The sequence below is a fragment of the Cavia porcellus genome, unplaced genomic scaffold, assembly GCF_034190915.1.
Source record: "Cavia porcellus strain 051 isolate PalLab524CR breed Dunkin Hartley unplaced genomic scaffold, mCavPor4.1 scaffold_46, whole genome shotgun sequence".
Taxonomy (NCBI): Eukaryota; Metazoa; Chordata; class Mammalia; order Rodentia; family Caviidae; genus Cavia; species Cavia porcellus.
In genome coordinates, this window is record NW_026947529.1 from 1040448 (window position 1) to 1328805 (window position 288358).

Sequence of the window (288358 nt, forward strand, 5' to 3'; positions counted from 1 at the left end):
ATACCAGGGCTCATCAGAATAATATATACAAATTAATAGATTTTGTTTAGATTTATGATATAATGTGTCCAGGTCTGAGCTATTTTTAAAAATATTTTCACATTCTTTTTAATGAAACAGCACTGATGAGCAACAAACTATATTCTGACAGCATGAGTAACAAAAATATTTCATCCTTACCTATCACAGTCATGTTCCTAAAGGTTTCACCCATCACATCTCTGTAGAGGTTCTTTTGGGATGGACTCAGCAAAGTCCACTCCTTATCGCTGAAGTTCACAACCACAACCTCAAAGGTCACCGCCTCCTAAAGGATCATACATATATTTCTCAAAGGAAGTTTGATATCCCAGGTTTGGAATAACTTAAATTCTGTCCTGCAAATCTCAATCAAAAGCAAAGTGTGGTGGTTCATATCTATAATCCCAGCACTCAAAAGGCTGAGACAGGAAGGCTTTGATGAGGTCAGGGCAATTCTAGGCTCCACAGGGTATTCAAATCCAGCTGATATACACACAGAAAGCTTGTCTCAAAAAAACAAAACTAAACTAAACAAATAAAACCAAACAAAACAGCTGAATGAAGACTGATTTCTTCAAATTTAAATCCAAGTCTTGGTCATTAATTTTGTGTATATATACACATTTTTGAAGACAGCAAATTTGATGATAGATTGCAACTCACTGCTAATGTCACAGTGAAATAGGAGCACTGATTGTTGTGCTGAGTCACTGCAATATTCCCTGTGTACTGTCTTTAATGCAGAGCTCACAGTGAGAAGCCTGCAGGACCACCATCCACAAAGCACAGAGGCAGATAAATATCTCATCAATCGACTGGGAAGCCAAGCAAGCACCTCCCTTCCCTGGTAAGTGGTGGTGGTGTGGCAGACTGCGGCCCATCCACAGGGCCAACCAGCAGAAGCTCCTGGGATCCATGCCATGCTGGAACTTAGGACACTGGGAAGCCAAGCAAGCTCCACCTCTCCCTGGTAAGGGTTGGCAGTTTGGTATAAAGTGGCCCTTCCAGGGGGAGAACTAGCAGCAGCTCCTGAGTTCTGTGCCATGTTGGAACTTAGGATGCTGTGAAACCAAACAACCAGCCTGTCTCCCTACTAAGCAATAGTGAACCTACTGATGCACGGCCTAGAATCAAACACCCTACTTCCCCTACACCTCTTCTCCTGTCAACCCCCGTTAGCAAATGGGGACCAGAATTCTGAGCGTCTCCTGGGAAGTTGACCATAGCAAATAAGGGGGACTTCCTTCTACTATCTCTATGAAGGCAAATATTTTTAGTACTGTTTTTCTCTATTCTGACTAATGGTACTGCCCTATTCAATATTCTGTTTTGATAAGTTCTATAATGTTCTGTATTTCATCTCATTTTGATATACATGATGAAAAGAACAACTATTATAAAGATTATGAAATATACTGTGATACCTATTATTTTTATCCCAGTAACTTGTTGTGAAGTTGTGTAACAATTTCACTGTACAATCTTCGTTGGCCTTATTCTGCTTTGTTCTGTTATGTTTTACCACTTTCAAAATTAAAAAAAAATTTTAAAAATCTCATCAATCACTTCGATAGACTACAGATGATGTCTATTCAAATCTCATTTAAGCCAGTGAGTACTTTGTTCTTAATATACTCAAGTAACATTTTGAAATATGAATTTGGTTTCATAGAACAAAACATAAATAAAATCAAATATGGTACATAAATAATAAAATGTTAGTGGAAAACAGCTGTATTTTAAAAATATGTATATAAAATAAAACCAGGCCCAAGCTGTAAATTATAATTCACTGTCACCAAGTGATCACTTTCAATTCAGATATAAGAAATATATCTTGGGAGGCTTGTGAAAGAGTTCTTCCTTGAATTTGGGGCTATCCTAAGTTACAGAGCTGTATAAAATAGAGAAACCCTGAGTAAAACACCCCACAGACAAAGTGAAACTTGAAAAGGGATTGCATAAGACACCTTTGGTTTGTTTCAAAAAATTCTAGCCATAAAATACAGAAAAATTCCAACAATATTCAACACTTTCTGAGAAACAATGTGGATATCTTCCATACTACACAGAAAACACTCTCACAGTTGGGTATTTAGCTTAGTGGCATGAATGACTGCCTGGAAAGCAAATGTCATGAGTTGGTTCCTTGGTACAAAAAAATTCAAATTTCACCTTCATGACACTGGGGCATAATTAGAGATAATCAATATTAGATCTCAAGCATGGAACACAAAATTCATTGGTTGAGAGGGAGGTGGAATACTGATTGTTGCCAGAGCTTGGTGTTCATCACATCAAGGAAGCAATCAGAACCTAGCTTTAACTTCATACTTACTCTAAGAATTACCTGAATTTCAGTGAAGACCCTCTCTTTTATGTCCTGCTGTTGGCTCCCTGCATCCTGTTAGTCACTACCACATCCTTTCCACACTCCTCTGATCCATCCTAAGCAGAAAACCCTTCATTCTTAACTACTGATATCACTGCAAAATTTCTATTTAGGGCTTTTCCTTTACACCACTTAGTAAGCCCATTGCAGAGCATTTCCATATATAAACTGAACAACCATGCTAATAAATCAGCTCTTAATACAGAGATGACACCCCTATTCCTTTCCATTCAGAAGGATATCATGTGTCCATGCAAATACCTAAATTTTGGCATTTTTCTATGAGAATTTAACATGTAGCCCTTTCTGGAATTTGTCCTTCACAGATTTTTACCCTGTGCTTGATAACACTTTCATATTTGCTTCATTTTTCTCAGACTTCAAAACTCTATGGCTGTTCTCACAAACCTAGTCGGTGAGCAGGTGTGCCACCTAAATAATTAAGTATGTTCAGAAATTATTTTGCACTGTTCTGTATAATACACAGGATTTCACGAGCTGTTTGGGAAGCCTTTCTCCACTGAGGCACATTACTACACATCTCTGAATTCTCAGGACCTTTGCCACTACCTGTCATGAGGATGGAAATATGAGAATATACTATAAATATAGGAGATCACTATAAACACTAAAAAGCCCAAGATTAAGTTGAGCAATTGTGGGTATGAGGCACCACAGATCTGCTACGCTGAGGAAAGAGAACAGAGACCTAGCTCATTACTGCTCTACAAGATGCAAAAAGCATTATAGTCAGGGTCTTCCCAAGCTCCTTCCAATGCCTAAGATTGTGGAGTTACCAGGCCTGCAGTGAATTTCAAAGATGATACTTGAGTCTGCTGCTATCATAGTGAAGCCAGGGTTCTAGGGATCCCAAATCACCCTTGCCAACAGCAAAAGGCAAAAGGGAGAGTGAGTCAGCCATGGCCAATGCTGGAGGACCTCAGGAGCTGAAGCTAATGAATAACCTGAGGCTCCAGACACAAGAATTACTCCTAAAAACCCGTAACTCGTTTCAACCAATCCAAGCTATTTCTGGGCTCCCATCCACAACCTCACCATTCCATGGCTCCAGGATCTCTCAGATTCTTTGTTAATCAGGTCACAGGACATCGAAAGTACTAAATGAGATCCAGCAAGCATTTTGCTACCAGTATTGTACTCAGAACAGGTAAATCATGCTGAGACACTGGAAGAGACAGAAGTCACAGCCAGCAATGTCCTGCCTGATCAGACATTTCATATAGCTTGCACCTTCATCACTGACTGACTCCTGCTCTCCTGCCCTCTTTCTGAGTCAACAATAAACAGGGAAAGGAATCCCTCCCTGCAAGGGAGGACCCCAAATGATAGACATAGTGCAGAGACTTGTGGAGCTGCTTTCTTCGACAGTGGTGAACTCAGCTTGACACAGGAGTGTTTGTATTGAAGAGCTTTACCACAGGCTTTTAATTTTTAAATCCATTTTATTTCAAGGAAAAAAGAACAAATCAACTAAAATTAAAATTTCAAAACATGTCAATCTGGTGGCAGCGCTGGTATATACATTGCACATTGTCATCCCCAGATCATTTACCCAAGAGCACAAGACATCTGTAATCAATTTTCCAAACAGTACTATTACAGCCACCTGAGTTATTGAAATACTATTGGCATGAAACAGGGCTAGATCCTCCAAGGAGCCCATGCCAGAGACCAGATACCTTGCAACTATGGGAAAGACTGACACCTCATGCTATGGGCCAAGAAGGTTCAACACAAATGATAAGCAAACTCATCCATATCCTAAGGACTGATGTTCTAAATAATTTCCTAGCACTCTGAGGAAGTCAGGTGTCACCATTCAAAGAAATGTATCTTTATCCTAAAGACTAACATTCTAAATAGTTTGTATCATCCTGATGAACTCAGGAGTCACGCTCCCAAACCCCTAAGGGAAGAGTCACAGCTGCCTAAGAATGCTTGCTTTCTTTGTGACTCCCTTCCTCCTTTGTTCCCAATTTAATCAACATTAAATGACTATTAATCTTATTGGCTACCATAGCTCTGTTTCACCTTATGCCCATCTGCATTGTGAATTCCTTGTTTTCCCCACCTTAAACTCATTTCACCACATTATTTTACTCTATAAACGTCCCTAGAAAGGACAGTGTTTGGCAACCTGATCAGGACCCCTTCTCTCTCTCAGGTAGCTTTCTTTCTCTCAATAAGTGTATTCTTCTCTTAATATCTGTTGTTCCTAAAATTCATTCTTTGACTTTAGACAAGAAAAAACTCATATTAGACATAGTAGACCGGGAGATTTATTCCGCTATAGCAATATCAGAATAAACTTTTATCTTTCTTGAAGTCAGATAAATCAGTAGTAGTTTGTATCACCCAATGTTGATCTCACCTTGCCAGGGATACTTGCATTGAAGGCCTTTATCCCTGCCTTTAAGTGCTGCTTCTTTTTCTGAACGTGAACTGATCTATAATTTAGGTTTCGGTATGGACAATGCATTAAGGAAATGATTCAAAATATTTCTTATGAATGGTTTACCAACAGCCGTGGAGGAAGACAGATAGCAAAAATTCTTTGTTTTGATTTCTTCATTCAAATCGAAGGATGTACTTCAAAATGTTTTACCCTAGAAACAATTACAGGACCTCATGGTGGTAGTTCAAAGTGGAAGAAGGGGAAATCAGGGATGCTTACACATAAGGCCACTTCCTCCTTAATTACAACTTCATCTTTCTTTCCCAAGGGCCTAAAGAAAATTCCCATCAGCTCCTGGCATGACAACAATGTCCCCTCCAAGCACCACATCCAGTCAAAAGTCACATATACCCCATATCTCCATAGTCAGTCGGAAAAAAAAAAAGCCAAACCCTTGGGGGCTGTGGGCTCCTCTCCACATTCTTTAAGTAAAAGGCCACTTTTACATTGCTTATATTCTGCTTCTCTACTGTGCTAATTTATCTCCTCAGTAACTTCAATAATCTAACCCACTTTAAACCTATCTCACAACATGATTTTATTCTATAAAATTCCTAAAAAAGACAGTCCTTTGCTACCAGCTCTGAACCCCTCCTGTTTCTCCCAAACAGAAGCTTTCTGATAGGATTTTTGGTTTAGTAAAGAAGAGAATATAAAAGCAAAATGGCCTTTATTCTAAGATCATGGAGAGAGCCCCATGAAGACTGGGGTCTGGCTTTTTCTTCTGGAAATGTGTGGGAGGCATACATATAGGTTTTGACTTTGGTGGTGCTTAAAGGTGGCATTGCTGATATGCAAGTAGCTGATTGAGATTCTTTTCTGGCCACAGGTAGGTTGAATAGGGGAGAGAAAAGTGACTTCAAGGTAAAAGTCACCTATTTCCACCTCATACTTCCAAAATGTCCTATTTAGAGCAAAATACTTTCACTTTCTTTCTCTCAATAAATATATTCTGCTCTTCAACTCTGTTGGTCCTAAAATTCATTCTTGCACTTTAGAGAACACAAACTCATACCAGACATAGAAGGTAAGGAATTTCATTCCACTATATCACGCTATGATTGCCTGTATTTCTAACTAACTCAGCTGTCTGTAACTTTAATAATTGTTTATCAATTTGACTTGGAGTAATTGTAGCAAATAAAATTTTCTTAGTGGATATAGAGAAATATATCATTAAATTGAAAAAATGATTATCACAGTTTTTCTACCTAGCATCAGACAACATTTTCAACTTTCAAGTATGTGGGAAAACAAAAAATAAAAACAACTCAGAAAATAGCAATCCTGTAGGGGACAGTACATCATTCACTGTAATTGCCATGTTATCTGCAGGTATTTCATAGATCACAAAAGAAATACTGAGCCTATTAAATACAAAGTATCAGTTTCAATAAATGTGCTCATAGCACTGCATCATTGACAACTGTGATTTTTTTTTCTGTATGAGGGATTGAACTCATGACCTTGTACTCTCCAGGCAGCTCCTTGTATCATTGTGCTCAATCCCCAGCCCCAACAAATTTAGATACTAAATATGACTATTAGCAATGTTTAATTTGCCATTGACATATTTAGTGATAAATTTTTGTAAAGCTACATTTTCCCAAATGAAATTATTTTCATTCCTTGCCATTTAAATTACTTTTTTTTTTAGGTACCAGGGATCAAAGTTACAACCTAGCACTTTCCAGGCATGTGTTTCTGCCTGCTGACCTAAATCCCTGGCCTGCATTAATGAATATTTTTAAATGTTTAAACATCACCTTATCCATTCAAATAGTATTGTGATTTTAGCAAAGGATGTCAATGTACACAGAAATTGATATACAAGCAGAGAGGAACTGGAAATTCAGAAAGTCAATGCAAAAAACTAAATACAACTATCATTGCTACAGGCACAGCTGAAGAAAGCCAGACTTGAAGGTGAATATACAGTGACCATGTCTACATGCTCCTGAAGAGATAAACAACAGCGTTAAATGTACTAAAGTTACCACCACCTCCCCCAGAAAGTTCAGATAGGCCTCAATTCCCATACTCAATGACCAGATCAACTGGGCTATTGTTCCCACAAAATGTCTTGGCTCTTTCCACATACCTTTTCTGGATGACTTGTCCCCTGATGAATAATATTTGTAAGCTGCTATAAGCTTATAGGTTGATTATAGTTTGAGACCCAAACTGTTCCCACATTGTGACTATCCTGTATAAATGACCCCTGACAATAAGTCTGTGGCCAAATCTCTGAAGACCACTCCTGAAAATTCAGGGCTATTCTTCTCTCTGTTTTTCAAAGAAAATTTTTGATCTTCTTTTGTTTGTGACTTCATTTCTCAATGTTGTGAGCCATTAAACTTGGTGCATTTGACATCAATCAGGGCAGTACTATATTTCTCTTATTTCAATTTAAATATGAAATGTCTGCTAAAGGCCATGTTCCAAAGTCTGCATTTCAAGCTGCTTGTTTGCCATGAGTTTCAAATTTCCATGAGCTTTTAGAAGTCCTCAGTCTAGTGAACTGCAAATGTATTGGAGGAAAGAGGTCACTGCTGTGCTGTAGCACAAAAGGTGCCATTCCTAAGCCTGTTTGTCACTGCCTCCTGGATGCCTCTACATGGCCTTCGTTTCTCTACAGAATCATTCAATAATTCCCATTTTACATAAGTCAAATTTTACTCAGCTCTATTGTTGTTTTTTTTTTATTTTTTAATAGTTTTTCTGTCTCCTTCATTGTTTATTTTTTTCATTTTACTTTTTTGATTTAAAGACATAGTCTCACTTTGGCGTTCTGCCCAGCCTTACACTCACTATGTAGGTTAGGCTGTCCTTGAGTATATGGTCATTCTCCTGTTTCAGCCTCTTTATTGCTGGGGACAAGTGGTGGGCATTACAACACATGGCTTTCGTCTTTTTCCTCCTCTCATTTTCACTATTATTTTTTCATTTCGGTGGCACTGGCATTTAATCCTAGTGTTTGCTTGTGTCAGTAAAGGCTTATGCAGCTTGAGTTGAGTTTCTGAACAACAATATAGGGAGCCAAACAACCCAACTGAGAAATGTGGAATTACATTAGGTGGGCTCAGGACCACTTGTATACAGAACCCCCACCCCCATTTCAGGATCTAAACAAGAGGCTCTGAACTAAAAAGTTACAGATGTTTTAAAAGATAGAATCACAAAAAATCCTATTGGAAATCATTTAGCTAGAATCTTTTAATAATTTTTGGATAACAACTGTATTCTGCTTCTTTAGTTGAGCAGGTTAATTTTTTTCTTTGGGTACAGCTCATTTTGCTTTTATCCTGGGACTTCTACTCTGAGTGATTTTCCATTTTTCTGGGTGAAATACAAGGCACCAGTTAAATGCAAAGCTCAAGATGGCATCTATTATGCCAAGCTACAACACGGCTAAGTTACAAGGCTCAATATTTTCTGGGGTAAAGATAACGTATCTATAATCCCCACACTTAAGAGGCTGAGGCAGGAGTGCTGTTTTGAGATTAGGGCAATTCTGTGTTCTATAAGGGGTTCAAATCTAGCTGATATACATAGAGAAAACCTGTCTCAATAAAACAAAACTAAACTAAACAAATAAAACCAAACAAAAATCTGAATGGAGACTGATTTCTTCAAATCCTAATTTCATATCTTGGGGATTAATTTGTTGTATATACACATTTTTGAGACAGCAAATTTGATGCTATATTGCAACTCACAGCTAATGTAACAGCCAAATAGGTGCACTGATATTTGTGCTGAGTCACTGCAAGTGTCTCTGTGCACTGTCTCTAAAGCAGAGCTTATAGTGAGAGACTGCAGGCCCAGCATCCATAAAGCACAGAGGCAGACAAATATCTCATGAATCACTTTGAGTACTACAAATGATATCTCTTCAAATCTCATTTAGGTTACTGAGTCCTTTGTTCTTAATATACTTAAGCAGCATTTTGATATTTCAATTTGGTTTCATAGAACAAAACATAAATAACATCAAATATGGTACATAAATAATAACTCAAATATTCACCAAAAACTGCTGTATGTAAAAAATGTATAAACAATGAAACCAGGTGCAAGCTTCAAATTATAGCTCAGTGTCACCAAGTGATCACTTTCCATTCAGATACAAGAAATATACCTTTGGAGGCTGATGTAGGAGAATTGCTTGAGTTACAGAGCTTCCTGAAATAGGAACACAGAGCCTTGACCCACAGCTCCCATCAGAGCTATTCACAGGAGTCCCTGGACCATGCAGGGCTAAGAACAGAGATTTCTCCCAGGGAGATACTTGCACAACTTTTCAAGATTTCTGTTCAAAAGTTTGATTCACAGTACTATTTGAAGCAGGAAGCAACTGGGACTCTCCTTAGCCTCCATGTAGAGGGTGCACAGGAGAGCTGCCTGGAGGGTGCTGTGCATGGCTGCTGGAAGGAACTCTGCCCTGACCCCAGGGCCACAGAGGTGCAGGTCTAGGGGTGACAATCTCATGGCAACACAAGGCTTTCCAAGGGCCAGCCAGTGCACAGGGAGTTTCTACTGCAATCCAATGCTTCCCAAAACCAGGACCAGCATGGGGCAAGGACATTTTGATTTCAGTGTGGCCAGTTAGTTAATGAGCAGCTCTGCCTGACACAGCTGTGCAAAGAGTGTCCCCTCTGGGGAAAACTCTCGAGCAGGTCCAACTCACTGCCTTTTTCAGATCTGGCAGCAAGGATGTCAAACGAAAGCACGGCAGCTCGAAGTTTGCTCAAACTAAATTGTTTAGTTTCCTTTGAAGAAATGATTGAAAATGCACAAGTCTGGAGAAACACGGCTGAGAAAAGTGCTCTGCATGTTGTGTAAATAAACTGGCCCTTGACAAGACATGGGAATAATGCCCATGAATGGGTCTGCACTGCAGAGGCATAAAATCTTATGCATGCAGATTCCATAAATGCAAAAGAAAAATGGAAAATAAATGCTATATGTACATGATTTTCCTTTGACATTGCATTGCAGGAAGGGAAATCCCTGTAGCAACCTGGATTTACCAAGCCACAAAGGTATACCAGGGCAAAACCTACCACACCATTCCATCACCCAACTGTGAAGGCTTAGCTGCTCTGTTCCATGCTTGTTGCTGCTGCTAGTGGACTATTTCTGGTGTTTCTATCTGCACAAAACATCTGCCCCTCTCTCAGCTTATGGCTGCCATGGTGTGGGTTGGACTATGTGTTTACATAAAATCCTATCATTATTTCAGGATGGGTGGCAGCATCTTGTCTAGTGGAAATTATTTTTCAAGTTTGGGCATAAGAAATCTTAGACAATGTGCTTACCCAATTGAGGGGAAATGAGAACCCAAGTAACTCATTTTGTCAGTGGCAGATTCAGTTGGTACAGAAGCCCATATTTTGGAGGTAAAAACACAGGAGTCAGGGTTTTCTTGTCAAGATGCTACAAGGCAAAAAATATCCCCAAATGCAGTTTCTACTTTGGTTCCCCATGCTACAAAGCTGCAGAGTGGATTCTGAGCATTCAAGCACATGGGTTTGAACTGCAGTAGAAATTTGTAAGAACTTCACTTAAGTGGGGCATGAAAAGACAAAGAAAGGTTTTTTGCAAAATATAATTCTAAATATGTGTTTTAATAAATAAAGAAACCAGAAAAAAAGAACAAAAAGAAAAAGTAATGACATTTTGTCTTTTGTTCCAATGCCATAGCCTCAGTCAGAAAGGAGAGGAGCAAAATTTGCAGACTGGAAAGGTGAATGTGGTCAGTGATCTTGGTGCATGTGGGGCTGAGAGTGTACCCCAACCACTCTGCCAGCTGAATGCATGGAAGCACCTGAAGCCTGGTGGAGGCTGAGGCCAGGACTCAGGACCTGAGGACCCTGGGGCTGAGGAGGCAGAGTCTTGGCTGCACCCTGGCAGGGCTGCAGCATGGATATGGTGGAGGAAAGGGGTGTAAGGCAGGCAGTGCTGGGCTCCTCTGCATGCTGCTCACTCCCTGGGCTGCCTGGCAGCAGGAAGATTCAGGACTTCTTTGCTGGAAAAATAAGCACTGAACCAAATCTCTTGCTGTCTTCTGGCATTAGCAGGCACAGATGCGCACGGTGGCTTCTATGGTGGCTTCTAGCACCACTGCACCATGGAAGGGCCCTGCATAACATGACGTGTTAGAGATAGTGATAAACAGAATGTTGCCTTTCTGAATATCAAGACTCCTTTACACACACACACACACACACACACACACACACACACACACAGATAGATATTCAAAGTATGTACTGTGCATTTCATTATATATAATGTAATTAAATCATCCATTTTCACTTACGTATTCAAGAAATTAGCCACTATTTATTGTTAACTAAACTGAATAGAAGTAATATTGAATAGAGAACTATGATTAATTCAATGGAATAAAAAATGGACAAAAAAGAAATAGGCATACCCCCAGGATCATGGTCTGATATCGATGAGCCCCTCTCTCCTGTCCTGACCTGCTGCATGGGCCTCTGTGTCTTCACTGCTGGGTAGAGAGAGGGCCAGACCATAAACTCTCTGTCATCTCAGGTAACACTGGGGACATGGCCTGAGACATGGTCTTCTTGCCACAATTTCAGTGACTGTAATTTTATAATTGATGCAGTAGCTCTGCTGTGGTACATTCAGTGGTTTCTAACTATTCACAGCCAAGCTGAATAAGATGAGAATATGGGTGTCATCAACCTCATTCTTCATAATGAAGCCTTAGATGTTGAATTTACAGGTTAAGTGTATAAAGGTTGAGTTTCATACTCACAGATTCACACCTGAAGTTTATGCATAGAGTTGCAGCCTGGAAAGGGAAGCCCAAAGCTGTGCAGATCTCTATTGAGATCTGAAGGTGGGGAAGATGGACCAGGCAGAGGTGCTGGACACCATGACACCTAGCAAGAACCATGGCAAGGAAGGCCCAGATTCAGGCCTGCTGATCTATGAGTCAGCTTCTCAGCAAAGCAGCACAGCTTGCAGGCTGGACAGGAGATGGCTGGAACGGTCCTGCTGCCAGAGCTCCTCCCTGCAGGCCTGTAGCCCCTATCTCACTCAGGGCACCTCTGTTCAAGAAGGTCATCCTGTTACAGAGCCCACTTTGACTGAATGTCTTCCACTCCAGTGCAGATCTCAACTGCTGCATGTGGACTCACCACAGCTGTGGAGCAGGACAGTTACTCACAGGGAGCAGTTCAGAAAGTGGGGACACTGCAGGCTGGTCAAGGTATGGAGCCTGAAATAAGAGATGGGCTCAGGACTGCTACAGTTTCCTTCAGTAGAAGCAGCATGATGAGTATATTTTGCTTAGAAAACTAAATAACTGAAAGTAGTTACAAGAATATACACTGTAGGTTTAGTTTGAGGATACCAAAGAGAATGGCTGCATCCCTGAGTAAAATGAAATATGACCCTTAATGGGTGTGTGGTTTCCTTTGGTATCACTGACCCACAGACATCAGGGACAGACACACTGATGAACAGAGCAAAAAATAGAAACAAAAATCAACATCCAAAAACCAAAACAAACCCTTGGAAAGTAAAACTTCAGGGAAAATAATGTTTTACACTGGCCTGGCCTTCTGGAGGGCAGTATGCCCCAAGTAGCTTTAACTTTCACACCTTTCTGGGGGTCAGAATTCAAACAATCATCAAATTGTAGGAGGGGTTAAATAAAAAGAGAATGTGCTTCAAGGACACCAAGCCTCAGTCCCAGTGCAGAAGGCAATTGGAGTGATGCTCTGAAGTGCATGCTGACCACAGTTAAAAATCAGAGAATCTAAAACAGTGTTAATGGGATTTTCAGTCTTACTCTCTGTGAAAGAAACTGCAGGCTAGGAAGGTAGCAGATAGCTTAAATAGATTGACTCTTTCTACAAAGTGTCTAAAATCCAAAGCTGAACATTTTATTCCATGAATACACAACATTGCTATCAATTGCCAATGCAGGATAATGTACACCTGTAATCCCAGCACTCTGGGAGGTTGAGAAAGAATGAGGAAAGATTTAAGCCTAGCCTGGGAAACTTGGAAAATTAGTGAGACCATGTGTTAAAATTTGTAAATAATGTTAAAAATGTATGAAAATATCAATCATTTAGAAATCCCAGTGCAAGGTACATTAACCACTATTAATCTATAATTATTTTTACCATTTTATAGACACAGAAAGAGTATCTTTACATGATTCTTATTATTATTTCAAAAAAGATGTAATCCCTTGATCCAATTCTCATTCAAAATATAAATTTAGGACAGAGAAAATAGGAATGATCAAATTCTCTTTATACTGAGCTACTCATATCTTAACAGTGTATATTCAGTAGCATATCTGCAGTGATTTCAGTAAAAACTTTAAAAAATTAAATAAATGCAAATACCAGGCAGATCATCAATGCCTGCATGATGGTAAATCTTATGCTAGTTGTGTTGACTAAAGTACATATTCAAGAAAATCTCACAAAGATTTGATTTCTCAATTGACAGCTGACTTGACTTTTCATTTTTATATTATTTTTGTCTTTCATTCATTCATTCATTCATTCATTCTTTTTTCATTCTATTTTTAGAAAGGGTTTCACTATGCAGTTCAGGCTGGTCTTCATCTTACTTTGTAGCCCAGACTGACCTCAAACTCACTACAATCCCCCTGCCTCAACCTTCTGAGTACTGGAATGACAAGTGTGCACCAACATCCCTGACTGGGTTTTCCTTTTTAAATTTTCTCCAAAGCAAAATTAGTCAGATTATGTTATATTCTTATATTTTCTCAGGTTGGTTATTCAAAGTCAAATCAGAAAGCGCTGCAAACATGCTGAAGGAGTTTCAAAATCCTAACCAACACATAACATAGTGGAACATAACATAGCATGGCATAGTATAGCATAATAAAACAAAACAAAACAAAAACCAACCATTGAACTCTGCTTGAATCAACTGCTTCCAAAGATACTTTAAGAATATCTAAGGTAGCCATACAACAGAAATATGATCCAGTAATTTCACATTCAAGCACTTTTCTTTGAAATAAAAGTGTATATACACACAAGAACATGAATAAAAATGGCTGTGGTACCCTGCTTTCAAGAATCAAGCCATAAACAGAACAAATGCCCATCAGCACATAGATGACACATGCATGAACAAGTTGCAGTTGTTTGGTTCATCCCCATAATAGCAGGTAGTGATAGCATAGGAGGAGCCAAGCATGGAGACACTGCTTGAAGTATACCAAGCAAAGAGCATTGCCACTAAACAGGCTCAGCACCATCACCTACAGGAAAGGCAAACTACCCAGGAGGGACACAAAGCTCATGGACTGTTTGGGATGGGAGGACAGGAGTGATAGCAGCTGCTAGCAGACAAGTTCCCCAGGAGTGACACACATGTGTCCTTCATCCACACGGGGCAATGATGTTCATGGACTTGCAAAGTCTTCCCTTGCTCTCACCACCTGCTGTCCCCCCTCACAGGCTGTCAGAGTATGGAGAACTACAGTGTGTGGCTGAGGTAAACATCCAAGGACTCATAAGTAATCATTCATAGGCATGTGAGAGGAAAACTTGCTAGGAATCCTCCTCCCCCGGACATGCGGAAGTTTTAACATGAAACATTCACGTCCTTCAAGGAAAAATATTATGGGCAGTCTGGGAACATCTCCATGCTCCCTAATGGAATTGAAATGAAACCATATGCCCAGGAAAGGAGGTCACTTGAAAATGTGACATATCTCTAAGTGAAGACACTAAACACCTCATCTTCAGAGACAAGGGACCCTTTGGATGGAATTGTGTGATTGGCACAATGCCTGCCACATCTTAAGCATCTACATGTTTGCTGCATTTAAATTTTCAAAGTGTAGCACAGTGTAAAACCACACTCAGTTTTCCAGTTTTTCAGTTGCTCTTTCTAAGGAGAATAGATTTGTAAAAATAAATTGGGCATTAGAGGAGGCAGCCCAGCTATTGACCCTAGCGTATGACCTCATTTGCTTGGCAACAGATCTAAACAGAACTCTGAAGGATCTGGTCACCAAGCACCCTGGTCTGGTGACAGTTGGCCTTCACAGGCACTTGGCTAGAGAGAGTGATCAGTCAATACATTATGCTGCTTTCCCAGGCCTCAAAACCCCAGCCTCAGGACTCGCCATGGGAAAACTACCTGGGAACAAGTGAGAGGATGGTTCATTCAGCCAAGATACTTCAGGATGCTCACTGGGAACTGCCCTACTATCAAAGGCAGCATAGAACAGGCTTCACCAGGCCCAGTCCCCAGGCACCCAGACAGAAGAAGGAGCCTAGGCCAGATGTCCCTAGGCTCTGCCACCAGCCACTGAGAGACACAGACTCCCGGACAAGGCTATTTAGGCCTGGCCACCACTGTAAGTCTGCATAAACAATTCCCTCCCTAGGTCATCAGTGTGAGGGGGTCTGAGGACAGGCACTGAGGGCAGATGCTCCTGGGCAGGGACAGGGAAACTGAGCCTTGGCCACTGTCATGTTCACATTCCCATCTAGGACAGGGCTGGCAGGAGAAGAAGGACAGGGGCCATGTTTATCCACAGCCTCCAGAGTCATCTCCTGTCCTCCTGGGTAGAAGTCTGGGATAGCGCTTTTTGTCTTTGAGGAACATAAGTTTATGTTGTTTAACAAAGTAAATCCTGTGGTTTCTCAGAGCCTCAGGCTTTCTCCAGGCTTCACGGCTCTGGCCCAACATAGCTGTACACAGGACATGGGCATGGAGCTGGCCCCTGGGCCCTGTGTGACATGTCCCTGCTACAGACATGGTACCCAGAATAACAATAGATATCTGCTCTGGTGCAAGGTGTGTCAGCAGAAGGGACTGTATTGTGGCCCATATAGTACTGAGGGGAATTTAGGGTCAGATTACCCGTTTAAGCACATCCATCCAGGACTTGTCAAACACTGCACCTGTGGTCCTGCTCTCAAGGAATCTAGATTCCAAGTGTTCAAATACCATATGCTCTCTACTCGGCATCTACCTTGTCACAAGCAAGGTCATTGTACACACATTGGTGGAGAAGGGGAAATGGAACACAAACACAAAGTCACTTAATTTCTTGGCATGATTGCATTCTGCACTTGTATCTCATTTTCAGCCCTAGGCCTGGTGTCCATGGACCATTAGCTGGCTGCCTCTCCATCCTATCCCCAGCTCTTACACATCATCAACTCACCAGAGATGTGCTCACCTCAAATGTCAGTCCACTCTGTCCATTTCTCTGGTGCTTGTCTTACAGGAATTTTTCAGGCACCGCATTTCCTTTCATAGAAGCCTCAGGGCTAAATGAGCACAAGAAAAGAACAGTTAACACAGCTGCTCACCTTTCATGGCTATGGAAGAGTAGCTTAGTTCCTTCCTGTGAACATTCTATTAGGAAACTGGGGAACATTCGGTGGGGCCTCATTAATGGATCTGGACATCTAGAATGATCCTCCATTTTTTCATCTCTAAAATTGGAGGCCGTCTTAAAACTCATAGGTTTTGTTAATGCATAGACTTCTTTTCTGCCTCTCCTCTATCAAGGTGATGTGAGCATGGTAGTATTCCTTAGTGATCCCTGTAGCACAAGCCTCTGTGGACAATTTAGAGTGTGGGCTTTGCTTCAGCTCTAACTGTTCTGAGAAGTCATGTGCAGGACCCCAATTCTATGTCTCCCCACTGTCTCATCACAGATCGGAAGTCAGCCAGCAGAGAGCCTGGCAGATGTCTGTATAGCAAGCCAGGTGCAGGCAGATGGACCTCACAGCCTGAAGGAGACTCTAGACTTAGCCTTCCTGGACAGCTGCCCCAGCCCCGGCCATTCCTCTCTGGCTTCCTCCATAGCTGACATCTCAGACCTGTAGGCACCAAAGCTGAGAATGTGAGTTCTTATCTTAGCAGCCCAGCGAGACTTGGCCACCTGCAGATTCAGGTCCTGGCCATGTGCAAGTTGATCACTCAACCCCAGTTTACAATGCTGAACGATGAGGTGCTGAGTGCATTGAGAACTCAGGGTCACTGGGGCTGAAATGTGGGCTCCATGCAAAGTGGTTAGCTGTGGCCTTGGCCCCATGAAGACGTACAGTAGAGGCTGGGCTGATTCCCATGAATGATCTTCCACCCCCTTTACTGTCCAACACTTGGGGGAAGCTTTCTATTTTTGGAAAGGAGATTAGAGTGTCACTATATAGGCCTCAGGGTTTGTTCAACACAGGAAACCCTGAGTACAGCAAAGAATCCATGACTGTCAGATATCATAGAAGAGCAAATAGGTTTAATTATGCTACAAATACACATGAAGACACACTGTGTGCAGACACATTTCTGGGTATTGGCCATGACCTTGTAAGCAGAGCAGATGCAACTCCTGCCCTTTTGAGTTACAATGCTCTTTGGAGGCCACAGAGTCACCATTTGCAGCAGAACAGATATTGCTCACCTAGAAGCCATTTTTCTGGACCCCAGGCCTCCCTCGGTGTGGGTACAGACCACGCATAAGTGGGTAAGCAATGGATCATAGCCTAAGCTAGAGACTGCAGAGAGGTAAGACAGATACCGACTGACCTCTCACTTCTCAGATATTCCTGGAGCAGCAGCCCTGATCCATTGAGTGCAATGAAATGGCATATAGCAGTCACTGCCTTCACCAAACTGACTGCACTGGGGAGGGGCAAGGAGTCAAAGTGTCAGAAAGTACAAGTGTGATACAACTATGCAAGGTCTCCCTCTCACAGAGACTTCTTCAGCCTCTAACGGCTCCTTGGGCCCAAAGTGCCCCACTGTGGGTGGGAGAGGCTGTGTCTGGATGCTGTACAGACTGGGCAAAAAGCCTACACCCCTCCCACAGATGAGTTCCCATGGTATATCAGGCCTCTCACTCAGCTGGCTCCCTTCTGCCCCAGATCCACATCTTCTGTGCTTGAGTCTTCATTTGAACTGTACTTCCATGTAGATCCCCAGGCTAAGCTTCTCCAGGAACAGCTAGAGCACCCTGAACCTCCCAGGCCTGAGCCCCAGAGTTTATGGGCTTGTGGGCAGGGGATATGCCTTGGAACTCAGCAAAGTGCCCAAATGCTGTGTGACGCAGGAGCATGAGATCCTCAGCAGTCAATGTGGAGGATGTAGTCTGGGAGGCTTTGCTAGGGCTGAGCTGGTGCACACAGCTGCCTCTGACAGGGAGTGGGAAGGGTTTGCCCCAAGAAATCCATGGACAGTTGGTGATATTTTCTCCTCCTGAAATTACAGGGCCAGTTTCAGTCCATGCATAAGTTGCACCTCCTGACCTTGTGCCAGCTCCACCTGCAGCTACCTCACCAGCTCTGGCCCCACAGCAAGAGCCAGCACCTGGATTCCCTTGTCCATCAGCTGCAGAGCTGGACCTCCTGTGTGCTCCACAGCAGGAGTCATCTCTTGAGTTCTACCTGTGGGCAGCTCTTGACCCACACCTGCCATTCCCCTCTCTTCCAGTTTTGTTGATCATTGCATTCATCACTACTCTTATTTCTCAGAGATTTGTTAGTGACAGAACAAAATAAATAAAATTTAACATTTTAATGAAGTTTAAAGTAATCAGCTTGCTGGCATTCAGTGTATTCTCAATGTTGTGAGGATTCCCCCACTGTCGAATTCCAGAATGCTCTTCAAGTTTTTACACGATGTTTTTTTTTTTACTTTCTCCTGCTGCTCCACCCCAGCCACCAGTGATATTATGTCCTTATAATTAACTTATGTTACATTTCCCACATCAATGCCATCAAGTTTTCTTTGCCCAGAGAATGCTGGTAGTTACTTTTAGGGTTGGTTAGATTTAGGGTTCAGGTTAGAGTGAGGGTTAGGGCTGGACTAAGCTTCCAAATATTGCATCATAACCACTGCAATGATGATAAAGAAAGAACAATCCAGACAAAGTAGTGCTTTGTGCTGTCAATGGCTTGGCCCTGAGCTAGGTTCTCAATGCCCGCAACATTGAGAACAGTCACAAGTTGATGGACTGCACCACTGGGCACAAGATAGGGTGTAATTTCCATTCTTTGCATCACATGTGCCATTGACCTAATCAAAAATATAATCAGCACACACTGTAAATAAGTAGTAATAAAAATATGATAATTTATAAGCAAAACACACAGCAAGAAAATCTATTTCTGATATGTGGGAATAAAAGCAGAACTGATGAAAAACATCACGCAGGAAGGACACACACTTTTTGGCCAGCACTGAGCCCTTCATGCACATGCAAACCTGAAGATCAAAGCCTCAGCTCTCTTCAAACTAAGACGTCACTAATGGAATTTTGGGGCCAACCTTACTATCATGGGAACTGCACTTTTATACTTTGCTCTATGCAAAACCTAACAGAGACACATAAAGATCTCACTGTGTGCTGACTATACAAGATCCCCAGAAGCAGCTCACTTGGGAAGCCACGTGAACCCACACTGCCAACAGCTGGTGACGACTAAGTCATGGAACAGAAAGTGAAAACAAAATGCAGGCAAATCTTCTGGAGGATCCCTCAGTTGGGCTCCCAAGTCCAGCCTTTGTAGCTCTGCTCAGACTCCTGATTTCTAGCAAAGTGATCAAAATAGCTGTCTCCTCTCTGGCCTCAGGATACAGGCTCAGAAATGGGTGTAACACTTATAGCTGGATGGGCCCCTTGTCCTTATATATTTTCTCTCTTGGCAGAGAAAGCCCCTTGTCTTCCTCTACTTTCCTGCCCTCCCTGCCCAGTGGAGGTTCAAAGGCTGAGGACTGCTTTCATTGCATTCCATAGGTTACACTATGTTGTATCTGTGTTTTCATTCTATTGTAAGTATTGTTTGTTTGCCCTTTAATTTCATCTGTAACACACCGGTTATTCAGAAAGTTGTTATTTAATTTCCATGTATTTGAAGGCTTTGCACTTTTTTGCCATTGATTTCCAATTTTATTGAGATATGGTCTGATATTATACATGGGATAATTTTGTTTCTTTTGCATTTAGTTAAGCATGCTGTATTGGTTAATATATGATCTATTTTGGAGAAGGTCCATGTAGAGCTAAGAAGAATGTGTATTCTAATATAAATTATGATGTAGTTTGGTGGAACCCTCTGTAAACATCCTTCAAGTCCATTTGCTCACAGGTATTATTCAGTGCTGTTATTTCTTTGCTGACTTTTTGTCTTGTTGGTCTATCTCTAACAGTGGGGTGTTAAAGTCTCCTATTGCAATTATGTACTTGTGTTTGGATTTTCATGTGCATTAGTATTTGCCTTACATAGTTAGGTGATCCTGTATTTGGTGCATATATATTTGTAATTCTTCCTTTTGCAGTTTCTCACTTACATGTATGTAGTTGCCTTCTTTATCTCCTTTAAACATTTAGGTTTAAAGTTCACATTTTCCACAAACACAATACCTACCCTGCTTTTTTCTGGATTCCTGTTTCATGGAAAACTGTTTTCCATCCTTTGTCTTTTAATCTATGTATTTTGAGTAGGCTGTGTTTGTTGTATAGAGCATATTGGGGGGTCCTGTTTCTTGATCCATTCTGTCAACCTGTTTCTTTTTATAGGTGAGTTATGCCCATTTACCTTTATGGATATCACTGATATGTACTGGCTTGGCTTTGCCATGTTGTATTCCTGTTGTTGATTTCCTGCTTTTCTCCCTTGTTCAATTTCTTTCCCAGCCTGGTCATTTCTTTCTGTTGTTCAGGAGATTGTGGTCATTTTTATATCTATCTAGCATGTCTCTCAGTAATCCTTCTAGGGTTGGTTTGGTGGACATGAATTTCTTCAGTTGTTCTTTGTCATCGAAGTATCTTGTTTCTCCATTAAATTTGAAAGACACTTTTTCTTGGTACATCAGTCTAGGTTGAAAGTTGTTTTCTGTTAGGGCTTGAAATTGTTCACACCAATCTCATCTTAACCTGAATGTTTGTGCTGAAAAGTTTGCCTTAATAGTAATCATAGTCTTGCCTGGACAGGTGAGTTGTGTCTTTTCTCTAAAAGTTTTAGTATTCTCTTTTTAAGCTGTATGTCTGGGATCTTAACTATTATATGTTTGACCATAGACTTATGTTTGTTGTGACAGTTTTGCACTTTGTGTGTCTCACTTTTTTGTATATCAGAATTTTCTTCATGTTTGGAAATTTTTCTGTTACTTTTTATGTGAATAGCTTAGTTATGTCATTTGCATTGACTCCTGCATCTTCACTGATGTCTATTAGTCTTACATTGCTTCTCTTGGCATCATGTTGAAGCTGCTGGATTGTCATTTCATGATGCTTTGCTATTTTTATATGTTCTACACTTTCATGATCACTCCATGCAATACTGTCCTCAAATTGTAAAATTCTATCCTCTGCTTCATTTAAATGGTTTTTCCAGCTTTCAATATTTTTTTGTTGCTTGAATATCTCTTTGCATATGTTTCATAGATTCTGATTGTTTTCTAAATTGTTCATTCATAGTTTCAATTTACCATGCTCCTGTATTTTTTGTTTTATCTGTTTCTTCTCTAGCTATGTTGAGAAACTTGTTTACTACACTTGTTACTTCTGTTATTTCTTTACATGAGACATTATTTCTAATTTGATTTCCTCTATAGCTTCATGGATCTGTTTCTTCACTTCATTTGCTATCTTTTGAAGTTTGTGATTTATGACTTTTAAAGTCCTCTATTTCAATGTCAGTTGGTCTTGCTCCTGATGGACTAGATGTTTCAGATTGCATTTTGCCTTTTCTTTTTGTTATTTTCCCATAGGTATAACATCCATGGTGGGACTGTTTCACTGACATTTTGCTTTAGCTCTTTCGGCCGCTCCCATATTCCAAAGCTGTCTAGATTGTGTAGAGAGGAAGAGTCCCCTGAGTCCTTCTGCTTGGGCTAGGGGCTCCTCTACCTCCATCTTCTGTCAAGTCATAGGCCTGTCACGCAATACCAGGGAACTCTCACAAGAACTGTCCTAAACATGGGGCCTTAACTTCAGGAACAGTCAATACTCCTTGGGTCATGCAGTGTGACTTCCACAGGAGTCAGCTGTGATTCCAAGTCCTCCAACGGACTCACAATTCTATCACTTCTAAAGCCTTCAACATGACCTTGGCAGTCACATGAACACTTTCCAGTTTCTACATGCCTCCTATCACTGTCAATTATCAGATAAGTGAATATTCATCTCACAAGAGAAACCCTGTTTATGTTTTGAAGAGCACAAAGGAGATTTTCATTTTTGTTCAAAACACACTGGTATTGGTGAGGAAGTGCACGAAGGAAATTTCTTCTGTCTTGCTTGTGGTACATTCACTTCAGATGCCATTTTGGCAGTTAATTTCAGGTTAACTCATCTGACTATCTTAGGATTTTGTGCGTACAATCATCTACCTCAGGAAGAGAATTTTATAAGATATTCACTTCAACTTTGTTTCCAACAACTGAAAATTTCAATGTGAATATCCAATAACATTTGAATGAATAAACAAACCACAGCAAACCATGAAGTGAGAACCTACTAAAGAAAATCCATAGGAAAACACTGTACAGTAATCTCACTGTACATAATCATAAATGAGTATGATTGGTGAAAGAAGGCTGAGAGGTCAAATTCTGTCCACTCATTACATACATTTTCAAAATATGACAAGACACGTGTGATAGAAGACAGGTCATATCATACAAGAGATATACTCTGTTCTCTTAGAGTTGCTGAGTATCAGGAATCCAGGATGTTTTGCTGGGTCTGCTACCATCATATCTCTGTGAAGAAAGGCTCAGGAGAGATGGCACTAGGGCAAAATTTGCTCTCAGGCTCTGTCCCTTGCTTACAGGCAGGACTCAAGGCAAAATCCTGATTCCTTTTGGACTGTTTTCCCTTTTCTCACTGAAAGCTCATCAGCCTCTCCTCTTGCAAGCCAGAGAGAGCAGTGACTTCCGCACAGCCAGAGATCCAGAGAGGGAGAAAAATGAATACTAAAATGTAAGAGAGAACATAACACGGAAAGAACAGAAGATGTATAACAGTTATTTTAATGCGTGAACCTTAGTATTCACATCACATGATATCTGCCATTGTCAGTTATTTAACAGTGAGTCAGGAGCTGGGGAGAGAGCTCAGCATAGAGTACTTGCTTACCATGCATGAGGCCCTGGGCTCAATTTCAGCACTGCTAATGCAAAATAACAACATTAATAATAATAGTAGTAGTAATAATAATAATAATAATAATAATTCACTAAGTGAGGCCTATAATGTAGGGAATGGGCTCCTCAGCTTTTTGCATCAGAAGGTCAGCTGTCAGCTATTGAGTAGGAGTAAGGTCATGGGAGTGCTAATTTACAAATGTGTGAGTGTAGAAGCAATGCCAGAAGATTTGGGGGTGCAATTCCATCCATAGTGCTTGCATAACCTGTGTGAGTTCCTGACTCGAGGCCATAGCACCAGTACATAGCAGAGATTGTGATGCTTAGGGAACATAAAGATGATTGAATTGAAGAACGTCTGCCCCCTCACAATGCCACCAGGGAATATGTCCAGGAGGTCAGTGTCATTTCTACCATCAGGCAGCACTGTATTCCACGTTCATCGCACCCATTCCTGGATTTAACCTCTAATTCTGTATACTATGTACACAAGGCACCAGCTAACACGCATTACAATTGTCATCTCAGACTGGTGATAATGTCCTTAGGAAGTAGATGCCAGGATGACCTCTATAGTGCTTGGGGACACTCTGTGAAAGACCTGAGGGAGGGTGTCTTGTCTAGGTTTATGTAGGAAGACAAGAGGAGGATTTGGGTCTAAACTCAGATCTTTCTCCTCAGAGCTGTTTCCCTGTCAGCACTGCTGGATTTTCTTAGCCTTGGAGAAGCCTTGCCTCCTACCATGGATCTGTCACTTGGGTGAAGCTGTTCTCTTCATTGTGAAGGACACCAGAGAGTCATTCCATGGGCCTCCAAGGTATCCAGAGCAGGAATCTCTGGGTGATACCATAGGACACAGGTTCACACAGACATCATAAAAGGAGCTGGTGAGTGCCTTTAACCAGCAATTTACTAGACTGTGACCATGAAGAAATGACCAGACCAAATGTAGCCACTGTTCTCTTGTGATTCCATGTTATCCAGGACACAAGTCCCTCTAAGAACAGATCAGGTTCTACCCACATTACTGTGAATTTGCCTAACTTCCTGGCCTCTGTATATATGAACACATAATAGGGGGAGGGGTGTCCCCAGAAGGCACACAGAATGGAAGGATGCATCCCGATATGAAGTGAACAGGAAGGAATAGCAGGCAGAACACACTCCCTCTGATCACTCACTTCACAGATATATATAGTGCACCAACCCTGTAGAGTAAGCACAAGGAGAGTAACACTGCAGACACTATTTTCTTTCTCACAGAGACAACACCACAAAGGTGGGAAAGGAAGATGGATTTGATGCTTTCCTAAAGAAGGAGGCCAGGTGGTCACAGCACTCTTAGGGACCACGATGAGCAGGGGAAGGCTTCTTGGACCAGCACTGTCCCATTCAAGGCAGAGAGAAGGCTGGGCTGGTCTCTCTGCAATTGGATCACGAGGCTGGTGTCGAATTCTACAAGATGTCCCAGCTGAATTGGACAATCCTGAGATCACTGAAAATAAGCACTGTCTTCAGAAGACTTTGGCTTTGGCCTGTGAGCCTTTGGGGAGTGCATGGAACACTTGACACGGAAAAAGACTGCCAGTATTGGGACCTGCAACCCTGAGGCATGCAGAAATGAGTTGGTCAAAGCTGAATGAGAAAATTTGCTGGGGTGGATTTGTGCACAGAATTGTCTGTGACGGGCACTGGGAAGTTCTGGGGCCTGCAAGTAGCAAGGACAGTTGGTGATTGTTCTCCTTCTGCTAATGCAGGGCTGGTACCTGACTAACCTCAAGTCCAAATTGCAGAGCTTTGGTCATCTGCACCTCCAGTGACTTCACTAGCTCTGGGATCAAAGTGAAAACTAAGGTCAGGCACCCACTCTTAAGCAATTACATAACTGGCACTTTTACCACACCATGACAGGTGTCTTGAACTCTAGTTAGGGGCAAGTCCTGCAAAGCACCTGCTTTCCCCTTCCCATCCCCTTGTAACCCATCCCCTTGAATTTCTTTGTTTTGATGTTTACTCCTCAGTCTATAATTATTCTCAACATCAAATTCTAAGGTAATTTTAATTAAAAGTTAAGATATCATGCATTTCAACATATTCAATTCAGTAGCACGTCATCACATCACTAATTTGTACAATTTCCACATCCATTGAGTTCTAGCACTCTGCTCAGTTTGGGAACTTCCATATCCTTGTTCTCTCTTGCGACTCTCCACCCACTCTGACATTTTATCCCTCTAATTTAGTACAGCGGGTCTTTAATATTGATGCATCAGATTATGTTTGGCCAAATATTTCTAGAGGAGACTGGCTGCTATTGCTCTTCAATAGAAGAGAAAACCCCAGATAGACCAAAGTGTACAGATAAAATGTGAAGACTATTGTTTATCTACTCATCTTTTCATGTTGGAAAAGTTTTCCCATGATTTCAGTGGTACAAGGGAGAGAGAAAGATCTGATTCTTTACATTTGAAAAACAGAAACAAGAATAATGTAGAATCCACAATAAGTAATCTTTGCTTACAAGCAGCAAGCAGATAAATAGTTTGTATTAGAAGTGATAAAGAGGTGTAATGAGTCCATTCTGTGAGAGATGAAAAATTCTTGTAATTCAAAAGAGAATCACCACATGTAAACAAATGTAGAAAATGCTGAGCTTCCCAAAGCTGATTCATGCAAGCACACATCCCTGACATGTGCTGTGTCCCCATCTGATGGCAGGTTTTAAGGCAAGTGCTGAACATCACTAGGGAGAACATGGTGTGCAGAGAAGAGCCCTGTCCAGTAGCTCCCATCATAGCTCTACACAGGTGTCCCCAGACCTTGAAATGCTCACAATAGATTTATCCCACACAGAGATCTGCATATCTTTTCAAGCTTTCTGTTTAAGACTGTGGTTCACAGCACTGTTTGAAGCAGGAGGAAACTGGGAGCCTTGCTACACTCCACATAGAGAGTTCAAGGCATCAGAGTGGGTCACGAGAACCTGGGAAAGCTGCAGGGATGTTGAGCTCAGTCTCTCTGTGTTCACAGGGAAAGAGGAAAAGTAATCTGATCACGAAGTAATCACCTATGAGAGTGGGATGTGTGCATGGAAGATCTTGGTTTTGAAAATGAAATGTCTCTCACATCAATGTGTGTTCACACTTAGCCATGTAAGAATCTATGGCCAACATTGGTGTCTCAGCAGTGTACTTACTTATGCAAACCCTGACTCAAAATAAAAAAGAAATTTGAAATCAGAATTTACTGTAGTTCAGTGCACGGGCCTGCATTCAATTCCCTGAATTGAGTTAAGGAAAAAAATTGGGAGCAAGCTGAAGGGCTACAAAGCACCATCACCTGGTCTTTCTGGAGAGCAGTGTGCCCCAAGCAGCTTGAGCCTCCACATCTTTCTTGGGCACTTTGATTTTAAAGATTGATCATTTTCATGAGGGATGGGGAAAGGAGGATTTTCATCCAAGAATACCAAGTCTCATTAACAATGGAGAAGAAATTTTCAATGATTACTAAACTGCTTGGTGACCACAGTTAATAAGAAGGATAGCTTTCAAATCTGTTAAACAATGCAGTTTGTAGTTGTAGTCACTGTGAAAGTATTTGTATGTTAGTAAGGTGGTAGACACGTGGTAGACACATTAACTGGATTTATTCTTTCTACAAAGGAGACATAGATCAAAAGCACATGTTACCCCACAAGCATTCATAATTATTGTGAATTACCAAAGGAAGATATCCTATACCTGTACTCCCAGCACTCAGGGAGTGTAAGGAAGGAGGACCACAAGTTTAAACCCAACTTGGAGAGCTGAGTAAATTATTTAGAGATTGTCTCAAAAATTTTTAAAAAACGACAAATTTTTAAAGTGCATGGGCATATAGCTCATACAGAAATCCATGTGATCATTGAACACAGTGTATTAACCACTATTCTGTTATGAAAATAATTAATCTATTTATAAAAGTGTTTTCACACTTTATTAATATCTACCTGTGCTACATTAAAATAAAAAAGAAGAAAAAATGGTTGTTTGTTTGTTTTATTTTCCTTTGAGACAACGTATTCCTATGTACTGCAGGCTGATGTTGACTCAACAAGTATTTCAGGCTAGCCTCGAACTCCCCTGTGATCCTCGTGTCTAACCCTCCCATGTGCTGGGATTACAGGCATGCACCACCATGCCTTGCAAGAACATGTTTTTTTTTTTTATTGTCAAGAGGATAAAACCAAATGAAATAAAACAGAATAGAGTGAATCAAAACAAAAGGATGATCATGGTACATCAGTTAAAAATAAAATCCAACAGTAAGTTGTGTGGCCTCTCAGCTGGTATAGAAAATGAATCAACACCTTGCTGAACTCCAAATTTCTCCAGATAATTGGGCAAATACCTAAATTTTGCAAGGTGTCTATTGTTAACATGTCTTGACTAAGAAACAATTCATATCAAGTACCAGGGAAAGAACACAGAACTTTGATTTACTATTTCCAATGTCTGGAATTTATCCCAAGAAAAAAGATATATGCTCAATGCAGTTTTTCTAAGAGGAACTAGACTTGTGTACACGGTCAATAACAGGATAATTCAGTAAAACTCTACTTATGCATATAATATAAATATCCAACACTACGCAAATGCATAAATGATGTGAGCAGAACTGGGGAGTATGGTTAGAGACAGCCGAAAATGGACAAGATGGGTATTCCCCAGCACTTTCAACAATGTGGGTGAATTTTTTTTGTGTGGATTTAAATTTTTAAACTGCTGATCACCCTTTCTCATCCCTCAAAGCCCCATGCCACACTCAGACTCCTCACAAAGCTTAAACACCCAAGAGACACCAATATTAAAACAAGCAGAAAGCCCTTATCAATTTAATGGACTGGAGACAAAGCATGTGCAGGTAGAATAATAACTGCTATCTTACTATAACATCTAGGTCCTATCTCAGTCTGCAGGGAGGAGCTCCAAGTGGAATAAAATCGTCCTATTGGGGTAAATGTCCGCGGCTCAGGAGGGCCAGGCTCACTGAGAGCAGAGGCCATGTGAGACCCCCAGCCGCCCTGCCCACAGGTCTCACAACAGGGCTAGGCTCCCAACAGAACCTGGGGAGGGGCAAGGATCCCGGGCACCATGCCAGGCCTGGCCATGCGGACCCCGACAGAGAGGAGGGAGGAAAGGAGGGCCCTGAAGACCCGAGGCTAGGTCGCCCCAGTGCCTCGCCCGCCGCCTCCCCGGACCCCCGACCAAGGGCACCTGTGCAGCTAACATCAGGGCCACTGGCTTGCGCCGCCACTCAACACAGGTTTCTGCCCGCCTACCTGGCCCAGACCACAGTCCCAGCCCAGCCACAGCCTAGGCCGAGGAAGGGAGAATGCTCAGGTCTCCAGAAGTGGTCGCTAGCGGCATAATGGCCACTCCGTGCATCCCCTGTGAAGCGAGGCCGGGAGCGGGGCGGGACTGAGTGGGATGTGGAGGCCAGTGGCTAGGGACCGTCCCTGGGCGCGGGCCACCCAGGTTGGGCCGGGTGGAGTGTAATCTTAGCTCATGGCCAGGGGGGTGGGGCCAAGCGATGTGAGTGGCGGGGCCAGAAGCTGGGACCCAGGAGGTGCAGAGCCCTCCATGAGGCAAGAATGAGGCCGCCGGCATGGCAGTGTGGGTTAGGGTTTCTCTGATGCTATGTGGCTGCAGGTTGAGCTTCTGGGAGCCTGAGCCCCAGGCCTGCTGTGAGAGGAAGTAGAGGAGTGGACTGAGTCTGAGGCTTGGAATTTACAGATGTCTGGACTCAAATCTTCCCAGGCCTGACATCTTAGGTACTTCTGGGAGTACCTAAGGGAGCCTCAATTTAAACTATTCTTATTCTCGTATTATTTTGCTTTGAAATATTGTGTGGATTTTTTCTATTAAAAAAACAAACTGTGATGAATGGCAATACTCATCTCTTGGCACTGTTGTGAAGATCCAATGAAAACCCTGCAGAGCTCTTCCCATGGTTCCTACCATATAGCAAGTGCTCAGATGCCAATGTTATTTGCATTGTTGCCCTTCTTTTATTAAAGAGAAATGAGTGCTTTCAGTATCCGTCATCTGATGTCTTCATAACTTAAAAATATGTTTACATGTTAATATAGCACACTAACAAGCATATGTAACACAGGTGTAAGGTTAGGGCCTCTCTGAGGTGCTTTACATATGTTAATTCTTACAAGAGTAGGGGTTAGGAATTATTTTCATTTTCATAGCTGTGTGAGCCAAGACACCAACATTTAATACCTTTTCCAATGACAAACGTGTGGACAGAATTTCAACCCAGTGGGCCTAATACCAACACCTCCATTAACTAACCCATACTTGGCACAGCACTGCTACAGTTCTTCTTTGGATTTTTCACATGAGTGAGGCATGAAATTATTCATGGGAGGTTGCACAGGTAGCTAGAGGCAGGTTGTGTCAGGGTTCACTAGAGGATCAGATTTAATTTGTGAGTGTGTGTGTGTGTGTGTGTGTGTGTGACACATAATGGGTTTATAAAGTACGATTAGAATGGCCTTCTGCAGCCTCATGGGGAGAACACAAAAGGGCCATGTTCTCCTTGAAGATGCAGAAGAATTGACTGAAGGTAAAATGGACTGTTCTTGGGCACTGTGTGAACATTTGTTGGCCTATTTTGGGAACTCAAGAAGGATTCTCTGGGGTGAGGTCCCAAGGTCAGAGAATGTACATGTTCAAGATGTTCAGCAACAGTGGTAGTCAGTGTGGAGCAGAGCAGAGAACCACTGTTTTTGCTGTATAATTCTTACAGTTTGCTATCACCTATTTACATTCTTATATAGTGCTCTAAGCAGTCCATGGTGGCCAGGAAGCAGAGTACAGGTACAGCACCAGAGAGGAAGAAGCCAGAGACCAGATGGAGTACCTAGCATCATTCCTCCATGACCCATACAGATGAGCCCAGAAGTACATTTTACTAATCCCTTGGACAGCTCTCAAGCCCATCAATTGACAATGAAATCAATCATCACATAGGAGAAGTTTTGTGATGTTAATATTGTAGGTGATTTACATATGTGCATATATATATAAATAATTATTTTGGGTTTTTTCCACCTTTAAAATACTATCCAAAGTCAAAAAATGCTCAATTTTATGTAATAGAAATAAACTTTCCTTAGGTAAATTTTATAAAATGAACTGAAAAAGACTGAAAAATAAATGAACAAGAGTTTAAAAAAGAACAGGGTTTAAAAATACTCACAGAAAGAGCCAGAAATCTTTGCTCTGCTTTGAACAACTACTTGAAAGACAGTTAAACAATTTCTGAGTTAAACAAGCAAGACCTGAAATATTCAACTGCACACTGAGTATCTTCCCCTTGGAAATCACTGCTACAGCTATACAAACACAAGAATGACTACAGCAATTTTATTTTTGAGCTCAAAACTGGAAACACCAAAAAGGGCCTCAGCTGATGGACACATGAGGATCTGTAGTTCATCCACACAATGGGATGCTCAGCCACTGACAAGGAGCAGCCCTTGGGAAACCTAACATGGTTATGAGGATTGAATAAACCCTACCAGCTCCCCACAAAACAAAAACAAAAACCTTCTGCATCCTGTGTGGTTACAGACCTGTCACCTCTAAAAAATACAAAGTGTTCCCCAGAGACAAAAAGCAGACACATTGCTTAGGATGGAGGGAAACAATTTTAAGGAGCCATAAGGAAAATATGAAGGTCACATATTCATCACCACTTCCGTGATGATTTTCAAGGGGCTCATGTATGACAAGATTCCTAGAGGATTTTTTGTTTGTTTTTAGTTTCAGTTTTGTTTATTTTTGGTACCAGGAACCAAATTCAGGACCCTATGCTTTCCAGGGAGCACTTTGCCACTGAGATATATCCCGGGCCCATGTCAAGATTCATCCATTTTTTTATTTAAACCTGATAGTTCATTGTATGTAAATTATAATGAAATAAAATTGCTTTTAAAACACTTCTCATCTGAGCTATCCACTAAAGCTTTATTTACTTATAGATTTACTGGCAAGCAATTTTGTTTTTTATAGATTTATTTCTAAGCAGTGTTGTTTATTTATAGTTTATTTTATACAAAGTCTGTTTTTTTATAGATATATTTAATTTTGCTGTGCTGAAGATTGAATCCAGTGCCTTGGTCCTTTTATCATAATTTATTCCCAGACAGGGCCTTGCTAAGTTGCTAAGTTGTTTACATTGGGCTGGAATTTTGTTACATTTATTAGCATTTTTGTATACTTAAGTATAACAAAGGCAATTAAATTGATTAATCTCAAGTAAATGAATAAATACAGCTTAACAAACAATAGCTGGGTGTGATGGTACATGTGTGTAATCCTGGCACTTAGGAAGCTGAGGCAGGAGGATTTTTGCAAGTTCTAGGTCAGCCTAATTTACATAGTGAATTGAAGGCCAGCCTGAACTACACAGTGAGAGTCTTAAAAAATAAATTAATAAAATAAAATAAGATAAACCCTGGACTAAGGCTAGGAATTATCTTCTAGTCCAAAGCACGGGCATCTTCAGAGGATTTACATTCAAAGGTGATATTGTTTGTATTTGGGTGTCCCCACCAAATCCTCAGGAAATTGCAGAGGCAGCTAAATATAGCATCTGTGATTGGTTCATTGTTTAGTGCTGTGATTGGTGATGAAAGTGCTTCACCTTCCCAGTGTTTGAATTATTGGAGTAAAACAGGTCTCACCAGTTCATTTTCTGAGAGAAGTGAGAAAGTCTTGTAATTCAAAAGGAAATCACCACCTGTGGCCACCAGGTGCAGAAAACATTCAGCCTCCCAAAGTAGATAAGCACAGGCACAAATCACTGAGATGTGCTGTGTCCCCAGCCAATGGCACATTTTAATGCAGGAGCTGAAGAGCACTGGAGAGAACATGGGGGACAGAGCAGAGTCCTGTCCTGTAGCTCCCATCACAGCTATATACAAAGCCGTCCTTAGACCCAACGGGACTAAGAAGAGAGGTTTCTCCAACAGAGATTGCTACACAAATTTTCAAGATTTCTTTTCAAGAATTTGACTTACAGTACTGTTTGAAACAGGAAGGAAATGGGCCCTAACCTTCATGTAGAGCATGCACAGGAGAGCTCTTTGGAGAATGCCATGCATGATTGTTGGAGGGAACTCTGGCCAGAACCATTGAGGTGAAGGTCTAGGGGTGAAAAACTGATAGCACAGCAAGGTTTTTCATGGGCTAACCAGTGCGCTGGGAGTATACACTGCAAACAAGTGCTTCCCAACACCAGGGACAACACCAAGCAAGGGCATTTGGATGCCAGAGTGGCCAGTCAGGTGAAGGGCAGCATTGACTGACACACCTGAGCAGAGTGTCCCTCTGGAGCTGAACCCGCAGCAGGTCCACCTCACTTCCTTTTCAGGTCTGTCAGCAAGGACATCACACAGGAGCATGGCAACACAATTGAAATTTGCTCAGACTAAATCGTTTAGCTTCCTTTTGAAGAAATGATTGAAAATGCACAACTCTGAGAAAAACAAGGCTGAGTACAGCATTCTGCATATTGTGTAAATAAACTGATCCTTTACAAGTCATGGAAATAATGCCTGTGGGTGAGTCTGCAATGGCAGAGGTGTGAAACATCATGCATGCAGGTTTCACAATTACAAAAGAATAACTAAAAATAAAAGCTACATGGACATGACTTACCTTTGGCACTGCACTACAGCAATATAAATTTACTGAGCCACCTCAGTAAACCCAAGGCAAAACCCACCAGATGATTCCATCACACAAATGGGAGGGTTCAGCAGCTCTGCTCCCTGCTTGATGCTGCTGCTGGTTGACAATTTCAAGGTGTTTCTATCTGCACAAGCCATCTCTTCCCGCTTAGCTCAAGATTGCCTGGGTGTGGATCAGACTATGTCTTTACATAAAACCCCACCATGATTTCAGGATGGGTAGCAGTCTCTTGCTTACTGGAAATTGTTTTTGAAGTTTGGGTGTAAGAATCCTTAGACCATGTGCTTAGCAAGTTGAGGGGAAATGAGATTGTTTGAAGTAAATGTAGGAAACTCATTTGTCAGTGGCAGATTCAGTTGGTATTGAAGCCCATATGTTATGGGTAAACAGGCATGAGCCAGGGTTTGCTGTACAAAGGGCTGGAAGGCACAGCAGTGTCCCCAAGTTCAGTTTCTGCTTTGCTTCCATCATTATACCAAGCTTTAGAGTCTATTCTTAGCTTTCAAGCACATAGAGTTTGAACTATAGTAGAAATCTGTAAAAACTTCTGTTAACTGGGGAGTGAAAAGACAAACAAAAGTTTTTTGGCAAAATGCAGTTCTAAATATGTGCTTAAATAAACAAAGAAGCCAGAAAAAATAAAAACAAAGAGGAATGTAATGACCATATTGTGTTTTGTTCCAATGGCACTGCCTCAGTCTCAAAGATAGGAGCTAAATTTGCAGAGTAGAATTGTCACTGAAGACAGTGGTCTTCCTGGTCTTCATCCCCAGAGGTGCAGATTGGGTGCCCTGCTCACTAAGCCAGATGAATTCAGGATAGCACCTGAATCCTGAGATTCAGGAGGCTGAGAGCAGCCCGCAGGAACTGAGGCTCCTGGGCTAAGGAATCAGAGTTTTTGTTGCATCCTGGCTGCTCTGTCTTCCCTTGTCTGCAGGGGTGCAGCATGGATGAGGTGGGGGAAAAGGGTGTAAGGCAGGCAGTGCTAGGCTCCTGGGCAAGCTGCACACTCCCTGTGCTGCCTGAAGGCAGGAAGATTCAGGACTTCCTTGCTGGAAAAATAGACACTGAAACAAATCTCTTGTTGTCCTAAGGCAGTGGCAGACACAGGTCAGCATGGTGGCTTTTATGGTAGGAAGGGCAGGGACACCCACCACAGCAGGATCCTCATGGCTTTATGTGTTGGAATTTTTAGAAGTTAGTTGTGAGCGATGTGTTGGCTTGCTGAATACCAAGCCTCCTTATTTTATATTTACAGTGATATTTGAAGTGTCTGTATTGTGCATAACTTTCAGTATACATAATGAAATTAAATCATCCATGTTCACATACCTATTCAAGAAATTAGCCACAATTAAATGTTAACTTATTTGAATAAAAGAATATTGAATAGAACACCATAAATTATACATTGGAATGGAAAAATGGAAAAAACACCAAAGAGGCTTCCCCCCAGGTTCAGTGCTCTGCTCTCCAGGAGCTCCTCTCTTCTGTCCTCACCTGCTATTCAGGCCTGGGTCTTTTCAGTGCTGGGTGGAGAGAGGGCCAGGCTATGAGCTCTTCTATCATCTCAGGTAGCATCCAGGACATGGCTTAGGACATGGCCTTCTTTCAGCATTTTCTGTGACTATAATAGTGTAATTGACTCAGCAGCTCTGCTGTGGTACATTCATGGTTTCTAACTATCCACACTCCTAACTGAATAAGAAGAGATCACAGATATCTCTCAATCTCATTTTTTATAATGAGGCCATAGAAGTGGAATTTCCAGGTTAAATGTATATAAATTGAATTTCCTGATCATAAAATTCACACTAAAACACACCATAGAGTTGGATCCTTGAAGGGGAAGCCCAGGGCTCCTCAGATCTCTGTAGAAATTCGAAGTAGGAGGAAGATGGACCATGCAGTTGTGGAGGACACCACAGCATCTAGTAGTGTACCAGGTGGAAGAAAGTCTCAGGTACAGGACTCCTCATCCATCAGTCAGCTTCTCAGCAAACAGCCTACAATGCATGCTGGAAAAGAGAGGGCTGTTGTGGCTCTGCTGTCCAAGTTCGTCCCTGCAGTCCTGAGTTCCCATTTCTCACTCACGGGAACTCTGTACAAGAAAATCAGCATGTTTCAGAGCCTACCTTGATTGAATGTCTTCCACCCAGGTGAGATCTCAACTGTCACATGTGAATTTACCACAGCTATGGAGCAAGACAGGTGTTTACAGGCAGCAGGTCAGGAGGTGGGAACACTGCAGGCAGGTAAGGGTACAAAGCCTGAAATAAGAGACCTGGCCCTAGTCTTCCCCAGTGTCCTCCAGGAGTAACTGCACCCTGCAACAATGTGCTTTAAAAGACTAAATAACTTAACAGATAACTCACAAAAATATATACTGTAGGGGAAGTTTGAAGATACAAAAGTAAGTTGCTATGTCCCTAAGTAAAATGTGATGTGATCCTTATTTGGTACATGATCTCCCATGTTGTCCCTGACACACACCCTCAGAAGAAAGCACACAATTTGACATAGCATTAACAAACACGGGCAATGAGTCAACAATCATAACTACTTAATAACAACAACAAATGCCAGAATATGATAAATGCCCTGCTGACTTGTATGTAGTGTATAGTTAAGAATAAATACTGGATCTGGCCATATTGGGATTTAGGCAGCTGAACAAGAAAACAATTCTCCTGCCTTCCTGGAAAGCACCCCTGATGCAAGCCAGGAGGAGAACCAGTCAGCATCTCCGGTGAGTCTACTGGTGCATGGAGTGAGAGCCATACATCTCACTTGACCACCCTTGGTTAGCAAGGAGAGGCAGAATTCTGAGCATCTCTTGGGAAGATGACTGTGTGCAGTATAGAAAATATGGGGGATTTCTTTCTATCTTGTGTTTGAAAACAAATGTTGTCTTTAATTTTTTTGCTGTGTTGTGATTAATTGTTTTGTTCTATTCAATATTATCTTTTGACTGGTTTTAAAATGTTCTGTGTTTGTTTGGATTTCAATATAACTAATTGAATGGAAACCAATTGTGAAGATAATGAGATATACTATGGTACGTATTACTGTTATCATGGGCCCTGCTGTGAAGTTCTGTACCAATTTCACTGCATTGTCTCGATGTGCTTTGTTCTGTTTGCTCTGTTGCATTTTACTATCTTCAAAATAAAATTTTGGAAAAAGAATAAATACTAATCATTTTTCATGTCTTTCAAGGGAAGGGAACCACCACCAATTCCTTTCAGATGATGAAGTCACCCTGAAAATGAAGCCCGACCATAATGCTCAAAAAAATGGTAATGCTCTAATGGCCAATATTCTTAATGAACATACACAAAAATATTCAACTAAATGCTCATCAGCTAAATTCACCAGCACATGCAAAATTTAAACACCACAATAAACACTGGATTCACCCTCAGTGGTGCTAGAATAGTTCCACTTGCACAAATCATTCAGTGTTACTTGCCACATTCACAGCACGAGGCACAGCTAACCTCTCAAGAGATTTGGAAAAATCACTTTGAAAAATTCAAAAGTTCACCATCCTTTCATGATAAGAACCATTCATACACCATGTGTAGGAGGAATGAATCTCAGCACAGCAAAGAACAGACATGACAAGCCCATCGCTGACATCATGCTCAGAGACTGACAAGATGCAAGATTTGCTTCTCAGGTCAGAAACAAGACAAGGCTTTGGAATCTTTTCAACACACTACTTGAAGTCCTAGTCCTATAATTGAGTCAACAATAAGAACCCAAAAGTTTACCAAATCAGAAAGGAAAAATTAAAGGTGTCTCTGTTTCCTGAGGACACACGTTTCATATAAGAAACTTAAAACTATACTGAAAAACTTTTAGAACAAATGGAAAAATAAGTTCCATTTCAAGGTACAATATCCATATGTCATAATTCATATCTATGTGCTTAAAAACAAACTGCAGACTCAAATACAAGGAACACAATTCATTTCATAATTCTTCCAAAAGAATTAATACTTATGTAAAATTTAAAACAAACTCACCTGTTCTTGGAAAATTGTAGAAATTGAAGCAATGAGTGAAGTGGCACTAAGAGAAGAAAAGACAGATTGTGATGGTGGATGGGAAGAATTCATGTTGTTATAATGTACATGCTACCCAGAGCAACCAGGTGTTTAAATGCCATTCCTGTCAAAATATCAGTGCCATTTTCTTAGAGATAGAAAAACAAAGTGAAAATGCACAGGGAAGGACAAAGAGTCATCCTATAGCCATGGAAAAAACATTAAAGTAGGAGCAACAAAATATACAATTTCCTGGTATATAATAAAGTGACAACAGTCAAAAAGGTCCTATACTGCAAGAACTGGACCACAGATTAAAAAGGCCAGCCCAGTAGAGAAAAACTCAAACAGTCACCAGGAATTTTGTTTTGTTTCTCCTTTTTCCTTCCCTTCCCTCCCCTCCCCCTCCCCCTTCGCTTTCCTTCATTTACCTTTCCTTTAGTTTTCTTTCTTTTTCTTTTTCAGTTTTTGGTCAAGTTCTTCCTGTGTAGCTCTTGCCTAAGCTGAACTCAGAGTGTGTTGCAGGCTTGTCTGGAACTCCCAGGAATCCTGCTGCCTCAACCTCCAGAGTACAGGACTTGCAGGCATTTTCAACATTGCATGCTCAGCCAATGAGTTTTTAACAACACTGTGATGAAACCAGGTCTGGTGGTGTGCTTGTAATTTCAGCAGTATGGAAGGCTGAGGCAGCAACATCAACAATTTAAGGAGAGCCTCAGCAATATAGCCAGGTATCCAGAACCTGGATGAAAATAAAAACAATTTTAAATGTGGAAGGCCATGGAGCTAAGTGCAAATCTCAGTATTCAATCCATAGAAACTGAATGCAAAACAAAACAACTTGGAAAGTCCAACGGTAGAAAAAATAATATTTTACACTGTCCTGGCCTTCTGGAGGGCAGTGTGCCCCAAGTGCATTAGGTTTCACACTTTTCTTGTGGTTTGACTTCAAACAATCATCAAAATCCATGAGGGGGAAAAAAAACCCAGAATGTACTTCAAGGACACCAAGCCTCAGTCCCACTGCAGAAGGCATTTGCAGTGATATTCTGAAGTACATGATGACCACAGTTACAAAATAGAGAATCTACAAACAGTGCTAATGGGATTTTCAATCCTACTTACTTTGAAAAAACTGCCAGTTAGGAAGGTGGGAGATAGCTTAACTAGATCCACTCTTTCTGCAAAGTGTCTAAAGATCAAAGCCAAATATTTCTTTGTATCAATGCACAAAATTACTGCTGATTATCAACTCAAGATAATACCTGCAAATCTAGCACTCTGGGAGAGGGAGGGAGATTGAATAAGGAAAGGTTTAAGTATGGCCTGGGAAAATCACAATCTTAGTGAGATCATGCTTTAAAATTTGTAAAGAGATTAACAAATTTTACAAATGTATGAAAAGAAAGATCATTAAGAAATCATTGTGCACAATACAGTAGCCAATGTTATTCTCTCATTATTCTTCTGTATTTTATCTTTTTATAAACTTAACAATAGCATCTTTTATGTGGACCTTATTAATATGTACTTGAGTTACATTAAAATAACACAAGAAAGTCTTTCCAAAAAACAGTAATCCTTTGCTCAAATCCTACTTCCATATAAAAAGTTAGTACAAAAATAAAAAGAACCATCAAATTCTCTTTATACTAAGCTCTCCAAATCCTAAGAGTGTATATTCAGTAGCATATCTACATTCATCTCAGTTAAAAGGTCAAAAAAGTTGAAACTGTTCAACTTCTTGGCAGAAGATCAATGTCTACCTCATGGTAAAGCTAATGCTCAGTGTGCTGACTAAAGTACATGTGTAAGAAAAATTCACCAAGATTTGATTTGTTGATTTATAGGTGATTTTTGTGTCTTTTTAAACCTTTTTAAATGTATCTTTTGTTTGGATTTATTTATTTATTTTTGAGACAGGATTTTGCTATGAAGTTTAGGCTTTTATTGAAGTCACATTGTCACCCAGGCTGACCTCAACTCACAGCAATCTTGCTGCCTCAGCCTTGTAACTTCTCACATTAGAGATGTTTACTACCAAAGCTGGCTTTCATTTACTTTCTAAATTTTTTCCAAAATTAAATTACCAGGATTATGTGATATGTCATAGTTTATCACGTGAGTTTTACAAAATGAAATCAGAAACACTGAAAATGCACTGAAGGAGACTCAAATCCTCACCAAAAGTAAACATACTGTAACATAACATAACATAACCTAACCTAACATAACATAACATAACATAACATAACATAACATAACATAACAAACATAACAACATAACATAACATAACATAACATAACATAACATAACATAACATAACATAACATAACATAACATAAAAAGCATAACAAAACAAAGCAAAACAAAATAAGAAAACAGTCATAGAGGTTTACTTCAGCAGTATAAGTGCCCGCTTGGCAAACTTGAAATCATAAGCTCAATCTCCAGTACCAAAAAGAAAACAACCACCTAACTCTGATTTTAAATAATGCTTCCAAGGATACCTTAACAGTTTGTAAGTTAACCATACACAAGACATATAATCTGGAAATTTCACATCTAAGTACTTTTTCTTTTAAATAAAAGTCTATGTCCACTCGAGACTGTGTATAAGAATGGCTGTGGCAGCTGGCTTTCCAGGGCCAACCCGGAAACAGAACAAATGGGATCAGAACATGGGTGACAGATGCATGAACAAGTTGCAGTTGGCAGGTTCAGCCCCATGAGAGTGTGTGGTGCCTCCACCACCATTAATTAGCAGTATGTGGAGAGCCCAGCACAAAGACACTGCTTGAAGGAGACCAACCAAGAGCATGGAGACTGAACAGGCTCAGCACCATCACCTCTAGGAAAGTGAAACTACCCAGCAGGGACACAACGCCCATGGTCTGTTTGGGATGAGAGAACAGGAAGTGAAAACAGTGACTAGGAGACAAATTCTCCATGAGGGGTGCCCATGTGTCCTTCATCAGCAAGGGGTGATAATGTCCATGGCCTTGCAAAGCCTCCCCTTGCCCTCACCACCTGCTGTCTCATGCAAAGGAGGTCAGAATACGGAGCACTACAGTGTGTGGCTGAGGTAAACATCCAAGGATGAAATGATCATTCATAGGCATGTGAGAGTAAAACTTGCTATGAATCCTCCTTTCCTGTACAGATGGGTGTTATAACATGAAATATTTCACATCCTTCAAGGAAAATTATTATGGACATTTTGGGAACATCTCCATGCTCCTTGGTGATAATGAAATGAAACTAACATAAGTCCAGAAAAGACAGTCAAAATAAAATTTGAGGCATCTCTAAATGAAGAAACTGTGCACCTCATCCTCAAGGGAAAGGATCATTTGGATGGAAAAGTCAAAAAACACACACATTTTGCTAGTTTTTTAACTTGCTGTTTCTAAGGAAGACACAGATTAGCTCACAATAAAAACAAAGGAGGCATCAGAAGGGGAGCCTCAACTGTGGACTCCAGCACATGACCTCACTTCCTTGGTGACAAGTCCAAACAGAACTCTGGAGGCTCTGGTCACAGGCACTGTGGTCTGGTGATTAGTTGGCCTTCATAGATGGCTCGCTTGAGAGAGTGAACAAGGAACATGCTACGCTGCTTTCCCAGGGCTAGTGGCCCCAGCATCAGGACCCCGTGTCGGGGATCCATGAGGAAACATATGGAGAAGATGGTTCACTTGGTCCCGATGATTCAGGAAGCCCAACTGGAAACACCCAGCTGTCAGCAACTCAGGCCAGGACTCATTGGCACACAGAGGTTCCCAGAGGCACCCAGAGACAAGAGGAAGGCCAGAACACATATCCCTAGGCTCAACCACCAGTCACTCATAAACACTGAGTCCAGGACTAGTTCAGATACAGGGAAGTTAAGTTCTCATCTGAGCAGCCCCGTGGGATATGGCCACCTGTGTATTCAAGTCCTGGCCATGTGCAAGCACCTGAGTCTTGGTTTACCACACTGAAATGTGGAGTGCTGAGTGGATCCAGAGTGCAGGATCACTGAGGATGAAATAGGGGTTCCATGGTAAGGGATTAGCTGTGGCCTTGGCCCCATGAAGACTTGCTACAGAGGCTGTCCTGATTCCCAGGGATGACCTTCCACCCACCTCACTGACACACACACATGGGGAAAACTGTTCTATTCTTTGGAAAGGAGATAGGAGAGTCATTCAAGGTGATTCAGGGTATGCTCAGGGCAGGAATTCTTAGGGATGGCAAAGTGTCCATGGCCTACATGTATCATTGCAAAGTGGGTGAGTGTCATCAAGCCAAAATACACATGAAGACACCCTGTGTGAAGACACTTTTCTGAGTATTGTCCATGATCTTATAAGCAGAACAGGTGCAACCACTGCCCTTTTGAGTTTTGATGTTCTTTGGAGGCCACCGAGTCAGCATTGGCAGCAGAACAGATATTGTTCACCTCAAGGAAGTCTTTCTATGTCCAAGGCCTACCTTAGAAGTGGTTACAGACCATGTAGAAAGAGTTCTACAGAGACCAAGAGAACTGGGCAGCAGATTTTTGCCTGACCTAGACACTGAAGAAAGTCGGGATAGGCATCGATGACTCCTCACTTCTCAGATATTCATGGAGCACCAGTCCTGAGCCCTTGAGTGCAAAGACATGGCAGATATCAGCCTTTGCCTTTGTTGAGCTGACCTGCAGTGGGTAAGAGTAGGGAGAAACTGTCATGCTTCCCTAAAGAAGGGAGTGGTGTCATACCAGTAAGCAAGGACTGCCTCCCACGGAGCATTCTGTCAGCCTCTCAGGGATCCCAAAGCCCTCACTACCACACTGTAGTTGGTAGAGGGTGAGAGTGGACACTGAACTTGCTGGGCTAGAGACCCATGTGCCTCTCCCTAATGTAACCTGTGTAGGTAGTGTTAGAAGAGAGGCCAGACCTCTTGCTTTGCTACCTCAATTTTAGCTCCAGATCTGCATTTCTGGTGCTTGACTCCTCATTGGAGCTGAACTCCAAGGTGGATACCCAGGCCAAGCTTCTCATGGGCCATCTGGAGCCTCCTAAGTCCCTGGTGTCTAAGTCACAAGGTAAACAGCCCTGGGATGTGGGTTGTAGCCTTGAGAGGATGGCACACCAATGAGCCCAGATGATGGGAGACACAGGAACATGATCCCCTCAGCAGTCAGTGTGGGGATGCAGTATGGTATGCTTTACTGGGGCTGTGTTCATGCACACAGTTGCTTTGACAGGCAGTGGGAAGGTTTGGCCCTGAGAAGTCCCTGGAAAGTCAGTGGTTTCCTTCTCCTGCAACTGCAGAGGCATTTCCAGTGCATGCTGAATTTGCACCCGCAGAGCTCGTGCCAGCTCCACCTGTAGCTCCCTCACCAGCTCTGGCCCCACAGCAAGAGCAGGCACATGTTTTCATTTCTCCACGATCTGCAGAGCTGGATCTCCTGGTGGCCCCCCAGAAGGAAGCATCTCTTGACCTCTACCTACAGGCAGCTCTGGACCCACACCTGCCATTCCCCTCTCTTCCAGATTTACTTATTATTCTATTTATTATTATTGTATTGGGGGCTGCCAGTGACAGAATCATTGTAAATGAAATTTAAGGGTTTATTCTTGTTTCAGTTGATGAGTTTGGTACGATTTAGTGCATTCTCCATATTGTGAAACCTTCACCAGTGTCCTCTTCCAGAACATATTTGTCAACTCGCTATGAAAATGTATTTCATTTTCTTTTCCTTCCTACTAGATCCTGGCCACCACTCATCCTATGTCCTTGTAATTTACCTGTCCTACCTTTTCCACATCCTGCAGTTATGTTTCTCCTCTGCCATACCCTGATGTAAGTAACTGTTTAATCTCGCCTTGTCTGAGAAGGGAAAATCCAGACAGAATGCATCAATTTCTCATTCACGTATTCATGAACTCTTGGCAGGGCATAGAAAAAGAATACAGGAATTTTTTTTGTAATTCTTAGGATTCTTTGTTTTGTTAATTATGTTCCTGGCTTTATAGATATATACACATCAAAACTGCTCCATGTTTAATTACATGTAGGTCATTTCATATCCATTTCATATGAAAGAGGCTAACACACTTTCTTTTGTTACAGACCATCACCATGTGAGTGTCACACTCATATTTATACTTTAGATACTTCCAATGATAAATTATTAATTTTAATTTATGAGTGCTTAACAGGAAAAAAATCACAAAAGTAAAGTATTGTAGTTGTAATACAACCATTAAAATGTGAGGCACTGTGTGTTCCAAGGAAAGTCTATAACCCAGTATGGAAAGTGCAGTGTCGCAGGCAACATGTCCATTGAATTCCCCTGTGGTTTATTTCCATGCAATGTCATGAATATGGCTGCCTATGTCCTCTTCTTTGGACAGAGTAAATTTGCATAAAGTCTGGCTCAGCATGTCACCACCTATAAGTTTTAGTTCTTACCCAGTAGTTCAGTCAAAGAACAAGACACATGAACACAGCCCAATTAAGAATGGGCTGTGTTCATAAGAAAAGAAACATAATGGTCAATGAGGTAAACAAGCTGGAGAAATGAGCACTGGGAAACAGCAGTGGCCTTAGGTTCCAGGCAGTAAAAACCAGCCCAGAACTCAAATCCACCAGGCTCCTGGCCATGCTGGGGTAGATGGTGGTGACCCAAGAGCTCTGCATGACTCCTCAGGAGCTGGGGTGCTGTCTTCAGTCACAGATCTGCTGTGTCATTGTGTAACCCCCTGCAGCCTTCACAGAGGCCAGCTGATTGGTTGCTCCATGCTATAAATGCTCCAGGATGAAGTGACTCCCCCAAGTCCTGGCTGCACTGTGCTGTCACTGGGGGCTGGGCAGCAGGAGAGGTTAGGTCACTGATTCAGCAGCCACTGGGTTTCCCACAAAGAAATAGCTGACCACGTGGGTGCCCCAGTGTGAGCTCAGGGGTAGCTCCTGAATTCAATGGATGATAGAAAGTTTTCCCATGGTCTTTGAACCAAGTGGGCCTATAAAGTGTCACAGGCTTGGGGCAAGGCATCAGTGACAGTGAGTGGTGAGTTCTAAGTCCAGGCCTTGCCTTGCCCATTGGACTGCATGTGACAATGGCAATGTGAGGTAACCTGAAGATGATGGCCTTAGTAGGGATGGTATCAAATTACAGGCAGGTGTGGATGGGGAAAGTGCCCAGGTGAAGCGAACCCCATGTGACACTCTAGTGCCTCACCCCTGAGCATGCTAGGAACTCCACAGTAAAGGACTATGTGTGTTATTCCACTCCTGATGGACATTTCAGAACCAGTGCCCAGCGAGGGACAATGCCAGGCCCAAGGCACAGGACATGAGCAGAGTGAAGAGGATGGGGGACAAGTCCAAAGGAGAAAAACCTCCTAGCACAGGACCCAGCCCACTCCCAAAGGCATTAGAAAAGCAGCCCCCAGGCTCCTGGGACCTGAGCCTGAACATGTGGGACTGATTTCAAGCAGCATCCCAAGGGATACACACACATGTGCACACACACACACACACACTCACGAACACACAGTGATGCCATGGCCACCCACTGGGTTGCTCAGAGGAAAAGTGATCTGATTTATTCCATCTACATGCCTCAAATTCTTACCTTATTCCTGGGCTGAACTAAGCTGGCACCCACACAGAACAGGACAATATGTCACTGGCCACCCAGAAGCTGGAAGGCTGGAGAAGAGGGACAAACCACTGCAGAATGTAGTGGAAGAGAAGACCCAGCGCTATATCCCAATAAAGCAAGGGCACACAGAGGTCAAAGTCACTACATGGGGGCATCTGAACAGCCTCACTGAGATGGAACTGATGCCTGAACCTGAGACATGCAGGCCCTAATGCTGTAAATAGTTGAGTCTTTGTGGCAGAAGACAAAGGACCAACAATTTAGAGATTCAAAGTCAAATTTTTTTTTCATCAAGAAAGAGATGAGAAGTGAGAACAGAAGGCCTGGTGAGAATAAGGGAGGGGAGGAGTGGGCGAGGGACAGAGCTTGGGGCAGAACCTCACATCTCCTATAGCGCATCAGTGACTACTGTTGAATGCGTGGCTGCAAACTTAGGTACAAACAGGTAAACTTCAGTTCTCTCAGGTTCTGTGGGTCAGGAATTCAGCACGTGCTGCTGCAGGATCCACCATAGTTTCTCCTGACCAGTTTCCACATAGTTTCTCCTGCATGCTCAGCGGAAACACTGCTGTGGCAGAATCTGTTCTCAGGCTCTCTCTCTTGCTAACAGGCAGGAATACAGTTAGTATGGAGGTCTGATGTCTCCTCTGTCTTTTACCCTTTTTGTCTGCAAATAGTCAGCCTATCCTCAGGGAAAATTCAGAGATAGTCAGAGATTTAGAGAGGAAGACAGAATGAAACAGAGAGGAAGGAAGGAAGAACAGAGGAGGGAGAGAGCAGGAGGTTGGTCACAGTCATTTTATGGGTCAACCTTGATAGTTACATCCCATTACATCTGCCATGTTCTGTTATTAAGAACAAGTAAGGAATTGGGGAGAGAGAGCTCAAGATAGAGCACTTGCCTACCATGCATGAGGACCTGGGCTCAATTTCACCCCAGCTAATACAAACCAGAACAAAATTCACTATATGTGACCCACTCTCAAGGAATGGGCTACTCAGGAGGTGGCCATCAGATGGTGAGCTGTCAGCAGTTGAGCACCCTTGCCATGGGTGTGGTGACTCACACAGGTGTGAATGTAGGCACAGTGCTGGTAGATTTGGGGTGCATCTACATCCATAGTGCTTGCTTAGCCTGTGTGAGGTCCTGACTTGAGGCCACAACACCAATACATAGAAGAAATTCAGATGCTTAGGGAACATAATGATGGCTGATCTGATGAATTTCTGCTACCTCATGATGCCACCAGGGAAACATGTCCAAGAGTTGAGTGTAATTTCCACCACCATACAGCAGGAACCAGGCGTGTGTGCACTGTGCTCACCTCCCCTCCACCCCTTCATGGAATTCATCTTAAATTCTGTATCCTGTGTACACATGACACCAGCCCACAAGGTTTGAAAGTGTCATCTCTCACTACTGATGATGTCCCTAGGAAGCAGATGCCATAGTTTAGGGGGACACATTGGAAAGGAACTGAGAGGCATGGTGTCTTGTCTAACTTGACAAGGGAAGTAGGAAGGAGGAGTTGGGTCTGAAACAAGGTCTGCTCAGACCAGGGACCCTGGCTTCATTGCAGTTTTTTCTTTCCCAAGGGAAAGTTTTGCCTCTTACCAGGGACCCATCACTTGGGTGGAGCTGTTGTCTTCACTCTGAAGGACACTGGTCAGTCATTCCATGTGCTTCCATGGTATCCAGAGCAAGAATCTCTGGGGGATGCCAGATGACCCCGTTCCACAGACATCATGGAGGGAGCTGGTGGGTGCCTTAAAGCATCAATGTACCAGGCATTGACCATGATGCAATGACCAGAGAAGATGCAAACACTGCTCTCTTGTGCTTCCATATTATGAAGGCCACACAGTCACCCAGGAGAGCAGACCAGGTACTACCCACATTACGGTGAGTGTCCCTAATTCTTGGCCTCTGTACACATGCACATTAAATAGGGGAAGCAGAGTCCCATGAAGGCACACAGAATGGGGTGATGCATCCGTATATGAACTAAAGGTGGAGAAAAGGCAGGCAGGATGCATTCCCATTATCCACTCACTTTTCAGATAGTTATAGAGCAGCACCCCGTTGAGCATCCATGATTAAAGTAACACTGCAGACTCCACTCTCTTTCTCACAGAGGCAACAGGCCACAAGGGTGAAAAAGGGAGTTGCATTTGAGGCTTCCTGAAGAGTGGAGGACAGGTGGTCACAGCACTGTCCAGAGACCTCTGTGAGCAAGGGCTGATTATGGTTAGCACACAGGATACCCTGGGAGGGCAGTTTGGGAGGGAGGCCAGACCTGGAGTGCTGCTTACACCTGTCCTCCTCAGGATCAGAGTTTCTCTTCTTGGGTCCTGGCAGGTGCTGCTAAGCAAGGTGGTAAAATCAGCCCAACCTAATCTGATTGATTTGGGCCAAGCCTAGCTCACTGAAAATGAGCACTACAGTGAGAAGGAATTGGCCTGGGTCTGTTGGTTTCTGAGGAGGACACGGGGCACTTTAGAGGGAGAAAGAATCTCAGACTTGGGGCCTCCTGCAACACAGAGGCATGCAGAAGTGACTGGGGTCAGGGAGAATGGAGAGTTTTCCTGGGGTGCATTTGTGCACAGAGCTGTCCCTGACAGGCCCTGGGAGGCTTTGGGGCTTGCAAGGAGCAAGGACAGTTGGTGATTTTTCTAAATCTGGGCTGATAATGGACTGAGCTCAAGGTCTACTTACAGATCTTGTGCCAGCCTCACCTCCAATGACCTCACCAGCTCTGGGATCAATCTGAAAATCAAGGTCAGATACCCGCTCTGGTGGTATTCCAAGGCAGGTCTCTCACTGGCTCCATGGCAGGTGTCCTGAGCTCCACTTAGGGCTCAAGTCCTGCAAATCACCTGCCCTTCACTTCCCTTTCCCTTTACCTCTTCTATTTCTCAGTTTTCATTTCTACTCTTAAATCTATAGTTCTTTGAAACATTAAATTCTAAGATAATTTTAAGTTAAGATTTCATTAGTTTCCACATGTTCAGTTGAGTCAAACGTAAGCACATCATCAATTGGTACAATCTTTACATCTGTTGAGTTCCAGCTTTCAGCTCAGTGTTGGACCCATCCATGCCCCTGTTCTCTCCTGCTAGTCCCCACCCACCACTGACCTTTCTCTCACTGTGATTTACTACCCTTGGTCTTTCGTATCAGTGCATCAGATTCTGGGAGGAGGAGACTGGAGGAGACTGGCTGCTACTGCTCTTTGAATGAAGAGAAAATCCTAAAGAAAAAAGTCTATAGGGAAAATGCAGACACCATTGTGTATGTACTGATCTTTTCATTTCTGAAAATGTTTTTGGGTATTTCAGTGATACAAAGGGAGCTACAAAGGGCTGATTCATTACATTTGAAAAACAACAATAATGCAAAAACCAAAACAGGAAACCTTTCTTTACAACCAATAGTCAGATAGATGGTTTTTATTACAAGTGTGAAAGAGGATTCATGAGTCCATTTTGTGAGGGGAAATGGCAAATTCTAATAACTCAAAGTGAATCACCAGACATGGCCAACAAGCACAAAAAACACTGAGACCCCTAAACTGGTTTCATGGAAGCACACATCCCTGAAATGTGCTGTTTCCCCATCCACTGACACATTTTAAGGCAGGTGCTGAACAACAATGGGAAGGACATGGGGGGGGCAGAGCACAGCCCTATCTTGCAGCTCCCATCAGAGCTCTAAACAGCCTTCCCCAGAACTCCTAGGACTAAGAATAGAGTTTTCTCCCACACAGAATGCTGCACAAATTTTCAAGAGTTTGATTCACAGTACTTTTTGAAGCAGGAATGAACTGGAACCCTTGCTAGCCTCCACATAGAGTATGCACAGGAGAGCTGTCTGGATGATGCTGTTCACTGCAGCTGGGGGGAACCTTGCCCTGGCCCCAGGGCCACAGAGGTGCAGGGCTAAGGATGACAAACTCATGACAAGGTTTCCCCAGGGCCAGCCAGTACACTGGGAATCTTCACTGCAATCCAGCACCTCCCAAATCCAGAGACAGCACTGGGAAAGGGTGGCCAGTCAGGTGACAGAGAGCCCTGCCTGACACAGCTGTGCAAAATGTGTCCCTCTGGAGCTACATCTGCAGCAGATCCCACTCATTGCCTTCCTCATGTCTGGCATCGAGGATGTCACACAGAAGCACAGCAACATACTTGAAGCTTACTCAAACTAAATCATTTAGCTTCCCTTCAAGAATGACTGATGACTTCCCTTCAAGAAATTCCCTTCAAGAAATGATTTCCATTCAAGAAATGCACCAGTCTGGAAAATCAAGGCTGAGAACATCACTCTGCACTTTGTATAAATAAACTGACCCTTTAAAAGATATGGTGGTAATACATGTGGGTAGGTCTGCTATGGCAGAGATGTGGACTCTCATGCATACAGGTTTCATAACTGCAATAGAAATTTTCAAATAAATGATGCATGTTCATGACTTTCTGTTTGTATTGCACTACAGGAAGGGGGATCCAGGCAGCAACCTAGATTTACTGAGCTGCCTCAGAACACCTAGTACAAAACCCACTACACAATTCCATCACCCAACAGTGAAAGCTCATCAACGTGGTTCCTGCTTGTTGCAACTGGTAGTTGACAATTTTGAGGTGTTTCTATCTGTGCCAGCCATCTCTGACTCTCTTAGCTTCTGTCTGCCAGAGTGTGGATCAGACTATATGTTTACAAGAATGTTCTGTCATGATTTGAGGATCAGTGGCAGCCTTTCATGTACTAGAAATAATTTTTCAAGTTTGGCCATAAGAAACCTATACCATGTGCTTCACAAGTTGAGGGGAAATGAGATTGTTTGAAATACATACAGAAAACTCATTTTGTCTGTGGCAGACTCACTTGCTGCTGAAGTCCATATTTTTGAGGTAAAAAGGCATGAGTCAGGGGTTGTTGTACGATATGCTAAAATGCACAGAATCTTCCCGAAGTGCAGCTTCTGCTTTATTTCCCTCATTCTACCAAGCCACAGAATGGATTCTGAGCATTCAAACACATAGAATTAGAACTGCAGTAGAGATCTGTAAAAACTTCAGTTAACTGGAAAGTGAAAAGACAAAGAAAGGTTTTTGGCAAAATGCACCTCTAAATATATGCTTAAAGCAACAAAGAAACCAAGAAGAAGACTAAGAAGTCCAAGACAAGGACAAAGACAAAGATGAAGAGAAGAAGAGGAAGAGGAAGAGGTAGAGGAAGAGGAAGAGGAAGAGGAAGAGGAAGGAGAAGAAGAAGAAGGAGAAGGAGAAGGAGAAAGAGAAGGGGAAGGAGAAGGAGAAAGAGAAGAAGAAGAAGGATAAAGAGAAAGAGAAGAAGAAAAGCAGGAAAAAGAAAGAAAAACAAAAAGTAATGCTGATGTGTGGGGTTTTGTCTCCAATGCCGCAGCCTCATTTAGAAAGGAAAGGATCAAAATTTGTGGAATGGAAGGGTCACTGTGGAAAACGGACTTAGTCCCAAGGCACTGATGGTGTGTCTGGCCCACTATGTAAGTCCATCCCAGTGCAGAGACTGGAGCCTGGTGGAGGCCAAGGCCAGGATCCAGGAGTTGAGGGCCCTGGGGCTGAGGTGGCAGAGACTTTGCTGCACACTGGTGGCTCTACCTTATTGGGCCTGCAGGGCTGCAGCACGGATGCAGTGGTGGAAATGGGTGTAAGGCAGGAGGTGCTGGGCTCCTCTGCATGCTGCACACTCACTGCTTGACCTGAACACAAAAAGATTCAAGACATCCTTGCTGGAAAAAGAGACTTTGAAGAAGATTCTGGGTGTCTTCTACCAGAAATAGATGAGCACAGTGACTTCTCAGGTAGGGAGTGCAGGACACCCACCCCAGCGGGATCCGCATGGCTTTATGTGGTGGGGGTTTAAAAGTTAGTCATGAATGATGTGTTGCCTTTCTGAATAAAGACTCCTTATTTTATATATCTATAAAGTGATGCTTGAATGTTCTTCTATATGCTTATCCTACATTACATATAAAAGAATATTAAGTCATCCATTTCCACTCACCTATTCAAGAAAATACCAACTATTTATTCTTAAGTGAATTGAACAGGAGAGAAGTAACATTGAGTGGAGCACTATAAATAATGCAATGGAAAAACCCCAAAGGCATCCCTCCCAGAATGATAGGTCTGCCATTGACCAGCTCCTCTCTCCTGTCCTCACCTGCTGTGCAGGCCTGTGTCTCTTCACTGCTGGTGTAGAGAGGCCAGGACACAAGCTCTCTTCCATCTCAGGAAAGATCAGGGACATGGCCTTCTTTCAGGATTTTGTGTGGATGTCATTTAAAATTAACTCAGCAGCTGTGCTGTGGAACATTCATGGTTTCTAACTGTCCACACCTTAGCTGACTAAGAAGAGAATATGGTGTCTATCAATCTCATTTTTTATAATGACCCTTAGAAGTGGAATTTCCAGGTTAAATATATATAAGATGAATTTGAGGGACACAGATATTTCACTGAAGCTTCAGCATAGAGTTAGAGCCTGGTAGAGGAAGACTGAGTCTGCTCATGTCTCTGTGGATATCTGAAGTCAGAGAGATGGTCCAGGCAAAAGTGCAGGACACCATGGCACCTAGCAGGAACCATGGCTAAAAAGGGCCCAGTCCAGGCTGCCTCATCCATTAATGAGTTCTAAGGAAAGCATCATACACTCCACACTGGATAGGAGAGAGCTGGAATGGTTCCAGAGTTCCTCCCTACATGCCTGAAGCCCCTATCTCACTCAGAGAAGCTCTGTATGAGAAGCTCAGTCTGTTACAGAGCTCAAATTGACTGAATGTTTTCCACCCAGGTGCAGACCTGAACTGCCACATGTCGACTCACCATAGCTGTGGAACAGGACAGGTGTTTACAGGGTGCAGGCCAGGAGATGGAGGCACTGCAGGCAGGTCAGGATAGAAAGCCTTAAATAAGAGACCAGGCCATCACCAGCCCCAGTTTCCTCCAACAGTAACCAAACCCTGCAAGAGTGTGCATTAAAAACTGAGTAACTGAAAGGAGTTACTCACAAAATTATATATTATGGAGATAGTTTGAAGATACAAAAGTAAATGGTAGCATCCGTAAATAAAATGAGACGTGACCCTTAAAAGATATGTGGTGTCCATTGATGTCCCCAAAGCACATGCATCAGAAGGAAACAGTCTGATGAACAGAGAAATAAGGAGCACAGGCAATGGGTAAACATCACAGCTGCTTAATAACAACAACAAAGCTGGGATACCATAAGTGCACTGGTGAATTTTATCCAGTATGTGATAAACAATGAATACTGATTGTTTTTCAATTCTTCCATCAAGTTGGAGAAAAAACCACCACCAACTTTTTTTAAGTGACAAGTCATCCTGAGAATGAAGCCAGACAATAATGTGTTAAAAATAAAATAAATGAAAACACTCTGTTAGCTAATATTCCTAACGAACATACACAAATTATTCAGCTAAATATTTGCCACATTAACTCACCACCACGTTCAAAATTAACCAACACGATCAACACTGGGCTCAATCTCAGTGGTGCAAGAATGTTCCCTCTCGCACAAACTATTAAATGTCACTTACCACATTCACAGCATAAGGCACAGCTAAACCCTGAAGAGATTTGGAAAAACAGCTTTGAGAAGCTGAAAAGGTACCATTTTTTCATGATAAAAATCATTCATAAACTATAAGTAGGAGGAATGGACCTCAGCACAGCATGACAAGCTCCATCCTTGACATGGTGCTCAGGGGCTGAAAAGCTGCAAGCTTAGCTTCTAGGATCAGGAAGGAGACAAGGCGTGCAACTCTTTTCAACATACAGTACTAGAAGTCCTGGCCATAGAATTTAATCCAGAAAGAGAAAGCAAAGCCTTCCAAATCAGAAAGTAAGAATTAATTGTTGTTGCTGTTCTCCTGAGGGTGCAGCATTGTATATAAGAAATTTAAACTCCATTGACAACCATATAGAACAAATTCACAAATCACTTAAATTGCAGGATACATGAGCAACATGCCCTAATCAATTCATTACTATGTACTACAAACAAATTGTAGCCTCAAATACAAAGAACACAATTCATTTCACAAATAATCAAAAATAACTAATGATTAGGTTAAATTGAAGCAAACTCACATCTTCTTGGAATGCAATAAGTAGAAGAGCACTAACAGAAGAAAAGCCATACTGTGATGAGGGATGGGAAGAATTCATGTTATAATGTACATTCTACCCAGAGCAACCAGGTGTTTTAGTGCCATTCCTGTCAAAGTATCAGTGCCATTTTCCTAGAAACATAAAAAAAAAAAATATGAAAATTCACAAGGAAGTACAAAGAGTCATCCTATAGCCATAGAAAGAACATCAAAAGTAGAGGGATCAAAATAGTAGTTTCCAGGTACTATAAAGTAACAGTAGTCAAAAGGGTTTTACACTGGAAGAAAAGGACACAGACTAAAAAAGCTTGCCCAGATGCACATCAAGTGACAAAATCACTAGGGGTTTTATTTATTTCTTCTTTCCTTTCTTTTCCTTTCCTTTTCTTCCCTATTTTTTCATTTTCTTTTTATAGTCAGGGTCTCCCTGTGTCATTGTAGCCTGAGCTAAACTCAGAATATGTTGCAGGCTTGTCTGGAACTCCCACGAATCCTGCTGCCTCAGCCACTTGAGTACAGGCATTACAGGCATTTTCACCATTCCTTGCTCAGCCAATAAGTTTTTAACAACACTATGATGAGACCGGGTCTGGTGGTGTGGCTTGTAATCCTAGCAGTCTGGAAGGCTGAGTCAGGAGCATCACAAATTCAAGTTAAGCCTCAGCAATTTAGCCATTTATTTAAGGACCTGGCTTAAAACAAGAAAAGTGTTAAAAGGTGAAGACAAAGAAGCCAATGCAAAGCTCTGTATTCAAGTCCTAGAAATTGAACAGCAACAACAACAACAACAACAACAACAACAACAAAAACCTTACAACTGACACCAGGAGGGAAAATCAATTTTTACACTGGCCTAGCCTTCTGGAAGGGAGTGTGCCCCAAGTAGCTTTAACCTTCCCACCTTTTTTGTGATTTGACTTCAAACAATCATCAAATTTCATGAGGAATCAAAAAAAAAAAAAAAGAAAGAGAATGTGCTTCAAAGACACTAAGCCTCAATCCTAGTGCAAAAGGCATTTGGAGTGATCTTGTGAAGTGCCTGCTGACCACATTTAGAAAACCAGAGAATCTACTAACGGTGTTAATGGGATTTTCAGTCCTACTCACTGTGAAAGAAGCTGCAGGTGAGGAATGTGGCGGACAGCTTAACTAGAGTGACTCCATTTACAAAGTGTCTGAAGACCAAAGCCAAACATTTTATTGCATGAATAAACAACACTGCTACCAATTGCCAACTCAGGATAATATACACCTGTAATCCCAGCATTCTGGGAGAGGGAGGAATGATGAAGAAAGGTTTAAACCTAGCCTGGGACATTTAGAAAATTAGTGAGACCATGTCTTAAAATTTGTACCAAACCAAAGCTTTTACAAATGTATGAAAATATTAATCTTTAAGAAATCTCAGAAGTCACTGAACAAGGTACTTTAATCACTATTAATCTATACTTATTTTATCTTTAAAAAGTGTATCTTAAAAAGTGTATCTTTATATGATTCTTATTATTATTTCAAAATAAAAATAGTAATCCCTTGTCAAATTCTGGTACTAAATATAAATTTAGGACAGAAAAAAAAAACAGAATGATCAAAATCTCTTCATACTGAACTACCCAAATCCTAAGAGGATATATTCAGCAGCATATCTACAGTCATCTAAGTAAAAAGCCTTTAAAAATTTGAAAGAGTACAAACACCTGGAAGAACATCAATGTCTCCATGATGGTAAACCTTATGCTAGGTGTGCTGACTAAAGTACACATGCAAGAGAACCTCATGAAGATTTCTCAGTAGAAAGTCTATTTTTGACTTTTTATTTTTATCTTTTTTGCTCTCTTTCTTCTTTCCTTTTTTCTTCAGACAGGGTTTTGCTATGCAGTTCAGTCTGACCTCGATCTTCCCTTGTAGCCCAGGATGACCTAAAACTCACCACAAACTTTCTACCTCAGAGGCCTAGAATGACAGGTGTGCAACAACATCCCTGATTGTGTTTTCCTCTTTAAATTTTCTCCAAAACAAAACTCCTCAAAGTTTTTGATATTCTCAAAGTTCATCAGGTTGGTTATACAAAACCAAATCAGAAAGTACCAAAAACACCCTGAAGGACTTTCAAAATCCTCACCAACATATAACACAATATAACATAACAGAGCATAATATAGTATAGCAAAATAACACAAAACAAAATAAAAAAGGAACCACATAACTCTGCTTTAAACATCTGCTTCCAAAGATACAGCAAGAATTTCTAAGTTATCCATACACCAGCAATATGACGCATTTTCTTTGAAATAAATGTCAGTATCCACTCAAATGCTTGTGTAAGAATGAGGGTGGCAGCTTCCTTTTGAAGTTCGACCCAAAAACATAAAAAATGGCCATCACAAGATGGGTGACAGGTGCATGTGCTTGGTTCAGCCACATAATAGTGGGTGGTGGCAGCACAGAGAGAGCCCAGCATGGAAACATTGCTTCAGCACCATCACCTCTAGGAAAGGGAAACTACCCATCAGGGACACAAAGCCCATGGTCTGATTGGCATGGGAGGAAAGGAAGTGACAGCAGCAGCTAGGAGACAAGTTCCATAGGAATGATGCACATGTGTTCTTCATCAGTATGGGGTAATGATGTCACCTGCCCTTGTACTCACCACCTGCTGTCCCCCCTCCCTGGAGGTCAGAGGTTTGAGCACTACAGTGTATAGCTGAGTTGAACATCTAAGGATGAATAAATAATCATTCATAAGCACGTGAGAGTAAAACTGGCTATGAATCCTCCTCCCCGGATATATGGGGTTTATAACATGAGAACATCACATTGTTTGGTAAAATTATTATGGGTATTCTGCTTCCTAATGGAACTGAAATTAAACTAATATAAGCCCAAGAAAGGAAGTCATCCTAACATTTGACGAATCTTTAACAGAAGACAATGTGTCTTTCATCCTCCGAGACAATGGATCCTTTGGATGGACATTTCTGTTTGGCACCCAGCCTGACACATCTGAAGCATCTACATGTTTGCTGCATTAAAATTTTCAAAGTCTAAATGTAAACACAGTTTTCTAGCATTTTAACTTGTTGCTTCTAAGGAGGACATAGATTTGTTCCACAACAAAAATAAAGGTGATATCACAGAGGAAGGCCAAATTGTGGACCCCAGTGCATGACCTCACTTTCTTGGTGACAGGTCCAAACAGAACTCTGAAGGCTCAGGTCACCAGGCACCTTGGTCTGGTGACAGTTGGTCTTTACAGACAGTTGGCTCAAGACAGTGAACAGGGAGCAGGTTATGCTGCTTTCCCAGGACACGGGACCCCAGTCTCAGGATCCCACATAGGTAGACCATGTGGGAATGGCTGAAAAAATGGTTCACTCATCCCAGAGCCTTCAGGATTATTGCTGGCAAATGTCAAATGACAAGCACATTAAAGGACAGGGCTCATTGTCCCCAGCCTTCTGGGACCCAGAGGCAGGAGAGAGACCAGGACAGGTATCACAAGACTCAGCCAAAGCCACTCAGACTCACTGAGTCCAGCAGAGTAACATTAAGGCCTGACCACCACTGTGAATCCCCCTACACAATTCCTGCCCTAAGTCAAGTGTGACTGGGTCTGACATGTCCTGAGGGCAGATACTCATGGGCAGGTGCAGGTCCGGAGGGGATGCAAGCCTGGGCCACTGTCAGGTTCCCACCCAAGACCGGGCTGGCGGAGCAGAAGGGCAGCACCCCTGTCTAATCCACAGTCTCCAGATTCCTCTTCTGTCTTCCTGGGTAGAAATATGGGACAGAGCTGTCTGTCTTACAGAAACATAAGATTATCTGTGTTCACAGAGAAAAACCAGTGTTGTCTCAGAGCCTCAGAGCCTCTGGCTTCCTACCAGCTGTACTCTGCCTCAGCAGAGTGGCATATAGGACACCAGTCTAGAGGCAGTCACAAAGCTATGTGTTCCATGGCCTTGCAGCAGACTCTGGGACCCACAACAGGTGCTGGCTCAGGCACAAAGTGTGTGTACAGAAAGGACTATAGAGACTCTCAGATGACAGAAAGTTATCTTTGGGTCAGTGCTACACTGTACTTAACTGTCAGCATTTGCATGAAACTCTAGCCAGGGTTATTGACACTCTGATTATGCATGGAAGTTTTAAAAATGTTTTCTAAGGAAAGTAGAAATAGAAACAGTTATGTACAGCTATGTTTCACTGCAGTACACTGACAGCAATGAACCCAGCAGACAGTGTCATGAGGCTGGGGATATGCACATCACCACCTCCATAAGGCCAAAGTTTCTACAAATGCTGGAGGTAAAATATGGAAATACTTTAACAACAAAAACAGTTGAAATAAAATATCCTGAATATGCACTTAATATACCAAATATAAACTAGGCCTGGTGGCTCTTGTGTGGAGCCCAGTACTTGAGACACTAAGGAAGGAGAATTGTTGGAGGCCACTCTGGGTTATAATGTGACCTCAAAGCCAGCCTGAACTTCATATCAACATGCTTCCTCAAAAAGATAAATACATCAAATCTAATGAACGTAATAGTGTACTAGTGATGGCCTTGTGACATTAGCATGACTATCATATTTACACTGACCTGTAGTCTACTGGAAAACCTAAATCACAGCTGACTTCACAATAAAATATCACATCATTTATCAAATGGAGTACATTAGTTAGTATTTGTTGTTCGTCATTGGTGTTTGGTGGAGATGGCCACAGAAAAATGACTATTGCTGCAGTAACAGGAATCTGCATGAATCACTGCAATATGTCCTTAACTCTTTGTGGAAGAGACCCACTAAAGGAAGCACTGCACTAATGAGAATTACTAATTTTAGTCTTTTGAATACTTTAAAAACTGACTTCAGTAGTAGCTGAACTACTTAACTACATTTCCACCAAGATTAAATAGTTCCTTTTCTCCTGTAGTCTTCTGAATGTTCTTTAGATCTTATGGTGATTATTTCTCTCTGCAATGAAATGATGTCCCTATTTGCATTTCTCTATTGTGCAAAAATGCTCAACAGTTCTTCAAGTATTTCTCGGCAATTTGTACATATTCTGAAAAATGTGCATTCCTTTCACGTTCCTATTGGTTTTACATGTCAGCTGTCAGGGAGTAATATGCAAAATTTCTCTCATTCTGTAGTATATTTCTTCATCCTTTTGGTTTGACTTTTTTTGTGGCTTGTATGCTTATGCAGGAGGATTAAAATCTTACAAAGTCCTTTTTGCTTCTTTTGTTACCCTATCTTATTTTCTACACAAAACAGCAGGAATAGTTTCAGAACATGGAATGTTCGGCTCTTTCATGTTTCACTATGTTTTACTCCAATAGAGGCATATTTGAGACTGCTGCACAAATTACCAAAAGAGTACACTTCCTGAGTAAAAGAAAAATCACAATTTGCAGTAGTGATTATTTTACCCTATCGTACCTTTATATTATTGACCTCAACGTACTTGTTTCCTTAAACTTCAAATGCAGACATAAAAACAACTGTTTCACACTCTGCTAACCCATATAGCAATTGCCTCCCAAAGTCAGCTTCAAAGCGATCATCATCCCATCTCATTCTCTCCTGATGCTTGAACTAAAGAAATCATCTTTAGCCTAATCTTTATAGGTAACTCCTTACCAATGCAATTATTTAAATACAAAATGATCAAAAATTGCATATTTTTTGTTAGTTTTTATAAAATAACAAGGAATATAAATGTGACAATTCTACTGTATTCAATACAACAATGAATGGGTTGAACTGACAACTGCCCAAATGATGCTCAGGATGGTCACTGCGAAAACAAATGTGCTTCACAAGTGATTCTCTGGAATAACTGCTACATGGCCAACCAATTAAAAAGACAACTACTGATGTGCAATTGTGAGTATTAAAAAATGTTGATGCTGGGGAAAAAACGGAGGAGATCTAAAGCATTAAGCAACATCTGCAGAACTTGAAGATATATTTTGAGACAAGGTCACTCTAATTGTGTAGGTTAGACTCAAATTCCTCTTCCACTAATTTAAGCCTGCTGAGGTGCTAGCATTAGAATCATGCATCAACAGGACCAGCAAGATTTACTTTCATGGTAAAATGAGAAAGTGCATGTATTCAGGATATATTCTTATAGATCCAGTATTCTATTATTAGCTGTAATACAAACTCCAAATATTCCCATTGATGGTAAGCAGAAATATGCTGCAGGGGATCTGGCCACATGCTGTAGTGCATAGAAACTGACAATGTACTTCACAGTGTCTTTTAATTTGTGAAGCATATCAGGGTCTTCAGGTACAAAATAAATATAGTTTTAGTGGTGATTACATAAGAGGTGAGTAATTTATTTTCCCAAGAATAATTGAGACTTGGGCAAGCTATCTTCACTGGATTATGGGTATTTACTGCAATGTTCACTTGTGTTTTCATGACACCACAGTTTTTAACAACACAATTCCTAAGCAGATTTTGTATTCAACAACACTGCATTAAACACGTTACAAATTACATGAATGTTAAAACGGAAGTGAAAACCACAGGCCACAGGAAACCAACTGGGAATCATCACCCAGTGTATGTGTTTAAAGATAATCACTACACACCACAAACGTCATACACTGGTCCTTATAAATAAAGTGATATGCCATTGTATAAATCCACAATTCAGTAAAACAGAACACAATCTGAATCTTAATTTAGCAAATTTACTTTTTATTGTGTTGACAGCTCAAAATTTAGGTTTCCCTTCATGCCATTATTTCAGTATTTTAGGAAAAACAGTAATAATTACAAAATATATAATGCATTCACAGCATCAAGGAATAAAATAAAGGCATTTGCATGATACAACCAATAACAACCTCTTCCCCCAAAACAACTCCATATTTAAGAAAAATTGATTTCAAAGTATGGTTACTGATAAATCATGCCAAATTTTATAATTTCTGGAGATAGTGATATATATATTGTGATGTGCTATTGGAGACAAGTTATGATTCTGTCAGTTTGGCACAATCAGAAATTCACAGTAGTATGGTTTACATTTGGTACATGTGGGGAAACCTTACTAGCAAATAAAGACGTAATATAAACATAACAATTAAAATTCTGATGGTTAGAAAAACAAAGGTTTACTCAAATGACAAATATTGGCTCCACTAAGAAACAAAATCAGGCAACATAATTTACATGGTATGATATCCAGTGATGCTAGGAAGTCAGCAGATGTCTTGTCACAACTTGGAAAACATAACATTCATTAATGTACAAGTTATGTGAAAAGAACACAACTTTTTCAAAAACACATGCTCCACGCTTCTACAAATGTATATCTTAATGCCAAATATTGCATCAATTTCAGAAACATCATTTATGAAATAGAAAATGAAGCATGTGCATCAAAAGATTAAAACAAAGCCATGTTAAAATTACAATTCCCCCCAAAAAACAAGAGACTAGACTAACATCACTGTGAACAGTGAATAGTAGTATTGCTCAATTTTATATCATAATGCTACAGAATTAGCATTGGATTTCTTAGTGTCACTTCTTCTTCAGACTATCTGTGCATTACATTATGCATTATATTATTTGTTCCAATAAATAGGTTAGAAATTCTTCCGATGTGTGAATCTCTATGTGTATATCTATCCTTTCTGTGTTATGGGGGAAAACAAATCAAAATAAGACAACAAAACAAATTCCTAGAAAATCATGATATGAAAGAGACATATAAGACCACAATATTAGGTGATATACAGTACCTTCTATGCTTTCTCTTGTTATTTTCAATAGAATTGTCCACATCATCAGGGACTATATAATTAAGCATAACATTATATAGCTATTTTTATAAAAACACAACTTTGAAGACGTTGTAGGATGTGAAAGCAGTTAATAATCAAACCTGATGTAGAACCCATGGTTTCCTTCCAATACCAGCGAGTCAGGCCAAGGCACGGAATCCCATCCCAGTCTGGAGGAACTCCCTTCCTCACCTGGGGACCAGGTGGTTGCCCACTGTGACCAGTGAGTTGGGACCAGCAAGTCGGAACCAGGGAGTCGGGCCAAGGCACAGAATCCTTTTTGAGTCTGGGGAAACTCTCTTCCTTATCTGGGGATGAGCCCGCAGATTCCTGCCGGGACCAGCGAGTGGGGCCGAGGAACAGATTCCAATTCCATTCTGGGGGAACTCCCTACCTTGCCAGCAAGAAAAGCCGAGGCATGGAATCCCATCCCAATCTGGGTGAACTCGCTCCCTCACTTGGAACAATACTTGAAGCTTGAAAATACAGCAAAATGACAAAATGAAAGACCAAAATGCAATTTCAAACATCCATCCCATCCCAAAAAATCCTAGGAGCCATGTGCATAGAAGAAAACACATTCCACATAACTGAAATACCTGAAATAATAGTAACTGAAATAAAGAAGCAACTTTGGGAAGCATTAAAGAAATTCAAATTAGAAATAATCTTGTAGGCAAAAAAAGAAATGAAGGAGATTCTAAATATATCTAAAGGAGACACAGTTAAAAAATTGGAGGAACTAAACAAAAAGATAGAATCCCTGGATGAACTCTATAAGCAACAAACAGAATACATAAAGCAGATTTAAAATGATATACAGGAAATCAAAAACTCCACTGAAAGTTGTAAAAACTGCCTCAATGAATATGAAGATAGAATCTCAGACCTCAGAGACAAGATTTTAGACAGTGAACATGAAAGGAAAGATCTTTTAAAAATAACAAGAAATCAGGAAATAACTATTGAACACCTGCAAGATGATGCAAAGCGGGACAACATAAGGTTGATAGGGATAAATGAAAAAGAAGGGGACAATGTAAAGGATGTCAAGAGGATATTTAGAGAAGTAATAGCTGAAAATTTCCCAAACACGAGATTGGAAACTGATATCAAGATCAATGAAGCATATAGAAATCCAAATAGCCATAACCGGAATAAATCTACACCCAGATATATAATAATGACCATCCCAGAAATTGAGCAAATGAATAGAATATTAATAGCTCTCAGAGAGAAGAGACAGATCACCTATAAAGGAAAACATATCAGAAGCACAGCAGACTTCTCAGCACAAACAATGAAGTCAAGAAGAGCATGCAGCGAAGTATTTCAGATCCTAAAGGAAAATGATTTCCAACCTAGACTGTACCCTGAAAAACAGTCCTTCAAACTCGATGGAGAAATAAGATACTTATATGACAAAGAAAAGCTGAAAAACTTCATGATCACCAAGTCAACTCTGCAGAGAATACTGAAAGACAGCCTAGATACATGTAGGCAAAAAGCACTAAACTAAACAGACAGATAAAAAGAGCAGAAAGATAAAGATGCAACAGCAGAAAGATAACATGTCAACAATAAATCAATATATAACAGTTCTAACCATTAATGTAAATGGTCTCAATGGACCAATTAGAAGAAACTGACTGGCAGAATGGATTAAGAAACAAAATCCAAACATATGCTTTCTACAAGAAACCCATCTAAACCCAAAAGGATATTCACAGACTGAAAGTCAAAGGATTTCAAACAATACTTCATGCAACAGGAACCAAAAAAAGGCGGGGGGGAGGGTGTAGCTATTCTGTTTGCAGACAATGTGAACTTCAAGCCAATAATGATCAGAAGGCATAAAGAAGGTCACTACATACTGGTTAGGGGAAAACTCCAAGAGAAAGAGAAAACTATCTTAAATTTATATGCACCAAACTCCAGAGCACCCAGTTATATAAAACAAGTACTAACAAAAATGAAAAATCAAATTAGCATTAACACAATTATAACAGGAGATCTTAACACATCATTGACACCAATTGGCATATCAACCAGACAGAAAATGACAAAGAAATAAAAGAACTGAATTGAACCTGTGAACAAATAGACTTAACACATATACTGAGTATTCCACCCAACAACAACAGCATACACATTCTTCTCAGTATTACATGGGTCATTCTCTAAAATAGACAATATATTAATTCACAGAGCATATTTAAATAAATGCAAAAGGGTTGAAATTATCCCTTGCATGCTATCAGACCATACCACTATGAAATTAGAAATCAATGATACGATACTGCAAAAATCCCACAAACACATGGAAACTGAATAACACTCTTGAGTAATCAGTGAGTCACAGAGGAAATTAAACAAGAAATTAAACAATGCCTACAAACAAATGGAAACACAAATACAATGTACCAGAATCTGTGTGATGCAATGAAAGCTGTCTTCTGAGGAAAATTTATTGCACGAGTTCCCACATTAGGAAAACAGAATGAATACAAATAAATAACCTGATGTTATACCTGAAACATCTAGAAAAAGAAGAGCAAGTCAAGCCCAAAGCCAAAAGAAGAGAAGAAATTATAAAAATCTGAGCAGAAATCAATGCAATAAAGACTAAAAAAAATCCAAAAAAATCAATGAATCAAAGACCTGGTTCTTTGAAAGAATAAATAAAATCGCAAAGCCCCTAGCCAACCTTATTTAAAAAAATGGAAGAAAAAGTTCAAATCCATGCAATAAGGAATAAAAGATGTGAAATTACTACAGACCCTATTGAAATACAGAAGATCATCAACACCTATTTCGAAAACCTCTACACTCAAAGGTTTTATAACACAGAAGAAATAGTCAGATTTCTAAAGCATATGAAGTACCAAAGCTAGGTCATGAAGATGTAAAGCTACTGAATAACCCAAATTCTATTAATGAAATTGAAAACGTAATAAAATTGTTACCTACAAAGAAGAGCCCAGGCCCAGACGGATTCACTGAAGAATTCTACAAGAAATACAAAGAAGACATAATGCCAACACTCCTCAAACTCTTCATTGAAACGGAAAGGCAAGCAATTCTTCATGAATTGTTCCTAGAAGCAAATATTACTCTAGTACCAAAACCGGAGGAGGACCCAACTGAAAAAGAGAACTACAGACCAATCTCCCTAATGAACAAAGATGCAAAAATCCACAATAAAATATTGCCAAATAGGATGCACCACATCAACAAGAAGATCATATCCCATGACCAAGTGGGATTCATCCCAGGCATGCAGAGATTGTTTAATATATGTAAATCAATAAATGTAACACACCATACCAATAGAGCCAACAGTTATAATCACGTGATCATTACTATAGATGAAGAAACAGCTTTTGATAAGGTCCAACATTCATTTATAAGAACCATGCAGAAAATTGGAATAGATGGTCCTTACCTCAATATAATTAAGGCCGGCAATGACAAAACAACAGCCAGTACCATACTAAATGGTCAAAATCTGAAGGCCTTTACTTTAAAATCAGGCACAAGACAAGGATGTCCTTTATCACAGCTCCTATTTAATATAGTACTGGAAATACTGGCCAGAACAATTAGAAAAAAGAGAGAAATAAAAGGCGTAAAGATAGGAAAATAAGAAGTTAAATTATGAATATTTGCAGATGACATGATACTTTATATAGCAGATCACCGAAGTTCCACTGAAAGACTCCTAGATATAATAAATAAATTCAGTAATGTAGCTGGATACAGAATCAATACTCAAAAATCAATAGCATTCCTATACACTAACAACAAAGTCACAGAGACAGAAATAAGAGAGGCCACACCCTTCACACTAGCAACAAAGAAAATGAAATACTTAGGAAGTACTCTCACGAAAGAAGTGAAAGGCCTATACAGGGAAAATTATAACACACTGAAAAATGAAATTGAAGATGATCTCAGAAAATGGAAAGACATCCCTTGCTCATGGATAGGAAGAATCAATAATTTGAAAATGGCCATTCTCCCAAAACTTTTATACAGATGCAATGCAATCCCGATAAAAATACCATCAACATACTTCATAGAACTTGAGAAATCACCCCTAAAATTCATCTGGAGTTAGAAGAAACCTAGAATAGCAAGGAGAGTTAGAGGCAGCAAAATCAAGGCAGGAGGTACAACAATCCCTGATTTGAAGTTATACTACAAAGCAACTGTAGTAAAATCAACATGGTACTGGAACCAAAACAGAGCCAAAGATCAGTGGAATAGATGAGAAGATACAACCACAACTACAAACACACTCGAGTACCTTATTAGGATAAAGGGGCCAAATATGTTCACTGGAAGAATGACATTCTCTTTAATAAATGGTGGTGAAAAACTGGCTCTCCATATGCCTAAAACTAAAACTAGACCCATGCCTATCACCATGTTCTAAAATAAAATCTAAACGAACCAAAGATCTAAATATTAAAACAGAAACACTAAATTTATTGGAAGACAAATTGGGTAAAAACCTTGAAGGCATAGGAGTAGGTAGAGAATTGATGAACAGGACTCAAACTGCATGGGAAATGCTTCCCAGAATCAATAATTGGGATCACCTCTTATTCAAAAGTTTCTGCACATCAAATGAAATCTCCAGTATAGTGAAAAGAAAACCCACAAACTGGGAAAAAATCTTAGTGAACTGCCCCTCAGACAGAGGACTTCTGTCTACAATATATAAAGCATTTTAAAAAAGGAGATCACCAAAATTCAAAGACCCAATCCAAAAATGAGCATCTGAGATGAATAAACAATTTTGAGATGAAGAAATACAAATGACAAATAAATACATGAAAAAATGTTCACCATCAATTGTCATTAGAGAAATGCAAATTAAAACCACAATGAGATTTCATCTCACTCCTGAAAGAATGGCCAAGATCAAGAAAACCACCAACAACAAATGTTGGAGATGCTGTTGGGACAAAGGAACTCTCCTGCACTTTTGGTGGGAGTGTAGACTGGTACAACCATTGTGGAGCTCAGTCTGGAGATTTCTCAGAAAGCTGGAACTGGAAGCACCTTTTGACCCAGCATTCTACTTCTAGGCATATTCACAGAAGAACTGAAAGTATCATTCCACAGTGATATATGTACACCCATTTTTATAGCAGCACAGTTTGTAATAGCCAGATCTTGGAAACAACCTAAGTGTCCATCAACTGAGGAATGGATAAAAAATTATGGTGTTTTTATACAATGGGGAACTACTAAGCTATAAAGAATGATCACATTGACATATAAATAAATGGACACAGACTGAGACCATACTCATAAGTGAAATAAATCAAACTCACATGTATAAATACCAAATATATTCCCTAGTATAAGAAATGATAATACAGAGAACTATGTGGTAATCATGATACCCAATCATATTGGTTTGAATCCATATAATGTTTTCACTCATTAAGTGCAATGGTTTTACCCTGGGTTTTTTGATTTTAGTACCGAAAATAGCTGTTCTGAAGAAAATAACACATCATAAAAGCTAGTGCTGATTTAATATCATCTCCTTTGGAACTCCCATCAAGTTGTTGTACATGTTTCCACTGGATTTAACATGTTGTATCTTAATATATTTTACTGTGATAATATAAAACAATTTTTTACAGCCAAAGAGATAATATAGAAATCGTTGTTCATTTTCTGTTAACTGGCTCTAAATACCCTGTAATTCTTTCATTGTATTGAATGGCTTCACACTGTCTTGATGTGATTGATTCTATAGTATAAGAAGTTATACTCAAATAATTCAAGGAAAGAGGCACTATGTTGATTACTATTATGTTAGATTACCTGGTGGTGAAACCAAATGATGCTTTAATTGTTCAGTTCTGACCTGTGTTGTTCTATTACAATGTCTCTTTTATCTCGATCTCCACCGTTTAAAAAAATTTATTCTATTTTTTTTTCAATTAAAGGAAAACTAAATTAAAAAATAGTGGGATATATTATAGTAACTTTATTTGTTTTCCTATTAACCTGATTTTAACCCCAGTATTGCTCTCCCCATCTTGTTCTGTCTGATTTTACTATATTCTATTTTGTTTGATAGTATCAAGTTTAAGAGTATAGGCAACCACTTTGTAGGCAATAAGATTTACTATGATGCCCATTATGGTTTGACTATTATCTTCTTTTGAAATTCTGTAAGGTTTCCAGTGAAGATTTTATTGGTCTTGTTCTGTACTGTTTTAATCAATTCTATTATACCTGATGATATAGGGAACTTTTTAAAAATAGTAAGAGGCACAGTGGTAACCATTTTTGATCACCTGATATTCTATTTTTGCATCAAGTACTATGCCCATCCTTATGTTCTAACCAACTCTGTTTTCTTAACTCACTTGAGATTTTGTTCTCTTCAAAAAAAGTAATAAGAACTATGGGAGTTAAAAAAACCCAAAAGTGTAATTGTTATTGTGAAGAAGAGAGGAAAGGAAGGTGGTCTAAGGGAAGTGCCTGTTTGAGTGTGTAGGAAGGAAAACCATATTACTGAGCTTTTGTTGGATCATTGAACAGAATTGTCTGCAGTCTCCCTGTAGGAATGTTCAGTTTATATGCTTTAATTTTTATAATTTGGACAACTGTTTCTAAGAAGACAATATGTAACCTATTAACTGGTGATTTCTTACTGTATTTTATAATTGAAATTCTGTATGATTTGTACCCCTTTACTGCTTTGCTTTTTTATGTTCTTTTTTTTCTCCTTAAATAAAAAAAAATTAAACCTGGAATTTATATCTTTTATTTATTTATTTTTTGGTACTGGGGATCAAACTGACAACCTCACACTTGCCAGGCAGGGGCTTAAGCCACTGAGCTAAATCCCCAGCCCCCCAATATATATCTTTCACATCTTATCATCTTCAGACTAGTTGCCTCTACTCTTGGACTTGATACCAGCAATCATACCAAATGTGAATAAAATCAGTCAAGGCCAAATAACATTCAAACAAACCAGCTTAAAATAAGATCAGTCATAGTAAGACAATGTAAGTAATACAGGATTTCAGTTTTAGTTAATAGGAAATTAAGGACAATTACCACCATGGTATAACCTGCCATTTTAGGTTATCTCTCTGTACCCTCAAATCTAGTATGAGTAGATAGACCAGAACAAAATATAATCAAACTAAACAGAGCAACAGAACTACTGTAGCTTTTAAATCCTGATACACTTTTAACAATGTGCTCTGCCTTCTTTATTTAGGCAATTCCTCACCTTTCTCCTTCTCAGGATACTATTATTCACTGTTCAGAGTGATATCAGTTTAGTCTCTTATGTTCAATTTTAGCATACATAAAAATAAAGACATCTACTATGAAGAGAATGAGACACATTATGGTAATCATTATCAACTTCCCCAAAATCAGTCTTGAAGATCAAAAAAGCCTTTATCATCCTGTATTTATTTGATTAGTTCTATAATGTTAGGTATATATTCAATGCTTGTGAAGATGGGAACAACTATTTTGAAGAAAACTAGAGACAGTAACATAGAAAATGAACATCTCAGTGGACTTGCTTTGAAACCTGTGTTTCCTTAACTTGTTTCCTTATGAACTGTTCTGCTTTGTCATATTTAATCTTACCATCTTTAAGATAAAAAAACAAGTTTGTAGAACAGATAAGCATATTAATAAGTTTTTGTTGGATCACTGAGGTGAACTGTTTGCATTGTCATTATTTGAATATCACTTTGCATGCTTTAATTTTGCAACTTTGACAATTACTTCTAAGATGATAATATTTAACCAATCAACTAGTGATTTCTTACTGTTTATTTTTCAGAACTTCTGTATTATTTCTACACTTTTTGGTTTTTTCTTTAAATAAAAATAATTCACCAAAAATATAAAAAATTAAGATTTAAAGACAAAATATTAAGTACATAGACACTATCCATACTTGAAAGTGAAAAGCCCATTTCAGTTTACCATGTTTAATTACAAGATGCCATGTTGAAGCACAAAGACACTTTAAAAAATCTAAAGAGGTATAAGTGATTAACTGAAAACCATACAAAATATGTACTTGAGTAGAGCTCCACTTCAGATTTGTCATTTCTGAAGAAATATTGATATCAAACTTCTGTATTGATTATTTCTTCAGGTCTACTTGGAATTTTTAAAGTAAACTTAGATTTAAACTGTCTGAAGAGTGCTGCTTTTTCTATGTGTTTAACAACAAACATGGATTGCCATATTTCTCACATTGTTAATGCACATAAGATAAAGTGAACTTTTTCAGATATGTAAAAATGATCATGTGTGTTGAGAGTATTTTCATAACACATAGGATTTATCTCTTGTGTGAGCTTCTTCATGTATTTCACTTACAATCTGGCTGCTGAAAGTGTCTCCACTTGCTTACATAGCCAGTGGTTCTTCCCAGTGTGAATTCTTTTATGTGTTTTGCAATGACTGTATGTGGTAAAAGCTTTGCCACATTGTTATATACATAGGTTTTCTCACCAGAGTGGAGTCATTGATGTATTTTACAAAATCCATGTGTGGTGAAAGCTTTCCCACATTCTTCACATAAACAGGGTTTCTCAACATTGTAAATTTTTTCATGTATTGGACAATGAGCATTTCTGCTGAAACCTTTCCCACATTCGTTACATTTATAAGTTTTATGCCCAGTGTGAAGTTTTTCATTCATTATGCAATATGTACTTGTGCTCAAAAAATTCTCATGATGCTTATATGCACTGGTTTTACCTTGAGTGTGAACTTTCATGTTGCTTACAATGTCCATGTTGGGTAAAAGCTTTCCCACATTGCTTACATACATAGGGTTTCTCTCCAGTGTGAATTCTTTCATGTATTTTACAGTTTGCCCGTGTGTTAAAAGCTTTCCCACATTGCTTACATACATAGGGTTTCTCCACAGTGTGAATTCTTTCATGCATTTTACAATTTCCCTGTGTGCTAAAAGCTTTCCCACATTCCTTACATGCATAGGGTTTCTCTCCAGTGTGAATTCTTTCATGTTTCTTAAAATCTCCCCGTGTGTTAAAAGCTTTCCCACATTGCTTACATACATAGGGTTTCTCTCCAGTGTGAATTCTTTCATGTATTTTACAATTTGTCCATGTGTTAAAAGCTTTCCCACATTGCTTACATACATATGGTTTCTCTCCAGTGTGAATTCTTTCATGAACCTTACAATGCGCACGTGTGTTAAAAGCTTTCCCACATTGCTCACATAAATATGGTTTCTCTTCAGTGTGAATACTTTCATGTTGCTTACAATTTTCATGTCGGGTAAAACCTTTCCCACATTGCTTACATACATAGGGTTTCTCTCCAGTGTGAATTCTTTCATGATTCTTAAAAATTCCCCATGTGTTAAAAGCTTTCCCACATTGCTTACATACATATGGTTTCTCTCCAGTGTGAATTCTTTCATGTTGCTTACAAAGTCCATGTCGGGTAAAAGCTTTCCCACATTGCTTACATACATATGGTTTCTCACCAGTGTGAATTCTTTCATGTTGCTTACAAGTTCCATGTTGTGTGAAACCTTTCCCACATTGCTTACATACATATGGTTTCTCTCCAGTGTGAATTCTTTCATGTTGCTTACAAAGTCCATGTCGGGTAAAAGCTTTCCCACATTGCTTACATACATATGGTTTCTCACCAGTGTGAATTCTTTCATGTTGCTTACAAGTTCCATGTTGTGTGAAACCTTTCCCACACTGCTTACATACATAGGGTTTCTCTCCAGTGTGAATTCTTTCATGTATTTTACAATTTGTCCATGTGTTAAAAGCTTTCCCACATTTCTTACATACATATGGTTTCACTCCAGTGTGAATTCTTTCATGTTGCTTACAATGTCGAGATTTGGTGAACCCTTTTCCACATTGCTGACATACATAGGATTTCTCCCTAGTGCCATATTTTTCATGGATCTGAACATTGTGGTGTGTTTCTGCTTCTTTCACATTCACATTACCTTCTGCAGTACAAAGGAATACTTCTCTACACTGATTCCAAGATGTACGTCCATAGGATTTCCCTACCTTGTCATTTCTGTAAAAAAAAAAAAAAAAAATCACATATCGGATTGATAACCATATTAGTAAGTTTTTATTGGAGATTTGAACAAAATTGTTTGTAGTCTTGCTGTTTGAATCCCCACATCACATGTTTCATTTTGTATTTCATTAACTATTTCTAGGAGGAGCATATGTAATCACTGTCTTTAGATTTCTTACTGTTTATTTTCACATTGAAAGCGGTATCATTTCTACTTATTTTGTGTTTTTTAGTCTTTCCTTACATTAAATAAAAAAAGAAACATTCACAGTGAAATGGGTCTCAGTTTAATGACTGCATTAATGTCAAGTTCTATTTTTAATGCCTGCTAAGAAATTCTGACCATGAAGCAACACAATGGCCTTGTAAGATATGTTGAAAACAACCATTCCCAAAAGACTGGTACACATTTGGAAATCTAAAATTTGATACCTTTTGAAATGCAGAATCTTTATCTTCACTTTTGGCATGGGTACATATGTGTATCACATACAGATCATTATGATATGTTTCCCCATCACAATCTCCCTTCTGTCCTTAACCTGTAGTTCCCTTTTCCATATGGTCAGTCTTATTTTTCTCTAGTAACTCTTTCATTTCATTCCACAATTTATATTTTGGTTTCTCATCTAAGAGAAACCCTGTGAACTTTTAGGTTTCATAGCTGAGCTATTTCACCGAATTGATGGGAGAAAGAACCACCTATTTCTTATGGCAAATGACATTATATTCTTTATTTTTTGACATTATATAACACATTTTTTTTCGTTTCCATGCTGGGAATGAACAACAGCTATTAGCATAAAATCTATAGCTTTTTAAATATGTTTTAAGAGAATTTCACTGATCATTAAGCTGTGACGTTTGAACATGAATGTGCAATTCTGCAAAATCTGACTCCTAGTGTGCTGGATTTACAAGAATGCACAATCACAAAGAGTCTATTAACATTTTCCTTCTCCACAAATCCAGTGATATATAGCTAAGCCTCTTCAAGGCCTGATCTATTATAACTTGATCTGCTTTGTATATGAGTAAGCATGTATCAGTTATGTGCATTTTGAATTTTTAAAAATATATCCAGGACAAGTATGAGGGGATCAATTTATAGAGACAACTGCACACTGATATTCAGAATGAGTGCACTTAACATTCTACCAGCCTTCTAAGAATTTTAGTCAGAATGGCTGATTCTTCAGAGCATGGCTTGGAAACACAAGAACTCCATTTTATTTCAAATTCTATTGCAATCTTAGCAATTTTTAGATGATGAATGTGTTGTATTCACATGTATATATGGGTAGAAAAACTGAAGAGAGAATGTCTTAACTCAAATTGTATGCCTTTCATACACATCTATATGCAATGTCATACATTTTCTTCATTTAATCCACTCATTATACATACCCTAGCTTACACGTCTTCGGAGAATGTTACTGACAATAAATTGAATGTTGCCTCATTTCTTTGGCGGTATTTTTCTGCTGACTCACTAATTACTCAGGAACATTTGTTCTCCTTATGAGTGGGAATTACCTTAAGTATCTCCAGTAAATTTTGCATTCTTTTTCAGCTTCCTGGATATCCCCAAGTCCTCCTGAATTGTAGACATAGAAATACCAGTGCTCATTAGAATAATACATACAAATTAGTAGATTTTGTTTAGAGTTATGATATAATGTGTCCAGGTCTGAGCTATTTTTAAAAATATTTTCACATTGTTTTTAATGAAACAGCGACATACAACATCCTGACAACAAGAGTGACAAAAGTATTTTGGCATTACCTATTGCAGTCATGTTCCTACAGGTTTCGCCCATCACATCTCTGTATAGGTTCTTTTGGGATGGACTCAGCAAAGTCCACTCCTCATTGCTGAAGTTCACGACCACATCCTCAAAGTTCACCACCTCCTAAAGGATCATACATATATTTCTCACATGAAGGTTGAGACATCAGGTTTGGGATATCTTAAATTCTCTCCTACAAATCTGAATCAAAAGCAAAGTGTGGTGGTATATATCTATAATGCCAGCACTCAAAAGGCTGAGGCAGGATGGTTTCAGTGAGTTCAGGGCAATTCCAGGCTCCATAGGGTGTTCAAATCTAGCTGATATACATATAGAAAGCTTGTCTCAATAAAACAAAACAAAACTAAACAAATACAACCAAACTAAACAGCTGAATGAAGACTGATTTCTGCAAATTTAAATATAAGTCTTGGTCATTAATTTTGTGTATATACACATTATTGAAGACAGCAAATTTGATGATAGATTGCAACTCACTGCTAATGTAACAGTGAAACAGGAGCACTGATTCTTTTGCTGAGTCACTGCAATATTCCCTGTGTACTGTCTCTAATGCAGAGCTCACAGTGAGAAGCCTGCAGGACCAGCATCCACAAAGCACAGAGGCAGAAAAATATCCCCTCAATCAACTAGGAAGCCAAGCAAGCACCTGTCTTCCCTGGTAAGTGGTGGCAGTGTGGAGGACTGTGGCCCATCCAGGGGGCAAACCAGCAGCAGCTCCTGAGATCCATACCATGCTGGAATTTAGGACACTTGGAAGGCCAGCAAGCACCACTTCTCCCTGGTAAGTAGTGGAGGTCTGGCAGAATGCGGCCCTTCCAGGGGGAGAACCAGCAGCACCTCCTGAGATCCACACTATGTTGGAACTTAGGATACTGTGAAACCAAACAACAAGCCTGTCTCCCTACTAAGCAATAGTGAACCTACTGATGCACGGCCTAGAATCAAACATCCCACTTCCCTACCCCTCTTCTCCTGTCAACCCACATTAGCAAATGGGAACCAGAAATCTGAGTGTCTCTTGGGAAGCAGACCATAAAAAATAAGGGGGACTTCCTTCTACTATCTCTTTGAAGGTGAATATTTTTATTTCTGTTTTGCTCTTTTCTGATTAATGGTATTGCTCTATTCAATATTCTGTTTTGATAAGTACTATAATGTTCGGTATTTCATCTCATTTTGATATACGTGTTTTAAAGAACAACTATTGGGGCTGGGGATTTAGCTCAGCGGCATAAGCACCTGCCTTGCAAGCAGACAGTCATGGGCTCGATCCCCGGTGCTAATAAAAAGGAAAAAGACAAAAAAAAAAAAAGAACAACTATTATAAAGATAATAAAATATACTGTGATACGTATTACTGTTATCGCAATAACCAGTTGTGAAGTTGTGTACCATTTTCACTGTATGATCTCAGTTGGCCTTATTCTGCCTTGTTCTGTTGTATTTTACCACATTCAAAATTTAAAAAAAGAAAAAAAATCTCATCAATCACTTTGATAGGCTACAGATAATGTCTCTTCAAATCTCATTTAGGCCAGTGAATACTTTGTTCTTAATATACTTCAGCAGCATTTTGAAACATGAATTTGGTTTCATAGAACAAAACATAAATAACATCCAATATGGTACACAAATAATAACTCAAATGTTAGTGAAAAATGCTGTTTTTAAAAAGTAAGTATATAAAATGGAACGAGGCCCAAGCTGTAATTTATAGCTCACTGTCACCAAGCATTCACTTTCAATTCACATATAAGAAATATGTCCTGTGAGGCTGGTGAAGGACTTCTTCCTTGAATTTGGGGCTATCCTAAGTTACAGAGCTGTCTAACTCTGTCTAACTCTGTCTAACTCATAGAGAAGCCCTGACTGTGACACCCCACAGACAAAGTGAAACTTGAAAAGAGACTGCATAAGACACCTGTGGTTTGGTTTTAAAAATTATAGCCATACAATATGGGAAAATTCCAACAATATTCAACACTTTCTGAGAAACAATGTGGATATCTTCCATACAACAAAGAAAACACTTTCATAGCTGGCTATTTAGCTCAGTAGCATGAACACCTGCCTGGAATGCATAGGTTATGAGTTTGATCCTTGGTACAAAAAAAATCCACATTTTACCTTCATGACACTGGGGCATAATTAGAGATAATCAAAATTAGATCTCAAGTATGGAACACAAAATTCATGGGTTGACAAGGATGTGAAATACTGATTTTTGCCAGAGCTGGTGTTGATCACCTCAAGGAAACAATCAGAACCCAACTTTAACTTCACACTTACTCTAAGAACTACCTGAATTTCATTAAAGACCCTCTCTGTTGTATGTCCTGCTATTGGCTTCCTGCATTCTGTCAGTCACTTGCACATCCTTTCCACACTCCTCTGATACATCCTCAGCATGAAACCCTTCATGCCTAACTATTGATATCACTGCAAAATTTCTGTTTAGAGCTTCTCCTTTACACCACTTAGTAAATTCCACTGCAGAGCATTTCGATATTTAAACTGTCTATGAAAAACCAAGCCACTAAATCAGCTCTTAATTCAGAGATGACACACCTATTCCTTTCCATTCAGAAGGATATTACGTGTATATGTGCATGCAAATGCCTAAATTTCAAAATTTTTCGATGAGAATTTAACAGGTAGCCCTTTCTGCAACTTGTCCTTCACAAATTTTTACCCCATCCTTGATAATACTTTCATATTTGCTTCATTTTTCTCAGATTTCAAAACCCTATGGCTGTTCTCACAAACATAGTCTGTGAGCAGCGGTTCAACATAAATAATTAAGTATGTTCAGAAATTATTTTGCACTGATCTGTATAATGCACAGGAGTTCTCGAGTTGTTTGGGAAACCTTTTTCCACTGAGGCACAGTACTATACATCTCTGAATTCTCAGGACCTTTGCCACTACCTGTCATGAGGATGGAAATATGAGAACATACTATAAATTGAGGAGATCACTATAAATACCAAAAAGCCCAAGTTTAATTTGAGCCATTGTGGCTATGAGGCCCTATATTAAAGACATTAATAAAATTTGGACATTCCACATCTGCTACTCTGAGGAAGGAGAGCAGAGACCTAGCTCATTACTGCTCTACAAGCTACCAAAAGCATCATAGTCATTGTCTTCTCAAGCTCCTTCCAATGCCTAAGATTGTGGAGTTACCAGGCCAGCAGTGAATTTCAAAGATGATACTTGAGTCTGCTGCTGTCATGGTGAAGCCAGGGTTCTGGGGACCCCAAATCACCCTTGCCAACAGCAAGAGGCAAAAGGGATAGTGATAGACCCATGGCCAATGCTGCAGGAACTCAGGAGCTGAAGCTAACTAAATACCTGAGGCTCCAGACACCGGAATTACTTCTAAATACTTGTAAGTGGTTTCACCATATCCACCCTATCTCTGGGTTCCCATCCACAACCTCACCATTCCATGGCTCCACGATCTCTCAGGTTCTTTGCTAATCATGCCACAGGACATCAAAGTACTAAATGAGATGCAGCAAGCGTTTTGCTACCAGTATTGTACTCAGAAAAGGTAAATCATGCTGAGACACTGGAAGAGACAAAAGTCACAGCCAGCAATGGCCTGAACATTGGAAAGTTCAAATAGCCTGCCCCTTCATCACTGATTGACTCCTGCTCTACTGCTCTCCTTCTGAGTCAACAATCAACAGGGAAAGAAACCCCTCCCTGCAAGAGAGGATCTCAAAAGATAGACTGTAGTGCAGAGACTTCTGGAGCTTCCGTTCTTCTACAGTGGTGAGCTCAGCTCGACCAGAGGAGTGTTTGTACTGAAGAGCTTTACCTCAGTCTTTTAATTTTCAAATCCATTTTATTTCAGTGAAAAAAGAACACATCAACTAAAATTAAATTTCAAAACATGTCAATTGGGGGCAACACACTGTAATCCCCAAATCATTCATCCAGAGCACAAGACATCTGTAATCAATTATCCAAACAGTACTGTTACAGGTACCTGAGTTATTTAAATAGTATTGGCATAAGGCAGGGCTAGGTCCTCCAAGGAGTCCATGCAGGAGATGAGATACCATGCAACTATGGGGAAGACTGACACCTCATACTATGGGCCAAGTCTCAAGACAAATGATAAGCAAATTCATCCATATCCTAAAGACTGATATTCTAAATAGTGCCTTAGCACTCTGAGGAGGTCAGGACTCACCATTCAAAAAAAAGTATGCTCATCCTAAGGACTGACATTTTACATATCTCCTATCATCCTGATGAACTCAGGTGTCAACCTCCCAAAACCCTAAGAGAAAAGTCACTGATGCCTAAGAGTGCCTGCTTTCTATGTGACTCCCTTCCCCTTTGTTCCCAATTTAATCAACTTTTACATGAACTTATAATCTTATTGGCTACCATATCTCTGTCCCATCTTATGCCCATTGCATTGTGAGCTCCGATTTTTCCCCACCTTACACTCATCTCACCACATGATTTTACTCTATAAAGTTCCCTAGAAAGTCAGTGTTTGGCATCCCACTCAGGACCCATTCTCTCGCTCAGGCAGCTTTATTTCTCTCAATAAGTATATTGTGCTCTTAATTTCTGTTGTTCCTAAAATTCATTCTTTGACTTTAGAGAGCACAAACTCATACCAGACATATTAGACCGGGAGATTCATTACTCTATAGCAATATCATTATAAATTTTTTCTTTCCTGAAGTCAGATAAATCAGTAGTAGTTTGTATTCTACAATGTTGATCTCACCTTTCCAGGGATGCTTGCACTGAAGGGCTTTATCCCTGACTTTAAGTGCTACTTTTGTTTTCTGAAAGCGAAACGATCTGTAATTTTGGTTATGGTGTCTACAATGCATTAAGGAAATGACTAACAGTATTTCTTATGAATGGTTGACTACCAGCCATAGAGGAAGACAGGTGGCAAAAATTCTTTGTTTTGATTTCTTCCTTGAAACTGAAGGATGTACCTGAAAGAGTTTTGCCCTAGAAACTATTACAGAACCTCTTGGTGGTAGTTCAAGGTGGAAGAATCCAAAATGAGGGATGCTTACTCATATGGCCACTTCCTCTTTTTTCCTTGATTACAACTTCCTCTTTCTTTCCCAGGGCCCTAAAGAAAATTCCCATTAACTCCTTGCATGCCATCAATGTCCCCTCCAAGCACCACATCCACTCAAAAGTCACATATACCTCTGTTGTAGTCTAGAAAAATAGCTTCGTTATTTTTGTATCATAGCAACACCTGTAACTTGGCCTTACTGTATATGTGTTTTTCCCTTCCCCCTCTGGATGATCTAATTAATATGTTAATCAATGCTCTCCTCTGTAAAGAATTGTAAAATCTTACCTAATTGATACATTAACCATTGTTGCCCTCTACAAATAACAGATGTGATGCTAAGATAAGCTAACAGAAGTTGTTAATCACTGCTAGACTTCTAGTCTCTGCAGAGGAAAACAGGATTTCTTCTTATCTAAACTTGCTTGTTTACAGGAAAACTTGCTTGTTACCTGAATCTTGCTCTTCCCATGAAATGGAAGGCACCATGTTTCTGTTTTGTAGTGTGCCACACCCCATCCCCCTCCTTGCATTATGTGACCAGCAGCTGTTTGTCGATGTACAAGATAGAAGCCCTGAATTTTTTCTGTCAGATGCCCAGTCTCCAAATTGGCTCCTGGAGACTCCTTGCCAGGCCTGCCTAAAATAAAACGTTTGCTCCCAAAATTTTAATTTCTTGCTTCCCTGCATTTTATTCTGGGGTCTGAGTTATCACAACCACATAACCCCATAGTTAGTCCAGCAGGAGGGGAGCCAAACCCTTGGTGGCTGCGGGCTCCTCTCCACATTCTTCAAATAAAAGGCCACTTTTACATTTCTTATATTCTGCTTCTCTATTGTGCTAAATTACCTCCTCAGTAACCTCAGTAATCTAACCCACTTTAAACCTATCTCACTGTTGTAACCTAGTTCTAATCAATGTGCCCCTTCCTGTTCTAAATGCACCATTTCAATAGAGATTAAAATTCCTTCTCCAGTAAAGACTTAAGTTTCAGCTCCTTGTAAATTCCCTTCCTCTCCCCAATTCTTAGGTTATGTTTCCATTTCCCATAAAAGCTTTAAGTTTCAGTTTCTTGTAATCCCCCAGCCCTTCAGCCTATCTGCAATACAATGTACTGTCCCTAAGAAATGTTTAACTGTTTAAGAAAGTTATCAAACTGGGTCCAAGTTCACAACATTCCTGTGGTTTTCAGCTTTAAAACCCAACCTTTTTAGTTGTAAGGCACAAAGTCTCCAAATTGGCTCCCTGAGATTGCATCACCTGTCCAGGCCTGTCCTACAATCAAGCCTTTGCTCCCCAAATTTTAATTTCTTGCTTCCTTGGGTTTTATGTTGGGGTCTGAGCCATCACACTCACCACGTGATTTTATTCTATTTAATCAGAGTCCTTTGCGACTGGCTCAGAATCTCTCTTTTGCTCTCAGACAGAAGCTTTCTGATAGGATTTGTGTTGTAGTAAAGAAGAGAATATAAATTCAAAATGGCCTTGATTCTAAGACCATGGAGAGAACCCCATGACCACAGGGGGTCTGGCTTTTTTTTTTCTGGAAATGTGTGGGCTGCATACATATAATTTTGACTTGGGTGCTGCTTAAAGGTGGCATTGCTGATATGCAAGTAGCTGATTGAGATTCTTTTCTGGCCACAGGTAGCTTGAATAGGAGAGAGGAAAGTGACTTCAAGGTAAAAGTCCCCTGGATTCACCTCCCACTTCCAAAATTTCCCATTTAGAGCAAAATACTTCCACTTTCTTTCTCTCAATAAATAGATTCCGCATTTCAACACTCTTGTTTCTAAAATCCATTCTTGCATTTTAGAGAACACAAACTCATACCAGACATAGAAGCTCAGGAATTTCATTCCACTATATCATGGTATGGTTGCCTCTATTTCTAACTAACTCAGCTGCCTGTAAATTTAAGAATTGTTTATCAATTTGACTTGGAGTAACTGTAGCAAATAAAATGTTCTTAATGAATATACGGATATATATCATTAAATTGAAAAAATGATTATCACAGTTTTTTTACCTAGCACCAGCCAACATTTTCAACTTTCAAGTATGTGGGAAAACAAAAAATAAAACCAACTCAGAAAATAGCAATCCTATAAGGGACAGTATATCATTCACTGTAATAGCCATGTTATCTGCAGGTATTTCGTAGACCACAAAAGAAACATTGAGCCTATTAAATACCAAGTATCAGTTTCAATAAATGTGCTCATAGCACTGCATTGTTGATAACTGTGATTTTTTTTCTGTATGAGGGATTGAACTCATGACCTTGTGCTCTCTAGGCAGCTCTTGTATCCCTCAGTTCAATTCCCAGAGCCAACTACTTTAGATACTAAATATGACCATTAACAATGTTTAATTTGCCATTGACATATTTAGTTATAAATTTTATAAACCTACATTTTCACAAATGAAATTATTTTCTTTCCTTGCAGTTTAAATTACTTTTTTTTTTAGGTACCAGGAATCAAAGTCACAACCTAGCACTTTCCAGGCAGGTGTTTCTGCCTCCTGAGATAAATCCCTGGACTGTATTAATGAATATTTCACTTTATTCACTCAAATAGAACTGTGATTTTAGCAAAGGATGTCAATGTAGAGAGAAATTGATATACAATCAGAGAGGAACTGGAACCTCAAATAGTCAATGCAAAAAACTAAATACAACAATCACTGCTACAGGCACAGCTGAAGAAACCAGACCTGAAGGTGAAGATGAAGTGACCAGGTCTACATAGTCCTGAAGAGAAAAACAACAGCTTGAAATGTACTACAGTTACCACCACCTCCTCCAAAAAGTTCACATGTGCATCAATTACCATACTCAATGACCAGAACAACTGGACTATTGTTCCCACAAAATGCCTTGGCTCTTTCCACATACCTTTTCTGGCTGACTTGTTCCCCTGTTGAATAATATTAGTTAAGCAGCTATAAGCTTATAGGTTGATTGTAGTCTGAGACCCACACTGTACTCACATTGTGACTTTCCTGTATAAATGACCCCTAACAATAGGTCTGTGGCCAAAAAACCGAAGACCACTCCTGAAAATTCAGGGCTTTTCTTCTTACTTTTTTTCTAAGAAAATTTTTGAACTTCTTTTGGTTTATGACTTCATTTCTCAATGTTGTGAGCCATTAAACTTGCTGTATTTGATATCAAATGGGGCAGGATTATATTTCTATTATCTCAATTAAATTTGAAATGTCTGCTAAAGGCATTGTTCCAAAGCCAGAATTTCAAGCTGCTTGTTTGCCCTGAGTTTAACATTTCCATGAGCTTTTAGAAGTCCTCAGTCTAGTGAACTACAAATGTATTGGATGAAGGAGGTCACTGTTGTCCTGTAGCACAATAGGTGCCATTCCTAAGTCAGTGTTAGTCCCTGCCTGCTGGATGCCACTACATGGCCTTCTTTCCTCTGCAACATCATTCAATAATTCCCATTTTACATAACTCAAATTTCACTCAGCTCTACTATTGTTTGTTTTTAATAGTCTTTCTGTCTACTTGGTTGCTTTTTTTTTTCATTTTAGTTTTTTGATTTAAAGACATAGTCTTGCTTTGGAGTTCTGGGAAGCCTTGCACTCACTATGTAGGTTAGGCTATCTTTGAATACATGGCCATTCTCCTGTTTCAGTTTCTTCATTGCTGGGGAAAAAAGGTGGGCATTATAGCACATGGTGTTTGTCTTTTCTCTCTTCTCCTTTTCACTACTATTCTTTCATTTCAGGGGCACTGTCATTTGATCCTGAGGTTTGCTTGTGTCAGTAAGGTTTCTGCAGCTTGAGGTGATTTTGTGAACAAAATATAGGAAGCCAAGCAACCCAACTGAGAAATGTGGAATTTCATTAGCTGCTCTCAGCACCACTTGTATACAGAACCCCCACCCCCATTTCAGGATCTAAACAAGAGGCTCTGAACTGGAAAGTTAGACATGTTTTAAAAGAAAGAATCACAAAAAGATCCTGTTGGAAATCATTTAGCTAGAATCTTATAATAATATTTGGATGACAACTGTATTCCGCTTCTTTTGTTGAGCAGGTTAATTTTTTTCTTTGGGTACAGCTCATTTTGCTTTTCTCCTGGGACTTATACCCTGAGTGATTTTCCATTTTTATGAGTGAAATACAGGGCACTAGTTAAATGCAAAGCTCAAGATGGCATCTATTAAGCCATCTTGGGACTTATACCCTGAGTGATTTTCCATTATTCTGAGTGAAACACAGGGCACTAGTTAAATGCAAAGCTCAAGATTGCATCTATTAAGCCAACCTATAACACAGCTAAGTTACAAGCCTCAATATTTTCTAGGGTAAAAACACACATGTCTATAATCCTAGCACTCAAGAGGCTGAGACAGGAATGCTGCTTTGAGGTTAGGGCAATTTTGTGCTCCATAAAGGGTTCAAATCTGTTGATATACATAGAGAAAATTTGTCTCAATAAAACAAAACTAAACTACACAAATAAAACCAAACCAAACAGCTGAATGGAGACTGATTTCTTCAAATCTCAATTCCACATCTTAGGGATTAATTTTTGTATATACACATTTTTTGAGACAGCAAATTTAATGCTATATTGCAACTCGCAGCTAATGTAACAGCCAAATATGAGCACTGATTCTTATGCTGAGTCACTGCAAGAGTCCTTGTGCACTGCCTCTACAGCAGAGCTCATAGTGAGAGCCTGCAGGACTAGCATCCATAAAGCATAGAGGCAGACAAATATCTCATGAATCACTTTGATGTACTAACAGTGATATCTCTTCAAATCTCATTTAGGCCACTGAGTCCTTTGTTCTTAATATACTTAAGCAGCATTTTGATATTTAAATTTGGTTTCATAGAACAAAATATAAATAACATCATATATGATACATAAATAATGAATCAAATGTTCATGGAAAACTGCTGTATGTAAAAAATGTATAAACAATGAAACCAGGTAAAACTTTCAAATTATAGCTCAGTGTCACCAAGTGATCACTGTCCTTTCAGATATAAGAAATATATCTTGGGAGGCTGATGCAGGAGAACTTCCTTGAGTTTGGGGCTAGCCTAAATTACAGAGCTGTCTGACATATAGAAATCCTGACTGAGACACCCCACAGACAATGTGAAACTTGAAAAGTGACTGCATATGACACTTTGGTTTGCTTTAAAAATTATATTCATGCAATATAGAAAAATTCCACAATATTCAACATTTTCTGAAGAGCAATGTTAATATCATACATAGTATACAGAAAACACTTTCAGAGCGGGGTATTTAGCTCAGCAGCATGAACACCTACCTAGCAAGCTTGAGATCATGAGTTCGATCCCTGTTACAAAACAATTTCAAATTTTGCCTTCATGACACTGGGTCATAATTAGATATAATCAAAATTAGATCTCAAGTGAAGAACAAAGAATTCATGGGTTGACAAGGATGTGGAATACTGATGCTTACCAGACCTAGTGTTTTTCACCTCAAGGAAGAAATCATAAAGCCAACTTTAACTTCATGCTTACCCTAGAACTACCTGACTTTCAGGGAAGACCCTCTCTGTTGTATGTCCCACTATTGGCACACTGTGTCCTGCCAGTCACTTCCACATCCTTTCCATGCTCATCTGATCCACCCTAAGAAGAAAACCCTTCACGACTAAGCTATTGATATCCCTGCACAATTTCCATTTATGGCATCTCCTTTACACCACTTAGTAAAGTCCACTGCAGAGCATTTCCATATTTCAACAATGTATATGATCAACCAAGCTATTAAATCACCTCTTAATTTAGAGATGACACCCACATTCCTTTTCATTCAGAAAGATAACACCTGTATATGTTCATGCAAATGACTACATTTAGGCATTTTTCAGTGAGAATTTAACAGGCATCCCTTTCTGGAATTTGTCTTAGCAAGCACACTTTACCCTGCCCTTGATGACACTTTTATATCTGCTTCATTTTTCTCAAAATTTAAAGCTCTATGGCTGTTGTCCCAAACATCGTCTATGAGCACATGTGTCACATAAAGTATGTTCAGAAATTCTTTGCATTGTTCTGTATAATACACAGCAGTTCATCCGGTGTTTGGGAAGCCTTCCTCCACTGAGGCACATCACTACACATCTTTGAATTTTCAGAACCTTTGCCTCCACCTTTCATGAGCATGGAAATATGAGAACATAGTATAAATTTAGGCAATCACAAAATACATAAATGCATAAGTTTAAGGAGAGCAGTTGTGGCTATCAGGTCCTGCAGCACAGACATTTATAAACTTCTAGCTTTCATATCTGTTGCTGACAGGAATGAGAGCAGAGACCTGGCTTATTACAGCTGCACCCAGCTTGAAAACACATTGGAATCAGGGTCTCCTCATGCCCCATCCTGGGCCCAGACGGTTGGAGGAGCAAGGGCAGCAGGCGATTTCAAAAATGGCATCGTGGCCTGGTGGTATCACAGTGATGACAGCATTCTAGGGACCGAGAACTGTTCTGGCCCCAGCGAGAGGTAAAAGGGACACAGGATGACTCACTGCTAGCACTAGTGGACCTCAGAGTCTGAGGCTAAGCAAACAGGCGCTAGACAGCACAGCTGCTTCTGACCACTTATGTTTTTTTTCCCTTTTCTTTTTCTTTCTTTCTTTCTTTCTTTCTTTCTTTCTTTCTTTATTTTATTTATTTATTTATTTATTTATAGGTCTTTTTCCTTTTTATCGGTACCGGGGATCGAACTTATGACTGCCTGCTTTCAAGGCAGGCGCTTATGCCGCTGAGCTAAACCCCCAGCCCTTTCTCACCACTTCTAACTGGTCTCAATCGGATTCCACCCCATTTCACTGCTCCCATCCCATAACATCACCATTGTGTAGTTTGGAGATCTCCCAGGTTCTTTCTAAGCAGTTGACAGCGAATAGAAGCAAAAAAAAGTGGTCTAGCAAACATCTAGTGCTCCCTTTTGTGCCCTGGCCTTGCAATTGACGCCATGACACCGGAAGAGACCGCCTACCTTGGCCCGCCTGATTGGACAGTTCTTCAGCCAGCCTCTTCATCACTGATTGGCTCCTGCTCTCCTGCCTGCCTTCCCCACCAAGACTAATTACAGAAAAAAACCCACCCTGTAACTGTGGATCCACAATGAAAGATGGTGGAGGCTTCTGGAGCTGGCTGTTTTCTGGAATGTTGACCTCAGCACGTCTGATGGGTATTTGCACTTAAAGTCTTTACCTCAGTCCTTGTTTTTTCTCCCAAACCCATTTTATTTGAAAGTTAAAAAGTAAAAATTGGTTCAGGGATTTAGCTTAAGTGCCTGCCTGGCAAGCTAGAGTTCCTGCACTCCATCCAAGATCTGGCTACCACAAACTGCTGCTATAAACGTGGGTGCACATATATCACTGTGGTATGATGATTTTTATTCTTTTGAGTAGATACCCAGAAGGAGAATAGCTGAGTTCAGTGGGAACTGTAGACCTAGTTTGTGTGGAATCTCCACACTGATTTCCACAGTGGTTGGTTTACAACCAACAAAGGAGAAGGGTTCCTTTTTCCCCCACAACCTCTCCAGCATTCGTTATTGCTTGATTTCTTGACAGTAGGCATTTTTTCTGGGGCAAGGTGACATATCAGTGTTATTTAATTTACAATTCTTAAATGACGAGTGATGCAGAACATTTTATCACATATTTATTTGCTGTTTCTATTTCTTCATCTGAGAACTGAGTATTTCACCTCAGATGCACATTTTTGGATTGGGTCTTTAATTCTGGGAAGACTGAACTTTTTTTTTAGTTTTTCGTGCCCCCAATAGTAATACTTTGTCTGAGGAACAGTTGGCAAACATTTTCTCCCACGTTGTGGGTTGTCTTTTCACTCTGTTAGTAATTTCTCTTGCTGTTAAAAAGTTTTTCAGTAGGGTGAGATTCTCACTTATTTCTCTTTGATTTTTGCTGTTCAATCGAAGTTTTCTTCATAAAGACTTTGCTTACATCAATGTCTTCAAGAGTTTTACTTACTCTATCTTGCAGCAGATTTAATGTTTCTCTTTTTATATAAGATCTTTCATCTATTCTGATCTTAGCTTAATACACGTTGAAAGATAATATTCAGAACATATAGAGCCAGTTTTTCCAGCACCATTTATTAAAGAGGCTGCTTTTCTTCCAATGCCTCTGTTTGGCACCTTTCTCAAAGATAAGATGCTTTAGTGGTCTGGGGTTGTTTCTCCATCTTCTAATTTGTTCCTTTGATCTTTGCGTCTGGTTTTGTTTGTTTTGTTTTTTGTCAGTACCGCATCTTTTTTTTTTAATCACAATACCTTTATAGTATAATTTCAAGTCAGGGATTTTGATGAACCCTATCTTTCCTTTGTTGCCCAGGATCACCTTTGCTACTCTAGGTCTCTTCTGGTTCCAGATGAATTTTAGGATTTATTTTGTGTAATTCTCTGAGATATGCTACGGGGTTTTGATTGGGATTGCACTAAATCTGTAAAATAGCTGTGGAAGTATGGTCATTTTCACTATATTGAATTTCCCTACCCAAGACTATGGGAGAGTTCTTCATTTTAGACTATCTTCTTCAATCTCTTTTTTGAGAGTACTGTAGTTTACAGTGTAGAGATCATTTACATCCTTTGTTAGATTGATTCCTAAGTATTTCATTTTGTTGGATGCTATTGTAAAAGTTATTGTTTCCTTGATTTCTCTTTCCATGAGTTTTTTATGCTTGTTTATGAAGTCTATTGATTGTTGAGTGTTGCCTTTGTAACCAGCTATATTACTGAATTTGCTTCTTAAACTAGAAGTCTTTTGGTGGAGTTTTTAGGGTCTTGTAAGTAGAGTATCATGTCTTCTGCAAATAATGATATATTAAGGTTTTCCTTTCCTATCTTTATTCCTTTTATTTCTTTCTCTTGTCTAATTGCTCTAGCTAGTTTCCAGGACTATATTGAATAAGAGTGGAGACAGTAGGCATCCTTGTTTTGTTCCTGATTTTAGAGTGAAAGCTTTCAGTGTTTGTCCACTTAGTATGAGGTTGACTGTTGGTTTGTAATAAAACGCTTTTATCAGATTGAGACAAAAATCATCTCTCCCAATTTTTGTAGGTTTTTTATTATGAATAGGTGATGGACTTTGTCAAAATCTTTTTCTGCATGTATTGATCAAATGAGTTTTGCTTTTGGATTTGTCAATACGGTGTATTATACGTATGGATTTATGTATGTTGAACCACCCCTGTGTCCCAGGGAATAATTCCACTTGATCAGTGGAATAGGGTCTGTGAATAGGGTTCATCAAAATCCCTGACTTGAAATTATTCTATAAAGGTATTGTGATTAAAAAAAAGATGTGGTACTGACAAATCTTCTTGATGATATTCTGCAGTCTGTTTGTCAGTATCTTATTGAGTATTTTTGCTTCAATGTTCACTAGGCAGAATGGTCTGTAATTCTCTTTCTTATTTGGATTGTTCTCAGGTTTTGGTATCAGGGTAATGCTTGCTTCCAGGGTACAATTTCCCATTCGATTTCATTAAATTTTGAGAAGTGATGGTGTTAGGTATTCTCTAAATTTCTTATTTATCCCTGCCCTTTCATGGCTACCCCTGCTTTCTTTCAAGGATCAGTGAACTCTTTCCATAATGGGATGCAAATGTTTTCAGGAGTCAGGTTCAATCCTCCAGGAATAAAAATCTTCTTATGTCAGAAAATATTCTGAGAACAGACCAGGGCAGGACACAACAGAACAGAGAGTTGGAAGTCTGTGTTAGAGGCAGCAGACTTCATTTTCATGATTTTCACTCATTTCTATTAATTTTCCACCAAGAAACCCAGTATGTGAACACAAAAGGAGTACAGTTACCGTGTGTAGTGAACACATTACATTTAAATGATAGTAATGGTCTGCAACAGAGTAAGGATGAAATAATAGCAAGCATCAGTTCTCCAAGACAAGCTTGCTACTGATTCAGGCTCATAAAAATGCTGAATTCTGAAAGTGATTATATTGCCAAACATGGGGGTGACAATTATTGCTGAAATGGAACCAAATTCCTAATCCAATTAAACATTTCCTTCTGGTGAGGCAGGGACACCCAAGGACTTCACACTCTAAGTTCCCCTTGCTGTATAGTTCCCTTGTCACTAATTGGCACTCAGCTCTTTGTTGTACTCTACTTAAAAAAAAAAACATGGCCCCATGTTGAAAAACGGGGCAAGACCCCAAGATGACAAATGGGGCAAGACATCTTTTTTAAAAGAAGCTCTTTTATTTTAGCTGGCCCAGCGACACAGTGCAGATGGAATTTGCAAAGCTGTGCAACTGAGTTAGAGTTTTGACTGATTTTTATAGTTCAATTATGATTAGCTCATTGATCATTAAGTACATAGTGATGAGAAACAGAAATAAGGTGGGACTTTATTTCCATTTACTTGAGGTCAGAGGCATTTCACAGTGGGTGGTTAGCCAATTCATAGCCCTTGGTCTGCCAATTCCAGGAACATTTGTCTCTCATAAAGGGAACAGTGGTTGACACAGCATCATTTGTCTTTTACAAGGGGAACAAAAGTTGACATAGCACACAGGTCACTAAGGTGGGGCGGATGACACATTACAGAACAGCAGAATGACGTGGTCAGTTAATTTATAACTATGTGGTTGGTGCTTGGTTACTAGGTCAATGAGCTCAGTAGAACGATAATATTACTAATAGCTATCTTTTTAAGTAACTATTTTTGTTAATTATCTTTTAATCAATTATTTTAATTTTTAGCATCTCAGTATAACACTCTTCAGGATTTTAATATTCCTAGAAGTCATATATTCCCTAAAGCCTGGTGATTCATTTGTTAACACCTTTTTGGCTTCAGAAATGTATAGGAGATTACTATGATTGCTTCTATATGTATAAACTGCAGCCATGTGTGTTGGAACCCATGAACCAAATTTCATCCCTGGATCCTTCCTCTCAGGTTCTGAAACTGTTCTCTGGGTCCTTGACATCATAAAAATGTTACCTTTTCCTTTTCACTTTTTTCCAAGATATTTATGCTTTGGAAACAGTCAAAACCAAACATCCCTCATGGAAACCACGAGATAAAGAAAATTTTGTAAGTCAGGTATTTTTTACCTGCATAAAAGTAAAGAAATAAATATCTAATATAATTCAGCTAGCTGTATGTTCTGAATAATCTTCCAAATGCATCAACTCATTCTTCAACTAATTATATAAATGAGTTTTTAATCTATGAAAACCCTAACAGTTTTTTAGCGGTTACCTGTTTCAGTTTGACTCCAGTAATACTTTGGAGATCAAAACCACTTAATTTCCTGTACAATCCATTCTGTGCCAAGCAGGCATACCTGGCATCTCGTCAGGAATTCATGGTTAAAACAAATGAACTGCTAGAAACACCGAGACTCATGTAACATAGTACTTAGCAAGTTGGTGGAGGCCTCCATTATTATCTACCAATTTCATTTATAAGTACTGACTTAGAAAACTTATGCAGAATACTCACAATGATGTAAAGAGGTGTATAATCATGCCTTCTGAGAAATCACTATAATACCCCTCAATATGTTAATAAGGTACCATATGTTGATAAGTTAGCAATATATTTGTTGATAATAGCACTTCGATCTACAGGTAAAGAAAATTTACATGCAACAAAATTTTCAGGAAACTTATCCTATCTGGAAGTTAATTTTTTATTGGAGTCTATGCCTAAATATCTAGCCCCCAAAAAAGTGCACAGCAAAGGACCAAAAGAAGGAGCAAAGTGGCATTGTCTTGAAGGCAACAGGAAGAGTGAAATCTTCTTTAGAACACATAACTCTGCTAACCAGCCGGCCACCTGTCACTAGGCAGCACATATTTAATCAGAACAAGCAAGGAAGTGAGTGGACAATGGTAAAAACCTGAGCAGCGCCCTGGGAGAGGGTCAAGGAAACCACAGAGCAACAGATGATTCTAATTAAGAAAAATTATTCAGGAAGTCTCTAGGTGGACTCAGCTGTGGCTTATCTTGTTTTTTGCGGTGTCTCCTCATTCTCAATTCAATCATGCCCAGGCCACACCAAAGCCCTGCACATGTATTCATCTTCAACCCTTTCCAACAACTCTCTCTTATTTTGTTTTGTTGACTCCCAGGATGGGTGGCCAGTTTAAGGTGGGGAAACATTGAGGAGAACTCCAATTTAAACTCATCATAGTCCATCAGTTCATAACAGCAGTCATTTACCAGTATAGCCAGCAATTGTCAGAGGATATTAGGGATCATAGCTTCCCCCACAGCCAAGCTTTTACATTGCACCATATCTTCAGAGGCCAGACTTTTCTTCAGGATGTCCAAGGCCAAGGTAACATGAGACCTGCATTAACTACTGTCTTAGTTATTTTTTACTTGTTTCTGAGACAAAATACGTGAAGTCAAAGTTGAGAAAGGAAAGGTTTATTTCTTCATTTTTTGGAGGTTTCAGTCCACACTCAGTTGGCTCCAAGGCAGGTGTGCATGCCTGGGCCACATTTCATGGCAGCTGCAAACAGCAAGCAGGAACCAGCAAAAAGTAAGACACACTTTCTTCCTGCCATTATATTACATCCTGGCTCCACACCTATGTGGATGTAGAACTAACACCATCAATCCACGTACTACACAATGAACCATCACAAATGCACAATGCAAACTCATGAAGCCTGGGGGACACAGGCATAAACCATGACATTCCACCCCTGGCCCCCAGGACTCATGTATATCCATTATACAAAAGACATTTAGTCCATTTCCAAGAGTTGCCAATGTCCTATGTTTCAGAATTCCTGAACAGTCCAAATCCCATGTCTCCTCCAAGATCTAAGGCAAACTCTTAACAGTAACCCCTGTACAAATGAAACAAGGTTAAACATTTCTCAAATGCAAAGGCACAAGGTAAACATTACCATTCCAAAAGATACAAGAAGGGGAATATAAAGTACTGGAAACAAAAGAAGTCCAGCAGGGTGAACATTAAGTCCTAGAATTCCATGTTCAGCATCAGAAGCAATCTGGTTGCAAACTTCAAAAGGCTTGGGTAATTCCACCCCCATGGCATTTCCAGCAATTTTAACTCCAGCAGCTTTTCTCTTAAATCTTCTCTGCTCTCTTTTTGCAGTTTCCTTTGAATCAACCACATTCTTGCCTTTTCCAAACATCTGCAGTCTCCACCACACCTTTGGCTTCACCAACGTCTTCACAAATTGCCCTCTCAGGGGCACACCTTTTGACCTCCCAGGCACTTTGCAATTGAGATGGATGCCATCTTGCCTCAGAATTTGTGCATTTTCCTTGCTCCTAAAATCAGCACCTTGTGGATGCCACCAAGGTTTGCTGCTGACTGGAGCAGTATCTATGCTTTTCTGTCTTTTGGCTATAGGGGTCAGTTGCCTGGATTGTAGGGCTCTGTTTACAAGATTGTGAGGAAAAGCTTCTCAAAGGGGCCACCATTCTGGAACCTAAAGTGGCCTCTGTTGCCATTCTGGAACATAGCACTCTGCAGCTTTTCCCTCTGAGCAAATTCTTTCACTTTTGCAGTGAGGCTGCCCAGGGTGGGGACCCCCTTCCTATGATGCCCCAGGGCCATCTTTCTTATCTCTCTGTTTCTCCTCAGGAATCAAAATCTCAACTCTGTCTTTGCAATCCACAGTCTTCCTGGAATTTTCCTTCTGGCCAAACTCAGAGCAATGGACACTATCATGCTGATCTCTTTGCTTTTGATACGCAACATAAATCTGGCTAAAAGCCCCCAATAATAGCCATGCCACAGCCTCAAGATTTGATTGCTTTTTAGTTTCTTTTTCAAGATTAATCAGTCCATTGCCCTTTGTATCAGTCTCAGCAAAGTCTCTAGGCAGTAGCAAAATGCAGACAAATCTTCTTCCAAGCCATAACACACATCATGTGGAGTCCAACAACCAATGCAGTCCTTCTTCCTAACAAAAACCTCCCAAGCATGGTTTTTATCATCAGGCCCTCTATCAGCCTTCTGGTCTCCTGAGCTCTGACCAGAATCCCCTCTACAGAACAGCCTAAGCTGCTCCAGCTCTACGCATCCAGGCAACATTGTCCAAACCTTTCCAAACTCTGCCCACAAGCCATTTCCAAAGCCTCTCGAAAAACATGGTCAAGAATAGTCACAGCAAAAGACCCCACTCCTAGGTACAAAATTCTGTCTTAATTACTTTTTACTTCTTTCTGAGACAAAATACCTGAAGCCCAATATCAGAAAGGAAAGATTTATTTCTTACAGTTTTGCAGGTTTCAGTTCACACTCAGTTGGCTCCCAAGGCAGGCAGGTATGGCTGGGCCACAGTTCATGGAGGCTGCAAACAGCAAACAGGAACCAGCAAAAAGCAAGATACACCTTCCTGCCATTGAATTACATCCTGGCTCCACCAAAATATGGGTTTAGAACTGACACCATCAATCCGAGCACTAGACAATGAACCATCATAAATGCAAAATGCAAACTCATGAGGCTTGGGGGACACAGGCATAAACCATGACATTCCACCCCTGGCCCCCAGGACTCATATACATCCATTATGCAAAGACATTTAGTCCACCTCCAAGAGTTGCCAAAAGGCCTTCCTATCAAGGACACTTAGGTCTTCTCAGGAGTTATCTTAGAACCATGCATAACACCTCATGGCTCTTCTGTCAGTGTCAGCCACTTAGAAGAGTCACAATCATTGCTTCACCACGTTGCTCTCTGTGAAAGCTTGGGAGATTTTTCTCCTGTGACTCTTCTTAGGCACACCTTGCATTGAAGGTGACTTTCCTCTGTGGTTTCACCATCTCCTTGATGAGACAACCAGTGACTCACTGAATATCTTAGGATGATGCAATCAGAGGTTATTTTATATCCTGGGTCTCCACCACCCTTGAAGGGCTGGGGCCAAAATATTGGCTATCCATTTAGCCCATCTGTTTTTCTAAGTTTTGGCTTCCAAACCTTAGCTGTCAAACATCCAAAAGAAATTTTTCATAACAATAGAGTATATTAGAGACAGTAAGTGTAATATCACTATTTTATCTAAACATGAAACATCTTAGAACATTAAATGAATCCTATTTTCTTCTATCCATGGATATTTTAGCATTTGAATACCTACAGTATTAACAGTTGCATATTTTACATAATATATCAGGAATCAGAACCATACATAGTATTGCATCATGACAATCACGAGATTCCTATAATAACCTAAATTCTTATTTTGACATAAAATATCCCTTTTAGTCAGTCACCCTTATCTAATACACAAGAAGTTTTTGTGTATTATTGAACAACTTATTGATCTTTAGTAGAATGTGAATCTCACAAGTCTTTGTTAGCAGCAAAGGTGTACACATGAGACAAAAATCTGTTTCCATAAGTAATCCCCATTTTACAATCATGGAGTCTATACATCCAGAATTACCAGAATATGCAATACATCATATAGTTCATTACAATCAACAGTCATAACCATGTGGAACCTTTATACAGGCATCATCAAACCAAAAATATGTATTACTTCATTTGATAATGACCAATGTGAACATTTAGGAATAAATTTCATAAATTTATTTGAGGTGTCTCCTACAGTGCTCTGGAGATCATTGAGGTCTCTAATCAATGGGTAAAAATTGGTTAAAAATGTTACCAGACAGCTGCTTTCTTATTTATTAATCAGAGCTTGGTCCACCAATCTAACTGCTAAGGGACTTTGTTTATTTATTTATCTTTTAAAATTTATATTTATTTAAAGAAAGACAAAACAAAACATAAAGCTGGCATAAATAGTACATACATTCAAATTAAAGAATAAACAGTCATAAATCACAAGTTTGTGTGTTTTATTGTCCTCTTACAAATAATTGTTCAAGATACAAAAGTGGAACATATAAATGGGAATTCAAACAGGGAGACTTCAAATAGTTCTGTTCAACTATCTAATAAAAACTAAGTAATATGGCAATCAATCCTATACACTTAAACATATATGTATTTATCCATATCTTCATTTATGTTGAGTTTAAACAAACCAAAGCAGATTAAAATCACTCTAGTTGAAGATTAATAGTATTGCTTGATTTCACATCATGACACTATTGAACCAGCACTGGGTACTGTAGTCCCCTTTTTTCTCCTTCAAAGTATTTGTTCATTCTATCTTGTATCATAAAATCAGTTCTTCTAAATTATTGATAGGTTTTATGGAAGCAGGCATCTTAACATGTGTTACTATCCTTTCTATATTAGAGGGAGAAACAGAACAAAGCAGGACAGAGAAAAACATAATCCTAGAGATACATAAAATTAAAAAGACATATAAAACTGCTGTACAAGGAGTTCTACCATGGGTACTGTGTTGTCTCTTGTTATCATCAATAAAAATGGCTATATCATCGGATAAAGTATAATTGAATATATCACTGCATAACAGTATTAACAGAAATAGAACTTTGTAAATAGTGTAGAGCCACAAAAACAGATATTAATCAAGTCAGAATGGGTATTATAGTGAATCATTTCTGTTTTCAGTATAGTTGTCTACACTCTGATGATACTACCAACCTAATGGTTTTGAATAAAATAGTGAATAACAAGAAGCAATCAAACAAATCAGATTTAACTAAAATCAGTAATGATATAACAGTATAAGTTATAGAGGAACTGGAAAGAGAGTTAACAGGAAATTAAAGATGATTACTGTGCTATATCCTGATATTTTTGCAATAGCTGTCTGTGCCCTGAGATTTAGTGCTTGTGTAAAAACTGGGATGGAATAAGTTCTATCTAAACAGAGTGGTACAAGTAATATGGGTTTTAATTCCTGATACACTTATAGCAATATCTTCTTCTATCTTTTTAAAGTCTATTCTTCCCCTTTCACTCCCCCAGGGTATACTGTGTATTTTTGGGTCTCCTCAACACACTTGGTTTTATATTGTGTGGCAGCCTGCTATTTATCTAAGTGTTTCTGAACATTCTCACTCCTGGACTTGATCTCTAGTTATATTTCTTTACTTATTAAAGCCTTTCTTTCCAACCTACCCATAAATACTGGTCCAGTTGCCCCTATTACTCTCTCATTCCCTATCACATTGAGTTGTATTTTCTCATATTCAATTTTGGTCAAAATACTGTTCTTCAGGTCAATTACACTTCCTATAAAGAGCATCTCAGTTGGCAATATTCCTTGATCCACTCTCCCTGTGATTCTCTCTTTTTTCCCTTAATTTAGTGTATATAGGACATCTGCATTAGAAATTATATCCAACCTTCTCTGTCTCATTTCTGTTGTTCTATTTTTCTGTCATCAGTTGTCTATTTGTCTTCTTCACTTTGTTTTTGCCCCATTCATTGTGGCTTCTCTACCACTGTTCCTGAAATCTTGGTCATTTTCTCTCTCTTTAGAATGTCCTATAGTATTCTCTATAGGGTTGGATTGGTGCTTGTGAATTCTCCCAGTTCCTCTTTATCTTGGAAGCATCTTGTTTCTCCATTAATTTCTAGGAAATTTTTTCAGGATACATCAATCTGGGCCATAGGTTATTTTCTTTCACAACTTGGAATGATTCACTCCATTTTCTTCTCGATTTGATGGTTTGTGCCAAGAAGTCTGATGTACTTCTGATGGACTTTCCCTTATAGACGATTTGTTTCTTGTCTCTGACAGCTTTTAATATTCTGTTCTTATATTGGACTTATGGGATCTTGATTATTATATGCCTATGTGTAGTTCTGTTTTGGTTTAGATGGCTGGAGTTCTGTATGCCTCATACAGCTGAGTATCTTTTCCTTTTCCTATACTTGGGATGTTTTCCATATTTTTGTGAATAGACTTTGTAGTTCCTTTGTTTGTACTTCTGCTGCTTCATTCACATTCGTTATTCTTAAGTTATACATCTTTTTGTCATCATCTAGCCTTTGTATTGTTACTACTTGTTTCCTTGTTATATTTAAGAAATTTTTCCTTTCATGATCCTACAGTGCAAACCTGTCCTCTAGTTTGGATAATCTACCCTAGTTTCTTGCAATTTGTTTTGCCAGCTTGCAAAGGAGTTTTAAATTCATGGTTCTGTCTTTGAACCAGCTTCCTTTCTTCTAACTTTTCTCTATTTTCCTCATGAAACAATTCTCCCCTTTTTTTGTTTTCTGCCCTTTTTCCATGTTTTTTTCTTGAGAGGTGCTTAGCATTTCTTAAATTATTCTATTTATATCTTGCTTTATATATCTTGCTTTTTATATCTTGCTTTATATATTCGGTTAAATACTTCACCTTTCAAATTATCTATGCATTCCTGAAGATATTGCTGTATGTCTACTAGGGCCATGTCTGATATTGCATGTTTGCTGTCCTCATTCTGCTTTGCATTTACAGTTCCTGGATCCATGCTCTCATGATTGGGGAATGGGAACCCTTTCTTGTTGCTTCCTCTTATTATTTTTGTTCCTTCCATACAGGTGTATATGGGAGGTCCAGGTTCTTTGTTTGTTGGTTACAGTTTGTCTGAAGTGCTGATTGTATGCCCCCCCCAGTGCAGTATGCTATGTGGATACAGACCAGGGAAGCCTATGCTGGGCCCGCCCCCTCTGCATTAATCAGCCTGCTAAAGGCTTCACTGCATTAGGGCATTGGGACTGGCATGGGCTAGCCGATTGGTTTCACCCTGAGGCATGACACAGGTCAGGTGCTCCCCATCAACCCCACTTGAGAAGGGATAAGCTGACCGAAGTCACTGCAGCCCCTTGTTCTGGCCAATTTGCCCCATCCCAGAATGTCATCTCTTGGAGGCTCTATGGAAGGCGTTTATTCCCATGATTCACCATAGGTTGATGCAGGGTTCCCTGCCAGCTCAGCTTGTCAGTTAAGATCACCGACTCCCATCCTCAGTGCAAATGCATCTCCAGTGAGATGAAACTGATGAGCTTTTGTGTAGTTCCATAAATCTTGGCTGCAAGAGATCAAGTGTAGGAGTGTCAGCAAGTTCAAGTGGCAGCACCAAGACTGTAGCTGTTTCAGTAGAAGCACTGGGACTGTATTTTTAAATGGTTTCTCTCAGCTTAATTCTTTCCAGGCTTGGGAGTGTCTATCTCCCTCTGCCTGGGTCTCACTATGCTGTATTATTTTTGGAATCTAAGGTGACATCTCAGAGAATCTCTGTAGCCTGCTGTTACATATCCACCATCTTTTCTCCTCCAGGACTTTGTTTATTCATCCTAATAATATAATTTCTAAATAATGAGACTATAGATCAGTGATGAAGAACAACATATTGCATTCATATACCCGGTCTTTGTGACATTTCGAGCAGCTGGCAACCAATGTGAAACCATGCTTCATAAATTCACAACCCAAACATATCTTTGATCAAACAATGCAAACTTGGAAAAAGAGAAAAGTTACTGAACTTAAAATGAAAGGAACAGCTGTTCACAGATGGACAAATGGACAAACAGACAGATGATCAGTGTGGATTCAAACAAACACAGAAATCAGCACACAACTTGTCGGGGTCTGTGAGAATATTTAAGTTCCCCAAAGGCCATTGATGTACTTGTACCATGCCTCTTTGTTAAACTAGCTGCCCTCTTAAACCCCATGCTTTTTGTCTCATTGATCTATCTCTAACAGTGGGGTGTTATGGTCTCCTATTTCAATTATATACTTGTGTTTGGTTTTTCATGTACGTTATTATTTGTCTCATATAGCTGGGTGCTCCTGTATTTGATGCATATATATATATATTTGTGATTATTCCTCTTGTAGTTTCTCACTTACATATATGTAGTGGCCTTATTTATCTCCTTTAAACATTTTAGGTTTAAAGTTCACATTTTCTGCAAACAGAATAGCTATCCTGCTTTTTTCTGGGTTCCTGTTTCATAGAAAACTGTTTTCCATCTTTTAATCTATGAAGTTTTTAATTTTTTTTAGTAGAATATGTTTCTAGTATACAGCATATTGTGGGTTCCTGTTTCTTGATCCACTCTGTCAAGCTGTTGCTTTTTATAGGTGACTTGTGCCCATTTACCTTTTTAGATATCACTGATATGTACTTACTTGACTTTGCCATGTTGTATTCCTGTCGTTGATTTCCTGCTTTTCTCCCTTGTTCAATTTCTTGCTGAGCCTGGTCATTTCTTTCTGTTGTTCTGGAGATTGTGGTCATTTTTATCTCCATCTAGCATGTCTTTCAGTAATCTTTCGAGGGTTGTTTTGTTGGACATGAATTTCTTCAGTTGTTCTTTGTCATCGAAGTATCTTCTTTCTCCATTAAATTTGAAAGACACTTTTTCTGGGTACATCGCTCTAGGTTGAAAGTTGTTTTCTTTTAGGGCTTGAAATTTTTCACACCAAACTCATCTTAACCTGAAGGTTTGTGCTGAAAAGTTTACCTTAATAGTAATCATAGTCTTTCCTAGACAGGTGAGTTGTGTCTTTTCTCTAACAGTTTTACTATTCTATTTTTATGCTGTATGTCTGGGATCTTAATTATTATATATTTGAGCATAGACTTATGTTTGTTGTGACTGTTTGGCAATTTGTGTGGCTGTTATTTGTATATCAGAATTTTCCTCATGTTTGGAAATTTTTCTGTTATTATTTATGTGAATAGCTTTGTTATGTCATTTGCATTGACTCCTGCATTTTCACTGAAGTCTATGAGTCTTACATTGCTTCTCTTGGCATCAGGTTGAAGCTGCTGGATTGTCATTTCATGATGCTTTGTTATTTTTATATGTTCTACACATTCATGATCACTCCCTGCAATACTGTCCTCAAATTATGAAATTCTATGCTCAGCATCATTTAAATGGTTTTGCCAGCTTTCAGTATGTATTTTTGTTTCTTGACTATCTCTATACATATGTTTCATAGATTCTGCTTGTTTTCTACATTGTTCATTCATAGTTTCAATTTACCATGCTCCTGTATTTTTGTTTTATGTATTTCTTCTCTAGCTATGTTGAGCAACTAGTTTACTATAGTTGTTACTTCTTTACATGAGAAATTATTTCTAATTCAATTTCCTCTATAGCATGACAGATTTGTTTATTTACTTCATTTTCTATCTTTTGAGGTTTCTGATTTATGACTTTTAAAGTCCTCTATTTCAATGTAGGTTGGTCTTGCTCCTGATGGACTAGATGTTTGAGATTGCATTTTGCCTTTTCTTTTTGTCATTTTCCAATAGGTATAACACCCATGGTGGGACTGTTTCACTCACATTTTGCTTTAACTCTTTTGGCTGCTCCCATATTCCAAAGCTGTCTAGATTGTACACATGTATTATGGGTAGAGAGGAGAGCCCCCTGAGTCCCACACTTTGGGCTAGGGGCTCCTCCACCTCCATCTTCTGTCAAGTAGTAGGCCTGTCATGAAATACCAAGGAATTCTCACAGGGACTGTCCTAGTCATGGGGCCTTAACTTCAGGAGAGTTCAGCACTCCCTGGGTCATGCAGTGTGACTTCCACAGGAGCCAGCTGTGATTCCAAGTCCTCCATGGGATTCACAAGTCTATCACTTCTAAGGCCTTCAACATGCCCTTGGCAGTCACATGAACCCTTCCCAGTTTCTACATGCCTCCTATCATTGTCAATTATCAGGTAAACGAATATTCATTCCACAAGAGAAACCCTGTTTTTGTTTTGAAGAGCACAATGCAGACTTTCTTTTTTTCAGCAAAACACACTGGTATTGGTGAGGAAGTGCACAAAGGAAATTTCTTCTCTCTTGCTTGTCGTAAATTCACTTCAGATATCATTTTGACAGTTAATTTCAGATTAACTCATCTGACTATCTTAGGATTCTGTACATACAATCCTCTCTATGTCATGAAGAGAATTTTATAAGATATTCACATGAACTTTGTTTCCAGCAACTGAAAACTGAAATGTGAATATCCAATAACATTTGAATGAATAAAAAAAAAACAGAAAGCCATGAAGTGAGAACCTCCGAAAGAAATTCCATGGGAAAACACTGTACAGCAATCTCACTGTACATAATCCTTAATGATTATGATTGGTGAAAGAAGGCAGAGAGGTCAAATTCTATCCAGTCATTACATACATTTTGAAAATGTGACAAGACATGTGTGATAGAAGACAGGTCAGTTCATATAAGAGATAAACTCTGTTCTCTCAGAGTTGCTGTGTATCAGGAATCCAGGAGGCTTTGCTGGGTCTGTTACCATCATATCTCTGTAAAGACAGGCTCAGGGGAGATGGCACTAGGGCATAATTTGCTCTCAGGGTCTGTCCCTTGCTTACAGGTAGGACCCAAGGCAAAAGCCTGATGCCTTTTGGACTGTTTCCCCTTTTCTCACTCAAAGCTCATCAGGCTCTCCTCTTGCAAGCTTCAGAGATAACAGTGGCTTCCCCACAGCGAGAGATCCAGAGAGGGAGAAAAATAAATACTAAAATGTAAGAGAGAACATAAGAGGGAAAGAACAGAAGATGGGTCACAGTTATTTTAATGCTTGAACCTTAGTATTTGCATCACATGATGTCTGGCATATTCAGTTATTTAAGAGTGAGTCAAGACTTGGGAGAGAGCTAGTATACAGTACTTGGTTACCATGCATGAGGCCCTGGGCTCAATTTCAACACTACTAATGCAAAATAACAACACTAATAATAATAAAAATAACAATAATAATAATAATTCATTAAGTGAGGCCCATAATGTAGGGAATGGGCTACTCAGCTTTTGGCATCAGAAGATCATCTGTCAGCTATTGAGTAGGAGTCAGATCATGGGAGTGCTAATTCACACAGGTGTGAATGTAGAAGCAATGCCAAAAGTTTTGGGGGTGCAACTCCATCAATAGGGCTGGCATAGCCTGTGTGAGGTCCTCACTCGAGGCCATAGCACCAGTTCGTAGAAGAAATTGTGATGCTTAGGGAACATAAAAATGATTGAATTGAAGAACTTCTGCCCCCTCATGATGCCACCAGGGAATATGTCCAGGAGGTCAGTGTCATTTCTACCACCAGGCAGCACTGTATTCCATGTTAATCGCATCTATTCCTGGATTTAACCTCTAATTCTGTACACTATGTACACAAGACACTAGCCAACAGGCATTACAATTATCATCTCAGACTGGTGAAAATATCCCTAGGAAGTAGATGCCAGGATGACCTCTATATTGCATGGGGACACTCTGTGAAAGACCTGAGGCATGGTGTCTTGTCTAGGTTTATGTAGGAAGTCAGGAGGAGGATTTGGGTCCAGATCTTTCTCCTCAGAGCTGTGACCCTGTCAGCACTGCTGGTTTTTCGTAGCCTTGGGGAAGCCTTGCCGCCTATCATGGATCTGTCATGTGGGTGAAGCTATTCTCTTCATTGTGAAGGACACTGGAGAGTCATTCCATGGGCTTCCAAGGTATCCACAGTAAGAATCTCTGGGGGATACCATAGGACACAGGTTGACACAGACATCATAAAAAGAGCTGGTGAGTGCATTTAACCACCAATTTACTAGGCTGTGACCCTGATGCAATGGCCAGAACAAATTTAGCCACTGTTCTCTTGTGATTCCATGTTATCCAGGACAGAATTCCCTCTAAAGAACAGATTAGGTACTACCCACATTACTGTGAATGTGCCTAACTTCCTGGCTCTGTATATGTGAACACATAATAGAGGAACAGGTGTCCCCAGAAGACACACATAATGGAATGATGCATCATTATATGAACTAAAGAGGAGGGAATGGCAGGCAGAACACACTCCCTCTTACCACTCACTTCACAGATATTTGCAGTGCACCAACCCTGTAGAGTAAGCACAAGTAGAGCAACACTGCAGACACCGTTCTCTTTCTCACAGAGACAACACCACGAGGTTGGGAAAGGAAGATGGATTTCATGCTTTCCTAAAGAACGGAGCAAGGTGGTCACAGCACTTTTAGGGACTACTATCAGCAGGGGAAGTCTTCTTGGACCAGCACTGTCCCATTCAAGGCAGAGAGAAGGCTGGGCTGGGCTCTCTGCTACTGGAACAGGAGGCTGGTATCCAATTCTACAAGATGTCCCAGCTGAATTGGATCAACCTGAGCTCACTGAAACTAAGCACTGCATTCAGAAGATTTTGGCTTTGGCCTGTGGGCCTCTGATGAGTGCATGGGACACTTGACAAGGAGAAAGACTGCCAGTCTTGGGACCTCATGCTACCCTGAGGCATGCAGAAATGAGTTGGTCAAAGCTGAATGAGAAACTTTGCTGGGGTGGATTTGTGCACAGAGTTGTCTATGACAGGCACTGTGAAGTTCTGGGCCCTGCAAGGAGCAAGGACAGTTGGTGATTGTTCTCCTGCAGATGCATGGCTGGTACATGACTAACTTCAAGTCCCAATTCCACAGATTTGGTCATCCACACCTCCAGTGACCTCACCAGCTCTGGGATCAAAGTGAAAACTAGGGTCAGGCACACACTCTTTAGGAATTCCATAACTGGCACTTTTACTCACGCCATGACAGATGTCTTGAACTCCACTTAGGCCAAGTCCTGCAAAGCACCTGCTTTTACCTTCCCATCCCCTTTTAGCCCATCCCCTTGTATTTCTTTCAGTTTTGATTTTTACTCCTATCTCTATAATTATTCTCAACATCAAATTCTAAGGTAATTATAATTAAAAGTGAAGATAACATGCATTTCAGCATATTCAATTCAGTAGCATGTCATCACATCACCAATTTGTACAATTTCCACATCCATTGAGTCCCAGCACTCTGCTCAGTTTTGGACCCTTCCATATTCTTGTACTCTCTTACTATTCCCCACTCACTCTGGTTTTTCACCCTGTGATTTAGTTCTTTGGGTCTTTAATATTCGTGCATCAGACTATGTTTGACCAAATATTCCTAGAGGAGACTGGCTGCTATTGCTCTTCGAAAGAAGAGAAAATCCCGGGTAGACGAAAGTGTACAGATAAAATGTAAAGAGTATTGTTTATCTACTCATCTTTTCATGTTGGAAAAGCTTTCCCATAATTTCAGTGGTACAAGGGAGAGAGAAAAATCTGATTCTTTACATTTGAAAAACAGAAACAAGAATAATGTAGAATCCACAATAAGAAATCTTTGCTTACAAGCAGCAGGCAAATAAATAGTTTGTATTAGAAGTGACAAAGAAGTGTCATGAGTCCATTCTGTGAGAGATGAAAAATTCTTGTAATTCAAAAGAGAATCACTACATGTAAACAAATGTAGAAATGCTGAGCTTTCCAAAGCTGATTCATGCAGGCACACATCCCTGACATGTGCTGTGTCCCCATCTGATGGTGGGTTTTAAGGCAAGTGCTTAACATCACTGGGAAGAACATGGTGTGCAGAGAAGAGCCCTGTCCAGTAGCTCCAATCACAGCTCTACACAGCTGTCCCCAGACCCTGCAGTGCTCACAATAAAGATTTATCCCACACAGAGATCCACATAACTTTTCAAGCTTTGTGTTTAAGACTGTGGTTCACAGCACTCTTTGAAGCAAGAGGACACTGGGAGCCTTGCTGCACTTCACATAGAGAGTTCAAGACATTAGAGTGGGTCACCAGAACCAGGGAAAGCTGCGGGGATGCTGAGCTCAGTCTTTCTGGGCCCACAAGGAAAGAGGAAAAGGAATCTGATCACAAAGTAATATACTGATAAGAGTAGGATGTGTGCATGGAAGATCTTGGTCTTGAAAATGAAATGTCTCTGACATCAATGTGTGTTCACACACAGACATGTAAGAATCTATGCCCAAGATTGGTGTCTCAGCAGTGTAGTTACTTATGTAAACCCTGACTCAAAATAAAAAAGAAATTTAAAATCAGAATTTACTGTATTTCAGTGCAAGGGCCTGCATTCAATTCTCTGAATTGAGTTAAGGAAAAAAATTAGGAGCAAGATGAAGGGCTACAAAGCACCATCACCTGGTCTTTCTGGAGAGCAGTGTGCACCAAACAGTTTCAGCCTCCACATCTTTCTTGGTCACTTTGATTTTAAAGAATGATCAGTTACATGAGGGATGGGAAAAGGAGGGTTTTCATCCAAGAATACAAAGTCTCATTAACAATGGAGAAGAAATTTTCAATGATTACTAAACTGCATGGTGACCACAGTTAATAAGAAGGATAGCTTTCAAAACTGCTAAACAATGGGATTTGCAGTTGTAGTCACTGTGAAAGTCTTTGTAGGTTAGTAAGGTGGTAGACACATTAACTGGACTGATTCTTTCTACAAAGGAACCATAGATCAAAAGCACATGTTACCCCACAAACATTCATAACTATTGTGAATTACCAAAGGAAGATATCCTATACCTGTACTCCCAGCACTCAGGGAGAGTAAGGAAGGAGGACCACAAGTTTAAACCCAACTTGGAGAGCTGAGTAAATTATTTAGAGATTGTGTCAAAAATTTAAAAAAACAACAACAACTTTTAAAGTGCATGGGCATATAGCTCATACAGAAATCCCTGGGATCATTGAACACAGTGTATTAACCATTATTCTGTTATGAAAAAAATTAATCTATTTATAAAATTGTTTTCATGTTTTATTAATGTCTACCTTTGCTGCATTGAAATAAAAAAGAAGAAAAAAATCGTTTGTTTGTTTTATTTTCCTGTGAGACAAGGTATTGCTATGTACTGCAGGCTGACCTTGACTCAACAAGTATTTCAGGCTAGGCTTGAACTCCCTGTGATCCTCCTGTCTATTCGTCCCATGTGCTAGGATTACAGGCATGCACCACCATGCCTTGCAAGAAAGTGGTTTTTTTTTTTAATTGTCAAGAGGATAAACCCTAATGAAATAAAACAGAATAGAGTCAATCAAAACAAAAGGATGATCATGGTACATCGGTTAAAAATAAAATCCAACAGTTGTTTTTGTGTGGCCTCTCAGCTGGTACAGAAAATGACTCAACAACTTGCTGAACTCCAAATTTCTCCATAGAATTGGGAAAATACCTAAATTTTGCAAGGTGTCTATTGTTAACATGTCTTGTCTGAGAGGCAATTCATATCAAGTACCAGGGAAAGAACACAGAACTTTGATTTACTACTTCCAATGTCTGGGATTTATCCCAACAAAAAAAGACATATGCTCAATGCAGTTTTTCTAACAGGAACTTGAATTGTGTACATGTTCAGTAACAGGATAACTAAGTAAAACTCTACCTAAGCATATATTATAAATATTCAACACTATGCAAATACACAAATGATGTGAGCAGAACTGGGAAGTATGGGTAGAGACAGCCAAATACTGACAAGATGGGTATTCTGCAGCAGGTTCAACAATGTGGGTGAATTATTTTTTTCTGTGGACTTAAATTTTTAAACTGCTGATCACACTTCCTCATCACTCAAAGCCCCATGCCACACTCAGACTCCTCACAAAGCTTAAACACCCAAGAGGCGACAATATTAAAACAAGCAGAAAGCCCTTATCAATGGAATGGACTGGAGACAAAGCATGTGCAGGTAGAATAATAACTGCTGTCTTAATTTAACATATAGGTCCTCTCTCAGTCTGCAGAGAGGAGATCCAAGTGGAATAAAATCGTCCTGTTGGGGTAAATGTCAGCTGCTCACTGACAGCAGAGGCCATGTGAGATTCTGAGCCTCCCTGCCACAGGTTCCAACCAGGGCTTGGGCTCTCAACAGCACCTAAGGGGGGGGGGAGAATCCCAGGCCCTGTGCTAGGCTGGCCATGCGGACCCCGACAGAGAGGAGGGTGGAAAGGAGAGCCCTGAAGACCTGTGGCTAGGTCGCCCCAGTGCCACGCCCTCAGCCTCCCCGGTCCCCCTACCAAGGGCACCTGCACCGCTAAATTCGGGGGCCAATGGGCCGCACCGCCACTCAACACCGGCTGCCTTCCACCTACCTGGCCAGACCCCAGTCCCAGCCCAGCCACAGCCTAGGCCGAAAGGAAGGAAGAGTGCTCAGGTCACCAGAAGTGGGCGCTAGCGGCAAAATGGCTACTCCGTGCATCCTATGTGAAGCTAGGCCGGGGGCGAGGCGGGACTGAGTGGGATGCGGAGGCCAGTGGCAAGGGACCGTCCCTGGGCGTGGGGCGCCCAGGTTGGGCCGGGTGGAGTGTAATCTTCGCTAACCGCCAGGGGGTGGGGCCACGCGATGTGAGTGGCGTGGCCAGAAGCTGGGACCCAGGAGGTGCAGAGCCCTCCAGGAGGCAAGAATGAGGCGGTGGGCGTGGCAGTGGGGGTTAGGGTTTCTCTGATGCTGGGTGGAGCTTCTGCGAGACTGAGCCCCAGGCCTGCTATGAGTGGAAGCACAGGAGTGGACTGAGTCTGAGGCTTGGAATTTATAGATGTCTGGACTCCAGTCTTCCAGGGCCTGACAACTTAGGTAGACTGCTTTTTTCTGGGAGCCTCAATTTCCATTATTGTTATTCTATTATTTTGCTTTGAAATGCTGCGTGGTTTTTTCCATTAAAAAAAAAAAAACTGTGAAGGATGGCAATACTCATCTCTTGGCACTGTTGTGAAGATCCAATGAAAACCCCGCAGAGCTCTTCCCATGGTTCCTACCATATACCAAGTGCTCAGATGCCATTGTTATTTGTGTTGTTGCCCTTCTTTTATTACAGAGAAATGAGTGCTTTCGGTATCCGTCGTCTGATGTCTTCATAACCTGTCACCTCTAGAAAATACAAAGTGTTTCCCAAAGACAAAAAGCAGACACATTGCTTAGGATTGAAGGAAGCAATTATAAGGAGCTATAAGGAAAATGTGAAGGTGACATATACATCACCACTTTGGTGATGGTTTTCAAGGGGCTCATGTATGACAAGATTCCTAGAGGATTTTTTGTTTGTTTTTAGTTTTAGTTTTGTTTATTTTTGGTACCAGGAACCAAATTCAGGACCCTGTGCTTGCCAGGGAGCATTTTGCCACTGAGCTATATCCCTGCCCCATGTCAAGTTTCATCCAATTTTGTATTTAAACCTGTAAGTTCATTGTATGTCAATTATAATGAAATAAAATTGCTTTTAAAACACTTCTCATCTGAGCTATCCACAAAAGCTTTATTTACTTATAGATTTATTAACAAGCAATTTTGTTTTTTTAGATTTATTTCTAAGCAGTATTGTTTATTTATAGATTATTTTATATGAAGTTTTGTTTATTTATAGATTTATTTAATTTTGCTGTGCTGAAGATCGAATGCAGTGCCTTGGTACTTTTATCATAATTTATTCCCAGACAGGGCCTTGCTAAGTTGCTAAGTTGTTTACATTGGGCTGGAATTTTACTACATTTATTAGCATTTTTGTATACTTAAGTATAACAAAGGTAATTAAATTGAGTAATCTCAAGTGAATCAATAAATACAGCTTAACAAACAATAGCTGGGTGTGATGGTACATGGGTGTAATCCTGGCACTTAGGAAGTGCAAAGAGGAGGATTGTTACAAGTTCTAGGTCAGCCTAATTTACATAGTGAATTGAAGGCCAGCCTGAACTACACAGTGAGAGTCTTAAAAAATAAATTAATAAAATAAAATAAGATAAACCCTGGACTAAGGCTAAGAATCATCTTCTAGTCCAAAGCATGGGCATCTTCAGAGGATTTACTTTTGAAGGTGTTATGGTTTGTATCTGGGTGTGCCTACCAAAGACTGAAGTCACAGAGGCAGCTAAACCTAAGATCTGTGATTGGTTCATCGTTTAGTGCTGTGATTGGTGATGAAAGTGCTTCACCTTCCCGGGGTTTGAATTATTGGAGTAAAAGAGGTCTCACCAGTTCATTTTGTGAGAAAAGTGAGAAAGTCTTATAATTCAAAAGGAAATCACCACCTGTGGCCAACAGGTGCAGGAAACATTCAGCCTTCCAAAGTTGATTCACACAGGCACAAATCACTGAGATGTGCTGTGTCCCCATCCAATGGCACATTTTAAGGCAGGAGCTGAACAGCAGTGGAGAGAACATGGAGGACAGAGCAGAGTCCTGTCCTGTAGCTCCCATCACAGCTATATATGGAACCATCCTTAGACCTCACAGGACTTAAAAGAGAGGTTTCTCCAACACAGAATGCAACACAAATTTCAAGATTTCTCTTTCACAGTACTGTTTGAAGCAGGAAGGAACTGAGACCGTCCCTAGCCTTCACATAGACCATGCACAGGAGAGCTGTTTGGAGAATGCCATGAATGATTGTTGGAGGGAACTCTGGTCAGGGCCATTGAGGTGCAGGTCTAGGGGTGAAAAACTCATAGCACAGCAAGGTTTTTCATGGGCTAACCAGTGCGCTGGGAGTCTACACTGCAAACCAGTGCTTCCCAACACCAGGGACAACACCGAGCAATGGCATTTGGATGCCAGAGTGGCCAATCAGATGAGGGGCAGCCCTGACTGACACAGCTGAGCAGAGTATCCCTCTGTAGCTGAACCCCCAGCAGGTCCACCTCACTTCCTTTTCAGGTCTGTCAGCAATGACATCACACAGAAGCACGGCAACACAATTGAAGTTTGCTCAAACTAAATCATTTAGCTTCTTTGAAGAAATGATTGAAAATTACAAGTCTGAGAAAAACAAGGCTGAGAATAGCATTCTGCATGTTGTGTAAATAAACTGATCCTTTACAAGTCATGGAAATAATGCCTGTGGGTGAGTCTGCAGTGGCAGAGGTGTGAAAGCTCATGCATGCAGGTTTCACAATTGCAAAAGAATGACTCCAAATAAATGCTACATAGACATGACTTCCCTTTGGCACTGCACTACAACAACCTAGATTTATTGAGCCACCTCAGTAAACCCAAGGCAAAACCCACCAGATAATTTCATCACCCAAATGTGAGGGTTCAGCAGCTCTGCTCCCTGCTTGATGCTGCTGCTGGTTGACAATTTCAAGGTGTTTCTATCTGCACAAGCCATATCTGCTCCTCTCAGCTCATGATTGCCTGGGTGTGGATCAGACTATGTCTTTACATAAAATCCCATCATGATTTCAGGATGGGTAGCAGTCTCTTGTTTACTGGAAATTATTTTTGAAGTTTGGGTGTAAGAGTCCTTAGACCATGTGCTTATCAAGTTGAGGGGAAATGAGATTGTTTGAAGTAAATGTAGGAAACTCATTTGTCAGTGGCAGATTCACTTGGTATTGACACCCATATGTTATGGGTAAACAAGCTTGAGTCAGGGTTTGCTGTACAAAATGCTGGAAGGCACAGTAGTGTCCCCAAGTTCAGTTTCTTCTTTGCTTCCCTCATTCTACCAAGGTGGAGAGTGGATTCTCAGCATTCAATCACCTAGGATTTGAACTACTGTAGAAATCTGTAAAAAGTCTGTCAACTGGAAAGTGAAAACACAAGGAAATGTTTTTTTGGCAAACTGCAGTTCTAAATATATGCTTAAATAATCAAAGAAGCCAGGAAAAAATAAGAACAAAAAGAAATATCAACAATAAGAACCCAAAAGTTTACCAAATCAGAAAGGAAGAATTAAGAGGTGTCTCTGTTTCCTGAGGATACAACGTTTTATATAAGAAACTTAAAACTCAACTGAAAAACTTTTAGAACAACCTGACAAATAGCTTCAGTTTCAAGGTACAAAATCCACAAGTCATAATCAATTCATATCTATGTGCTTCAAACAAACTGCAGCCCGAAATACAAGGAACACCATTCATTTAATAATTCATCGAAAATACTCATGTAAAATTTGAATCAAACACACCTCTTCCTGGCAAATTGTTGAAATTGAAGCAATGAGTGAAGTGGCACTAAGAGAAGAAAAGACAGACTGTGATGGTGGATGGGAAGAATTCATGTTGTTATAATGTACATGCTACCCAGAGCAACCAGGTGTTCAAATGCCATTCCTGTCAAAATATCAGAGCCATTTTCCTAGAAATAGAAAAACAATATGAAAATTCAGATGGAAGGACAAAGAGTCTATCCTATAGCCATGGAAAAAATATTAAAGTTAGAGGCAACAAAATACAGAGTTTTCTGGTATATAATAAAGTGACAACAGTCTAAAGGGTCCTATACTGCAAGAACTGGACTACAGATTAAAAAGGCCAGCCCAGTAGAGACCAACTCATACAATCGCCAGGAATTTTGTTTTGTTTCTCCCTTTTCCTTCCCTTCCCTCCCCTCCACTTTCCCCTCTTCTTTCCTTCATTTCCCATTCCTTTAGTTTTCTTTCTTTTTCTTTTTCAGTTTTTGGTCAAGTTCTTCCTGTGTAGCTCTGGCCTAAGCTGAACTCAGAGTGTGTTGCAAGCTGGTCTGGAACTCCCAGGAATCCTGCTGCCTCAGCCTCCTGAGTGCAGGCATTGCAGGCATTTTCAACATTCCATGCTCAGCCAATGAGTTTTTAGCAGCACTATGATGAAAACAGGAATGGTGGAGTGTCTGGTAATGCCAGCAGTCCGGAAGGCTGAGGCAACAGCACCACAAATTTAAAGACAGCCTTAGCAATATAGCCACTTATCCAGAATCTGGATGAAAATAAAAAGAATTTTAAATGTGGAAAACCATGGAGCTAAGTGAAAATCTCAGTATACAATCCATAGAAACTGAGTGCAAAACAAAAACTTGGAAAGTCCAATGGTAGAAAAAAATAATATTTTAAACTGTCCTGGCCTTCTGGAGAGCAGTGTGCCCCAAGTGGCATTAGTTTTCACACTTTTCTTGTGGTTTCATTTCAAACAGTCATGAAAATCCATGAGGGATTAAAAAAAAAAAACAGAATGTGCTTCAAAGACACCAAGCCTCAATACCAGTGCACAAGGCATTTGCAGTGGTATTCTGAAGCACATGATGACCACAGTTACAAAACAGAGAATCTCCAAACAGTGTTAATGGGATTTTCAATCCTACTTACCTTGAAAAAAACTGCCAGTTAGGAAGTTGGTACATAGCTTAACTAGATATACTCTCTCTGCAAAGTGTCTAAAGATCAAAGCCAAATATTTCATTCTATGAATGCACAAAATTTTTGCTGATTATCAACTCAAGATAATACTTGCAATCCTAGCACTCTGGGAGAGGGAGGGAGATTGAATAAGGAAAGGTTTAAGCCTGGCCTGGGAAACTCACAATCTTAGTGAGATCATGCTTTAAAATTTGTAAAAAGATTAACAAATTTTACAAATGTATGAAAATACAGATCATTAAGAAATCATTGTGCACAATACAGTAGGCAATGTTATTCTCTCATTATTCTTCTGTATTTTATCCTTTTATAGACTTAACAATAGCATCTTTTATGTGGTCCTTACTAATATGTACTTGAGTTACATTAAAATAAGACAAGAAAGTCTTTTCAAAAAAACAGTAATCCTTTGCTCAAATCCTACTTCCATATATAAAGTTAGTACAAAAATAAAAAGAACCATCAAATTCTCTTTATACTAAGCTCTCCAAATCCGAAGAGTATATATTCAGTAGCATATCTACATTCATCTCAGTTAAAAGGTCAAAAAAGTTGAAACAGTTCAACTTCTTGGCAGTAGATCAATGTCTACCTCATGTTAAGCATAATGCTTAGTTTGCTAACTAAAGTATGTATGTAAGAAAAATTCACCAGGATTTGATTTGTAGAGTTATAGATGGTTTTGTGGCTTTTTAAACCTTCTAAATGTATTTTTTATTTTGATTTATTTATTTATTTTTGAGACAGGATTTTGCTAAGAAGTTTAGGTTTTCATTGAACTCACATTGTAGCCCAGGCTGACCTCAACTCACAGCAATCTTGCTGCCTCAGCCTTGCAACTTCTGACATTAGAGATGTTTACCACCAAACCTGGCTCTCGCTTACTTTCTAAATTTTTTTCCAAAATTAAATTAGCCAGGATTATATGATATGTCATAGTTTATCAGGTGAATTATAAAAAATGAAATCAGAAAGCACTGAAAATGCACTGAAAGAGACTCAAAATCCTCACCAACACTAAACATAGTGTAATATAACAAAACACAACATAACATAACATAACATAACATATTATAGCATAAAAACACAATAAAACAAAGCAAAACAAAATAAGAAAACAGTGTTGGAGGTTTAGTTCAACAGTATAAGTGCCCACTTGGCAAACTTGAGGTCATAAGTTCAATCCTCAGTACCAAAAAGAAAACAACCATCTGTGATTTTAAAAAATGTTTCCAAGTGTACTTTAACAGTTTGTAAGCTAATCACACATAAGACATATAATCTGGCAATTTCACATCTAAGTATTTTTTCTTTGAAATAAAAATCTATGTTCACTCAAGACCATGTATAAGAATGGTGGTGGCAGCTGGCTTTCCAGGGCCAACCCAGAAACAGAACAAATGGGATCACTAGATGGGTGACAGATGCATGAACAAGTTGCAGTTGGCAGGTTCAGCCCCATGAGAGTGTGTGGTGACTCCACCAGCAATTAGCAGCAGTATGTGGAGAGCCCAGCACACAGATGCTGCTTGAAGGAGACCAACCAAGAGCATTGAGACTGAACAGGCTCAGCACCATCACCTCTAGGAAAGGCAAACTAACCAGCATGGACACAAAGCCCATGGTCTGCTTGGGATGGGAGAACAGGAAATGAAAAAGTGATTAGGAGACAAATTCCCCAGGAGTGATGCCCATGTGTCCTTCATCAGCACAGGGTGGTGATGTCCATGGCCTTGCAAAGCCTCCCCTTGCCCTCACCGCCTGTTGTCCCTCCTCAATGGAGGTCAGAGTACGGAGCACTACAGTGTGTGGCTGAGGAAAACATCTAAGGATGAAATGAGCATTCATAGGCATGTGAGAGTAAAACTTGCTATGATTCCTCCTTTCATGTACACATGGGTGTTATAACATGAAACATTTCATATCCTTCAAGGAAAATTATTATGGACATTCTGGGAACAGCTCCATGCTCCTTTGTGATAATGAAATGAAACTAACATAAGTCCAGAAAAGACAGTCAAAATAAAATTTGAGGAATCTCTTAATGAAGAAACTGTGCACCTCATCCTCAAGGGAAAGGATCATTTGGTTGGAAAAGTCTAAAAACACACATATTTTGCTCGTTTTTTAACTTGCTGTTTCTCAGGACACAGATTAGCGCACAATAAAAACAAAGGAGGCATCAGAGGTGGAGCCTCAACTGTGGACCCCAGCACATGACCTTACTTTCTTGGTGACAAGTCCAACAAGAACTCTGAAGGCTCTGGTCACCAGGCACTGTGGTTTGGTGACAGTTGGCCTTAATAGATGGCTGGCTCGAGACAGTGAACAAGGAACATGCTATGATGCTTTCCCAGAGCTAGTGGCCCCATCATCAGGACCCTGTGTCAGGGAACCATGTGCGAACATATGGAGAGGATGGTTCACTTGGTCCAGATGCTTCAGGAAGCTCAACTGGAAACACCCAGCTGTCAGCAACCCAGGCCAGGTTGCATTGTCATGCACAGGTGCCCAGAGGCACCCAGAGACAAGAGGAAGCACAGAACACATATGCCTAGCCTCAACCACCAGCCACTCAGAGACACTGAGTCCAGGACTAGTTCAGATACAGAGAAGTTAAGTTCTCACCTGAGCAGCCCTGTGGGACTTGGCCACCTGTGTATTCAAGTCCTGGCCATGTACAAGCACCTAAGTCTTGGTTTACAACATTGAACTGTGGGGTGCTGAGTGGATCCAGAGTGCAGGGTCACTGCGGAGGAAATGGGGGATCCATGGCAAGGGATTAGCTGTGACCTTGGCCCCATGAAGACCTGCTACAGAGGCTGTCCTGATTCCCAGGGATGACCTTCCATCCCCCTCACTGGCACACACATGGGGAAAACGGTTCTGTTCTTTGGAAAGGAGATTGGAGAGTCACTCTAGGGGTTTCAGGGTATGCTTAGGGCAGGAATTCTTAGGGATGGCAAAGTGTCCATGGCCCACAGGTATCACTGCAAAGTGAGTGGGTGTAATCAAGCCAAAATACACATGAAGACACCCTGTGTGAAGACACTTTTCTGAGTATTGTCCATGATCTTGTAAGCAGAACAGGTGTAACAACTGCCCTTTCGAGTTTTGATGTTCTTTGGAGGCCATAGAGTCAGCATTGCCAGCAGAACAGATATGGTTCACCTCAAAGAAGTCTTTCTGTGTACAAGGCCTTGTTTGGAAGTGGTTACAGACCATGGAGGAGGAGTTCTACAGAGACCAAGAGAACTGGGCAGCAGATCTTTGCTTGACCTAGACACTGCAGAATGGCGGGATACATATCGATGACTCCTTACTTCTCAGATATTCACGGAGCACCAGCCCTGAGCCATTAAGTGCAAAGAAATGGCAGATATCAGTCTTTCCCTTTGTTGAGCTGACCTGTAGTTGGGAAGGGCAGGGAAAAACTGTGTCACACTTCCTTAAAGAAGGAAGTGGTGTCATACCACTAAGCAAGGACTGCCTCACAGGAAGCATTCTGTCAGCCTCTAGGGATCCCAAGGCCCACACTGCCACACTGTAGTTGGGAGAGGGTGGGAGTGGACAGTGAACTTGCTGGGCTTGAGACCCATGTGCCCCCCCTAAGGTAACCTGTGTAGGTGGTGTTCGAAGAGAGGCCAGACCTCTTACTTTGCTACCTCCCTGTTAGCTCTAAGGATGCATCTCCTGTCCTTGACTCCTCACTGGAGCTGAACTCCAAGGTGGATCCCCAGGCCAAGCTTCTAATGGACCATCTGGAGCCTCCTAAGTCCTTGGTGCCTAAGTCACAGGGTAAGGAGCCCTGGATGTGGGTTGTGACCTTGACAGGGTGGAATGTGCTACTGAACCGAACTATGTGCCCAGATGATGGGAGACACAGGAACCTGATTCCCTCAGCAGTCAGTGTGGGGATGCAGTCTGGGAGGATTTATTGGGGCTGTGTTCATGCACACAGCTGCATCTGACAGGCAGTGGGAAGGTTTGACCCTGAGAAGTCCCTGGAAAGTCAGTGATGTTTTCTTCTCCTGAAACTGCAGAGGCAATTCCAGTGCATGCTGAATTTGCACCCGCAGAGCTCATGCCAGCTCCACCTGCAGCTCCTTCACCAGCTCTGACCCCACAGCAAGAGCAGACACATGTTGTCCTTTCTCCACCAGCTGCAGAGCTGGATCTCCTGGTGGCTCCCCAGCAGGAGTCATCTCTTGACCTCTACCTGCAGGCAGCTCTTGACCCATTCCTGCCATTCCCCTATCTTCCAGATTTACCTATTATTCTATTTATTATTATTCTATTCAGGGATGCCAGTGATAGAATCATCACAAATGAAATTTAAGAGTTTATTCTTGTTTCAGTTGACGAGTTTGGTACCATTTAGTGCCTTCTCCATATTGTGAAACCTTCACCAGTGTCCTCTTGCAGAACATTTTCATCAACTCACTACACAAATATATTTTCTTTTCTTTTCCTTCTGACTAGATTCTGGCCACCAGTCATCCAATGGCCTTGTAATTTACCTGTCCTACCTTTTCCACATCACTGCAGTTGTGTTTCTCCTCTGACTTACCCTACTGTAAGTAACTATTTAATCTCTCCTTGTCTGAGAAGGGAAAATCCAGACAGATTGCATCAATTTCTCATGCACATATTCATGGACTCTTGGCAGGGCATACAAAAAGAATTCAGGAATTTTTTTGTAATTCTTAGGATTCTTTGTTTTATTAATTATGTTCCTGGCTTTATAGACATATACACATCAAAACTGGTCCACGTGTAATTACATGTAGGTCATTTCATGTCTGTTTTATATGAAGGAGACTAACACACTTTCTTTTGTTACAGAGCAGCACCATGGGAGCGTTGCACCCATGTTTATACTTTAGATATTTCCAATGATAAATTATTAATTTTAATTTATGAGTGCTTAACAAGAAAAAAATCACAAAAGTAAAGTATTGTAGCTGTAATACAACCATTAAAATGTGAGGCACTGTGTGTTCCAAGTAGTCTATGGCCTAGAATAGAAAGTGCAGTGTTGCAGGCATGATGTCCATTGAATTACCCTGTGGTTTATTTCCATACAGTGTCATGAATATGGCTGCCTATGTCCTCTTCTCTGGACAGAGTAAATTTGCATAAAGTCTGGCTCAGTATGCCACCACCTATAAGTCACATATTTCTCCAGTAATTCAGTAAAAGAATGAGACACATGAACACAGGCTGATTAAGAATAATGAGGCCTTGTGTACATAATTAAAGAAATATAATGGCCATGGAGGCAAACAAATGGGAGAAATGAGCACTGGGAAACAGCAATGGCATCTGTTCCCAGGTAGAAAAACAAGCCCAGAACTAGAATCTGCTAGGCTCATGCCCAGGCCGCAAAGATGGAGGGCACCCAACAGCTCTCCATGACTCCTCAGGGGCTGGGGGTGGGGGGAGGTCTTCAATCACAGATCTGCTGTGTCATGGTGTAAACCCCTGCAGCCTTCACAGAGGCCAGCTGATTGGTTGCTCCACACTATAAATACTCCAGGCTGAAGATATTCCCCCAAGTCCTTGCTGCACTGTGATGCCACTGGGGCCTGCACAGCAGAAGAGGTTAGGTCACTGATTCAGCAGCCACTCGGTTTCCCACAAAGAAATAGCTGAGCACGTGGGTGCCCCAGTGTGAGCTAAGGTGTAGTTCCTGAATTCGATGGATGATAGAAAGTTTTCCCATGGTCTTTGAACCAAGTGGACCTATAAAGTGTCACAGGCATGGGAAAGGCATCAGTGATAGCAAGTGGTGAGTTCTAAGTCCTGGCCTTGCCCTGCCCAATGGACTGCATGTGACGATGGCAATGTGAGGTAACCTGAGGATGAGGACCTTAGTAGGGATGGTATGGATGGGGACAGTGCTCAGGTGAAGAGAACCCCATGTGACCCTCTAGTGCCTCACCCCCAAGCATGCTAGAATTTCCACAGTAAAGGACTATGTGTGTTATTCCACTCCCGATGGACATTTGAGAACCAGTGCCGAGAGAGGGACAATGCCAGGTCCTAGGCACAGGACATGGGCAGAGTGAAGAGGATAGGGGAGAAGTCCAACGGAGAAAAACCTCCTAGCACAGGACCCAGCCGACTACCAAAGGCATTAGAAAAACAGCCACCAAGCTCCTGGGACCTGAGCCTAAACATGTGGGACTGATTTCAAGCAGCATCCCAAGGGATACACACACATGTGCACACACACACACACACACACACACACACACACACACACACACACACATACACGAACACACAGTGATGCCATGATCACACACTGGGTTGCTCAGAGGAAAATTGATCTGATCTATTCAATCTATGTGCCTCAAATTCTCACGTTATTCCTCGACTGAAAGAGGCTGGCACCAACACAGAAAAATACAATATGTCAGTGGCCACCCAGAAGCTGGAAGCCTGGAGGAGCGGGACAATCCACAACAGAATGTAGTGGAAGAGAAGACCCAGCGCTATACCCCAATAAAGCAAGGGCACACAGAGGCCAAGGTCACTACATGAGGGGATCTGAACAGCCTCACTGAGATGGAACTGATGCCTGAACCTGAGACATGCAGGCCCTAATGCTGTACAGAGCAGAGTCTGTGTGGCAGAAGACAGAGGACCAACAATTTAGAGATGCAAATTCAAATTTTTTTAGTCAGTAAAGAGATGAGAAGAGAGAACAGAGGGCCTGGTGAGAATAAGGGAAGGGAAGAGTGATCAAGGGACAGGTGTGGGGCAGAACCTCACAATTGATATAGCACATCAGTGACCACTGATGAATGCATGGCTGCAAACTTAGGTACAACAGATAAACTTCAGTTCTGTCAGGTTCTATGGGTTAGGAATTCAGGAGGTGCTGCTGGGGGATCCACCGTAGGTTCTCCTAATCAGGCTGCAGAATCAGTGGAAGCATATCTGTGGCAAAATCTGTTCTCAGGCTCTCTCTCTCTTGCTAATAGTCAGGAACAAGATTAGAATGGAGGTCTGATGTCTGCTCTGTCTCTTACCCTTTTTCTCAGCAAAGAGTGAGCCTCTCCTCAGGGAAGATGCAGAGGTAGCAATACAGAGAGGAAGAAAAAACAAAAGAGAGTGAAAGGAAGGAAGAACAGAGGAGGGAGAGATCAGGAGGTTGGTCACAGGCATTTTATGTGTGAACCTTGATAGTAACATCCCATCATGTCTGCCATGTTATGTTATTAAGAACAAGTAAGGAATTGGGGAGAGAGCTCAGGATAGAGTACTTGCCTACCATGTGTGAGGACCTGGGCTAAATTTCAGTCTGGCTAATACAAAGCTGAACAAAATTCACTACCTGTGACCTATGGTCAAGGAATGGACTACTCGGGAGGTGGCCATCAAAAGGTGAGCTGTCAGCAATTGAGCACGCTGGCCATGGGTGTAGTGACTCACACAGGTGTGAATGAGGCACAGTGCTGGTAGATTTGGGGGTGCATCTGCATCCATACAGCTTGCCTAGCCTGTGTGAGGTCCTGACTTGGGGCCATAGAACCAATACATAGAAGAAATTGAGATGCTTAGGGAACAAAATGATGGCTGATCTGATGAACTTCTGCCCCCTCATGATGACACCAGGCACACATGTCCAGGAGGTGAGTGTCATTTACTCCACCATACAGAAGGATCTAGGCCTGTGTGTAATGTATAAACCTCCCTCCCAACCGTTCATCCATTTCATCTCTAATTCTGTACACTGTGTACACATGACATCAGCCAACAAATTTAAAAGTGTCATCTCTAACCTCTGATGATGTCCCTAGGAAGCAGATGCCAATATGACCTCCATAGCTCAGGGAGACACACTGGAAAGGACATGAGAGGCATGGTGTCTTTTCTAAGTTGACAAGGGAAGTAGGAAGAAGGAGTTGGGTCTAAAACTAGGTCTTCTCTGAACGGGGACCCTGGCTTCATTGCTGTTTTTCCTTTCCCATGGGGAAGCTTTGCCTCCTGCCAAGGATCCATCACTTGGGTGAAGAAGTTGTCTACACTCTGAAGGACACTGGAAAGTCATTACATGTGCTTCCATGGTATCCAGAGCAAGAATCTCTGGGGGATTCCAGATGACCCAGTTCCACACAGACATTATAGAGGGAGCTGGTAGGTGCCTTAAATCATCAGTGTACCAGGTATTGACCATGTTGAAATGACCACAGCAGATACAAACACTGGTCTCTTGTGCTTCCATGTTATGAAGGCAACACAGGCACCCTGGAGAGCAGACCATGTACCACCCACATTATGGTGAATGTGCCTAACTTCTTGGCTTCTGTACGTATGGACATAAAATAGGGGAAAGCGAGACTCACAAAGACACACAGAATAGAGTGATGCATATGCACTGAAGGTGGAGGAAAGGCAGGCAGGACGCACTCCCACTGTCCACACACTTCTCAGATAGTTATAGAGCAGCAGACTGTTGAGCAACCATGATTAGAGTAACACTGCAGACTCCACTTGCTTTCTCACAGAGGCAACGGGCCACAAGGGTAGAAAAGGGAGTTGCATTTCAGGCTTCCTACAGAGTGGAGGACAGGTGGTAACAGCACTGTCCAGGGACCTCTGACAGCAAGTGAGGGCTGATTATGGTTAGCACACAGGATACCCTGGGAGGGCCATTTGGGAGGGAGGCCACACCTGTAGTGCTGCTTACACCTGTCCTCCTCAGGGTCAGAGTTTCTCTTCTTGGGTCCTGGCAGGTGCTGCTAAGCAAGGTGGTACAATCAGCCCAATCTAATTTGATTGAGTTGGGTCAAGCCTGGCTCACTGAAAATGAACACTGCAGTGAGAAGGAATTGTCCTGGGTCTGTTGGTTTCTGAAGAGGACATGGGACACTTTAGAGGGAGAAAGACTCTCAGACTTGGGGCCTCCTGCAACACAGAGGCATGCAGAAGTGAGTGGGGTGAGGGAGAATGGGAAGTTTTCCTGGGGTGCATTTGTGCACAGAGCTATCCCTGACAGGCCCTGGGAGGTTTTGGGGCCTGCAAGGAGCAAGGACAGTTGGTGATTTTTCTAAATCTGGGCTGGTACTGGACTGAGCTCAAGGTCTACTTACAGATCTTGTGCCAGCTCCACGTCCAATGACCTCAACAGCTCTGGGATCAACCTGAAAATAAAGGGCAGATAACTGGTCTGGTGGAATTCCAAGGCAGGCCTGTTGCTGGCTCCATGGCAGGTGTCCTGAGCTCCACTTAGGGCTCAAGTCCTGCAAAGCACCTGCCCTTTGCTTGCCCTTCCCTTTACCTCTTCTATTTCTCTCAGTTTTCCTTTCTACTCTTAAGTCTACAGTTCTTTGAAACATTAAATTCTAAGATAATTTTAAGTTAAGATTTCATTAGTTTCCAAATGTTCAGTTGAGTCACACGTAAGCACATCGTCAATTGGTACAATCTTCACATCTGTCGAGTGCCAGCTTTCTGCTCAGTGTTGGACCCATCCATACCCCTGTTCTCTCCTGCTAGTCCCCACCCAGTGCTGACCTTTCTCTCACTGTGATTTACTACCCTGGGTCTTTCTTTTTCTTTTTTTTTTTTATTTTTATTTTGAAAGTATACAACAGAACAAGTCAGAATAAAGCCTACTAAGATTGTCCAGTGAAATTGGTACAGAACTTCACACCAGGTTACCGGAACAACCGTCATAGGTATCACAGTATATTTTGTTATCTTTATAATAGTTGTTCTTTCAATCCCGTATATCAAAATGAGATGAAATATAGAACACTATAGAACTTATCAAAACAGAATATTGAATAGAGCATTACCATTAACCAGAAAAGAGCAAAACAGAAATAAAAATATTTGCCTTCAAAGAAATGGTAGAAGGAAGTCCCCCTTATTTGCTATGGTCAACCTCCCAGGAGATGCTTAGATTTCTGGTTCCCACTTGCTAATGGATGGGGAGGAGGAGGGGAAAGAGGATAGGGGAAGTGGGATATTTGACTCTAGGCCATGTAGCAGTAGGTTCACTATTGCTAAGCAAAGAGGCAGAATGGTCATTTGTTTTCACAGCGTCCTCAGTTCCAACATAGCATAGATTTCAGGAGACACTGCTAGTTCTCCCCCCCTGGAAGGACTGCAGTGGGGCACACTACCACTGCTTACCAGGGAGCAGAGGTGCTGGCTTGGATTCCCAGAGTCCTAAGTTCCAACATGGATGGATCTCAGGAGACACTGTTAGTTCTCCCCGCTGGAAGGGCTGCAGTGGCCCACACTACCGCCGCTTACCAGTGAGTACCCTGGGTCTTTCATATCAGTGCATCAGATTCTGCTTGGCCAAACATTTCTGGAGGAGACTGGCTGCTACTGCTCTTTGAAAGAAGAGAAAATCCTAGAGAAAAAAGTCTACAGGGAAAATGTAGAGACCATTGTGTATGTACTAATCTTTTCATTTTTTAAAATGTTTTCCATGGTTTCAGTGATACAAAGGGAGCTACAAAAGGATGGTTCATTGCATTTGAAAAACAACAATAATGCAAAAACCAAAACAGGAAACCTTTCTTTACAAAAATAGTCAGATAGATGGTTTTTATTACAAGTGTGAAAGAGGTTTCATTGAGTCCATTTTGTGAAGGAAATGGCAAATTCTTCTAACTCAAAGGGAATCACCAGACATGGCCAACAACACAAAACACCGAGCCTCCTAAACTGGTTTCATCCAGGCACACATCCCTGAAATGTGCTGTTCCCCCATCCACCTACACATTTTAAGGAAGGTGCTGAACAACAATGGGAAGGGCAGAGCACAGCCATATCTCACAGCTCCCATCAGAGCTCTAAACAGCCTTCCCCAGAACACCTAGGACTAAGAATAGAGTTTTCTCCCACACAGAATGCTGCACAAATTTTCAAGAGGTTGATTCACAGTACTCTTTGAAGCAGGAATGAGCTGGGATCCTTGCTAGCCTCCACATAGAGTACGCACAAGGAGAGCTGTCTGGATGAGGCTGTTCACTGCAACTGGGGAGAACCTTGTCCTGGCCCCAGGGCCACAGAAGTGCAGGGCTAAGGATGACAAACTCATGGCATGACAAGGCTTCCCCAGGGCCAGCCAGTACACTGCGCATCTCCACTGCAATCCAGCACCTCTCAAAGCCAGAGACTGCATTGGGCAAGGGTATTTGGATACCAGGGTGGCCAGTCAGGTGATGGAGAGCCCTGCCTGACACAGCTGTGCAGAGTGTGTCCCTCTGGAGCTAAACCTCCAGCAGATCCCACTCATTGCTTTCCTCATGTCTGGCAGTGAGGACATCACACAGAATCATAGCAACATACTTGAAGTTTACTCAAACTAAATCATTTAGCTTCCCTTCAAGAATGACTGATGACTTCCCTTCAAGAAATTCCCTTCAAGAAATGACTTCCCTTCAAGAAATGCACCAGTCTGGAAAATCAAGGCTGAGAACATCACTCTGCATTTTGTATAAATAAACTGACCCTTTACAAGATATGGTGGTAATGCATGTGGGTGGGTCTGCTATGGCAGAGATGTGGACTCTCATGCATACAGGTTTCGTAACTGCAATAGAAATTTTCAAATAAATGATGCATGTTCATGACTTTCTGTTTGTATTGCACTGCAGTAAGGGGGATCCATGCAGCAATCTAGATTTACTGAGCTGCCTCAGAAAACCTAGTTCAAAACCCACCACACAATTCCATCACCCAACAGTGAAAGCTCATCAATGTGGTTCCTGCTTGTTGCAACTGGTAGTTGACAATTTTGAGGTGTTTCTATCTGTGCCAGCCATCTCTGAGTCTCTTAGCTTCTGTCAGCCAGGGTGTGAATCAGACTATATATTTACAAGAAAGTTCCATCATGATTTCAGGACCAGTGGCAGCCTTTCATGTACTGGAAATAATTTTTCAAGTTTGGCCATAAGAAACCTATACCATGTGCTTCACAAGTTGAGGGGAAATGAGATTGTTTGAAACACCTACAGGAAACTCATTTTGTCTGTGGCAGACCCACTTGCTGCTGAAGTCCATATTTTTGAGGTAAAAAGGCATGAGTCAGGTGTTGTTGTAGGATATGCTAAAATGCACAAAAACTTCCCCAAGTTCAGTTTCTGCTTTAATTTCCTCATTCTACCAAGCCACAGAATGGATTCTGAGCATTCAAACACATAGGGTTAGAATTGCATTAGAGATCTGTAAAAACTTCAGTAAACTGGAAAGTGAAAAGACAAAGAAAGGTTTTTGGCAAAATGCACCTCTAAATATATGCTTAAAGCAACAAAGAAACCAAGAAGAAGACAAAGAAGTCAAATACAAAGAAGTCCAAGAGAACGACAAAGACAAAGATGAAGAAGAGGAGGAGGAGGAGGAGGAGGAGGAGGAGGAGGAGGAGGAGGAGGAGGAGGAGGAGGAGGAGGAGAATAAGAAAAGAAGAAGGAAAAGAAAGAAAAGCAAAAAGCAATGCTAATCTGTGGGGTTTTGTCTGCAATGCCTCAGCCTCAATTTCAAAGGAAAGGATCAAAATTTGTGGAATGGAAGTGTCACTGTGTAAAATGGACTTAGCCCCAAGACACTTATGTTGTGTCTGGCCCAATATGTAAGTCCAACCCAGGGCAGAGACTGGAGCCTGGTGGAGGCTGAGGCCAGGACCCAGGAGTTGAGGCCACTGGGGCTGAGGTGGCAGAGTCTTTGCTGCACCCTGGTGGCTCTGCCTTATTGGGCCTGCAGGGCTGCAGCATGGATGCCTTGGTAGAAAATGGTGTAAGGCAGGAGGTACTGGGCTCCACTGCATGCTGCACACTCCCTGCGTGGCCTGAGCACAGGAAGATTCAAGTCTTCCTTGCTGGAAAAAGAGACTCTTAAGAAGGTTCTGAGTGTCCTCTACCAGACACAGATGAGCACAGTGACTTCTCAAGTAGGGATGGAGGGACACCCACTGCAGCGGGATCCAAATGGCTTTATGTGTTGGGGGTTTAAAAGTTAGTCATGAATGATGTGTTGCCTTTCTGAAAAAAAGACTCATTTTATATATCTATAAAGTGATGCTTGAATGTTCTTCTATATGCTTATCCTACATTACAGATAAAAGAAAATTAAGTCATCCATTTCCACTCACCTATTCAAGAAAATACCAACTATTTATTCTTACGTGAATTGAACAGGAGAGAAGTAATATTGAGTGGAGCACTATAAATAATGCAGTGGAACATAACATGGAAAAACCACAAAGGCATCCCTCCCAGGATGAGAGGTCTGCCACTGACCAGCTCCTCTCTCCTGTCCTCACCTGCTGTGCAGGCCTGTGTCTCTTCACTACTGGGTGGAGAGAGAGCCACGACACAAGCTTTTTCAATCCCAGGAAAGATCAGGGACATGGCCTAGGACATGGCCTTCTTTCAGCATTTTCAGTGGCTGTCATTTATAATTAACTCAGCAGCTGTGCTGTGGAACATTCATGGTTTCTAACTGTCCACACCTTAACTGATTAAGAAGAGAATATGGTGTCTATCAATCTCGTTTTTTATAATGACACTTAGAAGTGGAATTTCCAGGCTAAATGTAAATAAGATGAATTTGAGGGTCGCAGATATTTCACCTGAATCCTCAGCATACAGTTAGAGCCTGGTAGAGGAAGACTGAGTCCGCTCAGATCTCTGTGGAGATCTGAAGTCAGAGAGATGGTCCAGGCAGAGGTGCAGGACACCATGGCACGTAGCAGGAACCATGGCTAAAAAAGGCCCAGTCCAGGCCGCCTCATCCATCATTGAGTTCTAAGGAAAGCGTCACACATTCCACACTGGACAGGAGAAAGCTGAAATGGTTCCAGAGCTCCTTCCTACATGCCTGAGGCCCCCTGTCTCACTCAGCGGAGCTCTGTATGAGAAGGTCAGTCTGTTACAGAGCTCAAATTGACTGAATGTTTTCCACCCAGGAGCAGATCTGAACTGCCACATGTGGACTCACCATAGCTATGGAACAGGATAGGTGTTTACAGGGTGCAGGCGATGTGATGGAGGCACTGCAGGCAGGTCAATGTACAAAGCCTTAAATAAGAGACCAGGCCCTCACCAGCCCCAGTTTCCTCCAGCAGTAACCAAACCCTGCAAGAGTGTGCATTAAAAACTGAGTAACTGAAAGGAGTTACTCACAAAATTATATATTATGGAGATAGTTTGAAGATACAAAGGTAAATGGTAGCATCCATAAATAAAATGAGACGTGACCCTTAAAGGATATGTGGTGTCCATTGATGTCCCCGAACCACATGCATCAGAAGGAAACACTCTGATGAACAGAGCAATGAGGAGCACAGGCAATGGGTAAACATCACAGCTGCTTAATAACAACAACAAAGCTAGGATACACTAAGTGCACTGGTGAATTTTATCCAGCATATAATAAACAATGAATACTGATTGTTTTTCAATTCTTCTATCAAGTTGGAGAAAAAACCACCACCAACTTCTTTTAAGTGACAAGTTATCCTGAGAATGAAGCCAGACAATAATGTGTTAAAAATAAAATAAATGAAAACACTCTGTTGGCTAATATTCCTAACGAACAAAAGTATTCAGCTAAATGTTTGCCACATTAACACCAGCATGTTCAAAATTAACCAACACGATCAACATTGGGCTCAATCTCAGTGGTGCAAGTATGTTCCTTCTCGCACAAACTATTGTGTCACTTACCACATTCACATCATAAGGCACAGCTAACCCTTGAAGAGATTTGGAAAAACAGCTTTGAGAAGCTCAAAAGGGCACCATTTTTTCAGGATAAAAATCATTCATAAACTATAAGTAGGAGGAATGGACCTCAGCACAGCATGGCAAGCTTCATCCTTCATATGGTGCTCAGGGGCTGACAAGCTGCAAACTTAGCTTCTAGGGTCAGGAAGGAGACAAGGCTTGCAACTCTTTTCAACATACAGTACTCGAAGTCCTGGCCCTAGAATTTAATCCAGAAGGAGAAAGCAAAGCTTTCCAAATCACAAAGGAAGAATTAATTGTTGTTGCAGTTCTCCTGAGGGTGCAGCATTGTATATAAGAAATTTAAACTCCATTGACAACCATATAGAACAAATTCACAAATCACTTAAATAGCAGGATACATGAGCAACATGCCCTAATCAATTCATTACTACGTACTACAAACAAATTGTAGCCTCAAGTACAAAGAACACAATTCATTTCACAAATAATCAAAAATAACTAATGATTAGGGAAATTGAAGCAAACTCACATCTTCTTGGAATGCAATAAGTAGAAGAGCACTAACAGAAGAAAAGCCATACTGTGATGAGGGATGGGAAGAATTCATGTTATAATGTACATTCTACCCAGAGCAACCAGGTGTTTCAGGGCCATTCCTGTCAAAGTATCTGTGCCATTTTCCTAGAAACATTTAAAAAATGGAAATTCACAAGGAAGTATAGAGTCATCTTATAGCCATAGAAAGAACATTAAAAGTAGAGGCATCAAAATACTAGTTTCCAGGTACTATAAAGTAACCGTAGTCAAAAGGGTTTTACACTGGAAGAAAAGGACCACAGACTAAAACAGCTTGCCCAGATGCACACCAAGTGACAAAATCACTAGGCATTTTATTTTGTTTCTTCTTTCCTTTCTTTTCTTCCCTATTTTTTTATTTTCTTTTTATAGTCAGGGTCTCCCTGTGTCATTGTAGCCTGAGCTGAACTCAGAATATGTTGCAGGCTTGTCTAGAACTCCCAGGAACCCTGCTGCCTCAACCACTTGAGTACAGGCATTACAGGCATTTTCACCATTCCTTGCTCAGCCAGTAAGTTTTTTTTATTTAAAGAGAAAAACAAAACTAAACGAAGCAACACAGTAAAAGGCTAGAAGCAACACAGAATTTCAAGAGAAAAAACATACTGTCAGAGTTCACCAGTTAATAGATCACACACTCTCAACTTACAAACAGCTGTCCAGATTACAAAATTAAAGCATACAAAGTGGAGATTAATACAGTGAGATTGCAGTCAGTTCTGTTCAATGATCCAAGAAAAACTCAGCAATATGGATCTCTTTCCTACACATTTAAATAAACTTGCAGTTATATCCTTGAGATCACTTTCCTTCCTCTCTTATTTCCACTAACAATCGTGCATTTTATTTTCCATTACTTCCAGTTTTTTTTTTAACTTTTTCTTTGAAGAGGAAAAGAAAAAAGTTTGAAAAAAAAAGGCTAAAAACCAAAAAACAAAGCAAGACGCACCATAGAAAAACCCAATGTGACAAAGCAAAACCGAGTCATTTAGATCAGGAGGATGGACATAGCATAAAATGAAAAATAAAAAAATAAAGGGGGGATTACTAGGTGATCAACAATGGTTACCATTATGCCTCCTGTTATCCTAAAAAGAGTAGCCTATATCAGCTAGTATAAAAGAATTGAACAAAACTGTACATAAGACTAATAAAACCACATTGGAGAGCTTACAAGATTCCAAAGAAGATAATAGTCAAATAATAACGGGCATCATAGAATATCTGGTTGCCTTCCAAATGGTTGCCTATACCCTCAAACTTGATACTATTAAGCGAAACAAATATAATAAAATCAGTCAGAACTAGATATGGAGAACACTACAGAGGTTGAAATCAGGTTAATAGGGAAACAAAAAATAAATTACTATAATCTATCACACTATTTTTAGTTTAATTTCACTTAGTTAAAACATACTAAGAAATAAATTAATTTTAAAAAAAAGGAAAGAAAAATGAGGGGAGACTGAGATTAAAAAAAAAAGAACGTATCAATATAACAACACCGGTCAGAATCGAAAAATTTAACCATCATTGTGTTTCACCCCCAGATAGCGTTACATTAATAGTAGTTACCATAGTGACCCTTTCCTTGAAATATTTGAGTCTAACTTCGTATACTATAGCATCAAATTTATCAAGACAGTGTAAGAATCGTTCAAGAGAATGAAATTGTTGCAGGGAATTTAGAACCAGCTAGCAAAAACCAAACATCAATTTCTATATTATCTCTTTGTCTATAAAAAACTTGCTTATAGTATCCCATACATTAAGATATAATAAGGTACCACATGTTAGAACCAATGGAAATGAACAAAAACTTGATGGGGCTTCAAAACAGGATGATATTAAGTCAGCGCTAGCTATTACACTCTTATTCTCTTCAAAATAGTCATTTGTAGTATCACAGACAATAAAATAAAAACACCCAAATTAAAACCATTCCAAGTAATGAGTGAAAAAATTATATGGCTTAAAACCAGTGTGACTGGGAATCATGATTACCACGAACTTTCATGTATTCTTATCATTTCTTACACTAGGGAAACTATTCGGTATTTATACAGGTGAGTTTGATTTATTTCACTTATAAGTATGGCCTCGAGCTGCGTCCATTTATTTATAAACGTGTCAATGTCATCATTCTTTATAGCTGAGTAGTACTCCATTGTATAGAAATAGCACAACTTTTTTATCCATTCCTCAGTTCATGGACACTTAGGTTGTTTCCAAGATCTGGCTATTACAAACTGTTCTGCTATAAACATGGGTGCACATATATCACTGTGGTATGATGCTTTCAGTTCTTCTGGGAATATGCCTAGGAGTGGAATAGCTGGGTCAAATGGTGCTTCCAGCCTAGCTTTCTGAGAAATCTCCAGACTGACCTCCACAATGGTTGCACCAGTCTACACTCCCACCAACAGTGCAGGAGAGTTCATTTTTCCCCACAGCCTCTCCAGCATTTGTTATTGGTGATTTTCTTGAGCTTGGTGATTCTCTCAGGAGTGAGATGAAATCTCAGTGTGGTTTTAATTTGCATTTCTCTAATGATTAGTGATGCTGAACATTTTTTCATATATTTATTTGTCATTTGTATTTCTTCATATGAAAATTGTTTATTCATCTCAGATGCCCATTTTTGGATGGGGTCTTTGAATTTTGGGGGTCTGATTTTTTTTAATTCTTTGTATGTTTTAGACAGAAGTCCTTTGTCTGAGGGACAGTTCACTAGGATTTTTTCTCAGTTTGTGGGTTTACTTTTCACTATGTTAGAGATTTCTTTTGATGTACAGAAACTTTTTAATAAGATGTGATCCCAGTTATTGACTCTGGGAAGTATTTCCCATGCAGTTTGAGTCTTGTTCATGAATTCCCTACCTATCCCTATGTCTTCAAGGTTTTTACCCAATTTGTCTTCCAATAGATTTAGTGTTTCTGTTTTAATATTTAGATCTTTGATAAATTTAGATTTTATTTATTTATTTATTTATTTTTATTTAAAGAAAAGGAAACAAAAGAATACATGGAGATAAAAAAAAGGTTAGAAATAATACAAACTTACAGAAAAACAAATGCTAAGAAATTGCTGGTTGATAAGTTACACATTGTCATCTTAGAAATAGCTGTTCATGTTATAGAATTAAAGTATTTAGAATGACATTCATAAGGTGACACTACAACCTGTTCTACTCTATGATCAAACAAAAGCTGAGTAATATGGTTATCAGTCCTACACATTTGTTTTACATCACAAAGAGGGTAAGATTAATCATATCAAAACAGAACAAAGCAGTTAAGAAAACAATTTAAAGAAATACAGATTTCACAGCAAGCCCACTGGAGATCTTCATTGTCTATCTAACTGTCTTTAGTTTCTTACAAATAGTTGTCCCCATCTTCACCCACTTTCTATACTTATTGCATATTATAGAACTAATCAAATCATTTTAGTTCCTCAAGTTTCAAATTAGGGAAGACAATAGTAACTATTTTAGTATAGGGAGACAGGCATGGGTCTAGTTTTAGTTTTCGGCATATGGAGAGCCAGTTTTTCCAACGCCATTTATTAAAGAGACTGTCATTCTTCCAGTGAACCTGTTTGGCCCCTTTATCAAAGACGAGGTGGTTGAGTGTGTTTGTAGCTGTGGTTGTATCTTCTAAACTATTCCATTGGTCTTCGGCTCTGTTTTGATTCCAGTACCATGTTGATTTTAATACAGTTGCTTTGTAGTATAACTTCAAGTCAGGGATTGTGATGTCTCCTGCCTTGCTTTTGCTGCTTAGAACTGTCCTTGCTATTCTAGGTCTCTTCTGGTTCCAGATGAATTATAGGATTTATTTCTTGAGATCTATGAGGTATGTTGATGGTATTTTTATTGGGATTGCATTGCATCTGTATAACAGTTTTGGGAGAATGGCCATTTTCATAATATTTATTCTTCTTATCCATGAGCAAGGGATGTCCTTCCATTTCCTGAGATCATCTTCAATTTCATTTTTCAATGTATTATAATTTTCCCTGTATAGGTCTTTCACTTCTTTTGTGAGAGTAATTCCTAAATATTTCATTTTCTTGGTTGCTAGTGTGAAGGATGTGGCTTCTCTTATTTCCTTCTCTGTGATTTTGTTATTAGTATATAAGAATGCTATTGATTTTTGAGTATTGTTTTTGTATCCAGCCACATTGCTGAATTTATTTATTATATCTAGGAGTCTTTCAATGGAATTTTTTGGGTCTTCTATGTAGAGTATCATATCATCTGCAAATAGTGATAATTTAACTTCTTCTTTTCCTATCTTTATGCCTTTTATTTTTCTTTCATGTCTACTTGCTCTGGCTAGTATTTCCAGTACTATATTAAGTAGGAGCAGTGACAGGGGACATCCTTGTCTTGTGCCTAATTTTAAAGTAAAGCCCTTCAATTTTTGGCCATTTAGTATGATACTGGCTGTTGGTTTGTCATAGATGGCCTTTATTATGTTGAGGTAAAGACCATCTATTCCAATTTTCTGTAAGGTTCTTACCATAAATGAGTGTTGTAGCTTATCAAAAGCTTTTTCTGCATCTATAGAAATGATCGTGTGATTCTTACTTTTGACTCTACTGATATGGTGGATTACATTTATTGATTTACATATATTGAACCATCCCTGCATACCTGGAATGAATCCCACTTGGTCATGGTGTATAATTTTCTTGATGACTTGCTGCATCTTATTTGCCAATATTTTATTGAGGATCTTTGCATCTGTGTTCATTAGGGAGATTGGTCTGTAGTTCTCTTTTTCAGTTGGGTCTTTCTCGGGTTCTGGTACTAGAGTAATATTTGCTTCCAGGAATGACTTATGAAGGATTCCTTCCCTTTCAATTTCATTGAAGAGTTTGAGGAGTGTCAGCATCAGGTCCTCTTTGTATTTCTTGTAGAATTCTGCAGTGAATGCATCTGGGCCTGGGCTCTTCTTTGTAGGTAATGACTTAATTACATTTTCAATTTCATGAATAGAAACTGGGTTATTCAGCAGTTTTACTTCTTCTTGACCTAGCTTTGGTACTTCATATGCTTCTAGAAATCTGTTTATTTCTTCTGTGTTATCTAACCTTTGAGAGTAGAGGTTTTTGTTATAGGTGTTGATGATCTTCTGTATTTCTATTGGGTCTGTAGTGATTTCACATTTTTCATTCCTTATTGCATGAATTTGAGCTTTTTCTCCCCCCCTTTTTTAATAAGGTTGGCTAGGGGCTTATCAATTTTATTTATTCTTTCAAAGAACCAACTCTTTGATTCATTGATTCTTTGTATTGTTTTCTTAGTCTCTATTGCATTGATTTCTGCTCTGATTTTTATAATTTCCTCTCTTCTTTTGGCTTTGGGCTTGACTTGCTCTTCTTTTTCTAGCTGTTTGAGGTGTAGCATCAAGTTATTTATTTGTATTTGTTCTGTTTTCCTGATGTGGGAACTCAGTGCAATAAATTTCCCTCTGACGACAGCTTTCATTGCATCCCACAGATTCCAGTAAGTTGTATTTGTGTTTTCATTTCTGTGTAGGTATTGTTTAATTTCCTCTGTGACCCACTGATTACTCAAGAGTGTGTTATTCAGTTTCCATGTGTTTATGGGATTTTCCCGGTATCTTTTATCATTAATTACTAATTTCATAGTGCTATGATCTGGTAACATGCAGGGGATGATTTCAACTCTTTTGCATTTCTTTAAATATGTTCTGTGAGTTAATATACGCTCTATTTTACAGAATGACCCATGTACTGCTGAGAAAAATGTGTATTCTGTTGTTGTTGGGCAGAATAATCTGTATATGTCTATCAATTCCATTTGTTCACAGGTGTGATTCAGTTCTTTTATCTCTTTGCTGATTTTCTGTCCTGTTGATCTGTCCATTGGTGTCAATGGTGTGTTAAAACATCCTGTTATAATTGTATTATTGCTAATTTGGTTTTTCATTTCTGATATTACTTGTTTTATATAACTGGGTGCTTCGGAATTTGGTGCATATATATTTAAGATAGTTATCTCGTCCGCTTGAAGTTTTCCCATAACCAGTATGTAGTGACCTGCTTTGTCTCTTCTGATCATTATTGGTTTGAAGTTCACATTGTCTGCAAACAGAATAGCTACCCCTGCTTTTTTAGGGGGGTTCCTGTTGCATGAAGTGTTGTTTTCCATCCTTTGACTTTCATTTTGTGAGTATCCTTTTGGGTTAGATGGGTTTCTTGTAGACAGAATATGGTTGGATTTTGTTTCTTGATCCATTCCACCAGTCTATTTCTTTTAATTAGTGCATTGAGACCATTTATGTTAATGGTTATAAGTGTTATATATTGGTTTATTAGTGACATGTTATATTTCTGCAGTTGCATCTTTATCTTTCTGTTCTATTTAATTGTCTGCTTTGTTAAGTGGTTTTTTCTTAAGTGTATCTAGACTGTCTTTCAGTATTCTTGGCAGGATTGGCTTGGTGATCATGAATTTCTTCAGCTGTTATTTGTCGTGGAAGTATCCTTTTTCTCCATCAATTTTGAAGGACAGTTTTTCAGGGTACATCAGTCTAGGTTGGAAATCATTTTCCTTTAGGATCTGAAATACTTCACTCCATGCTCTTCTTGCCTTTATTGTTTGTGTTGAGAAGTCTACTGTGATTCTGATAGGTTTTCCTTTATAGGAGATCTGCCTTTTATCTCTGACAGCTTTTATTATTCTATTCTTTTGTTCGATTTCTGGGATGGTGATTTTTATATGTCTGGGTGTAGTTTTATTTTGGTTATGGCTATTTGAAGTTCTATATGCCTCATTGATCCTGATATCAGTTTCCAATTTCATGTTTGGGAAGTTTTCAGCAATTACTTCTCTAAATATCCTCTTGACATCCTTTGTATTGTCTCCTTCTTTTTCATTTACGCTATCAACCTGATGTTGTTTTTCTTTGCATCATCTTGCAGGTGTTGTATTGTTATTTCTTGATTTCTTGTTATTTTTAAAAGATTTTTCCTTTGCTGCTCACTGGCTGCAATCTTGTCTTTGAGGTCTGAAATTCTATCTTCGCATTCATTCAGGCGGTTTTTACAACTTTCAATGTTGCTTTTGATTTCCTGTATATCACTTTGCATTTGTTTTATATATTCTGTTTGTTTCTTATATTGTTCATCCATAGATTCTATCCTTTTGTTTAGTTCCTCCAATTTTTTTAGCTGTGTCTTTAGATATGTTCAGCATCTCCTTCATTTCTTTTATTATTTCTTCTTTTACCTGATATATTATTTCTAGTTTGAATTCCTTTAAAGCTTCCCGGAGCTGCTTCTTTATTTCTGTTACTATTGTTTCAGGTATTTCAGGTATATGGCATGTATTTTCTTCTATGTACCTGGCTCCTAGGCTTTCTTGGGGGGATGGGTTGGGTGTTTGAGATTGCATTTTGGTCTTTCATTTTGTCATTTTCCTATATTACTGTGTATCAAGTGTTGTTTCAGAGTTTCCCTGGTTGTGTTGTAAATTGACTCTTATGTTCTGGGCTCTTGGGACTCCTCTTGTAGTAGCACCCTCCTTGGGCAGTGGAGCCCCTGCATTAAAAGAGGCTTGCTAGGCTCCTCTCAGGTAGACCTAAAGCTTCCTCAATTTGCACAGTTTCAGGGCCAGATTGGAGTCACCTTAGCTCAGCTGGATGCGCAGCTTCCAGTCCCGAGCGGTGGCAGTATGGGTCCTGGGTGGGAGAGGCAGCAGCAGGGCAGGCCTCCACTCGGCTGGACATGCACCTTCCAGTCCCCAGCAGTGGTAGTTGGGCCCTGGGTGGGAGAGGCGGCAGCAGGGCCGGCCTCCGCTCAGCTGGATGTGCACCTTCCAGTCCCCCAGTGCTCGTAGTATGGGCCCAGGTGAGAGAGGCAGCAGCAGGGCAGCCAATAAGTTTTTAACAACACTATGAGACCGGGTCTGCTGGTGTGGCTTGTAATCCTAGCAGTCTGGAAGGCTGAGTCGGGAGCATCAGAAATTCAAGGTGAGCCTCAGCAATTTAGCCATTTATTAAGGACCTGGCTCAAAACAAGAAAAGTGTTAAAAGGTGAAGAGAAAGAAGCCAATGCAAAGCTCTGTATTCAAATCCTAGAAACTGAACAACAATTTAAAAAATACTTTGCAACTGACACTAGAAGGGTAAATAAATTTTTAAACTGGCCTGGCCTTCTGGAGGGGAGTGTGCCCCAAGTAACTTTAACCTTCCCACCTTTCTTGCAATTTGACTTCAAACAATCATCAAATTTCATGAGGGATCAAACAAAAAGAGAATGTGCTTCAAAGACACCAAGCCTCAATCCTAGTGCAGAAGGCATTTGGAGTGATCTTCTGAAGTGCCTGCTGACCATAGTTAGAAAAGCAGAGAATCTACTAACAGTGTTAATGGGATTTTCAGTCCTATTCACTGTGAAAGAAGTTGCAGGATAGCAAGGTGGCTTAAGTAGAGTGAATCTTTCTACAAAGTGTCTGAAGACCAAAGCCAAACATTTTATTGCATGAATACACAACATTGCTAATAATTGCCAACTCAGGATAATATACACCTGTAATCCCAGCACTCTGGGAGAGGGAGGAATGATGAGGAAAGGTTTAACCCTAGCCTGGGACATTTAGAAAATTAGTGAGACCATGTCTTAAAATTTGTACCAAACCAAAGCTTTTACAAATGTATGAAAATATTGATCTTTAATAAATCTAAGAAGTCACTGAAGAAGGTACATTAATCACTATTAATCTATACTTATTTTATCTTTTTATAGACTTAAAAATTGTATCTTTATATGATTCTTATTATTATATCAAAATAAAAATAGTAATCCATTGCTCAAATTCTGGTATTAAATATAAATTGAGGACAGAAACAAAAACCAAAATGATCAAAATCTCTTCATACTGAACTACCCAAATCCTAAGAGGATATATTCAGCAGCATATCTGCAGTCATCTAAGTAAAAAGCCTTAAAAAATTGAAAGAGTACAAACACCAGGAAGCACATCAATGTCTCCATGATGGTAAACCTTATGCTAGATGTGCTGACTAAAGTACACATGCAAGACAACCTCACAAAGATTTCTCACTAGAAAGTCTATTTTTGACTTTTCATTTTTATCATTTTTTTCTCTCTTTCTTTTTTTTCAGACAGGGTTTTGCTATGCTGTTCAGTCTGGCCTTGATCTTCCCTCGTAGCCCAGGATGACCTAAAACTCACCACAAACTTTCTGCCTCAGCCTTCGGACTCCTGGAATAACAGGTGTGCAACAACATCCCTGATTGTGTTTTCCTCCTTAAATTTTCTCCAAAAAAAATCCTCAAAGTTTTTGATATTCCAAAGCTCATTAGGTTGCTCATACAAAACCAAATCAGAAAGTACTGAAAACACCCTGAAGGACTTTCAAAATCCTCACCAACATATAACATAATATAATATAACAGAGCATAATATAGTATAGCAAAATAACACAAAACAAAATAAAAAAAGAACCACATAACTCTGCTTTAAACATCTGCTTAGAAAAATACAGCAAGAATTTCTAAGTTATCCATACACCAGCAATATGATGCATTTTCTTTGAAATAAATGTCGGTATCCACTCAAATGCTTATGTAAGAATGGGTGTGGCAGCTTCCTTTTGAAATCCGACCCAAAACATAAAAAATGGCCATCACAAGATGGATGACAGGTGCATGTGCTTGGTTCAGCCACATAATTGTGGGTGGTTGCAGCACATAGAGAGCCCAGTATGGAAACACTGCTTCAAGGAGACCAACCAAAGAGTATTACAACTGAAAAGGCTCAGCACCATCACCTCTAGGAAAGGCAAACTACCCATCAGGGACACAAAGCCCATGGTCTGATTGGGATGGGAGGAAAGGAAGTAACAGCAGCAGCTAGGAGACAAGTTGCCAGGAGTGATGCACATGTGTCCTTCATGAGGACAGGGTGATGATGTCACCTCCCCTTGTACTCACCACCTGCTGTCCCCCCTCCCTGGGGGTCATAGTTTGGAGCACTACAGTGTACAGCTGAGTTGAACATCTAAGGATGAATAATCATTCCTAAGCACGTGAGAGTAAAACTGGCTATGAATCCTCCTCCCCTGGATATATGGGGTTTATAACATGAGACCTTCACATTGTTTGGTAAAATTATTATGGCTATTCTGCTTCCTAATGGAACTGAAATTAAACTAACATAAGCCCAAGAAAGGAAGTCATCCTAACATTTGACAAATCTTCAACAGAAGACAATGAGTCTTTCATCCTCCGAGACAATGGACCCTTTGAATGGACATTTGTATTTGGCACCCAGCCTGACACATCTGAAGCATCTACATGTTTGCTGCATTAAAATCTTCGAAGTGCAGGAAAGTCTAAAAGTGTACACAGTTTTCTAGCATTTTCACTTGTTGTTTCTAAGGAGGACATAGATTTGTTCCACAACAAAAAGAAAGGTGATATCACAGAAGAAGGCCAAACTGCGGACCCCAGTGCATGACCTCACTTCCTTGGCGATAGGTCCAAACAGAACTCTGAAGGCTTAGGTCACCTGCCACCTTGGTCTGATGACAGTTGGTCTTTACAGACAATTGGCTCAAGACAGTGAGCAGGGAGCAGGTTAGGCTGCTTTCCCAGGACACGAGACCCCAGCCTCAGGATCCTGCATAGGGAGACTATGTGGGAATGGCTGAAAAAATGGTTCTCTCATCCCAGAGCCTTCAGGGTGCTTGTGGGCAAATGCCAAATGACAAGGGCATTAAAGGACAGGGTTCACTGTCCCCGGCCTTCTGGCACCCAGAGGAAGGAGAGAGACCAGGACAGGTGTTACTAGACTCAGCCACAAGCCACTCAGACTCACTGAGTCCAGCAGAGTAACATTAAGGCCTGACCACCACTGTGAATCCCACTACACAATTCCTGCCCTAAGTCAAGGGTGGCTGGGTCTGACATGCTCTGAGGGCAGATACTCATGGGCAGGTGCAGGTCTGGGGGGGATGCAAGCCGGGGCCACTGTCAGGTTCCCACCCAAGACCGGGCTGGTGGAGCAGAAAGGCAGCACCTCTGTGTAATCCAGTCTCCAGATTCCTCTTCTGTCTTCCTGGGTAGAAATATGGGAAAGAGCTGTCTGTCTTACAGAAATATAAGATTATCTGTGTTCACAAAGAAAAACCTGTGTTGCCTCAGAGTCTCAGAGCCTCTGGCTTCGTGCCAGAGGCTTTGCTCTGCCTCAGCAGAGTGGCATATAGGACACCAGTCTAGAGGCGGTCACAAAGCTATGTGTTCCATGGATTTGCAGCAGACTCTGGGACTCACAACAGGTGCTGGCTCAAGCACAAAATGTGTGTACAGAAAGGAATATAAAGACTCTCAGATGACAGAGAGTATCTTCAGGTCAGTGCTACACTGTACTTAACTTTGAGAATTTGCATGAAACTCTAGCCAGGGTTATTGACCCTGTGATTATACATGGAAATTTTAAAAATGTTTTCTAAGGAAAGTAGAAAAAGAAACAGTTATGTACAGCTATGTTTCACTGCAGTACACTGACAGCTCTGAACCCAGCAGACAATGTCATGAGGCTGGTGATATGCACATCACCACCTCAATAAGGCCGAAGTTTCTACAAATGCTGGAGGTAAAATATGGAAATACTTTAACAACAAAAACAGTTGAAATAAAATATCCTAAATATGCACTTAATATACCATATATAAACTAGGCCTGGTGGCTCTTGTGTGGAGTCCAGTACTTGAGACACTAAGGAAGGAGAATTGTTTGAGACCACTCTGGGTTATAATGTGACCTCAAAGCCAGCCTGAACTTCATAGCAACATGCATCCAAAAAAAGATAAATACATCAAATCTAATGAACGTAATAGTGTACTAGTGATGGCCTTGTGACATTAGCATCACTATCATATTTATACTGACCTGTAGTCTACTGGAAAACCTAAGTCACAGCCAAATTCACAATAAAATATCACACAGTTTATCAAATGGAGTACACTAGTGAGTATTTGTTGTTCATCATTGGTATTTGCTGGGGATGGAGCAGTGCTTGCTGCTGCTCTCCACAGAAAATGGAATATTGCTGTAGGAACATGAATCTCCATGAATCACTGCAATATGTCCTTAACTCTTTGGGGAAGAAACCCACTAATGGAGGCACTGCACTAATGAGAATTACTAATTTTAGTCTTTTGAATACTTTAAAAACTGACTTCAGTAGTAGCTGAACTACTTAACTACATTTCCACCAACAAGGTTAAATAGTTCCTTTTCTCCTGTAGTCTTCTGAATGTTCTTTAGATCTTATGGTGATTAGTTCTCTATGCAATGAAATGATGTCCCTATTTGCATTTCTCTATTGTGCAAAAATGCTCAATAGTTCTTCAAGTATTTCTTGGCAATTTGTACATAGTCTGAAAAATGTGTGTTCCTTTCACATTCCTATTGGTTTTACATGTTAGCTGTCAGGGAGTAATAGGCAAAATTTCTCTCATTCTGTAGTTTATTTCTTCATCATTTTGGTTTGACTTTTTTGTGGCATCTATGCTTATGCAGGAGGATTAAAATCTTACAAAGTCCTTTTTGCAAGTTTTGTCACCCTATCTTATTTTCTACACAAAACAGCAGCAATAGTATTTTAAAAATGTTTTTTAATACCTCTACATTCAGAACATGGAATGTCTGGCTCTTTCATGTTTCACTATGTTTTACTCCAATAGAGGCATATTTCAGACTGCTGCACAAATTACCAAAAAATGTACACTTCCTGAGTAAAAGAAAAACCACAATTTGCAGTAGTGATTCTTTTACCCTATCGTACATTTATATTCTTGACCTCAACGTACTTGTTTCCTAAAACTTCAAATGCAGGCATAAAAACAACTGTTTCACACTTTACTAAACCATCTAGCAATTGCCTCCCAAAGTCAGCTTCAAAGCCATTATCATCCCATCTCATTCTCTCCTGATGCTTGAACTAAAGAAATCATTTTTAGCCTAACCTTTATAGGTAACTCCTTAACAATGCAATTATTTAAATACAAAATTATCAAAAATTGCATACTTTTTGTTAGTTTTTATAAAATAACAAGAAATATAAAAGTGACAATTCTAATGTATTCAATACAAGAATGAATGGGTTAAATTGACAACTGCCCAAATGATGCTCAGGATGGTCACTGCAAAACAAATGTGTTTCACAAATGATTCTCTGGAATAATGGATACATGGCCAACCGATAAAAGGACAACTACTGATGTGCAATTGTGAGTATTAAAAAATGTTGATGCTGGGGAAGAAACGGAGGAGATCTAAAGCATTGAGCTACATGTGCAGAACTTGAAGATATATTTTGAGACAAGGTCACTCTAATTGTGTAGGTTAGACGCAACTTCCTCTTCCACTAATTTAAGCCCGCTGTGGTGCTAGGATTACAAGCATGCATCAACAGGACCAGCAAGATTTACTTTCATGCTAAAATGAGAAAGTGCATGGACTCAGGATATATGTCTTATAGATTCAGTATTCTATTATTAGCTGTAATACAAACTCCAAATATTCCCATTGATGGTAAGCAGAAATATGCTACAGGGGATCTGGCCACATGCTGTAGTGCATAGAGGCTGACAATGTACTTCACAGTGTCTTTTACTTTGTGAAGTATATCAGGTTCTTCAGGTACAAAATAGATATAGTTTTAGTGGTGATTACAGAAGAGGTGAGTAATTTATTTTCCCAAGGATAATTGAGACTTGGGCAAGCTATATTCACTGGATTAGAGGTATTTAATGCAACGTTCACTTGTGTTTTCATAACACCACAATTTTTAACAACATAATTCCTAAGCAGATTTTTTATTCAACAACAGGGCATTAAACACTTTACAAATTACATGAATGTTAAAATGGAAGTGAAAACCACAGGCCACAGGAAACCAACTGGGACTCATGGCATAGTATATGTGTTTAAAGATAATCAGTACACACCACAAACATCATGCACTGGTCCTTATAAATAAAGTGATATGCCATTGTATAAATTCACAATTCAGTAAAACAGAACACAATCTGAATCTTAATTTAGCAAATTTACTTTTTACTGTGTTGACACCTCAAAATTTAGGTTTCCCTTCATGCCATTACTTCAGTATTTTACAAAAAGACAGTAATAATTACAAAATATATAATGCAGTCACAGCATCAAGGAATAAAATAAAGGCATTTGCATGATACATCCAAAAGCAACATTTTCCCCCAAAACAACTCCATATTTAAGAAAAATTGATTTCAAAGTATGGTTACTCATAAATCATGCCAAATTTTATAATTTCTGGAGATATTGATATATATATATTGTGATGTGCTATTGGGGAAAAGTTATGATTCTGTCAGTATGGCACAATCAGAAATTCACAGTAGTATGGTTTACATTTGGTAGATGTGGGGAAACCTTACTAGCAAATAAAGATGTAATATAAACATAACAAGTAAAATTCTGATGGTTAGAAAAACAAAGGTTTACTTAAATGACAAATATTGGCTCCACTGAGAAATAAAATCAGGCAATATAATTTACATGGTATGATATCCAGTGATATTAGGAAATCAGTAGATGTCTTGTTACAACTTAGAAAACATAACATTCATTAATGTACAAGTTATGTGAAAAGAACACAACTTTGTCAAAAACACATACTCCAAGCCTCTACAAATGTATATCTTAATGCCAAATATTGCCTCAACTTCAGAAACATCATTTATGAAAGAGAAAATGAAGCATGTGCATCAAAAGAGTAAAACAACGCCATGCTAAAATTACAATTCCCAAAAAAATAAGAGACTAGACTAATATCACTCTGAACAGTGAATCATAGTATTGCTCAATTTTATACCATAATGCTACAGAATTAGCTTTGGGTTTCTTAGTGTCACTTCTTCAGAGTATCTGTTCATTACATTATGCATTATATTATTTGTTCAAATAAATAGGTTAGAAATTCTTCCGATGTGTGAATCTCTATGTGTATATCTATCCTTTCTGTGTTATGGGGGAAAACAAATCAAAATAAGACAACAAAACAAATTCCTAGAAAATCATGATATGAAAGAGACATATAAGATCACAATATTAGGTGATATACAGTACTTACTATGCTTTCTCTTGTTATTTTCAATAGAATTGTCCACATCATCAGGGACCATACAATTAAGCATAACATTATATAGCTATTTTTATAAAAACACAACTTTGAACACGTTGTAGGATGTGAAAGCAGTTAATAATCAAACCTGATGTAGAACCCGAGGTTTCCTGCCAGGGCCAGCAAGTCAAGCCAATAAGGATCAGAAGGGATAAAGAAGGTCACTACATACTGGTTAGGGGAAAACTCCAAGAGGAAGAGAAAACTATCTTAAATTTATATGCACCAAACTCCAGAGCACCGAATTATATAAAACAAGTATTTACAAAAATGGAAAATCAAATTAGTACTACCACAATTCTAACAGGAGATATTAACACATCACTGACACCAATGGACAGATCAAACAGACAGAAAATGAGCAAAGAAATAAAAGAACTGAATCGCACCTGTGAATAAATGGACTTAATAGACATATACAGAGTACTCCACTCAACAACAGAATACACATTCTTCTCAGTATTACATGGGTCATTCTCTAAAATAGACCATATATTAATTCACAGAGCATATTTAAATAAATACAAAATGGTTGAAATTATCCCTTGCATGCTACCAGACCATACAACTATGAAATTAGAAATTAATGATAAAAGATACTGCAAAATTCCCACAAACACATGGAAACTGAATAACACTCTTGAGTAATCAGTGAGTCACAGAGGAAATTAAAGAAGTAATTAAACAATACCTACAAACAAATGGAAGCACAAATACAACGTACCAGAATCTGTGTGATGCAATGAAAGCTGTCCTGAGGAAAATTTATTGCACGAGTTCCCACATTAGGAAAACAGAATGAATACAAATAAATAACCTGATGTTATACCTCAAACATCTAGAAAAAGAGGAGCAAGTCAAGCCCAAAGCCAAAAGTAAAGAAGAAATTATAAAAATCAGAGCAGAAATCAATGCAATAGAGACTAAAAAAACAATCGAAAAAATCAATGAATCAAAGACCTAATTCTTTGAAAGAATAAATAAAATCCAAAAGCCCCTAGCCAACCTTATTTAAAAAATGGAAGAAAAAGTTCAAATCCATGCAATAAGGAATAAAAGAGGTGAAATTACTACAGACCCTATTGAAATACAGAAGATCATCAACACCTATTTCGAAAACCTCTACTCTCAAAGGTTGGTGCTTGGATTGATGGTGTCAGTGCTCCACCCACAAAGGGGTGGAGCTAGGATGTGATATAATGGCAGGAAGGTGTCTCTTTCTCTTTGCTGGTTTGAGCTTGCTGTTTGCAGCTGCCATGAACTGCAGTCCAGCCATGCCCACATGTCTTGGAGCCAACTAAGAGTGGACTGAAACCTCAAAGAACTGTATGAAATAAAACTTTCCTTTCCCAACTTTGGGCTGAAGGTGTTTTGTCTCAGCGACGAGTAAAAAGTAACTAAGACAGTATTCTAGTCTCGTATGTTGAATTTCAGCATACATAAAGATAAAGACAGCTACTACGAAGAGAGTGAAAGACCTTATTGTAATTACTATCAACTTCCCCAAAATCAGTTCTTGAAGACCAAAAAAGCCTGCATAATCCTGTAATTATGTGATTAATTCTATAATGTTTAGTATATATTCAATGCGTGTGAAGATGGGAACAACTATTTAAAAGAAAACTAGAGACAGTAAGATAAACAGTGAATATATCCAGTGGACTTGCTTTGAAATATGTGTTTCTTTAACTTGTTTTCTTATGGACTGTTCTGTACTGTTTTCTCATGTTTAATCTTACCCTCTTTAAGATTAAAAAATAAGTGGGTAGGACACATAAGCATATTACTGCTCACAGTGTCATTATTTGAACACCACTTTATATGCTTTAATTTTTTAACTTGAACAACTATGTCTAAGATGACAATATGTAACTTATCAACTAGTGATTTATTGTTTATTTTTTTGAAATTCTGTGTTATTTCTACCTTTTTTCTGTTTTTTTTTCCTCTTTGAATAAAAAACATTACAATTCACCAAACTATATGAAAATTAAGTTTTAAAGACAAAACATTAAGTACATAGATACTGTTTTGCATTGAGAACTGGTGGTCAACTTACCGTCAGCTGGATTACATCAGCATGGCACTGAGCAAAGTTATCCCACCTGAGGTAAGTTGCCAGGATAAATAGGAGGAGAAGAAGAGAGGTGATGAGGGTTGAGGCATTAAGGAAGCATTGTGGGTTGTCCTAAAAGGTGCTGTCTCATGTGTTGGTTCTCCTGCAGAAGCCTTGGTCCTCACATTGATCACTACTTCTTGGCAAGTAACGGCTTGGATGGGAAGACAAGTGCTGCTTGGTCTCCAGAATGAGCTCATCACACTGCTTCCAAACTGTGCTTCTCATCTGAGGAGCTCCGGGCCACAAGGATGTCCCTTATCACAGCTCCTATTTAATATACTACTGGAAATACTGGGCAGAGCAATTAGACAAGAGAGAGAAATAAAAGGTGTAAAGATAGGAAAAGAAGAAGTTAAATTATCATTATTTGCAGATGACATGATATTGTATATAGAAGATCCCCGAAGCTCCACTGAAAGACTCCTAGATATAATAAATTCAGTAATGTAGCTGGATACAGAATCACTACTCAAAAATCAATAGCATTCCTATACACTAACAATAAAGTCACAGAGACAGAAATAAGAGAGGCCACATCCTTGACACTAGCAACCAAAAAAATGAAATATTTAGGAATTACTCTCACGAAAGAAGTGAAAGACCTATACAGGGAAAATTATAACACACTGAAAAATGAAATTGAAGATGATCTCAGAAAATGGAAAGACATCCCTTGCTCATGGATAGGAAGGATAAATATTGTGAAAATGGCCATTCTCCTAAAACTTTTATACAGATGCAATGCAATCCCAATAAAAGTACCATCAACATACCACATATAACTTGAGAAATCACCCCTAATATTCATCTGGAATGAGAAGAAACCTAGAATAGCAAGGACAGTTAGAAGCAGCAAAAGCAAGGCAGGAGGTACCACAATCCCTGACTTGAAGTTATAATACAAAGCAACTGTAGTACAATCAACATGGTACTGGAATTGAAACAGAGCTGAAGATCAGTGGAATAGATGAGAAGATACAACCACCACTAAAAACACACTCAACTACCTTATCTTTGATAAATGGCCAAACATGTTCACTGGAAGATCTGTTTAATAAATGGTAGTGAAAAACTGGCTCTCCAAATGCCTAAAACTAAAACTAGACACATGCCTATCACCATGTATTAAAATAAAATCTAAATGTTAAAACAGAAACACTAAATCTATTGGAAGACAAATTGGATAAAAAGCTTGAAGACATAGGAGTAGGTAGAGAATTGATGAACAGGACTCAAACCACATGGGAAATGCTTCCCAGAATCAATAATTGGGATCACCTCTTCTTAAGTTTCTGCACATCAAAAGAAATCTCCAGTATAGTGAAAAGAAAACCCACAAACTGGGAAAAAATCTTAGTGAACTGCCCCTCAGACAGAGGACTTCTGTCTAAAACTCATAAAGCATTTTTAAAAAGGAGACCACCAAAATTCAAAGACCCATTCCAAAAATGAGCATCTGAGATGAATAAATAATTTTGAGATGAAGAAATACAAATGACAAATAAATACATGAAAAAATGTTCACCATCAATGGGCATTAGAGAAGTGCAAATTAAAACCACATTGTGATTTCAACTCACTCCTGAAAGAATGGCCAAGATCAAGAAAACCACCAACAACAAATATTGGAGATGCTGTTGGGAAAAAAGAACTCTTCTGCACTGTTTGTGGGAGTATTGACTGGTGCAACCATTGTGGAGATCAGTCTGGAGATTTCTCAAAAAGCTGGGACTGGAAGCACCTTTTGACCCAGCTATTCTACTTCTAGGCATATTCACAGAAGAACTGAAAGCATCATCCCACAGTGATATATGTGCACCCATTTTTATAGCAGCACAGTTTGTAAGAGCCAGATCTTGGAAACAACCTAAGTGTCCATCAACTGAGGAATGGATAAAAAAGTTATGGTATTTTTATACAATGGAGTACTACTCAGCTATAAAGAATGATCACATTGACATATAAATAAATGGATGCAGATTGAGACCATAGTAATAAGTGAAATAAATCAAATTCACATGTATAAATACTGAATATACTCCCTAGTATAAGAAATGCTAATACATAGAAGTATGTGGTAATCATGACACCCAATGATATTGATTTGAATCCATATAATGTTTTCACTCATTAAGTGCAATGGTTTTACCCTGGGTTTTTCGATTTTAGTATCGGTGATAGTACGAATAGCTATTCTGAAGAAAATAACACATCATAAAAGCTAGTGCTGATTTAATATCATCTTCTTTGGAACTCCCATCAAGCTGTTGTACATGTTTCCAATGGTTTTAACATGTTGTATCTTAATATATTTTACTGTATGTGATAGTATAAATAAAAATTTTCACAGCAAAGAGATAATATAGAAATTGTTTTTCATTTTCTGTTAACTGGCTCTAAATAACCTGTAATTCTTTCATTCTCTTGAATGGCTTCATACTGTCGTGGTATGATTGATTGTATAGTATACAAAGTTATACTCAAACAATTCAAGGAAAAAGGCACTATGGTGACTAATATTATGTTAGATTATCTGGTGGTGAAACAAAATGCTTTAATTGTTCAGTTCTGACCTGTGTTGTTCTATTACAATGTCTCTTTTATCTCAATCTCCACCCTTTTTAAAAAAAAATATTCTATTTTTTATTTTTTTTCAATTAAAGGAAAACTAAATTAAAAAATAGTGGGATATATTATAGTAATTTTTGTTTTCCTATTAACCTGATTTTAACCCCAGTATTGTTGTCCCCATCTTGTTCTGGCTGATTTTACTATATTCTATTTTGTTTGCTAGTATCAAGTTTGAGGGTATAGGCAACCACTTCGTAGGCAATAAGATTTACTATGATGGCAATTATGGTTTGACTATTATCTTCTTTTGAAATCCTGTAAGGTCTCCAGTGTAGATTTTATTGGTCTTGTTCTCTACTGTTTTGATCAATTCTATTATACCTGATGATATAGAAACTCTTTTTAAAAATAGCAAGAGGCACAATGGTAACCATTTTTGATCACCTGATATTCTATTTTTGCATCAAGTACTATGCCCATCCTTATGTTCTAACCAACTTTGTTTTGTTAACTCACTTGAGGTTTTATTCTCTTCAAGAAAAGTAATAAGAACTATAAGAGTAAAAAAACCCAAAAGTGTAATTGTTATTGTGAAGAAGAGAGGAAAGGAAGGTGGTCTCAGAGATATAAGTGCCTGTTTGAGTGTGTAGGGAGGAAAACTATATTACTGAGCTTTGTTGGATCATTGAACAGAACTGTCTGCAATCTCGCTGTAGGAATGTTCACTTTATATGCTTTAATTTTATAATTTGGACAACTGTTTCTAAGAAGACAATATGTAACCTATTAACTAGTGATTTCTTACTGTATTTTTTTCTTGAAGTTCTGTATGATTTGTACCCTTTACTGCTTTGTTTTTTTTGTCTTTTTTCTCTTTAAATAAAAAAATTAAACCTTAAATTTATATCTTTTATTTATTTTTTGGTACTGGGGATCAAACTGATGACCTCACACTTGCCAGGCAGGGACTTAAGCCACTGAGCTAAATCCCCACCCCCCAATATATACCTTTCCCATCTTATCATCTTCAGAGTAGTGGCCTCTACTCTTGGACTTGATACTAGCAAGCATACCAACTGTGAATAAAATCAGTCAAGGCCAAATAACATTCAAACAAACCAGCTTCCAATAAGGTCAGTCATAGTAAGACAATGTAAGTAATACAGGGTTTCAGTTTTAGTTAATAAGAAATTAAGGACAGTTACCATCATGGTATAACCTGCTATTTTTGGGTTACCTCTCTGTGCCCTAAAATCTAATATGAGTAGAGAGACCAGAACAAAATATAATCAAAACAAACTGAGCAACAATCTCTTATGTTCAATTTCAGCATACATAAAAATAAAGACGCCGACTATGAAGAGGATGAGACACATTATGGTAATCATTATCAACTTCCCCAAAATCAGTCTTGAAGATCAAAAAAGCGTGCATCATCCTGTAATTATTTGATTAGTTCTATAATGTTCAGTATATATTCAATGCATGTGAAGATGGGAAAAACTATTTTGAAGAAAACTAGAGACAGTAAGATAGAAAATGGACATCTCAGTGGACTTGATGTGAAACCTGTGTTTCTTTAACTTATTACCTTGTGATCTGTTCTGTTTTGTCGTGTTTAGTCTTACCATCTTTAAGATAAAAAACAAGTTTGTAGAACATATAAGCATATTAATAAGTTCCTGTTGGATCACTGAGGTGAACTGTTCACAGTGTCATTATTTGAATATCACTTTGTATGCTTTAATTTTGTGACTTGGACAATTGCTTCTAAGATGACAATATGTAATTAATCAACTAGTGATTTCTTATTGTTTATTTTTCAGAACTTCTGTATTATTTGTACACTTTTTGTTTTTTTTTCTTTAAAAATAATTCATCAAATATATAAAAATTAAGTTTTAAAGACAAAATATTAAGTACATAGACACTATTCATACTTGAAAGTGAACAGCCCATTTCAGTTTACCATGTTTAATTACAAGATGCCATGTTGAAGCACAAAGACACTTTAAAAAATCTAAAGAGGTATAAGTGATTAACTGAAAACCATAAAAAAATATGTACTTGAGTAGAGCTCCACTTCAGATTTGTCATTTCTGGAAAATTTGTGAAGAAATATTGACATCGTAGACATTCAAACAGAGAGACTGCAAACAGCTGTGTTCAATGATCCAAAAACATTAATATAGTCAGCTATTTAACATCCCTAAACACACTTGCTGTTATATCCGTTAGAGCTCTTTTTTTTCCCTCCCTCTCTTTTTTACAACAAAATTTACACATTTTGTATTTTATTACTCCTTAGTTCTTATTACTTTTTTTGGGTGGGAGAGAATAAAGTCAAATATGGCAAAACAAAGCTGTAAGTCAAAACCAAGGATAGACATAGCACATGATGTAGAACAGAGTACAAGGTTATTAACAATGGTTATCAACATTGTCTCTTGTTTCCTTAAAAGGAATTGTCTATCTCATTAGATATTATAAAGTTGGACAAAACAGTGGAGAACAAGACCAATAAAACTTAGGCATTGTGAACATTACAGGACTTCCAAAGGAGACAATAGTCAAACCAGAATGGGCATCTTTGTGAATCTTATTGCCTTCAAATTAGTTGCCTATACCCTCAGACTTGCTACTATCGCACAGAATGGAACAGAGTCTAATCAGTCAAAACAAGATCTTGGGAGTATTACAGGACTTCAAAACAAGTTAGTAGGAGATCAAAAAGAGTTACTACTATATATCCTAATTTTTTAAATTTTTCCCTTAATTAAAATAAACATGAGCAACTATTTCCAAGATGATAATATGTAATCTATTAACAGGTGATTTCTTACTGTTATGTTTTTTTTTGTAGTTCTGTATTATGTGTAACCTTACACTGCTTTGTTTTGTTTTGTGTTTTTCTCTTTTTCCTCTTAAATAAAAAAAAAAACCAGAAATATTGACATCAAAATTCTGTATTGATTATTTCTTCAGGTCTACTTGGAATTTTTAAAGTAAACTTAGATCTAAACTGTCTGAAGAGTGCTGCTTTTTCTATGTATTTAACAACAAAAATGGATTGCCGTATTTCTCACACTGTTAATACACATAGGATCCAGTGAGCTCTTTCAGATATGTAACAATGATCATATGTGCAGAGAGTATTCTCATGACACATAGGATTTATCTCTTGTGTGAGTTTCTTCATGTATTTCACTTACAATCTGGCTGCTGAAAGTGTCTCCACTTGCTTATGTGGTTCATCCGAATGTGAATCGTTTCATGTGTTTTGCAATGACTGTATGAGGTAAAAGCTTTGCCACATTTTTATATGCATAGGCTTCCTCACCAGTGTGGAGTCATTGATGTATTTTACATCAATGATTGATGTATTTTACATCAAAATCCATGTGTGGTGAAAGCTTTCCCACATTCTTCACATAAACAGGGTTTCTCAACAGTGTAAATATTTTCATGTATTGGACGATGAGCATTTCTGCTGAAACCGTTCCCACATTCATTACATATGTAAGTTTTCTGCCCAGTGTGAAGTTTTTCATGCATTATGCAATATATACTTGTGCTCAAAGAATTCTCATGATGCTTATATACACTGTTTTTATCTTGAGGGTGAAATTTCATGTTGCTTACAATGTCCATGTCGGGTAAAAGCTTTCCAACATTCCTTACAGATATAGGGTTTCTCTCCAGTGTGAATTCTTTCATGTTTCTTAAAATATCCCCGTGTGTTAAAAGCATTCCCACATTGCTTACATACATAGGGTTTCTCTCCAGTGTGAATTTTTTCATGTATTTTACAACTTGCCCGTGTGTTAAAGGCTTTCCCACATTGCTTACATACATATGGTTTCTCTCCAGTATGAATTCTTTCATGTTGCTTACAAGCTCCATGTTGGGTAAAACCTTTCCCACATTGCTTACATACATAGGATTTCTCTCCAGTGTGAATTCTTTCATGTTTCTTAAAAACTCCCCGTGTGTTAAAAGCTTTCCCACATTGCTTACATACATAGGGTTTCTCTTCAGTGTGAAGTCCTTCATGTTTTTTACAATCTGCCCGTGTGTTAAAAGCTTTCCCACATTGCTTACATACATATGTTTTCTCTCCAGTGTGAATTCTTTCATGTTGCTTACAATGTACATGTTGGGTAAAAGCTTTCCCACATTGCTTACATACATATGGTTTCTCGCCAGTGTGAATTCTTTCATGTTGCTTACAAGTTCCATGTTGGGTAAAACGTTTCCCACATTGCCTACATATATATGGTTTCTCTCCAGTGTGAATTCTTTCATGTTGCTTACAAGCTCCATGTTGTGTAAAACCTTTCCCACATTGCTTACATACATAGGGTTTCTCGCCAGTGTGAATTCTTTCATGTATTTTACAATTTGCCCGTGTGTTAAAAGCTTTCCCACATTTCTCACATACATATGGTTTCACTCCAGTGTGATTTATTTCATGATGCTTACAATGTTCAGATTTGGTGAACCCTTTTCCACATTGCTGACATACATAGGATTTCTCTCCACTACAATATTTTTCATGGATCTGAACATTGTGGTGTGTTTCTGCTTCTTTCACATTCACATTACCTTCTGCAGTACAAAGGAATACTTCTCTACACTGATTCCAAGATGTATGTCCATAGGATTTGCCTAGCTTGTCATTTCTGTTTAAAAAAAAATCACATATCAGATTGATAACCAGATTACTAAGTTTTTTTTGGAGATTTCAACAAAATTGTTTGCAGTCTCACTGTTTGAATCCCCACTCCTCATATGTTTCACTTTTGTATTTCATTAACTATTTCTATGAGCAGCATATGTAATCACTGTCTTTAGATTTCTTACTGTTTATTTGCACTTTGAAAGTGGTATCATTTCTACTTATTTTGGTTTTTTACTCTTTCCTTACATTAAATAAAAAAAAAGAAATGTTCACAGTGAAATAGGTCTCAGTTTAATGACTGCATTAATGTCAACTTCTGTTTTTAATGCCTGCTAAGAAATTCTGACCATGAAGTAACAGAATGGCCTTGTAAGACATGTTGAAAACAACCATTCCCAAAAGACTGGTACACATTTGGAAATTTAAAATTTGGTACCTTTTGAAATGCAGAATCTTTAGCTTCACTTTGGGCATGGTACATATGTGTATCACATACAGATCATTCTGATATGTTTCCCCATCACAATCTCCCTTCTGTCCTTAACCTGTAGTTCCCTTTTCCATATGGTCAGTCTTACTTTTCTCTAGTAATTCTTTCATTTCATTCCACAATTTATATTTTGCTTTCTCATCTAAGAGAAACCCTGTGACCTTTTAGGTTTTATAGCTGAGCTATTTCTCCAAATTGATGGGAGAAAGAACCACCTATTTCTTATGGCAAATGACATTATATTATTTGTTTTTGACATTATATAACACATTTTTTCTTTTCCATGCTGGGAATGAAGAACAGCTATTAACATAAAATCTAGTGCTTTTTAAATATGTTTTCAGAGATTTTCGCTGATCATTAAGCTGTGAAGTTTGAACTAGAATTTGCCATTTTGCAAAATCTGATTCCTAGTGTGCTAGATTTACAAGAATGCACAATCACAAAGAGTCTATTAACATTTTCCTTCTCCACAAATCCAGTGATAGATAGTTAAGCTTCTTCAAGGCCTGATCTATTATAACTTGATCTGCTTTGTATATGAGTAAGCATGTATCAGTATTTTGTGTGCATTTTGAATTTTTAAAAATATATCCAGGACAAGTATGAGGGGATCAATTTCTAAAGACAACTGCACACTGATATTCAGAATAAGTGCACTTACCATTCTACCAGCCTTCTAAGAATTTTAGTCAGAATGGCTGATTCTTTAGAGCATGGCTTGGAAACACAAGAACTCCATTTTATTTCAAATTCTATTGCAATCTTAGCAATTTTTAGATGATGAATGTGTTGTATTCACATGTATATATGGGTAGAAAAACTGAAGAGAGAATGTCATAACTCAAAGTGTATGCCTTTCATACAAATCCATATGCAATACATTTTCTTGATTTAATCCACTCATTATATATACCCTAGCTTATAAGTCTTCGGAGAATGTTACTGACAATAAATTGAATGGTGCCTCATTTCTCTGGTGGCATTTTTCTGCTGACTCACTAATTACTCAGGAACATTCCTTCTCCTTATGAGTGCGAATTACCTTAAGTATCTCCAGTAAATTTTGCATTCTTTTTCAGCTTCCTGGATATCCCTAAGTCCTCCTGAATTGTAGACATAGAAATACCAGTGCTCATTAGAATAATACATACAAATTAATAGATTTTGTTTAGAGTTATGATATAATGTGTCCAAGTCTGAGCTATTTTTAAAAATATTTTCACATTGTTTTTAATGAAACAGCATTGATGAATGACATACAACATTCTGAAAGCATGAGTGACAAAAGTATTTTGTCCTTACCTATTGCAGTCATGTTCCTAAAGGTTTCGCCCATCACATCTCTGTAGAAGTTCTTTTGGGATGGACTCAGCAAAGTACACTCCTCATTGCTGAAGTTCACGACTACATCCTCAAATGTCACCACCTCCTAAAGGATCATACATATATTCCTCAAAGAAGGTTCAGACCCCAGGCTTGGGATATCTTAAATTCTCTCCTACAAATGTGAATCAAAAGCAAAGTGTGGTGGTATATATCTATAATTCCAGCACTCAAAATGCTGAGGCAGGATGGTTTCAGTGAGTTTAGGGCAATTCTAGGCTCCACAGGGTGTTCAAATCCAGCTGATATACATACAGAAAGCTTGTCTCAATAAAACAAAACAAAACTAAACAAATACAACCAAACAAAACAGCTGAATGAAACTGATTTCTTCAAATTTAAATCCATGTCTTGGTCATTAATTTTGTGTATATGCACATTTTTGAAGACAGCAAATTTGATGATAGATTGCAACTCACTGCTAATGTAAGAGTGAAATAGGAGCACTGATTCTTCTGCTGAGTCACTGCAATATTCCCTGTGTACTGTCTCCAAAGCAGAGCTCACAGTGAGAGCATCCACAAAGCACAGAAGCAGATAAATATCCCATCAATCAAATGGGAATCCAAACCAGCACCTCCCTTCCCTGGTAAGTGGTGATGATGTGCCAGACTGTGGCCTATCCAGGGGGAAACCAGCAGCAGCTCCTGAGATCCATGCCATGCTGGAATTTAGGACACTTGGAAGGCAAGCAAGCATCACTTCTCCATGGTAAGCGGTGGTGGTCTCGCAGAATGCGGCCCTTCCAGGGGGAGAACCAGCAGCAGCTCCTGACATCCATGCCATGTGGGAACTTAGGACGCTGTGAAACCAAACACCTGGCCTGTCTGCCTACTAAGCAGTAGTGAACCTACTGATGCACCACCTAGAATCAAACATCCCACTTCCCTACCCTTCTTCTCCTGTCACCCCCCCCCCATTAGCAAATGGGAACCAGAAATCTGAGCGTCTCCTGGGAAGCAGACCATAATAAATAAGGGGGCCTTCCTTCTACTATCTCTTTGGAGGCAAATATTTTTATTACTGTTTTGCTCTATTCTGATGAATGGTATTGCTCTATTCAATATTCTGTTTTGATAAGTACTATAATGTTCTATATTTCATCTCATTTTGGTATACGTGTTTGAAAGAACAACTATTGGGGCTGGGAATTTAGCTCAGCGGCATAAGCACCTGCCTTGCAAGCAGACAGTCGTGGGTTCGATCCCCGGTACTGATAAAAAGGAAAAAGACAAAAAAAAAAAAAAAAAACAACTATTATAAAGATAATAAAATATACTGTGATACGTATTACTGTTATCGCAATAACCAGTTGTGAAGTTGTGTACCATTTTCAATGTATGATCTCAGTTGGCCTTATTCTGCCTTGTTCTGTTGTATTTTACCACATTCAAAATTTAAAAAAAGAATAAAAATCTCATCAATCACTTTGATAGGCTACAGATAATGTCTCTTCAAATCTCATTTAGGCCAGTGAATACTTTGTTCTTAATATACTTTAGCAGCATTTTGAAACATGAATTTGGTTTCATAGAACAAAACATAAATAACATCCAATATGGTACACAAATAATAACTCAAATGTTAGTGAAAAATGCTGTTTTTAAAAAGTAAGTATATAAAATGGAACGAGGCCCAAGCTGTAATTTATAGCTCACTGTCACCAAGCGTTGACTTTCAATTCACATATAAGAAATATGTCCTGTGAGGCTGGTGAAGGACTTCTTCCTTGAATTTGGGGCTATCCTAAGTTACAGAGCTGTCTAACATAGAGAAACCCTGACTGTGACACTCCACAGACAAAGTGAAACTTGAAAAGAGACTGCATAAGACACCTTTGGTTTGTTTTTAAAAATTATAGCCATACAATATGGAAAAATTCCAACAATATTCACATATTCTGAGAAACAATGTGGATATCTGCCATACAACAAAGAAAACACTTGCATAGTTGGGTATTTAGCTCAGTGGCATGAATGCCTGCCTGGAAAGCATAGGTCATGAGTTCAATCCTTGGTACAAAAAAAGATCCACATTTTACCTTCATGACACTGGGGCATAATTAGAGATAATCCAAGTTAGATCTCAAGTATGGAACAGAAAATTCATGGGTTGACAAGGATGTGAAATACTGATTGTTGCCAGAGCTGGTTTTGATCACCTCAAGGAAGCAATCAGAACCCAACTTTAACTTCACACTTATCTAAGAACTACCTGAATTTCAGTGAAGACCCTCTCTGTTGTATGTCCTGCTATTGGCTTCCTGCATTCTGTCAGTCACTTGTACAACCTTTCCACGCTCCTCTGATCCATCCTCTGCAGGAAAACCTTAATGCCTAACTATTGATATCACTGCAAAATTTCTGTTTAGAGCTTCTCCTTTACACCACTTAGTAAATTCCATTGCAGAGCATTTCCATATTTAAAGTGTCTATGAACAACCAAGCCACTAAATCAGCTCTTAATTCAGAGAAGACAACCCTATTTCGTTCCATTCAGAAGGATATCATGTGTATGTGCCCATGAAAATGCCTAAATTTCAGCATTTCTCGATGAGAATTTAACAGGTAGCCCTTTCAGGAATTTGTGCTTCACAAATTTTTACCCCGTCCTTGATAACACTTTAACATTTGCTTCATTTTCTCAGACTTCAAAACTCTATGGCTGTTCTCACAAACCTAGTCTGTGAGCAAGGGTGCCACCTAAATAATTAAGTCTGTTCAGAAATTATTTTGCACTGCTCTGTATAATACACAGGAATTCATGAGTTGTTTGGGAAGCGTTTTTCCACTGAGGCACACTACTATACATCTCTGAATTCTCAGGACCTTTGCCACTACCTGTCATGAGGATGGAAATATGAGAACATACTATAAATTGAGGAGATTGCTATAAATACAAAAAAGCCCAAGCTTAAGTTGAGCCATTGTGGCTATGAGGCCCTGCATTACAGACATTAATAAACTTTGGACATTCCAGATATGCTACTCTGAGGAAAGAGAGCAGAGACCTAGCTCATTACTGCTCTACAAGCTACAAAAAGTATCATAGTCAGGGTCTTCTCAAGCTCCTTCCAATGCCTAAGATTGTGGGGTTACCAGGCCAGCAGTGAATTTCAAAGATGATACTTGAGTCTGCTGCTGTCATAGTGAAGCCAGGGTTCTGGGGACCCCAAATCACCCTTGCCAACAGCAAGAGGCAAAAGGGACATTGAAGGACCCATGGACAATGCTGGAGGACCTCAGGACCTGAAGCTAACTAAATACCTGAGGCTCCAGACACCGGAATTACTTCTAAATACTTGTAACTGGTTTCACCCAATGCACCCTATCTCTGGGCTCCCATCCACAACCTCGCCATTCCATGGCTCCAGGATCTCTCAGGTTCTTTGCTAATCAGGCCGCAGGACATCAAAAGTACTAAATGAGATGCAGCAAGCGTTTTGCTACCAGTATTCTACTCAGAAAAGGTAAATCATGCTGAGACACTGGAAGAGACAAAAGTCACAGCCAGCAATGGCCTGAAAATTGGACAGTTCATATAGCCTGCCCCTTCATCACTGATTGACTCCTGCTCTACTGCTCTCCTTCTGAGTCAAGAATCAACAGGGAAAGGAACCCCTCCTTGCAAGAGAGGATCTCAAAAGATAGACTGTAGTGCAGAGACTTTTAGAGCTGCCATTCTTCTACAGTGGTGAACTCAGCTCAACCAGAGGAGTGTTTGTACTGAAGAGCTTTACCTCAGTCTTTTAGTTTTCAAATCCATTTACTTTCAGTGAAAAAAGCACACATCAACTAAAATTAAATTTTAAAACATGTCAATACGGGGCAACACTTGAATATACATTGCACACTGTAATCCCCAGATCATTCACCCAAAGCACAAGACATCTGTAATCAATTATCCAAACAGTACTGTTACAGGCACCTGAGTTATTTAAATAGTATTGGCATAAGGCAGGGCTAGGTCCTCCAAGGAGTCCATGCAGCAGAACGAGATACCATGCAACTATGGGGAAGACTGACACCTCATGCTATGGGCCAAGTCTCAAGACAAATGATAAGCAAATTCATCCATATCCTAAAGACTGATATTCTAAATAGTGCCTTAGCACTCTGAGGAGGTCAGGACTCACCAATCAAAGAAAAGTATGCTTATTCTAAGGACTGACATTTTAAATATCTCCTATCATCCTGATGAACTCAGGTGTCACCCTCCCAAAACCCTAAGGGAAAAGTCACTGCTGCCTAAGAATGCCTCCTTCCTATGTGACTCCCTTCCCCTTTGTTCCCAATTTAATCAACTTTTACATGAACTTATAATCTTATTGGCTACCATAGCTCTGTCCCATCTTATGCCCATCTGCATTGTGAGTTCCGATTTTTCCCCACCTTAAACTCATCTTACCACATGATTTTACTCTATAAAGTTCCCTAGAAAGACAGTGTTTGGCATCCCGCTCAGGACCCCTTCTCTCTCTCAGGTGGCTTTCTTTCTCTCAAGAAGTATATTGTGCTCTTAATTTCTGTTGTTCCTAAAATTCATTCTTTGACTTTAGAGAACACAAACTCATACCAGACATACTAGACCGGGAGATTCATTACTCTATAGCAATATCATCATAAAGTTTTCTCTTTCCTGAAGTCAGAAAATTCAGTAGTACTTTGTATTCTACAATGTTGACCTCACCTTTCCAGGGATGCTTGCACTGAAGGGCTTTATCCCTGACTTTAAGTGCTACTTTTGTTTTCCGAAAGTGAAATGTTCTGTAATTTTGGTTATGGTATCTACAATGCATTAAGGAAATGACTAACAGTATTTCTTATGAATGGTTGACTACCAGCCATAGAGGAAGACAGGTGGCAAAAATTCTTTGTTTTGATTTCTTCCTTGAAACTGAAGGATGTACTTGAAAGAGTTTTGCCCTAGAAACTATTACAGAACCTCTTGGTGGTAGTTCAAGGTGGAAGAAGCCAAAATCAGGGATGCTTACTCATATGGCCACTTCCTCTTTTTCCTTGATTACAACTTCCTCTTTCTTTCCCAGGGCCCTAAAGAAAACTCCCATTAGCTCCTTGCATGACATCAATGTCCCCTCCAAGCATCACATCCACTCAAAAGTCACATATACCTCTGTCGTAGTCTAGAAAAATAGTTTCATTATTTTTGTATCATAGCAATACCTGTAACTTGGCCTTACTGTATATGTGTTTTTCCCTTCCCCCCTGGATGATCTAATTAATATGTTAATCAATGCTCTCCTCTGTATAGAATTGTAAAATCTTACCTAATTGATACATTAACCATTGTTGCCCTCTACAAATAACAGATGTGATGCTAAGATAAGCTAACAGAAGTTGTTAATCACTGCTAGACTTCTAGTCTCTGCAGAGGAAAACAGGATTTCTTCTTATCTAAACTTGCTTGTTTACAGGAAAACTTGCTTGTTACCTGAATCTTGCTCTTCCCATGAAATGGAAGGCACCATGTTTCTGTTTTGTAGTGCGCCACACCCTATCCCCCTCCTTGCATTGTGTGACCAGCAGCTGTTTGTTGATGTACAAGATAGAAGCCCTGACTTTTTTCTGTCAAATGCCCAGTCTCCAAATTGGCTCCTGGTGACTCCTTGCCAGGCCTGGCCTAAAATAAAACATTTGCTCCGTAAATTTTAATTTCTTTCTTCCTTGCATTTTATTCCGGGGTCTGAGTTAACACAACCACATAACCCCATAGTTAGTCCAGCAGGAGGGGAGCCAGACCCTTGGGGGCTGCGGGCTCCTCTCCACATTCTTTAAATAAAAGGCCACTTTTACATTTCTTATATTCTGTTTCTCTATTGAGCTAATTTACCTCCTCAGTAACCTCAGTAATCTAACCCACTTTAAACCTATCTCACTGTTGTAACCTAGTTCTAACTGATGTGCCCCCTTCCTGTTCTATATGTGCCATTTCAATAGAGATTAAAATTCCTTCTCCAGTAAAGACTTAAGTTTCAGCTCCTTGTAAATTCCCCTACCCTCCCCAATTCTTAGGTTAAGTCTCCATTTCCCATAAAAGCTTTAAGTTTCAGGTTCTTGTAATCTCCCACCCCTTCAGCCTATCTGCAATAAAATGTACTGTCCCTAAGAAAAGTTTAACTACATGAAAGTTATCAAACTGGGTCAAAGTTCACAACATTCCTGTGGTTTTCAGCTTTAAAACCCAACCTTTTTAGCTGTAAGGCACACAGTCTCCAAATTGGATCCCTGAGATTGCATCACCTGGCCTGTCCTACAATCAAGCCTTTGCTCCCCAAATTTTAATTTCTTGCTTCCTTGGGTTTTATGCTGGGGTCTGAGCCATCACACTCACCACATGATTTTATTCTATAAAATCAGAGGCCTTTGCGACTGGCTCAGAATCCCTCCTCTTTCTCTCAGACAGAAGCTTTCTGATAGGATTTTTGTTGTAGTAAAGAGGAGAATATAAATTCAAAATGGCCTTGATTCTAAGACTATGGAGAGAACCCCATGACCACAGGGGGTCAGGCTTTTTTTCTGGAAATGTGTGGGCTGCATACATATAATTTTGACTTGGGTGCTGCTTAAAGGTGGCATTGCTGATATGCAAGTAGCTGATTGATATTGTTTTCTGGCCACAGGTAGGCTGAATAGGGGAGAGGAAAGTGACTTCAAGGTAAAAGTCCCCTGGTTTCACCTCACACTTCCAAAATTTCGGACTTAGAGCAAAATACTTTCACTTTCTTTCTCTCAATAAATATATTCCACCTTTCAACACTCTTGTTTCCAAAATTCATTCTTGCATTTTAGAGAACGCAAACTCAGACCAGACATAGAAGGTCAGGAATTTCATTCCACTATATCATGGTATGGTTGCCTCTATTTCTAACTAACTCAGTTGCTGGTAAATTTAAGAATTGTTTATCAATTTGACTTGGAGTAACTGTAGAAAATAAAATGTTCTTAATGAATATACGGATATATATCATGAAAGTGAAAAAATGATTATCACAGTTTTTCTACCTAGCACTAGCCAACATTTTCAACTTTCAAGTATGTGGGAAAACAAAAAATAAAACCAACTCAGAAAATAGCAATCCTATAAGGGACAGTATATCATTCACTGTAATACCCATGTTATCTGCAGGTATTTCATAGGCCACAAAAGAAACATTGAGCCTATTAAATACCAAGTATCAGTTTCAATAAATGTGCTCATAGCACTGCATCGTTGACAATTGTGATTTTTTTTTTCTGTATGAGGGATTGAACTCATGACCTTGTGCTCTCCAGGATGCTCCTTGTATCCTTGAGTTCAATCTCCAGACCCAACTACTTTAGATACTAAATATGACTATTAACAATGTTTAATTTGCCATTGACATATTTAGTTATAAATTTTGTAAATCTACATTTTCACAAATGAAATTATTTTCTTTCCTTGCAATTTAAATCACATTTTTTTTAGATAACAGGCATCAAAGCTACAACCTAGCACTTTCCAGGCAGGTGTTTCTGCCTCCTGAGATAAATCCCTGGCCTGTATTAATGAATATTTCACTTTATTCATTCAAATAGAACTGTGATTTTAGCAAAGGATATCAATGTAGAGAGAAATTGATATACAATCAGAGAGGAATTGGAACCTCAAATAGTTAATGCAAAAAACTAAATACAACAATCACTGCTACAGGCACAGCTGAAGAAAGCCAGACCTGAAGGTGAAGATGAAGTGACCAGGTCTACATGGTCCTGAAGAGAGAAACAAGAGCTTGAAATGTACTACAGTTACCACCACCTCCTCCAGGAAGTTCAGATGGGCATCAATTACCACACTCAATGACCAGAACAACTGGACTATTGTTCCCACAAAATGCCTTGGCTCTTTTCACATACCTTTTCTGGCTGACTTGTTCCCCTGTTGAATATTATTAGTCAAGCAGCTATAAGCTTATAGGTTGATTGTACTCTGAGATCCACACTGTACCACATTGTGACTTTCCTGTATAAATGACCCCTGACAATGGTTCTGTGGCCAAAAACCGAAGTCCACTCCTGAAAATTCAGGGCTATTCTTCTCTCTTTTTTTCTAAGAAAATTTTTGAACATCTTTTGGTTTATGACTTCATTTCTCAATGTTGTGAGCCATTAAACTTGCTGCATTTGATATCACACAGGGCAGGATTATATTTCTCTTATCTCAATTTAAATATGAAATGTCTGCTAAAGGCATTGTTCCAAAGCCATAATTTCAAGCTGCATGTTGGCCCTGAGTTTAACATTTCCATGAGTTTTAGAAGTCCTCAGTTTAGTGAACTGCAAGTGTATTGGAGGAAGGAGGTCACTGTTGTCCTGTAGAACAATAGGTGCCATTCCTAAGTCTGTGTTAGTCCCTGACTCTTGGATGCCACTACATGGACTTCTTTCCTCTGCAACATCATTCAATAATTCCCATTTTACATAACTCAAATTTCACTCAGCTCTATTATTGTTTGTTTTTAATAATTTTTATGTATACTTGGTTGATTTTTTTTTCATTTTACTTTTTGATTTAAAGACATAGTCTCACTTTGGAGTTCTGGGAAGCCTTGCACTCACTATGTAAGTTAGGCTGTCTTTGAATACATGGCCATTCTCCTGTTTCAGTTTTTTCATTGCTGGGGAAAAGTGGTGGGCATTATAGCACATGGTGTTTGTCTTTTTTCTCTTCTCCTTTTCACTACTATTCTTTCATTTCAGGGGCACTGTCATTTAATCCTGAGGTTTGCTTGTGTCAGTAAGGTTTCTGCAGCTTGAGGTGATTTTGTGAACAAAATATAGGAAGCCAAGCAACCCAACTGAGAAATGTGGAATTTCATTAGCTGCTCTCAGCACCACTTGTATACAGAACCCCCACCCCCATTTCAGGATCTAAACAAGAGGCTTTGAACTGGAAAGATAGAGATGTTTTAAAAGATAGAATCACAAAAAGACAGTTGGAAATCATTTAGCTAGAATGTTATAATAACTTTTGGATGACAACTGTATTCTGCTTCTTTTGTTGAGCAGGTTAATTTTTTTTTCTTTGGGTACACCTCATTTTGCTTTTCTCCTGGGACTTATACCCTGAGTGATTTTCCATTTTTCTGAATGAAATACAGGGCACTAGTTAAATGCAAAGCTCAAGATGGCATCTATTAAGCCAACCTGCAACACAGCTAAGTTACAAGCCTCAATGTTTTCTAGGGTAAAAACACACAAATCTATAATCCCAGCACTCAAGAGGCTGAGACAGGAATGCTGCTTTGAGGTTAGGGCAATTTTGTGCTCCATAAAGTGTTCAAATCTAGCTGATATACATAGAGAAAACTTGTCTCAATAAAACAAAACTAAACTACACAAATAAAAGCAAACAAAACAGCTGAATGGAGACTGATTTCTTCAAATCTTAATTCCACATCTAGGGGATTAATTTTTGTATATACACATTTTTTGAGACAGCAAATTTGATGCTATATTGCAACTCACAGCTAATGTAACAGTCAAATAGGAGCACTGATTCTTATGCTCAGTCACTGCAAGAGTCCCTGTGCACTGCCTCTACAGCAGAGCTCATAGTGAGAGCCTACAGGACCAGCATCCATCAAGCACAGAGGCAGACAAATACCTCATGAATCACTTTGATGTACTAACAGTGATATCTCTTCAAATCTCATTTAGGCCACTTAGTCCTTTGTTCTTAATATACTTAAGTAGCATTTTGATATTTAAATTTGGTTTCATAGAACAAAACATAAATAACATCAAATATGATACATAAATAATAACTCAAATGTTCATGGAAATCTGCTGTATGTAAAAAATGTTTAAACAATGAAACCAGGTACAAGTTTCAAATTATAGCTCAGTGTCACCAAGTGATCACTCTCCATTCAGATATAAGAAATATATCTTGTGACGCTGATGCAGAACAACTTCCTTGAGTTTGGGGCTAGCCTAAGTTACAGAGCTCTCTGAAATAGAGAAACCCTGACTGAGACACCCCATAGACAATGTGAAACTTGAAAAGTGACTGCATACGACACCTTTGGTTTGCTTTAAAAATTATATTCATGCAATATAGAAAAATTCCACAATATTCAACATTTTCTGAGAAACAATGTTAATATCATACATAGTATACAGAAAACACTTTCAGAGCTGGGTATTTAGCTCAGCATCATGAACACCTACCTAGCAAGCTTGAGATCATCCCTGTTACAAAAAAAATTCAAATTTCACCTTCATGACACTGGGTCATAATTAGAGATAATCAAAACTAGATCTCAAGTGAAGAACAAAGAATTCATCGGTTGACAAGAATGTGGAACACTGATTCTTACCAGAGCTGGTGTTATTCACCTCAAGGAAGAAACAATAAACCACCTTTATCTTCATAATTACCCTAAGAACTACCTGACTTTCATGGAAGACCCTCTCTGTTGTATGTCCTGCTATTGGCACTCTGTGTCCTGACAGTCACTTCCACATCCTTTCCATGCTCATCTGATCCACCCTAAGCAGAAAACCCTTCATGACTAAACCATTGATATCCTTGCACAATTTCAATTTATGGCATCTCCTTTACACCACTTAGTAAAGTCCACTGAAGAGCATTTCCATATTTAAACAATGTATATGATCAACCAAGCTATTAAATCACCTCTTAATTTCGAGATGACACCCACCTTCCTTTTCATTCAGAAGGATAACACTTGTATATGTTCATGCAAATGACTACATTTAGGCATTTTTCAGTGAGAATTTAACAGGCAGCCCTCTCTGGAATTTGTCTTAGCAAGCTCACTTTACCCTGCCCTTGATGACACTTTTATATCTGCTTCATTTTTCTCAAAATTTAAACCTCTATGGCTGTTCTCCCAAACATCACCTATGAGCACATGTGTCACATAAAGTATGTTCAGAAATTCTTTGCATTGTTCTGTATAGTACACAGCAGTTCATCCGGTGTTTGGGAAGCCTTCCTCCACTGAGGCACATCACTACACATCTTTGAATTCTCAGAACCTTTGCCTCCACCTTTCATGAGCATGGAAATATGAGAACATAGTATAAATTTAGGCCATCACAAACTACATAAATGCATAAGTTTAAGGAGAGCAGTTGTGGCTATCAGGTCCTGCAGCACAGACATTTATAAACTTCTAGCTTTCATATCTGTTGCTGACAGGAATGAGAGCAGAGACCTGGCTTATTACAGCTGCACCCAGCTTGAAACCACATCAGAATCAGGATCTCCTCATGCCCCTTCCTGGGCCCAGACTGTTGGAGGAGCAAGGGCAGCAAGCGATTTCAAAAATGGCATTGTGGCCTGGTGGTATCACAGTGATGACAGCATTCTAGGGACCCAAAACTGTCCTGGCCCCAGCGAGAGGTAAAAGGGACACAGGATGACTCACTGCTAGCACTAGTGGACCTCAGGGTCTGAGGCTAAGCACACAGACTCTAGACAGCACAGCTGCTTCTCAACACTTGGTTTTTTGTTTTCCTTTTCTCTTTCTTTCTTTCTTTTTTTCTTTCTTTCTTTATTTGGTCTTTTTCCTTTTTATCGGTATCGGGGATCGAACTCATGACCGCCTGCTTTCAAGGCAGGCGCTTATGCCACTGAGCTAAACCCCCAGCCCCTTCTCACCACTTCTAACTGGTCTCAATCGGATTCCACCCCATTTCACTGCTCCCATCCCATAACATCACCCTTGTGTAGTTTGGAGGTCTCCCAGGTTCTTTCTAAGCAGTCCGCAGCGAATAGAAGCAAAAAATAGTGGTCTAGCAAACATTAATTGCTCCCTTTTGTGCCCTGGCCTTACAATTGACGCCATGACACTGGAAGACACCGCCTAACTTGGCCGCCTGATTGGACAGTTCTTCAGCCAGCCTCTTCATCACTGATTGGCTCCTGCTCTCCTGCCTGCCTTCCCCACCAAGAATAATTACAGAAAAAAACCCACCCTGTAACTGTGGATCCCCAATGAAAGATGGTGGAGGCTTCTGGAGCTGGCTGTTTTCTGGAATGTTGACCTCAGCACGTATGATGGGTATTTGCACTTAAAGTCTTTACCTCAGTCCTTGTTTTTTCTCCCAAACCCATTTCATTTGAAAGTTAAAAACAAAAAAAAGTGGTCCAGGGATTTAGCTTAAGCACCTGCCTGGCAAGGTAGAGGTCTTGCATTCCATCCAAGATCTGGCTACCACAAACTGCTGCTATAAACGTGGGTGCACATATATCACCGTGGTATGATGATTTTTATTCTTTTGAGTTGATACCCAGAAGGAGAATAGCTGAGTTGAGTGGGAACTGTAGACCTAATTTGTGTGGAATCTCCACACTGATTTCCACAGTGGTTGCTTTACCACCAGGAATGGAGAAGTGTTCCTTTTTCCCCAACAACCTCTCCAGCATTCGTTTTGCTTGATTTCTTGACAGTAGGCATTTTTTCCGGGGCAAGGTGACATATCAGTGTTATTTAATTTGCAATTCTTAAATGACGAGTGATGCAGACCATTTTATCACATATTTGTTTGCTGTTTCTATCTCTTCATCTGAGAACTGTGTATTTCACCTCAGATGCACATTTTTGGATTGGGTCTTTAAATCTGGGAAGACTGAAATTTTTTAGTTTTTCGTGATCTCAGTAGTAATACTTTGTCTGAGGAACAGTTGGCAAACATTTTCTCCCACATTGTGGGTTGTCTTTTCACTCTGTTAGTGATTTCTCTTGCTGTTAAAAAGTTTTTCAGTAGGGTGAGATTCTCACTTAATTCTCTTTGATTTTTGCTGTTCAATCAAAGTTTTCTTCATAAAGACTTTGCTTACATAAATGTCTTCAAGAGTTTTACTTACTCTATCTTGCTTTACTTACTCTATCAGATTTAATGTTTCTGTTTTAATATAAGATCTTTGATCTATTCTGATCTTAGCTTAATACATGTTGAAAGATAATATTCAGAACGTATAGAGCCAGTTTTTCCAGCACCATTTATTAAAGAGGCTGCTTTTCTTCCAATGACTCTGTTTGGCACCTTTGTCAAAGATAAGATGGTTTAGTGGTCTGGGGTTGTTTCTCCATCTTCTAATTATTTCCTTTGATCGTTGCGTCTGGTTTTGTTTGTTTTGTTTTTTGTCAGTACCACATCTTTTTTTTTAAATCACAATACCTATATAGTATAATTTCAAGTCAGGGATTTTGATGAACCCTATCTTTCCTTTGTTGCCCTGGATCACCTTTGCTACTCTAGGTCTCTTCTGGTTCCAGATGAATTTTAGGATTTATTTTGTGTAATTCTTTCAGATATGCTACGGGGTTTTGATTGGGATTGCACTAAATCTGTACAATAGCTTTGGAAGTATGGTCATTTTCACTGTATTGAATTTCCCTACCCAAGACTATGGGATAGCTCTTCATTTTAGAATCTCTTCTTCAATCTCCTTTTTGAGAGTACTGTAGTTTACAGTGTAGAGATCATTTACATCCTTTGTTAGATTGATTCCTAAGTATTTCATTTGGTTGGATGCTATTGTAAAAGTTATTGTTTCCTTGATTTCTCTTTCCATGAGTTTTTTATTCTTGTTTATGAAGTCTATTGATTGTTGAGTGGTGCCTTTGTAACCAGCTATATTACTGAATTTGCTTCTTAAACTAGAAGTCTTTTGGTGGAATTTTTAGGGTCTTCTAAGTAGAGTATCATGTCTTCTGCAAATAATGATATTTTAAGGTTTTCCTTTCCTATCTTTATTCCTTTTATTCCTTTCTCTTGTCTAATTGCTCCAGCTAGTTTCCAGCTTATATTGAATAAGAGTGCAGACAGTTGTCTCCACTTGTTTTGTTCCTGATTTTAGAGTGAAAGCTTTCAGTGTTTGTCCACTTAGTATGAGGTTGAATGTTGGTTTGTAATAAAAGGCTTTTATCAGATTGAGATAAAGATCATCTCCCCAGTTTTTGTAGGTTTTTTATTATGAATAGGTGATGGACTTTGTCAAAATCTTTTTCTGCATCTATTGAAGTGATCAAATGAGTTTTGCTTTTGGATTTGTCAATACGGTGTATTATATGTATGGATTTATGTATGTTGAACCACCCCTGAGTACCAGGGAATAATTCCACTTGATCATGATGTAAAATTTTCTTGATGATATTCTGCAGTCTGTTTGCCAGTATCTTATTGGGGATTTTTGCTTCAATGTTCCCTAGGCAGAATGGTCTGTAATTCTCTTTCTTATTTGGATTGTTCTCTGGTTTTTGGTATCAGGGTAATGCTTACTTCCAGGAATGAACTGAGAAGTACAATTTCCCATTTGATTTCATTAAATTTTGAGAAGTAATGGTGTTAGGTCTTCTCTAAATTTCTTATTTATCCCTGCCATTTCATGGCTACCCTGCTTTCTTTCAAGGATCAGTGGACTCTTTCCATAATGGGCTGCAAATATTTTCAGGATTCACGTTCAATCCTCCAGGAATAAAAATCCACTGATGTCAGAAAATATTCTGAGAACAGGCCAGGGCAGGACACAACAGAACAGAGAGTTGGAAGTCTCTGTTAGAGGTAGCAGACTTCATTTTCATGATTTTCACTCATTTCTATTAATTTTCCAACAAGAAACCCAGTATGTGAACTCAAAATGAGCACCGTTAAAGTGTATAGTGAAGACATTACATTTAAATGATAGTAATGGTCTGCAACAGAGTAAGAATGAAATAAAAGCAAGCATCATTACTCCAAGACAAGCTTGCTACTCATTCAGGCTCATAAAAATGCTGAATTCTGAAAGTGATCTGATTGCCAAGCATGGGGGTGACAATTATTGCTGAAATGGAACCTAATCCAATTAAACATTTCCTTCTGGTGAGGCAGGGACACCCAAGGACTTCACACTCTTAGTTCCCCTTGCTGTATAGTTCCCTTGTCACTAATTGGCACTCAGCTCTTTGTTGTACTCTACTTAAAAAAAAACATGGACCCATGATGAAAAAACGGGGCAAGACCCCAAGATGACGAATGGGGCAAGACATCTTTTTTAAAAGAAGCACTTTTATTTTAGCTGGCCCAGCCAGACAGTGCAAATGGAATTTGCAAAGCTGTGCAACTGAGTTAGAGTTTTGATTGATTTTTATAGTTCATTTATGATTAGCTCATTGATCAGTAAGTACATAGTGATGAGAAACAGAAATATGGTGGGCCTTTGTTCCCCTTTGCTTGAGGACAGAGGCATTTCACAGTGGGTGGTTGGCCAACTCATAGCCCTTGGTCTGCCAATTCCAGGAACATTTGTCTCTCATAAAGGGAACAGTGGTTGGCACAGCATCATTTGTCTCTTACAAGGGGAACAAAATTTGACATAGCACACAGGTCACTAAGGAGGCGGGGATGACGCATTACAGAACAGCAGAATGACGTGGTCAGTTAATTTATAACTATGTGGTTGGTGCTTGGTTACTAGGGCAATGAGCTCAGTAGAATGATAATATTACTAATAACTACCTTTTTAAGTAACTATTTTTGTTAATTATCTTTTAATCAATTATTTTAATTTTTAGCATCTCAGTATAACACTCTTCAGGATTTTAATATTCCTAGAAGTCATATATTCCCTAAAGCCTGGTGATCCATTTGTTAACACCTTTTGGCTTCTGAAATGTGTACAAGATTACTATGATTGCTTCTATATGTATAAACTGCAGCCATGTGTGTTAGAACCCATGAACCAAATCTGGTCTCTGGATCCTTCCTCTCAGGTTCTGAAACTGTTCTCTGTCTCCTTGATCTCATAAAAAGGTTACTTTTTCCTTTTCACTTTTTTCCAAGATATTTATGCTTTGGAAACAGTCAAAATCAAACATCCCTCATGGAAACCATGAGATAAATAATATATTTATATTAAATTCTATAAGTCAGGTATTTTGTACCTGTATAAAAGTAAAGAAATAAATATCTAATATAATTCAGCTAGCTGTATGTTCTGAATAATCTTCCAAATACATCAACTCATTCTTCAACTAATTATGTAAATAAGTTTTTAATCTATGTAAACCCTAACAGTTTTTTAGCATTTACCTGTTTCAGTTTGACTCCAGCAATTCTTTGGAGATCAAAACCACTTAATTTCCTGTACAATCCATTCTGTGCCAAGCAGGCATAACTGGCATCTGGTCAGGAATTCATGGTTAAAACAAATGAACTGCTAGAAAGACCGAGACTCACGTTACATAGTACTTAGCAAGCTGATGGAGGCCTCCGTTATTATCTACCAATTTCACTTATAAGAACTGACTTAGAAAAGTTATGCAGAATACTCACAATGATGTAAATAGGTGTATAATCATGCCTTCTGAGAAATCACTATAATACCCCTCAATATGTTAAAAAGGTAGCATATGTTGATAAGTTAGCAATATACTTGTTGATAATAACACTTCCATCTACAGGTAAAGAAAATTTACATGCAACAAATTTTTCAGGAAACTTACAGTTATCCTATCTGGAAGGTAAGTTTTTATTGGAGCCTATGCCTAAATAGCTAGCACCCAAAAAATTGCACAGCAAAGGACCAAAAGAAGGAGAAAAGTGGCATTGTCTTGAGGGCAACAGGAAGAGTGAAATCTTCTTCAGAACTCATAACTCTGCTAACCAGCCAGCCACCTGTCACTAGGCAGCCCATATTTAATCAGAACAAGCAAGGAAGTGTGTGGATAATGGTAAAAACCTGAACAGGCCCCTGGGAGAGGGTCAAGGAACCCACAGAACAACAGATGATTCTAATTAAGAAAAATTATTCAGGAAGTCTCTAGGTGGCCTCAGCTGTGGCCTATCTTGTTCCTGGCGGTGTCTCCTCATTCTCAATTCAATGATGCCCAGGCCACACCACAGCCCTGCACATGTATTCGTCTTCAACCCTTTCCAACAACTCTCTATTATTTTGTTTTGTTGACTCCCAGGATGGGTGGCCAGCTTAAGGTGGGGAAGCATTGAGGAGAACTCCAATTTAAACTCATCATAGTCCATCAGTTCATAGCAGCAGTTATTTACCAGAATAGCTCGCAAATGTCAGAGGATGTTAGCGATCCTAGCTCCCCCCTCAGCCAAGCTTTTACATTGCACTATATCTTCAGAACCCAGACTTTTCTTCAGGATGTCCAAGGCCAAGCTAACATGAGACCTGCATTAACTACTGTCTTAGTTATTTTTTACTTGTTTCTGAGACAAAATACCTGAAGCCCAAGTTGAGAAAGGAAAGGTTTATTTCTTCATTTTTGGAGGTTTCAGTCCACACTCAGTTGGCTCCAAGGCAGGTGTACATGGCTGGGCCACATTTCATGGCAGCTCCAAACAGCAAGCAGGAACCAGCAAAAAGCAAGACACACTTTTTTTCTGCCATTATATTACATCCTGGCTCCACCCCTATGTGGGTGTAGCACTAACACCATCAATCCATGTACTACACAATGAACCATCACAAATGCATAATGCAAACTCATGAAGCCTGGGGGACACAGGCATAAATCATGACATTCCACACCTGGCCCCCAGGACTCATGTATATCCATTATACAAAAGACATTTAGTCCACTTCCAAGAGTTGCCAACGTCCTATGTTTCAGCATTCCTGAACAGTCCAATTCCCAAGTCTCCTCCAAGATCTAAGGCAAACTCTTAACTGTAACCCCTGTACAAATCAAACAAGGTTAAACATTTCCCAAATGAAAAGGCACAAGATAAACATTACCATTCCAAAAGTTACAAGAATGGGAATATAAAGTACTGGAAAGAAAAGAAGTCCAGCAGGGTGAACATTAAGTCCTAGAATTCCATGTTCAGCATCAGAAGCAATCTGGTTGCAAACTCCAAAAGGCTTGGGTAATCCCACCCCCATGGCATTTCCAGCAATTCCAACTCCAGCAGCTTTTCTCTTACATCTTCTCTGCTCTCTTTTTGCAGCTTCCCTTGAATCAACCACATTCTTGCCTTTTCCAAACATCTGCAGTCTCCACCGCACCTTTGGCTTCACCCTTACGTCTTCACAAATTGCCCTCTCAGGGTCACACTTTTTGGCCTCCCAGGCACTTTGCAATTGAGGTGGATGCCATCTTGCCTCAGAATTTGTGCATTTTCCTTGCACCTAAAATCAGCACCTTGTGGATGCCACCAAGGTTTGCTGCGGACTGGAGCAGTACCTACGCTTTTCTGTCTTTTGGCTATAGGGGTCAGTTGCCTGGATTGCAGGGCTCTGTTTACATGATTGTGAGGAAAAGCTTCTCAAAGGGGCCACCATTCTGGAACCTCAAGTGGCCTCTGTCGCTGTTCAGCAACATGGCACTCTGCAGCTTTTCCCTCTGAGCAAATTCTTTCACTTTTGCAGTGAGGCTGCACAGGGTGGGGACCCCCTTCCTATGATGCCCTGGGGCAACCTTTCTTATCTCATTTCTCCTCAGGAATCAAAATCTCAACTCTGTCTTTGCAATCCATAGTCTTCCTGGAATTTTCCTTCTGACCAAACTTACAGCATTGTACACTATCCTGCTGATCTTTTTGTTTTTGATATGTAACATAAATCTGGCTAAAAGCCCCCAACAATAGCCATGCCACAGCCTCAAGGTTTGATTGCTTTTTAATATATTTTTCAAGATTAATCAGTCCATTGCCCTTTGTCTCAGTCTCAGCAAAGTCTCTGGGCAGTAGCAAAGTGCAGACAAACCTTCTGCCAAGCCATAACACACATCAGGTGGAGTCCAACAACCAATGCAGTCCTTCTTCCCAATAGAAAACTCCCAAGCCTGGTTCTTCTCATCAGGCCCTCTATCAGCCTTCTGGTTTCCTGAGCTCTGACCAGAATCCCCTCTATAGAACAGCCTACGCTGCTCCAGCCCCACGCATCCAGCCGACATGTCCAAACCTTTCCAAACCCTGCCCATAGCCATTTCCAAAGCCTCTCAAAAAACATGGTCAAGAATAGTCACAGCAAAAGACCCCACTCCTCGGTACCAAATTCTGTCTTAATTACTTTTTACTTGTTGCTGAGACAAAATACCTGAAGCCCAATTTCAGAAAGGAAAGATTTATTTCTTACAGTTTTTGCAGGATTCAGTTCACACTCAGTTGGCTCCAAGGCAGGCAGGTATGGCTGGGCCACAGTTCATGGAGGCTGCACAAAGCACACAGGAACCAGCAAAAAGCAAGATACACCTTCTTCCTGCCATTGAATTACATCCTGGCTCCACCCAATGTGGGTATAGGACTGACACCATCAATCCGAACACTAGACAATGAACCATCATAAATGCACAATGCAAACTCATGAGGCCTGATGGACACAGGCATAAACCATGACATTCCACCCCTGGCCCCCAGGACTCATATACATCCATTATGCAAAAGGCATTTAGTCCACCTGAAAGAGTTGCCAAAGACCTTCCTATCAAGGTCCCTTAGGTCTTCTCAGGAGTTATCTTAGAACCATGCATAACACCTCATGGCTCTTCTGTCAGTGTCAGCCACTTAGAAGAGTCACAATCATTGCTTCACCACGTTGCTCTCTGTGAAAGCTTGGGAGATTTTTCTCCTGTGACTCTTCTTAGGCACACCTTGCATTGAAGGTGACTTTCCTCTGTGGTTTCATCATCTCCTTGATGAGACAACCAGGGACTCACTGAATATCTTAGGATGATGCAATCAGAGGTTATTTTATATCCTGGGTCTCCACCACCCTTGAAGGGCTGGGGCCAAAATATTGGCTATCCATTTAGCCCATCTGTTTCTCTAAGATTTGGCTTCCAAACCTTAGCTGTCAAACATCCAAAAGAAGTTTTTCATAACAATACAGAATATTAGAGGCAGTAAGTGTAATACTACTATTTTATCTAAACATGAAACATCTTAGAACATTAAATGAATCCTATTTTCTTCTATCCATGGACATTTTAGCATTTGAATACCTAAAGTATTAACAGTTGCATATTTTACATAATATATCAGGAATCAGAACCATACATAGTATTGCATCATGACAATCATGAGATTCTTGTAATAATCTAAATTCTTGTTTGACATAAAATATCCCTTTTAGTCAATCACCCTCATCTAATACACAAGAAGTTTTTGTGTATTATTGAAAAACTTATTGATCTTTAGTTGAATGTGAATCTCACAAGTCTTTCTTAGCAGCAAAGGTGTGCACATGAGACAAAAATCTGTTACCATAAGTAATCCCCATTTTACAATCATGGAGTCTTATGCATCCAGAATTATGAATATATGCAATACATCATATAGTTGATTAAAATCAACTGTCATAACCATGTGAAACCTTTATACCGGCATCATCAAACCAAAAATATGTATTACTTCATTTGATAATGACCAATGTGAACATTTAGGAATAAATTTCATAAATTTATTTGAGGTGTCTCCTATAGTGATCTGGAGATCATTAAGGTCTCTAATCAATGGATAAAAACTGGTTTAAAATGTTACCAGACAGCTGCTTTCTTATATATCAATCAGAGCTTGGTCCACCAATCTAACTGCTAAGGGACTTTGTTTATTTATTTATATTTTTAAATTTATTTTTATTTAAAGAAAGACAAAACAAAACAGAAAGCAGGCATAAATAGTACATACATTCAAATTAAAGAATAAACAGTAATAAATCATTAATTTGTGTGTTTTATTGTCCTCTTACAAATAATTGTTCAAGATACAAAAGTGGACCATATAAATGGGAATTCAAACAGGGAGACTTCAAATAGTTCTGTTCAACTATCTAATAAAAACTAAGTAATATGGCAATCAATCCTATACACTTAAACATGTATGTATTTATCCATATCTTCATTTATGTTGAGTTTAAACAAACCAAGGCAGATTAAAATCACTCTAGTTGAAGATTAATAGTATTGCTTGATTTCACATCATGACACGATGGAACAAGCACTGGGTACTGTAGTCCCCTTTTTTCTCCTTCAAAGTATTTGTTCATTTCATCATGTATCATAAAATCAGTTCTTCTAAATTATTGATAGGTTTTATGGAAGCATGCATCTTAACATGTGTTACTATCCTTTCTATATTAGAGGGAGAAACAGAACAAAGCAGGACAGAGCAAAACATAATCCTAGAAATACATAAAACTAAAAAGACATATAAAACTGCTGTACAAGGAGTTCTACCATGGTTACAGTGTTGTCTCTTGTTATCATCAATAAAAATGGCTATATCATCAGATAAAGTATAATTGAATATATCACTGCACAACAGTATTAACAGAAATAGAACTTTGTAGATAGTGTAGAGCTACTAAAACCGATATTAATCAAGTCAGAATGGGTATTATAGAGAATCATTTCTATTTTCAGTATAGTTGTCTACACTCTGACGATACTATCAACCTAACGGTTTTGAATAAAATAGTCAATAACAAGAAGCAATCAAACAAATCAGATATAAATAAATTCAGTAATGATATAACAGTATAAGTTATAGAGGAATCTGGTTTAAGTTAACAGGAAATTAAAGATGATTACTGTGGTATATCCTGTTATTTTTGGGATAGCTGTCTGTGACCTCAGATTTAGTGCTTGTATAAAAACTGGGATGGAATAAGTTCTATCTAAACAGAGTGGTACAAGTAATATGGGTTTTAATTCCTGATACACTTATAGCAATATCTTCTTCTGTCTTTTTAAAGTTTATTCTTCCCCTTTCACTCCCCCAGGGTGTACTGTGTATTTTTGGGTCTACACAACACCCTTGGTTTTATATTGTGTGGGCAACCTGCTATTTATCTAAGTGTTTCTGAACTTTCTCACTCCAGGACTTGATCTCTAGTTATATTTCTTTACTTATTAAAGAAAATAAAGATGCTTTGGTTTGTTTAAACTCATTTCTTTCTTTCCAACCTACACATAAATACTGATCCAGTTGCCCCTATTACTCTCTCATTCCCTATCACATCGAGTTCTATTTTCTCATATTCAATTTTGGTCCAAATACCCTTCTTCAGGTCAATTATACTTCCTATAAAGAGCATCTCAGTTGGCCCTATTTCTTGATCCACTCTGCCTGTGATTCTCTCTTTTTTTCCTTAATTTAGTGTATATAGGACATCTGCAGTAGAAATTATACCCAACCTTCTCTGTCTCATTTCTGTTGTTCTATTTTTCTGTCATCAGTTGTCTATTTGTCTTCTTCACTTTGCTTTTTGCTCCATTCATTGTGGCCTCTCTACCACTGTTCCTGAAATCTTGGTGATTTTCTCTCTCTTTAGAATGTCCTATAGTATTCTTTGTAGGGTTGGATTGGTGGTTGTGAATTCTCCCAGTTCCTCTTAATCTTGGAAGCATCTTATTTCTCCATTAATTTCTAGGAAAACTTTTCAGGATACATCAATCTGGGCCATAGGTTATTTTCTTTCACGACTTGGAATGATTCACTCCATTTTCTTCTCGATTTGATGGTTTGTGCCAAGAAGTCTGATGTAATTCTGATGGACTTTCCCTTATAGATGATTTGTTTCTTGCCTCTGACAGCTTTTAATATTCTGTTCTTATATTGGATTTCTGGTATCTTGATTATTATATGCCTATGTGTAGTTCTGTTTTGGTTTAGGTGGCTGGAATTCTGTATGCCTCATACAGCTGAGAATGTTTTCCTATGCTTGTGATGTTTTCCTTATTTTTGTGAATAGAATTTGTAGTTCCTTTGTTTGTACTCCTGCTTCTTCATTCACATTCGTTATTCTTAAGTTATACATCTTTTTGTCATCATCTAGCATTTGTGTTGTTACTACTTGTTTCCTTGTTATATTTAAGAAATTTTTCCTTTCATGATCCTACAGTGCAAACCTGTCCTCTAGTTTGGATAATCTACCCTAGTTTCTTGCAATTAATTTTGGCAGCTTGCAAAGGAGTTTTTAAATTCATGGTTCTCTCTTTGAACCAGCTTCCTTTCTTCTAACTTTTCTCTATTTTCCTCATGAAACAATTCTCCCCTTTTTTTGTTTTCTTCCCTTTTTCCATGTTTCTTTCTTGAGAGGTGCTTAGCATTTCTTAAATTATTCTATTTATATCTTGCTTTACTCGGTTAAATACTTCACCTTTCAAATTATCTATGCATTCTGAAGATATTGCTGTATGTCTTCTGGGGCCATGTCTGATATTGCATGATTGCTTTCCTCATTCTGCTTTGCATTTACAGTTCCTGGATCCATGCTCTCATGATTGGGGAATGGGAACCCTTTCTTGTTGCTTCCTCTTATTATTTTTTGTTCCTTCCATACAGGTGTATATGGGAGGTCCAGGTTCTTTGTTTGTTGGTTACAGTTTGTCTGAAGTGCTGATTGTATGTTCTGCCCCCCCCCCAGTGCAATGTACTATGTGGATACAGAACAGGGAAGCCTATGCTGCACCCGCCCCCTCTGGATTAATCAGCCTGCTGAAGGCTTCACTGCATTAGGGCATTGGAACTGGTATGGGCTAGCCTATTGGTTTCAGCCTGAGGCATGACACAGGTCAGGTGCTCCCCATCAATCCCACTTGAGAAGGGAGAAGCTGACTGAAGTCACTGCAGCCCCATGTTCTGGCCAATTTGCCCTGTGCCAGGATGTCATCTCTTGGAGGCTCTATGGAAAGTGTTTATTCCCATCATTCACCATAGGTCGATGCAGGGTTCCCTGCCAGCTCAGCTTGTCAGTTAAGATCACCGACTCCCATCCTCAGTGCGAATGCATCTCCAGTGAGATGAAACTGATGAGCTTCTGTGTAGTTCCATAAATCTTGGCTGCATGAGATCAAGTGTAGTAGTGGCAGCAAGTTCAAGTGGCAGCACCAAGACTGCAGCTGTTTCAGTAGAAGCACTGGGACTGTATTTTTAAATGGTTTCTCTCAGCTTAATTCCTTCCATGCTTGGGAGGGTCTATCTCCCTCTGCATGGGTCTCACTATGCTGTATTATTTTTGGAATCTAAGTTAACATCTCAGAGAGTCTCTGTAGCCTGCTGTTAACTATCCACCATCTTTTCTCCTCCAGGACTTTGTTTATTTGTCCTAATAATATAATTTCTAAATAATGAGACTATAAATCAGTGATGAAGAACAACATATTGCATTCATATACCCAGTCTTTGTGACATTTCGAGCAGCTGGCAAACAATGTGAAACCATGCTTCATAAATTCACAACCCAAACATATCTTTGATCAAACAATGCAAACTCGGAAAAAGAGAAAAGTTACTGAGCTTAAAATGAAAGGAACAGCTGTTCACAGAGTGCACAAATGGACAAACAGACAGATGATCAGTGTGGATTCAAACAAACACAGAAATCAGCACACAACTTGTCGGGGTCTGTGAGAATATTTAAGTTCCCAAAGGCCGTTTATGTACTTGTACCATGCCTCTTTGTTAAACTAGCTGCCCTCTTAAACCCATGCTTTTTGTCTCATTGATCTATCTCTAACAGTGGGGTGTTAAGGTCTGCTATTTCAATTATATACTTGTGTTCGGTTTTTCATGTCCATTAGTATTTGTCTCATATAGCTGGGTGCTCCTGTATTTGATGCATATATATTTGTAATTCTTCCTCTTGTAGATTCTCACTTACACATATGTAGTGGCCTTCTTTATCTCCTTTAAACATTTTAGGTTTAAAGTTCACATTTTCTGCAAACAGAATAGCCATCCTGCTTTTTCTGGGTTCCTGTTTCATGGAAAACTGTTTTCCATCCTTTGTCTTTTAATCTATGAAGTTTTTTTTTTTTTTTTTAGTAAAATGTGTTTCTTGTATACAGCATATTGTGGGTTCCTGTTTCTTGATCCACTCTGTCAACCTGTTTCTTTTTATAGGTGACTTGTGCCCATTTACCATTTTAGATATCACTGATATGTACTTACTTGATTTTGCCATGTTCTATTCCTGTCGTTGATTTCCTGCTTTTCTCCCTTGTTCAATTTCTTGCCGAGCCTGGTCATTTCTTTCTGTTGTTCTGGAGATTGTGGTCATTTTTATCTCCGTCTAGCATGTCTTTCAGTAATCCTTCGAGGGTTGGTTTGTTGAACATGAATTTCTTTAGTTGTTCTTTCTCATCAAAGTATCTTGTTTCTCCATTAAATTTAAAGACACTTTTACTGGGTACATCGGTCTAGGTTGAAAGTTGTTTTCTTTTAGGGCTTGAAATTTTTCACACCAAACTCATCTTAACCTGAAGGTTTGTGCTGAAAAGTTTGCCTTAATAGTAATCATAGTCTTTCCTGGACAGGTGAGTTGTGTCTTTTCTTTAACAGTTTTACTATTCAGTTTTTATGCTGTATGTCTGGGATCTTAATTATTAGGGTTACGGTTAGGGTCTCTTGGCATCATGTTGAAGCTGCTGGATTGTCATTTGATGATGCTTTGTTATTTTTGTATGTTCTACACATTCATGATCACTCCCTGCAACACTGTCCTCAAATTATGAAATTCTATCCTCATCTTCATTTAAATGGTTTGGTCAGCTTTCAATATATTTTTTGTTTTTTGACTATCTTTTTGCATATGTTTCATAGATTCTGCTTGTTTTCTACATTGTTCATTCTTAGTTTCAGTTTACCATGCTCCTGTAATTTTTGTTTTGCCTATTTCTTTTCTAGCTATGTTGAGCAACTAGTTTACTACAGTTGTTATTTCTGTTATTTCTTTACATAAGACATTATTTCTAATTCTATTTCCTCTATAGCATCATAGATTTGTTTCTTCATTTGCTGTCTTTTGAGGTTTCCGAGTTATGACTTTTAAAGTCCTCTATTTCAGTGTCAGTTGGTCTTGCTCTTGATGGACTAGATGTTTGAGATTGCATTTTGCCTTTTTTGTTGTCATTTTCCAACAGGTATAACACACATGGTGGAACTGTTTAACTCACATTTTGCTTTAATGCTTTTGGCTGCTCCCATATTCCAAAGTTGTCTAGATTGTACACAGGTATTATGGGTAGAGATGAGCAGTTCCCTGAGTCCCTCTCCTTGGGCTAGGGGCTCCTCACTTCCATCTTCTGTCAAGTAGTAGGCCTGTCATGCAATACCAAGGAACTGTCACAGGGACTGTCCGAGTCACGGGGCCTTAACTTCAGGAGAAGTCAGTACTCCCTGGGTCATGCATTGTGACTTCCACAGGAGCCAGCTGTGATTCCAAGTCCTCCATGGGATTACAAGGCCTCCATGTGATTCAATTCACTAAAATGAGTAGTCTCAAGGAAATCAATAAATACAGTTTAACAAACAATAGCTGGGTGTGATGGTACATGCGTGTAATCCTGGCACTTAGGAAGCTGAGGCAGGAGAATAGTTGCAAGTTCTAGGTCAGCCTAATTTACATAGTGAATTGAAGGCCAGCCTGAACTACACAGTGAGAGTCTTAAAAATAAATCAATAAAATAAGATAAACCCTGGACTAAGGCAAGGGATTATCGTCTAGTTCAAAGCATGGGCTTCTTCAGAGGATTTACTTTCAAAGGTGTGATGGTTTGTACCTGGGTGTCCCCACCAATGCCTCATGAAGTCACAGAAGCAGCTAAACCTAGCATCTGTGATGGGTTCAATGTTTAGTGCTGTGATTGGTGATGAAAGTGCTTCACCTTCCTGGGATTTGAATTATCCGGAAGGGGAGTCCCGTGAAGGGACAGAGAATGGGGTGATGCATCCATATATGAACTGAAGGTGGAGGAAAGGCAGGCAGGAAACACTCCCATTATCCACTCACTTTTCAGGTAGTTATAGAGCAGCACCCTGTTCAGCACCCATGATTAAAGTAACACTGCAGACTCCACTTGCTTTCTCACAGAGGGAATATGCCACAAGGGTGGAAAAGGGAGTTGCATTTCAGGCTTCCTGCAGAGTGGAGGACAGGTGGTCACAGCACTGTCCAGGGAACTCTGTCAGCAAGTGAGGGCTGATTATGGTTAGCACACAGGATACCCTGGGATACATTTGGGAGGGAGGCCAGACCTGTGGTGCTGCTTACACCTGTCCTTCTCAGGATCAGAGTTTCCCATCTTGGCTCCTGGCAGGTGCTGCTGAGGAAGGTGGGACAACCAGTCCAACCTAATCTGATTGAGTTGGGGCAAGCCTAGCTCACTGAAAATGAGAACTACAGTGAGAAGGAATTGGCCTGGGTCTCTTGGTTTCTGAGGAGGACATGGGGCACTTTAGATGGAGTAAGACTCTCAGACTTGGGGCCTCCTGCAACACAGAGGCATGCAGAAGGGAGTGGGGTGAGGCAAAATAGGTAGCTTTCCTAGGGTGCATTTGTGCACAAAGCTGTCCCTGACAGGCCCTGGGAGGCTTTGGGACTTGCAAGGAGCAAGGACAGTTGGTGATTTTTCTAAGGCAAGGCTGGTACTGGACCCAGCTCAAGGTCTACTTACAGATCTTGTGCCAGCCTCACCTCCAATGACCTCACCAGCTCCGGGATCAACCTGAAAATCAAGGTCAGATACCCAGTCTGGTGGAATTCCAAGGCAGGTCTGTCACTGGCTCCATGGTAGGTGTCCTCAGCTCCACTTAGGACTCAAGTCTTGCAAAGTACCAGCCCTTCATTTCCCCTTCACTTTACCTCTTCTATTTCTCTCAGTTTTCATTTCTACTCTTAAACCTATAGTTCTTTAAAATATTAAATTCTAAGATAATTTAATTTTAAGTTAAGATTTCATTAGTTTCCACATGTTCAGTTGAGTCACACGTAAGCACATTATCAATTGGTACAATCTTCACATCTGTCTAGTTCCAGCTTTCTGCTCAGTGTTGGACTCATCCATACCCCTGTTCTCTCCTGCTAGTCCCCACCCACCGCTGGCCTTTCTCTCACTGTGATTTACTATCCTGGGTTTTTTATATCAGTGCATCAGATTCTGTTAGGCCAAACATTCCTGGAGGAGACTGGATACTATTGCAGTTTGATAGAAGAGAAAACCACAGACAGACAAAATATACAGGGAAAATGTAGAGACCATTGTGTATGTACTCATCTTTTCATGTCGGAAAATGTTTCCCATGATTTCAGTGATATAAAGGGAGCTACAAACAGCTGATTCATTGCATTTGAAAAACGACAATAATGCAAAAATCACAACAGGAAACCTTTCTTTACAACCAGTATTCAGATAGATGGTTTTTATTGCAAGTGTGAAAGAGGATTCATGAGTTCATTTTGTGAGGGAAATGACAAATTCTTCTAACTCAAAGGGAATTACCAGACATGGCTAACAAGCACACAAAACACTGAGCCTCCTAAACCTGATTCATGCAGGCACACATCCCTGAAATGTGCTGTTTCCCCATCCACTGACATATTTTAAGGCAGGTGCTGAACAACAATGGGACGGACATGGGGGGCAGAGTATAGCCCTATCTTGCAGCTCCCATCAGAGCTTTAAACAGCCTTCCCCAGAACTCCTAGTACTAAGAATAGAGTTTTCTCCCACACAGAATGCTGCACAAATTTTCAAGAGTTTGATTCACAGTACTCTATGAAGCAGGAAGGAACTGGGACCCTCCCTAGCCTCCACGTACAGTATGCACAGGAGAGTTGTCTGGACGATTCTGTTCACTGCAACTGGGGGGAAACTTGCCATGGCCCTAGGGCCACAGATCTGCAGGGCTAACGATGACAAACTCATGGCATCACAAGGTTTTCCCTGGGCCAGCCAGTGCACTGGGCATCTCCACTGCAATCCAGTGACTCCCAAAGCCAGGGACAGCACTGGGAAAGGGCATTTGGAAGCCTGGGTGGCCAGTCAGGTGAGGGGCAGCCCTGTCTGGCACAGCTGTGTAAAGTATGTCCCTCTGGAGCTAAACCTCCAGCAGATCCCACTCATTGCCTTCATCAGGTCTGATACCAAGGATGTCACACAGAAGCACAGCAGCATACTTGAAGTTTACTCAAGCTAAATCATTTAGCTTCCTTTCAAGAAATGACTGAAAATGCACCTCTGGAAAATCAAGGGTGAGAACATTGCTATGCATTTTGAATAAATAAACTGATCCTTAACAAGACATGGTGGCAATGCCCGTGAGTGGGACTGCTAGGGCAGAGATGTGGACTCTCATGAATACAGGTTTTGTAATTGCAATAGAAAAATTGCAAATAAATGATGCATGCACATGATGTTCTGTTTGTATTACACTGAAGTAAGGGGAATTGAGGCAGCAACCTAGATTTACTGAGCTGCCTCAGTAAAACCAGGGCACAATCTACCACATGATTCTATCACCCAAATGTGAAAGCTCAGCAACTTGGTTCCTGCTTGTTGCTGCTGTTGGTTGAGAATTTTGAGTTGTTTCTATCTGTGCCAGCCATCTCTGCCTCTCTTAGCTTCTATCCCCAGGGTGTAGATCAGGCTAAGTGTTTACAAAATGTTCCATCATGATTTCAGGACCAGTGGCAGCCTCTCATGTACTGAAAATAATTCTTCAAGTTTGGCCATAAGAAACCTGATACAATGTGCTTGAGAGGAAATGAAATTATCTGATATAAATGCAGGAAACTCATTTTGTCTGTGCCAGACTCAGCTGCTCCAGAAGCCCATATTTTTGAGGTAAAAAGATACGAGTCCGAGTGTTGGAAGGCACAGTAACATCCCCAAGTTCACTTTCAGCTTTGCTTCACTCATTCTACTAAGCTGCAGAATGGATTCTGAGTGTTCAAACACATAGGGTGTGAATTGCAGTAGAAGTCTGTAAAAACTTCAGTTAACTAGGGTGTAAAAAGACAAGAAATGTTTTTTGACAAAATACACCTCTAAATATGTATTTGAAGCATCAAAGAAACCAAGAAGACAAAGATGAAGAGGAAGAAGAAGAAGAAGAAGAAGAAGAAGAAGAAGAAGAAGAAGAAGAAGAAGAAGAAGAACAAGAAGGAGGAGGAGGAGGAGGAGGAGGAGAAGAAAGAAAGAAAGAAAGAAAGAAAGAAAGAAAGAAAGAAAGAAAGAAAGAAAGAAAAGAAAGAAAACCAAAAAGTAATGCCAATGTGTGGTGTTTTGTCTCCAATGCCTCTGCCTCATTTAGAAAGAAAAGGGTCAAAATTTGCAGAAATGGAAGGGTCACTGTGGAAAATGGACTTTGCCCCCAAGGCACTGATGCTGTGTCTGGCCCACTATGAATGTCCAATCCATGGCAGAGCCTGGACCCTGTTGGAGGCTGAGGCCAGGACCCATGAGTTGAGGCCCCTGGGGCTGAGGTGGCAGAGTATTTTCTGCATCCTCATGGCTCTGCCTTATTGGGCCTGCAGGGCTGCAGCATGGATGTGGTGGTGGAAAAGGGTGTAAGGCAGGAGGTGCTGGGCTCCTCTGCATGCTGCACACTCCCTGCTTGGCCTAAGCACAGGAAGATTCAAGTCCTCCTTGCTGGAAAAAGAAACTCTGAAGAAGATTCTGGGTGTCCTCTACCAGACACAGACAAACACAGTGACTTCTCAAGTAGGGAGGGCAGGACAACCACCACAAAGGGATTCACATGGCTTCACGTGTTGGGGGTTTAAAAGTTAGTTGTGAATGATGTGTTGCCTTTCTGAATAAAAAGACTCCTTATTTTATATATCTATAAAGTGAAGCTTGAATGTTCTTCTATATGCATATCCTAATTAAATATAAAAGAATATTAAGTCATCCATTTCCACTCACCTATTCAAGAAAATACCAACTATTTATTCTTAAGTGAATTGAACAGAAGAGAAGTAATACTGAATGGAACACTATTAATAATGCAGTGGAAAATAAAATGGAAAAACCACAAAGGCATCCCTCCCAGGATGAGAGGTCTGCAATTGACCAGCTCCTCTCTCCTGTCCTCACCTGCTGTGCAGGCCTGTGTCTCTTCACTTGCTGGGTGGAGAGAGAGAGCCAGGACACAAGCCCTCTTCCATCTCAGGAAAGATCAGGGACATGGCTTAGGACATGGCCTTCTTTCAGCATTTTCAGTGGCTTTAATTTATAAGTAACTCAGCCGCTGTGCTGTGGAACATTCAGGGTTTCTAACAGTCCACACCTTAACTGGTTAAGAAGAGAATATGGTGTCTGTCAATCTCATTTTATATAATGACTTTCAGAAGTGGAATTTCCAGGTTAAATGGGTATAAGGTGAACTTGAGGGTCACAGATTTTTCACCTGAAGCCTCAGCATAGATTTCGAGCCTGGTAGAGGAACACTGAGTCTGCTCAGATCTATGTGGAGATCTAAAGTCAGAGAGATGGTCCAGGCATAGGTGCAGGACACAATGGCACCTAGCAGGAACCATAGCTAAAAAAGGCCCAGGTGCAGGCCACCTCATCCTTGAGTAAGTTCTCAGGAAAGCATCACACACTGCACGCTGGACAGGAGAGAGCTTGAATGGTTCCAGAGCTGCTCCCTACATGCCTGAGGCCCCCTCTGCCACTCAGGGGAGCTCTGAATGAGAAGGTCAGTCTGTTACAGAGCCCAACTTGACTGAATGTTTTCCACCGAGGTACAGATCTGAACTGCCACATGTGGACTCACCATAGCTATGGAGCAGGTCAGGAGATGGGGACACTGCAGGCAGGTCAGGGCATGAAGCCTTAAATAAGAGACCAGGCCCTCACCATGCCCAGTTTCCTCCAGCAGTAACCACACCCCACAAGAATGTGCATTAAATCTGAGCAACTGAAAGGAGATACTAACAAAATTCTATATTATAGAGATAGTTTGAAGACACAAAATTAAATGGTAGCATCTGTAAGTAAAATGAGATGTGACCCTTAATGGATATGTGGTGTCCATTGATGTCCCCGAACCACATGCATCAGAAGGAAATGAACAGAGCAATAAGGAGCACAGGCAATGGGTAAACATCACAGCTCCTTAATAACAACAACAAAGGTGCTATACAATTAGTGCACTGGTGAATTTTATCCAGTTTGTAACAAAGAATAAATACTGATTGTTTTTAAATTCTTCAATCATGCTGAAGGAAAAACCACCACCAACTTCTTTTAAGTGACAAAGTAATCCTGAGAATAAAGCCAGACAATAATGTGTTAAAAATATTATAAATGAAAACACTCTGTTGGCTAATATTCCTACCAAGCATACACAAAAGTGTTCAGCTAAATGTTTGCCACGTTAACTCACCAGAATATTCAAAATTAATCAACATGATCAACACTGGGCTCAATCTCAGTGGTTCAAGAATGGTCCCTCTCTCACAAACTATCTGTTTCCACTGGTTTTAACATGTTGTATCTTACTATATTTTACTATATGTGATAGTATAAAAATTTTTTATAGGCAAAGATATAATATAGAAACTGTTGTTCACTTTCTGTTAACTGGTTCTAAATACCCTGTAATTCTTTCATTCTCTGGAATGGATTCACACTGTCTTGATATGCTTGATGGTATAATATACGAAGTTATACTCAAATAATTCAAGGAATGAGGCACTTTGGTTACTGCTATTATGTTAGATTATCTGGGAGTGAAACACAATGATGCTTAAATTGTTCCATTCTGAATAGTGTAGTTTTATTACAATGTCCACTTTTATCTCAATCTTCACCATTTTTTAAAAATTAAACTATTTTTTCTTATTTTTTTCAATTAAGGGAAAACTAGATTAAAAAATAGCAGGATATAGTATAGTAACTTTTTTGCTTCCCTATTAACCTGATTTGAATCCCAGTATTGCTCTCCCCATCTTGTTCTGTGTGATTTTACTATATTCTATTTTGTTTGATAGTATCAAGTTTGAGGGTATAGGCAACCACTTTGAAGGCAATAAGATTTACAATGATGCCCATTATGGTTTAACTATTATCTTCTTTTGAAATCTTGTAAGGTCTCCAGTGTAGGTTTTATTGGTCTTGTTCTGTACTATTTTGATCAATTCTATTATACCTGATGATATAGGCAACTCTTTTTAAAAATAGCAAGAGGCACAATGGTAACCATTTTTGATCACCTGATATTCTATTTTTGCATCATGTACTATGCCCATTATTCTGTTCTAACTGACTCGGTTTTGTTTAGTCATGTTAGGATTTATTCTCTTCAAAAAATGTAATAAGAACAGTGGGAATAAAAAAAACCCCAAAAGTGTAATTGTTATTGTAAAAAAGAGAGGAAAGGAAGGTGGTCTAAGGGATGTAACTGTATGCTTCAGTGTGTAGAATGGAAAACCATGTTACTGAGCTTTTGTTGGATCATTGAACGGAACTTTCTGCAATCTCACTGTATGAATGTCTACTTTATATGCTTTAATTTTATAATTTGGACAACTGTTTCTAAGATGACAATATGTAACCTATTAACTAGTGAGTTCTTATTGAATTTTTTCTTGAAATTCTGTATTACTTGTACCCTTTTACTGCTTTGTTTTTTATTTCCTTTTTTCTATTTAATTAAAAAAATAATCAAATCTGGAATGGATATCATTTATTTATTTATTTATTTATTTATTTATTTATTTATTTATTTTGGCTCTGGAGATCAAACTCATGACCTCACACTTGCCTGGCAGGTGCTTAAGCCACTGAGCTAAATCCCCAGTCCACCAATAGATATCATTTACATTTTGTCATCTTCAGAGTAGTTGCCTCTTCTCTTGAACTTGATACCAGCAAGCATACCAAATGTGAATAAAATCAGTCAAGGCCAAATATCATTCAAACAAACCAGCTTCAAAGAAGATCAGTAGTATAAGACAATGTACGCAATATAGCGTTTCAGCTTTAGTTAATAGGAAATTAAGGATAGTTACCATGGTATAACCTGTTATTTTGGGATTATCTCTCTGTGCCCTCAACTCTAATGAGTAGACAGACCACAGCAAAATATAACCAAACTAAACAAAGCAACAAGACTACTGTAGCTTTTAAATCCTGATACAATTTTAACAATGTCCTCTGCCTTTTTTTAGGAAATTCCTCACCTTTCTCCTTCTCAGGATACTATTATTCACTGTTCAGAGTGATATTAGGCTAGTCTCTTATGTTCAGTTTCAGCATACATAAAGATAAAGACAGCTACTACGAAGAGAATGAGAGACATTATGGTAGTCATTGAATTCGCCAAAATCAGCCTTGAAGACCGAAAAATCCTGCACCATCCTGTAATTATTTGATTAGTTCTATAATGTTTGGTATATATTCAATGTGTGTGAAGATGGGAACAACTATTTGGAAGAAAACTAGAGACAGTAAGATAAACAGTGAACATCTCCAGTGGACTTGCTTTGAAATCTGTGTTTCCTTAATTGTTTCCTTATGAACTGTTCTGTTCTGTTTTGTCATGTTTAATCTTACCCTCTTTAAGAAAAAAAAAAGTGTGCGGGACAGATAAGCATACTAATAACTTTTTGTTGGATCACTGAGGTGAACTGTTGACAGTGTCATTATTTGAATATCACTTTGTAGGCTTTAATTTTGTAACTTGAATAACTACTTCTAAGGTGACAATATGAAACTAATCAACTAGTGATTTCTTATGGTTTATTTTTCTGAAATTCTGTATTATTTCTACACATTTTCTTTTTTCTCTTTAAATAAACAACATTACAATTCACCAAAAAATATAAAATTTCAGTTTTAAAGACAAAATATTATGTACATAGACATTATGCATACTTGAAAGTGAAAATTCCATTTCAGTTTAGCATGTTTAATTACAAGATGCCATGTTGAAGCACAAAGACACTTTAAAAAATCTAGAGAGGTACAAGTGATTAACTGAAAACCATAAAACATGTGCACTTGAGTAGAGCTCCACCTCATATTTGTGATTTCTGGAATATTTGTGAAGAAATATTGACATCTATCTTCTGTGTTGATTATTTCTTCAGGTCTCCTTGGGATTTTTAAAGTAAACTTAGATGTAAAATGTCTGAACAGTGATGCTTTTTCTATTTAACAAGAAATATGGATTGCCATATTTCTCACATTGTTAATCCACATTGGATCTGTGACCAGTTAGCTCTTTCAGATATGTAACAATGATCATGTATGCTGAGAGTATTCCCATAACATATAGGATTTATCTCTTGTGTGACTTTCTTCATGTATTTCACTTACAATCTAGCTGCTGAAAGTGTCTCCACTTGCTTACATAGCCAGTGGTTCTTCCCAGTGTGAATTCTTTCATGTATTTTGCAAAGACTGTATGTGGTAAAAGCTTTGCCACATTGTTATATACATAGGGTTTCTCAACAGTGTGGAGTCATTGATGTATTTTACAAAATCCATGTGTGGTGAAAGCTTTCCCACATTCTTCACATACACAGTGAAGATTACTCAACAGTGTAAATTTTTTCATGTATTTGACAATGAGCATTTCTGTTAAAACCTTTCCCACATTCCTTACATATACAGATTTTCTGCCCAGTGTGAAGATTTTCATGCATTACACAATATGTAGTGTGCTCAAACCATTCTCATGATGCTTATATACACTGGTTTTATCTTGAGTGTGAACTTTCATGTTGCTTACAATGTCTATGTAGGGTAAAAACTTTTCCACCTTGCTTACATACATATGGTTTCTCTCCAGTGTGAATTCTTTCATGTATCTTACAATCTCTCTGTGTTTTAAAAGCTTTCCCACATTGCTTACATACATAGGGTTTCTCTCCAGTGTGAGTTCTTTCATGAACCTTAAAACATCCACGTGTGTTAAAGGCTTTCCCACATTGCTTACATGCATATGGTTTCTCGCCAGTGTGAATTCTTTCATGTATCTTACAATATCCCTGTGTTTTAAAAGCTTTCCCACATTGCTTACATACATATGGTTTCTCTCCAGTGTGAGTTCTTTCATGAACCTTAAAACATCCACGTGTTTTAAAAGCTTTCCCACATTGCTTACATACATAGGGCTTGGCTCCTGTGTGAATTCTTTCATGAACCTTACAATTTGCATGTGTGCTAAAACCTTTCCCACATTGCTTGCATACATAGGGCTTGTCTCCAGTGTGAATTCTTTCATGAACCTTACAATGTGCACGTGTGTTAAAACCTTTCCCACATTGCTTGCATACATATGGTTTCTCTCCATTGTGAATTCTTTCATGTTGCTTACAATGTCCAGATCTGGTGAATCCTTTTCCACATTGCTGACATACATAGGGTTTCTCTCCAGTGTGAATTCTTTCATGTTCTTTACAACGTCCCTGTCTGGTGAAACCTTTCCCACATTCCTTACATACATAGGGTTTCTCTTCAGTGTGAAATCTTTCATGTTGCTTACAATTTCCAGGTTGGATGAAACCTTTTCCACATTGCTTACACACATAGGATTTCTCTCCAGTGTGAACATTTTCATCTATTTTAAAATGAATTTTACTGCTAAAAGCTTTCCCACATTTCTTACATATATGTGATTTCTCCCCAGTTTGAAGGTTTTCATGGATTACACAATAAGTACCTGTGCTGAAAGCTTTACCACAGTGCTTACATTTATAACGTTTTCCTCTGCAGTGAAGACTTTCATGTACTTGACAATATGTACGTGTTGTAAAAGCTTTTCCACACTGATTACATATGTAGGGTCTTTCTCCTCTGTGAATTCTTTCATGCTTCTTACAAATTCCATGTGTAGTAAAACCTTTCCCACATTGCTTGCATACATAGGGTTTCCCTCCACTGCAATATTTTTTATAAATCTGAACATTGTGGTGTGTTTCTGTTTCTTTCACATTCACATTACCTTCTGCAGTACCAAGGAATATTTCTTTACACTGATTCCAAGATGTGTGTCCATAGGATTTCCCTAGCTTGTCATTTCTGTAAAGAAATAAATCACGTATAGAAGTTATAACCATATTACTAAGTTTTTGTTGGAAAGTTGAACAACATTGTTTGCACTCTCAAAGTTTGAATCCCCACTTCATATGTTTCACTTTTGTATCTTGATTAACTATTTCTATGATCAGCATATGTAATCATCATCTTGTGATTTCTTACTGTTTATTTTCACTTTGAAAGTAGTATTATTTCTACTTATTTTGTTTTGTTTAATCTTTCCTTATATTAAATTTAAAAAAAGAAAAATTCACAGTGAAATGGGTCTCCATTAATGACTGCATTAATGGCAAGTTCTGTTTTTAATGCCTGCTAAGAAATTCTGATGAAGCAAAAGAATGGCCTTGTAAGATATATTGAAAACAACCATTCCCAAAACACTGGTACACATTTGAAAATCTTAAAAGTTGGTACTTTGAAATGCAGAATCTTTAGGTTCACTTTGGGCATGGGTACATATGTGTATCACATACAGATCATTCTGATATGTTTCCCCATCACAATCTCCCTTATGTCCTTACCCTGTAGTTCCCTTTTCCATATGGTCAGTCTTACTTTTCTCTATCAACTCTCTTTCATTTCATTCCACAATCTATATTTTGGTTTCTCATATAAAAGAAACCCTGTGACCTTTCAGGTTTTATAGCTGAGCTATTTTACTGAATTGATGGGTGAAAGACCCATCTATTTTTTATGGCAAATGACATTATATTATTTACTTTTTGACATTATGTAACACAGTTTTTTTTTTCTTTTAAATGCTGGGAATGAAAAACAGGTATTACCATAAAATCTATAGCTTTATTAAAATCTATTTTAAGAGACATTTCACTGATCATTAAGCTGTGAAGTTTGAACTTGAATTTGCCATTCTGCAAAATCTGACACCTAGTGTGCTGGGTTTACAAGAATGCACAATCACAGAGAGTCTATTAACATTTTCCTTCTCCGCAAATCCAGTGATAGATAGCTAAGCTTCTTCAAGGCCTGATCTATTATAACTTGATCTGCTTTGTATATGAGCAAGCATGTATCAGTATTTTATGTGGATTTTGAATTTTTAAAAATATATCCAGGACAAGTATGAGGGGATCAATTTCTAGAGACAACTGCACACTGATATTCAGAATGAGTGCACTTAACATTCCACCAGCCTTCTAAGAATTTTAGTCAGAATGGTTGATTCTTTAGAGCATGGCTTGGAAACACAAGCACTGTGCTTTATTTCAAATTCTATTGCAATTTTAGTAATTTTTAGATAATGAATGTGTTGTATTCACATGCATATATGGGTAGAAAAACTGAAGGAAGAATGTCATAACTCAAAGTGTATGCCTTTCGTACACATCTATATGCAATGACATACATTTTCATGATTTAATTCATTCATTATACATACCCTAGCTTATACATCTAGGGAGAATATGACTGACAATAAATTGCATGGTGCCTCATTTCTTTGGTGGTCATTTTATGCTGACTCATTAATTACTCAGGAACATTACTTCTCCTTATGAGCGCGAATTACCTTAAGTATCTCCAGTAAATTTTGCATTCTTTTTCAGATATCCCCTGATATCCCCTGATTCTTTTTCCTGGATATCCCCAAGTCCTCCTGAATTGTAGACATACAAATACCAGCACTCATTAGAATAATATACACAAATTAATAGATTTTGTTTAGAGTTATGATTTAATGTGTCCAGGTCTGAGCTATTTTTAAAAATATTTTCACATTGTTTTTAATGAAACAGCACTGATGAGCGACATACAATATTCTGACAGCATGAATGACAAAAGTATTTTGTCCTTACCTATTGCAGTCATGTTCCTAAAGGTTTCGCCCATCACATCTCTGTAGAGGTTCTTTTGGGATAGACTCAGCAAAGTCCACTCCTCATTGCTGAAGTTCACAACCACATCCTCCAAGGTCACCACCTCCTAAAGCATCATACATATATTTCTCGCACGAAGGTTGAGACACCAGGTTTGGGAAATCTTAAATTCTCTCCTACAAATGTGAATCAAAAGCAAAGTGTGGTGGTATATATCTATAATTCCAGCACTCAAAATGCTGAGGCAGGATGGTTTCAGTGAATTCAGGGCAATTCTAGGCTCTATAGGGTGTTCAAATCCAGCTGATATACATACAGAAAGCTTGTCTCAATAAAACAAAAAAAAAAAAACTAAACAAATACAACCAAACAAAACAGCTGAATGAAGACTGATTTCTTCAAATTTAAATCCATGTCTTGGTCATTAATTTTGTGTATATGCACATTTTTGAAGACAGCAAATTTGATGATAGATTGCAACTCACTGCTAATGTAAGAGTGAAATAGGAGCACTGATTCTTGTGCTGAGTCACTGCAATATTCCCTGTGTACTGTCTCTAAAGCAGAGCTCACAGTGAGAGCATCCACAAAGCACAGAAGCAGATAAATATCCCATCAATCAAATGGGAAGCCAAATAAGCACCTCCCTTCCCTGGTAAGTGGTTATATTGTGCCAGACTGTGGCCTGTCCAGGGGGAAACCAGCAGCAGCTCCTGAGATACATGCCATGCTGGAATTTAGGACACTAGGAAGGCAAGCAAGCATCACTTCTCCATGGTAAGCGGTGGTGGTCTCGCAGAATGCGGCCCTTCCAGGGGGAGAACCAGCAGCAACTCCTGACATCCACGCCATGTGGGAACTTAGGACGCTGTGAAACCAAACAACCGGCCTGTCTCCCTACTAAGCAGTAGTGAACCTACTGATATACGGCCTAGAATCAAACATCCCACTTCCCTACCCTTCTTCTCCTGTCACCCCCCCCCCGTTAGCAAATGAAAACCAGAAATCTGAGAGTCTCCTGGGAAGCAGACCATAACAAATAAGGAGGCCTTCCTTCTACTATCTCTTTGGAGGCAAATATTTTTAATACTGTTTTGCTCAATTCTGATTAATGGTATTGCTCTATTCAATATTCTGTTTTGATAAATATGATAATGTTCTGTATTTCATCTCATTTTGATATACATGTTTGAAAGAACAACTATTGGGGCTGGGAATTTAGCTCAGCGGCATAAGCACCTGCCTTGCAAGCAGAAAGTCGTGGGTTCGATCCCCGGTACCGATAAAAAGGAAAAACACACAAAAAAATATTATAAAGGTAATAAAATATACTGTGATACCCATTACTGTTATCGCAGTAACCAGTTGTGAAGTTGTGTACCATTTTCACTGTATGATCTCAGTTGGCCTTATTCTGCCTTGTTCTGTTGTATTTTACCACGTTCAAAATTTAAAAAAAGAAAAAAAATCTCATCAATCACTTTGATAGGCTACAGATAATGTCTCTTCAAATCTCATTTAGGCCAGTGAATACTTTGTTCTTAATATACTTCAGCAGCATTTTGAAACATGAATTTGGTTTCATAGAACAAAACATAAATAACATCCAATATGGTACACAAATAATGACTCAAATGTTAGTGAAAAATGCTGTTTTTAAAAAATAAGTATATAAAATGGAACGAGGCCCAAGCTGTAATTTATAGCTCACTGTCACCAAGCATTCACTTTCAATTCACATATAAGAAATATGTCCTGTGAGGCTGGTGAAGGACTTCTTACTTGAATTTGGGGCTATCCTAAGTTACAGAGCTGTCTAACATAGAGAAACCCTGACTGTGACACCCCACAGACAAAGTGAAACTTGAAAAGAGACTGCATAAGACACCTGTGGTTTGTTTTTAAAAATTATAGCCATACAATATGGAAAAATTCCAACAGTATTCACACTTTCTGAGAAACAATGTGGATATCTGCCATACAACAAAGAAAACACTTCCATAGTTGGGTATATAGCTCAGTGGCATGAACGCCTGCCTGGAAAGCTTAGGTCATGAGTTTGATCCTTGGTACAAAAAAAGATCCACATTTTACCTTCATGACACTGGGGCATAATTAGAGATAATCCAAGGTAGATCTCAAGTATGGAACAGAAAATTCATGGGTTGACAAGGATGTGAAATACTGATTGTTGCCAGAGCTGGTTTTGATCACCTCAAGGAAGCAATCAGAACCCAACTTTAACTTCACACTTATCTAAGAACTACCTGAATTTCAGTGAAGACCCTCTCTGTTGTATGTCCTGCTATTGGCTTCCTGCATTCTGTCAGTCACTTGTACATCCTTTCCACGCTCCTCTGATCCATCCTCTGCAGGAAACCCTTAATGCCTAACTATTGATATCACTGCAAAATTTCTGTTTAGAGCTTCTCCTTTACACCACTTAGTAAATTCCATTGCAGAGCATTTCCATATTTAAACTGTCTATGAACAACCAAGCCACTAAATCAGCTCTTAATTCAGAGATGACACACCTATTCCTTTCCACTCAGAAGGATATCACGTGTATATGTCCATGCAAATGCCTAAATTTCAGCATTTTTTGATGAGAATTTAACAGGTAGCCCTTTCAGGAATTTGTCCTTCACAAATTTTTACCCTGCCCTTGAAAACACTTTCATATTTGCTTCATTTTTCTCAGATTTCAAAACCCTATGGCTGTTCTCACAAACCTAGTGTGTGAGCAGGCGTGCCACATAAATAATTAAGTATGTTCAGAAATTATTTTGCACTGATCTGTATAATACACAGGAGTTCATGAGTTGTTTGGGAAGCCTTTTTCCACTGAGGCACAGTACTATACATATCTGGATTCTCAGGACCTTTGCCACTACCTGTCATGAGGATGGAAATATGAGAACATACTATAAATTGAGGAGATCGCTATAAATACAAAAAAGCCCAAGTTTCAGTTGAGCGATTGTGGCTATGAGGCCCTGCATTACAGACATTAATAAACTTTGGACATTCCAGATCTGCTACTCTAAGGAAAGAGAGCAGAGACCTAGCTCATTACTGCTCTACAAGCTACAAAAAGTATCATAGTCAGGGTCTTCTCAAGCTCCTTCCAATGCCTAAGATTGTGGAGTTACCAGGCCAGCAGTGAATTTCAAAGATAATACTTGAGTCTGCTGCTGTCATAGTGAAGCCAGGGTTCTGGGGACCCCAATTCACCCTTGCCAACAGCAAGAGGCAAAAGGGACAGTGAATGACACATGGACAATGCTGGAGGACCTCAGGACCTGAAGGTAACTAAATACCTGAGGCTCCAGACACCGGAATTACTTCTAAATACTTGTAACTGGTTTCACCCAATCCACCCTATCTCTGGGCTCCCATCCACTACCTCACCATTCCATGGATCCAGGATCTCTCATGTTCTTCGCTAATCAGGCCACAGCACATCAATAGAACTAAATGAGATCCAGCAAGCATTTTGCTACCAGTATCATACTCAGAAAAGGGAAATCATGCTGAGACACTGGAAGAGAAAAAAGTCACAGCCAGCAATGGCCTGTAAATTGGACAATTCATATAGCCTGCCCCTTCATCACTGATTGACTCCTGCTCTACTGCTCTCCTTCTGAGTCAAGAATCAACAGGGAAAGAAGCCCTTCCCTGCAAGAGAGGATCTCAAATGATAGACCATAGTGCAGAGACTTCTGGAGCTGCCGTTCTTCTACAGAGGTGATCTAAGCTTGACCAGAGGAGTGTTTGTACTGAAGAGCTTTACCTTAGGCTTTTAATTTTCAAATCCATTTTATTTCAATGAAAAAACAACACATCAACTAAAATTAAATTTCAAAACATGTCAATTTGGGGCAACACTTGAATATACATTGCACACTGTAATCCCCAGATCATTCACCCAGAGCACAAGACATCTGTAATCAACTATCCACACAGTACTCAGGTGTTACAGGCACCTGAGTTATTTAAATAGTATTGGCATAAGGCAGGGCTAGGTCCTCCAAGGAGTCCATGCAGGAGACGAGATACCGTGCAACTATGGGGAAGACTGACACCTCATGCTATGGGCCAAGTCTCAAGACAAATGATAAGCAAATTTATCCATATCCTAAAGACTGATATTCTAAATAGTGCCTTAGCACTCTGAGGAGGTCAGGAGTTACCATTCAAAGAAAAGTATGCTTATTCTAAGACTGACATTTTAAATATCTCCTATCATCCTGATGAACTCAGGTGTCACCCTCCCAAAACCCTAAGGGAAAAGTCACTGCTGCCTAAGAATGCCTGCTTCCTATGTGACTCCCTTCCCCTTTGTTCCCAATTTAATCAACTTTTACATGAACTTATAATCTTATTGGCTACCATAGCTCTGTCCCATCTTATGCCCATCTGCATTGTGAGTTCCTATTTTCCCCACCTTAAACTCATCTTACCACATGATTTTACTCTATAAAGTTCCCTAGAAAGACAGTATTTGGCATCCCACTCAGGACCCCTTCTCTCTCTCAGGTGGCTTTCATTCTCTCAAGAAGTATATTGTGCTCGTAATTTCTGTTGTTCCTAAAATTCATTCTTTGACTTTAGAGAACACAAACTCATACCAGACATAGAAGGTCAGGAATTTCATTCCACTATATCGTGGTATGGTTGCCTCTATTTCTAACTAACTCAGCTGCCTGTAAATTTAAGAATTGTTTATCAATTTGACTTGGAGTAACTGTAGCAAATAAAATGTTCCTAATGAATATACGGATATATATCATTAAATTGAAAAAACGATTATCACACTTTTTCTACCTAGCACCAGCCAACATTTTCAACTTTCAAGTATGTGGGAAAACAAAAAATAAAACCAACTCAGAAAATAGCAATCCTATAAGGGACAGTATATCATTCACTGTAATAGCCATGTTATCTGCAGGTATTTCATAGGCCACAAAAGAAACATTGAGCCTATTAAATACCAAGTATCAGTTTCAATAAATGTGCTCATAGGACTGCATCGTTGACAATTGTGATTTTTTTTTCTGTATGAGGGATTGAACTCATGACCTTGTGCTCTCCAGGAAGCTCCTTGTATCATTGAGTTCAATCTCCAGAACCAACTACTTTAGATACTAAATATGACTATTAACAATGTTTAATTTGACATATTTAGTTATAAATTTTGTAAATCTACATTTTCACAAATGAAATTATTTTCTTTCCTTGCAGTTTAAATTACTTTTTCTTTAGGTACCAGGGATCAAAGTTACAACCGAGCACTTTCCAGGCAGGTGTTTCTGCCTCCTGAGATAAATCCCTGGCCTGTATTAATGAATATTTCACTTTATTCATTCAAATAGAACTGTGATTTTAGCAAAGGATATCAATGTAGAGAGAAATTGATATACAATCAGAGAGGAACTGGAACGTCAAATAGTTAAGGCAAAAAACTAAATACAACAATCACTGTTACAGGCACAGCTGAAGAAAGCCAGACCTGAAGGTGAAGATGAAGTGACCAGGTCTACATGGTCCTGAAGAGAAAAACAAGAGCTTGAAATGTACTACGGTTACCACCACCTCCTCCAGGAAGTTCAGATGGGCATCAATTACCATACTCAATGACCAGAACAACTGGACTATTGTTCCCACAAAATGCCTTGGCTCTTTCCACAGACCTTTTCTGGCTGACTTGTTCCCCTGTTGAATATTATTAGTTAAGCAGCTATAAGCTTATAGGTTGATTGTGGTCTGAGACCCACACTGTACTCACATTATGACTTTCCTGTATAAATGAACCCTGACAATAGGTCTGTGGCCAAAAACCAGAAGACCACTCCTGAAAATTCAGGGCTATTGTACTTTCTTTTTTTCTAAGAAAATTTTTGAACTTCTTTTGGTTTATGACTTCATTTCTCAATGTTGTGAGCCATTCAACTTGCTGCGTTTGATATCAAACAGGGCAGGATTATATTTCTCTTATCTCAATTTAAATATGAAATCTCTGCTAAAGGCATTGTTTCAAAGCCATAATTTCAAGCTGCTTGTTTGCCCTGAGTTTAACATTTCCATGAGCTTTTAGAAGTCCTCAATCTAGTGAACTGCAAATGTATTGGAGGAAGGAGGTCACTGTTGTGCTGTAGCACAATAGGTGCCATTCCTAAGTCTGTGTTAGTCCCTGCCTCCTGGATGCCACTACATGGACTTCTTTCCTCTGCAACATCATTCAATAATTCCCATTTTACATAACTCAAATTTCACTCAGCTCTATTATTGTTTGTTTTTAATAATTTTTCTGTCTACTTGGCTGCTTTTTTTTTTTCATTTTACTTTTTGATTTAAAGACATAGTCTCACTTTGGAGTTCTGGGAAGCCTTGCACTCACTAGGTAGGTTAGGCTGTCTTTGAATATGTGGCCATTCTCCTGTTTCAGTTTCTTCATTGCTGGGGAAAAGAGGTGGGCATTATAGCACATGGTGTTTGTCTTTTTTCTCTTCTCCTTTTCACTACTATTCTTTCATTTCAGGGGCACTGTCATTTAATCCTGAGGTTTGCTTGTGTCAGTAAGGTTTCTGCAGCTTGAGGTGATTTTGTGAACAATAATATAGGAAGCCAAGCAACCCAATTGAGAAATGTGGAATTTCATTAGCTGCTCTCAGCACCACTTGTATACAGAACCCCCACCCCCATTTCAGGATCTAAACAAGAGGCTCTGAACTGGAAAGTAAGAGATGTTTTAAAAGAATCACCAAAAGATAGTTGGAAATCATTTAGCTGGAATCTTATAATAATTTTTGGATGACAACTGTATTCTGCTTCTATTGTTGAGCAGGTTAATTTTTTTCTTTGGGTACAGCTCATTTTGCTTTTCTCCTGGGACTTATACCCTGAGTGATTTTCCATTTTTCTGAGTGAAATACAGGGCACTAGTTAAATGCAAAGCTCAAGATGGCATCTATTAAGCCAATCTACAACACAGCTAAGTTACAAGCCTCAATATTTTCTGGGGTAAAAACACACAGATCTATAATCCCAGCACTCAAGAGGCTGAGACAGGAATGCTGCTTTGAGGTTAGGGCAATTTTGTGCTCCATAAAGGGTTCAAATCTAGCTGATATACATAGAGAAAACTTGTCTCAATAAAACAAAACTAAACTACACAAATAAAACCAAACAAAACAGCTGAATGGAGACTTATTTCTTCAAATCTTATTCCACAGCTTAGGGATTAATTTTTGTATATACACATTTTTTGAGACAGCAAATTTGATGCTATATTGCAACTCACAGCTAATGTAACAGCCAAATAGGAGCACTGATTCTTATGCTCAGTCACTGCAAGAGTCCCTGTGCACTGCATCTATAGCAGAGTTCATAGCGAGAGCCTGCAGGACCAGCATCCATAAAGCACAGAGGCAGACAAATATCTCATGAATCACTTTGATGTACTAACAGTGATATCTCTTCAAATCTCATTTAGGCCACTGAATCCTTTGTTCTTAATATACTTAAGCAGCATTTTGATATTTAAATTTGGTTTCATAGAACAAAACATAAATAACATCAAATATGATACGTAAATAATAACTCAAATGTTCATGGAAATCTGCTGTATGTAAAAAATGTATAAACAATGAAACCAGGTGCAAGTTTCAAATTATAGCTCAGTGTCACCAAGTGATCACTCTCCATTCAGATATAAGAAATATATCTTGGGAGGCTGATGCAGGAGAACTTCCTTGAGTTTGGGGCTAGCCTAAGTTACAGAGCTGTCTGAAATATAGAAACCCTGACTGAGACACCCCACAGACAATGTGAAACTTGAAAAGTGACTGCATACGACACCTTTGGTTTGCTTTAAAAATTATATCCATGCAATATAGAAAAATTCCACAATATTCAACATTTTCTGAGGAACAATGTTAATATCATACATAGTATACAGAAAATACTTTCAGAGCTGGGTATTTAGCTCAGCAGCATAAACACCTACCTAGCAAGCTTGAGATCATCCCTGTTACAAAAAAAATTCAAATTTCACCTTCATGACACTGGGTCATAATTAGAGATAATCAAAACTAGATCTCAAGTGAAGAACAAAGAATTCATCGGTTGACAAGGATGTGGAACACTGATTCTTACCAGAGCTGGTGTTATTCACCTCATGGAAGAAACAATAAGCCACCTTTATCTTCATAATTACCCTAAGAACTACCTGACTTTCAGGGAAGACCCTCTCTGTTGTATGTCCTGCTATTGGCACTCTGTGTCCTGACAGTCACTTCCACATCCTTTCCATGCTCATTTGATCCACCCTAAGCAGAAAACCCCTCATGACTAAACCATTGATATCCCTGCACAATTTCAATTTATGGCATCTCCTTTACACCACTTAGTAAAGTCCACTGAAGAGCATTTCCATATTTAAACAATGTATATGATCAACCAAGCTATTAAATCACCTCTTAATTTAGAGATGACACCCACATTCCTTTTCATTCAGAAGGATAACACTTGTATATGTTCATGCAAATGACTACATTTAGGCATTTTTCAGTGAGAATTTAACAGGCAGCCCTTTCTGGAATTTGTCTTAGCACCGTACCCTGCCCTTGATGACACTTTTATATCTGCTTCATTTTTCTCAAAATTTAAACCTCTATGGCTGTTCTCGCAAACATCATCTATGAGCACATGTGTCACATAAAGTTTGTTCAGAAATTCTTTGCATTGTTCTGTATAATACACAGCTTTTCATCCGGTGTTTGGGAAGCCTTCCTCCACTGAGGCACATCACTACACATCTTTGAATTCTCAGAACCTTTGCCTCCACCTTTCATGAGCATGGAAATATGAGAACATAGTATAAATTTAGGCCATCACAAAATACATAAATGCATAAGTTTAAGGAGAGCAGTTGTGGCTATCAGGTCCTTCAGCACAGACATTTATAAACTTCTGGCTTTCATATCTGTTGCTGACACGAATGAGAGCAGAGACCTAGCTTTTTACAGTTGCACCCAGCTTGAAACTACATCGGAATCAGATTCTCCTCATACCCCTTCCTGGGCCCAGACTTTGGAGGAGCAAGGGCAGCAGGCGATTTCAAAAATAGCATTGTGGCCTGGTGGTATCACAGTGGCGACAGTGTTCTAGTGAGCCAGAACTGTCCTGGCCCCAGTGAGCCATAAAAGGGACAGAGGGTGACTCACTGCTAGCACTAGAGGACCTCAGTGTCTGAGGCTAAGCACACAGGCTCTAGGGAGCACAGCTGCTTCTCACCACTTATTTTTCTGCCCCCCCCCCTTTGGTCTTTTTTTTTTTTTTATCGGTAGCGGGGATCGAATTCATGACTGCCTGCTTTCAAGGCAGGCGCCCATGCCGCTGAGCTAAACCCCCAGCCCCTTCTCACCACTTCTAACTGGTCTCAATCGGATTCCACCCCATTTCACTGCTCCCATCCCATAACATCACCATTGTGTAGTTTGGAGGTCTCCCAGGTTCTTTCTAAGCAGTCCACAGCGAATAGAAGCAAAAAATTATGGTGTAGCAAACATCTAGTGTTCCCTTTTGTGCCCTGGCCTTGCAATTGACGCCATGACACAGGAAGACACCGCCTACCTTGGCCCGCCTGATTGGACAGTTCTTCAGCCAGCCTCTTCATCACTGATTGGCTCCTGCTCTCCTGCCTGCCTTCCCCACCAAGAATAATTACAGAAAAAAACCCACCCTGTAACTGTGGATCCCCAATGAAAGATGGTGGAGGCTTCTGGAGCTGGCTGTCTTCTGGAATGTTGACCTCAGCTTGTCTGATTGGTATTTGCACTGAAAGTCTTTACCTCAGACCTTGTTTTTTCTCCCAAACCCATTTTATTTAAAAGTTAAAAACTAAAAAAGTGGTCCAGGGATTTAGCTTAAGCACCTGCCTGGCAAGCTGGAGGTCATGCATTCCATCCAAGATCTGGCTACCACAAACTGCTGCTATAAACGTGGGTCCACATATATCACTGTGGTATGATGATTTTTATTCTTTTGAGTAGATACCCAGAGGTGAATAGCTGAGTTCAGTGGGAACTGTAGACCTAGTTTGTGTGGAATCTCCACACTGATTTCCACAGTGGTTGCTTTACCACCAACAATGGAGAAGGGTTCCTTTTTCCCCAACAACCTCTCCAGCATTTGTTATTGCTTGATTTCTTGACAGTAGGCATTTTTTCTGGGGCAAGGTGACATATCAGTGTTATTTAATTTGCAATTCTTAAATGACGAGTGATACAGAACATTTTATCATATATTTACTTGCTGTATCTATTTCTTCATCTGAGAACTGTGTATTTCACCTCAGATGCACATTTTTGGATTGGGTCTTTAAATCTGGGAAGACTGAAATTTTTTAGTTTTTGGTGCTCTCAATAGTAATACTTTGTCTGAGGAACAGTTGGCAAGCATTTTCTCCCACGTTGTGGGTTGTCTTTTCACTCTGTTAGTGATTTCTCTTGCTGTTAAAAAGTTTTTCAGTAGGGTGAGATTCTCACTTAATTCTCTTTGATTTTTGCTGTTCAATCGAAGGTTTCTTCATAAAGACTTTGTTTACATCAATGTCTTAAAGAGTTTTACTTACTCTATCTTGCAGCAGATTTAATGTTTCTGTTTTAATATAAGATCTTTGATCTATTCTGATCTTAGCTTAATACATGTTGAAAGATAATATTCAGAACGTATAGAGCCAGTTTTTCCAGCACCATTTATTAAAGAGGCTGCTTTTCTTCCAATGACTCTGTTTGGCACCTTTGTCAAAGATAAGATGGTTTAGTGGTCTGGGGTTGTTTCTCCATCTTCTAATTATTTCCTTTGATCGTTGCGTCTGGTTTTGTTTGTTTTGTTTTTTGTCAGTACCACATCTTTTTTTTTAAATCACAATACCTTTATAGTATAATTTCAAGTGAGGGATTTTGATGAACCCTATCTTTCCTTTGTTGCCCAGGATCACCTTTGCTACTCTAGGGCTCTTCTGGTTCCAGATGAATTTTAGGATTTATTTTGTGCAATTCTTTGAGATATGCTACGGGGTTTTGATTGGGATTGCACTAAATCTGTAGAATAGCTTTGGAAGTATGGTCATTTTCACTATATTGAATTTCCCTATCCAAGACTATGATATAGCTCTTCATTTTAGAATATCTTCTTCAATCTCCTTTTTGAGAGTACTGTAGTTTACAGTGTAGAGATCATTTACATCCTTTGTTAGATTGATTCCTAAGTATTTCATTTGGTTGGATGCTATTGTAAAAGTTATTGTTTCCTTGATTTCTCTTTCCATCAGTTTTTTTATTCTTGTTTATGAAGTTTATTGATTGTTGAGTGTTGCCTTTGTAACCAGCTATATTACTGAATTTGCTTCTTAAACTAGAAGTCTTTTAGTGGAATTTTTAGGGTCTTCTAAGTAGAGTATCATGTCTCCTGCAAATAATGATATTTAAAAGTTTTCCTTTCCTATCTTTATTCCTTTTATTTCTTTCTCTTGTCTAATTGCTCCAGCTAGTTTCCAGGACTATATTGAATAAGAGTGGAGACAGTAGGCATCCTTGTTTTGTTCCTGATTTTGAGTGAAACCTTTCAGTGTTTGTGCACGTAGTATGAGGTTGACTGTTGATTTGTAATAAAAGGCTTTTATCAGATTGAGATAAAGATCATCTCCCCAATTTTTGTAGGTTTTTTATTATGAATAGGTGATGGACTTTGTCAAAATCTTTTGCTGCATCTATTGAAGTGATCAAATGAGTTTTGCTTTTGGATTTGTCAATACAGTGTATTATATGTATGTATTTATGTATGTTGAACCACCCCTGAGTACCAGGGAATAATTCCACTTGATCATGATGTAAAATCTTCTTTTTTTTTTATTTAAGAAGAAAAAGAGCAAAACACAAAACAAGCCAAAGCGGCGTAAGGGTACACGCAATACAGAACTACAAAACAAAACAAAACAAAAAACCATAACAGTAAGAAATTACCTGCTAGTAGATTACACACTATTTTCTTGAAAATAGTTCCTCAAATCACAGTATCAAAGAACACAAGGTGGACATTCAAACAGGGAGACTGCAAACAGCTGTGGTCAATGTTCCAAAAACATTGATAAAGTCAGCTATTTAACACCCCCAAACACACTTGCTGTTATATCCGTTAGAGCTCTTTTTCTTTTTTTTCCCTCTCTTTTTTACAACAAAATTTACACATCTTGGATTTTATTACTCCTTAGTGCTTATTACTTTCTTTGGGGGTGAGGGAAGAATACAGTCAAATACGGCAAAACAAAGCTGTCAGTCAATACCAAGGATAGACATAGCACATGGTGTAGAACAGAGTACAAGTTTATCAACAATGGTTATCAACGTTGTCCCTTGTTTCCTTAAAAAGAATTGTCTATCTTATTAGATATTATAAAGTTGGACAAAACAGTAGAGAACAAGACCAATAAAACTTATGCATTGTAAACATTACAGGACTTCCAAAGAAGACAATAGTCAAACCAGAATGGGTATCTTAGTGAATCTTATTGTCTTCAAAGTAGTTGCCTATGTCTTCAAACTTGATACTATCATATAGAATGGAACAGAGTCTAATCAGTCAAAACAAGATCGTGGGAGTACTACAGGACTTCAAAACAAGTTAATAGGAAATCGAAAAGAGTTACTATTTATATATCCTAATTTTTTTGAATTTTTTCTTTAATTAAGACAAACATAAGAAATAACTAAATAATTTTTTTTTGAAACAATAAGGGGGAGATTGAGATAAAACAGGACATAACAATATAACAATAGAGGTCACAGCATGACTGTTTCAATAACCTAGTACTTCACCACCTTATAACCTGACTTAATAGTAGTTACCATAGTGTCTTTTTCCTTGAAATATTTGGGTAAAACTTCATATACTCTAGCTTCAAATATTTTCATATCAAGAAGCCCAGAATAAAGCCTTTCTAATTAATGAGTGAAAACTTTATAAGGCTTCAAGGCCACCTAATGGGGAATCATGATTACCACATATTTTTATATATTTGAATCATTACTTACATTAGGGAAACTATTCGGTATTCACACATGCGAGATTGATTTATTTCACTTATGAGTATGGTCTCAAGCTGCGCCCATTTATTGATAAATATCTCAATGTGATCCTTCTTTATAGCTGAATAATACTCCATTGTATAGAAATACCACAACTTTTTTATCCATTTCTCAGTTGATGGGCACTTGGGTTGTTTCCAAGATCTGGCAATTACAAATTGTGCTGCTATAAACATAGGTGCACATATATCACTGTGGTATGATGCTTTCAGTTCTTCTGGGAATATGCCTAGAAGTGGAATAGCTGGAATAAATGGGATTTCCAGTCCCAACTTTTTGAGAAATCTCCAGACAGATCTCCACAAAGGCTGTACCAGTCTACACTCCCACCAGCAGTGCAGGAGAGTTCCTTTTTCCCCACAGCCTCTCCAGCATTTGTTGTCGGTTTTCTTGATCCTGGCCATTCTTTCAGGAGTGAGATGGTATCTCAGTGTGGTTTTAATTTGCATTTCTCTAATGACCAATGATGATGAGCATTTTTTCATGTATTTATTTGCCATTTGCATTTCTTCATCTGAGAATTGCATATTCATCTCAGATGCCCATTTTTGGATTGGATCTTTGAATTTCGGAGGTCTGAGTTTCTTTAATTCTTTGTATGTTTTAGACAAGAGGCCCTTGTCTGAGAGAGTTCACTAAAATCTTTTCCCAGTTTGTGGGTTTTCTTTTCACTATGCTGGAGATTTCTTTTGACATGCAGAAACTTTTTAATAAGAAGTGGTCCCAGTTATTGATTCTGGGAAGTATTTCCCGTGCGGTTTGAGTCCTGTTCATGAATTCTTTACCTACTCCTATGTCTCCAAGGTTTCTATCTATTTTGTCTTCCAATAGATTTAGTGTTTCTGTTTTAATATTCAGATCTTTGGCCCATTTAGACTTTAATTTAGTACATGGTGATAGACATGGGTCTAGCTTTAGTTTTCGGCAAATGGAGAGCCAGTTTTTCCAGCACCATTTATTAAAGAGACTGTCATTCTTCCAGTGAACCTGCTTGGCTCCTTTGTCAAAAATAAGGTGGTTGAGTGTGTTCGTAGTTGTGGTTGTATCTTCTAATCTATTCCACTGATCTTCAGCTCTGTTTTGATTCCAATACCATGTTGATTTTACTACTGTTGCTTTGTAGTATAACTTCAAGTCAGGGATTGTGATGCCTCCTGCTTTGTCTTTGCTGCTTAGAATTGCCTTTGCGATTCTAGGTCTCTTCTGATTCCAGATGAAATTTAGGAGTGATTTCTCTAGATCTATAAGGTATGTTGATGGTATTTCTATTGGGATTGCATTGAATCTGTATAACAGTTTTGGGAGAATGGCCATTTTCACAATGTTTGTTCTTCCTATCCATGAGCAAGGGATGTCTTTCCATTTTCTGAGATCATCTTCAATATCCTTTTTCAGTGTATTATAATTTTCACTGTATAAGTCTTTCACTTCTTTCGTAAGAGTAATTCCTAAATATTTCATTTTTTTGCTTGCTAATGTGAAGAGTGTTGTTTCTCTCATTTCCCTCTCTGTGATTTTGTTGTTCATGCCTTTGTAACCAGCTATATTACTGAATGTGCTTCTTAAACTAGAAGTCTTTTGGTGGAATTTTTAGGGTCTTCTAAGTAGAGTATCATGGCTTCTGCAAATAATGACATTTTAAGCTTTTCCTTTCCTATCTTTATTCCTTTTACTTCTTTCTCTTGTCTAATTGCTCCAGCTAGTTTCCAGGACTATATTGAATAAGAGTGGAGACAGTTGTCTCCACTTGTTTTGTTCCTGATTTTAGAGTGAAAGCTTTCAGTGTTCCTCCACTTAGTATGAGGATGACTTTTGGTTTGTAATAAAGGGCTTTTATCAGATTGAGATAATGATCATCTCCCCAATATTTGTAGGTTTTTTATTATGAATAGGTGATGGACTTTGTCAAAATCTTTTTCTGCATCTATTGAAGTGATCAAATGAGTTTTGCTTTTGGATTTGTCAATACGGTGTATTATATGTATGGATTTATGTATGTTGAAGCACCCCTGAGTACCAGGGAATAATTCCACTTGATCATGATGTAAAATCTTCTTGATGATATTCTGCAGTCTGTTTGCCAGTATCTTATTGGGGATTTTTGCTTCAATGTTCACTAGGCAGAATGGTCTGTAATTCTCTTTCTTATTTGGATTGTTCTCTGTTTTGGTATCAGGGTAATGCTTACTTCCAGGAATGAACTGCGAAGTAAAATTTCCCATTTGATTTCATTAAATTTTGAGAAGTGATGGTGTTAGGTCTTCTCTAAATTTCTTATTTATCCCTGCCATTTCATGGCTACCCCTGCTTTCTTTCAAGGATCAGTGGATTCTTTCCATAATGGGCTGCAAATGTTTTCAGGATTCACGTTCAGTCCTCCAGGAATAAAAATCCACTGATGTCAGAAAATATTCTGAGAACAGGCCAGGGCAGGACACAACAGAACAGAGAGTTGGAAGTCTGTGTTAGAGGCAGCAGACTTCATTTTCATGATTTTCACTCATTTCTATTAATTTTCCACCAAGAAACCCAGTATGTGAACACAAAAGGAGCACAGTTACTGTGTATAGTGAAGACATTACATTTAAATGATAGTAATGGTCTGCAACAGAGTATGGATGAAATAAAAGCAAGCATCAGTTCTCCAAGACAAGCTTGCTACTCATTCAGGCTCATAAAGATGCTGAATTCTGAAAGAGATCATATTGCCAAGCATGGGGGTGACAATTATTGTGAAATGGAACCAAATTCCTGATCCAATTAAACATTTCCTTCTGGTGAGGCAGGGACACCCAAGGACTTCACACTCTAAGTTCCCCTTGCCATATATTTCCCTTGTCACTAATTCACACTCAGCTCTTTGTTGTACTCTACTTAAAAAAACACATGGCCCCATGATGAAATATGGGGCAAGACCCCAAGATGACGAATGGGGCAAGACATCTTTTTTAAAAGAAGCAATTTTATTTTACCTGGCCCAGCGACACAGTGCAAATGTAATTTGCAAAGCTCTGCAACTGAGTTAGAGTTTTGACTGATTTTTATAGTTCATTTATGATTAGCTCATTGATCAGTAAGTACATAGTGATGAGAAACAGAACTAAGGTGGTCCTTTGTTCCCCTTTGCTTGAGGACAGCGGTATTTCACAGTAGGTGGTTGGCCTATTCATAGCCCTTAGTCTGCCAATTTCAGGAACATTTGTCTCTCATAAAGGGAACAGTGGATGGCACAGCATCATTTGTCTCTTACAAGGGGAACAAAATTTGACATAGCACACAGGTCACTAAGGTGGGGGGGATGACGCATTACAGAACAGCAGAATGACGTGGTCAGTTAATTTATACCTATGTGGTTGGTGCTTGGTTACTAGGGCAATGAGCTCAGTAGAATGATAATATTACTAATAACTATCATTTAAGTAACTATTTATGTTAATTAACTTTTAATCAATTATTTTAATTTTTAGCATCTCAGTATAACACTCTTCAGGATTTTAATATTCCTAGAAGTCATATATTCCCTAAAGCCTGGTGATCCATTTGTTAACACCATTCGGCTTCAGAAATGTGTACGAGATTACTATGATTGCTTCTATATGTATAAACTGCAGCCATGTGTGTTAGAACCCATGAACCAAATCTGGTCTCTGGATCCTTCCTCTCAGGTTCTGAAACTGTTCTCTAGCTCCTTGATCTCATAAAAAAGTTACTTTTTCCTTTTCACTTTTTTCCAAGATATTTATGCTTTGGAAACAGTCAAAATCAAACATCCCTCATGGAAACCATGAGATAAAGAATATATTTATATTAAATTCTATAAGTCAGGTATTTTGTACCTGTATAAAAGTAAAGAAATAAATATCTAATATAATTCAGCTAGCTGTATGTTCTGAATAATCTTCCAAATGCATCAAGTCATTCTTCAACTAATTATGTAAATGAGTTTTTAATCTATGTAAACCCTAAAAGTTTTTTAGCATACCTGTTTCAGTTTGACTCCAGCAATTCTTTGGAGATCAAAACCACTTAATTTCCTGTACAATCCATTCTGTGCCAAGCAGGCATAACTGGCATCTGGTCAGGAATTCATGGTTAAAACAAATGAACTGCTAGAAATACGGAGACTCATGTTACATAGTACTTAGCAAGTTGATGGAGGCCTCCGTTATTATCTACCAATTTCACTTATAAGTACTGACTTAGAAAAGTTATGCAGAATACTCACAATGATGTAAAGAGGTGTATAATCATGCCTTCTGAGAAATCACTATAATACCCCTCAATATGTTAAAAGGTAGCATATGTTGATAAGTTAGCAATATATTTGTTGATAATAACACTTCCTTCTACAGGTAAAGAAAATTTACATGCAACAAAATTTTCAGGAAACTTACAGTTATCCTATCTAGAAGGTAAGTTTTTATTGGAGCCTATGCCTAAATAGCTAGCACCCAAAAAAGTGCACAGCAAAGGACCAAAAGAAGGAGAAAAGTGGCATTGTCTTGAGGGCAACAGGAAGAGTGAAATCTTCTTCAGAACATATAACTCTGCTAACCAGCCAGCCACCTGTCACTAGGCAGCCCATATTTAATCAGAACAAGCAAGGAAGTGTGTTGACAATGGTAAAAACCTGAGCAGGCCCCTGGGAGAGGGTCAGGGACCCCACAGAACAACAGATGATTCTAATTAAGAAAAATTATTCAGGCCGTCTCCAGGTGGCCTCAGCTGTGGCCTATCTTGTTCCTTGTGGTGTCTCCTCATTCTCAATTCAATGATGCCCAGGCCACACCACAGCCCTGCACATGTATTCATCTTCAACCCTTTCCAACAACTCTCTCTTATTTTGTTTTGTTGACTCCCAGGATGGGTGGCCAGCTTAAGGTGGGGAAGCATTGAGGAGAACTCCAATTTAAACTCATCATAGTCCATCAGTTCATAACAGCAGTCATTTACCAGTATAGCCAGCAATTGTCAGAGGATGTTAGCGATCCTAGCTCCACCCTCAGCCAAGCTTTTACATTGCACTATATCTTCAGAGGCCAGACTTTTCTTCAGGATGTCCAAGGCCAAGCTAACATGAGACCTGCATTAACTACTGTCTTAGTTATTTTTTACTTGTTTCTGAGACAAAATACGTGAAGCCCAAGTTGAGAAAGGAAAGGTTTATTTCTTCATTTTTTGGAGGTTTCAGTCCACACTCAGTTTGCTCCAAGGCAGGTGTACATGGCTGGGCCACATTTCATGGCAGCTCCAAACAGCAAGCAGGGACCAGCAAAAAGCAAGTCACACTTTTTTCCTGCCATTATATTACATCCTGGCTCCACCCCTATGTGGGTGTAGCACTAACACCATCAATCCACCTACTACACAATGAACCATCACAAATGCACAATGCAAACTCATGAAGCCTGGGGGACACAGGCATAAACCATGACATTCCACCCCTGGCCCCCAGGACTCATATACATGCATTATGCAAAAGACATGTAGTCCACTTCCAAGAGTTGCCAACGTCCTATGTTTCAGCATTCCTGAACAGTCCAATTCCCAAGTCTCCTCCAAGATCTAAGGCAAACTCTTAACCGTAACCCCTGTACAAATCAAACAAGGTTAAACATTTCTCATATGCAAAGGCACAAGGTAAACATTACCATTCCAAAAGTTACAAGAATGGGAATATAAAGTACTGGAAACAAAAGAAGTCCAGCAGGGTGAACATTAAGTCCTAGAATTCCATGTTCAGCATCAGAAGCAATCTGGTTGCAAACTCCAAAAGGCTTGGGTAATTCCACCCCCATGGCATTTCCAGCAATTTTAACTCCACCAGCTTTTCTCTTATATCTTCTCTGCTCTCTTTTTGCAACTTCCCTTGAATCAACCACATTCTTGCCTTTTCCAAATATCTGCAGTCTCCACCGCACCTTTGGCTTCACCCTTACGTCTTCACAAAATGCCCTCTCAGGGGCATACCTTTTGGCCTACCAGGCACTTTGCAATTGAGGTGGATGCCATCTTGCCTCAGAATTTGTGCATTTTCCTTGCACCTAAAATTAGCACCTTGTGGATGCCACCAAGGTTTGCTGCTGACTGGAGCAGTACCTACGCTTTTCTGCCTTTTAGCTATAGGGGTCAGTTGCCTGGATTGCAGGGCTCTGTTTACATGATTGTGAGGAAAAGCTTCTCAAAGGAGCCACCATTCTGGTACCTCAAGTTACTTGTGTTGCCATTCTAGAACATGGCACTCTGCAGCTTTTCCCTCTGAGCAAATTCTTTCACTTTTGCAGTGAGGCTGCACAGGGTGGGGACCCCCTTCCTATGATGCTCTGGGGCCATCTTTCTTATCTCTCTGTTTCTCCTCGGGAATCAAAATCTCAACTCTGTCTTTGCAATCCACAGTCTTCCTGAAATTTTCCTTCTGGCCAAACTCACAGCATTGGACACTATCCTGCTGATCTCTTTGCTTTTGATATGCAACATAAATGTGGCTAAAAGCCCCGAACAATAGCCATGCCACAGCCTCAAGGTTTGATTGCTTTTTAATTTTTTTTCAAATTAATCAGTCCATTGCCCTTTGTCTCAGTCTCAGCAAAGTCTCTGGGCAGTAGCAAAATGCAGACAAGCCTTCTACCAAGCCATAACACACATCAGGTGGAGTCCAACAACCAATGCAGTCCTTCTTCCCAACAGAAAACTCCCAAGCCTGGTTCTTATCATCAGGCCATCTGTCAGCCTTCTGGTCTCCTGAGGTCTGACCAGAATCCCCTCTACAGAACAGCTTAAGCTGCTCCAGCTCTACACATCCAGGTGACATGTCCAAACCTTTCCAAACTCTGCCCACAAGCCATTTCCAAAGCCTCTCGAAAAACATGGTCAAGAATAGTCACAGCAAAAGACCCCACTCCTAGGTACCAAATTCTGTCTTAATGACTTTTTACTTGTTGCTGAGACAAAATACCTGAAGCTCAATTTCAGAAAGGAAAAATTTATTTCTTACAGTTTTTGCAGGTTTCAGTTCACACTCAGTTGGCTCCAAGGCAGGCAGGTATGGCTGGGCCACAGTTCATGGAGGCTGCAAAAAGCACAAAGGAACCTGCAAAAAGCAAGATACACCTTCTTCCTGCCATTGAATTACATCCTGGCTCCACCCAATGTGGGTTTAGGACTGACACCATCAATCCGAACACTAGACAATGAACCATCATAAATGCACAATGCAAACTCATGAGGCTTGGGGGACACAGGCATAAAACATGACATTCCACCCCTGGTCCCCAGGACTCATATACATCCATTATGCAAAAGACATTTAGTCCACCTCCAAGAGTTGCCAAAACACCTTCCTATCAAGGTCACTTAGGTCTTCTCAAGAGTTATCTTAGAACCATGCATAACACCTCATGGCTCTTCTGTCAGTGTCAGCCACTTAGAAGAGTCACAATCATTGCTTCTCCACATTGCTCTCTGTGAAAGCTTGGGAGATTTTTTTCCTGTGACTCTTCTTAGGCACACCTTGCATTGAAGGTGACTTTCCTCTGTGGTATTATCATCTCCTTGATGAGACAACCAGGGACTCACTGAATATCTTAGGATGATGCAGTCAGAGGTTATTTTATATCCTGGGTCTCCACCACCCTTGAAGGGCTGGGGCCAAAATATTGGCTATCCATTTAGCCCATCTGTTTCTCTAAGTTTTGGCTTCCAAACCTTAGCTGTCAAACATCCAAAAGAAGTTTTTCATAACAATACAGAATATTAGAGGCAGTACGTGTAATATTACTATTTTATCTAAACAAGAAACATCTTAGAACATTAAATGAACCCTATTTTCTTCTATCCATGGACATTTTAGCATTTGAATACGTACAGTATTAACAGTTGCATATTTTACATAATATATCAGGAATCAGACCCATACATAGTATGGCATCATGACAATCATGAGATTCTTGTAATAATCTAAATTCTTGTTTGACATGAAATATCCCTTTTAGTCAATCACCCTTATCTAATGCAAAAGAAGTTTTTTGTATATTATTGAAAAACTTATTGATCTTTAGTTGAATGTGAATCTCACAAGTCCTTGTGAGCAGCAAAGCTGTGCACATGAGACAAAAATCTGTTACCATAAGTCATCCCCATTTTACAATCATGGAGTCTTATGCATCCAGAATTATGAATATATGCAATACATCATATAGTTGATTAAAATCAACTGTCATAACCATGTGAAACCTTTATACAGGCATCATCAAACCAAAAATATGTATTGCTTCATTTGATAATGACCAATGTGAACATTTAGGAATAAATTTCATAAATTTGTTTGAGCTGTCTCCTATAGTGATCTGGAGATCATTGAGGTCTCTAATCAATGGATAAAAACTGGTTAAAAATGTTACCAGACAGCTGCTTTCTTATTTATCAATCAGACCTTGGTCCACCAATGTAACTGCTAAGGGACTTTATTTATTTATATTTTTAAATTTATTTTTATATAAAGAAAGACAAAACAAAACAGAAAGCAGGCATAAATAGTACATACATTCAAATTAAAGAATAAACAGTAATAAATCACTACTTTGTGTGTTTTATTGTCCTCTTTCAAATAATTGTTCAAGATACAAAAGTGGACCATATAAATCGGAATTCAAACAGGGAGACTTCAAGTAGTTCTGTTCACTATCTAATAAAAACTAAGTAATATGGCAATCAATCCTATACACTTAATCATGTATGTATTTATCCATGTTTTCATTTATGTTGAGTTTAAACAAACCAAAGCAGATTAAAATCACTCTAGTTGAAGATTAATCGTATTGCTTGATTTCACATCATGACACGATGGAACCAGCACTGGGTACTGTAGTCCCCTTTTTTTTCCTAAAGTATTTGTTCATTTCATCATGTATCATAAAATCAGTTCTTCTACATTATTGATAGGTTTTATGGAAGCATGCATCTTAACATGTGTTACTATTCTTTCTATATTAGAGGGAGAAACAGAACAAAGCAGGACAGAGCAAAACATAATCCTAGAGATACATAAAACTAAAAAGACATATAAAACTGCTGTACAAGGAGTACTACCATGGTTACTGTGTTGTCTCTTGTTATCATCAATAAAAATGGCTATATCATCGGATAAAGTATAATTGAATATATCACTGCATAACAGTATTAACAGAAATAGAACTTTGTAGATAGTGTAGAGCTACTAAAAGAGATATTAGTCAAGTCAGAATGGGTATTATACAGAATCATTTCTATTTTCAGTATAGTTGTCTGCACTCTGACGATACTATCAACCTAACGGTTTTGAATAAAATAGTCAATAACAAGAAGCAATCAAACAAATCAGATTTAAATAAATTCAGTAATGATATAACAGTATAAGTTATAGAGGAATCTGGTTTAAGTTAACAGGAAATTAAAGATGATTACTGTGGTATATCTGATATTTTTGGGATAGCTGTCTGTGCCCTCAGATTTAGTGCTTGTATAAAAACTGGGATGGAATAAGTTCTATTTAAACAGAGTGGTACAAGTAATATGGGTCTTAATTCCTGATACACTTATAGCAATATCTTCTTCTGTATTTTTAAAGTCTATTCTTCCCCTTCACTCCCCCAGGATGTACTGTGTATTTTTGGGTCTCCCCAACACCCTTGCCTTTATATTGTGTGGGCAACCTGCTATTTATCTAAGTGTTTCTGAACTTTCTCACTCCAGGACTTGATCTCTAGTTATATTTCTTTACTTATTAAAGCCTTTCTTTCCAACCTACCCATAAATACTGGTCCAGTTGCACCTATTACTCTCTCATTCCCTATCACATCGAGTTCTATGTTCTCATATTCAATTTTGGTCCAAATACCCTTCTTCAGGTCAATTATACTTCCTATAAAGAGCATCTCAGTTGGCCCTATTTCTTGATCCACTCTGCCTGTGATTCTCTCTTTTTTTCCTTAATTTAGTGTATATAGGACATCTGCAGTAGAAATTATATCCAACCTTCTCTGTCTGATTTCTGTTGTTCTATTTTTCTGTCATCAGTTGTCTATTTGTCTTCTTCACTTTGCTTTTTGCTCCATTCATTGTGGCCTCTCTACCACTGTTCCTGAAATCTTGGTGATTTTCTCTCTCTTTAGAATGTCCTATAGTATTCTCTGTAGGGTTGGATTGGTGGTTGTGAATTCTCCCAGTTCCTCTTAATCTTGGAAGCATCTTATTTCTCCATTAATTTCTAGGAAAACTTTTCAGGATACATCAATCTGGGCCATAGGTTATTTTCTTTCACGACTTGGAATGATTCACTCCATTTTCTTCTTGATTTGATGGTTTGTGCCAAGAAGTCTGATATAATTCTAATGGACTTTCCCTTATAGACGATCTGTTTCTTGTCCCTGACAGCTTTTAATATTCTGTTCTTATATTGGATTTCTGGTATCTTGATTATTATATGCCTATGTGTAGTTCTGTTTTGGTTTAGGTGGCTGGAGTTTTGTATGCCTCATACAGCTGAGAATCCTTTCCTATGCTTGTGATGTTTTCCTTTTGTGTGTGAATAGAATTTGTAGTTCCTTTGTTTGTACTCCTGCTGCTTCATTCACATTCGTTATTCTTAAGTTATACATCTTTTTGTCATCATCTAGCATTTGTATTGTTACTACTTGTTTCCTTGTTATATTTAAGAAATTTTTCCTTTCATGATCCTACAGAGCAAACCTGTCCTCTAGTTTGGATAATCTACCCTAATTTCTTGCAAATAATTTTGCCAGCTTGCAAAGGAGTTTTTAAATTTATGGTTCTCTCTTTGAACCAGCTTCCTTTCTTCTAACTTTTCTCTATTTTCCTCATGAAACAATTCTCCCCTTTTTTTGTTTTCTTCCATTTTTCCATGTTTTTTTCTTGAGAGGTGCTTAGCATTTCTTAAATTATTCTATTTATATCTTGCTTTATTCGGTTAAATACTTCACCTTTCAAATTTTCTATGCATTCCTGAAGATATTGCTATATATCTACCGGGGCCATGTCTGATATTGCATGTTTGCTGTCCTCATTCTGCTTTGCATTTATGGTTCCTGGATCCATGCTCTCATGATTGGGGAATGGGAACCCTTTCTTGTTGCTTCCTCTTATTATTTTTTATTCCTTCCATACAGGTGTATATGGGAGGTCCAGGTTCTTTGTTTGTAGGTTACTGTTTGTCTGAAGTGCTGATTGTATGTCCCCCACGCCCCAGTGCAGTGTACTATGTGGATACAGACCAGAGAAGCCTATGCTGCACCCACCCCCGCTGGATTAATCAGCCTGCTTAAGGCTTACTGCATTAGGGCATTGGGACTGGTATGGGCTAGCCTATTGGTTTCAGCCTGAGGCATGACACAGGTCAGGTGCTCCCCATCAATCCCACTTGAGAAGGAAGAAGCTGACCGAAGTCACTGCAGCCCCTTGTTCTGGCCAATTTGCCCTGTCTCAGGATGTCATCTCTTGGCGGTTCTATGGAAGGCGTTTTTTCCCGTCATTCACCACAGGTCGATGCAGGGTTCCCTGCCAGCTCAGCTTGTCAGTTAAGATCACCGACTCCCATCCTCAGTGCAAATGCATCTCCAGTGAGATGAAACTGATGAGCTTCTGTGTAGTTCCATAAATCTTGGCTGCATGAGATCAAGTGTAGGAGTGTCAGCAAGTTCAAGTGGCAGCACCAAGACTGTAGCTGTTTCAGTAGAAGCACTGGGACTGTATTTTTAAATTGTTTCTCTCAGCTTAATTTTTTCCAGGTTTGGGAGTATCTATCTCCCTCTGCCTGGGTCTCACTATGCTATATTATTTTTGGAATCTAAGTTAACATCTCAGAGAATCTCTGTAGCCTACTGTTACCTATCCACCATCTTTTCTTCTCCAGCACTTTGTTTATTCATCCTAATAATATAATTTCTAAATAATGAGACTATAAGTCAGTGATGAAGAACAACATATTGCATTCATATACCCAGGCATTGTGACATTTTGAGAAGCTGGCAAACAATGTGAAACCATGCTTCGTAAATTCACAACCCAAACATATCTTTGATCAAACAATGCAAACTTGGTAAAAGAGAAAAGTTACTGAGCTTAAAATGAAAGGAACAGCTGTTCACAGAGTGAACAAATGGACAAACAGACAGATGATCAGTGTGGATTCAAACACAGAAATCAGCACACAACTTGTCGGGGTCTGTGAGAATATTTAAGTTCCCCAGAGGCCATTTATGTACTTGTACCATGCCTCTTTGTTAAACTAGCTGCCCTCTTAAACCCCATGCTTTTTGTCTCATTGATCTATCTCTAACAGTGGAGTGTTAAGGTCTCCTATTTCAGTTATATACTTGTGTTTGGTTTTTCATGTCCGTTAGTATTTGTCTCATATAGCTGGGTGCTCCTGTATTTGATGCATATATATTTGTAATTCTTCCTCTTGTAGTTTCTCACTTACACATATGTAGTGGCCTTCTTTATCTCCTTTAAACATTTTAAAGTTCACATTTTCTGCAAACAGAATAACTATCCTGCTTTTTCTGGGTTCCTGTTTCATAGAAAACTGTTTTCCATCTTTTGTCTTTTAACCTATGAAGTTTTTTTTTTTTTTTTTTTAGTAAAATGTGTTTCTTGTATACAGCATATTGTGGGTTCCTGTTTCTTGATCCACTCTGTCAACCTGTTTCTTTTTATAGGTGACTTGTGCCCATTTACCTTTTTAGATATCACTGATATGTACTTACTTGACTTTGCCATGTTGTATTCCTGTCGTTGATCTCCTGATTTTCTCCCTTGTTCAATTTCTTGCCGAGCCTGGTCATTTCTTTCTGTTGTTCTGGAGATTGTGGTCATTTTTATCCCCATCTAGCATGTCTTTCAATAATCTTTCGAGGGTTGGTTTGTTGGACATGAATTTCTTCAGTTGTTCTTTCTCATTGAAGTATCTTGTTTCTCCATTAAATTTGAAAGACACTTTTTCTGGTTACATCGGTCTAGGTTGAAAGTTGTTTTCTTTTAGGGCTTGAAATTTTTCACACCAAACTCATCTTAACCTGAAGGTTTGTGCTGAAAAGTTTGCCTTAATAGTAATCATAGTCTTTCCTGGACAGGTGAGTTGTGTCTTTTCTCTAACAGTTTTACTATTCTGTTTTTATGCTGTATGTCTGGGATCTTAATTATTATATGTTTGAGCATAGACTTATGTTTGTTGTGACTGTTTGGCACTTTGTGTGGCTCTTATTTGTATATCAGAATTTTCCTCATGTTTGGAAATTTTTCTGTTTTTATTTATGTGAATAGCTTAGTTATGTCATTTGCATTGACTCATGCATTTTCACTGATGTCTATTAGTCTTACATTGCTTCTCTTGGCATCATGTTGAAGCTTCTGGATTGTCATTTCATGATGCTTTGTTATTTTTATATGTTCTACACATTCATGATCACTCCCTGCAATACTGTCCTCAAATTATGAAATTCTATCCTCAGCTTCATTTAAATGGTTTTGCCAGCTTTCAGTATATTTTTTTTTGTTTCTTGACTATATCTTTACATATGTTTCATAGATTCTGCTTGTTTTCTACATTGTTCATTCATAGTTTCAATTTACCATGCTCCTGTATTTTTGTTTTATATATCTCTTCTCTAGCTATGTTGAGCAACTAGTTTACTATAGTTGTTATTTCTTTACATGAGAAATTATTTCTAATTCAATTTCCTCTGTAGCCTCATGGATTTGTTTCTTTACTTCATTTTCTATCTTTTGAGGTTTCTGATTTATGACTTTTAAAGTCCTCTATTTCAATGTAGGTTGGTCTTGCTCCTGATGGACCAGATGTTTGAGATTGCATTTTGCCTTTTCTTTTTGTCATTTTCCAATAGGTATAACACCCATGGTGAGACTGTTTCACTCACATTTTGCTTTAACTCTTTCGGCTGCTCCCATATTCCAAAGCTGTCTAGATTGTACATATGTATTATGGGTAGAGAGGAGAGTCCCCTGAGTCCCACTCCTTGGGCTAGGGGCTCCTCCACCTCCATCTTCTGTCAAGTAGTAGGCCTGTCATGCAATACCACGGAACTCTCACAGGGACTGTCCTAGTCATGGGGCCTTAACTTCAGGAGAGGTCAGCACTCCCTGGGTCATGCAGTGTGACTTCCACAGGAGCCAGCTGTGATTCCAAGTCCTCCATGGGATTCACAAGTCTATCACTTCTAAGGCCTTCAACATGCCCTTGGCAGTCACATGAACCCTTCCCAGTTTCTACATGCCTCCTATCATTGTCAATTATCAGGTAAACGAATATTCATTCCACAAGAGAAACCCTGTTTTTGTTTTGAAGAGCACAATGCAGACTTTCTTTTTTTCAGCAAAACACACTGGTATTGGTGAGGAAGTGCACAAAGGAAATTTCTTCTCTCTTGTTTGTGGTAAATTCACTTCAGATATCATTTTGACAGTTAATTTCACATTAACTCATCTGACTATCTTAGGATTCTGTACATACAATCCTCTCTATGTCATGAAGAGAATTTTATAAGATATTGATATGAACTTTGTTTCCAACAACTGAAAACTGAAATGTGAATATCCAATAACATTTGAATGAAAAAAAAAAACACACAGAAAACCATGAAGTGAGAACCTACCAAAGAAAATCCATAGGAAAACACTGTACAGCAATCTCACTGTACATAATCCTTAATGATTATGATTGGTGAAAGAAGGCAGAGAGGTCAAATTCTATCCAGTCATTACATACATTTTGAAAATGTGACAAGACATGTGTGATAGAAGACAGGTCAGTTCATATAAGAGATAAACTCTGTTCTCCCAGAGTTGCTGGGTATCAGGAATCCAAGAGGCTTTGCTGGGTCTGTTACCATCATATCTCTGTAAAGACAGGCTCAGGGGAGATGGCACTAGGGCATAATTTGCTCTCAAGGTCTGTCCCTTGCTTACAGGTAGGACCCAAGGCGAAAGCCTGGTGCCTTTTGGACTGTTTTCCCTTTTCTCACTCAAAGCTCATCAGGCTCTCCTCTTGCAAGCTTCATAGATAGCAGTGGCTTCCCCACAGCGAGAGATCCAGAGAGGGAGAAAAATAAATACTAAAATGTAAGAGAGAACATAAGAGGGAAAGAACAGAAGATGGGTCACAGTTATTTTAATGCTTGAACTTTAGTATTTACATCACATGATGTCTGCCATATTCAGTTATTTAAGAGTGAGTCAAGAGCTGGGGAGAGAGCTCAGTATAGAGTACTTGGTTACCATGCATGAGGCCCTGGGCTCAATTTCAACACTTCTAATGCAAAATAACAACACTAATAATAATAATAATAATAATAATAATAATAATAACAAAAATAATTCACTAAGTGAGGCCCATAATGTAGGGAATGGGCTACTCAGCTTTTGACATCAGAAGGTCATCTGTCAGCTATTGAGTAGGAGTCAGACCATGGGAGTGCTAATTTACACAGGTGTGAATGTAGAAGCAATGCCAGAAGATTTGGGGGTTCAACTCCATCCATAGTCCTGGCATAGCCTGTGTGAGATCCTGACTCAAGGCCATAGCACCAGTACGTAGAACAAATTGTGATGCTTAGGGAACATAAAGATGATTGAATTGAAGAACTTCTGCCCCCTCACGATGCCACCAGGGAATATGTCCAGGAGGTCAGTGTCATTTCTACCACCAGGCAGCACTGTATTCCACGTTCATCGCACCGGTTCCTGGATTTAACCTCTAATTCTGTACACTATGTACACAAGACACTAGCCAACAGGCATTACAATTGTCATCTCAGACTGGTGAAAATATCCCTAGGAAGTAGATGCCAGGATGACCTCTATATTGCATGGGGATACTCCGTGAAAGACCTGAGGCATGGTGTCTTGTCTAGGTTTATGGAGGAAGTCAGGAGGAGGATTTGGATCTTTCTCCTCAGAGCTGTGACCCTGTGAGCACTGCTGGTTTTTCTTAGCCTTGGGGAAGCCTTGCCTCCTATCATGGATCTGTCGCGTAGGTGAAGCTGTTATCTTTATTGTGAAGGACACTGGAGAGTCATTCCATGGGCTTCCAAGGTATCCACAGTAAGAAACTCTGGAGGATACCATAGGACACAGGTTCACACAGACATCATAAAAAGAGCTGGTGAGTGCATTTAACCACCAATTTACTAGGCTATGACCCTAATGCAATGGCCAGAGTAAATTTAGCCACTGTTCTCTTGTGATTCCATGTTATCCAGGACACAAGTCCCTCTAAAGAACAGATCAGGTACTACCCACATTACTGTGAATGTGCCTAACTTCCTGGCCTCTGCATATGTGAACACATAATAGAGGAATAGGTGTCCCCAGAAGACACACATAATGGAATGATGCATCACTATATGAACTGAAGAGGAAGGAATGGCAGGCAGAACACACTCCCTCTGACCACTCACTTCACAGATATTTGCAGTGCACCAACCCTGTAGAGTAAGCACAAGTAGAGCAACACTGCAGACACCATTCTCTTTCTCACAGAGACAACACCACGAGGGTGGGAAAGGAAGATGGATTTCATGCTTTCCTAAAGAAAGGAGCACGGTGGTCACAGCACTTTTAGGGACTAATATCAGCGGGGTAAGTCTTCTTGGACCAGCACTGTCCCATTCAAGGCAGAGAGAAGGCTGGGCTGGGCTCTTTGCAACTGGAGCAGGAGGCTGGTGTCCAATTCTACAAGATGTCCCAGCTGAATTGGATCAACCTGAGCTCACTGAAACTAAGCACTGCATTCAGAAGATTTTGGCTTTTCCCTGTGGGTCTCTGATGAGTGCATGGGACACTTGACAAGGAGAAAGACTGCCAGTCTTGGGACCTCAAGCAACCCTGAGGCATGCAGAAATGGGTTGGTCAAAGCTGAATGAGAAACTTTGCTGGGGTGGATTTGTGCACCAGAGTTGTCTGTGACAGGCACTGTGAAGTTCTGGGCCCTGCAAGGAGCAAGGACAGTTGGTGATTGTTCTCATGCTGACGCATGGCTGGTACATGAATAACTTCAAGTCCCAATTGCACAGCGTTGGTCATCCACACCTCCAGTGACCTCACCAGCTCTGGGATCAAAGTGAAAACTAGGGTCAGGCACACACTCTTAAGGAATTCCATAACTGGCACTTTTACTCACGCCATGACAGGTGTCTTGAACTCCACTTAGGCCAAGTCCTGCAAAGCACCTGCTTTTACCTTCCCATCCCCTTTTAACCCATCCCCTTGTATTTCTTTCAGTTTTGATTTTTACTCATATCTCTATAATTATTCTCAACATCAAATTCTAAGGTAATTTTAATTAAAAGTGAAGATATCATGCATTTCAACATATTCAATTCAGTAGCACGTCATCACATCACCAATTTGTACAATTTCCACATCCATTGTGTTCCAGCACTCTGCTCAGTTTTGGACCATTCCATATTCTTGTACTCTCTTATTATTCCCCACTCACTCTGATTTTTTCACCCTGTGATTTAGTTCTCTGGGTCTTTAATATTCGTGCATCAGATTATGTTTGACCAAATATTCCTAGAGGAGACTGGCTGCTATTGCTCTTTGATAGAAGAGAAAATCCCAGATAGACCAAAGTGTACAGATAAAATGTGAAGACTATTGTTTATCTACTCATCTTTTCATGTTGGAAAAGCTTTCCCATGATTTCAGTGGTACAAGGGACAGAGAAAGATCTGATTCTTTACATTTGAAAAACAGAACCAAGAATAATGTAGAATCCACAATAAGAAATCTTTGCTTACAAGCAGCAGGCAGATAAATAGTGTGTATTAGAAGTGACAAAGAAGTGTCATGAGTCCATTCTGTGAGAGATGAAAAATTCTTGTAATTCAAAAGAGAATCACCACATGTAAACAAATGTAGAAAATGCTGAGCTTCCCAAAGCTGATTCATGCAAGCACACATCACTGACATTTGCTGTGTCCCATCTGATGGTGGGTTTTAAGGCGAGTGCTGAACATCACTGGGGAGAACATGGTGTGCAGAGAAGAGCCCTGTCCAGTAGCTCCCATCACAGCTCTACACAGGTGTCCCTGGACCTTACAGTGCTCACAATAGAGATTTATCCCACACAGAGATCTGCATAACTTTTCAAGCTTTGTGTTTAAGACTGTGGTTCACAGCACTATTTGAAGCAGGAGGACACTGGCAGCCTTGCTTGCTACACTCCACATGGAGTGTTCAAGGCATTAGAGTGGGTCATGAGAACCAGGGAAAGCTGTGGGGATGCTGAGTTCAGTCTCTCTGGGCCCACAAGGAAAGAGGAAAAGGAATCTGATCATGAAGTAATACACTATTCATAGAAGGATGTGTGCATGGAGGATCTTGGTTTTGAAAATGAAATGTCTCTGACATCAATGTGTGTCCACATACAGACATGCAAGAGTCTATGCCCAAGATTGGTGTCTCAGCAGTTTACTTACTTATGCAAACCCTGACTCAAAATAAAAAAGAAATTTGAAATCAGAATTTACTGTAGTTCAGTGCAAGGGCCTGCATTCAATTCCCTGAATTGAGTTAAGGAAAAAAATTGGGAGCAAGCTGAAGGGCTACAAAGCACTATCACCTGGTCTTTCTGGAGAGCAGTGTGCCCCAAGCAGCTTGAGCCTCCACATCTTTCTTGGTCACTTTGATTTTAAAGAATGATCAGTTCCATGAGGGATGGGGAAAGGAGGGTTTTCATCCAAGAATGCAAAGTCTCATTAACAATGGAGATGAAATTTTCAATGATTACTAAACTGCATGGTGACCACAGTTAATAAGAAGGATAGCTTTCAAAACTGCTAAACAATGGGATTTGCAGTTGTAGTCACTGTGAAAGTATTTGTAGGTTAGTAAGGTGGTAGACACATTAACTGGACTGATTGTTTCTACAAAGGAGCCATAGATCAAAAGCACATGTTACCCCACAAACATTCATAACTATTGTGAATTACCAAAGGAAGATATCCTATAGCTGTACTCCCAGCACTCAGGGAGAGTAAGGAAGGAGGACCACAAGTTTAAACCCAACTTGGAGAGCTGAGTAAATTATTTAGAGATTGTGTCAAAAATTTAAAAATACAACAACTTTTAAAGTGCATGGGCATATAGCTCATACAGAAATCCCTGGGATCATTGAACACAGTGTATTAACCATTATTCTGTTATGAAAAAAATTAATCTATTTATAAAATTGTTTTCATACTTTATTAATGTCTATGTGTGCTACATTGAAATAAAAAAGAAGAAAGAAATCTTTGTTTGTTTTATTTTCCTGTGAGACAAGTATTGCTAGGTACTGCAGGCTGACCTTGACTCAACAAGTATTTCAGGCTAGCCTTGAACTCCCTGTGATCCTCGTGTCTATTCGTCCCATGTGCTGGGATTACAGGCATGCACACCATGCCTTGCAAGAAAGTGTTTTTTTTTTTTAATTGTCAAGAGGATAAACCCTAATGAAATAAAACAGAATAGAGTCAATCAAAACAAAAGGATGATCATGGTGCATCAGTTAAAAATAAAATCCAACAGTCGTTTGTGTGGCCTCTCAGCTGGTACAGAAAATGACTCAACAACTTGCTGAACTCCAAATTTCTCCATAGAATTGGGAAAATACCTAAATTTTGCAAGGTGTCTATTGTTAACATGTCTTCTCTGAGAAGCAATTCATATCAAGTAACAGGGAAAGAACACAGAACTCTGATTTACTACTTCCAATGTCTGGGATTTATCCCAAGAAAAAAAGATATATGCTCAATGCAGTTTTTCTAAGAGGAACTTGACTTGTGTACATGGTCAGTAACAGGATAACTAAGTAAAACTCTACCTAAGCATATATTATAAATATTCAACACTATGCAAATACACAAATGATGTGAGCAGAACTGGGGAGTATGGGTAGAGACAGCCGAATACTGACAAGATGGGTATTCTGCAGCAGGTTCAACAATGTGGGTGAATTATTGTGTGTGTGTGTGTGTGTGTGTGTGTGTGGACTTAAATTTTTAAACTGCTGATCACACTTCCTCATCCCTCAAAGTCCCATGCCACATTCAGACTCCTCACAAAGCTTAAACACCCAAGAGGCGCCAATATTAAAACAAGCAGAAAGCCCTTATCAATGGAATGGACTGGAGACAAAGCATGTGTAGGTAGAATAATAACTGCTGTCTTAATTTAACATCTAGGTCCTCTCTCAGTCTGCAGGGAGGAGATCCAAGTGGAATAAAATCGTCCTGTTGGGGTAAATGTCCGCGGCTCACTGACAGTAGAGGCCATGTGAGATTCTGAGCCTCCCTGCCACAGGTTCCAACCAGGGCTGGGCTCTCAACAGCACCTAGTGGGAGGGGGGAGGATCCCAGGCCCTGTGCTGGGCTGGCCATGCGGACCCCGACAGAGAGGAGGGTGGAAAGGAGAGCCCTGAAGACCTGAGGCTAGGTCGCCCCAGTGCCACGCCCGCAGCCTCCCCGGACCCCCTACCAAGGCACCTGCGCCGCTAAATTCGGGGCCACTGGGCCGCACCGTCACTCAACACCGGCTGCTTTCCACCTACCTGGCCAGACCCCAGTCCCAGCCCAGCAACAGCCTAGGCGGAGGAAAGAAGGAAGAGTGCTCAGGTCACCACAAGGGGGCGATAGCGGCAAAATGGCCACTCCGTGCATCCCCTGTGAAGCTAGGCCGGGGGCAAGGCGGGACTGAGTGGGATGCGGAGGCCAGTGGCAAGGGACCATCCCTGGGCGCGGGCCGCCCAGGTTGGGCCAGGTGGAGTGTAATCTTCCCTGGCGGCCAGGGGGTGGGGCCACGCGATGTGAGTGGCGGGGCCAGAAGCTGGGACCCAAGAGGTGCAGAGCCCTCCAGGAGGCAAGAATGAGGCGGTGGGCATGGCAGTGGGGGTTAGGATTTCTCTGAAGCTGGGTGTGGCTGCAGGTTGAGCTTCTGGGAGACTGAGCCCCAGGCCTGCTGTGAGAGGAAGCAGAGGAGTGGACTGAGTCTGAGGCTTGGAATTTATAGATGTCTGGACTCAAATCTTCCTGGGCCTGACACCTTAGGTACACTGCTTCTTTCTAGGAGCCTCAATTTCCATTATTGTTATTCTATTATTTTGCTTTGAAATACTGCGTGGTTTTTTCCATTAAAAAAAAAAAACTGTGAAGAATGGCAATACTCATCTCTTGGCACTGTTGTGAAGATCCAATGAAAACCCTGCAGAGCTCTTCCCATGGTTCCTACCATATAGCAAGTGCTCAGATGCCATTGTTATTTGTGTTGTTGCCCTTCTTTTATTACAGAGAAATGAGTGCTTTCGGTATCCGTCGTCTGATGTCTTCATAACCTGTCACCTCTAGAAAATACAGAGTGTTTCCCAGAGACAAAAAGCAGACACATTGCTTAGGATAGAAGGAAGCAATTATAAGGAGCCATAAGGAAAATGTGAAGGTGACATATACATCACCACTTTGGTGATGGTTTTCAAGGGGCTCATGTATGACAAGATTCCTAGAGGATTTTTTGTTTGTTTTTAGTTTTAGTTTTGTTTATTTTTGGTACCAGGAACCAAATTCAGGACCCTGTGCTTGCCAGGGAGCATTTTGCCACTGAGCTATATCCCTGCCCCATGTCAAGTTTCATCCAATTTTGTATTTAAACCTGTAAGTTCATTGTATGTCAATTATAATGAAATAAAATTGCTTTTAAAACACTTCTCATCTGAGCTATCCACAAAAGCTTTATTTATTTATAGATTTATTAACAAGCAATTTTGTTTTTTTAGATTTATTTCTAAGCAGTACTGTTTATTTATAGATTATTTTATATGAAGTTTTGTTTATTTATAGATTTATTTAATTTTGCTGTGCTGAAGATCGAATGCAGTGCCTTGGTACTTTTATCATAATTTATTCCCAGACAGGGCCTTGCTAAGTTGCTAAGTTGTTTACATTGGGCTGGAATTTTATTACATTTATTAGCATTTTTGTATACTTAAGTATAACAAAGGTAGTTAAATTGAGTAATCTCAAGTGAATCAATAAATACAGCTTAACAAACAATAGCTGGGTGTGATGGTACATTAGTGTAATCCTGGCACTTAGGAAGCACAGACAGGAGGATTGTTGCAAGTTCTAGGTCAGCCTAATTTACATAGTGAATTGATGGCCAGCCTGAACTACACAGTGAGAGTCTTAAAAAATAAATTAATAAAATAAAATAAAATAAGATAAACCCTGGACTAAGGCTAGGAATTATCTTCTAGTCCAAAGCATGGGCATCTTCAGAGGATTTACTTTTGAAGGTGTTATGGTTTGTATCTGGGTGTCCCTACCAAAGACTCAGGAAGTCACAGAGGCAGCTAAACCTAGGATCTGTGATTGGTTCATTGTTTAGTACTGTGATTGGTGATGAAAGTGCTTCACCTTCGCGGGGTTTGAATTATTGGAGTAAAAGAGGTCTCACCAGTTCATTTTGTGAGAAAAGTGAGAAAGTCTTACAATTCAAAAGGAAATCACCACCTGTGGCCAACAGGTGCAGGAAACATTCAGCCTCCCAAAGTTGAATCACACAGGCACAAATCACTGAGATGTGCTGTGTCCCCATCCAATGGCACATGTTAAGGCAGGAGCTGAACAGCACTGGAGAGAACATGGAGGACAGAGCAGAGTCCTGTCCTGTAGCTCCCATCACAGCTATATATGGAACCATCCTTAGACCTCACAGGACTAAAAAGAGAGGTTTCTCCAACACAGAATGCAACACAAATTTTCAAGATTTCTGATTCACAGTACTGTTTGAAGCAGGAAGGAACTGAGACCGTCCCTAGCCTTCACCTAGAGCATGCACAGGAGAGCTGTTTGGAGAATGCCATGAATGATTGTTGGAGGGAACTCTGGCCAGGGTCATAGAGGTGCAGGTCTAGGGGTGAAAAACTCATAGCACAGCAAGATTTTTCATGGGCTAACCAGTGCATTGGGAGTCTACACTGCAAACCAGTGCTTCCCAACACCAGGGACAACACCAAGCAAGGGCATTTGGATGCCAGAATGGCCAATCAGATGAGGGGCAGCCCTGACTGACACAGCTGAGCAGAGTATCCCTCGGTAGCTGAACCCCCAGCAGGTCCACCTCACTTCCTTTTCAGGTCTGTCAGCAATGACATCACACAGAAGCACGGCAACACAATTGAAGTTTTCTCAAACTAAATCATTTAGCTTCTTTTGAAGAAATGATTGAAAATGCACAAGTCTGAGAAAAACAAGGCTGAGAACAGAATTCTGCATGTTGTGTAAATAAACTGATCCTTTACAAGTCATGGAAATAATGCCTGGGGGTGAGTCTGCAGTGGCAGAGGTGTGAAAACTCATGCATGCAGGTTTCACAATTGCAAAAGAATGACTCCAAATAAATGCTACATAGACATGACTTCCCTTTGGCACTGCACTACAACAACCTAGATTTATTGAGCCACCTCAGTAAACCCAAAGCAAAACCCACCAGATGATTTCATCACCCAAATGTGAGGGTTCAGCAGCTCTGCTCCCTGCTTGATGCTGCTGCTGGTTGACAATTTCAAGGTGTTTCTATCTGCACAAGCCATCTCTGTTCCTCTCAGCTCATGATTGCCTGGGTGTGGATCAGACTATGTCTTTACATAAAATCCCATCATGATTTCAGGATGGGTAGCAGTCTCTTGTTTACTGGAAATTATTTTTGAAGTTTGGGTGTAAGACTCCTTAGACCATGTGCTTAGCAAGTTGAGGGGAAATGAGATTGTTTGAAGTAAATGTAGGAAACTCATTTGTCAGTGGCAGATTCACTTGGTATTGACACCCATATGTTATGGGTAAACAGGCATGAGTCAGGGTTTGCTGTACAAAATGCTGGAAGGCACAGCAGTGTCCCCAAGTTCAGTTGCTGCTTTGCTTCCCTCATTCTACCAAGGTGGAGAGTGGATTCTCAGCATTCAAGCACATAGGGTTTGAACTACAGTAGAAATCTCTAAAAAGTTCTGTCAACTGGAAAGTGAAAACACAAGGAAATGTTTTTTGGCAAAATGCAGTTCTAAATATATGATCAAATAATCAAAGAAGCCAGGAAAAAATAAGAACAAAAAGAAATATCAACAATAAGAACCCAAAAGTTTACCAAATCAGAAAGGAACAATTAAGAGGTGTCTCTCTTTCCTGAGGACACAACGTTTCATATAAGAAAGTTAAAACTCAACTGAAAAACTTTTAGAACAACCTGACAAATAACTTCAGTTTCAAGGTACAAAATCCACAAGTCATAATCAATTCATATCTATGTGCTTCAAACAAACTGCAGCCCGAAATACAAGGAACAACATTCATTAAATAATTCATCGAAAAGAATTAATACTCATGTAAAATTTGAATCAAACACACCTCTTCTTGGAAAATTGTTGAAATTGAAGCAATGAGTGAAGTGGCACTAAGAGAAGAAAAGACAGACTGTGATGGTGGATGGGAAGAATTCATGTTGTTATAATGTACATGCTACCCAGAGCAACCAGTTTTTCAAATGCCATTCCTGTCAAAATATCAGTGCCATTTTCCTAGAAATAGAAAAACAATATGAAAATTCAGATGGAAGGACAAAGAGTCTATCCTATAGCCATGGAAAAAATATTAAAGTTAGAGGCAACAAAATACAGAGTTTTCAGGTATATTATAAAGTGACAACAGTCAAAAGGGTCCTATACTGCAAGAACTGGACTACAGATTAAACAGGCCAGCCCAGTAGAGACCAACTCATACAGTCGCCAGGAATTTTGTTTTGTTTCTCCCTTTTCCTTCCCTTGCCTCCCCTCCACTTTCCCCTCTTCTTTCCATCATTTCCCATTCCTTTAGTTTTCTTTCTTTTTCTTTTTCAGTTTTTGGTCAAGTTCTTCCTGTGTAGCTCTGGCCTAAGCTGAACTCAGAGTGTGTTGCAAGCTGGTCTGGAACTCCCAGGAATCCTGCTGCCTCAGCCTCCTGAGTGCAGGCATTGCAGGCATTTTCAACATTCCATGCTCAGCCAATGAGTTTTTAGCAACACTATGATGAAATCAGGACTGGTGGAGTGTCTGGTAATGCCAGCAGTCCGGAAGGCTGAGGCAACAGCACCACAAATTTAAAGACACCCTTAGCAATATAGCCACTTATCCAGAATCTGGATGAAAATAAAAAGAACTTTAAATGTGGAAAACCATGGAGCTAAGTGAAAATCTCAGTATACAATCCATAGAAACTGAGTGCAAAACAAAAACTTGGAAAGTCCAATGGTAGAAAAAAAATATTTTAAACTGTCCTGGCCTTCTGGAGAGCAGTGTGCCCCAAGTGGCATTAGCTTTCACACTTTTCTTGTGCTTTCACTTCAAACAGTCATGAAAATCCATGAGGGATTTAAAAAAAAGAACAGAATGTGCTTCAAAGACACCAAGCCTCAATACCAGGGCAGAAGGCATTTGCAGTGATATTCTGAAGCGCATGATGACCACAGTTACAAAACAGAGAATCTCCAAACAGTGTTAATGGGATTTTCAATCTTACTTACTTTGAAAAAAACTGCCAGTTAGGAAGTTGGTACATAGCTTAACTAGATATACTCTCTCTGCAAAGTGTCTAAAGATCAAAGCCAAATATTTCATTCTATGAATGCACAAAATTTTTGCTGATTATCAACTCAAGATAATACTTGCAATCCTAGCACTCTGGGAGAGGGAGGGAGATTGAATAAGGAAAGGTTTAAGCCTGGCCTGGGAAACTCACAATCTTAGTGAGATCATGCTTTAAAATTTGTAAAAAGATTAACAAATTTTACAAATGTATGAAAATACAGATCATTAAGAAATCATTGTGCACAATACAGTAGCCAATGTTATTCTCTCATTATTCTTCTGTATTTTATCCTTTTATAGACTTAACAATAGCATCTTTTATGTGGTCCTTATTAATATGTACTTGAGTTACATTAAAATAAGACAAGAAAGTCTTTTCAAAAAAACAGTAATCCTTTGCTCAAATCCTACTTCCATATATAAAGTTAGTACAAAAATAAAAAGAACCATCAAATTCTCTTTATACTAAGCTCTCCAAATCCTAAGAGTATATATTCAGTAGGATATCTACATTCATCTCAGTTAAAAGGTCAAAAAAGTTGAAACAGTTCAACTTCTTGGCAGTAGATCAATGTCTAACTCATGATAAGCATAATGCTTAGTTTGCTAACTAAAGTATGTATGTAAGAAAAATTCACCAGGATTTGATTTGTCGAGTTATAGATGGTTTTGTGGCTTTTTAAACCTTCTAAATGTATTTTTTATTTTGATTCATTTATTTATTTTTGAGACAGGATTTTGCTAAGAAGTTTAGGTTTTCATTGAACTCACATTGTAGCCCAGGCTGACCTCAACTCACAGCAATCTTGCTGCCTCAGCCTTGCAACTTCTGACATTAGAGATGTTTACTACCAAACCTGGCTCTCGCTTACTTTCTAAATTTTTTTCCAAAATTAAATTACCCAGAATTATATGATATGTCATAGTTTATCAGGTGAATTATAAAAAATGAAATCAGAAAGCACTGAAAATGCACTGAAAGAGACTCAAAATCCTCACCAACACTAAACGTAGTGTAATATAACATAACACAACATAACATAACATAACATAACATATTATAGCATAAAAAACACAATAAAACAAAGCAAAACAAAATAAGAAAACAGTGTTGGAGGTTTAGTTCAACAGTATAAGTGCCCACTTGGCAAACTTGAGGTCATAAGTTCAATCCTCAGTACCAAAAAGAAAACAACCATCTGTGATTTTAAAAAATGTTTCCAAGTGTACTTTAACAGTTTGTAAGCTAATCACACATAAGACATATAATCTGGCAATTTCACATCTAAGTATTTTTTCTTTGAAATAAAAATCTATGTTCACTCAAGACCATCTATAAGAATGGTGGTGGCAGCTGGCTTTCCAGGGCCAACCCAGAAACAGAACAAATGGGATCACTAGATGGGTGACAGATGCATGAACAAGTTGCAGTTGGCAGGTTCAGCCCCATGAGAGTGTGTGGTGGCTCCACCAGCAATTAGCAGCAGTATGTGGAGAGCCCAGCACACAGATGCTGCTTGAAGGAGACCAACCAAGAGCATTGAGACTGAACAGGCTCAGCACCATCACCTCTAGGAAAGGCAAACTAACCAGCATGGACACAAAGCCCATGGTCTGCTTGGGATGGGAGAACAGGAAATGAAAAAGTGATTAGGAGACAAATTCCCCAGGAGTGATGCCCATGTGTCCTTCATCTGCACAGGGTGGTGATGTCCATGGCCTTGCAAAGCCTCCCCTTGCCCTCACCCCATGTTGTCCCTCTTCAATGGAGGTCAGAGTATGGAGCACTACAGTGTGTGGCTGAGGAAAACATCTAAGGATGAAATGAGCATTCATAGGCATGTGAGAGTAAAACTTGCTATGATTCCTCCTTTCATGTACACATGGGTGTTATAACATGAAACATTTCATATCCTTCAAGGAAAATTATTATGGGCATTCTGGGAACAGCTCCATGCTCCTTTGTGATAATGAAGTGAAACTAACATAAGTCCAGAAAAGACAGTCAAAATAAAATTTGAGGAATCTCGTAATGAAGAAACTGTGCACCTCATCCTCAAGGGAAAGGATCATTTGGTTGGAAAAGTCTTAAAACACACATATTTTGCTCATTTTTTAACTTGCTGTTTCTCAGGACACAGATTAGCGCACAGTAAAAACAAAGGAGGCATCAGAGGTGAAGCCTCAACTGTGGACCCCAGCACATGACCTTACTTTCTTGGTGATAAGTCCAAAAACAACTCTGAAGGCTCTGGTCACCAGGCACTGTGGTTTGGTGACAGTTGGCCTTAATAGATGGCTGGCTTGAGACAGTGAACAAGGAACATGCTACGATGCTTTCCCAGAGCTAGTGGCCCCATCATCAGGACCCTGTGTCAGGGAACCATGTGCGAACATATGGAGAGGATGGTTCACTTGGTCCAGATGCTTCAGGAAGCTCAACTGTAAACACCCAGCTGTCAGCAACCCAGGCCAGGGTGCATTGGCACGCACAGGTGCCCAGAGGCACCCAGAGACAAGAGGAAGCACAGAACACATATGCCTAGGCTCAACCACAGAGTCAGCATTGCCAGCAGAACAGATATGGTTCACCTCAAAGAAGTCTTTCTGTGTACAAGGCCTTGTTTGGAAGTGGTTACAGACCATGGAGGAGGAGTTCTACAGAGACCAAGAGAACTGGGCAGCAGATCTTTGCTTGACCTAGACACTGCAGAATGGCGGGATACATATCGATGACTCCTTACTTCTGAGATATTCACCAGCCCTGAGCCATTAAGTGCAAAGAAATGGCAGATATCAGTCTTTCCCTTTGTTAAGCTGACCTGTAGTTGGGAAGGGCAGGGTAAAACTGTGTCACACTTCCTTAAAGAAGGAAGTGGTGTCATACCACTAAGCAAGGACTGCCTCACAGGAAGCATTCTGTCAGCCTCTAGGGATCCCAAGGCCCACACTGCCACACTGTAGTTGGGAGAGGGTGGGAGTGGACAGTGAACTTTCTGGGCTTGAGACCCATGTGCCGCCCCCTAAGGTAACCTGTGTAGGTGGTGTTCGAAGAGAGGCCATACCTCTTGCTTTGCTACCTCCCTGTTAGCTCTAAGGATGCATCTCCTGTCCTTGACTCCTCACTGGAGCTGAACTCCAAGGTGGATCCCCAGGCCAAGCTTCTAATGGACCATCTGGAGCCTCCTAAGTCCTTGGTGCCTAAGTCACAGGGTAATGAGCCCTGGATGTTGGTTGTGGCCTTGACAGGGTGGAATGTGCTACTGAACCGAACTATGTGCCCAGATGATGGGAGACACAGGAACCTGATTCCCTCAGCAGTCAGTGTGGGGATGCAGTCTGGGAGGATTTATTGGGGCTGTGTTCATGCACACAGCTGCATCTGACAGGCAATGGAAAGGTTTGGCCCTGAGAATTCCCTGGAAATCAGTGATGTTTTCTTCTCCTGAAACTGCAGAGGCAATTCCAGTGCATGCTGAATTTGCACCCACAGAGCTCATGCCAGCTCCACCTGCAGCTCCTTCACCAGCTCTGATCCCACAGCAAGAGCAGACACATGTTGTCCTTTCTCCACCAGCTGCAGAGCTGGATCTCCTGGTGGCTCCAAAGCAGAAGTCATCTCTTGACCTCTACCTGCAGGCAGCTCTTGACCCATTCCTGCCATTCCCCTCTCTTCCAGATTTACCTATTATTCTATTTATTATTATTCTATTCAGGGATGCCAGTGATAGAATCATCACAAATGAAATTTAAGAGTTTATTCTTGTTTCAGTTGATGAGTTTATTACCATTAATGCCTTCTCCATATTGTGAAACCTTCACCAGTGTCCTCTTGCAGAACATTTTCATCAACTCACTACACAAATATATTTTCTTTTCTTTTCCTTCTGACTAGATTCTGGCCACCAGTCATCCAATGGCCTTGTAATTTACCTGTCCTACCTTTTCCACATCACTGCAGTTGTGTTTCTCCTCTGACTTACCCTACTGTAAGTAACTATTTAATCTCTCCTTGTCTGAGAAGGGAAAATCCAGACAGATTGCATCAATTTCTCATGCACATATTCATGGACTCTTGGCAGGGCATACAAAAAGAATTCAGGAATTTTTTTGTAATTCTTAGGATTAGGGTTAGGGTGGGTGGAGCAGTTGTCTACACTCTGAAGGACACTGGGCAGTCATTCCATGTGCTTCCATGGTATAAAGAGCAAGAATCTCTGGGGGATTCCAGATGACCCAGTTCCACACAGACATTATGGAGGGAGCTGGTGGGTGCCTTAAATCATCAGTGTATCAGGTATTGACCATGTTGCAATGACCAGAGCAGATACAAACACTGGTCTCTTGTCCTTCCATGTTATGAAGGCCACACAGGCACCCTGGAGAGCAGACCATGTACCACCCACATTATGGTGAATGTGCCTAACTTCTTGGCCTCTGTACATATGGACATAAAATAGGGGAAAGGGAGACTCACAAAGGCACACAGAATGGGGTGATACATATGAACTGAAGGTGGAGGAAAGGCAGGCAGGATGCACTCCCACTGTCCACTCACTTCTCAGATAGTTATAGAGCAGCACCCTGTTGAGCAACCATGATTAGAGTAACACTGCAGACTCCACTTGCTTTCTCACAGAGGAAACAGGCCACAAGGGTAGAAAACGGAGTTGCATTTCAGGCTTCCTACAGAGTGGAGAACAGGTGGTAACAGCACTGTCCAGGGACCTCTGACAGCAAGTGAGGGCTGATTATGGTTAGCAAACAGGATACCCTGGGAGGGCCATTTGGGAGGGAGGCCAGACCTGGAGTGCTGCTTACACCTGTCCTCTCAGGATCAGAGTTTCTCTTCTTGGTTCCTGGCAGGTGCTGCTAAGCAAGGTGGTACAATCAGCCCAATCTAATTTGATTGAGTTGGGTCAAGCCTAGCTCACTGAAAATGAGAACTGCAGTGAGAAAGAATCGTCCGGTGTCTGTTGGTTTCTGAGGAGGACATGGGACACTTTAGAGGGAGAAAGAGTCTCAGACTTGGGGCCTCCTGCAACACAGAGGCATGCAGAAGTGAGTGGGGTGAGGGAGAATGGGAAGTTTTCCTGGGGTGCATTTGTGCACAGAGCTGTCCCTGACAGGCCCTGGGAGATTTTGGGGCCTGCAAGCAGCAAGGACAGTTGGTGATTTTTCTAAAGCAGGGCTGGGACTGGAATGAGCTCAAGGTCTACTTACAGATCTTGTGCTTCACATCCAATGACCTCAACAGCTCTGGGATCAATCTGAAAATAAAGGTCAGATACCCAGTCTGGTGGAATTCCAAGGCAGGTCTCTCGCTGGCTCCATGGCAGGTGTCCTGAGCTCCACTTAGGCCTCAAGTCCTGCAAAGCACCTGCCCTTCGCTTCCCCTTCGCTTTACTTCTTCTATTTCTCTCAGTTTTCATTTCTACTCTTAAATCTATAGTTCTTTGAAACATTAAATTCTAAGGTAATTTTAAGTTAAGATTTCATTAGTTTCCACATGTTTGGTTGAGTCACACGTAAGCACATCATCAATTGGTACAATCTTCACATGTGTTGAGTGCCAGCTTTCTGCTTAGTGTTGGACCCATCCATACCCCTGTTCTCTCCTGCTAGTCCCCATCCAGTGCTGACCTTTCTCTCACTGTGATTTACTACCCTGGGTCTTTCTTTTTCTTTTTTTTAATTTTTATTTTGAAAGTATACAACAGAACAAGTCAGAATAAAGCCAACTAAGATTGTACAGTGAAATTGGTACAGAACTTCACAGCAGGTTACTGGAACAACAGTCATAGGTATCACAGTATATTTTGTTATCTTTATAATAGTTGTTCTTTCAATCCCTACATCAAAATGAGATGAAATATAGAACACTATAGAACTTATCAAAACAGAATATTGAATAGAGCAGTACCATAAATCAGAAAAGAGCAAAACAGTAATAAAAATATTTGCCTTCAAAGAAATGGTAGAAGGAAGTCCCCCTTATTTGCTATGGTCAACCTCCCAGGACATGCTCAGATTTCTGGTTCCCACTTGCTAATGGGCGGGGAGGAGGAGGGGAAGGAGGATAGGGGAAGTGGGATATTTGACTCTAGGCCATGTAGCAGTAGGTTCATTATTGCTAAGCAAGGAGGCAGAATGGTCATTTGTTTTCACAGCGTCCTCAGTTCCAACATAGCATGGATTTCAGGAGACACTGCTAGTTCTCGCCCTGGAAGGGCTGCAGTCTGCCACCCTGCCTCCACTTACCAGGGAGGGGAGGTGCTGGCTTGGCTTCCGAGAGTCGTAAGTTCGAACATGGCGTGGATCTCAGGAGACACTGCTAGTTCTCCCCCTGGAAAAGCTGCAGTGGGCCAAACTACCACTGCTTACCAAGGAGGGGAGGTGCTGGCTTGGCTTCCCAGAGTCCTAAGTTCCAACATGGCGTGGATCTCAGGAGACACTGTTAGTTCTCACCCCTGAAAGGGCAGCAGTGGCCCACACTACTGCCGCTTACCAGTGAGTACCCTGGGTCTTTCATATCAGTGCATCAGATTCTGCTTGGCCAAACATTTCTGGAGGAGACTGGCTGCTACTGCTCTTTGAAAGAAGAGAAAATCCTAGAGAAAAAAATTCTACAGGGAAAATGTAGAGACCATTGTGTATGTACTAATCTTTTCATTTTTGAAAATGTTTTCCATGATTTCAGTGATACAAAGGGAGCTACAAAGGGCTGATTCATTGCATTTGAAAAACAACAACAATGCAAAAACCAAAACAGGAAACCTTTCTTTACAACCAATAGTCAGATAGATGGTTTTTATTACAAGTGTGAAAGAGGTTTCATGAGTCCATTTTGTGAAGGAAATGGCAAATTCTTCTAACTCAAAGGGAATCACCAGACATGGCCAACACCAGACATGAGCCTCCTAAACTGGTTTCATCCAGGCACACATCCCTGAAATGTGCTTTTCCCCCATCCACTGACACATTTTAAGGCAGGTGCTGAACAACAATGGGAAGGGCAGAGCACAGCCATATCTCACAGCTCCCATCAGAGCTCTAAACAGCCTTCCCCAGAAATCCTAGGACTAAGAATAGAGTTTTCTCCCACACTGAATGCTGCACAAATTTTCAAGAGTTTGATTCACAATACTCTTTGAAGCAGGAATGAGCTGGGACCCTTGCTAGCCTCCACATAGAGTACACACAAGAAGAACTGTCTGGACGATGCTGTTCACTGCAGCTGGGGGGAATTTTGTCCTGGCCCCAGGGCCACAGAGGTGCAGGGCTAAGGATGACAAACTCATGGCATGACAAGGTTTCCCCAGGGCCAGCCAGTACACTGGGCATCTCCACTGCAATCCAGCACCTCCCAAAGCCAAAGACAGCACGTGTGCAAGGGTATTTGGATACCAGGGTGGCAAGTCAGGTGATGGAGAGCCCTGCCTGACACAGCTGTGAAATGTGTCCCTCTGGAGCTAAACATGCAGCAGATCCCACTCATTGCTTTCCTAATATCTGGCAGCGAGGACATCACACAGAAGCATAGCAACATACTTGAAGTTTACTCAAAATAAAATCATTTAGCTTCCCTTCAAGAATGACTGATGACTTCCCTTCAAGAAATTCCCTTCAAGAAATGACTTCCCTTCAAGAAATGCACCAGTCTGGAAAATCAAGGCTGAGAACATCACTCTGCATTTTGTATAAATAAACTGACCCTTTACAAGATATGGTGGTAATGCACGTGGGTGGGTCTGCTATGATAGAGATGTGGACTCTCATGCATACAGGTTTCATAACTGCAATAGAAATTTTCAATTAAATGATGCATGCTCATGACTTTCTGTTTGTATTGCACTGCAGGAAGGGGGATCCATGCAGCAACCTAGATTTACTGAGCTGCCTCAGAACACCTAGTTCAAAACACTCCACACAATTCAATCACCCAACAATGAAAGCTCAGCAGCGTGGTTCCTACTTGTTGTGGCTGGTAGTTGACAATCTTGAGGTGTTTCTATCTGTGCCAGCCATCTCTGACTCTCTTAGTTTCTGTCGGCCAGGGTGTGAATCAGACTATATGTTTACAAGAAAGTTCTGTCATCATTTCAGGACCAGTGGCAGCCTTTCATGTACTGGAAATAATATTTCAAGTTTGGCCATAAGAAACCTATACCATGTGCTTCACAAGTTGAGGGGAAATGAGATTGTTTGAAACACCTACAGGAAACTCATTTTGTCTGTAGCAGACCCACTTGCTGCTGAAGTCCATATTTTCAAGGTAAAAAGCCATCAGTCAGGTGTTGTTGTACGATATGCTAAAATGCACAAAAACTTCCCCAAGTTCAGTTTCTGCTTTACTTCCCTCATTCTGCCAAGCCACAGAATGGATTCTGAGCATTCAAACACATAGGGTTAGAATTGCATTAGAGATCTCTAAAAACTTCAGTAAACTGGAAAGTGAAAAGACAAAGAAAGGTTTTTGGCAAAATGCACCTCTAAATATATGCTTAAAGCAACAAAGAAACCAAGAAGAAGACAAAGAAGTCAAAGACAAAGAAGTCCAAGAGAACGACAAAGACAAAGATGAAGAGATGAAGAAGAAGAAGAAGAAGAAGAAGAAGAAGAAGAAGAAGAAGAAGAAGAAGAAGAAGAAGAAGAAGAAGAAGAAGAAGAAGAAAGGGAAGATTTGGAAGTCCTGTAATGTTCACAATGCCTAAGTTTTATTGGTCTTGTTCTCCACTGTTTTGTCCAACTTTATAATATCTAATGAGATAGACAATTCCTTTTAAGGAAACAAGAGACAACGTTGATAACCATTGTTAATAACCTTGTACTCTGTTCTACATCATGTGCTATGTCTATCCTTGGTTTTGACTTACAGCTTTGTTTTGCCATTTTTTACTTTATTCTCCCCCCCCAAAAAAAAAGTAATAAGAACTAAGGAGTAATAAAATCCAAAATGTGTAAATTTTGTTGTAAAAAAGAGAGGGAGGTAAAAAAAAGAGCTCTAACGGATAGAACAGCAAGTGTGTTTAGGGGTGTTAAATAGCTGACTATATTAATGTTTTTGGATCATTGAACACAGCTGTTTGCAGTCTCTCTGTTTGAATGTCTACTTTGTATTCTTTGATACTGTCATTTGAGCAACTATTTCCAAGATGATAATATGTAATCTATTAACAGGTGATTTCTTACTGTTACGTTTTTTTTGTAGTTCTGTATTATGTGTAACCTTACACTGCTTTTTTTTTTATTTAAAGAAAAGGAAACGAAAAAAAAATACATGGAGATTTTAAAAAGGGTAGAAATAATACTAAATTACAGACAAACAAAAGGTAAGAAATTGCCAGTTGATAAGTTACAAATTGTCATCTTCGAAATGGCTGTTCAGGTTATAGAATTAAAGTATTTAGAATGACATTCAAAAAAGTGACCCTACAAATCATTCTGCTCTATGGCCGAACAAAAGCTCCGTAATATGATTATCAGTCCCACCTATTTGTTTTACATCTCTAAGAGGATAAGGTTAACCATATCAAAACAGAACAGAACATTAAAAAAAAATAAAAAACAATTTAAAGAAATACAGATTTCAAAGCAAGTCCACTGGAGATCTACCTTATCTAACTGTCTCTAGCTTCTTACAAATAGTTGTCCTTAACTTCACCCACTTTATATACTTATTGCATATTATAGAACTAATCAAATCATTACAGGATGATGGAGTCTTTTTAGGTCCTCAAGTTCCAAATTAGGGAAGACAATAGCAACTACCATCGCATCTCGCATTCTCTTTGAGATAGCCATCCCCATCTCTGCATATGCTGAAGTTGAGCTGAAGAAACCAGTCCAGAGTCATTTTAATCAGCAAGCAATAGATTTCTAGAATTTATATTATAATGCTACAAAATAAGCCTCGGGTTTTTCAGGTCTCTTCCTCAGAGTATTTGTTCCTATCCTCTCTGTATTATAGGGAAAACCAAGTCGTAACAAGACAGCGAAACAATTTCCTAGATAAACATGCAATGGATAAGACTTATAAAACTATAATATAAATGATCTTCCGTAGCTACTATGTTTTCTCTTGTTATTTTCAATAGATTTGTCCACAACACTGGCTTATTATAGTTAAACATACTATCACCTATTTTTATAAAAACTTATCTTTGACTGCATTGTAGTATTTGAGAGCTGTTACTGATTCATACCAGTATGGATATCCTTTACATCTTGTCATGCTCAGAGTATTTTCCTCTACTTTTAGGGTTGATTCTAACATGCATACCGATTTCAAATAGGATCAGTCAAGGCCAACCAATAGTCTTATGATTCAGATACAATTAAGATCAGTCATAGTAAGACAATGTAAGTAATACAGGATTTCACCTAATTCAATAGGAAAGTAAGGATAGTTACCATGGTATAACCTGCTATTTTTGGTTCTAGAGGTCTGTGTCCTCAAATCTGATATGAGTGGACAGACCAGAACAAATTTAATTCAATCTAAATATGGCACTAGGACTACTGTGTCTTTTAAATCGTTATACACCATTAGCAATGACCTCTGCTTTTTTTTTTAACATATAGTTTCAGAGCTGTCTCTACTAAAGACTAGCTTCAGGTCTCCTTGCGATTTTTAAAGTAAACTTAGATCTAAACTGTCTGAACAGTGATGCTTTTTCTATGTATTTAACAAGAAATATGGATTGCTATATTTCTCACATTGTTAATCCACATAGCATCTCTGCCTAGTGAGCTCTTTCAGATATGTAACAATGATCAAGTATGAGGAGAGTATTCCCATAACACATAGGATTTATCTCTTGTGTGGGTTTTTTTCATGTATTTCACTTACAATCTGGCTGCTGAAAGTGTCTCCACTTGCTTATATAGCCAGTGCTCCTTCCCAGTGTGAATTCTTTCATGTGTTTTGCAATGACTATATGCAGTAAAAGCTTTGCCACATAGGCTTTCTCACCAGTGTGAAGTCATAGATGTATTTTACAAAATCCATGTGTGGTGAAAGCTTTCCCACATTCTTCACATACACACAGGGTTTCTCAACCATGTAAATTTTATAATGTATTGTACAATGAGCATTTCTGCTGAAACCTTTCCCACATTCCTTACATATGTAAGTTTTCTGCCCAGTGTGAAGATTTTCATGCATTATGCAATATGTACATGTGCTAAAACCATTCTCATGATGCCTATATACACTGGTTTTATATTGAATGTGAACTTTCATGTTTCTTACAATCTCCCTGTGTTTTAAAAGCTTTCCCACATTGCTTACACACATATGGTTTCTCTCTAGTGTGAATTCTTTCATGAACCTTACAATTTGTACTTGTGTTAAAAGCTTTCCCACATTGCTTACATACATAGGGTTTCTGTCCAGTGTGAATTCTTTCATGTTTCTTACAGTATCCCCATGTGTTAAAAGCTTTCCCACATTGCTTACATACATATGTTTTCTCTTCAGTGTGAATTCTTTCATGAACATTACAATTTGCACGTGTGTTAAAAGCTTTCCCACAATGCTTACATACATATGGTTTCTCTCCAGTGTGAATTCTTTCATGTTCCTTACAACGTTCAGGTCTGGTAAAAGCTTTCCCACATTGCTTACATACATAGGGTTTCTCTCCAGTGTGAATTCTTTCATGTTTCTTACAGCATCCCCATGTGTTAAAAGCTTTCCCACATTGCTTACATACATATGGTTTCTCTCCAGTGTGAATTCTTTCATGTTCCTTACAATATCCAGGTCTGGTAAAAGCTTTCCCACATTGCTTACATACATACGGTTTCTCTCCAGTGTGAATTCTTTCATGTTTCTTACAACATCCAGGTCTGGTAAAAGCTTTCCCACATTGCTTACATGCATAAGGTTTCTCTCCAGTGTGAATTCTTTCATGATTCTTACAATCTCCCTGTGTTTTAAAAGCTTTCCCACATTGCTTACATACATAGGGTTTCTCTCCAGTGTGAATTCTTTCATGAACCTTATAACTTGCACGTGTGTTTAAAGCTTTCCCACATTGCTTACATACATATGGTTTATCTCCACTGTGAATTCTTTCATGTTGTTTAAAGCATTCAGGTCTGGTAAAAGCTTTCCCACATTGCTTACATACATAGGGTTTCTCTCTAGTGTGAATTCTTTCATGTTGCTTACAATATTTTGATCTGGTGAATCCTTTTCCACATTGCTGACACATATATGGTTTCTCTCCAGTGTGAATTCTTTCATGTTCCTTACAATTTCCAGGTTGCATGAAACCTTTTCCACATTGCTTACACACATAGGGTTTCTCTCCAGTGTGAATTCTTACATGAACCTTACAATATGCACGTGTTTTAATAACTTTCCCACATTGTTTGCATACATAGTGTTTCCCTCGACTGCAATATTTTTCATGGATCTGAACATTGTGGTGTGTTTCTGTTTCTTTCACATTCACATTACCTTCTGCAGTACAAAGGAATACTTCTTTATACTGCTTCCAAGTATGTTCATAAGATTTCCCTAGCTTGTCATTTCTGTAAAGAAAAAATCACATATAGGATTTATAACCACATTACTAAGCTTTTCTTGGAGAGGTGAACAAAACTGTTTGCAATCTCACTTTTTGAATCCCCACTTCATGTTTCACTTTTGTATTTCATAACTATTTGTATGATCAGCATTTGTAATCATCATCTTGCGATTTCTTACTTTTTTCACTTTGAAAGCAGTATTATTTCTACTTATTTTATCTTATTTAATCTTTCCTTATATTAAATTTTAAAAAAAGAAAAATTCACAGTGAAATTGGTCTCCGTTTAATAACTGCATTAATATCAAGTTCTGTTTTTAATGCCTGCTAAGAAATTCTCACCATGAAGCAACAGAATGGCCTTGTAAGATATGTTGAAAACAACCATTCCCAAAAGACTGGTACACATTTGGAAATCTTAAAAGTTGGTACTTTGAAATGCATAATTTTTAGCTTCACTTTGGGCATGGATACATATGTGTATCACATGCAAATTATTCTCATATGTTTCCCCATCACAATCTCCCTTCTGTCCTTAACCTGTAGTTCCCTTTTCCATATGGTCAGTCTTACTTTTCTCTAACAACTCTGTTTCATTTCTTTCCACATTTTGTATTTTGGTTTCTCATCGAAAAGAAAGCCAGTGACCTTTTAGGTTTTATAGCTGAGCTATTTCACTGAATTGATGGGTGAAAGACCCATCTAATTCTTATAGCAAATGACATTATATTATTTATTTTTTGACATTATATAACACATTTTTTCCATTCTGGGCTGGGAATGAACAACAGGTATTAGCATAAATATATAGCTTTTTAAAAATCTATTTTAAGAGATTTTCATAGATCATTAAGCTGTGAAGTTTGAACTTGAAATTGCCATTCTGCAAAATCTGATTCCTAATGTGCTGGGTTTACAAGAATGCACAATCACAGAGACTCTATTAACATTTTTCTTCTCCACAAATCCAGTGATAGATAGCTAAGCTTCAAGGCCTGATCTGTTATAACTTGATCTGCTTTGTATATGAGTAAGCATGTATCAGTATTTTATGCAGATTTTGAGATTTTAAAAATATCCAGGACAAATATGAGGGGATCAATTTCTAGAGACAACTGCATACTGATATTCAAAATGAGTGCACTAACATTCCACCAGCCTACTAAGAATATTAGTCAGAATCGCCGATTGTCTAGAGCATGGCTTGGAAACATGAGCACTCAGTTTTATTTCAAATTCTATTGCAATCTTAGCAATTGTTAGATAATGAATGTGTTGTATTCACATGTATATATGGGTAGAAAAGCTGAAGGCAGAATGTCATAACTCAAAGTGTATGCATTTTGTAATCATCTATATGCAATGTCATACATTTTCATGATTCAATTCCCTCATATATACACTAGCTTATACATCTTTGGAGAATATTACTGACATGAAATTGAATGGTGCCTCATTTCTCTGGTGGATATTTTTCTGCTGACTCACTAATTACTCAGGAACATTCCTGTTCTTGTGAGTGTGAATTACCTGAAGTATCTCCAGTAAACTTTGCATTCTTTTTCAGCTTCCTGGATATCCCCAAGTCCTCCTGAATTGTAGACATAGAAATACCAGGACTCAGTTGAGTAATACATACAAATTAATAGATTTTGTTTAGATTTATGATATAATGTGTCCAGATCTGAGCTATTTTTAAAAATATTTTCATATTCTTTTTAATGAAACAGCACTAATGAGCAACAAACAATATTCTGACAGCATGAGTGCCAAAAATATTTCATCCTTACCTATTGCATCCATGTTTCTAAAGGTTTCGCCCATCACATCTCTGTAGAGGTTGTTTTGGATGGACTCAGCAAACTCCACTCCTCATTGCTGAAGTTCACAACCACATCCTCAAAGGTCACCACCTCCTAAAGGATCATACATATATTTCTCAAAGGAAGGTTGAGACCCCAGGTTTGGGATATCTTAAATTCTCTCCTACAAATCTGAATCAATAGCAAAGTGCGGTGGTGCATATCTATAATCCCAGCACTCAAAAGGGGAGAAAGGGAGGCATCAGTGAGGTCAGGGCAATTCTAGGCTCTATAGGGTGTTCAAATCCAGCTGATATACATACAGAAAGCTTGTCTCAATAAAACAAAACTAAACTCAACAAATAAAGCCAAACAAAACAGCTGAATGAAGACTGATTTATTCAAATTTAAATCCATGCCTTGGTCATTAATTTTGTGTCTATACACATTTTTGAAGACAGCAAATTTGATGCTAGATTGCAACTTACTGCTAATATAACAGCCAAATTGGAGCACTGATTCTTGTGCTGAGTCATGGCAAGATTCCCTGTGTACTTTCTCTAAAGCAGAGCTCACAGTGAGAAGCCTGCAGGACCAGCAACCACAAAGCACAGAAGCAGATAAATGACTCATCAATTGCCTGGGAAGCCAAGCAAGCAACTCCCCTCCCCAGTCAGCAGTGGCAATCTGGAAAACTGCAGCCCTTCCAGGGGGATAATCAGCAGCAGCTCCTAAGGTCTGTTCGATGTGGGAACTTAGGGCGCTGTGAAACCAAACAACCAGCCTGTCTCCCTACTAAGCAATAGTGAAACTACTGATGCACCACCTAGAATCAAACATCCCACTTCCCTACCCCTCTTCTCCTGTCACCCCATATTAGCAAATGGGAACCAAAAATCTGAGCATCTGCTGGGAATTAGACCATAGCAAATAAGGGGGACTTCCTTCTACCATCTCTTTGAAGGAAAATGTTTTTATTATTGTTTCACTCTATTCTGATTAATGGTACTGCTCAATTGAATATTCTGTTTTGATAAGTTCTATAATGTTCTGTATTTCAACTCATTTTGATATATGTGATTAAAGAACTATGACAAAGATAACAAAATATACTGTGATACCTATTACTGTTATCTCAGTAACCTGTTGTGAAGTTGTGTACCAATTTCACTGTGTGATCTTAGTTGACCTTAAGCTGCCTTGTTCTGTTCTATTTTACCAATTTCAAAATTAAATAAAAAATCTCAGTAATCACTTTGATAGACTACAGATGATGTCTGTTCAAATCTCATTTAGGCCAATGAGTACTTTGTTCTTAATATACTTAAGCAGCATTTTGAAACATGAATTTGGATTCATAGAACAAAACATAAATAACATCAAATATGGTATATAAATAATAACTCAAGTGTTAGTGGAAAACAGCTGTATTTTAAAAATATGTATATAAAATGAAACCAGGCCCAAGCTGTAAATTAAACATCACTGTCACCAAGTGATCACTTTCAATTCAAATATAAGAAATAAATCTTGGGAGGCTCGTGAAGGATTTCTTCCTTGAATTTGGGGCTATCCTAAGTTACAGAGCTGTCTAAAACAGACAAACCCTGATTGAGACACGGAACAGATAAAGTGAAACTTAAAAAGAGACTGCATAAGACACTTTTGGTTTGTTTTTTAAAAAATTATAGCCATACAATACAGAAAAATTCAAACAATATTCAACACTTTCTCAGAAACAATGTGGATATCGTCCATACTACACAGAAAACATTTTCATAGTTGTGTATTTAGCTCAGTGCATGAACACCTGCCTGGAAAGCATAGGTCATGCATTTGATCCTTGGTACAAAAAAATTGAAAATTTCAGCTTCATGACACTGGGGCATAATTAGAGATAATCAAATTAGATCTCAAGTATGGAACACAAAAATTATGGGTTGACAGGGATGTGGAATACTGATTGTTTGTTGCCAGAGCTGGTGTTGATCACCTCAGTGAAGCAATCAGAACCCAACTTTACTTCATACTTACTCTAAGAACTACCTGAATTTCAGTGAAGACCCTCTCTGTTGTATGTCCTGCTATTTGCGGCCTGCATCCTGTCAGTCACTTCCACATCTTTTCCACACTCCTCGGATCCATCCTAAGCAGAAAACCCTTCATGCCTAACTATCGATATCACTGCAAAATTTCTATTTAGGGCTTCTTATTTACACCACTTGGATAACTCCATTGTAGAGAATTTTCATATTTAAACTGTCTATTAACAACCAAGCTACTAAATCAGCTCTTAATTCAGAGGTGACACCCCTATTCCTTTCCATTCGGAAGGATATCACATGTATATGACCATGCAAATGTGTAAATTTTGGCATTTTTCGATGAGAATTTAACAGGTAGCCCTTTCTGGAATTTGTCCTTCACAAATTTTTACTCTGTCCTTGATAACACTTTCATATTTGCTTCATTTTTCTCAGACTTCAAAACTCTATAGCTGTTCTCACAAACCTAGTCTGTGAGTGGAGGTGCCACCTAAATAATTAAGTATGATCAGAAATTATTTTGCACTGATCTGTATAATACACAGGAGTTCACCAGTTGTTTGTGAAGCCTTTCTCCGCTGAGGCACAGTACTACATATCTCTGAATTCTCAGGACCTTTGTCACTACCTGTCATGAGGATGGAAATAGGAGAACATACTATAAATTTAGGAGATCACTATAAATACAAAAAAGCCCAAGTTTAAGTTGAGCCATTGTGGCTATGAGGCCCTGCATTACATACATTAATAAACTCTGGACATTCCAGATCTGCTACTCTGCAGAAAGAGAGCATAGACCTAGCTCATTACTGCTCTACAAACTACAAAACATCATAGTCAGGGTCTTCCCAAGCTCCACCCAATGACTAAGATGGTGGACTTACCAGGCTAGCAGTGAATTTCAAAGATGATACTTGAGTCTGCTGCTGTCATAGTGAAGCCAGGGTTCTGGGGACCTCAAATTACCCTTGCCAACAGCAAGAGGCAATAGGGATAGTGAATGACCCATGGCCAAAGCTGGAGGACCTCAGGAGCTGAAGCCAACTAAATACCTGAGGCTCCAGACACCGGAACTACTCCTAAACACTTGTAACTGGTTTCACCCAATCCACGCTATTTCTGAGTGCCTATCCACAACCTCACCATTCCATGGCTCCAGGATCTCTCAGGTTCTTTGCCAAGCAGGCCACAGGACATCAAATGTACTAAATGAGATCCAGCAAGCATTTTGCTACCATTGTTGTACTCAGAACAGGTAAATCATGCTGAGACACCAGAACAGACAGAAGTCACGGCCAGCAGTGGCCCACCTGATTGGACAGTTCATATAGCCTGCCCCTTCATCACTGATTGACTCGTGCTCTACTGCCCTCTTTCTGAGTCACGAATAAACAGAGAAAGGAGCCCCTCCCTGCAAGAGAGCATCCCAAATGATAGACTGTAGTGCAGAGACTTCTGGAACTGCCATTGTTCTACAGTGGTGATCTCAGCTCGACAGAGGAGTGTTTGTACTGAAGAGCTTTCCTCAGGCTTTTAATTTTCAAATCCATTTTATTTCAAGGAAAAAGAACACATCAACTAAAATTAAATTCCAAAACATGTCAATCAGGGGCAACATTGGTATATACATTGTACACTGTCATCCCCAGAACATTCACCCAGAGCACAAGACATCTGTAATCAATTTTCTAAACAGTGCTGTTACAGGTTCCTGAGTTATTTAAATACTATTGGCATGAGACACGGCTAGGTACCCCAAGGAGCCCATGCAGGAGACCAGATACCTTGAAACTATGGGGAAGACTGACACCTCATGCTATGGGCCAAGGCTCAAGACAAATGATAAGCAAATTCATCCATATCCTAAGGATTGATATTCTAAATAGTTCCCTAGCACTCTGAGGAAGTCAGGAGTCACCATTTAAAGAAATGTATCCTTATCCTAAAGACTGACATTCTAAATAGTTCCTATCATCCTGAGGAACTCAGGAGTCCCCCTCCCAAACCCCTAAGGGAAGAGACACAGCTGTCTAAGAATGCCTGCTTTCTATGTGACTCCCTTCCTCCTTTGTTCCCAATAAAATCAACTTTACCTGAACTTATAATCTTATTGGCTACCATAACTCTGTGCCATCTTATGCCCATCTGCATTGTGAGTTCCTAGTTTTCCCCACCTTAAACTCACTTCATCACATGATTTCACTCTATAAAGGTCCCTGGAATGGACAGTGTTTGGCAACCTGCTCAGGATACCTTCTCTCTCTCAGGCAGCTTTTTTTCTCTGAATAAGTATATTCTTCTCTTAATCTCTGTTGTTCCTAAAATTCATTCTTGGACTTTACAGGACAAAAACCTAATATCAGACATAGTAGACCGGGAGATTCATTCCAGGATAACAATATCAGTATAAACTTTTCTCTTTCTTGAAGTCAGAGAAATCAGTAGTAGTTTGTATCACACATTGTTGATCTCACCATGCCATCGATATTTGCATTGAAGGCTTTTATCCCTGCCTTTAAGTGCTGCTTCTTTTTCTGAAACTGAACTGATCTGTAATTTTGGTTATGGTATGGACCATGCATTAAGGAATTGACTCAAAATATTTCTTATGAATGGTTTACCAACAGCCATGGAGGAAGACAGATAGCAAAAATTCTTGTTTTGATTTCTTCATTCAAACTGAAGGATGTACTTGAAAGAGCTTTGCCCTTCAAACACTTACAGGACGTCATGGTTGTAGTTCAAGGTGGAAGAATGAGAAATCAGGGACGCTTACTCATATGGCCACTCCCTCTTTTCTCCTTGAATATAACTTCCTCTTTCTTTCCCAGGGGCCTAAAGAAAAATCCCATCAGCTCCTAGCATGACATCAATGTCCCCTCCAAGCATCACATCCAGTCAAAAGTCACATATACCCTATAACCCCATAGTCATTCGGGGGGGGGGAGCCAAACCCTTGGTGGCTGTGAGCTCCTCTCCACATTCTATAAATAAAAGGCCACTTTTACATTTCCTATATTTTGCTTCTCTATTGTGCTAATTTACCTCCTTGGTAGTCTCAGTAATATAACCAACTTTAAACCTATCTCATCACATGATTTTATTCTATAAGGTCTCTAGAAAAGACAGAGTCTTTTGGTACAGGCTCAGAATCCCTCCTGTTTTTCTCAGATAGAAGCTTTCCGATAGGATTTTTGGTGTAGTAAAGAAGAGAATACAAACTCAAAATGGCCTTTATTCTAAGAATATGGGGAGAACCCTATGACCACTGGGGGTCTTGCTTTTTCTTCTGGAAATATGTGGGCAGCAAACATATAGTTTTTGACTTGGGTGGTGCTTTATTAAAGGTGGCATTGCTGATATGCAAGTAGCTGATTGAGATTCTTTTCTCGCCACAGGTAGGTTGAATAGAAGAGAGGAAAGTGACTTCAAGTCCCCTGGTTCCACCTCCCAATTCCAAAATATTCTACTTAGAGCAAAATATTTTCACTTTCTATCTCTCAATAAATATATTCTGCTCTTCAACTCTGTTGTTCCTAAAATTCATTCTTGCACTTTAGAGACCACAAACTCATACCAGACATAGAATTTCAGGAATTTCATTCCATTATATCATGGTATGGTTGCCTGTATTTCTAACTAACCCAGCTGCCTGTAACTTTAAGAATTGTTTATCAATTTGACTTGGGGTAATTGTAGCAAATAAAATGTTCTTAATGGCTATAGGGAAATACATCACTAAATAGAATAAAATGATTATCACAGTTTTTCTATCTAGCATCAGCCAACATTTTCAACTTTCAAGTATGTGGGAAAACAAAAAATAAAAACAACTCAGAAAATAGCAATCCTGTAGGGGACAGTACATCATTCACTGTAATTGCTATGTTATCTGCAGGTATTTCATAGACCACAAAGGAAACATTAAGCCTATTAATTAACAAGTATCAGTTTCAAAATGTGCTCATAGCACTGCATCACTGACACCTGCGAGTTGTTTTTTTTTTTATATATATGAGGGATTGAACTCATGACCTTGTGCTTTCCAGGCAGCTTCTTGTATCACTGACCTCAATCCCCAGAACCAACAACTTTAGATACTAAATATGACTATTAACAATGCTTAATTTGCCATTGACATATTTAGTTATAAATTATGTAAACCTACATTTTCACAAATGAAATTATTTTCTTTCCTTGCAGTTTAAATTACTTTTGTTTATAGGTACCAGGGATCAAAGTTACAACCTAGCACTTTCCAGGCCGACGTTTCTGCCTGCTGACCTTAAAGCCCTGGCCTGTATTAATGAATATTTTAAATGTATAAATATCACTTTATCCAATCAAATACTATTGTGATTTTAGCAAAGGATGTCAATGTAGACCGAAATTAATATACAATCATAGAGGAACTGGAACCTTCAAGAGTCAAGGCAAAAAACTAAATACAACAATCACTGCTACAGGCACAGCTGACAAAAGCCAGAACTGAAGATGAAGATGCAGTGACCTGGTCTACATGCTCCTGAAGAGAAAAACAACAGCTTGAAATATACTAAAGTTACCACCACCTCCTCCAGGAAGTCCTGATAGGCATCAATTACCATAATCAATGATCACAACAACTGGACTATTGTTCCCACAAAATGCCTTGGCTCTTCCCACATACCTTTTCTGGCTGACTTGTTCTCCTGATGAATAATATTCGTTAAGCAGCTATAAGTTTATAGGTTGAATGTAGTCTGAGACCCACACTGTACCCACATTGTGGCTTTCCTGTATAAATTACCCCTGACAATAGGTCTGTGGCCAAAACACTGAAGACCACTCCTGAAAATTCAAGGCTATTCTTCTCTCTTTTATTCTAAGAAAAATTTTGAACTTCTTTTGGTTTGTGACTTCCTTTCTCAATGTTGTGAGCCATTAAACTTGGTGCATTTGACATCAAACAGGGCAGGATTATATTTTACTTATTTCAATTTAAATATGAAATTCTGCTAAAGGCCATGTTCCAAAGCCTGGATTTCAAGCTGCTTGTTTGCCATGAATTTAACATTTCCATGAGCTTTTAAAAGTCCTCATTCTAGTGAACTGCAAATGTATTGAAGGAAGGAGGTCATTGTTGTGCTGTAGCACAGTAGGTGCCATTCCTAAATCTGTTTTTGTCACAGCCTCCTGGATGCCACTACATAGCCTTCCTTCTTCTGCAGCATCATTCAATAAATCCCATTTTGCATAAGTCAACTTTCACTCAGCTCTGTAATTTTTTTTAGTAGTCTTTCTGTCACCTTGGTTGTTTATGTTTTTCAATTTAAGACATAGTCTCACTTAGGAGTTCTGGCCAGCCTACTCACTATGTAGGTTAGCCTGTCTTTGAATACATGGCCATTCTCCTGTTTCAGTCTCTTCATCACTAGGGAAAAGAGGTGGGCATTATAACACATGGCAGTTGTCTTTTTTCTCTTTTCCTTTTCACTATTATTCTTTCATTTCAGTGGCAATGTCATTTAATCCTGTTGTTTGCTTGTGTCAGTAAAGGTTTCTGCAGCTTGAGTTGAGTTTGTGAACAACAATATAGGAAGACAAGCAAACCAACTGAGAAATGTGGAATTTCACTAACTGGTCTCAGGACCACTTGTATAAAAAACCCCTATCCCCATTTCAGGATCTAAAGAAGAGGCTTTGAACTGGAAAGTTACAGATATTTTAAAAGATAGAATCACAAAAAAGATCCCGTTGGAAATCATTTAGCTAGAATCTTATAATAATTTTTGGATGACAACTGTATTCTGCTTCTTTTGTTGAGCAGGTTAATTTTTTTCTTTGGGTACAGCTCATTTTGCTTTTCTCCTGGGTCTTCTACCCTGAGTGATTTTTCCATTTTCTGGGTGAAATACAGGGCACAAGTTAAATGCAAAGCTCAAGGTGGCATCTATTATGCCAATCTACAACACAGCTAAGTTACAAGCCTCAATATTTTCTAGGGTAAAACCACACATATCTATAATCCCAGCACTCAAGAGGCTGATGCAGGATGGCTGCTGTGAGCTTAGGGCAATTCTGCACTCCATAAAGTGTTGAAATCTAGCTGATGTACGTAGAGAAAACCTGTCTCAATAAAACAAACTAAACTAAACAAATAAAACCCACATAACAGCTGAATGGAGACTGATTTCTTAAAATCTTAATTCCAAATCTTGGGGATTAATTGCTTGTACATACACATATTTTGAGACAGTAAGTTTGATGCCATACTGCAACTCACAGCTAATGTAACAGCCAAATAGGAGCACTGATTCTTTTGCTGAGTCACTGCAAGAGTCCCTGTGTGCTGGGTTTGGTGGCTCAAGCCTGTCATCCCAGCACTCCAGAGGCTGAGGTGGGAGGATCCTTGCGAGTTTGAGACCAGCCTGGGCTGCTAAGTGAGCTCAAGGCCAGCCTGAACTGCATAGTGAGACACTGTCTCAAAAAAAGACAAAAAAAAAAAAAAAAAGAGTCGCTGTGCATTTTCTCTAATGCAGAGCTCATAGTGAGAGCCTGCAGGACCAGCATCCTTGAAGCACAGAGGCAGACAAATATCTCATCAATCACTTTGATGTAAGACTGAAAGAGTTGCCGGCCCAGATGAAACACTGTAACCAGAAAAGGCTGCAGCTAAACTCCTCCCCCACCCTGCCCCCTATGGACTTGATTGTAATTCTATATCCCCATCCTTAAGGACCTGTGCGCCAATGAGATACCTGTACATCTCTAAAGGCCTTTGGGGCACTGCCCTAAGCTTAGGCTATTTAGATTCCCCCACGCCACGTGTCCGGGAGAGTTCGCCAGATAGAGTTCGCCAGAGAGAGTTCGCCAGAGAGAGAGAGAGAGACCGCCAGATTCCAGCGGCCAGCGCCGGCCAGCGCACCAGTCTCCACTCCCCGTGTTCCCGGAGAGACCACAGCCCGGCCCCGGGCTTGGTGCAGAGATGCTGCGCCCCGGGGCCAGCGGCGGCGGGGGCCCCCTCCCCGCATTCCCGGAATAAAGCCACCGCTGACCACTACTTTCACGGCCGTCCACTCCGCTCCATTCCTGCCACAGACTTCTCTCTCCTGTCCCATCTCTCAGACCTAACAAAGACCAATGATATCTCTTCAAATCTGAATTAGGCCACTGAGTCCTTTGTTCTTAATATACTTAAGCAGCATTTTGATATTTGAATTTGGTTTCACAGAACAAAACAGAAATAACATCAAATATGGTACATAAATAATAACTCAAATGTTCATGGAAAACTGCTGTAGGTAAAAAACATATAAACAATGAAACCAGGTGCAAGCTTCAAATTATAGCTCAGTGTCAATAAGTGATCACTTTCCATTCATAAATAAGAAATATATCTTGGGAGGCTGATGCAGGAGAACTGTCTTGAGTTTGGGGCTATCATAAGTTACAGAGCTGTCTGAAATAGAGAAACCCTCACTGAGATACCGCACAGACAATGTGAAACTTGAAAAGTGACTGCATAAGACACCTTTGGTTTGCTTTAAAATGTTATAGCCATACAATATAGAAAAATTCCACAATATTCAACATTTTCTGAGGAACAAGGTTGATATCATCTATAACATACAGAAAACAGTTTCAGAGCTGGGTATTTAGCTAGCAGCATGAAAACCTAACTTGCAAGCTTGAGATCATGAGTTCGATCCTTGGTACAAAAAAAATTCAAATTTCACCTTCATGATACTGGGTCATAATTCAAGATAATCAAAACTAGATCTCAAGTGAACAACACAGAATTCATGGGTTGACAGGGATGTGGAATACTGATTCTTACCAGAGCTTGTGCTATTCACCTCAAGGAAGGTATCATAATTTAACTTTAACTTCATGCTTACCCTAAGAACTACCTGACTTTCAGTGAAGACCCTCTCTGTTGTATGTCCTGCCATTTGCACACAGTGTCCTGCCAGTCACTTTCACATCCTTTCCATGCTCATCTGATCCACCCTAAGCAGAAAACCCTTCATGCCTTAACTACTGATATCCCTGCACAATTTCAATTTAGGGCATCTCTTTACATGAATTAGTAAAGTCCATTACAGAGCATTTCCATATTTAAACAATGTATATGATCAACCAAGCTATTAAATCAGCTCTTAATTCAGAGATGACACCCATATTCCTTTCCATTCAGAAGGAAATCACGTGTATATGTTCATGCAAATGACTAAATTTAGGCATTTTTCAAAGAGAATTTAACAGGCAGCCCTTTCTGGAATTTATCCTTAGCAAGCACACTTCACCCTGGCCTTGATGACACTTTTATATCTGCTTCATTTTTCTCAAAATTCAAACCTCTATGGATGTTCTCACAAACATAGTCTATGAGTACATGTGTAACATAAAGAATGCTCAGAAATTTTTGCACTGTTATTTATCATACACAGGAGTTCACCAGGTGTTTGGAAAGCCTTCCTCCACTGAAGTGTATCACTACACATCTCTGAATTCTCATAATCTTTGCCAACACCTGTCATGGGGTTGGAAATGTGAGAACATAGTATAAATTTAGGTGATCACAAAATACATAAATGCATAAGTTTAAGGAGAGCAGTTGTGGCTACGAGGTCCTGCAGCACAGACAATTATAAACTTCTGGCTTTCAGATCTGTTGCTGACAGGAATGAGAGCAGAGACCTGGCTTATTACAGCTGCACCCAGCTTGAAAACACATCGCAATCAGGGTCTCCTCATGCCCCGTCCTGGGCCCAGACTTGGAGGAGCAAGGGCAGCAGGTGACTTCAAAAATGGCCTTGTGGCCTGGTTGTATCACAGTGGTGACAGCGTTCTAGAGACCCAGAACTGTCCTGGCCCCAGTGAGACGTAAAAGTGTCAGAGGATGACTCACTGCTAGCACTAGAGCACCTCAGGGTCTGAGGCTAAGCACACAGGCTCTAGACAGCACAGCTGCTTCTCACCACTTTTTTTTTCTTTTTTGTTTCTGTCTTTCTTTTTTCTTTTTTTTTTTTTTTTGGTATTTTTCCTTTTTATTGGTACCGGGGATTGAACTCATGACTGCCTGCTTTTATGGCAGGCACTTATGCAGCTGAGCTAAACCGCAGCCCCTTCAAACCACTTCTAACTGGTCTAAACTGGATTCCACCCCATTTCACTGCTCCCATCCCATAACATCACCATTGCATAGTTTGGAGGTCTCCCAGGTTCTTTCTAAGCAGTCCACAGTGAATAGAAGAAAAAAATAGTGGTCTAGTAAACATCTAGCGCTCCATTTTTTGCCCTGGCATTGCAATTGACGCCATGACACCGGAAGAGACCGCCTACCTTGGCCCGCCTGATTGGAGAGTTTTTACAGCCAGCCTCTTCATCACTGATTGGCTCCTGCTCTCCTGCCTTCCTTCCGCACCAAGAATAATTACAGAAAAAAAAACCCACCCTGGAACTGAGGATCCCCAATGAAAGATGGTGGAGGCTCCTGGAGCTGGCTGTCTTCTGGAATGTTGACCTCAGCTCGTCTGATGGGTATTTGCACTAAAAGTCTTTACCTCAGTCCTTGTTTTTTCTCCCAAACCCATTTTATTTGAAAGTTAAAAAGTAAAAAAAAGTGGTCCAGGGATTTAGCTTAATCGCCTGCCTGGCAAGCTAGAGGTCCTGCATTCCATCCAAGATCTGGCTACCACAAACTGTGCTGCTATAAACGTGGGTGCACATATATCAGTGTGGTATGATGATTTTTATTCTTTTGGGTAGATACCCAGAAGGAGAATAGCTGAGTTGAGTGGGACCTGTAGACCTAGTTTGTGTGGAATCTCCACACTGATTTCCACAGTGGTTGCCTTACCACCAACAATGGAGAAAGATTCCTTTTTCCCCCACAACCTCTCCAGCATTCGTTATTGCTTGATTTCTTGACAGTAGGCATTTTTTTTTCTGGGGCAAGGTGACATATCAGTGTTATTTAATTTGCAATTGTTAAATGTCGAGTGATGCAGAACATTTTATCACATATTTATTTGCTTTTTCTATTTTTTCATCTGAGAACTGTGTATTTCACCTCAGATGCACATTTTTGGATTGGTTCTTTAAATCTGGGAAGACTGAAATTTTTTAGTTTTCCGTGCTCTCAATAGTAATACTTTGTCTGAGGAAGAGTTGGCAAATATTTTCTCCCACATTGTGGGTTGTCTTTTCACTCTGTTAGTGATTTCTCTTGCTGTTAAAAAGTTTTTCAGTAGGGTGAGATTCTCACTTAATTGTCTTTGATTTTTGCTGTTCAATCCAAGTTTTCTTCATAAAGTCATTTCTTACATCAACGTCTGCAAGAGTGTTACTTACTCTATCTTGCAGGAGATTTAATGTTTCTGTTTTAACATAAGATCTTTGATCTATTCTGATCTTAGCTTAATACACGTTGAAAGATAATATTCATAACGTATAAAGCCAGATTTTCCAGCACCATTTATTAAAGAGGCTGCTTTTCTTCCAATGACTTTGTTTGGCACCTTTGTCAAAGATAAGATGGTTTAGTGGTCTGGGGTTGTTTCTCCATCTTTTAATTTGTTCCTTTGATCTTTGCGTCTGGTTTTGTTTGTTTTGTTTTTTGTCAGTACCACATCTTTTTTTTTTAATCACGATACATTTATAGTATAATTTCAAGTCAGGGATTTTGATGAACCCTATCTTTCCTTTGTTGCCCAGCATCACCTTTGCTACTCTAGGGCTCTTCTGGTTCCAGATGAATTTTTGTGTTATTCTTTGAGATATACTACAGGGTTTAGATTGGGATTGCACTGAATATGTACAATAGCTTTGGAAGTATGGTCATTTTCACTATATTGAATTTCCATACCCAAGACTATGGGATAGCTCTTCATTTTAGAATATCGTCTTCAATCTCCTTTTTGAGAGTACTGTGGTTTACAGTATAGAGATCCTTTACATCCTTTGTTAGATTGATTCCTAAGTATTTCATTTTGTTGGATGCTATTGTAAAAGTTATTGTTTCCTTGATTTCTCTTTCCATGAGTTTTTTATTCTTGTTTATGAAATCTAGTGATTGCTGAGTGTTGTCTTTGTAACCAGCTATATTACTGAATTTGTTTCTTAAACTAGAATTCTTTTGGTGGAATTTTTATGGTCTTCTTAGTAGAGTATCATGTCTTCTGCAAATAATGATAGTTTAACATTTTCATTTCCTATCTTTATTCCTTTTGTTTCTTTCTCTTGTCTAATTGCTCCAGCTAGTTTCCAGGACTATATTGAATAACAGTGGAGGCAGTAGACATCCTTGTTTTGTTCCTCATTTTAGGGTGAAAGCTTTCATTTTTTGTCCACTTAGTATGAGGTTGACTGTTGGTTTGTAATAAAAGGCTTTTATCAGATTGAGATAAAGATCATCTCTCCTGATTTTTGTAGGTTTTTTATTATGAATAGGTGATGGACTTTGTCAAAATCTTTTTCTGCATCTATTGAAATGATCAAGTGATTTTTGCTTTTGGATTTGTCAATACGGTGTATTATATGTATGGATTTATGTATGTTGAACCACCCTTGCGTCCCAGGGAATAATTCCACTTGATCATGTTGTACAATCTTCTCGGTGATATTCTGCAGTCTGTTTGCCAGTATCTTATTGAGGATATTGCTTCGATTTTCACTAGGCAGAATGGTCTGTAATTCTCTTTCTTATTTGGATTGTTCTCTGGTTTTGGTATCAGGGTAATGCTTGCTTCCAGGAATGAATTGGGAAGAACAATTTCCCATTCGATTTCATTGAATTTTGAGAAATGGTGGTGTTAGGTCTTCTCTAAATTTCTTATTTATCTCTGCCATTTCATGGCTACCCCTGCTTTGTTTCAAGGATCAGTGGACTCATTCCATAATGGGCTGAAAATATTTTCAGGATTAAGGTTCAATCCTCCAGGAATAAAAAATCCACTGATGTCAGAAAATATTCTGAGAACATTCCAGGGCAGGACACAACAGAACAGAGAGTCGGAAGTCTGTGTTAGAGGCAGCAGACTTCATCTTAATGATTTTCACTTGTTTCTATTAATTTTCCACCTAGAAACCCAGTATGTGAAAACAAAAGGAACATAGTTACCCTGTAAAGAGAAGACATTACATTTAAATGATAGTAATGGTCTGCAACAGAGTAAGGATGAAATAAAAGCAAGCATCAGTTCTCCAAGACAAGCTTGCTACTCATTCAGACTCATATAATTTCTGAATTCTGAAAGTGATCATATTTCCAAGCATGGGGGTGACAATTATTGCTGAAATGGAACCAAATTCCTAATCCAATTAAAGGTTTCCTTCTGGTGAGGCAGGGACACCCAAGGACTTCACACTCTAAGTTCCCCTTGCCACATAGTTCCCTTGTCACTAATTGGCACTCAGCTCTTTGTTGTACTCTACTCAAATAAAACAGGGCTCCATGATGAAAAAACGGGGCAAGACCCCAAGATGACAAATGGCGCAAGACGTATTTTTTAAAAGAATTGCTTTTACTTTAGGTGGCCCAGCGACACAGTGCAGATGGAACTTGCAAACTGTGCAACTGAGTTAGAATTTTGACTGATTTTTATAGTTCATTTATGATTAGCTCATTGATCATTAAGTACATAGTGATGAGAAACAGAAATAAGGTGGGCCTTTGTTCCCCTTTGCAGAGGTAAGAGGCATTTCCCAGTGGGTGGTTAGCCAATTCATAGCCCTTGGGCTGCCAATTCCAGGAATATTTGTCTCTCATAAAGGGAACAATGGTTGACACAGCATCATTTGTCTCTTACAAGGGGAACAAAAGTTGACATAGCACACAGGTCACTAAGGTGGGGGGATGACGCATTACAGCACAGCAGAACCACGTGGTCAGTTAATTTATAACTATGTGGTTGGTGTTTGGTTACTAGGGTATTGAGCTCAGTATAGAATGACAATATTACTAATAATTATATGTTTAAGTAACCTTTTTGTTAATTATCTTTTAATCAATTATTTTAATTTTTAGCATCTTAGTATAACATTACTAATCTGTTTATATGCAAGGTCCAATTGTTAAACAAGTAAGTAAGATTAACAGAGGTCTGGAGGCTGCTATGATTAACGTTGTCAACCAGGGAGATAGAGAAAACCATCCCTCAAACCAATTCTGTTCAGTTTGTCTGGCTTGTTCTTGATCCTGTAGCTGCCCTTTAAGGTTGGCCATACTTTGTCTGATAACCCCAGAATGATTGTCACACAAACAACAATTTTTTCCTAATGCCAGACAAAAGCCTCCTTCCTTTAGGAACAGGAGATCTAGACCCCGCCAGTTTTGTAAAACCATCTCAGTCAGTGAACTTAAAGAATCCTCTAATTTGTAGACAGAGTCACTAAGGGCTGCTAAATCTTGGTCAATGAGTACACATAAGTGTCTATAATTTTGGTCTTTTGACTATTAGGCTGGACACTCTTAAACCTATTGACCTTGTTATCTCAATTTTTCGTAATACAGGTAATAATGCAGGATTTTATTTTGCTCTTACTGGACTCTTTAAGTCAAAGCTAGGGAACAAGTGACTCTTACCATTATCTCTAGGGTACCAATACACTTGGGGAAAGATATGGACTAATATGTAAAACTCAGGGCACTGGGTAAACAGGTGATGCATGGAACAAGGAGTTATATTAGAAGTACAGGCAAACCAGGCTCCATTGGGAGCAACAAGGTGTTGATTAGCAGGATAGGAAAAAGTATAAATCAAAGCTGAAGAGGTAGGATTACAGAGTGCAGCATTAGGGGAAGTGTGCAAGGAGTAGGAGGCAGAGTAAACACAGATTCCTGGAGCACCCTGTACATTGTCCAGTGTGAGCCAGGGCTTAGCATCCCCCCAACAAAGATGTCATCTGTACAGGAATTAAAAGTTGATTTGCCATAAACAATGTCCAGAGGCAAGAAGGGGCTAGAGATGTCACAGAAATCACAGAGGGCAAAAAGGTCTCAGGAGCAGGAAGTCTAGTGGAGGAGAACAGAAGATTGGGACTCAAAAGTGAGGAAAAAGTTAAAGACACCATTTATTTCCCCATCAAGGAGATACAAATTTACAACCCCAATGTCTACAAAAATATTTTCTCTATGGATTGTGAACACCTATAATCAGAGGCTGGCTGTTGCTTTTGGGGACAAAGATACCAGTGAGTGGACGGTAATTTTTTTTTGAATACATAGGTCCCTGTAAGTCTCTATTAGCAACCAATCAGGCAGCATGACATGGACACCCAACAACAATTTTTTGTCTAATTTTTGCTGGGATGTTATCTAATAGGGAACATAAATTTATCTTAATTGTCTTATAGACAGTAGCATTGGCTTCCAATAATTTACCAGTGAAATAGTCAGTAATTGTAAGTTTTAAACAGTGGGTTACAAGGTATCTCCTTGGGGTCTCCATAAGGAATAACACCTATGAACAAGATTATCAGATACATTTGACAATCTTAAGCTTTAAAGAATCCTTGGAGGGAACAACAGTCCAGTTATCTGTAGGTTGATTGCTGTCAGAGGCCAGAACTGGCTTGAGGTGGCAATGATGAATTGAGGCAGGCTTTTTTGTGACTTTGAAGGCAGTCACAGTGCTGAGGACCACTGTGTAAGGGTCTTCTCACCATGGTTTGAGGGAGTCATGGTGATGTCTCTTGATGAGTAGTGCCCTAGGTTTCATGGCAGGATGTTTATCCTCAAGATGGGCTGTAGGCAGAGGTTGTTGTTCTCGGAATAACTGATGGATGGAAGTCAGAGCTAGTTGAAGGGCCTGGAGGAACTTAGCAAGATCTTGATTAGCCAGCTCAGCTAATTTTTTTTTCAGAAATCTTAGGAATAAGAGGAGGAGGTCTCCCACATAGAACATTAAAGGGGAAACAACTGTAACATAGGGGGTACATTGTGCACGCAAGAGGGAAAAAGGAAGGAGACTCACCCAGTTCTTGCCAGTTTTGAATGTCATCTTAGTTACTACCATTTTTAAAGTCTGGTTTATCCTTTTTATTTGTCCTCAAATTTAAGGCCAGGAAGCACAATGGAGTTTTTAATCAATCTGCAAAGCTTGGGTTAGTTTTTCAGTTATCTGGGCTATAAAACCCGGGCCTTTGTCAGACCCCATGGTTAAAGGGAGGACAAATTGGGAAAATTGCTATCAGGGCTGACTCAAGACTTATTAGGAAAAGCTATCTACCAGTACTCATTCCATTAAAATCCAGGTTTTTTTTTATTTTTGTAAAATCTAATTCTCAATGTTTTTCAGGCACAGTCCCATGATACCAAGTGGTTTTCATTTGTTGTGGTTGCTTAAGATTTACCAACTGGCACTGAGGGCCTCTAAGGCTCACAGACTGAGTAAGCTTCGATAACTGAGGGATAAAGAAATGATGTCAAAAAGGGTAGCGGGTTTTGATCCTCCCATGTGAGTGGACTGATGAGCTTGTTGGATGAGTTTTTATCTCAAGGCCTCGCAGAGGAGGACTTGAGTATGAGGCAGTTGGTACCAGCCCCCAGGGATATTAGACTTTGCTTGGAGTTGAGCTGCCAAATGTAAGTCTTTTTGAGTGCAAAAGGGCTCTGACAGAGTGGGTGGAATCAGTAGCAATGCTAGGATTGTCTCAATCCCCACTGATTTTGTGGCTGCTTTTTGGGGAGCTATATCTGTTAGATTATTTAATAGCCATATTCCTTGGCATCCAAATGGCAGCTAACAAATCCAAAACTTGGGGAGCATTTTTATCTTTTGGCCCCCTTAAGTCATTGAACCTCATTCCTGATAAATGGCTCCATGAACATGGGCATGTAGCAAATGCATATCTGCAGAAGCAAATGCATATCTGCTCTCAGTCTGACAACTTGAGGGCCTCAGTGAGGGCAATGAGTTCAGCCCATTGGGCTGATGTTTTTGGCTCTAAGATTTGTTCCCATAGAATCTGAGAGTCTGTGACAGTGGCTCCCACAACCTGCTTACCTTGATATATGTGGCTGCTTTCATCAGAGAAATATGATGGAACTCCGGACAGTGTCTCATCTGTCAAGTCTGGTCAAAGCCCCATGAAATGATCAGAGGGGCAAGGAGAGGTCATCACCAGGCAGCTGAGTATCTGGGTTTAAAGACACTGTCCCCTTGAAACTGATGGTATTCAGATCTAGAAGTAATGCCTGATAGGCAGCCATCCGTCCGGTGAAGCTTTGATGAGAGTCTCCAGTGAATGAGAGGAGATAAATAAAAGTTGTTGTCCAAATGTCACCTTTTGGGCCATTTTCACCAGGAGGGCCACCGAGGCAATCATCTGCAGGCAAGGCAGACATTGGGCTGCAACATTATCAAGTCTCTTGGAAAGATAGGCAATAGGGTTTTTCCATGGTTCTAAACTCTGGGTCAGTACTCCTTTTGCTATCCCTTGTTTTTTTATCAACATAGAGGATAAGAGGTTTTTGCAACTTTGACACAGCTGGAACTGGAGCTTCTGTTAAGGCTGATTTCAATTGCTGAAAAGCCTGGTCTCTTCAGTCTGTAATCTAAAGCAGGCAATATCCTATGGCTCCTAGAAATTTTTATATTTGTTTTTTAGTCACAGGAACTGGAATCTGTTGAATGGCTTGCACCAGCTGGAGGAAAGAGTCAGTTTTAAGAAAACTCTAATAACTAACTGAGGGACATTTCTTAAAGTCTCTTAATTCTTTGCAACTTTTGCTTAATATCAGGTGCTGACAGTTACTAAGGTATTATTAATGGCCCTTGCCTTTTTAGGTGCTACCAGATCTACAGGTGTATAAATGTAATAGGCCTCTAGCAATCTCTCTAGAAACCCCAAGGAAGACTCATCATCTAATTGTCTCACCTCTGCTACCTTGGACAAATTGGTGGGTTTTCTGGCAGCCCTTAAAGGCTTCTGAGAACAACTGGCAATACTGAACGAGAGCCTTCTTACCTCTGGTTGTCCCATTGGGGCAGGACAAAGGGAAAACATGGTTCTGGCATTTGGGATCAGAGGACAGGTTTTTATTTGGAATGCACACTGCTTTTTATCCCACAACATGAAGGGTTTTTTTTTCTCTCTCTCTCTTTTACTGTAAACAAAACCTTTAAAATCTGCTGGCAGTCATCCCAAGTGGGGTGATGAATAGAGAAGACAAATTTCAAAAGAGAAATAAGGCCCCGAGGGTCCTTAGAAAAAGGGGGGTGAGGAAGAGGAGTACAGGAATTCTGAACGCTGATGGCTTGTAGTCCGGATGGGACTGAGAATTACAGTCCTTTTTAATTTTTATTTTCATAGGCAAATATATTTTATATATGGTCAATACTGACTTTTTATCATTATATAAACTTGGGATGACAAAGGGCTCTAGTTTGTCCTCCCCTTTTTAGAATACAATCTCATTTTAATGGAAACATTTTGCAGTAAAGGTTTACTGATCCAATACTGTCAAATTCTGAACACATTTGTTTTTCTGTTTCTGTTTATTACCAATTACCTTTTTTCTAGCTTTTTAGACAACATTAAAAATTTTAACAAAATCCTTGAAGTGACTTTCTTAGTAGTCTAAAATATATTAAATAATTTTATGTCTTTTTACCATCTTAAAATGTTACACTTTAATAACTGTAACTTTTTAAACTGGCTCAATAACAGTATGACCTGGCTTTATTTGGTAATGCCAATATGATTTTAAAAGCCATATATATATATATATATATATATATATATATATATATGTGTGTGTGTGTGTGTGTGTGTGTGTGTGTGTGTGTGTTTGTGTGTGTGTATGTGTAAATATATATGTATTGTTATATATTTACATTTTAACCAGAAAAATACTTTTAAAGACATGCCAAGTTTGTACATAATCAGTTGAGAACTAAAACATTAAACAAGGCGCCACAAAAGACAAGACCAAAATTAAAGACAAAAACAAAGGATTTTCTGTCCATGGTTCGGTGACCTAAAGGGAAATAAATTTTCATTATGACCCTTAAATCCGATAAGCCGCATGGAACCTGCAACAGTAGTTTAAGAGAAAAAAGAAATCTAAATGTTTGTACTGAGGTAACAGATTCAAATGAAGAAATGGCTCCACCGTAAAAATATGCCAAGCACAAAACCAAATGGATAAAAAAAATCCCAAATCACAAATGACCTAGAAGCCCTGTCCCGGAGGGCATCCCACTCCGGTGCAGAAGGAACCAGCCAAGCTCTCTGCAACTTCAAAGGTGCGCACTCAAATTACAAAGAATAAAAGATCCAAATACTTACAGATGTTTCAAGCCGATCGATTGGTGAAAAAATGTGGGGAGGGGCCCCCATGTAATCCCGGAGTGCCCCCAAATGTTGTACTCTACTCAAAAAACAGGGCCCCATGATGAAAAATGGGCAAGACCCCAAGATGACAAATGGCACAAGATGTCTTTTTTAAAAGAATCGCTTTTATTTTAGCTGGCCCAGCGACACAGTGCAGATGGAATTGGCAAAGCTTTGCAACTGAGTTAGAGTTTTGACTGATTTTTATAGTTCATTTATGATTAGCTCATTGATCATTAAGTACATAGTGATGAGAAACAGAAATAAGGTGGGCCTTTGTTCCCATTTGCAGAGGTAAGAGGCATTTCCCAGTGGGTGGTTAGCCAATTCATAGCCCTTGGGCTGCCAATTCTGGGAATATTTGTCTCTCATAAGTGGAATAATGGTTGACACAAGATCATTTGTCTCTTACAAGGGGAACAAATGTTGACATAGCACACAGGTCACTAAGGTGGGGGGAGAGGGTGACGCATTACAGAACAGCAGAACTATGCAGTCAGTTAATTTATAACTATGTGGTTGGTGCTTGGTTACTAGGGTAATGAGCTTAGTACATCATGACAATATTACTAATAACTATATTTTAAGTAACTATTTTGTTAATTATCTTTTAATCAATTATTTTAATTTTTAGCATCTTAGTATACCAGCATCCTGTGTAGTTACAGACCTGTCACCTCTAGAAAATACAAAGTGTTTCCCATAGACAAAAAGCAGACACATTGCTTAGGATGGAAGGAAGCAATTATAAGGAACCATAAGGAAAATGTGAAGGTGACGTATACATCACCACTTTGGTGAAGATTTTCAAGGGACTCATGTATGACAAGATTCCTAGCGGTTTGTTTGTTTTTAGTTTCAGATTTGTTTATTTTTGGTACCAGGAACCAAATTCAGTACCCTGTGATTGCCAGGGAGCACTTTGCCAATGAGCTACATCTCTGACCCATGTCAAGTTTCATCCAATTTTGTATTTAACCCTGTTAGTTCATTGTATGTCAATTATAATGAAATAAAATTGCTTTTAAAATACTTCTGATCTGAGCTATCCACAAAAGCTTTATTTACTTATAGATTTACTGATAAGCAATTTTGTTTTTTATAGATTTATTTCTAAGCAGTATTGTTTATTTATAGATTATTTTATACAAAGTCTGTTTACTTATAGATTTAATTTTGCTGTGCTGAAGATTGAATCCAGTGCCTTGGTCCTTTTATCATAATTTATTCCCAGACAGGGCCTTGCTAAGTTGCTAAGTTGTTTACATTGGGCTGGAATTTTATTACATTTATTAGCATTTTTGTATACTTAAGTATAACAAACGTAATTGAATTGAGTAATCTCAAGTAAATCAATAAATACAGCTTAAGAAACAATAGCTGGGTGTGATTGTACATGCGTGTAATCCTGGCACTTAGGAAGCTGAGGCAGGAGGATTATTCCAAGGTCTAGGTCAGCCTAATTTACATAGTGAATTGAAGGCCAGCCTGAACTACACAGTGAGAGATTTAAAAAATAAATTAATAAAATAAAATAAGATAAACCCTGGACTAAGGCAAGGAATTATCTTCTAGTCCAGAGCATGGGCATCTTCAGAGGATTTACTTTTGAAGGTGTTATTGTTTGTATCTGGGTGTCCCCACCAAAGCCTCATGAAGTCAAAGAGGCAGCTAAACCTAGCATCTGTGATTGGTTCATTGTTTAGTGCTGTGATTGGTGATGAAAGTGCTTCACCTTCCCAGGGTTTGAATTGTCGGAGTAAAAGAGGTCTCACCAGTTCATTTTGTGAGACAAGTGAGAAAGTCTTGTAATTCACAAGGAAATCACCACCTGTGGCCAACAGGTGCAGAAAACATTCAGCCTCCCAAAGTTGATAAGCACAGGCAGAAATCACTGAGATGTGCTGTGTCCCCATCCAATGGCACATTTTAAGGCAGGAGCTGAACAGCAATGAAGAGAACATGGGGGACAGAGTCCTGTACCATCGCTCCCATCACAGCTATATACAGAACCGTCATTAGACCTCACAGGACCAAGAAGACAATGCTACACAAATTTTCAAGATTTCTTTTCAAGAGATTGATTCACAGTACTATTTGAAGCAGGAAGGAACTGGGAACCTCCCTAGCCTTCACATAGGGCATGCACAGGAGAGCTGTTTGGAGAAGCCATGCATGATTGTTTGAGGGAACTCTGGCCAGGGGCTTTGAGGTGCAGGTCTAGGGGTGAAAATCTCAGCACAGCAAGGTTTTTCATGGGCTAACCAGTGTGCTGGGAGTCTACACAGCAAACCAGTTCTTCCAAACACCAGGGACAACAGTGAGCAAGGGCATTTGGATGCAGGAGTGGCCAGTCAGCTGAGAGGCAGCCCTGACTGACACCCAGAGCAGAGTATCCCTCTGGAGCTGAACCCCCAAAACCCACCAAATGATTCCATCACCCAAATGTGAGGGTTCGGCACCTCTGCTCCCTGCTTGATGCTGCTGCTGATTGACAATTTCAATGTGTTTCTATCTCTACAAGCCATCTCTGCCCCCTTAGCTCATGATTGCCTGGGTGTGGATCAGACTATGTCTTTACATACAACCCCACCATGATTTCAGGATGGGTAGCAGTCTCTTGTTTACTGGAAATTATTTTTGAAGTTTGGGTGTAAGAATCCTTAGAACATGTGCTTAGCAAGTTGAGGGGAAATGAGATTGTTTGACGTAAATGTAGGAAACTCATTTGTCAGTGGCAGATTCACTTGGTATTGAAGCCCATATGTTATGGGTAAAAAGGCATGATTCAGGGTTTGCTGTACAAAATGCTGGAAGGCACAGCAGTGTCCCCAATTTCAGTTTCTGCTTTGCTTCCCTCATTCTACCAAGCTTGAGAGTGTATTCTCAGCATTCAAGCACATAGGGTTTGAACTACAGTAGAAATCTGTAAAAACTTCAGTTATCTGGGAAGTGAAAAGACAAAGAAATTTTTTTTTGGCAAAATGCAGTTCTAAGTATATGCTTTAAAAAACAAAGAAGCCAGAAAAAATTACAACAAAGAGAAATGTAGTGAAAATATTGTGTTCTGTTCCAATGCCACTGCCTCAGTCTCAAAGATAGGAGCAAAATTTGCAGAGTAGAAGGGTCACTGAAGACAGTGGCCTTCGTGGTCTTGATCCCCAGAGGTGCAGATTGGGTGCCCTGCCCACTAAGCCAGATGAATTCAGGATAGCACCTGAATCCTGGTGAAGGCTGAGACCAGGACCGAGAAACTGAGGCCCCTGGGGCTGAGGAATCAGAGGTTTTGCTGCATCCTGGCTGCTCTGCCTTCCCTTGACTGCAGGGCTGCAGCATGGATGAGGTGGGGGAAAAGGGTGTAAGGCAGGCAGTGCTAGGCTCCTGTGCAAGCTGCACACTCCCTGCGCTGCCTGAAAGCAGGAAGATTTAGTACTTCCTTGCTGGAAAAATAGACACTGAAGCAAATTTGTTGTTGTCCTATGCCAGTAGCAGGCACAGGTCAGCATGGTGGCTTTTATGGTAGGAAGGGCAGGGACACCTACCACAGCAGGATCCTCATGGCTTTATGTGTTAGAATTTTTAGAAGTTAGTCGTGAGCGATGTGTTGGCTTGCTGAATACCAGGCCTCCTTATTTTATATTTACAGTGATATGTGAAGTGTCTGTATTGTGCATAACTTTCAGTATATATAATGAAATTAAATCATCCATTTTCACATACGTATTCAAGAAATTAGCCACAATTAAATACTAACTTATTTGAATAAAATGAATATTGAAAACAACACTACAAATAATGCAATGGAATGGAAAAATGGAAAAAACACCAAAAAGACTTCCTCCCAGGTTCAGTGCTCTGCTCTCCAGGAGCTCCTCTGTTCTGTCTTCACCTGCTATTCAAGCCTCTTCATTGCTGAGTGGAGAGAGGGCCAGGCTATGAACTCTTCTATCATCTCAGGTAGGATCCAGGACATGGCCTAGGACATGGCCTTCTTTCAGAATTTTTTGTGACTATAATTGTATAATTGACTGAGCAGCTCTGCTATGGTACATGGTTTCTAACTATCAACACTCCTAACTGAATAAGAAGAGATCACGGATATCTCTCTATCTCATTTTTTATAATGAGGCCATAGAAGTGGAATTTCCAGGTTAAATGTATATAAATTGAATTTCCTGATCATAAAATTCACACTAAAACACACCATAGAGTTGGAGCCTTGAAGGGGAAGCCCAGGTCTCCTCAGATCTCTGTGGAAATTTGAAGTAGGAGGAAGATGGACCATGCAGTTGTGGAGGACACCACAGCATCTAGTAGTGTACCATGTGGAAGAAAGTCTCAGGTCCAGGACTCCTCATCCATCAGTCAGCTTCTCAGCAAACAGCATACACTGCATGCTGGAAAAGAGAGGGCTGTTGTGGTCCTGCTGTCCAAGTTCGTCCTTACAGTCCTGAGTCCCCATTTCTCAATCATGGGAACTCTGTACAAGAAAATCAGCATGTTTCAGAGCCTACCTTGACTGAATGTCTTCCACCCAGGTGAGATCTCAACTGCCACATGTGAATTCACCACAGCTATGGAGCAAGACAGGTGTTTACAGGCAGCAGGTCAGGAGGTGGGAACACTGCAGGCAGGTAAGGGTACAAAGCCTGAAATAAGAGACCTGGCCCCAGTCTTCCCCAGTGTCCTCCAGGAGTAACTGCACCCTGCAACAATGTGCTTTAAAAGACTAAATAACTTAACAGATTACTCACAAAAATATATACTGTAGGGGAAGTTTGAAGATACAAAAGTAAGTTGCTACATCCCTAAGTAAAATGTGATGTGATCCTTTTTTGGTACATGATCTCCCTTGTTGTCTCTGACCCACACCCTCTGAAGAAAGCACACCATTTGACATAGCATTAACAAACACGGGAAATGAGTCAACAATCATAACTGCTTAATAACAACAACAAATGCCAGAATATGATAAATGCCCTGCTGACTTGTATGTAGTGTATAGTTAAGAATAAATACTGGATCTGGCCATATTGGGATTTAGGCAGCTGAACAAGAAAACAATTCTCCTGCCTTCCTGGAAAGCATCCCTGATGCAAGCCAGGAGGAGAACCAGTCAGCATCTCCGGTGAGTCTACTGGTGCATGGACTGAGAGCCATACATCTCACTTGACCACCCTTGGTTAGCAAGGAGAGGCAGAATTCTGAGCATCTCTTGGGAATATGACTGTGTGCAGTATAGAAAATATGGGGGATTTCTTTCTATCTTGTGTTTGAAAACAAATGTTGTCTTTAATTTTTTGCTGTGTTGTGATTAATTGTTTTGTTCTATTCAATATTATCTTTTGACTGGTTTTAAAATGTTCTGTGTTTGTTTGGATTTCAATATAACTAATTGAATGGAAACCAATTGTGAAGATAATGAGATATACTATGGTACGTATTACTGTTATCATGGGCCCTGCTGTGAAGTTCTGTACCAATTTCACTGCATTGTCTCGATGTGCTTTGTTCTGTTTGCTCTGTTGTATTTTACTATCTTCAAAACAAAATTTTGGAAAAAGAATGAATACTAATCATTTTTCATGTCTTTCAAGGGAAGGGAACCACCACCAATTCCTTTCAGATGACGAAGTCACCCTGAAAATGAAGCCAGACCATAATGCTCAAAAAAATGGTAATGCTCTAATGGCCAATATTCTTAATGAACATACACAAAAATATTCAACTAAATGCTCATCAGCTAAATTCACCAGCACATGCAAAATTTAAACACCACAATAAACACTGGATTCACCCTCAGTGGTGCTAGAATGGTTCCACTTGCACAAATCATTCAGTGTTACTTGCTACATTCACAGCACGAGGCACAGCTAACCTCTCAAGAGATATGGAAAAATCACTTTGAAAAATTCAAAAGTTCACCATCCTTTCATGATAAGAACCATTCATACACCATGTGTAGGAGGAATGAATCTCAGCACAGCAAAGAACAGACATGACAAGCCCATCGCTGACATCATGCTCAGAGACTGACAAGATGCAAGATTTGCTTCTCAGGTCAGAAACAAGACAAGGCTTTGGACTCTTTTCAACACACTACTTGAAGTCCTAGTCCTATAATTGAGTCAACAATAAAAACCCAAAAGTTTACCAAATCAGAAAGGAAGAATTAAAGGTGTCTCTGTTTCCTGAGGACACAAAATTTCATATAAGAAACTTAAAACTATACTGAAAAACTTTTAGAACAAATGGAAAAATAACTTCAATTTCAAGGTATAATATCCATATGTCATAATTCATATCTATGTGCTTAAAAACAAACTGCAGACTCAAATACAAGGAACACAATTCATTTCATAATTCATCCAAAAGAATTAATACTTATGTAAAATTTAAAACAAACTCACGTGTTCTTGGAAAATTGTAGAAATTGAAGCAATGAGTGAAGTGGCACTAAGAGAAGAAAAGACAGATTGTGAAGGTGGATGGGAAGAATTCATGTTGTTATAATGTATATGCTACCCAGAGCAACCAGGTGTTTAAATGCCATTCCTGTCAAAATATCAGTGCCATTTTCTTAGAGATAGAAAAACAAAGTGAAAATGCACAGGGAAGGACAAAGAGTCATCCTATAGCCATGGAAACAACATTAAATTAGAAGCAACAAAATACATAATTTCCTGGTATATAATAAAGTGAAAACAGTCAAAAGGGTCCTATACTGCAAGAACTGGACCACAGATTAAAAAGGCCAGCCCAGTAGAGAAAAACTCAAACAGTCACCAGGAATTTTGTTTTGTTTCTCCTTTTTCCTTCCCTTCCCTCCCCTCCCCCTCCCCCTTCGCTTTCCTTCATTTCCCTTTCCTTTAGCTTTCTTTCTTTTTCTTTTTCAGTTTTGGTCAAGTTCTTCCTGTGTAGCTCTCACCTAAGCTGAACTCAGAGTGTGTTGCAGGCTTGTCTGGAACTCCCAGGAATCCTGCTGCCTCAGCCTCCTGAGTGCAGGCATTGCAGGCATTTTCAACATTCCATGCTCAGCCAATGAGTTTTTAACAACACTGTGATGAAACCAGGTCTGGTGGTGTGCTTGTAATTTCAGCAGTCTGGAAGGCTGAGGCAGCAACATCACCAATTTAAGGAGAGCCTCAGCAATATAGCCACTTATCCAGAACCTGGATGAAAATAAAAACAATTTTAAATGTGGAAGGCCATGGAGCTAAGTGCAAATCTCAGTATTCACTGCATAGAAACTGAATGCAAAACAAAACAACTTGGAAAGTCCAACGGTAGAAAAAATAATATTTTACACTGTCCTGGCCTTCTGGAGGGCAGTGTGCCCCAAGTGCATTAGGTTTCACACTTTTCTTGTGGTTTGACTTCAAACAATCATCAAAATCCATGAAGGGAAAAAAAACCCAGAATGTGCTTCAAGGACACCAAGCCTCAGTCCCAGTGCAGAAGGCATTGGCAGTGATATTCTGAAGTGCATGATGACCACAGTTACAAAATAGAGAATCTACAAACAGTGCTAATGGGATTTTCAATCCTACTTACTTTGAAAAAACTTCCAGTTAGGAAGTTGGGAGATAGCTTAACTAGATCCACTCTTTCTGTAAAGTGTCTAAAGATCAAAGCCAAATATTTCTTTGTATCAATGCACAAAATTACTGCTGATTGTCAACTCAAGATAATACCTGCAATTCGAGCACTCTGGGAGAGGGAGGGAGATTGAATAAGGAAAGGTTTAAGTATGGCCTGGGAAAAATCACAATCTTAGTGAGATCATGCTGTAAAATTTGTAAAGAGATTAACAAATTTTACAAATGTATGAAAATAAAGATCATTAGGAAATCATTGTGCACAATACAGTAGCCAATGTTATTCTCTCATTATTCTTCTGTATTTTATCTTTTTATAAACTTAACAATGGCATCTTTTATGTGGACCTTATTAATATGTACTTGAGTTACATTAAAATAACATAAGAAAGTCTTTCCAAAAAACAGTAATCCTTTGCTCAAATCCTACTTCCATATAAAAAGTTAGTACAAAAATAAAAAGAACCATCAAATTCTCTTTATACTAAGCTCTCCAAATCCTAAGAGTGTATATTCAGTAGCATATCTACATTCATCTCAGTTAAAAGGTCAAAAAAGTTGAAACTGTTCAACTTCTTGGCAGAAAATCAATGTCTACCTCATGGTAAACCTAATGCTCAGTGTGCTGACTAAAGTACATGTGTAAGAAAAATTCACCAAGATTTGATTTGTTGATTTATAGGTGATTTTTCTGTCTTTTTAAACCTTTTTAAATGTATCTTTTGTTGGATTTATTTATTAATTTTTGAGACAGGATTTTGCTATGAAGTTTAGGCTTTTATTGAACTCACATTGTCACCCAGGCTGACCTCAACTCACAGCAATCTTGCTGCCTCTGCCTTGTAACTTCTCACATTAGAGATGTTTACTACCAAAGATGGCTTTCATTTACTTTCTAAATTTATTCCAAAATTAAATTACCCAGGATTATGTGATATGTCATAGTTTATCAGGTGAGTTTTACAAAATGAAATCAGAAAGCACTAAAAATGCAGTGAAGGAGACTCAAAATCCTCACCAAATGTAAACATACTGTAACATAACATAACATTATGTAACATAACATAACATAACATAACATAACATAACAAACATAACAACATAACATAACATAACATAACATAATATAGCATAAAAAGCATAACAAAACAAAGCAAAACAAAATAAGAAAACAGTCATAGAGGTTTACTTCAGCACTATTAAGTGCCCGCTTGGCAAACTTGAAGTCATAAGCTCAATCTCCAGTACCAAAAAGAAAACAACCACCTAACTCTGATTTTAAATAATGCTTCCAAGGATACCTTAGCAGTTTGTAAGTTAACCATACACAAGACATATAATCTGGAAATTTCACATCTAAGTACTTTTTCCTTTAAATAAAAGTCTATGTCCACTCGAGACTGTGTATAAGAATGGCTGTGGCAGCTGGCTTTCCAGGGCCAACCCGGAAACAGAACAAATGGGATCAGAACATGGGTGACAGATGCATGAACAAGTTCAGTTGGCAGGTTCAGCCCCATGAGAATGTGTGGTGCCTCCACCACCATTAATTAGCAGTATGTGGAGAGCCCAGCACAAAGACACTGCTTGAAGGAGACCAACCAAGAGCATGGAGACTGAACAGGTTCAGCACCATCACCTCTAGGAAAGGCCAACTACCCAGCAGGGACACAAAGCCCATGGTCTGTTTTGGATGAGAGAACAGGAAGTGAAAACAGTGACTAGGAGACAAATTCTCGATGAGGGGTGCCCATGTGTCCTTCATCAGCAAGGGGTGATAATGTCCATGGCCTTGCAAAGCCTCCCCTTGCCCTCACCACCTGCTGTCTCATGCAAAGGAGGTCAGAATACGGAGCACTACAATGTGTGGCTGAGGTAAACATCTAAGGATGAAGTGATCATTCATAGGCATGTGAGAGTAAAACTTGCTATGAATCCTCCTTTCCTGTACAGATGGGTGTTATAACATGAAACATTTCACATCCTTCAAGGAAAATTATTATGGACATTCTGGGAACATCTCCATGCTCCTTCGTGATAATGAAATGAAACTAAAATAAGTCCAGAAAAGACAGTCAAAATAAAATTTGAGGCATCTCTAAATGAAGAAACTGTGCACCTCATCCTCAAGGGAAAGGATCATTTGGCTGGAAAAGTCAAAAAACACACACATTTTGCTAGTTTTTTAACTTGCTGTTTCTAAGGAAGACACAGATTAGCTCACAATAAAAACAAAGGAGGCATCAGAAGGGGAGCCTCAACTGTGGACTCCAGCACATGACCTCACTTCCTTGGTGACAAGTCCAAACAGAACTCTGGAGGCTCTGGTCACAGGCACTGTGGTCTGGTGATAGTTGGCCTTCATAGATGGCTCACTTGGGAGAGTGAACAAGGAACATGCTATGCTGCTTTCCCAGGGATAGTGGCCCCAGCATCAAGACCCCGTGTCATGGATCCATGAGGAAACATATGGAGAAGATGGTTCACTTGGTCCCGATGCTTCAGGAAGCCCAACTGGAAACACCCAGCTTTCAGCAACTCAGGCCAGGACTCATTGGCACACAGAGGTTCCCAGAGGCACCCAGAGACAAGAAGAAGCCCAGAACACATATCCCTAGGCTCAACCACCAGTCACTCATAAACACTGAGTCCAGGACTAGTTCAGATACAGGGAAGTTAAGTTCTCATCTGAGCAGCCCCGTGGGATATGGCCACCTGTGTATTCAAGTCCTGGCCATGTGCAAGCACCTGAGTCTTGGTTTACCACACTGAACTGTGGAGTGCTGAGTGGATCCAGAGTGCAGGCTCACTGAGGATGAAATAGGGGTTCCATGGTAAGGGATTAGCTGTGGCCTTGGCCCCATGAAGACTTGCTACAGAGGCTGTCCTGATTCCCAGGGATAACCTTCCACCCACCTCACTGACACACACACATGGGGAAAACTGTTCTATTCTTTGGAAAGGAGATAGGAGAGTCACTCAAGGTGATTCAGGGTATGCTCAGGGCAGGAATTCTTAGGGATGGCAAAGTGTCCATGGCCTACATGTATCATTGCAAAGTGGGTGGGTGTCATCAAGCCAAAATACAGATGAAGACACGCTGTGTGAAGACACTTTTCTGAGTATTGTCCATGATCTTGTAAGCAGAACAGGTGCAACCACTGCCCTTTTGAGTTTTGATGTTCTTTGGAGGCCACCGAGTCAGCATTGGCAGCAGAACAGATATTGTTCACCTCAAGGAAGTCTTTCTATGTCCAAGGCCTACCTTAGAAGTGGTTACAGACCATGTAGGAAGAGTTCTACAGAGACCAAGAGAACTGGGCAGCAGATCTTTGCCTGACCTAGACACTGCAGAAAGTCGGGATAGGCATCGATGACTCCTCACTTCTCAGATATTCATGGAGCACCAGCCCTGAGCCCTTGAGTGCAAAGACATGGCAGATATCAGCCTTTGCCTTTGTTGAGCTGACCTGCAGTGGGTAAGAGTAGAGAGAAACTGTCACGCTTCCCTAAAGGAGGGAGTGGTGTCATACCAGTAAGCAAGGACTGCCTCCCACAGAGCATTCTGTCAGCCTCTCAGGGATCCCAAAGCCCACACTACCACACTGTAGTTGGTAGAGGGTGAGAGTGGACACTGAACTTGCTGGGCTAGAGACCCATGTGCCTCTCCCTAATGTAACCTGTGTAGGTAGTGTTACAAGAGAGGCCAGACTTCTTGCTTTGCTACCTCACTTTTAGCTCCAGATCTGCATCTCTGGTGCTTAACTCCTCATTGGAGCTGAACTCCAAGGTGGATACCCAGGCCAAGCTTCTCATGGGCCATCTGGAGCCTCCTAAGCCCCTGGTGTCTAAGTCACAAGGTAAACAGCCCTGGGATGTGGGTTGTAGCCTTGAGAGGATGGCACATCAATGAGCCCAGATGATGGGAGACACAGGAACATGATCCCCTCAGCAGTCAGTGTGGGGATGCAGTCTGGTAGGCTTTACTGGGGCTTTATTCATGAACACAGTTGCTTTGAAAGGCAGTGGGAAGGTTTGGCCCTGAGAAGTCCCTGGAAAGTCAGTGATGTTTCCTTCTCCTGCAACTGCAGAGGCAATTCCAGTGCATGCTGAATTTGCACCCGCAGAGCTCGTGCCAGCTCCACCTGTAGCTCCCTCACCAGCTCTGGCCTGACAGGAAGAGCAGGCACATGTTTTCATTTCTCCACAATCTGCAGAGCTGGATCTCCTGGTGGCTCCCCAGCAGGAGGCATCTCTTGACCTCTACCTGCAGGCAGCTCTTGACCCACACCTGCCATTCCCCTCTCTTCCAGATTTACTTATTATTCTATTTATTATTATTGTATTGTGGGCTGGCAGTGATAGAATCATTGTAAATGAAATTTAAGTGTTTATTCTTGTTTCAGTTGATGAGTTTGGTACGATTTAGTGCATTCTCCATATTGTGAAACCTTCACCTTATTCCTGGGCTGAACTAAGCTGGCACCAACACAGAACAGGACAATATGTCACTGGCCACCCAGAAGCTGGAAGGCTGGAGGAGAGGGACAAACCACTGCAGAATGTAGTGGAAGAGAAGACCCAGCGCTATATCCCAATAAAGCAAGGGCACACAGAGGTCAAAGTCACTACATGGGGGCATCTGAACAGCCTCACTGAGATGGAACTGATGCCTGAACCTGAGACATGCAGGCCCTAATGCTGTAATGAGTTGAGTCTGAGTGGCAGAAGACAAAGGAACAACAATTTAGAGATTCAAAGTCAATTTTTTTTTAGTCAAGAAAGAGATGAGAAGTGAGAACAGAAGGCCTGGTGAGAATAAGGGAGGGGAGGAGTGGGCGAGGGACAGGGCTGGGGGCAGAACCTCACATCTGCTATAGCGCATCAGTGACTACTTTTGAATGTGTGGCTGCAAACTTAGGTACAAACAGGTAAACTTCAGTTCTCTCAGGTTCTGTGGGTCAGGAATTCAGCACGTGCTGCTGCAGGATCCACCATAGTTTCTCCTGACCAGTTTCCACATAGTTTCTCCTGCATGCTCAGCGGAAACACTGCTGTGGCAGAATCTGTTCTCAGGCTCTCTCTCTTGCTAACAGGCAGGAACACAGTTAGTATGGAGGTCTGATGTCTCCTCTGTATGTTACCCTTTTTATCTGCAAATAGTCAGCCTCTCCTCAGGGAAAATGCAGAGATAGTCAGAGATTTAGAGAGGAAGACAGAATGAAACAGAGAGGAAGGAAGAACAGAGGAGGGAGAGAGCAGGAGGTTGGTCACAGTCATTTTATATGTGAACCTTGATAGTTACATCCCATTACTTCTGCCATGTTCTGTTATTAAGAACAAGTAAGAAATTGGGGAGAGAGAGCTCAAGATAGAGCACTTGCCTACCATGCATGAGGACCTGGGCTCAATTTCACCTCAGCTAATACAAACCAGAACAATATTCACTATATGTGACCCACTCTCAAGGAATGGGCTACTCAGGAGGAGGCCATCAGAAGGTGAGCTGTCAGCAGTTAAGCACCCTTGCCATGGGTGTGGTGACTCACAGAGGTGTGAATGTAGGCACAGTGCTGGTAGATTTGGGGTGCATCTACATCCATAGTGCTTGCTTAGCCTGTGTGAGGTCCTGACTTGAGGCCACAACACTAGTCCATAGAAGAAATTCAGATGCTTAGGGAACATAATGATGGCTGATCTGATGAATTTCTGCTCCCTCATGATGCCACCAGGGAAACATGTCCAAGAGGTGAGTGTAATTTCCACCACCATACAGCAGGAACCAGGCTTGTGTGCACTGTGTTCACCTCCCCTCCACCCCTTCATGGAATTCATCTCTAATTCTGTATCCTGTGTACACATGACACAAGCCCACAAGGTTTGAAAGTGTCATCTCTCACTACTGATGATGTCCCTAGGAAGCAGATGCCATAGTTCAGGGGGACACATTGGAAAGGAACTGAGAGGCATGGTGTCTTGTCTAACTTGACAAGGGAAGTAGGAAGGAGGAGTTGGGTGTAAAACTAGGTCTGCTCAGACCAGGGACCCTGGCTTCATTGCAGTTTTTTCTTTCCCAAGGGAAAGTTTTGCCTCTTACCAGGGACCCATCACTTGGGTGGAGCTGTTGTCTTCACTCTGAAGGACACTGGGCAGTCATTCCATGTGCTTCCATGGTATCCAGAGCAAGAATCTCTGGGGGATGCCAGATGACCCAGTTCCACACAGACATCATGGAGGGAGCTGGTGGGTGCCTTAAAGCATCAATGTACCAGGCATTGACCATGATGCAATGACCAGAGAAGATGCAAACACTGCTCTCTTGTGCTTCCATATTATGAAGGCCACACAGTCACCCAGGAGAGCAGACCAGGTACTACCCACATTACGGTGAGTGTCCCTAATTCTTGGCCTCTGTACACATGCACATTAAATAGGGGAAGCAGAGTCCCATGAAGGTACACAGAATGGGGTGATGTTTCCATATATGAACTAAAGGTGGAGAAAAGGCAGGCAGGATGCACTCCCACCATCCACTCACTTTTCAGATAGTTATAGAACAGCACCCTGTTGAGCACCCATGATTAAAGTAACACTGCAGACTCCACTCCCTTTCTCACAGAGGCAACAGGCCACAAGGGTGAAAAAGAGAGTTGCATTTGAGGCTTCCTGAAGAGTGGAGGACAGGTGGTCACAGCACTGGCCAGAGACCTCTGTGAGCAAGGGCTGATTATGGTTAGCACACAGGATACCCTGGGAGGGCAGTTTGGGAGGGAGGCCAGACCTGGAGTGCTGCTTACACCTGTCCTCCTCAGGATCAGAGTTTCTCTTCTTGGGTCCTGGCAGGTGCTGCTAAGCAAGGTGGTAAAATCAGCCCAACCTAATCTGATTGAGTTGGGCCAAGCCTAGCTCACTGAAAATGAGCACTACAATGAGAAGGAATTGGCCTGTGTCTGTTGGTTTCTGAGGAGGACACGGGGCACTTTAGAGGGAGAAAGAATCTCAGACGTGGGGCCTTCTGCAACACAGAGGCATGCAGAAGTGACTGGGGTCAGGGAGAATGGGGAGTTTTCCTGGGGTGCATTTGTGCACAGAGCTGTCCCTGACAGGCCCTGGGAGGCTTTGGGGCTTGCAAGGAGCAAGGACAGTTGGGGATTTTTCTAAAGCAGGGCTGGTAATGGACTGAGCTCAAGGTCTACTTACAGATCTTGTGCCAGCCTCACCTCCAATGACCTCACCAGCTCTGGGATCAATCTGAAAATCAAGGTCAGATACCCGGTCTGGTGGTATTCCAATACAGGTCTCTCACTGGCTCCATGGCAGGTGTCCTGCGCTCCACTTAGGGCTCAAGTCCTGCAAAGCACCTGCCCTTCACTTCCCTTTCCCTTTACCTCTTCTATTTCTCAGTTTTCATTTCTACTCTTAAATCTATAGTTCTTTGAAACATTAAATTCTAAGATAATTTTAAGTTAAGATTTCATTAGTTTCCACATGTTCAGTTGAGTCAAACATAAGCACATCATCAACTGGTACAATCTTTACATCTGTTGAGTTCCAGCTTTCAGCTCTGTGTTGGACCCATCCATACCCCTGTTCTCTCCTGCTAGTCCCCACCCTGTTCTGACCTTTCTCTCACTGTGATTTACTACCCTTGGTCTTTCATATCAGTGCATCAGATTCTGTTGGCCAAACATCCCTGCAGGAGACTGGCTGCTACTGCTCTTTGAACGAAGAGGAAATGCTAAAGAAAAAAGTCTATAGGGGAAATGCAGACACCATTGTGTATGTACTGATCTTTTCATTTCTGAAAATGTTTTCTGGTATTTCAGTGATACAAAGGGAGCTACAAAGGGCTGATTCATTACATTTGAAAAACAACAATAATGCAAAAACCAAAACAGGAAACCTTTCTTTACAACCAATAGTCAGATAGATGGTTTTTATTACAAGTGTTAAAGAGGTATCATGAGTCCATTTTGTGAGGGAAATGGCAAATTCTTCTAACTCAAAGTGAATCACCAGACATGGCCAACAAGCACACAAAACACTGAGACCCCTAAACTGGTTTCATTCAAGCACACATCCCTGAAATGTGTTGTTTCCCCATCCACTGACACATTTTAAGGCAGGTGCTGAACAACAATGGGAAGGACATGGGGGGCAGAGCACAGCCCTATCTTGCAGCTCCCATCAGAGCTCTAAAAAGCCTTCCCCAGAACTCCTAGGACTAAGAATACAGTTTTCTCCCACACATAATGCTGCACAAATTTTCAAGAGTTTGATTCACAATACTTTTTGAAGCAGGAATGAACTGGGACCCTTGCTAGCCTCCACATAGAGTATGCACAGGAGAGCTGTCTGGATGATGCTGTTCACTGCAGCGGGGGGAAACTTGCCCTGGCCCCAGGCCCACAGAGGTGCAGGGCTAAGGATAACAAACTCATGACAAGGTCTCCCCAGGGCCAGCCAGTACACTGGGAATCTTCACTTCAATCCAGCACCTCCCAAAGCCAGAGACAGCACTGGGAAAGGGTGGCCAGTCAGGTCATGGAGAACCCTGCCTGACACAGCTGTGCAAAATGTGTCCCTCTGGAGCTAAATCTGTAGCAGATCCCACTCATTGCCTTCCTCATGTCTGGCAGCGAGGATGTCACACAGAAGCACAGCAACATACTTGAAGCTTACTCAAACTAAATCATTTAGCTTCCCTTCAAGAATGACTGATGACTTCCCTTCAAGAAATTCCCTTCAAGAAAAGATTTCCATTCAAGAAATGCACCAGTCTGGAAAATCAAGGCTGAGAACATCACTCTGCACTTTGTATAAATAAACTGACCCTTTACAAGATATGGTGGTAATACACGTGGGTAGGTCTGCTATGGCAGAGATGTGGACTCTCATGCATACAGGTTTCATAACTGCAATAGAAATTTTCAAATAAATGATGCATGTTCATGACTTTCTGTTTGTATTGCACTGCAGGAAGGGGGATCCAGGCAGCAACCTAGATTTACTGAGCTGCCTCAGAACACCTAGTGCAAAACCCACCATACAATTCCATCACCCAACAGTGAAAGCTCAGCAACATGGTTCCTGCTTGTTGCAATTGGTAGTTGACAATTTTGAGGTGTTTCTATCTGTGTCAGCCATCTCTGAATCTCTTAGTTTCTGTCTGCAAGAGTGTGGATCAGACTATATGTTTACAAGAATGTTCTGTCATGATTTCAGGATCAGTGGCAGCCTTTCATGTACTAGAAATAATTTTTCAAGTTTGGCCATAAGAAACCTATACCATGTGCTTCACAAGTTGAGGGGAAATGAGATTGTTTGAAATACATACAGAAAACTCATTTTGTCTGTGGCAGACTCACTTGCTGCTGAAGTCCCTAATTTTGAGGTAAAAAGGCATGAGTCAGGGGTTGTTGAACGATATGCTAAAATGCACAGAATCTTCCCCAAGTTCAGCTTTTGCTTTATTTCCCTCATTCTACTAAACTGCAGACTGGATTCTGAGCATTCAAACACGTAGAATTAGAACTGCAGTAGAGATCTGTAAAAACTTCAGTTAACTGGAAAGTGAAAAGACAAAGAAAGGTTTTTGGCAAAATGCACTTCTAAATATATGCTTAAAGCAACAAAGAAACCAAGAAGAAGACTAAGTCCAAGACAAGGACAAAGACAAAGATGAAGAAAAGAAGAGGAAGAGGAAGAGGAAGAGGAAGAAGAAGAAGGAGGAGGAGGAGGAGGAGGAGGAGGAGGAGGAAGAGGAGGAGGAGGAGGAGGAAAAAGAGAAGAAGAAAAGCAGGGAAAAGAAAGAAAAACAAAAATTAATGCTAATGTGTGGGGTTTTGTCTCCAATGCCGCAGCCTCATTTAGAAAGGATCAAAATTTGCAGAATGGAAGGGTCACTATGGAAATGGACTTAGTCCCAAGGCACTGATGGTGTGTCTGGCCGACTATGTAAGTCCAACCCAGGGCAGAGCCTGGAGCCTGGTGGAGGCTGAGGCCCTGGACCCAGGAGTTGAGGCCCCTGGGGCTGAGATGGCAGAGTCTTTGCTGCACCCTCATGTCTCCCCCTTATTGGGCCTGCAGGGCTGCAGCATGGATGTGGTGGTGGAAAAGGCAGGAGGTGTAAGGCAGGAGGTGCTGGGATCCTCTGCATGCTGCACACTCCCTGCTTGGCCTGAACACAGAAAGATTCAAGACATCCTTGCTGGAAAAAGAGACTCTGAAGAAGATTCTGGGTGTCCTCTACCAGACACAGATGAGCACAGTGACTTCTCAGGTAGGGAGGGCAGGACACCCACCACAGCGGGATCCGCATGGCTTTATGTGGTGGGGGTTTTTAAGTTAGTCATGAATGATGTGTTGCCTTTCTGAATAAAAAGACTCCTTATTTTATATATCTATAAAGTGATGCTTGAATGTTCTTCTATATGCTTATCCTACATTACAGATAAAAGAAAATTAAGTCATCCATTTCCACTCACCTATTCAAGAAAATACCAACTATTTATTCTTAAGTGAATAGAACAGGAGAGAAGTAATATTGAGTGGAGCACTATAAATAATGCAATGGAAAAACCCGAAAGGCATCCCTCCCAGGATGAGAGGTCTGCCATTGACCAGCTCCTCTCTCCTGTCCTCACCTGCTGTGCAGGCCTGTGTCTCTTCACTGCTGGTGTAGAGAGGCCAGGACACAAGCTCTCTTCCATCTCAGGAAAGATCAGAGACATGGCCTTCTTTCAGTATTTTGAGTGAATGTCATTTATAATTAACTCAGCAGCTGTGCTGTGGAACATTCATGGTTTCTAACTGTCCACACCTTAACTGACTAAGAAGAGAATATGGAGTCTCTCAATCTCATTTTTTATAATGACCCTTAGAAGTGGAATTTCCAGGTTAAATATATATAAGATGAATTTGAGGGACACAGATATTTCACTGAAGCTTCAGCATAGAGTTAGAGCCTGGTAGAGGAAGACTGAGTCTGCTCATATCTCTGTGGATATCTGAAGTCAGAGAGATGGTCCAGGCAGAGGTGCAGGACACCATGGCACCTAGCAGGAACCATGGCTAAAAAGGGCCCAGTCCAGGCTGCCTCATCCATTAGTGAGTTCTAAGGAAAGCGTCACACACTCCACACTGGAGAGGAGAGAGCTGGAATGGTTCCAGAGCTCCTCCCTACATGCCTGAGGCCCCCTATCTCACTCAGGGGAGCTCTGTATGAGAAGGTCATTCTGTTACAGAGCTCAAATTGACTGAATGTTTTCCACCCAGGTGCAGATCTGAACTGCCACATTTCGACTTACCATAGCTGTGGAACAGGATAGGTGTTTACATGGTGCAGGCCAGGAGATGGAGGCACTGCAGGCATGTCAGGGTACAAAGCCTTAAATAAGAGAACAGGCCCTCATCAGCCCCAGTTTCCTCCCGCATTAACCAAACCCTGCAAGAATGTGCATTAAAAACTGAGTAACTGAAAGGAGTTACTCACAAAATTATATATTATGGAGATAGTTTGAAGATACAAAAGTAAATGGTAGCATCCATAAATAAAATGAGATGTGACCCTTAAAGGATATGTGGTGTCCATTGATGTCCCCAAAACACACGCATCAGAAGGAAACAGTCTGATGAAAAGAGAAATAAGGAGGACAGGCAATGGGTAAACATCACAGCTGCTTAATAACAACGACAATGCTAGGATACAATACGTGCACTGGTGAATTTTATCCAGTATGTGGTAAAGAATGAATACTGATTGTTTTTTAATTCTTTCATCAAGTTGAAGAAAAAACCACCACCAACTTCTTTTAAGTGACAAGTCATCCAGACAATAATGTGTTAAAAATAAAATAAATGAAAACACTCTGTTAGCTAATATTCCTAACAAACATACACAAAAGTGTTCAGCTAAATGTTTGCCACATTAACTCACCAGCATTTTAAAATTAACCAACACAATCAACACTGGGCTCAATCTCAGTGGTGCAAGAATGTTCCCTCTCTCACAAACTATTAAGTGTCGCTTACCACATTCACAGCATAAGGCACAGCTAACCCCTAAAGAGATTTGGAAAAACAGCTTTGAGAAGCTGAAAAGGTACCATTTTTTCATGATAAAAATCATTCACAAACTATAAGTAGGAGGAATGGACCTCAGCACAGCATGACAAGCTCCACCCTTGTCATGGTGCTCAGGGGGTGACAAGCTGCAAGCCTAGCTTCTAGGGTCAGGAAGGAGACAAGGCTTGCAACTCTTTTCAACATAGAGTACTCGAAGTCCTGGCCATAGAATTTAATCCAGAAAGAGAAAGCAAAGCCTTCCAAATCAGAAAGGAAGAATTAATTGTCGTTGCAGTTCTTCTGAGGTTTGCAGCATTGTATATAAGAAATTTAAACTCCATTGACAACCTTATATAACAAATTCACAAATCACTTAAATTGCAGGATACATGAGCAACATGCCCTAATCAATTCATTACTACGTACTACAAACAAATTGTAGCCTCAAATACAAAGAACACAATTCATTTCACAAATAATCAAAAATAACTAATGATTAGGTTAAACTGAAGCAAACTCACATCTTCTTGGAATGCAATAAGTAGAAAAGCACTAACAGAAGAAAAGCTATACTGTTATGAGGGATGGGAAGAATTCATGTTATAATGTACATGCTACCCAGAGCAACCAGGTGTTTCAGTGCCATTCCTGTCAAAGTAGCAGTGCCATTTTCCTAGAAATATAAAAAAAAATATGAAAATTCACAAGGAAGTACAAAGAGTCATCCTATAACCGTAGAAAGAACATTAAAAGTAGAGGGATCAAAATACTAGTTTCCAGGTACTATAAAGTAACAATAGTCAAAAGGGTTTTACACTGGAAGAAAAGGACCACAGACTAAAACAGCTTCCCCAGATGCACACCAAGTGACAAAATCACTAGGAATTTTATTTATTTCTTCTTTCCTTTCCTTTCCTTTCCTTTCCTTTCCTTTCCTTTCCTTTCCTTTCCTTTCCTTTTCTTCCCTATTTTTTCATTTTCTTTTTATTGTCAGGGTCTCCTTGTGTCATTGTAGCCTGAGCTGAACTCAGAATATGTTGCAGGCTTGTCTGGAACTCCCAGGAATCCTGCTGCCTCAGCCACTTGAGTACAGGCATTACAGGCATTTTCACCATTCCTTGCTTAGCCAATAAGTTTTTAACAACACTATGATGAGACCGGGTCTGGTGGTGTGGTTTGTAATCCTAGCAGTCTGGAAGGCTGAGTCAGGAGCATCACAAATTCAAGGTGAGCCTCAGCAATTTAGCCATTTATTAAGGACCTGGCTCAAAACAAGAAAAGTGTTAAAAGGTGAAGACAAAGAAGCCAATGCAAAGCTCTGTATTCAAATCCTAGAAATTGAACAGCAGCAACAACAACAAAAAACCTTGCAACTGACACCAGGAGGGAAAATATATTTTTACACTGGCCTGGCCTTCTGGAGGGGAGTGTGCCCCAAGTAGCTTTAACCTTCCCACCTTTCTTGTGATTTGACTTCAATCATCAAATTCCATGAGGAATCAAAAAAAAAGAGAGAGAGAGAGAGAGAGAATGTGCTTCAAAGACACCAAGCCTCAATCCTAGTTCAGAAGGCATTTGGAGTGATCTTCTGAAGTGCCTGCTGACCACAGTTAGAAAAGCAGAGAATCTACTAACAGTGTTAATGGGATTTTCAGTCCTATTCACTGTGAAAGAAGCTGTAGACCTGGAAAGTGGCAGACAGCTTAACTAGAGTGACTCAATCTACAAAGTGTCTGAAGACCAAAGCCAAATATTTTATTGCATGAGAACACAACACTGCTACCAATTGCCAACTCAGGATAATATACACCTGTAATCCCAGCACTCTGGGAGAGGGAGGAATGATGAGGAAAGGTTTAAGCCTAGCCTGGGACATTTAGAAAATTAGTGAGACCATGTCTTAAAATTTGTACCAAACCTAAGCTTTTACAAATGTATGAAAATATTGATCTTTAAGAAATCTCAGAAATCACTGAACAAGGTACATTAATCACTACTAATCTATACTTATTTTATCTTTTTATAGACTTAAAAAGTGTATCTTTATATGATTCTTATTATTATTTCAAAATAAAAATAGTAATCCCTTGCTCAAATTCTGGTACTAAATATAAATTTAGGACAGAAAATAAAAAACAGAATGATCAAAATCTCTTCATACTGAACTACCCGAATCCTAAGAGGATATATTCAGCAGCATATCTACAGTCATCTAAGTAAAAAGCCTTTAAAAAATTGAAAGAGTACAATCACCTGGAAGAACATCAATGTCTCCATGATGGTAAACCTTATGCTAGGTATGCTGAGTAAAGTACACATGCAAGAGAACCTCACAAAGATTTCTCACTAGAAAGTCTATTTTTGACTTTTCATTTTTATCTTTTTTTGCTCTCTTTCTTCTTTCCTTTTTTCTTCAGACAGGGTTTTGCTATGCAGTTCAGTCTGACCTTGATATTCCCTTGTAGCCCAGGATGACCTAAAACTCACCATAAACTTTCTGCCTCAGAGGCCTGGAATGACAGGTGTACAACAACATCCCTGATTGTGTTTTCCTCTTTAAATTTTCTCCAAAACAAAACTCCTCAAAGTTTTTGATATTCTCAAAGTTCATCAGGTTGGTTATACAAAACCAAATCAGAAAGTACTGAAAACACCCTGAAGGACTTTCAAAATCCTCACCAACATATAACACAATATAACATAACAGAACATAATGTAGTATTGCAAAATAACACAAAACAGAAAAAAAAGGAACAACATAACTCTGCTTTAAACATCTGCTTCCAAAGATACAGCAAGAATTTCTAAGTTATCAATACACCAGCAATATGATGCATTTTCTTTGAAATAAATGTTAGTATCCACTCAAATGCTTATGTAAGAATGAGTGTGGCAGCTTCCTTTTGAAGTCCGACCCAAAAACATAAAAAACGGCCATCACAAGATGGGTGACAGGTGCATGTGCTTGTTTCAGCCCCATAATAGTGGGTGGTGGCAGCACAGAGAGCCCAGCATGGAAACACTGCTTCAAGGAGACCAACCAAAGAGAATTACAACTGAAAACGCTTAGCACCATCACCTCTAGGAAAGGGAAACTACCCATGAGAGACACAAAGCCCATGGTCTGATTGGCATGGGAGGAAAGGAAGTGACAGCAGAAGCTAGGAGACAAGTTCCCCAGGGGTGATGCACATGTGTCCTTCATCAGTATGGGGTGATGATGTCACCTCTCCTTGTACTCACCACCTGCTGACCCCCCTCCCTGGAGGTCAGAGTTTGGAGCACTACAGTGTATAGCTGAGTTGAACATTTAAGGATGAATAAATAATCATTCCTAAGCACGTGAGAATAAAACTGGCTATGAATCCTCCTCTCCTGGATATATGGGGTTTATAACATGAGACCTTCACATTGTTTGGCAAAATTATTATGGGTATTCTGCTTCCTAATAGAAGTGAAATTAAACTAATATAAGCCCAAGAAAGGAAGCCATCTTAACATTTGACGAATCTTTAACAGAAGACAATGTGTCTTTCATCCTCCGAGACAATGGATCTTTTGGATGGACATTTCTGTTTGGCACCCAGCCTGACACATCTGAAGCATCTACATGCTTGCTGCATTAAAATTTTCAAAGTGCAACAAAGTCTAAATGTATACACAGTTTTCTAGCATTTTAATTTGTTGTTTCTGAGGACATAGATTTGTTATACAACAAAAATAAAGGTGATATCACAGAGGAAGGCCAAATTGTGGACCCCAGTGCATGACCTCACTTCCTTGGTGACAGGTCCAAACAGAACTCTGAAGGCTCAGGTCACCAGGCATCTTGGTCTGGTGACAGTTGGTCTTTACAGACAGTTGGTTGAAGACAGTGAACTGGGTGCAGGTTATGCTGCTTTCCCAGGACATGAGACCCAAGCCTCAGGATCCCACATAGATAGACCATGTGGGAATGGCTGAAAAAATGGTTCACTCATCCCAGAGCCTTCAGGATGATTGCGGGTAAATGCCAAATGACAAGGGCATTAAAGGACAGAGCTCACTGTCCCCAGCCTTCTGGCACCCAGAGGCAGGAGAGAGACCAGGACAGGTGTCACAAGACTCAGCCACAATCCACTCTGACTCACCGAGTCCAGCAGAGTGACATTAAGGCCTGACTACCACTGTGAATCCCACTACACAATTCCTGCCCTAAGTCAAGTATGACTGGGTTTGACAAGCCCTGAGGGCAGATCCTCCTGGGCTGGTACAGGTCCTGGGAGGATGTAAGCCTGGGCCACTGTCAAGTTCCCACCCAATACCGGGATGGCAGAGCAGAAGAGCAGCACCCCTGTCTAATCCACAGTCTCCAGATTCATCTTCTGTCTTC

General features: G+C 39.7%; 1 protein-coding gene across 1 annotated transcript; it reads right to left on the reverse strand.

The window, feature by feature from the left end:
• Positions 1-10965: 10965 nt before the first annotated feature.
• On the reverse strand, positions 10966-133455 carry LOC134474952 (zinc finger protein 431-like). Its single transcript, XM_063244027.1, has 4 exons — positions 133355-133455; positions 69493-70563; positions 51351-51355; positions 10966-11033 (listed from the first exon to the last, which is right to left on the reverse strand). Exons 1-4 carry the CDS (start codon positions 133453-133455, stop codon positions 10966-10968), a joined length of 1245 nt encoding a protein of 414 aa, XP_063100097.1.
• Positions 133456-288358: the final 154903 nt, after the last annotated feature.

Bases quoted from the DNA above. Each gene is read 5' to 3' on its own strand.
- LOC134474952 (XM_063244027.1), bottom strand. From the start codon at position 133,455: ATGTCCAGCCGAGTGGAGGCCTGCCCTGCTGCTGCCTCTCCCACCCAG. The intron at 70,564-133,354 runs GTGACTCCAATC...CAGAAATGACAA, and splicing joins GCGCATCCAGCTGAGCTAAG to GGTAGGGAAATCCTATGGAC.